The following is a 288,358-nucleotide window of genomic DNA, read 5'->3' as shown; positions in this document are numbered from 1 at the left end:
CTGCAAACTACATTCCCCAGATGATCTCATCAGCTCGAGCCAGAGATTCTGTTGATGGGAAGCCCTAGCAGGAGAGTAAATGTAGCAGAGGCAGCAACAGACAATTTGAGTCAACTGCTGACAAAGGTGGGCTCCAGCAGTGTCAGTGGGTGGCTTCTGGCTAGTGGCAGTGGCACTGCTCAACTCCAAGTGGTAGCATCTTCTAGATTAGCTGAGTATCACCCTTTTTTTTTTTTTTTTTGTCTTTTTGCTATTTCTTTGGGCCGCTCCTGCAGCATATGGAGGTTCCCAGGCTAGGGGTCGAATCGGAGCTGTAGCCACTGGCCTAACCACAGCTCACGGCAACGCCAGATCATTAACCCACTGAGCAAGGGCAGGGACCGAACCCGCAACCTCATGGTTCCTAGTCGGATTGTTAACCACTGCGCCACGACGGGAACTCCCCCTTTTTTTTTTTTAACCTTTTTCTCCTCTGCTGCCCCACCCCGGCACCTTTTTTATAAATTTCATGCCTTCAATGTCCTCTCTTCTTGAAATACCTAGAGCAGTTTTGGTTTATACCTCAGTTAACTAGAGATGGATGAAAAAGACCTCATGCTCCCCTGGACATGAGTGCCATCTTTGGCTGCATTTCTAGGAGTATAGTGCCTAGATCTAGGAGGGTGATATCTGGATTCCCTTTGTGCTGGTTAAAGTCCAACTTGGAGTTGGCACTGAGCTGGACAAGGTTCGGTGTTCTCATTAACCTGAAACAGGCAGGTGGACGGTGTTGTTGAAAAGATTCATCTTTTCTCATCTGAATGACAGTACCAGCCTCTTCATTGGTCTGCCTGCTTCCAGCCTTGACCCTTCCAGTTTATTTTTCACATGATGCACTAGAGGGTTTTTCAAAAACTGATCCAACCAAGCAACCCCCTACCCCTGAATTAAAACTGCTTAATGGCTCTTGGATGCTCACATTTTTTAACTTGGCATTCAAGACCTTTTCTAATCTGAATCCCCCACCCCCCCAGCCTTTGCCTGACTTCTCTTTACCTTCCATGAATCACCTGAAGTTCTCTGAATGCGTCCATGCTCTATTTACTTAACAGATCTTTATTAAGCACCTATTATGTGCCTAATGTTGTTCTAGGCATGGTGGGGGAGATGGGTAGCAAACAATTCAACTTCTCTTCCTTCCTCTCTCCTCCAGGCCTTTGCACATACTGTGCCTTTTGCTCTTTCTCCCCCATTTCCCCCCATCCTTCCTCATTTCACCTTATTAACTGCAGCTTTCAGTGCTCGATGAGGCAGCTCCGCCTTTGGAAAGTTTCCTAGGCCCTCGCCCCACCCACCAGACTGTGTAGATATTTCCTTTGTGCTCCTACAACCCTCTGGCTTCCTCCAGCCCCAAACATGACCTCTGAGTTGTCACTGCTGGTTGACGCTGAGCTCCTAGAGGGAGGACCATATCTGATGTGGGTCTGTGTCCCTAGATTTGACAGTTTCTGGCACATGAATTTGTTGAGTGAACAAATGAACGGATGAATGAGTGAATACCTATGGGCTAGAAAACTGGGAAGCACTTTTTGGAGGAAAGTGACCATGAAGGCCCTAAGGGGGCACCTAAGCTTATTTTAAACAAAGACGAGAGGGTTTGAGATAAACCCTTCCTTGGTTCCCATGATTTTCAGCCTTGACGTTGAAGGTACTTTATGATCTGGTGAACTGACCTCTCTCACCCCGATTGTGCTTTCTCAACCCAGATCCAGCCCTTTACACCAAATAGAGTTTGGGGTTTGGGCTCAGCCAGATCCTGGCTGCGTGAACTTGAAAAATGACTTCACCTCTCGGTGGCTCCGTTTCCTTATCTTCAAAATGGTGTGGATGGTCTCTGCCTCCCTGGGTCTTTGTGAAAACTCAGAGAGATAATCCATGTAAAGCCGGTCTTGGGCCATAGTCAGTGGATGCTCTTGTTATTATTACTTATGCTGAGGGCAGCTGGGAGTCCTGGGGAGCTTTCAGCAGCTACGGGAATCATGGGATTAAATCTGCTCCTTTGAGCTCTGGAGGTGGCTGAGGGGAGGGTGACCTGGATGGAACAAGACAGGAATAGGCTGGTGCAGGCTGGTAATTTACAAAGCCGTCAAATGCAGATCTTTCATGCTTTTGGCCAATGGCTATTATAAAAATTTTAGAGTGAAATATAAAAGACAATCTAATCTTTGGAGTAAATTATAAAACATGCAGCAGAAACAAATTAGATAAATGATACAATCTCATTGAACCACCCCAGATGTTTCCCAGGGACAGTGCTGGGTTGGGTCAAAACCACTTCTGCTGGGTCCTCAGACCATCAGGGTCAGGAGACAGGAAGAGTCATAAACAGACATGTGGCTTCCAGGGACTTGAGTTTCCAGATTCACTCTCTTTTGCTTGAAAGCTAGTTTAAAAATTATTGCAAAAGTAATATATGCACATAGTTAAAGATCCGATTATTACCAATGACACAGAATGAAAAAGTCTCCCTCCCACCCCAGGCTCCCAGGCTCCTGCTCACTGGTAATTTATTGTTCATCTTACCTGCAAATGTCCACCCCTTTGCAAGTTCGGATATGCACAAATAATTCCTTTCTCTCCAGCACCATCCATATTTTATATCCTGCTTTTTTCACTAATGATATGTCTGGGGAATCTCTTCATATTCGTTCTTTTAGCAGCTATATAACAATCCAGTGTGTAAATGGACCGTAATTTACTTAACTAGACCCTGCTAATGACTATTTTGGCTGATTCTTCAGTGTGTTTGTAGGAGAAATTCCTCAAAGTAAGATTGATAGTTAAAGGAAACAGACATTCTTTGTGTTGATGTATATTTCCAACCCATTCCCTTGTAGGGGACATTTTTGGCGTCCTACCAGGATCTCCTTGGATTTTTTTTTTTTTTTTTACTTTTTAGGGCCAAACCCATGGCATATGGAAGTTCCCAGACTAGGGGTCGACTCAGAGCTGTAGCTGCTGGCCTGCGCCAGAGCCAAAGCAACACTGGATCTGAGCTGCGTCTGCGACCTACACCACAGCTCACAGCAAAGCTGGATCCTTAACGCAATGAGCGAGGCCAGGGATCAAACCTGCATCCTCATGGATACTAGTTGGGTTCAAAACCTGCTGAGCCACAATGGGAACTCCCTCCTTGGATCTCTTTTACTGGTTCAGTGTAAATGCCCCAACTTTTGCGTTCTTTGCTTCTAATAGTTCGTGCCTGTGACCTTCCTCAGTGGCCTGTCCGTAGGCTGTGGGAGCTGTCTTGCCCGTAAAACGTCTGAAATGCCTGGACGTAAGTCCTACCTGGGGTGGGGGGGGGAGTCAATGACTGGCCCAGGAGTACGAAAACCCAGTTCTCGAGTCTCAAAGCTGTACAAACGCTGAGGTGTGATTTATACTCCAGAGCTCCCCATGGGATCAGCCTGAGGCTAGAACTTTGCCTAAAGTCCCACTGTGACAGGAAGCTGCTAAGATGGCACTGAGATGCTCATCTCCTCATATTCAGACCCCGATATGATCCTCACCCTTTGAGTGCAGACTGTGATGTGACATCCTTTCCAAGAGGAGATCATAAGAAGCCTGTGGCTTCTATCTGGGGGGCTCTCTCTTGCCCCCTCTCTCTTTCAGATCTCTCATCTGCCATGTGGTGAGCAGCCCTGCAGTGTGGTCCATGTGTCAGGGAACTAATGTCTCTGGTCAATGTCCAGTGGGGACCTAAGGCCTATCAACACTTATAAAAATGAGTTGAGAAGTGGATCCTCCCTCAGTTCAGCCTTGAGATGCCTGTGGCCCTGGGCAACACCTTGGCTGCATCCTCTTGAGACACCCTGAGCTAGACCATCCAGATAGGCCATTCCCAGATTCCTAACTCACCGAAGCCATGAGATAATAAATGCTGATGGTTTCAGATTGTAATTGGGGAAAATTTGTTATGCAGCTGTAGGTAACTGATACATGCATCTTTCTTGGCTTCTTCCCTTCCCTGCCTTGCTTCTCCCACACCCTTCCCAGTCTTTCTGGGGAGCAGTCCCTTAATGAATCCTTGTCTGCTTCTGGAAATCAACCCACCCACCCCTGTAGGGTTTGTGCAGTGTACACTGCTGGTGTTTGGAGGCGAGAGGGGCTGCTTCCCCACAGTCTCACCAATACCATGTGCTATCAAACTTTCTTTTCTTTTTTTCTTTTTACAGCCACACCTGTGGCATATGGAAGGAAGTTCCTGGGCTAGGGGTTGAATTGGAGCTGCAGTGGTGACCTACACCATAGCCACGGCAACCCCAGAACCCTAACCCACTGAGCAAGGCTAGGGATTGAACTCGCATCCTCACGGACACCATGTTGGGTTCTTACGCCACTGAGCCACAATGGGAACTCCTGTGTTATCAAACTTTAAACAAATATAGTCTTGGATTGGACATGACACGATAACTCTGATCCCGAAGAGGGTTACACCGTGGGGTCTGCATGTCAGAGCTGCAGTCACACGGACCACGTGCCCCTGCTCTAGCACGCCCCGTAAACACTCTGCCCTTACCTAGGCTGGGCCTTCCCCTCACTTTACTGGCTCTTATCTCTGTCCTTCCCATTAAGCCCACATCCTATTCATGACCCCCTCTCCCCACAGGAAGCCTCTCCTGACCCCTCCTCCCAGAAGGGACGCTTCCCTCCCCCACACTCCCTCCCCTCCTTCTGTCCCTTTCTGATGGCTGTTCTGATGGCTTTTACCCAACTTGTCATTACTTCTGCTCGAGTATTACCTCCCTGCCTGCAGTAAGAGCTCTTTGCAGGCCAGGACCCACTTTTAGGAGCTTGGTACGGAGAAGTCGTGGGACCATTCTCTGGCCAGGTCACGGTCATGTTCAGGGAGCCCCCCAAACCCCTTCCTCCCTGGCAGCCCCACCTCCTGCTCCTCCCCTCTTAGCTCTGGTTCAGACTTCACTGCCTGTGCTTCCAGTCCAGGCCCTTCCTGTTCTGCCCCTGCTTCCCCCTCCCCACTCATTTCTTTCTTTCTTTTTTCCTTGTATGGCTGCACCTATGTCATATGGAAGTTACCAGGCTAGGGGTCAAAACGGAGTTGCAGCTGCCAGCCTACACCACAGCCACAGCAACACTTGATCCAAGCCTTATCTGCAACCTACACTGTAGCTTTCAGCAATGCTGGATCCGTAACCTACTGAGGGAGGCCAGGGATCGAACCTGCATCCTCATGGACACTATGTTGGGTTCTTAACCCACTGAGCCACAACGGGAACTCTCCCACTCATTTCTTGCTGTCCCCACTGCTCCCACCTGCTATTTTGCATCCTCATGAATCCGGTGCAGCAGGTACACCCTGATGATGTAGCGTATGGTGCAGCAGGTACCCTTATTAGCTCCATTTTACAGATAAGACAACCAAGGCACAGAGAGGCCAAGTTCACACAGTTGGTAGGTGGCAGAGGCAGATGCTCTTGGTGCCCTGCCCTACCAGCAACATGCCCTAGGGGCACCTGTAGACAGATCCTGGACATGCCAGGGGGCTCTCTGGCATGTGGGGACATGCTGAGCCCGCAGGGGCAGGCAGGATGAGCAGAGAGTTAAAACCTTAGGGAGAGCCCTCCCTCATTGAGGACAGGATTCCAGCCTCCTTGCTCCGCCCCCTCCAGGGACAGTTCTGCAGCCTGTTGCCTGTTCCACACAGGCTCTCAAGGGTTCCCAGTGGGTCTGGGCTCCAGTTGCCCACGGCAGCTGCCCACTCCTGAACATACCCTGTACCGGCTTCTTTCCCTTCTCTTCCTGTTCTCACGACCCTGCTCCCTCACTGTGCTAAGATCACCCCCCAGATTCACTGAAATGCACATAAATTCTTGTCTCAGGATCTGCTTTGAAGAAAACTCACAAGAAACAGTGTCAGGCTGGGATGTGCACTCAGTCCATCCGCTTGGGGCTACTTTACTGCCCAAACACTGGCCTTTTCACAGCTCCCTGCCCTAGCCCAGCCCTGCCCCTAACACTGTGCCTGGAATCCACTCTCCATCCCCGCTCCCCTCACCTTCATTTAAAAGGTCCAACTTTGGGGAGTTTCCGTTGTGGCTCAGCAGGTTAAGAACCTGACTCATATCCATGAGGATGCAGGTTCAATTCCTGGGCTTGCTCAGTGGGTTAAATATTTGGCGTTGCCATGAGCTGTGGTATGGGTCACAGATGCATCTCGGATCTGATGTTGCTCTGGCTGTGGTTCAGGCCAGCAGCTGTGGTTCTGATTTGACCCCTAGCCTAGGAATTTCCATATGCTGCACATGCAGCCCTAAGAAGAAAAAAAAAAAAGATCTAACTTTGATAGATTTTCTCTTAGAATTGGCCACCCCTCTCGGTAACTCAGCAGATGGACGTCTCTCCCAGGCTCTATGCTCTGCCTGTGCTCTTGTTGGTGGGCTTCTGGCTCCCCTGCTGCCCTGGGGGGGGATCATGTCTTCCTCGTCTTGAAAGCGCCCAGGTCGACGGGGGACTAAGTAACAGGGGACACTCACCTCTGTTTGAATCAGCTGTGGCTGTGCACTCAGACCCCTCTTTTCCCTTTGCCTCACTCACTCCTTTCTGTTCCCCCAAACATTTGACGTCATTCCTCAGGGGCAGACCGTTGTTTCTATCTCTTAGTCTGCCTGCCTCGGCACCCCCATGTCTGCCATGTCACCCCCATGTCTGCCTCCCCTTCTCCCTCTCTGGCGTGCATTCTCTCTCTGCTACTTCCATCACACTTCATCGCACCAATTTATTTTCCTATCTGCCTTCCCAACTGGATTGTGAATCCTTTGAGGCCTCCTATGTATCTTGTTTACCACTACATCCACACTGTGCCCCTTGCACAGTACCCATTACATCGTGGGTACTAATAAATGTTTGTCAAATGGATGAATGAATGAATTACTTAATACACATATCCCCAGATCCCTGAAGGGAAGGGTACAAGGAGTGGTATAAATTACTTAGGACTCTTCGGGTTGTAAGTGAGAGAAGCACATCTCAAGCTGGCTTAAGTAAAAAAGTCTATTAACTTAATCACTAGGATGACTGTATGGATTTCAGGCATGGCTGGATCCAGAAACCAAATAAGCTGCAAATTCTAGCTCATTTTGTCTCTTTTCCTCTTTCTGTGTCTCTCTTTGTCTCTTTGTCTCCCTCTCCCCCTCCTCCTCTTTTCCTCTACCTCTCTCCTTCCCATCCTCTCTGTATCTTTCTCTTCGTGTCGAGTCGGCTTCTCTTTGAGTTTTGACCACATTCTTTACTCCCTTAGGCAAGTGCAATCACCAGACTTAGTCTCTTCTCTCTTTGGGCCTCAGTTTCCCTCATCTGTAACATGAAGACGCAACCCAATCTGACGATCTCTAAGCCTCCTGCATAGCTTTATAGTCTTAAAGGGGATCCAAGATAACTTTTCCATTTTCTCATTAGGAAAAACTGAGGCCCAGAAAGGCAAGTGATTTGGCCAAGGTCATCCACAAGTTAGACATGGGGTTGGCACCACAGCTCAAGTCTCTGACCTTCACTGAGCAGAGGCCAATGCCATTTTGGATGCAGAGAACACGAGCGGACAAGTCCTTGATATTGACTCCGAGTCACCCACGTCCTCCCCGACTTCACCCTGGCATGACTGATACTGAGACTCTTGGGCCTTTGAAAGGATCTATGTCAAGTACCTGTACTTCTGATACTCCCGGATCTGAATTTGAGTACTAGTTGTGACCCTAGAAAGTCATTTCCCCTCTGAGCCTCCGTTCTTTTCATCTGAAAACTGAAGCAATGATAGTGGCAATGAGCCCTACCTTCTGGGTTGTTTTGAGGACTCCAGGAGGAGGTGAGAGTAAAGCTCTCAGCACAAGGCCTGGCAGCAGGCAGAACCAGGTCCCTTGATTGGACCATCCTGGTTTTTTTTTTTTTTTGTCTTTTTAGGGTCACACGGGTGGCATACAGAGGTTCCCAGGCTAGGGGTCAAAGAGCTGTAGCCGTTGGCCTGCACCACAGCCACAGAAATGCCAGATCTGAGCCATGTCTGTGACCTACACCACAGCTTGTGGCAACGCCAGATCCTTAACCCACTGAGCGAGGCCAGGGATCGAACCTGTGTCCTCATGGATCCTTAGATTTGTTTCCATGACAGGAACTCCTGGATCATCCCATTTTTAAAACTCAGAATTTCCCAATCCAGGAAACTCTCTGTCCCAGGAAAACTGGATGGCTGGTCACCCTATCAAGCAGGCACCCACTTCCGGCCGCAGGGAGGGAGGGGTGTCCCCAGAAGAACCCAAAAATCTGGTTCACGCAAGTTAGAGCCCCCAGAGCAATGGAGGAGTCTTGGCCAAGGCAATGCTGGGAAACATCTTTCTGAGTCTCTGGGCCCTTTGCAGTTCAGAGCCATTGGCACAGTCAGAAGGCCTGAGAAGCTGCAGCAACCTCCTCCCTCCCCCGCCTCCTCTAGTTTCCTGAACATTCAGGGGCTCTCAGAAACTCTAACTCCAAGAACATGTAGCTGGAAAAGACACTAACCCAGGGTTCCCATTGTGGCTCAGCAGGTTGTGAATCCTACTAGGATCCATGAGGATGTGGGTTCAATCCCTGGCCTTGCTCAGTGGGTTAAGGATCCAGCTTTGCTTAGGTCTGGCATTGCTGTGACTGTGGTGTAGACCAGCAGCCGTAGTAGCTCCAATTTGACCCCTAGCCTGCGAACTTCCAAATGCCACAGGTGCAGCCCTAAAAAGACCAAAAAAAAAAAAAAAAGAGTCTGACCTTCACCCAGTCTCACTGGGCACCCTCCCATTGTACAGATGGCAGTACCAAGGTCCAGGTGGGGGAAATAACTGGCCCAGCGTGTCACGATAGGCTGTCTCCAGCATGTCTGACTTCGTGGATGTGCTCCTAGATGCTGTCAGTGGGAATTCACAGTTTACACCTGCGCCGGGGATGGGTGAGGGATGTCAGTGTGGTGGGGAATGGGCACAGCCTCAGAGCCCAGCTCTCCAAGCTGCAGACTTGCTCAGTAACCCCCCGGGCCTAAGTGACCCATCTGTGAAGTCAAGGTGATAATCTGCCCTGGCGTGTCCCAGGGCTGTGGCTTAGGTGTGACAGAGAGCACAGAGCAGTATTGTCCTTGTGTGGCCGGCAGAGTAGAAAGAGCCTTGCAAGACTACCTTAGTGTTTCTGCAATTTTGGACATTCCCAGATCGCCGTTTAGGTACCACTTGTATTATTAATATTTTTCTTTAAAAGAATTTCTTGTTAAACACTTCAATAAAAGTATTTAAGGGAATGTGTCACATCATTTTTCTGATGTACTAGTTGTGTACCTTACTAACACTCTTTAAAGTGAGTTCAAAACCATTCAAATAAAAAGGTATGATCCTGGAGATCTCTTATGGTGCGGTGGGTCAAGGATTTGATGTCACTGCGGCAGCGTGGGTCACTGCTGTGGCACAGTTTCTGTCCCTGGTCTAGAAATTTCCATGTGTCATGGGTGTAGCCCCCCCCCCCCAAAAAAGGTGTGATCTCAAAACATCCCCAAATCTAGCATATACTCCCAGGATGACGCACATGGTACTTTGCAAAACAGATTTCATTGAATCCCCACCAGCTGCATCCTGAGGGATGTAAATCAAGGTCCAGAGAGGAGCAGGGATGCAGCTGGAGTCACACAGAGCGAGGGCTGAGGCTGAGTGCTGACCCTCCCTCTGTTGTCACCACTCTGGGGCATGAGCCTGTGCCCAAAGGAGCCAGGGCTTTTCCTGCTTCTAGGTATTTGCAGAGCCTGTGCCCTCCCCTGGAAAGCCCTTTCCCTCAACTGTCCCAGGCCAAGTCCTGTTCGTTCTTCAAGACTCAAAGAATCCCTTCTCTGGACCATCCTTGGCAGGCAGAGTGAGTCTGACTAACCCCAGATGGTAGAGGCCTACATGGGAATCTCTCTATGCACAGAGACAAGGGAGGCCCTCAAAGGTAGGGCCAGGTCAGGTTCATTTCTGTGGGGGAATGTACACCCTGGGGCTAGAAACCCAGGAGTCCCTAAGCAGCGATGGTTAATTAGGGGAGGTGGAGGGCAGTGGGGCCTAGAGGCCTGGATCAGTCCTGTTCAGGCCCCAAAAGGGACAGGGCCACCAGGCTGGTAGCTTGTCCCAGATGATGAAATACTTCAGCCAGGGGCCCCATCACTCCATCAGATACATTTCAGCGGCTAAGAAAGAAGTTCAAGGGCTCACCTGGGTCCGTTGCTTAGCAACAGGAGGCTGTAAATGACATCGCTCCGACACTTTAACTAACCCCTCCATGGCAGGCAGAGGATAATGAAGGCAAAGGCAGACGCCGAGATGGAATTAAAAACCAGACCCAGGAAGGAGCAGTGGCAGGTGCTGGGGAAAGTGGGAGCCCCCAGCAGGTAGATGTGGGCCTGAGGATGTAGCAGGGTCTCTCAGACTCTTGATGACGGCTCTATTCTTGGGAGCCTAGTTCAGGAGTTCTGGGCATGTTTGCTAACCTAAAAAGGGGATTTGCTAGGCTTGGCCCCTAACAACAGGTTAGTATTTCTAGGGCGTGATGTCTGTAGTTCCAATAGTTGCTACTAGAAGGACAGCAGCAACTCCAAGGAGAGCCAATTCACAGTAGATGGAACGCTTTATAGACCTTGTATAGAATCTCAGTTGGCAGGGAACCTAGATGGGGTGGGGGCTGGGGGAAGCGTGAATTAAGCGCCATTTTCTGTTTGTTGGCTCATCTGATTGCCATACAAACTCCACGGCTTAGGGAGGATTTCCATTTTATAGACGAAGAAACTGAAATCTCTTCATTTAGCAAAGGTTTATTGCACTTCTCCTGTGACCCAGGCACTGTTCTAGGCTGTGCATATCTATATATATATTTTTATTTTTTGCTTTTTAGGGCTGTACCTATGGCATACGGAAGTTCCCAGGCTAGGGGTTGAATCAGAGCCGCAGCCGCCAGCCTATAGCACAGCTATAGCAACACCAGATCTGAGCCTCGTCTGCAACCTACACCACAGCTCATGGCAATGCCGGATCCTGGGAATTTCCATATGCTGCAGGTGTGGCCCTTGAAAGCAAAATAAATAAAATAAAATACCCCATATAGTGCATGGGACATACTTATATAAAAATTATTTACTGTTTACTTGGAATTCAGATTTCACTGGGCATCCCATATTTTATCTGGCAACCCAACGCAGGAGAGTTTCACGCAAAGGAGTGACATGGTCTGACTTGCGTTTCAAGTGGATCACTCTGGCTAGCGTGGAGAGCATGGACCAAAGGGAGTAATGGTGAAAGCCGAGAGCCTGATGAAGAGGTTGTTACTGATGATCCAGGTAAGAGATGACAGAGCTTGAGTGGGGTGGGGACTAGCGGGGGAGATTATGAGAAGGGGTTAGATTCTAGGCACATTTTACCAGTAAGCAGGATTTCCTGTTGCGTTAAATGTGGGATGTGAAAGAAACAGGAATTAAAGGTGACCCAGAGGGTTTTGGCCAGCATGATCGGAAGGATGAAGCATCTGCATATTGAGGTGGGGAAGGCTGAGGAAGAAGCAGGTTTGGGGGCAGAAAGGGAATATCGGCGTTCAGGTTGGACATCTGAAGTTTGAAATGTAAGAAGGTGGAGTTCCCATTGTGGCTCAGCAGGTTAAGAATCTGACATAGTCTGTGGAGGATGCGGGTTTGATCCCTGGCCTTGCTTAATGGGTTAAGGGTTTGGTGTTGCCACAAGCTGTGGCATAGATCGCTGATGTGACTTGGATCCGGCATTGCTGTGGCTGTGGCATAGGTCTCAACTGTAGCTCTGATTCGACCCCTTGCCTGGGAACTTCCATATGCCACAGGTGCAGCCATAAAAAGAAAAAAAGAAAGGAAGAAAGGAAGAAAGAAAGAAAGAGAGGTAAAAAGGCATCCCATAGCGAGATATTGAGGGGTGTGTTGCAGAGGGTTGAATTGTGTCCCCTATTCCCCAATTCATGTTTACCTGGAACCTGAATGTGACCTTATTTGGAAATAGGGTCTTTGCAGAAGTAACCAAGTTAAGATGATTGATTGGTTTGGACTGGATTGGAGCAGGCCCTTAATTCAATTACTGGTGTTTTATAAGAAGAGGGAAATTTGGATCTGGAGAAACACAAAGAGGGCAGACGATGTGAAGACACATAGGGAGAAAACCATGTGAAGATGGAGGCAGAGGTGGAAGTGATACATCAGCAAGCCAAGAAACATCAAGCTCCTGGCAACACCAGAAGCTAGGAGAGAGGTTGGAGGCAGATTCTCCCTCAGAGCCCCCAGAGGGAAGCAACCCTGCTTCCACTTTGATCTTGGACTTCTGGCCTCCAGAACTGTGAGAGTATAACCAGATGGTGGTAATTTGCTATATAGCCCCGGGAAAGAATACAGATATAGAGGTCTGGAGGAGAGGCTGTGGGTAGAGATATGACTTGGGAGACATTGTGGCACAAATGACATTTAAAGTCATGGGACTGGATAAGATCACCAAGGCAGTGAAGGGAGATGAAAAAGAGAAGAGGACCAAGGACTGAGCCCTGGAGCCCTCAAACCGAACAGGTGGGGATTTGAGGAGGGACCAGCAAAGGGTACAGAGAAGTAGCAGCCAGTGAGGTGGGAGGAAAACCAGGCCAAGCCAAGTGAAGAAAATGTTTCCAGAAGACCATAATCAGTTGTATCCATCGCGACTTATAGAGCCAATAAGACGAAAACTGAGAATTAACCATTGGATTTAGCAATTTAAGGGTCATTGGTGACTTTGACCAAAGCAATTTTGGATGAATGATGGGAAAGTTAGCTTGACTGGAGAGAGGGGAATGGAAGATTCTTCCTCTTTCTTCTCTCCTCTCTCTCCCTCTCCTCCCCTTCCTTTTCCTTCCCTTCTCTTGGCGGTGACAGCATTGCCAGGGACTAAGAAGACAGCAGGCCCAAGGAGGCAGCAGGGCCAAGGCCAGGTTCGGCATGGTTGGGGCATTATTTACGTACAAAAGGACTGAGCAAACAAACAAGTCTATTGAAGACAATGGGAACAGGTGTCCCACGTTATGAGGAAACTTGAGGTATTCATTGGGAATTGGAAGTGTTAGTGTGAACTTATGGTTACAGATAGAGATACATGTAGCTATAGGTCTATGTGTATGGATGTGTGTGGTGTGTGTACATATGTGGCTTATTTCCTAGCTCTGTTGAGAGGACCGATTAGCAACAACTCATGCATTTTGTTTTTTTTAAAATTCCATTCTCCACTGAAGAAACAGTATTTAGCTTGAAGGGTCTCCTATTGACTAAATCTGGACCTTGGAATGAATAACAATGCTTTTTCAATAACAACATTGAATAAAATAGGATCCATGTGTCCCAACTGATACAAACAAATAAGTAAATAGTAAAAAAAAAAAAAAAAAATAGGATAGAAGGGAAAACTCTCCCTTATGGTAGAAGGGTAAGTCTTCAGTGTAGAAGAAATGATGGAAATAGAGGTTCTCCACTTGTCAGTCTTCATGGTGGTGGCTGATTCAGGGGATGTCGTAATGGAAGCTAAGCCTGTTCCTCTTAAAGAGGCCATGAGAGTTAGAAAGGACTGAGGGGCTGCTCCAGATTAAAGGAGACTAAAGGGACATGACAACCGCATTAGTCAGGTGTCTCCAGAGAAATACAACCAATAGGAGATAGATAGGTAGGTAGGTAGGTAGGTAGATAGATAGAGACTTATTGCAAGTGATTGGATCCCATGAATATGGAGGCTGAAATAGAACCAATAGGAGATAGGTAGCATAGACAGAAGATAGATAGATAGGGAGAGAGAGAGAGAGAGAGAGAGAGAGAGAGATTGATAGAGATTTATCATAAGGGATTGATTGGCCCACATGATTATGGAGGCTGAAGAGTCCCACACTTTGCCATTCGAAAGCAAGCTGGAGGCCCAGGAAGGTCAGTGGTGTGGTTCCAATTCAAGCCCAAAGACCTGAGAACCAGGAGAGCCAGTGGTGTAAGTCCCAGTTTGAGTCTACACCCCCAGAAATAATGTTTTAGCAGTTATCTGGGTGTTGCTGAGCGCACTCAAGCTGACACTTAAAATTCACCATCACAACAACTAAATGCAATGTGTGATTCTATGTGAGATCTCAAATGAGAAAAGAAAGTGAGACATTGTTGGGACCACTGACAAAATGACAAAGTGGTCTGTAGATTACGATGCGATTGAATCAACACTGATGTCCACATTTGAATGGTTGTTACGAGGTTCCATAGAGAGTGCTCTTGTTTTTTGGAAGCATACACCCTAAGATATTTAGAGATGATGTCTTCAACTTGCTCTCAAATAATTCTGGAAAAAAAAAAAGTGTGTGTGTGTGTCTAGAAATGAAGCAATATGGTAAACTGTTGACAATTGAATTTTGATTAAGGGGGTATGCAATTCTTTGGACTATACTTGTAAGTTTGAAATTATTTCTAAATAAATTATTTTTTAGAAGAAGAGAGGGAATTTGGGGGCAGGTGAAACTGGAGACAGCAAGTATAGACCAGTGCTACTCAAATTGTGGTCTGTAGACCAGCGCTGATCTGAAAACTGTTTGTTCTTGATCTGATATGAGATGAACATAGTGATAGGTGCTTAGAAATATTTATAGCGATTTGATGTTGCTGCAGCATCCAAAAATGTGATCAGAGTATAGACCAAAAGAATGTCCATAGCAGATTGGAAAAAGAAAATCTGATCCATCACCAGAGATAGTTTGGGAAACACTGGCACTGATAGCTAAGGGTTTTGTTTTAAGGTCCAGAAAAACGAAGTTACTTTCTCAGATTGCCCAGAAAGGTTGGGATTCTTGAAAGTGTAAGATTTTCTATCAGGCCCATCATGCCCATGGCTTCCTCTGCCTTGCTCCTTCCCTCCTTCTTCCCCAACCACCCAATACCCCAGTCCTACCAGTTCTTCCTCCACAATCTCTGTGAGCTTCACCACGTGTGTCTCTGCACAAATAGTTACAAATAGTTAGTACAACCTCATCACTCATATTGTCAAGTATTTTTGAGCTGGATGCTGAACTGAACTCGAAGGACAAAGCTGTGAACAAGGCATAGTCCCTGCCCTCAGGGAGCGCACATTCTAGAGGGAAAGACAGTTGTTAATCCAAGAATCACACAAAGAAATGTTAAATTGTCAAGATGACAGGTGCCACGCAGGACAGGTCCATGGGGCTCTTAGTGCACCGTCATAGGAGTTTGACTTGCTTTGACCCAAGTAGGTAACTTCAAGAGGAAACCTGATGGGGGCAGGAGTTAACTGGACAGAGAACCAGAGAGGAGTGGTCCAGGCCAAGGACACTGCATGGCCAAGGTCTGCTGGGGGCGGGTACAGGTATATGAGGCAAGGCAAGGAGCCTTGTGTGGTTAAGGACAGGGAGGAAGAATGGGAGCAAGATGAGGTCAGAGAAATGAGCAGAGTCCAGAGCACGCAGGTGATGAGGAGCTTGGTTTCCTCCTAGGTGCAATGGGGAGCCATCGCAGGGATGTAACGGAGAAGCAACACCATCTGGTTTATATTTTTCGAAGATCTCTTTGGCTGATGTCTGTAAAATGGATTGTGGGGCCCTAAGAGTAAAAGTAGAGAGACCAAAAAGGAGGTGTTTGTAGTAACCCGAGAGAGAGGGCGGTGGCTGGACTAGGGTTTTGGACATGGCGGGCTGGAGGAAATAGGAGGCGGAGCTGCTAGAAGGCAGGGGTGACTTGCTGTGGGGCACCGGGAGGAGTGAGGATGGGCCTTGGGAATGGGCAGGTAGTGGGGCCAGGCCCTGAGATCTCAGAAGATGGGGAAGAGCAGCAGTTTGGGAGGGATGACGGGGTGTTTGGTTTTGAACTTGGAGCAGTCTAGGAAGCTTTGGGGTGTACAGGGTGGAGTTCATCTGCCTCCACTTACCAGGAACAAACATCCAGACAAGCCTAAGTGTTGCTCATCTCAGCTCACAGATGGTGATGAGCAATGCAGAGAGATGATTTAGGCTGGATGGTCAGGAAGGTTTTATGGAGGAGGCGAGACTGGAACTGGGACCTGAGTGATAGGATTTGAGGCAGGGAAGGAGGCATGCCAGGCGGCATGAGCAAGAAGACACAGAGGTGGGGGTAAGCATGGTGCAAGCCTAGGATCACAGAAAGTGTCTGTGTGTGCGCACGCGTGCGTCTGGGGAGAAGGTTGAATTGACCCAGAAAAAACTCAAGAAGGAATGTCTGGCCCTCCTCGGATTCTGCAGACTGAAATCAGAGGCTATACCAACCTCTTTCTCACCATCCTGCCTCCCCTTGCTTTCTCTCCTGCCTACTGCCTGGGGGAGGCCCCAGGAATGTTTGCAGACCCTCTAGCAGCAGAACCCATTCTGGGCTCTCAGGACAGCCCCTCCCTCAATTCAACTGAAGCAGTTCTGCTTTTACCTGTTTTTTATGTTGAGCTTCTACAAAATATTTCTTTCAAAGAAAGGTTTACACGTTTATAGCATAAACCTGGGAACAACCTAAATGCCCATCAATGTGAAAGATAGATAAATAAACCATGGATTATTCATACAGGAGACCGATATACAGCAGTGAAAATGAATGAAATAGAGCTGCCGGGGTGAAACTCACATACTATTGAGGGGAAAAAAAAGTGGGTTGTAGAAAGATATGCAGAGGATGATGCTGTTTATATAAAATCGGAAAGCATATAAAACAATACTGTTTAAGCATACACACCAGAGTGAAAAGTATTAAAAACATGCACAAAAATGCTAACCAGCCACTTTTGCATGGTGGTTACCTCTGGGGAGGGAGGGAGGGAGAGAGTTCAGGAGGAAAACTCAGGGGACCTCCACAGTCTCTGGGGTGTTCTACTGTGTAAGCCATGTGCTGGGCACAGGCGCATTTGTTACCTAATTGACTCTGTGTTTTCTAGGTCGAGATCATCTTTGGTCATCAGTGGTTTAGAGGGCAGAGTAGACTTGGGAGTATATTGGGACTGTGTTTATATCACAGCTTCCTAGCAGTGTGGCTGTGAGCCTCTGGGCAAGAGAGATAAGTACAGACTTATTCAGGCATCTTTAGATCTGTAAGATGGGCATAAAGAACTCTTACCTCCTGGTCTCTGTCTTTCCTGCCCGCTCCATTGCTCCCTCCTTCCTTCCTCCTTTCAAGGGATATTGATTGGAAGACTACTACGTAGATGGTCCTGGGCAAGGTATTGGTGGACCCTGTATAAGGTCCCTCAAGGTTCTTACAGACTTGAGAGAAACAGACATGCATCAGACCAGTCAATTATCACACAGTTGCAAACCATGATAAGTGCTCGGAAGAAAACCAAGCTTCAGTGATAGAGAACCACCCAGAGACTCAGACTGAGTGGCCAGGGGAGAAGGTGTCTCAGGGAAGATCTGCAGGCATGGAGGTGGGGAGAGAGGAATGTGTTTGGCAAAGGGAACAGGATGGGCAAAGGTCCTGAGGTGGGGAAGCACCTGGAGAGCTTGGGCTGTTGAAGTAACAGTGAAGCTGGAGAGAGTCAGGTGGGGTGAGAGGCTGGGGAGGATGGCGTACGTGATGAAACCTGGTCTTGCAGAACACGCGGCAGGTCACGCTGTGCTCAGGAAATGCTGTGGCCTTGCCCCCATCTCATCTCAGGGGCATGGCTGGGGTGACTAATGGACATCTGAGGTCAGGAAGGGAGCCTGGAGCTTTGGATAGCTTCCTACAGTAGCCTGGGTTATGGTCCCAGCTCTTTATATCCCCCCAGTACATCCTCAGTTGCAAGTTCATGCTCTTTGCTCTGTTACTTTGCAGGGACTTCCCACTGTGACTCTGACTTGACATTGCTCAGCTGTGTGACTGGCTTTGGCCAGTGGGATGTCAGCAGAGGTGCACTGCTGAGCGGAAGCTTGAAAAGCACTGGCATGACTGGGCTTGCCTGCCTGTGTCTCGGCCATTGCCAGGAGAGAGTGCACAGCCTGGCCTGCTGGTTCTGGGAGGAGGAGGGAGCAGAGCGGAGCCACCCTAGCTGACCCATAGATTTGCAAGCTAATTAAATGCTTCCTGTTGTTTACCACTGGGATTTTCCCTGCTGTTTGCTATGCAATACCCAGTTCCTTGCCCCAGTGATGTTCCTGGATGCTGGGCCTTTTCTGTTTTCGCCCAAGCCCAGGAGGGTGGGAAGAGAGATGATTGAGCTGAAGTCCAGGAATCTGGCCTTGAATCTGCCAAAGTCTCACTCTAGGCATTGGGCAAGCCCTTCCCCAGGTGGGGCCTTGATTTTCCCATCTGTAGAATGAGACATCTCACCTTGATTGTGAAGGCCGTCACAGATGATAGCTCCTATAGAGAGTAAGAGCATAATCTGTCTACATATAATCGTGTCTCTCCCCTGCTTAAAACCCTTGGTGGCTCCCTGTGGCCTCCAGAGTGGTCAAAGCTCCATAGGCTGGCACTTAAGGTCCCATATGGCTACCCCTGCCCCCATCTACAACTCATCTCCAACCACTCACTCTTTGCTCCAGGCATGCCTTATTGTTCCCAGTCTTCTCCTTATCACACTGTGCTCATTCATGCCTCTGGCCCTTTGCACCTCCAGTTCCATCTGTTTCAATGTCTGTCCGCCATTGCATTCCTCTGCTTTGTGAATGCCTGTCTATGGGTTGGTGTTTTGTTTTTAACTAACATTCACTGAGCTTTGACTATATGCCAGGTACCATGCTAAGCCCTTTATGTGTATGTTCCAATTTAGTCTTCCCCTGAGGAAGTGGGTATTATTATCAACTCCATCTTAATTTTGAATTAACAGAGGGTCAGAGGAGTAAACAGACTGGTTCAAGGTTATGCAGCTCTTAGGTGGTGAAGCTAGGACACAAATCTGGGCAGTTTGACCCCCAGTCAACAGAAAACTAGACAACAGGTTTGAATTCAGGTCTATTTGCTTCCAGAGCCAATGTATTTAGTCACTATTCCATGCCTCCTCTGCCTGCAGAATTCCCATGCAAGTGCATGAACTGGATTCATTCAACCCATGGCATTTATTGAGCATCTTCTGGGTACCAGGCATTAAGTCAAACTCTTCAAGAACAGTCACTTCCTTAATCCTCACACTAGCCCTAGGCAGCCATCATCCTTGGTCCCATTTTGCAGACAAGGACAGCTGAGGCCCAGAGAGGTAAAGTGAAGTTCATACAGCCAGTAAGTGGTGAAGTTGGGACACACACCCAGGCAGTCGGATATTCAGACCCAAACTTGACCTCTTGGCTGCACTGACTCTTGATTTGCCATAAGGTTCAAGATCCAGTTCAGACATCATCTTCGGGATGTTAAATAGCAGAATCCAAGGGAATTCATGGCTCTGGCCTGTTCTTCAGCCCTCTTGTCCAGAGGCTTCACAGCTGACAATGCAGGATACGGTATAGTTTGGACAGAAGTCAGTTACCTGGCAACACTGTCAGGTACTCTCCTCTAGTTTCCAGCCTGATGTACCGACCACCAGCCCCCATCCCACCTCATCCCCACCCCCTTGGGCCTCAGGCTCTGAATCTAAACAAACGCAAAGCCAAATGACTTTCACTCTGTCCCTTCCAACTCAGTGATTTTGGAGGAGAATAAATACCGAAGCCACTGGCATGAATAGAAATTAATATAGAACCATGCTAACTGTGCAGGGATGTTTTTTAAAAAGAAAAAATCCTCAATTTAAAATCTCAACACAAATAGACTCTTATAAGGTCAAATGAAAGATAAATGCCTCTGGAAAGCAAAGCAGTCATCATTGGGCTGAAATTTTCTCTCTTCCATTTCCTCTGCTTCTCCTTCATTCTGTCCCCCATTGACTTTTCCCTTTAGCCCCTGTCTTGCCTCCCCTCTTACCTGTCCCTTGCGTTTCCTGTTGGTATGTTTGCACGTGTCGGTTTCTCACTTTTAATTCAGCGGCAGAATTTCAACCTCAGGAGAGTAGTATGATCTTGGTAAAGTCATGTTTTCAGCTTTGTGCTTCATTTTTTCAATCCTCATAATAGGAAATATAATTACTCTTTGCAAAGGGACACGAAGCATGGCAAGACAGCCCTTCATAAAGGAAAATGATGCTTCCAACCAGTGATGGGCAGTCTCATCCACCCTCTGGGTTCAGTCCTGGAGGGTGGGCAAAGATTAGGAGCAAGCACCATCTGGTCACCCAGTGATGCCAATGAAATACTGTGGTGAATGGTCTTCTGACCTTGGCCTCTTTACTGTTAGTCTGATTCAGCCTAGAGTTATCCTAAGAAGATGATTCCGGTTTTTTAAAAAAGGAGAAGCTAAGAGATATGTAAGACCTAGTGAGAAAGAGCCTCCTCAGTGATGTGATTAAGAGCCACAGTGAATGGGAAAATAACCACGTGACAAGTTTAAATTAAAATCAGAAGGACTGTGATTAGCAGAAGAAAATGTCCTTGACAACTAAGGGGGAAACAAAACCCTGGGAAAACCCTATTGGAATGGGAGGTACTATGCTGTAATCTTTTTTTTTTTTTTTTTGTCTTTTTGCTATTTTCTTTGGGCCGCTTCTGCAGCATATGGAGGTTCCCAGGCTAGGGGTCTAATCGGAGCTGTAGCGACCGGCCTACACCAGAGCCACAGCAACGCGTGACCCGAGCCGCGTCTGCAACCTACACCACAGCTCATGGCAACGCCGGATCGTTAACCCACTGAGCAAGGGCAGGGACTGAACCCGCAACCTCATGGTTCCTAGTTGGATTCGTTAACCACTACGCCACAACGGGAACTCCTCTATGCTGTAATCTTTTGTCTTTTTTTTGGCCACACCTGAGGCACATGGAAGTTTCCGGGATAGGGGTCCAATCAGAGCTGTAGCTGCCGGCCTAAGCAAAAGCCACAGCAACGCAGGATCCGAGCTGTGTCTTCGACCTACACCACAGCTCATGGCAATGCTGGATCCTTAACCCACTGAGCAAGGCTAGGGATCGAACCCATGTCCTCATGGATCCTAGTTGGATTCATTGACCACTGAGCCATAATGGAAACTCCTACGCTGTGATCTTTTTAGGGCAAGGACCACATCTTTCTTTTTCACCATATCTCCCCAGGGCACAGCAGAGGGGTTGGCTTCATAAATATTTGTAGACCAATCAACTTAACGAATAAGTGTATCTGGAGCCCCCTAAGATAAGACTAGACTCATTTTCCCCAGAGCACAGAGCCTTATACATAGCATCTGCTCATCAACCACTGAATGAATGTTGAATATGTGAGTTTTTCGGTTGCAGATTTGCTGCCACTGACCAATTACCTCTTGAGGACCAGGTGGATAAGGGAGGGGAAGAGGGCATCTCCGGGGTGGAGCAGGGAGTGAGGGGGCACCTGAGTGATACTTTGTCAAGGTTCCCAGGCATCCCTGCCTGATCAGTGTGAGGCATTTCAATAATGGGAAGCAGAGGGTTGGATTGAAAGAATGACAGTAGCCCAAGTATCATCTCCTTGTAAGAGGCACCAAGCCAGTGGCCTGAGAGAAGAGGGCTGGGACAATGGAAACACTGGAACTAATAGCTTTTTAGCCCAGGAAAGCACTTAACTGGGAGTCAGGAACCATGGCTTCTAAGCTCAAATCATAAGAACGTCAGAAAAACACCCAAGGGCCCGTGCAATCTGATCTAGTCCTAGAGCACAGACTGGGTTTCTTGGGAGACAGAGTCAGAAATGGAAATCAGTAGGAAGGGTGCTTACTAGGGAGTGCCCTTAGGGTCAACACCTGTGAATGAGAAGGGACGGGATTGCGATTGAGCAGAGAGAAAGCAGAGTGGTGATACAGCCTCCCCAGAGGCCTCAGCCACCTCTATGGGTGGTTCTGAAGCTGGAATGAGATTTCAGTTGTCCAGAGTTGGGAAGGGCCTTTGCACTGCCATATAAACCAGTTATTGGACACAGGCTGCCCCAGGAAAAGGTGTTACCTTGAGTGAAGCAGCTTCCTTCAGCTGAGGCAATCCCTGTAGAGGACTGACGACCGCTGGCTTTCTGACGGTGGCACCCCCCACCCCTTGGTGGGAAAGAAACCTTCGGTTCTGAAAGGGGATCTGGATGGGCATTGCCTTACCCGTGCAGTGTGCTACCTCCTTCCATTAACACATACCTTTATTGCAATCCTACAAACTAGATATTATTATCCAGTTTCACGGATGAGAAAACTGAATTTTGGAGACTGTATCTACTGGGTTTTTTTTCCAAGCGCCACAACGAGCAACTACTAGTTGTGGAGCTGATTCAAACCCAGGTCTTTTTGGCTCCTAAGCCTTCCTTTTTGAAGAACATCTCACTGGCATAAGATTCTTTCACCCTACCCCCGATACTACCTGTTCACTCTGAAGACTTTAACAAATAGCCTCTTGTCCATGAGACTCAGCCTCCTTAGCTGTGAAATGAGGGGCTTGGACTATATCTGAGATTCTTAGCGAGGGGTCCACAAACCCCATGAAAAATAATAGGCTTATTTTGGTAAGTATGAGCAAAATTTTGGATTTGTAAATATTTCTGGGTAGAGGGTCTTAAAAGGCTTTCGAATCCCCAAAAGAGGTTGAGACATGCCAGACCTATGGTCTAAGGTCCTCACATGTGCTGTAATTCTGCACCCTTTAGAGCTGAAAGACCACAGCACCAAAGTCATTCAGCACCACGGGCATAGCCACAGCTGCCCTCTTTTGTGGCCAAGGTCCCAACAACTTTTATACTGACCCCTAAACAAAGAATGGATGATGGAAGACCCTTGACTGCCCAGAATCAGTGAGCTGGGAAGTCAAGAGCCTGCAGTAGACACAGATGGTTTTTCCACTCCCTCCCCCCCCCCACTTTTTTTTTTTTTTTGTGAAAGAGTCCCAAATGTTGCAGTTGTCCTCTCAGTGACATTTCCCCCATCCTGGGGGCCTCCCGTTCCTCTCCCCCCATCAGTGGTGAAGAGGGTATCGGTCTGGGCAGTGGAGTACCCTGGTGACAGATTAGTGCTGCCAACCACCGACACAAAACCATTTGGTGTGGGGAAATGATAGATGCTAACACTCATTTTAAACACAGGCAACTGAATTCCTGCAGACAGGCGCCACGGCTGGAATTTAGGGCACAGCTGCTAGGTTCAGATAAGGTGCAGAATCAGCCCAGCATACCTCGATGTTACTTAATAATGAAAATGTGGTGATTGATGCTGCTGTCTCGAGGATATAACCTCCCCATTTGGAGGTTTTCAGCTCCCAAATCATCCATTTCACCGTTTTTTTTTTTCTTTCTTTCTTTCTTTTTTTGGAAAGGTGATGTGGGGGAGGGGTGGATAAAGGATTGGTGGTGTACTGTGCCTGGCAGCAGGAATCTCATGATCCTAAGAATTTGAAAAAGTCCAAAGAGCTTAGTAAAAAGAATTCAATTCTGACCAGTTCACCTGGGACAGTAAAGACTGAGTTAGACCAGTTACTCTTAATATTTTGATGGTCAAGGGCTTCTTACCCTCCCCCCTCCCCATTTCTGTGATGTCACAAAGAGCCAATCAGAGTTTCTGATTTACCTTCCACCCCTCCCCTGACCTACAGGAGAGATGGACCATTTATCTGCTGCCTCTTAAACAGTGCCCCTGGAGGAAATTCAGGTTTGCCATGTCCAAAACTGAGCTCATCATCCTTCTCCTCCCACCTGCCCTTTTTTTCTCGTTTTGACAAAAGGTGCTACCCACGACAGATCCCTCGGCATTATTCCAGACTCCTCCTTCTTTCTCATCTCCCATGTCCAGCCCCCCAATCCTGCTATTTTTATCTCCCAAATCATTCTCTCTTGAATTCTGTATCCTCATAGCCTTAAAATACCCTCTTGCCCTCTTTTTCCTAAATAGCCTCCCGGGCTCCAGTCTTTCTCTCCAATCCGCCAATCCATTTTCCATCCTGAACATGAATAAGTTTCCTAAACAGAAACACACCATGTCCCTTCTCTACTTAAAACCCAACAATGGCATCCAACTTCCTATGGGACAGAGTCCAGTTTCCTTATCTTAGTGCCCAAGCCTTTTAAGACCGGGTCCCGGCCTATATCTACAGCACACCCTTCAATGTACCCCACACTCTGCTGGAAATAGATGAACCACATACGGATTTCTGCCTCCTTGCCTTTGCATGCGCTCGTTCCTCTGCTTTGGAGGCCCTCCCTCCTCTTCATCGTCTTCAAGACTCAAATGTTTTCTACTTAGAGAAAGCTTCTGATTTCTCTCTTTTTCTGTGCCGTTATGGCTATAGTCGCCTTGGATTACAGTGATAGGGAGCCATCATCCCTTCACTTGACCTCACCTGCTAGAACGGGGTTCAAGCCCCTGTTCCACCGTTTATCAACTCTCTGATCTTGAGGATGTCAGGTACTCTCTCTGACCCTCAGATGTTTCCTCTCTAACATGGGGATAGTAATAGGACTTAGTAGGTGGCTGTGAAGATTAGATGATAGAGGTAAAACATCTAGCATGGACTCTGGCACACAGTAGGTGCTTAATACATGCTAATTCCCCAGGAGGGAGCTGTTGTTAACCAGAGCCCAGGGAAGACTTGAGAAGTGCCTGTCTCAGCTCAGAGTCCTAGAAGCAGAGCGTGAGAGAGATTTGGTGGACAGGATTTATTGAGGAAGTGCTCTTAAGAAAAATGAGCAAAGGAGGGAAGGAGGCAGGAGAGGGCAGGGGACAAGCACAGATGTTATCTCAGATTATCCCCAGGGGGCTCTGGTTGTCAGCCGTCATTGGCTGTGAGCTGCCCCTAGATGGGAGGTGGGGGTGTGTGGCCTTCCTAGAAGAGGTGGCCCTGGTCAGTGGAGGCAGCTTTGCAGAGAAGGGAGCAGCTGTTGAGGGGGATTCCACCCTACAGCAGCTGGGGGATGGCTATGCCTGCCTGAGAAAGAGGGTCTGGAAGGGGGACCAAGACGACCCACCACAGTGTCACAGGAGAGAGTCATGGCTTTCAGGGGACTGAGAGGTTGTTCTTCATGGAATGAAAGCAGAGTCCAGACTTTATAGCTGCCTCAAGTCTCATTCACTCAATAATTCATGTATTCACTCTAAAGGTATTTATTGAGCATCTCCTGTGTTTCCAGAAATTGTATTAGGCTCTGGAGAATATGCTAGAGAGCAAAAAGTGCCTGTAGGGACCTCATACTCTAGGGCGAGTGACAGATGGTCATCAAATAGTCACACCAAAAGACAAAGGTCCCTGAAGAGAAGCAACTCAGTTCCATGAGGATGTATAACAGAGGGACCCAGGTCAGCCTGGAGGTGAAGGGAGGCTTCACGGAAGAGACTCTTGAGTACAGATCTGAAGGATAAGACTTTACCATTGAAAGATGGCATTGTAATTAGATGGGGAAGGGAAGGTGTGGGGTTCTCTTCCTACTTCTCTCTTATAGTTCTGCTGAAACTGGAGAGAGTGCCACTGCCTTAGGCCTGTTGTCAGTCATTTACACTTGAGTATGAATGAGATTTTACTTCTTTTCTGAGAAAAGAGTTTGCTGAAGGGAAATGAAGAGAAAGTCTAGGGGCAATACATACTTTGGAGAAAAGTTATTTTAAAAAAGCAGAAAAGGGGAGTTCCCATTGTGGCGCAGTGGTCAACGAATCTGACTAGGAACCATGAGGTTGTGGGTTCAGATTCCTGGGCTTACTCAGTGTGTTAAGGATCTGGCACTGCTGTGAACTGTGGTGTGGGTCGCAGATGCCGCTCGGATCCCGTGTTGCTGTGGCTCTGGTGTAGGCTGGCGGCTACAGCTCCAATTCGACCCCTAGCCTGGGAACCTCCATGTGCCACGGGAGCGGCCCCAGAAAAGGCAAAAAGACCAAAAAAAAAAAAAAAAAGCAGAAAAGGGGAGTTGAGCAGAAAAGGAAAGCAAGAACTTTGAGAAAAACTTTTCTTTTTTTTTTTTTTTAACAGCTGCACCTGTGGCATATGGAAGTTCCCAGGCTAGGAGCTGAATTGGAGCTGCAGCTGCAGGCATACGCCACAGTCACGGCAACAATGGATCTGAGCTGCATCTGTAAACTACACTGCAGCTTGTGGCAACACTGGATCTTTAACCCCACTGAGCAGGGCCAGGGATCGAACCCACATCCTCACGGACCATATGTTGGGTTTTTAACGTGCTGAGCTGCAATGGGGACTCCTTGAAAAAAACTTGATTTTGCATCTTGCAGTAGCTGCTTCTACCTTTTCTTATGGCTTCTCTCCCTCTCACACAAGCTTTGGAAGCTGTGGGGAGAAGGCTTGGAGACACCCATGCCCAGGGTCTGCCTTTCTTGAAGCCAGAGCTTGCAGCTGTCTACGCAACATGGTATCAAATCCTTCTCTCTGCCCAATCCTACTGCCAACGGGTCGCTGGTCATTACCTGAAGTTCCCGCTGTTAGCATCTCAAAGCCTAGGCTAGTCTCTGGAGCTCAGTTCTCATTCTAGCTCTCTTCTTCTGACCTTGGGCATGTCCTTGCCTTTCTTACACACAAGGAAAGGCCCGTACTCCATTTCTCTGAGGTCCCTGCAGCCTTAGCTATCTATCTGTTTCTCTCTTACTCACTACAGCTCCACTAAGGTTGCAAACTGAAGGTGGTGATCTGGGGATCCCCAAGAGGGGAAATCTGAGCACCTGGAACCCAGGCTGGGCCCCTTTCTTAGCCCTCTGGCTCTCAGAGGTTGTGGCCCAGGAGTTGAAAGGGAGAAGGGAGCTGGAAGAGGCCTACGGCCGCTTGTGGGCCCTTTAAATGCTGCCCAAATGATGCCTGCTCCCCAGATTGCTGCATGCAGCTGTCAGACACGCGTCAAGGTCAGGGGTGTGCATCTACCCCAGACACAGCAATAATGGCTTCTAATGGACTGTAAACAGGTGAAGTTTCCTCCAAAGATGCTGCCGCCGCAGCTAGAACAATAAAAGCTCTTTTCTCCTTAACCCTCTCCTGGAGTTTAATCGTGCCATGACTGCACTTTCTCCAAACAAAGCCTTCTCCAAAGACTATCTTGCCAGGCATCTCATCCATCCTTAACCACAGGTCAAGAGGAAGGGTATTATTTTGTCCACTTTATGGGTAGGGAAACAGAGGCCCAGGGACGGAAACAGACTTGCCTGAAGTCTCAGAGTTATGATGTGGCAATCGGGACTAGAAATTAAGGCTTCTATGGTCTCATAGTCTTTGCTGAGTAGACCCTACTCTCTAATGACTGGCATTGGACTTTGCCAGAAGTTGCAAGAGAAATAAAGAGTCATCTTGGGGACCAGAGTTCTAGAGGGAAAATGAAGGCTTTGAATCAGATCAGCCTCAGTAAAGTTCAGACTCCTTTCATGCCCTGCCTCGAATAAAACTGAGGTGTCTGAAACTTCCTAGAGGAATTGACTGACCTTAGCATTGGAGCTGCCACCTGCAAAGCAGTGACCCAGGTCCTGAAACCCACCCCTCCTCTGGTCCCCAAGGTCGTCTTGCAACAAGCAGGCAGAGAGCAGCGCCCCTCTCCCTCCCTCCAGCCCTGCACCAGAGGGCAGGAGAGAAGACAGCGAGGGCCATAAATAAGGCCAACGAGGAGGCAGTAATTCGGCTGGCCATTTCCCGTCACGCTGCTACTTTTAGTGCCACCACCGTCACAGCTGAGGCTGCTGGGGGAGGTTGGATGGCTCCTCCCGTGGGTCGTTTTTTCTGAGCCTGTTAGATGCCAGGCGGGGAGGTGAGGGGAGTGAGGACAAGGGCGAGGGGGGAGGGGTAGGGATTGGGACCTCACCCCCCCACCCCCATGCCCGCCAGCAGCTTTCCCACCCTCGAGCTCCTCGCTGCCCTTCACCCCCTGAATGCAGATCTGTCTCCTCTTGGATCAGTGTCTCCCAGTGAAACTCAGAAGAGGACCCCTTGTCCTCCACTGTAACTGCACATGCGCTCACGCTCTCATGCCCCTCCCGGCTTTATTTCTCTCCATCGCCCTGTTCACCATCTGACATACTGATCCTTTAGTGACTTTTTTTTTTTTTGTCTCCTGTTTCTCCCCAGCAGATGATCTCCTCTCACCACACTCCCTGAGGGCAGAGATTTTTGTGTTTTGCTTACGGCTCCATTCCTAGCCCCTGGAACTGTGCCCAGCACTTAGTAGGTGCTCAATAAAGTGCAGAATGAACCTTTGCATTTGGCCTCTCTTTGTTATCTCATACTTCATTCAAAGCCTATTGATGCTAATAAAAGAACCTGTGCATTCCAGGCCCTGGGTGAAGTATAGGTAGCATCCAAATGAACCACACAGCCCCCATCCCCACCCTCGAAGTGAGGGGCATGGCTGTGTGCAAAGAGGCACAACAGAGGAGTTGGGATTGCTGACTCTGGAGTCAAAATGCCTGGCCTTTCTTGGTGTGTGATCTCAGAAGAATTTCCTGAACTTCTGAGCCTCAGTTTCCTCATCTGTAAAATGGGGATGGTTGAATGCATTGTAAGGAGTCAGTGAGGACATGCATTCCCATGTGCTTTAGCATAGCCTCAGGTGCTAGGCGTGCCCTGTGAACATGGCCACTGAGCTATGACTACTACTGCGTGTAATCACAGGCTGAGGTCCGCTGTGAAGGAGCCAGCAATCTGAAGTGGAAGGTCAGGGGTGGTCTCCAAGGAAGCAACATGTGACCAGGGCATCCAGAAGCCCAGGGTTCCTGGTGGAAGAAACAGAAGGAGCAAGGTCACAGAGGTGTAGGAGGAGCTACAGGCTCCTGGGGGGTGAGAGAGTGTGTGTGTGTTTGTGTGTGTGTGTGTGTGTGTGTGTGTGTGTGTGCATGCATGCATGCGTGAGGGGGGTGTGGTGGGAGATGAGGAGGGAGAAGTAGAGGGGGTGAGATCAAGGGATCCTCAAATATTGAGGGGAGGCATTTGAATCTTGTCCTGGGGTGTGGGAGTCACTGAAGGAGTCTGAGTGGGGTAGGGTGTGGCCAATAATAGGAATTAAAACATCTGTCTGAGATGGCCTGGAGGGGGCTAAGGGGACAGGAGGCAGAGAGGGCTGCCAAAAGAAGGCTGATATTCCAAGCTTAGACGAGTGTCAAGGGAACAGCTGGGGGCTGGCAGTGGTACCCAGACCCAGGCTCCCTGCTGATGGGCAGAGGCCGCCTTGTGATGCCCACTCTGACACCCACCTCCATCCCCAAGAGGGTACCAGGGGAGGAAAGAGGAGAAAAACTTAGGGTTTATGTCCCTAGTTCCCTCCTGAAATACCTCTGACACTCAGATACCCCAGTCATCCTCCCAGCTTGGCGGGTGGAAATCCCAGCTCCTCCACCTACTTGCAGCATGACCTTGGGCAAGTGGCTTCACCCTCCTGGGTCTGCTTCTTTATCTGAAACATGAGGGTAGGCCAAGCAGGGAATGACCCCCGCGTCCTGGCTCTATCAGGCCCATCACCCTTAGGGGAAACGCCTCCTCCCCTGGGTAGTTGTAAGAATTCCACGTGGGAGTTCTCATTGTGGTGCAGTGGTTAACGAATCCGACTAGGAACCATGAGGTTGCGGGTTCAATCCCTGGCCTCACTCAGTGGGTTAAGGATCCGGCGTTGTTGTGAGCTGTGGTGTAGGTTGCAGGCATGGCTCGGATCCCGTATTGCTGTGGCTGTGGCATAGGCTGGTGGCTACAGCTCCGATTCGACCCCTAGCCTGGGAACCTCCATATGCTGCAGGTGCAGTCCTAGAAAGACAAAAAAAGACAAAAAAAAAAAAAGGAATTCCTCGTGAAGTCTCCAGAAGGAACTTGCTACTCAGTGGGGGCTCAGTCAGTAGCCTCTCTTCCTCCTCCACCCCCTTTTCTTATTTTCTTTCTACCCCAAGAAGATCTACTGGGTTCAATTCTCTGCTCTAGAATATCTGACCAATGGGAGCATTATCATCTGGACACCACTTTCTAGTTTACACAGCATCTTTAGCTCCATTAGCTCACTGGATGCTCCATATTAGAGGAATTATGAGCCCGTTTGTACGGATGAGAAAAAACAGGTGCAGAGAGATTAAGCAGCTCTGCTAAGGCCACACAGGATTCAAACTCAGGCCTGTTTGGTCCAAGCCCAAAGAGTTTCCCCTTCAGCCTCGCCTCTTCCCCAAGCATGTGTCTGTGAACAGGCTGAAGGTGTCAGAAGCAGACCCAGAAGTGAAGTGAAGCCACTTGCCCAAGGTCATGCTCCTGGACTTCTTGAGACCTGCTATGTGCCACATCCCTCACATTCCTTCTGTCTCATCTTTCTGATGGATGCCGTCAGCTGGAACTGTCCAATTACAGATGCAGAAACCAAGGCTCAGGGACGTGCCAGCTCTGGGAGCTGAGATTCAAGCCTCACAGTTGCCTGAATCCTTTAGCCAAGCTGTAGCTCCAAGGGTGGGAAGTTGGTGGTCCAGGTCAGAGGGATGCCACAGCCAGTGAGGGAGGAGCAGGGCAGGGGCAGCTGTGTGCACAGGCCTTGTGTGGTTTAGGCTTCTGGTTGGGGTCAGGGCCGGGCCTGGCCCAGTGTCCTTGGGTCACAGTCCAGCTGCCTTCTCCCCTCTGTCCCTGGAGCCCCCTCTCCAATAAGCTTCCTTACTGGCCTTCCTTTGGCTTCTTCAACCACAGGAAGTCCTCTGGGCAGCTGACAGCTGTGACCTCCCCAGGAACCTGGAGTGGGGCTTGGGGACAGTCTCGTCAGGATACAGGCCTTGTCCAGTGGCCCCAGATCCAGCCAGTGTGTCCCTCAGTCTAACTCAAACCTCGTTAGGGGAGTTCCTGTTTTGGCTCAGAAGCAAGGAATCTGACTAGTATCCATGAGGACACAGGTTTGATCCCTGGCTTCCATCAGTGGGTTAAGGATCTGGTGTTGCCATGAGCTGCGATGTAGGTTGCAGACATGGCTTAGATCTGGCATTGCTGTGGCTGTGGCGTTGGCTGGCAGCTGCAGCTCTGATTCCACCCCTAGCCTGGGAACTTCTGTATGCTGCTGGTGTAGCCCTAAAACAAAGCAAAACCCCCTTGTGTTACAGACTTGGCCCCACTGACTCCTCAAAGCGCCAAGGGGACAGAGAGGTGAGGTGGAAATTACTCAGCCCCTAGTTCAAATTGCTATCCCCTTCCTAAGGACTTTTGGAAAAGTCACTTTACCTCTTGGAGGCCTTGTTTTCTACTCAGGGGCTAGTCCTTGCTAAGGGGGTCTTATTCCCATTCTACATATAAGGACACTAAGGCTCAGGGAAGAGAACCGAAGTGCTGAAACCAGGCAGTCTGGTTCCAGGATCGGAAGTGCTCTTGACGCCTATCTTAAAACTAAGAGTAGTAGAAACCTCATAGCCTGGGTGTTGGAACAACTTGTGTTTTCATCTTGGCTTCACAGTGTTTTCATTCTGTGGTCCAGGACACATCACTTTCCCTCTCTGAACCTCAGTTCTTCACCCATAAATTGTGCATCACTGCAAAACAATGAGAATAAATGCTGAGTGTGAAAGCACCAGGTGCATAATAGGTGCACAGGAAAGTAGCTGCAGCTACTGTTTGTCCATCTGTAAAACAAGAAGTTGGCACCAGAAGATCTCTCTCTGGAGGTTCAAGTCCAACCCTCAGCTCCCAGGCGAGCTGTTGATGTGGGCGGGGCTGTTCAGGTGTTCATAAACCGTGCTGGGCAGGCTCCCAGCTCCATCCTTCCAGGGGCAGTGACCAGTGAAGGGAGGGCTCGGCTTCGAGGTGGTCTGCAGGAGGGGGCGACGAGAGGTGGACAGGTGAGCAAGGAGAGGATTTTAGGGACGTTGACTCTCAACCACCAAGCATAGCGCTGGGCTCCAAGTACAGTCAACTGTAGAGGGCGTGGGCCCCTGCAGGGAAGCTCAGCTGAGGCTCAGGCCCAGGGGAAAAGGGAAGAACATGGTTAACAGAATGTGGCTTGTTCCAGGGAAGAGTGTGAGAGCCTAGCTTGGCAGAAACGATGCTCAGGAACCTGATGTACTAGGAGGTGCCGTCTTACAAGGCAAAGAGCACTGGGACGTGTGATAAAATTGTGTAGAAACACAGACACACACACACAAGCAAAACTGGGGAAATCTGAATAAGATCAGTGGATGATACGTCCATATCTTAGTTGGAATATTGTACGATAATTTCACAAAATGTCATCTTTTGCAAAACTGGTAAAGGATGCATGTTATTTCTCTCTATTACGTCTTCCAACTGCATTTGAATGTACAATTATCTCAAAATAAAGGTTTAGTTGAAAACAGAGAGAGATGGACACACACACACACACACACACACAGACACAGACACACACACACACACACACACACACACACACACACACACACAGAGAAGAGGGTCTAAAGGGTCTTGGACTCAAATCCCAGCTCTTCCTCTTTCTCACTTTGTGGCCTCAGGCAAGTCCCTTCACTCTTTTGACTCTCTGTTTCCTTATTTGTAAAATGGAGATAAAATAGAAGCCATTTAGAACTGAAAGACAATGAAAGTATGTCACATCCCCTCCGGGGGCATGCAGACGAGATAATATTCAGAGGGAAATTTTTAGCTTCTAATGCATTTGTTAGAAAGCAAGGTTGAAAAGTTAAATTAATTGAATCTTCCATTCAGGAGAGTTAGAAATATAACAAAATAAATCCAAAGAAAAGGGAACAAAGGAATATAAAAAGATAAAAGCAGAAATGGACGAGTCATAAATGAGATGGAGATGATAACCCCTACAAAGCAGAGCTGTGGTGAGAATGAAACAAGATCATTCATTCATTCGCTCAAGAAAAATGTGTTGCATACACTGTATGTCCAGCACAGACTATATTCGAGGCACGGTGCTAAGTACTAGGGGACAAAGGGAAGCAAAACATACAGTCCTGCCCTCAGAGAGTTTTCAGTCTAAAGAAAGAGGCAAAAAGAGGCAAAAGCAGTACACTGTGCAGTTCCCGATGTGGCTCCCGTAAGGAACCTGACTCGTATCGATGAAGATGCAGGTTTGATCCCTGGCCTTGCTCAGTCGGTTAAGGATCCAGCATTGCCATGAACTGTGGTGTATGCAGGTCGCAGATGCGGCTCAGATCCCGCTTTGCTGTGGCTGTGGTGTAGGCTGGCAGCTGCAGTTCCAATGTGACCCCTAGCCTCGGAACTTCCATATGCAGAAGTAGATGCAGCCCTAAAAAGAAAAAAAAGCAGTCTGATGTTCAGTGAAATCTAGGAGGAAGCAAAGGGGGCTGGGGAGAGTCTAGAAGTGGGGGCTTGGCACGGGGGAGCAGGGAGTGTTCTCCCAGGACATGGTATCTCAAGTTGGCATGAAGGTCAAATGGAGTTGTCCAAGTGTTCTTGGCAGTGAAAATAGCATTTACCCGTGTCTGAGACAGGACAAGTGATGCCCCAAGAGAGAAAACCAGCATTCCTGATATTCACTGAGTACTTAAAACAACCTTGTGAGGTAGGGACTATTGTTACCTCCATTTAGAGTTGGGGGAATTAAGGCTCAGAGAGGTTTCTTTCCTTCTCTCTCTCTCTCTCTCTCTCTCTTTTTTTCTTTTTAGGGCCACATCCATGGCATATGGAAGTTCCCAGGCTAGGGGGCGAATTGGAGCAGCAGCTGCCGGCCTGGCCACAGCCTCAGCAACGCAGGATTCCAGCCCCATCTTCGACGTACACCTCAGCTCAAGGCAAGGCTGGATCCTTTAACCCACTGAGTGAGGCCAGGGATCAAACCCGCATCCTCATGGATACTTGTTGGGTTCTTAACCCGCTGAGCCACAATGGGAACTCCTCAGAGAGGTTTCTTAACTTTCCCCAGATATTTCAGTAGGAAGTGATGAAGTTGGTGTTGAACCCAAAGGCTGAGACAGAGCTTACCCACCTGAGGGGCGTGTGATTCTAGGGCAGTCGGAATGTGGGGGAAAGGGAAGCAGAGTAGAAAAGGAGGGCAATGCAGGTGCTGTGTCTCCAATCCGGCCACAGATCGGAACCAAAGCCTGGGGGCACTAGTCACATGGGGCGGCACATCACAAGCCCCGGAACCTCCCTTCTTTGGAAGAGCCCATTCCTCTGTGGCTCCGCCCTCTCTGACTGTCGGTATTCTCACTTTGCTCCATGGGGTGCTGTTACTTGGCGCCCCTGGGAAGCCACTCGGGGAAGCAGATCTCATGCCCTGTACCCCTGTACGTGGTGCTTTGTCCAAAGGTGAAAGAGCCAGAATCTTCCCCAGATTGGATTGAACCCAAGTGTCAGCTGCTGCAGCCTGGCAGGCTTGATGGAAGCTAGTCCTCACCTAGAGGAGACCGAAGCCGCCAGGTTAGGCGATGAGGCAAAGACAGAGGCCCGTCTCCCCACTGAGCGAGAGGGGACAGGTGGGACCGAATCATAGAAGATGCCCCCTCTGGGGCTGGGGCACCAGGTCTGTCTGATTCTGGAATGTATACACAAGTGGCCAGAGCTGAGGCTGGATAGGTGGGCAGGGGCCAAAGCCCAGATGCCTTATTGGCTGACTGGAGAAATGGGACTTGATCTGCAGGCCAGTGGGAGCCGTGGAGCATCCTTAATACCTGGCAGGGTGGCCGGCACCAAGAGCTATGCAGGACAAACCAGATAGATCCCTTTGGCGGGGAGTGGGGGGGGCTGCCCCATCACCCGCTCAGCTCCCCCCTCCCCCAGGTCCAGCCGTGGCAACAGCAGCGCACATCCTTCAGCGTGACATTGGAACATCGCTGGGGGAGTGGAGGGTGACGGAGCGCCATCCTGGGCGGTAATGGCTCCAGCGCCGGGAGGAAAATGACATAAATAATATCCCATTAGAGGCGCCGAGCTGCTCTGCTGAGTGCCTTGTTTTGCTGGCAACATTATGGGCTTCATAAACAGACTCATTTATTTTCCGGTCCTCGCTCTGGCTGAGGTGGGGGGAGAGGGGATGAGTGCTGGGGAAGGTGACTGGGGGCTGCAGAGGTGATGGGGAGCAGGAACAGAAGGATCCTGTCCTGGCTGTGGTTTCAGAGGCCCACACAGTCCACCCCTCCAACCTCAGCCAGCACACCCGTCTGTCTGTCCCAGCCCCAGCCTTTCCCGAACTCCCCTTCTCCCACCTGGAACGCTTGCCCCAGCTCAGTCTTTAGAAATCACACTGCTTCACGGAGTTCCTGTTGTGGCTCCATGGGTTAGGGACCCAAATGGTATCCATGGGGGTGTGGGTTTGATCCCTGGCCTCTCTTGGTGGGTTAAGGATCAGGCATTGCTGCAAGCTGTGGCATAGGTTGTGGATGTGGCTCATATCTGGCGTTGCTGTGGCTGTGGCATAGGCCCGCAGCTTCAATTTGACCTCTAGCCTAGGAATTTCCATATGCCATAGGCGTGACCCTAAGAAGAAAAAGGAAAGAAAAAGAAATCACGCTGCTTCCTTCAAGGCCCAACTCAGATACTCCTGTCTCCATGCAGCCTTCCTTGGTTCCCCATTCTTCTGGGACTTCACGGCTCCTTTAGCTCTTGTTGAGGCAGAATGACATCCTGGTGATGGATCTGGATTCAAATCCTGAGCCTGCCATTTGCAAGCTTGGTGACCTGGGGTAAGTCCTCTAACCTCTCTGAGCCTCAGTTTCCTCTTGTGAAAGTGGTGATCATAACACTGTACAGGCCTGTTGAGAGACGTGCCTTTTAGGCTTGTCTGACACACAGTAGATTTCCATAAATAATTGCTCTTCTTGTCCCCTTTGTTTTGTACATAGAAATTTGGGCTCTCCTCTCCTTAAAGAGACAATTCATTTTCCTGTCTCTGTCCCTCCTGGAGTCTAGACTTGGCCTTGTCGGTCAGTCTTCGGGCAGCAAAGGGAATGTAGCAAGACCAGGAATGTGTGCTCTGAGTCTTGTCCCAAATTGAACATCGATGAGCTGTGTCACCTTGAGAAAGTCCCTTCCCCTCTCTGGGCCTCTCTTTCTCCAAGTGGAAAACAAAGGGACATTTGTGGCCCTTCTCAGCTCCCACTTCCAGGATCCCAGGCCAGTACTTCATCCCCCTACCTGTCAGGAGATGGGCTTTGGCTTTGGGGCCTGAGAGACTCAGCCTAGGATCCTGCTCTGCTGTGTGGCCTCAGGCAGGGACAGGACATCTCTGAGTCTTGATTTCTTTGCCTGCAAAGTGGAGAGAATAAAGCCCACTTTTCAGAGCTGGTGTGATATTTTAGTGAAATCATCTATTCCATGGTATTTACTGAGCACCTATTATGTGTCAGGCGCTATTCAAGGTGCTGGGAACACAGCAGTGAACAAGACAGAGGTCCCTTCCCCTCTCACAGAGCTAGTGAAGAAAAGCAAAATGGAACAAGGGGGCTCTGACCTAGTGCTCTTGGGGAGGGCTCCCCCAAGGAGGTGACGCATGTGCTGAGATCTTGTCCTAGTTATCTATGCTGCGTAACAACTGACACTAGTGGCTAAACCAACAGCAATGACTTTGTTGTTGCTCATGGTTTCTGTGATTCAGGGATTTGGGAAGGGTTCTGCTGAGCAGTTCTGGCTCAAGGTCTCTCAAGAAGTTACAGTCAGAGAGTTTCCCCCAGTGGTGCAGTGGCTTAAGCATCTGGCATTGTCTCTGAAGTGGCTTGGGTCGCTGCTGAGGTGCAGGTTAGATTCCTGGCCCGGTGCAGTGGGTTAAGAATCTGATGTTGCCACAGTTATGGCGTAGGTTGCAGATGCGGCTCAAATTCCATTCTTGGCCCTGGAAATTCTGTATGCCAAAAGTGCAGCCAAAAAAAAGTTTTAGTCAGATGGTGGCTGGGGCTGGAGCAGCAGGGAGGAGGTGGGGTGGGGCTGCTGGGCATTTCTTTCTCTCTCCGCGTGTAGTCTCAGGGCTTCTCCATGAGGTCTCTCTGCATAGGCTAGCTTGGGCTTTCTCAAAGGATGGCATCCTCCAGCCAGTCATGCTGCTTACATGGTGGCTCAGGGCTCCAGGGTCAGTGTCCTCCACTTCCAACTCAGAAGTTCCAGTGTCATTTCTGTTGTATCCTGTTGGTTGTAATCAAGTCATAAGCCTATCTCTAATCAAGGGGAGGAATGTCAAGGTTATATTTTATGAAGAACATGCAGGATGCAACCTTCTTTGGAAAATACAATCTTCCATAGATCTACAGGATGAGTTGGAGCTAAATAGGGGAAGAAGGTTCTAAGCAGAGGGTTGATTGGTACAAAGACTGTGAGGTGGAGGAGAATATCTGGCTTGGTACTGAGAAAGCATGAGGGAGACAGTGGTGAATGAGACAAAAATCCATGACCTTTTGGAGTTTACCTTCTAGTGCGGAAGATAGACAATAAATAAATACACAAATAAACAATGTAATTTGGGACTGTGCTGAGAAGAGCATCCTTTGGTGTTGTAATAGAGTGCACTTAGAGGCTGGGGTATTATTTCAGGCTGGGAAGGCCTTTTCGAGAAGGTAACAGTTGAGCTGAGATCTGTGGCTGAGAAGGAACAGGTTGGTCATGCAAGGAAGTGGGGAAAGAGCTTTCCATTGGGGGGAACAGCATGTGCAAAGACTAAGAGGTGGGGAAGGACTCAGCAGTGTAGTTGGAACTTGGTGAGCAAGTGGGCAAGCAGGTATGATGTGATGACGGGTGGGGAGGGGAGGCCAGCTTTCACAGTGCCCCGGCAATGAATTTGGATTTATTTCTAAGTGTGATAGGGAGCCACTGGGGTGGTGGTGGGGGGAGTGATAGAATCTGATTCTGCAATAAAGATCCTTCTGGCTGCCACGTATAGAATGGAGTGGAGGGGGCAGGAAAGGAGGCAGGGAGCCCAGGCAGGAGATGATGGTGGCCTGAACCAGGGTGTCCCCGTGGAGATGATGATGAGAAATGGACAGGGTTTTGACAGACTCAGAGGAAGAACTGACAAACCTAGGACCTGGACATGAAGCATGAGGAGAAGGAGGGAGAAGAGGGCCCTCGGGTTTCTGGCAAATCTTAATCTCATATTATAGCCCAGAGAGGTTAAGTGACCAGCCTATAGTCACACAGCACATCCATGGTACCATCAGATACAGAATCATGCCCAGCAGTCAGTGCCATCCTCTGGGCCCATCCTGGGCCTAGGGCTGCTGCTGTCCTAGGGTCCTTGGTTCTCCTCTCTGTGTCTCTCCTGCCCCACGTCTCTCATACCCACCCCTCCTCCTGGGACGCTGGCAGCTCTGGCTGACGCAGCCCCAGAAGGTGTGCCTTGCCAAGCTGTCGGCATGATGAACAGCCTCCCTTGGCCGAGCAGATAACGGTACACACACAGGTCAGGGGGGCCCCGTGTAGCCCATCCATCAGGCCCAGGAACAGGCGGAGGGCCGGCACACCCTCGTGCCTGCTATCTGCCACAAATGTGTTTTTCCCCCAAGGTTAACAGGAAGAGTGACGGCCAGGCACCTGACATCAGCAGGGCTGGTCCTTGCAGGAAGCAGCCAGTGCCCTCCCTCCCTTTCTCCCTCAGTCTTTGAAGGCTCCTTCCTGCCTTCCCCAAGAGCAAGGCTGGCTCTTCTGGGTGTGGAGACACTCAAAGCCATAGACTCCAAACCTTGAGCACTGCATCTTCAATACTTAGATGCATAGAATCCTCAGTTCCTTGAGTCAAGACCGTGCAGCAGTTAAAAGCATGGACTCTGGGTGCTGCCTAGCCTTCTTGGGTTCAAATCCCAGTTCTGCCACTTACTAGCGGTGTGAGCCAAGGCAAATTACTTCATATCTCTGTGCCGCTTTATGAGGATGATAATAACGTCCACACTGTGGGCGGTTATAGGGATTAAAGAAGCTACTTGTAGAGTGCTTAGAACATTGCCTGGTATATAGTACATCTCTCGGGTTGGCAGAGATGAAGCACTCTTAAAGACACAGAGTCTTAAATTCTCAGTCTTAGAGACACAGAACCTTAAAACCGTGAAATTTCAGGATGTGGATTTTTAGAATCTCACTGTTCTAGACTATTAACAGTCACACCTGCAGTGGGACTACTAAGAGGTGGCTTAGGGAGGCTTTAACTTTGTAGTTTCCACCACTTCTTCCTCCTTTATTTCACGTGGATGGTTGATAGTTTCTCAATCTTATGTAGTGTGTTCCGCAAATACACAGCATCAAGCCCCTCTTCCAAGCAGTGTGTTGCACCTGCATAGAAGTTATTAAGCAGTCACTGCAGTTATTAAGCACGGTCCCTATATACTCTTGATCTGTCTCCCCATCCACTCATCCAGACCCTCATTCATTTACCCATCCATCCATCCATCCTTCTCTCTATCCATCTTCTTATCCACCCATTTATCCATACTTTCATCACACATCTATCCATCCAGCCATATGTCCATCCCTGCTCCCTCCAATCCATTCATCTTCTCCCTCCCTCTCTTTCTTCCTTCCTTCCCCTTCCTTCCTTCCTTTCTTTCTTTTTTCTTTCTTTCTTTCTTTCTTTCTTTCTTTCTTTCTTTCTTTCTTTCTTTCTCTCTTTCTCTCTGTCTTTCTTCTTTCATACTTCGTGCGGTCTTTGCGGGCCCGGCTGGCTTGCGTCCGGGCGGGCGGGCTGCTCCTTGCGTTTCTGTCGGGCTCTCCTCCTTCCTCTGCGCCCTTCTCCTCCCTTCTCTCTCTTTCTTTCTCTCTCTCCACTTTCTTCCTTCCTAAAAAAGGTACCAAGAACAGAAAGAATACCCTGGCTTCTCCCTCCTTCCTACCCTCCAGTCTCTATGTGCTGTGATATGTGGAGACAAAGCAAAGGCGATAGGACCTGCCCTGAAAGCCTGCAGAGCCTAGAGTACCATTTCATAGAGTATGTTCCTCAAGATGCTGTCCTTCCAGATGCTTCTTGAGAGAAAGAAAAAAAAAGAAAAAGAAAAGGGTTCAGATTCAAATCGAGACTGAAAATGCTAAGCGCAGGAACTCCATCCTGCAGATCTTCCAGGCCCATTAGGTACCACCTTGAAGACTCGTAGCAAGACCGTGGTTAAGAGCCCAGGCTCAGTAGTCAGACACTTCCTTCATCTATCAAATGGGCATAGTAATTAATTAATTAACGAACCCTGCCCTCAAGGAGCTTACAATCTAGTAGAATATAAGCTAATTGGTTGATTGGAATATAAATGAGGTAAATGATGTAAAGCACTTATTACAGTGACTGGCATATAGTAAATGTTCAATAAATGTTCCCCATATAGGCTCCGAAAAGCCCTGCCGTAGACCCACATTTTTTTCTTTTGTCTTTTTCAGGCCGCACCCACAGCAAATGGAAATTCCCAGGCTAGAGGCAGAATCAGAGCTACAGTTGCCAGCTTACACCACAGCCACAGCTGTCACCCCTGCGACCTACACCACAGCTCACAGCAATGCCAGATCCTTAACCCACTGAGCAAGGCCAGGGATCAAACCCACATCCTCATGGATCCTAGTCAGTTTCATTAACCACTGAGCCATGACAGGAACTCCCTGACCCATGACAGGAACTCCGTAGACCCCCAGGGTTTTCCAAACTTCTTTGGATTTTAAACCTCCCTCTCCCCCCTCCCCAACATGACCTATACACACACTCACACACAGACGCTCAGAGCTACAAGTAACTACTACTGCTGGATGGTAAACTGTTAATTGGGCTTTAAGGAATTGAGACTAGCTCATTTCTTGCTTTACTTTAAAATGACCAAATTTTGTGTAAATCTCATCCTGGGAGGATGAGCAGTGGCCTTCACTTTAGTGAGTTTCCTCTTAACAAGCATAGGGAGTTGTTCATTCATTCATTCAACAAACATTTATGGCAACTTCCTCCATTCTGTGCTGCATGCCTTGCACGGGGACACAGATTGCTCCAACCTGGAAAGAGGTGATTCTAAGAAATGCAACATGTAGGTTCAAGATATGCCCTACATATAGGGAGCTCAAAGAGAAGCTGCCTGTGACCATCTGAGATGGTTTCCAGGAGGAGGTGATGCCTGAGAAAGGTGACTAGAAGTTAGCAGAGAAGAGGGGGCCTAGAGACACAAGTATTCTAAGAACTAGCCTGGCCTTGGCCCTGACTCTTTGGGGTCAGAGTCAGCCTTAGGCCCAGGAGGAAGGCAGATGTGAACTAAAATGCTCTGGCCTCTATTTGTTACTCTTTGACTTGTGTTAGGGGTTTGGGATTCATGGGAGAAGCACCAGGTTCAGGATGTGACCGTCCTGGAAGCAAGCCCAATCCCCCCACCCACTGGTATGTGACCTTGAGCAACTCTCTCCCCCTCTCTGAACCTCAGCTCCTTCATTGGCAAATGGGAGATAACAAAGCTTACCTCCCTGGGCTGATGTGAAGAGCAAGGGAGATGATGGATAAGGAAGTGCTTTGTAAACTGTTAAGTGCCTTGCAGACTGCTGTGTAGACCAGAAAGCCTTATATATATACACAACGTGTTAGCTGCAAGTCTTAGCTCAGGGCCATCTTGTAACAGGGGCAGGAGGAATCGTAGAACCAAATTATTCTGCCGCCTTTTGAGCTCTGTGCCTCTGACTCTTGAAATCGTTTGGGTCTTCCCGCAGTTCCTTATTAATGTGCCAACACCTTGAGAGGTGTTAATGCTTATTATCTAATACCTTCGTTAGTGCTGGCACTTTCATTAGCAGTTAACACCTTTAGTTAGTAGCTAACTCCTTAAAGGGAATCATCTGGCATTCGGCTGCGAGAAGAATGGGACCAGGAATGGAGCCAGGAGGGGCTCCTGGTGGTCTTGGGGCACAAGGGGCAGAAGAAAGAGGCTCTAAGAGGAAAGAAGATTGTCTAGGAGAGGTATTCCTGACAGAGCCATTTTGCCAAAGGAACATTCAGTTGCTTCTTCCTTAACTGAGCTCTCAGACAGCAGCACCCAGAATCTTCTTGGCCACCTTCCCTACCTGAGAGGTCTTGGGCAAATGACTTAACCCTTGGGAGCCTCGGCTTCTCTATTCCATGGGCTAGTCACCCATATCATTTGGGGTCGCCATGGCCAACACCACAGTGTTTGAATTTGTTGTGCCTTTGTAGGTGGTGCAGAAACATTTTTCATTTTAATAGTGATCCATTTATATCAGTCAGCTTAGATAATGTTCGGTTGTGGTAATAAATGACCCTTCCCCAAATCTCAATGGCTTTCCACAGTAAGGTTTTATTTTTTGCCCACACTGCGTGTCAGTCTTGGGTCTGCTTTGATTCTACTTATCATCGTTCAGAGAACCAAGCTAAAGGGGCAGCCGCCGCCTGCCGTGCTGCTGGTTACATGACAGCAGGAAAGACGAACAATGACAGAACCACGTGATGGTTCTTAAAGCGTCCACCCAAAGGTGACACACAACAGTTCTGCCAACATGTCATTAAGGAAAGCAAGCCATGTGGCCAAACCTGATGGCAAGGACAATCCTTTGCAGGGAGGCACCTGGTAAGGAGGGCAACACTGTTTTTTTTTAAATGGTAATACAATCTAGTATAGTGGGTATGTTAAGGTGTCCTAGAAAAATGGGGGTGGGAGGAAGAGAGAGAGAGAATGGTAAGTCAAATGGGACAAAATGTCTACTCCTGGTGAATCTGGGTAAAAATATCTGTATGGATGTTCTTTGCAACTTTGCTATAAAGTTCGAAATCATAATAAAAGTAAAAGTTACATATAAATAACTGACATTTAAATCATATATATTTTATGTATAATATATATTATATATATGTATATATGTATATGTGTATCAGATCAAACCATGATTTCATGGCTGCTTAAGGCAAGGCAAACGCAGGATAAAAACAAACTGAGGGGAATGCCTGTTGTGGCTCAGTGGTAATGAACCCAGCTAGTATCCATGAGGATGCGGGTTTGATCCCTGGCCTTGCTCAGCAGGTTAAGGATCCGGCATTGCCGTGAGCTGTCGTGTAGGTTGCAGATGTAGCTCGGATCCTGCGTTGCTGTGGTTGTGGCTGTGGTGTAGGCTCGCAGCTGCAGCTCTGATTCGACCCTGAGCCTGGGAACTTCCATATGCCACAGGCGCGGCCCTAAAAAGATAAAAAACCTAAAGAATGTTACATCATCATGCCCTGTACTTGTAGGAGTAGACTTGAAGGATAGGTGTTGGGAAGCCCCGGCACAGGTATATGATAATCCTCACTCTTTGTCAGGGGGCTTCTCTGGCTGGCGGCCCCCCCTCCTTCATTCATTCTACACCTAGCTATTGAGCACCTACTGTGTACCAGGCCCCTCCAGGGTACTGAAGACACACTGGTGGGTGACACAGGGCAGCCACATGCCTTCCCCAGAGCAGCTCACAGGCTCCTGGAGGTGTCCGATAGATGGACACGTGACGTGTGGCCAGGGAGGCCAGCTGCCTGCTGGTTGTCTGTGTAGGGAGAGACAGGCTGTCTGATGGCTCGCCATGGCCAGTTGGCCTGGGAGGATCCACCTTGAATCCCGTGGTGCTGGGTTTTTGAAAAGGAACACGAGTGTCCCAGGGTCTCTGTGACAGTATGTGTATGAGGGTGGGGGTGGGAGCAGATAAGCAGAGTACCCGCCTAAACTGCACACTTTTTGGGGATGTTTATATTGATGCCAAGATTTATTGTCATGGGGCCCAGTGAACCTATTACTTTTATATTAAAAACAACAGAAGGACTGAGACGGGGCACAAAAGGACTTTTGGGGGTAATAACGATGCTCATTTTCCTGACTGTGGTGATGCTTACGTGAGTGTATCAGTTTGTCAAAAACTTGTGGAAATGTGCCCTTAGAATGGGTGCCCTTTTTCATTTGTAAGGTACACCTCAGTCAAGGTGATTTGCAAACAAGCAAACAAACAAACAGAACAGTATGAAAAGTACACAGTTGGGAGAAGTTGAGTAACTTGCCTAAGATCACACAGCTTTTGAGGGAGGAGCAGGAAATGAGCCCCGGTAGGACTCCGGAATTGGTGTCATTAACTGCGATGAACACAGGCCCTTTATTTACCCATATGAACAAAAGCACTTCCATTTGAAAAGGCAACATTAACGAACGAATGGCACAAAATCTATCCCAGGCCCACAGATTTCAGAATTAGGAAGGAGTTAAGTTGTCCCAGATCCTGCCCCCTCCCTCCTCTGCCCCCTGACCCACGCAGACGCCTTTGTCTTTGGCCCCAGTTAACCTCTGGCCCCTTGAGGGCCTCCTTGGAAACCTCTTTCTGTTCCTGTGTTGGTCTAAGCCTCCCTCGCCATCAGTCTGTCTCTCCTGCTTTCTGCTCTGACCCTGGGGTTTCTGAGGCTCTGCCCACCTTGGCGTATCCCAGCTAAACATCCCTGTGTTATCCTAGCTACTTATTCTTCCACCGTCTGGAAGACTAAGAAGGAACTTCTTGATCTGGGTGGAGGCAAGGAAGTAACTAGAGGCTTTACCATTGACCCACTTTATGGATGAGACAAGGAGACTCAGAGAGGTAGAAAACCTGCCTAAGGTCACACAGTTTGCGTGAGTTAGAGCCTGAATCCACCCAGTTTTATCTGATTACAGATTCTGGTCCCAGGAAATTTTATCTGATTATAGATTCTGGTCCCAGGAAGGCAGGAGGAGGCCAAGTTGTGAGCATGAATGTGGAGAGGGGGACACAGAGGGGCTGGGAGGTCCCCTTCACACTGCCCCCACTCCAAAACCAGTCCTGCCGTCACTTGCTGAGAAACCCCCCAGTCCCTGAAGAGACGGGCTGCTGGGGCCTTTTGCTGAGTGACTGCAGACCACATTTTTCTTAATCTAAATTGAAAACTGCTCAAGTAGAAAAATCATTTCACCGCTTCATCTCAGAAAGGAGAAGGGAGAAGGGAGGGGTGGGGTATGGGGGGAGGCGGGTGTAGCCAGAGGGGAAAGGCTGGTGGGCTGCAGAGGGCTGAGAGCCCACCTGCCTGAAGCCTGGCACTGGCTGGGTCCCAGCCCCACCATCGGGCTGCCCACAGCCACAGGGCCCCATGGGCTGTGTGAGCCAGGCTGCTGATGTGGTCTGTGAACAATTACTGAGACCCCCTCCTGTATGCCTGAGACACTGGGCGGGCTCCTAGGACAATAAAACACAGGCAGCGGCAGCTCTTGTCCTTAGGGGGCTACTAAACCTCCCCTTCCCACTTTCCTTTAGTCTTTCCTTCAACACATATTTCTTGAAGACCTACTGTGTGTCTGGCACTCTGTTCTAGATGCTCGGGATGTAAAAATCGCCCTTGCTCTCCGGAATATACTGTCTAGTGGAAAAGACACATGGGCAAATAAATAGAGAATAACAAACTGAATTCAGCTCTGAAAGATCGGGAAGCATGGGATGAAATGACTACTCCTTGGTCAGGGTCGGGCCGGGGGTGGGAAATGTGATTTAGGCCAGGCAGTCAGGGAGGGTCTCCTGGAGGAAATGACATTTCAGCAAAGGCAGGGAAGAGGTTATTCAGGCAAAGGCAGAGGAAGGATCGGTGGTGGGAGTGGGGGGAGCACCTTCAGGACAGAAGGAAATACCGTATACAGTTAACCCTTAGCCAGCTCGTTGGGTTCAAATACCAATTCTGCCACCAACTAGCTGTATGATCTTGGACAAGTTGACTAACCTTGCCATGGCTCAGCTTCCTCATTAAGTTAACGTATGTAACATACTTAGAATGATGCCTGGCACATGATTTAAAAAATTTTTTTTAAGTTTTATTGACGTATAGTGGATTTACGAGGTTGTGATAATTTCTGCTGTACAACAAAGTGATTCAGTTATAGATGCACACACATGCACTCTCTTTCAGATTCTTTTCCCACGTAGATTATCACAGAATATTAGGCAGAGTTCTCTGTGCTGCACAGCAGGTCCCCGCTGGCCAGTCATTCCATCTACCTCAGTGTGCATATGCCATCCCAAACCCGCAGTCCATCCCTCCCACCCCCTAAACCTGTCCCCTTTGGTAACCATACGTTTTTCAAAGTCCATGAGTCTGTTTCTGTTCTGCAGATAAGTTCATTTGCATCCTTTTTATTTATTTATTTTTTATCTTATTTTTATTTTATTTTGCTTTTTAGGGCCACTCCCATGGCATATGGAGGTTCCCAGGCTAGGGGTCCAATCAGAGCTACAGCTGCCAACCTACACCACAGCCACAGCAACATGGGATCTGAGCCACGTCTGTGACCTACATCACAGCTTGTGGCAACACTGGATCATTAACCCACCGAGTGAGGCCAGGGATTGAACCTCATGGTTACTAGTTGGATTTGTTTCCTCTGTGTCACAAAAGAAACTCTTTTTCTTCTTCTTCTTTTTAAGATTCCACATATAAGTGATATCATCTGTTTGTTTCTGTCTGACAAGCTTCACTTAGTATGATAATTTCTAGGGCCATCCATGTTGTTGCACATCCGATTATTTCATTCTTTTTTATGGCTGAGTAATAGTCTATTGTGTATATGTACCCCATTTTCTTTATCCATTCCTCTGTTGATGGACAATTAGGTTGCTTCCATGTGTTGGCTATTGTATATGGTGGCACATGATTTTTAGCTAAAGAGGCAGATGAAAAGTCCCAGTATATGCCAAGGCCCTGGGGCAGGGAACTACAAAGTGAGTCATGGGAGAAAGGTCTGTAAAGAAGCTTTATCTGAGGGCAAACACAAACCAAACACTTACGGTGGAGATCCACAGGGTGCAGCAGAAATGACATAGGCTAAAATCCTACACCTGCTGTGTGGTTATAGAAAACATGCTGGCACTTTACACTCCTGTCTCCATATCAACTTCACAACTTAGGGGAGTGGCCATAGTTATTCCCAGTTTCCAGATGAGTAAACCGAGACCCAGAGAGGTCAAGGAATTAATCCAAAGTCATACCACCAGTATGGGTTTGAGCCTTGGCTTGGCTAACTCCAGAGCTAAAGTTTTTTACCACTGTGCTCTCTGCCTGGTATCTGAGACATGATAGAATAGAGTCTGTGTCTAGGTTTGACTCTTTTTTTTTTTTTTTCATGGCCACACCTGCGCATGTGGAAGTTCCTGGGCTAGGGATTGAATCGGAGCTGCAGCTGCAGGCCTATATCATAGCCACAGCAACACTGGATCTGAGATGCATCTGTGACCTACACCACAGCTTGCAGATCCCTAACCCACTGAGTGAGGCCAGGGATCGAACCCACATCCTCACAGAGATGTTGGGTCCTTAATCCGCTGAGCCACAGTGGGAACTCCCTAGGTTCGACTCTGTGTTGGATCCTGGGCTAAGCATTTCACACAGGAAGCAATTTATAAGATGCAGCATAGGTAGGGTAGTTATACAATATTTTGCTTAAACTAGATCATTTTAGACAGTGAAAGGAGCATGTCAATACTTAAACTGGGACAGCACTTGTAAACGGGGCCCGGGGTCACCTTAAGCATGGGGAAGCTGACTAAGGAACGTGGGGTCAAGTAGACCTGGCTGGCTGAATGTCCATGGGAAAGTCTCTTAACTTCTCTGAACTTGTTTCCATGTATGGCTGTAAATACATACCTCCTGGAGTTGTGAGGATTAAATGAGATAATGGGATGATGGTACTTAACATAGCCTGCAGTGAATGTTCGATGGTATTACTGAATCTGCAGTCAGTGGAATTCTCTTTGTTTCTTTTGGTCTGTCTCCTTATCCATCTCCCTGTTTCTCAGTTTCCCCCCTCTCCATTCTCTCTACCTCTTTCAGGACCCAAGTCTAGTCTGATTTGCTGTGTGTCCTTGGGCAGTTCTCTTCCAGTCTCTGGGCCTGCTCCCTCCATCAGGCTAGATTGTGGTGACAAGGCTGCTGAGGTCCCACCTCTCCTCTCTCCCTTCCTCAGCTGGCCCTCCTGCCCTGCCGTCCATCCCTAGACTCATTTTACAGGTCAGTTCCCTTTAATTAGTCAGGGTTTGAGCCTTTTCCCTCGCAAAATGGAAACTGCAGGCTCATCAAAATCTCATTAACCTCCATTCCCCCTGTGGCCTTGCAGGGGTCAGACCTGTCTCGGGCTGGGGGAAGCCACCTCCCAGCAAGCCAGGGTCCAGGTCTGCCTGAGGCTGGGGGTAGGGTGAGGGGTCTTGTTTGCAGGTTCCAGACAATATTCTGGCCACAGCCCTGAGCCCTTCCAGCCTTCTGCACTGGGGGGATGGGGGCAGGGGTGGGGGGAGGTCAGGGGAGAGAGGGGTTTCTTCGGCACTTTAATTTGAAAACTTGCCAGGGGACCAAGGGACTTTGGGATCAGAGGGAAACGGCTGACTTCAAATGAATTAATACTCGGCTTGTAGCTGGCAATTTTCTCTGCTTTCATGTCGCCTGGCTCTTCTCTCTTCTTTCATTATTTTCTTACTCGAAGGGGTTACATGGTCCACCACTGTCTCCTCTGTCATAGTCCTAATTTTTAGTCTGGAATTTGTCTGAGCTTGGCTCTAGGCAAAACCAGCCCTCACCCATTCACTCTGGGGGAGCTAGAGAGCAGGGTGTACCTGTGAGGGCTCTGGGGACCAGCACTGTCACTTAGTGGGGGACCTTGGACAAGTCACTTAGCCTCTCTGAGCCTCACTTTCCTCACCTGTTCTGAGAATGAAATGGGATAATATATTTGGTACTTGGAAATCACTTCGCAAAACACCAGGGCACTTTCTTATAACATCAAATGTATGCTTATCATATATCCTAACAATCCCAATACTAACATATTTATTCAAGAGAAATGAAAACAGGAGTTCATGTCTTGGCTCAGTGGTTCACGAACTCGACTAGCATCCATGAGGATGCGGGTTTGATCCCTGGCCTTGCTCCGTGGGTTAAGGATCCGGTGTGGCCAGGAGCTGTGGTGTAGGTCGCAGATGTGGCTTGGATCCTGCGTTGCTGTGGCTGTGGTGTAGGCCAGAGGCTACAGCTCTGATGAGAGCTAGCCTGGGAACCTCCATAGGCTGCAGGTGCAGCCCTAAAAAGACCAAAAAAAAAAAAAAAGAGAAATGAAAACAGAAATCTACCCAAGACCTGACTGCAAATGTTGCTAACAGCTTTATTCATAATTGCCCCCAAACTGGAAACAGCCCAAAGGTTGATCAGCTGGTGAATGGATAAATAAATAAAGTTCGGTACATCCATGCCTAGCTTACCACTTGACAATAAAAAGGAACAAACAATTGCCGTCCACCACAACATGGATGCAACTCAGGCTCATGAAGCAGACTCAAAAGGTTAAATGCTAAGTGATTCCATTTAATGACAGTCTGGAAAAGGCCAAACTATAAGCACAGAAATGCAACCAGTCATTGGCCGGGAGCTACGTTTAGGAGAGAGAATCAGCTGCAAAGGGGCCCCAGACAACGTTGAACAGGGGATGGAAATGTTCTCTATCTGGATTGTGGTGGTGGTTGTACCAGTGTACATGTCCGTCAAAATGCCTCCAACTGCATACTTTAAAAGGGGGGCATTTTATTGCATGAAAATTATATCTCAACAAACCTTACTTTAAAAACGAATGTTAGCCGATAAAATTGTTAGCCAGTTTAAATTGTCTTTTGCTTTTTTTTTTTTTTGAGTCACAGCACACATACACACGGAGGTACACCAATATTATGGGTATATTGTGACAACTTTTTACATGTTTGTGCATCCCATCTACATCAAGATATGGGACACTTCTAAGCCTTTAGCGCCAAGACCACAGCTCTCAAAGTTGACCATTATTTTGATTATCATTATGACTGGTTTCTTTGGGGACATATCTGGATCTCACACAGATTGAATTTTATCAAGTATGTCATCTCTCGTGCTTGCTTCCTATCTAGTTATTGAAGTTGTCTCTTAAAGACACAAATCAGATCATGTCCTTTCTCAGTTAAAGGCCTTTTAACGTTTTTCCAATAAGCATCTAGCAAAACCCCAAACCCTTGCCTTGCCCACCAGGCTGTGCATGGTCTGGCCCCGCAGTGAACCCCACTCCCTGGCTGGCCCTCTCCAGTCACATAGGACTCCCTTCAGTTCTATGAGACACGTGGCTCTTTCCAGCTGCAGGGTCTCTGCCTTCATGGAATCCTCTGCCTGAAAGATCCTCCCACAGGCCTGGCTCCTTGCCATCCTTCAAGTCTCTGCTTCTAAGTCATCTCTTTGGAGAATCTAACCCCATCCCCCCACCCCAGTGGATTCCTCATCCCTGCTCTCCATCATTTACCGTCTCCATGTCCACTGGCCTCTCTATTCCTCTCATTGTGGGTTGTAATTTCTTGTTTGGGGGTGGTGGCCTTTATCCCTGCTTAGTCTGAGACTTCCTGCCAGGGCAGGGACTGGGTCTGATCTGTCTGCATGTCCTAGGTGCCCTGTCCAGTGCTTGGCACATGTCTGTATTTAATACATATTGGAGTCAGTACAGGCATCAATTTTTGATTTAGAAGTTGCTTTCATGGAGTTCCCGTTGTGGCGCAGTGGTTAACGAATCCGACTAGGAACCATGAGGTTGCGGGTTTGATCCCTGGCCTTGCTCAGTGGGTTAACAATCCGGCGTTGTTGTGAGCTGTGGTGAAGGTTGCAGACGCGGCTCGGATCCTGCGTTGCTGTGGCTCTGGCGTAGGCTGGTGGCTACAGCTCCGATTCGACCCCTAGCCTGGGAACCTCCATATGCCATGGAAGCGGCCCTAGAAAAGGCAAAAAGACCAAAAAAAAAAAAAAAAGGAAGCTGCTTTCAGGAGTTGTCATTATGGCTTGGCAGGTTAAGAACCTGACTAGTATCCATGAGGATATGGGTTCCATCCCTGGCCTTGCTCAGTGGGTTAAGGATCTGGCATTGCCACAAGCTACAGTGTAGGTCACAGATGCAGCTTGAAACTGGCATTGCTGTGGCTGTGGTATAGGCTGGCAGCTACGGCTCTGATTCAGTCCCTAGCCTGGGAACTTCCATGTGCTACAGAAGCAGCCCTAAAAATTAGAAAAGGAGAAGGAGAAGAAGAAATTGCTTTCTCACATATCTCCTCAATTTTCCTCACAACACTGTGGCAGGCACAACAGATGGCATCAGCCCCTCCCCAGCGGAAAATCCCGAAGCAGCTGATCTGGTGGCCCAGGTCATATAGCAAGTCCTGACCTGAGATTTGAACTGGGACCTGTCACCGCCTTCTTGCCCCCTTTCCCACCTCCCTGGGCCAGCAGAACTTGCCGCTGGCTCTCTCTCATCTTTTTGTTGATATTGTTGTTGAATTCTTTTTGTTTTTTATTTTCCTGGCCTTGCCCACAGCATGCAGAAGTTCCCAGGCCTGGGCTCGAACCTGAGCCACAGCAGGGATAACACCGAATCCTTAATTGCTAAGCCGCCAGGGAACACTGATGTTGTTGTTAACTTAAGGCATAACTTACAGGAGTTCCTGTCGTGGCGCAGTGGTTAACGAATCCAACTAGGAACCATGAGGTTGCGGGTTTGGTCCCTGCCCTTGCTCAGTGGGTTAATGATCCGGCGTTGCCGTGAGCTGTGGTGTAGGTTGCAGACGCAGCTCGGATCCCGCGTTGCTGTGGCTCTGGCGTAGGCCGGTGGCTACAGCTCCGATTGGACCCCTAGCCTGGGAACCTCCATATGCCTCGGGAGCGGCCCAAAGAAATAGCAAAAAAAAAAAAAAAAGCATAACTTACAGACCATAAATTTGCAAGCATACATGTGATGAAGTTTTACGTATGTATACGCTCACACAGCCCCCACCCAGACTGAGATGTAGACCAGCATCTTAGAAGTCCCCTCCCCATGGACCCCTTCCCAGTCAATGCCACCCCCACAAGGGGAACCCTTATTCTCATCTCTAGTACCATAGTTTGCCTGTTTTTGAACTTCATGTAAATAGACTCATTCAGTATCATCTTGTGTCTCACTCAACAATATCTATCTACATGTTGTTGTATGTAGCAGTAGCTTTTTTTTTTTTTTTTTTTAATTGCCATGTAGGATTCCCTTGTGTAAATATATCACGAGTTGTTTATCCATTCTGCTGACAGGTATTTGAGTTGTTTCCAGGTTTTGGTGATTATGAATAAAGCTTATTCGAAACATTCTTTAGTAGAGATAAGCATTTATTTTGTTCAGTACATACCTACGAGCCGAATAAATATGGTGGTTCATTTTCCTAGATACTGCCAAACAGTTTTCCAAATTAGGCATAACTTGTGCATTTTAGGAACCCAGCAGCTGGAAGGTTCAGCACCGTCTCCCTCGTGGCCCCCAAACTTGCTGAGATTGGGTCACAAAAACTCCTCCTCTGCTGGGCGCTGGGCCCCGAGCCACCCCGCTCCACTAGCACGAGCGTAGCAGAGAAAGGAGGGTCGAGCTGAGTGGCAGCGCAGACCTTTCTGTTGGGAGGCGGGCTCCCTGAGCCCAGCAAAGGTTAGATCGCCTCACATTTTCCCCTCCAATGATCTCAGCTCTTAGGGGGCAATTAGCCGTCAGTGGAGCAGGGAGCTCAGAATACTAACTAGACCTGGTCTATTCTGGGGAGCATTTTTTTTACCCTCCACCTGGACTGAGGCTTCGTCTTGCAGGTGGGGTTCCTGAGTGGAGATCCAGGGCAGGGGAGCATCCTTTTTTATTGCCCCCATGCATTCTGTTAGTCTTCTGGGTCACCAGATGCTGTTTGGTGGGGAAATGGAAGTGGCATCTGGTGCCACTCTGTTGTTGCGTGCCTCTGGGGACAGGATACTCATCACTGCTCCTGGCTGCTCGTTGCTCCTCCAGGCAGCCCTGCCCATATCATCCAGTACTTCTTTTTTGTTTGTAGTACTATTTGTAACAGCCCTATATGGAAAATAAGCCAGAAGTCCATTGGAAAGGGACTAATTAAGTAAACTGCATGTTACATGCAACTAAATATATAATGAATACTCTGCAGCCATGGTGCACGGTGATAAGACACGTCTACATCGTGTACCCCTGATGTGGTGCCTGGAGAATGGCACAGTATCCCTCCTGTGCTAGTCTTGCCAAAGATGCACTCCTTCCATCTAAACATGAGAAGGTATCAGACAAATCTGAAATGATGGACAGTCTACAAATTAACTGACCGACACTTTTTAAAAAGTGTCAAGATCAGGAAGGACACAGAAAGACTGAGAAATTACAACAGATTGAAAGAGACCAAGGAAACAGGATAGCTATATACAATGTAGGATCTTGGATTAGATCCTGGAACAGAAAAAAAAAAAAAAAAAAAAGGGCATTAGTGGGAAAACAGGCAAAATTCAAATTCAGTTTGAAGGTTACGTCATAACATTGTACCAGTGTTAATTACCTGCTTTAATAATTATTTTATGGAGTTCCCATCGTGGCTCAGCGGTTAACGAACCCAACTAGCACCCATGAGGGACTCGGGTTCGATCCCTGGCCTCGCTCAGTGGGTTAAGGATCTCTTGTTGCTGTGAGCTGAGCTGTGGTGTAAGTCACAGACGCGAGCTTGGATTCTGAGTTGCTGTGGCTCTGGGGTAGGCTGGTAGCTGCAGCTCCAATTTGACCCCTAGCCTGGGACCCTCCATATGCTGCAGGTGCAGCCCTAAAAAAGACCAAAAAAAATTATTTTATGATTGTGTAACATGTTGACACTAGGGGAAGCTGGGCGAGGAGTGCATGTACTATTTTTGCAATTTTCCTGTAAATTTAAAATTATTTCAGAATAAAAATTAAGGAAAAAGTTGACAGTGTGGATCAGATCTTCTTAGCCTTTGCTGCACCATAGATGTTTTAGGTGAAGCCCATGGATCCCGTCTCAGACTAATGGCCTTAAACATATAAGACATTTAAGCTTTCCTAGGAGACCAATTATATTAAAATACAGTTGTTTAAATATTTGAAAATTTCTGATACAGTAGTATTCCTGCTTCTTTATTATTTTCACTAACAAGATCGAGCAGCAGGGGTAACAACCAGTGTCACTGCAAAAGAGTGATGAGCATGAACAGTATTTCAAACAACAATGGTAATTTGCTATGAAAATGTCCGTGATCGCTGCTGATGGCAAGGATACTGCTAATACAACTATGGCTTGCAGCCTACGTTCGAGTTGAAGGAAATGAGAAATTTCAGTTAGAGGTTAGTGAAAATAAGGGATTTTTTTTCCTCAGTCAAATTCACAGACCCCCCTGAATTCTATTTGCAGTCTGGCAGTATGTATTACATCCTAATGTAAATGTGTATTTATTGAACTAGAAAGAAGCTCATAATATACTGGTAATGGGGGGAAAGAAGGTTTTAAAGCAATATGGGCAGCAGGATCCCATTTTTGTAAGTTAAAAATGAGTGTGTGCATTATGTAGTCATTCAACAAGCATTCCATGAACATCTACCTTGAACCACACTCTGGGAATATGACCATAAAAGGCAGACATGGTTGTACCTTCCCAGAGCAGGTCGGCTAGAATCATTGATAACTTGCAACAAAATGTTATGGGAATATTTGTTTTTGTTTCTTCTTTCTTAATTGTACTATCTAATTTTTTTATAAGTAAACATGAATTTGGATTAAATTTAAATAATTATTTTAAGTAAGAAGAAGAAGACCTTCATCTCAAGCTGAACCCTCTTGGTAGGTAACATACTCTATTGTCCCTGGATTTTTTTTTTTTTTTTTGTCTTTTTAGGGCTGGACCTGTAGCATATGGAGGATCCCAGACTAGGGTCAAATTAGAGCTACAGCCGCCAGCCTACACCACAGCCACAGCAGCACAGGATCCAAGCCACATCTGTGACCTATGCCACCGCTCATGGCAACCCCGGATCCTTGATCCACTGAACGAGGCCGGGGATTGAACCTGCATCCTCATGGATACTAGTCAGATTCGCCACCACTGAGCTACAGCGAGAACTCCTGGGACTGTCTTTTCATTCTCACTAAACATACCCCTGCTCAGTGGATGATTCCTTACCTAACATCGGTTGTGTTCCTCACACCATCGCAGGGACCCTTCCTCTAACCCACCCTGGTTTTCCCACATTCCTCTTCTAGGGTGGCAATGAGGCCTGACTTCTAGGTGGAGTTGGCCTCACCTAGATGGCAAGGGGTCCATCATTTTCCTCTCTTCTAGACATCATGCTTCTGTCTATGTAGCCTAAGACAATACTCATTCTAAAAACAGATTTATGGAGACATAACTCACGTGCCACATGTATTCATTTTCTACCACTGCTGCAACAAATTACCACAAATTTAGTGGCTTAAAAATTTTAAAAATGCGTGATCTTACACTTCTGTAGATCAGAGGTCTGACACAGATCTCACTGGGCTAACATGAAGGTATCAGCAGAGCTGTATTTCTGAAGACTCTAGGGGAGAACCCGTTTCTTTACCTTTCCCAGCTTCTGAACCTTGCTGCATTTCCTGGATCGTAGTTACCTTTTTTCCACCTTCAAAGCCAGCGATGTTGGGATGGGTCTTTCTCACAATGCCATCTCTCTGGTTCTCTCCTCTGATTCCCTCTTCCAATGTTTAAGGTCCCCTGAGATTACACTCAGGGGTTTATTTTTCTTTTATTCTATTCTGTTTTACCTTTTTTCTAGGGGGGGGGTGCTTACCCATGGCATGTGGAAGTTCCCAGGCCAGGGACTGAACCTGCACTATAGCAGTGACACCTGCCAGATCCTTAACCTCTGCCCCCAGGGAACTCCTCTATTCTATTTTAAAGTCCGCTGATCAACAATCTTTTTTTTTTTTTTTTTTTTAAATGGCCGCACCCTGTGACATATGGTAATTCCCAGGCTAGAGGTCGAATCTGAGCTGTAGTTGAGGCCTACACAACAGCCACCGCAACACTGGATCCGATCCCCATCTGCGACCTACACCACAGCTTGCACAATGCTGGATCCTTAACCTACTAAGTGAGGGCAGGGATTGAACCCACATCCTTATGGACACTATGTTGGATTCTTTTTTTTTTTTTTTCCTTTTTGCTATTTCTTGGGCCGCTCCTGCAGCATATGGAGATTCCCAGGCTGGGGGTCCAATCGGAGCTGTAGCCACCGGCCTACACCAGAGCCACAGCAACTCGGGATCCGAGCCGCGTCTGTGACCTACACCACAGCTCACGGCAACACCGGATCGTTAACCCACTGAGCAAGGGTAGGGATCGAACCCGCAACCTCATGGTTCCTAGTCGGATTCGTTAACCACTGCGCCACGACAGGAACTCCATGTTGGGTTCTTAACCCGTTGAGCCACAATGGAAACTCCTGATCAACAATCTTAATCCCACCTGCATTCTTAATTTTGTTTGCCATGAAACCTAACCCATTCACAGATTCCCAGGAATAGGACATCTTTGAGGGACCACCATACCATACAATTCATCATTTAAGCTGTACATACAACTCAATGATTTTTAGCATAGTCACAGAGTAATCAGAAAAAATCACCATTTCAACTTTAGAACATTTTCATTACCCTCAAAGAAACACTTGGAGTTCCTATTAGCAGTCACTCCTATTTGGTCCCAATTCCACACAAACCCTCCCTTAAGTCTGCCCTAGGCAACCCTTAATCTACTTTCTGGCTCTTATAGATTTTGCCAATTCTGAACATTTCATATAAACGGAATCATACAATAGGTAGTACTTTAAGACTAGCTTCTTCCACATGATACATCTACCAGAATTTTATTCCTTTTTATTGCCAAATGAGATTCCATTGTATACATATATCACATTTTATTTATCCATTCATCATGGAACCCATATGATGGACATATGGGTTGTTTCCACTTTTTGAGTATTATGAATAATGTTGCTATAAACATTTGTGGGCAGGTTTTTGTGTGGACATATGTTTACATCTCTCTTAAGCATATACATAGAGTTGGAATCGATGGGTCATATGGTAACTCTGTATTTCATGTTTTTGAGGAACCGCCAGACTCTTTTCCAAAGCAGCTGCACCATTTCACATTCCATTAGCACAGAATGAGGGTTCCGATTTCTCCACATCCTCACCAACATCCATTATCTGTCTTTTTAAGGAAAATAACTATCCTAGTAGGCATAAAGTTGTATTTCCTGGTTTTCATTTACATTTCTATAATGTGTAATGATTTTTGGCATCTTTTCATGTGCTTTTAGCTATTTGTATATCTTTTTTTCAGAATCTTTGCCCATTTACAGACTTGAGTTAATTGTCATTTTTTATTATTTAACTCTAAGAGTTTTTTTTTTTTTTTAATATATTCTGGAACCAAGTCCCTTAGATATAAGATTTGCAAATATTTTCTTCCATTCAATGGGCTGTCTTTCCACTTTCTTGATGTTGTAATTTATAGCACAAATGCTTTTTGATGAAATGTATCTGTTTTTCTTTTGTCACTTGTGCTTTCAGTGCTCTAAAAGATTAACCCAAAGTGATGAGGATTTGTTCTATGATTGAATTAGTCTAAAATTTTTAGTTTCAGCACTTACACTTAGGGCTGTAATCCATTTTGAATTAATTTTTGCATATGGTGTGAGGTAAGGTTTCAATTTCATTCTTTTGGATGTGAATATCCAGTTGTTCCAGCATCATTTTTGGAAAGATGTTTCCTTCCCATCAGTACCTTTGTTGAAAATCAATCTACCATAAATGTAAAGGTTTATTTATGGACTCTCATTTCTGTTCCATTGATCTATATGTCTACGCAGTACTATGCTGTCTTTATTGTAGCTTTAGAGTAAGTTCCTAAATCAGAAAGTATGACTCCTTTAATTTTATTATTCTTCAAAATTATTTTGGCTATATGAAGGCCCCTAAAATCCATATGATTTTTAGAATCACCTTGTCATATTCTGCAAAAAGAAAAAGAAAAAAAAAAGGAATCGAATCCAACCGGAATTCTGACAGAAATTGCACTGAATCTATATTTCAGTTTGGGGGCTGCCATCTTAACAACATTAAGTCTTCTGATCCATGAACGTGAGATGTCTTTCTGTTTATTTAGATTGTCTTTAATTTATTTTAACAATATTTTATAGTTTTCAGTCTACATGATTTGAACTTCCTTTGTTACAGTTATTCATAAGCGTTTTATTCTTTTTGCTGCTATCGTAAGGGGAATTGTTTTTCTAAATTCATTTTTGGATTGTTCATTGCCAAGGTAGAGAAATACAATTAACTTTTGAAAATTGATCTTGTATCCTGTGACCTTGCTGAAGTCATTTATTGGTTACAATAGTTTCTTTAAAATATGGATTCCATAGGATTTTCTATTTTTAAGATTATGGCATTTGGAAATAGAGATAGTTTTACTTTTTCCTTTCCAGTGTGGATGTCTTTTCTTTCATTTTCTTGCTTAATTACCATGGCTAGAACCTCCAGTATAATCTTGAATAGAAGTGGTGAGAGCAGGCATCCTTGCTTGTTCCTGATCTTAGGAAGAAAATGTATTTGGTCACATTGAATATATTAGATGTGGTTTTTGTTTGTTTGTTTTCATTTTTGTTTTCTTTTTTGGGGGGGAAGAATGGTCTTTGTCAGATTGAGGAAGTTCTTTTCTATTCCTAGATTGTTGAGTCTTTTTATCATGAAAGGGTGTTAGATTTTGTAAAATTCTTTTCCTGCATCTATTAAGATGACCACATGGTTTTGGTCCTTTATTCTATTGCTATGGTGTATTATATTAATTGATTTTCATGTATTAACCTAACCTTGCACTCCAGGGATAAATTCCACTTGCTCATAGTGAATAATATTTTGTATATGTTGCTAGATTTGGTTTGCTAGTATTTTATTGAGGATTCGAACATCTCTATTCATAAAAGATATTGTGCTATCGTTTTCTTTCCTTGTGTTGTCTTTAACAATCTTTTTTTTTAAAGTCACATCACTTCGTTGACAGCAATTTTGTTGTCAACAGTTTCTTCCTGCCCCAGCCAAGATGTTTGGAGACCTTGATTGGTCCCAAAGTTGACAAAATTGTACATTGCAATCTTGAACTTGCCTTCTATGAACCCCAGTCTCCTGTAATTATGAGATTTTAAACTCTTTAGAGTCATAGAGTCTTATGGCTGGAATAGATCCCAGTCTAGGGCTCTTTCCCTGGGACTAAGTCTGAAAATGTCTTCATTGCCCTCATTGATAAATAAGATAGATCAGTAGCTTTTAGAACTTTTTTTTTTTTTGTCTTTTTGCCATTTCTTGGGCCGCTCCCGCAGCATATGGAGGTTCCCAGGCTAGGAGTCGAATCCGAGCTGTAGCCACCAGCCTACAGCACAGCCACAGCAATGCGGGGTCCGAACCGCGTCTGCAACCTACACCACAGCTCACGGCTGGATCGTTAACCCACTGAGCAAGGGCAGGGATCGAACCTGCAACCTCATGGTTCCTAGTCGGATTCGTTAACCACTGCGCCACGACGGGAACTCCAGATCAGTAGCTTTTAAAACAAAGTATAGATAAACATATATAAATCACCAGGGAATCTTGTTAAAATGAAAATGCTGTTTTCCTCGGCCTAGGGAGGATCTTGAGATTCTGAATTTCTCACAAGCTCTTGGGTGATGCTGATGCTGCCGATCCATGGACCCCCCCCCCCCCACTTTGATTAATAAAAACTAGAACATTGTTTCCCAAACTTTGGTCATGTAAATGCTAACTTCATATTTTTTGCCATTCTCTTCTTCCATCTAACCTATTTTGTAAAATAATTTTTCTTTTAATCGGCTAGCATCGAAATGGCTTCTTCAGGTGAGGTTTTAGGCAATAATATACATCAAATTTTATGTACTCATTATAGGTTTTATGTGCTAGTTATATTTTTTTCCAAACACACATCAAACATACCTATTCAAATTAAAAAATTGTTCATCTGCGTACTGCCAGAAATTATCTCCTGTACAACCCTGGTCCACACATCCTCACGGTAAGTGTTGAATTTGAACTTCCAAGGGACTGCGAATTCAGTTCTTGCCCTTTAAACATCATCACACTTTAATTGGATGCTTTTGACTTGCTTCTCATGATTTTGCCGCATTTTTCTCTACTGCAATTTGGCCAGTGATTCCTGTCTTTTCCTCTATTATCCACTCTGATTAACTCAGCTGCACCTGTCAGCCTTTATTCCTGCGAGCACATGGAGCGAGGCATGCTGAGGAAGTCGTTAAAATGCATGAGTTTGATCATATTCACTCTTTCCTGTGCAGAACAGAGCGTAGGGGGCTGAGTGCTTGGGCTTCATTCCACAGGCCTGGGGTTTGTGGTCCTGGGTGAGGACACCTCTGAGAACCAGCACGACCAATCTTTGGGCTTCACCTAGTGGACATTGTTAGCAGCATGGCTCGGCTGGGTCTTTGAGAGCCTTTGAGTTTCCTCTTCAGTGCCTGACACCATTGACCAGGGGAAGTAGGGACCAGACTGGTCAGTGCATTTTCCCTGTATTTTGCCTGTATTCTCCAGGAGCGGTGGCTCATGAAGATGGAGTGAGTTGGCTTAGAGAGTTCCGATCCTTCTCCTTTCTGCTTGTTTGTTTCTTTTAAGACAAATCACTTAACTTCCTGATCCTCCTTGACTTCCGTAAGATGGGGATAATGATGACTGCCATGTCATGCAGGAGGTATAATACTTAAGAATTCAGATTTTCATTTTTAAATTATTTTATTTTTTTTTAGGGCTGCACCTATGGCATATGGAAGTTCCCAGGGTAGGGGTCAACACAGAGCTACAGCTGCCAGCCTGCACCACAGGCACAGCAATGTCAGATTCCAGCCATATCTGCGACCTACTCCACAGCTTAGCCCACTGAGCAGGGCCAGGTATCGAACTTGCATCCTCATGCGTACCAGTCAGGCTCGCTTCCGCTGAGCCATGATGAGAACTCCCAAAGAATTCAGATTTTTAAAAAAGAATTCAGATTTTGATGTGCAATAGTCTGCTTCTGTCATTTGCAATGGGTGCGATGTCTATTTCCTCCTCTGTAAAATGGAGACAATACCTACCTCACGGTGACAATGGGAGGAGTAGGTGGTATTAAGCCAGGGAGTGGCACAGAGGGAGCCCTCAACAGATGAGAGCAATCACTATAGTCATTATCAGCATTATCATCACCGTTATTATATAAACTATTTAGCAAATCCAGAGTGGTTTTTTTTTTTTTTGATAGTTTTTTAGGGCCGGACCCATGGAAGTTTCTAGGCTAGGGGTCAATTCGGAGCTGTAGCTGCTGGCCTACACCCCCGCCACAGCAAAGAAGGATGTGCATTTGTGATCCCCAACTCAAGGCAATGCTGGATCCTTTAACCCACTGAGTGAGGCCAGGGATCAAACCTGCATCCTCACGGAGACTAGGTTTGGTTTCTAACCTGCTGAGCCACAACAGGAACGCCCCAGAATATTTTGATACTTAATGCTAGTTTCCTCTTCCTTCCTCTTTCCCTCTCTTCCTTTCTCCCTTCTTCCTTATCTCCCATTTTCCTTTCTTCTCCTTCCTTTTCACCGTCTTACCTTCCTAGAGGCATTGGATTGCAGCTATCGGGGCAGGGGAAAAGTGGATTTATGGTCAGATCTTAGAGGGACTTAAATGTTGAGAGAAGGAGTTTAATCTTCAGTCTGAGGGCAGTTGTGAGCCATTGAAGGTTATGGAACAGAAATGAAATGTAGTGAAAGTGGGGAGATGAACCTGGCAGCACAGATGGAGAAGGAATGATGAGGGCAGAAACTGGAGCCTCAGAGATGAGGCAATGAGAGGGTCCTGGAAGTGAAGGCTGGGAGGAGAGGCTGCCTCTCTGCCTGAAGCCCTGTTCCCAACTTGCCCATAGAACCCAGCTGGAGTGCCCACCCATGCCATGTGACCTCAGACAAGTGCCTAACCTCTCTGAACAGCAGTAAAAAAGATCCTAGGCCCCAGTGACACCTCCTGGCTTTCCAGCAAAGACATTGCTGGATCCTCCATGCTTCCATCATCTTCCAGGCTGCTCCTCGTCCAGAGATTAATTTGTTTACTCCCTTGCCTGGAGATGAACTGAGAGAACTAATCGTCCATCAGCCACGGCTCCCCTAACCCTGCACTATCCCGCCCCGAATGTCCATTTTCTGGCAAAATATGTTCTTGCTGCTGCCAACGCTGCTTGGAAAATGCTAATTTTATCCTCGAATTAAAATTTGTTCCTTTACCCTCGTTTTAATAAAAATGAAGCATCCGGAAACATTGCCATGGTATGGAAGAGAAAGATCTGACATAATTTTTAAAATGCCTTCAATCATGCTGCCTTCTGAACGGTCTGTCCTCTCACCCTGACCCCCTCCCCATTTCCCACCCCCTGAGGCAGCATTTACATTTCTTAATAACCCCTCATTAATATTCATGAGAAGGGGCGGGTAATAATGGCTGAGCACACCACACTAATTCAATTTCCACCGCCTCGGCGTGTTTACTTAATCACCAAGGGACCTGGGTTACTCAGTACAATTATTTATTCGGAATTAGATCTGCAGGCATCTGGACTGGAAACAGGGAACCAGGAGCAACATGGAAATCGAATTCTCTTTGTCTTTCTCTCCCAGCCGCCTCCTCCTGACTGTCTGCCAAGCAGGGCCTGGAGGACAAGCCTCAGCGCAGTTCAGGCTGTTCCTGAAGGCACTGGCTGTGCTGGGCTTGAATGTATTCCAGGCGGTCTAGCCCTGGCAGGAATCACTCATCAGCCATGGCCTTGGAGGTATCGCCAGGCCCAGTGGTGGGCCAGGGGCCATCTTGGAGGGTGTCTGTGAGTGGCTGGCCAGCGATGGGACCTCTGGGGGATGCTGACCTGCAACATGGCCGAGCACTTGATCACAACAGGCCCTCACAGGGGAAAGAGTTTGTGACATGGGGTCTGAATAATGCCTGTTCATCCTTCACCCTCAGTCTAACTGTCACCTCCGCCGGGAAGCCTCCCCTGCCCCACAGACTAGGTTAGGTTCTCCTATTACACATATCCCTTGGGCTTGGTCACAGCACCTCGCCTACTATGGGTATTCGCACAAGCATTTCTAATGTGTTTTTTAGGGTCTGTTTCTCCTGGAAGACTGCCAGTTCCACGGGAGCAAATCCCATGCTTTCTTGGTCATTCTTGGAGCTCCAGTGTCCAGCAACGCCCAGCACAGAGGAGATGCTCAACAAATCTTTGTTGGCGCTACATCTACCTTCTGTCCCTCAGGTCTGGGGGCGGGTGGCAGCCACCGGCTATTACTCAGCTTTGGGTTCCTTCACTGTGTCCAGTTGGCTTCTCAGCTCTTGCATCACCTTCCATTCCTTAAAGTTCCTCTTTTGTAAATACTCAAGTTTTTCCCAGTTAAACCCAGGCACATACATTTCCCTACCAGGCTGCAAGCTCCTGGTGGGAAGGGCTCCATCCTGTATCCCCAGGGCCTGGACACAGAGAAGTTACCAAAAGGAGAATGAATGGATGAATGAATGAATGCATTATGATTACATTACTTTTTTTTTTTTTTTAGCCACGCTCTACTCTTGTTTAGCAAGATAAAGGGAATTTCTCCCTGAGATTAATAAACATTTGTATTAAAAAAACAACAACAACAAAGGAAAACATTGGGCGTTCCTGTGGCTCAATGGGTTATGAAACTGACTAGTATCAATGAGAATGTGGGTTTGATCCCTAGCCTTGCTCAGTGGGTTAAGGATCCAGCGTTGCCATGAGCTGTGGTATAGTTGGCAGATGTGGCTCAGATCCCGCGTTGCTGCAGCTGTAGCTCTGATTCAATCTCTAGCCTGGGAACTTCTATATGCTGTAGGGGTGGCCCTAAAACAATCGATTGGAGTTCCCTGGCGGCTCAGCAGGTTAAAGGTCCAGAATGCGTCACTGCTGCTGTGGTGCAGGTTCAATGCCTGGCCTGGGAATTTCCACACGCTGTAGGCTCGGCCAAGCAAACAAACATAGAGAATAAAACTAATGAATATAGAAAAGTCTTTATAAATAGCTCTAGGCCTGTAAAGTTCTTTGTCAACTATCCAGTTCTGGAGCCACATCGGGATGTCCCACTGTTAAGCCCAGCTCAGCCTTCCTGCTGAGGTGCCTGCGGGCTGAGGAGGCTGAGAGAAGAAAGGAAAGATAATGGATTAGATGTATCATCTCAGCCAGAGCACAAAAGACCGGGAGGAGCACAGGGACAGCAGATATAATTTAATCATTACAGACTCATGTAGAGAGGCTTTTCCTCCCCTCTTTCCTCCAAAGCACCTGGACCACCGCGAGCTGTGCCAAGGCCCTTCATTGAAATTTCTCAGAATAAAGGCCAGGTTGGAAGATGGTTAAGATCTGCAGCTTGTCTGCCTGACAAAGGCAAGTGGTTCTCAGGAGTCACCTGGGAACAGCAGGGCAGTTGGAACTTGGGGTTCAGAGGCAAATGAGTGAAAGGGAATTATTGAGATGCAAGTGAGTGACCCAGCCTGTTTTGGACTGGTTCCCCCCAAGCAGAGCCTGAGGCAAGGGCTTGGTACATGTCATGGACTTTGGAGGTGAGCACAGCAAGCCAGAGTGAGGGAGCTGGGAAGACAGGGAAGGAGGTGGTCTCTGCTGTGGACAACTGGAGCTCAGCTCTGGGACCCTCTGTGCACTTGGTAGAATCCAGCACTTGGTAGGCTGTTCTTTCCAGCCTCCCATTCATTCGCCCCAAGAATGGGAGGCTGGGACACTTATCCACTAGCTCCCTTTCCCCAGGGTTTAAGCGTCACCACAGGGGGCATGGACTCCCTTGTACCTCTGGGCTGTGCCTATGGGTGGGCTGAGCAAGGGACCAAGGTCTCCAAGAAAGCCTTGAAGAGGGAAAGCTAAGAGACTGAGTGGGCACTTGGGGTGGGGGTTGGGGGATGCTGCCGGTGAGCATGCGTGCATCGTGGCTGAAGCTGAAATGTAGGATGAGGAGCTTCCCGAGGTAGAAAGGACATAATCTTGGAATAAAGACAGATCTTTAAGTGAAATAAATTAAGTTTTATTGAAAATGTCCTCATTTTGGCCCTGATTCTTGGAAACTTCTCTTTGTCTCAAGGTCAAACTTGGGCTCAGTATACATTGTTATTCTCTTTGTCTTCCTGACTTAGGGATTTAAAAACAGGAAATAAGTGTGAAGATTGCTTGGATATGCCTATGTCCAACAGTTTTTTTTTTTTTTCCATTTGTAAAGTTGGAGTGGGTAGCTGCCTGAATTCCCCTCTAAAGTATGAATTAGAAAGCAGAGACCTTAGCAATTCATTTTGTAAGCACAGAAAGTACCTGAAATTCTCCTCCTCCCACCACCATGCTCTGCCTGGTGAACTCCTCTTTTACCCTCAAAACCCTGGTCAAATATCCCCCTCCTGATTTCTCTCTGTGACCAATCATCCACCCTCCCGCTCCCATAGCAGAGAGTTCTGGCCTGTACTGAGCACATATCTCCATACATTGTGATGGGTGGTTCATTCTGGGCAGGGGGAAAATCAGTCCAGTGTCTCCCTTCCAGATAACCTTGTAATTCCCCCCGCCTCTTCAGTGTGAATGTGGATAATACAGAAATATATGGAACAGAGAATTGTGAGCAGAAGGAAAATGGAAGTAAGGTAACATCTACGATGTGCCTGTCACGTGCTTTACATGTGTTGTTTTGTTTGAAATCCTCACTTTCATAAAGACAGTCCCTCCCCCCCCTCCACTGCTGCTCCCCATTCCAACCTTACACACTGTTCTTTCCAGCTGTGACACCCTCCCTCCAAAGTCCCCACCTCCTGCATGGTCTGTTTTTTTCCTCATGTGTGTCCTTTTTTTTCTTCTGTGCACCTAGAGGAAGGGAGTAATTGCCTCCAGGTTACACGATGAGGGTTTGTTCTCAGAGAGAGAAATCCTCAGATGAAGAGTCTGCATGGCCCTTTGCAGCCCGAAAATACTGGGGTCCTCTAAACCACAGATTCCCTTATTTCCAGACTCTGTGGAATTGTTTCCAGGACGATGGTCCTGGAATGTGCTCTTCCAAGTTTCTATTTTTGCTTTGTTTTGTTTGTTAGGGCCACACTCGCAGCATATGGAGGTTCTCAGGCTAGGGGTCGAATTGGAGCTGTAGCCTACACCACAGCCACAGCAACGAGGGATCCAAGCCGCATCTGCAACCTGCCACACAGCTCACAGCAACGCCGGATCCTTAACCCACTGAGCAAGGGCAGGGATCGAGCCTGCGTCCTCACGGATGTTAGTCAGATTCTTTAACTGCTGAGCCACGACGGGAACTCCTCTTCCACGTTTCTAGAACTCTTAAGAGTCTACAAAAAGAGGAGGGGGCCTCTGCTTTAGGACTTGAGTAGTCTCTGCCACCTCTCCAAGGGCCTCCAGTCCTCAGGACCCCAGACAGGCCACGTGGGGCAGGCACTGACCTGGAGGAAAGCCCTGACTTGCCCGCCAGGTTGTGAGCCACCTTGTTCATAATCGATGCAGTTGCTGGGTAAGCAGGGGGCTGCAGGTGCATGGGGGTGGGAGACCTCCTCTCTCCTCTGAGGAAGCCGCTGCCTCCGCCAGCCCGCAGGTCCCTTCCTCCACAGCAGCTGCCTGACACCTGGCGTCCCCACACCAGCCTCTGTCACCCCCTGCTCTTATTTCCCATTTCTCATTCTCCTGAGCCGGGAGCCAGTTTTCACTCTGCAGGCCTTTACCAGCAGGCTACAAAGTGCCAAGTGCTGGGTTAAGCATTTGAAGCATCTATCACGGATTGGGATTTCCGTAAGTAGAGTTTGGGGTGCAAGGTATCTATTAGGGATCAACACCTGTGAAAAGAAGGGGAGAAAGCAGGATTGGACAGGGAGAGAAGTCAACTGTTGCAGGTTCTATGGAGCCTCAGCCAGCCCAGCAGGGAACTCTGGGGTGAGCATTGCCTGGCAGGGTGGTTCTGCATCAGCCAAAATGACCAAGCTATTAAACTCTGGCTCACCCAGTGACTAAATACTGCCCTGGGGAGGGTGTGACCTCAGGCCAGGTGGCTGTCTGCAGCTGAGGGAGACTCGCAGGGTTGACAGCTGGAGGCTGTTTGCTGCCACACTCCCCGTGCTGGGCAGCACACCCTTTCCTGAAGGGGTGTCTGGGCAGCCCCTCTCTTTGTTGACCACAACAGCCATGATCTAATTGAAGCCTCACCACCACGCATCTGCACAGGAATGAACTACCCTCTTTTACAGATGAGTTCACAGAGGTTTGAGCTTGCCCAAAGCAGCTTCCAAAAAGGAAGTGAGAGTTCGAAGCCAAGGCTGTCCATGGCCAAAGTCTTATGGTCTCCTTGTCACCTCTTTGGGGGTCTTTTACACTGGCGATCCATTTTAATCCATTTCTTATAAACACATATGGTAACTGGATGGGGAGCACCAAGGATCAATCTTCCCCGAGTTTTACCCCCATAAAGCATCCTTAGAGCCATCCTCCTTTTCTCTCGTCTTCCTTTAGGAACCAGCCTCCTGCACTGTCAGTCCAGTGGTCCAACAGAGGCTCCATGTCGGGCTTCAGGATAAAGCTTGTGCCCCGGACTCAGCCAATCAGAGCATCACATTCCCCTGGCCAGGCGATTAGTTCCTAGCTGGCACATGATCCAAGGGAAACCAATCAGAGTGATCCTGGACTCATTCAGGAGCTGCCAGAAAAATCTTGGTCTTTCTAGTTGCCCTGGAACATGCAATAATGTAGAACCTCGAGCTGCTGGTATGTTTTGGTTATTCATTGCTGTGTAACAAAATACCCCCAAATGTAGTGGCTTAAAGCAACAACAATTTATCATTTCCCAGGATCCTGCAGGTTGACAGTGGTGCTTCTGCTTCCACGATGTTGCCTGCGGTGTCTCATGTGGCTGCCTTCAGCAAGACTAGAAGGACCGGGAAGCAATAGAGTTGGGATGGGGGCAGGTGAGCATGGCCCACTCCTGGTGCTGGCAATAGGAGCAGCATTTTTCTAGCAAGCTTAAAAATGATAATAACACTGACTAAAAGGTCAGTCTTCTTTTTATCACCTGATGCTGGCAATTCTAAACAACGTTAGTGTTATTTAAATACCTCACACTTCCAGGCAGAGGGTCTAGAGACCTTTGTGATGACTCTTAGTTGGGGAACCTCTGTTCTCCCATATGTTGCCATTTTTCCCATGTGGCAGGTCATCTTCCTGGATCTTTCCACGTGGTCTCTCCTATTCAGCAAGATACCCTAGTGATCCTTTTAGCATGAGGGAGCATTCCAAGACGTTCAGCACGAAGGCTCAAGTGCTTATATAAAGCCTCTCTGTGACTCACATATGCTAATGTTCCATTGGTCAAAGCCAGTCACATGGTCAAGTCCAGTGTTCAATGTAGGATGGACACACAAGGGCAGGAGCACTAAGAGACATGGTCCACCGAGGGCCACCCATGTTACAATCTACCATGTGAGGTTTCTTTTTTTGTTAATGTTGTTTTTGTTTTGCTTTTTTGAGCTGCCCCCGAGGTATATGGAAGTTCCCAGGCTCGGGGTCGAATCAGAGCTGCAGCTGCTGGCCTATGCCATAGCTACAGCAACGCTGGATCCTTAACCCACTGAGCGAGGCCAGGGATTGAACCTGCATCCTCATGGATCCTAGTCTGATTCGTTTCCACAGCGCCGTGATGGGAACTCCCACTTGAGGGTTTTTAAGCCGAGCCATGAGCTGCCAGGGTGCATCAGGCAGGGTCCTTAAAGGAAACAGAGGTACTCAAGCTGTAATTTCAGGGGAGTGAAAGAAAGGGGGTTTTACGAAGGTATTGAGGGAATTCCAAGAGTGTTGAGGGAATCCAGCAAAGGATGGTGCAGTTCCTCTGGGCTAGGCATTGGGGAGACTTTGGCACCCCTAGGTTTGAAGGGCAAGAACGGTGTGTGGTTACTGGAATCCAGGAAGAGTAGCTGTGGCTCCAAGAGGCAGGAGATGCTGGGGCCTTTGGCAGAAGGAGCTGACAAGGAAGAAAGAAACAGTCTACCGCCATTGTTTCCTTCCCTCTGATTGTCTGCCTTTGCTTCCCATCGGCAGAATCCTCCTGGAAGCCAGAGGGCAAGGCATCTTGCTGATGTAGTCAGCCTCCAGGCCACAGAGCAGAGTGGACCAGGGTAGAGAGCAGATCTGCAGGGCCCAAGGAGGAAACTCAGCACAGCGGCCTGGCCTCGGGAAACCTGAAAATGAAGCAGGACAGCACAAGACAGATGGGCAAGGTGGACTGAAACTGGACCCTGAATGCATCTTCTGGGCCCCTGAATCCGGCAAAGCGTGAAGCAGTTCTATTCCTGGGTTCTTTAGCTGTATAAATGAATAAGCCTTCTTTTACTTAGGGCGCAGTGGGTTGGCTTCTGTCTCTTGTGACCCAAAGTTCCCTTATTGATATTCTTCCACTGAAGAGCTGGCCCTTTAAACAATGACTACCTTCCACCCTCACCAGTGTCCTGAGAGCCCCAGAGGGCAATTCATATTGCAGGTGAGCTAATTAGGGCTCAGAGAGGTTAAGGGGCTTCGGTCTAGGCCATCTGGCTCATTAGCGGCAGAGATGGGATCTGAATTTGGCCTGGTCTCAAATGTTCCGGCCACATTTAGACACTCTCTGTCTTCTGAATATGCCATACTCTCTGGTCTGGGGTCTGTACTGGAGTAAATGCACCTCCTAAAAAAGATATGCCCAAGTCCTGACCCCAGGTACTGCCAATGTGAACTTATTTGGAAATAATGTCTTTGTAGGTATAATTAACGTAAGGATCATGAGATGAGAATGGGCTCTAAATCCAATGACAGGTGTTCTTCTAAAAGAAAAGAGGAGATTTGAGACAGAGACCCAGAGGCAGAGGCCATGTGAAGACATAGATTGGAATGATGCATCTGCAATGCAGGGAAGAGCAGACTTGCCTGCAACCACCAGCAGCTAGGAAAGAGGCATGAAGCCAATTCTCTCCCATCGCCTCCAGAAAGTGCCATCCCTGCCCTTCCCTTAATTTTAGATTTCTGGCCTCGAGAACGGTGAGAGAATTTGTTGTTTGGGGTCACCAAGTGTGGGGTAACTAGCCTTAGGAAACTATTACAGGACCTTTGCACATGCCATGCCGTTGGCCAGGAATACAATTCTCTTTCCCCAACCTCCACTCCCCTATGCCCTTTGAGGCTTATGAGTAGACAGAGCTGCAGAAGAGAAAGAGAACATTTTAAGGAATCCCTCACTCTGCCCCCTCCCGTCTTTCCTCCTTACCCTGCGGGTCTCCGCTCAAATGCCATCTCCTCCAGGAAGGCTTCCTTCTGTTCCCACTCTTCTCTGTGTCTCCATAATCTCCTGGACTGCCTCTGCCATCACTGTGCTGGCACTGTCTGTTGACATGGCTTCTTTTCCACTCCGCCACTGGACTGGGCACTGCTCAAGGGCAAGGCTTGTTCACGGTTCCTCCTCATGGTTGTGGCTATGCCTAACCCAGGTTCAGGATAGTAGGCATATTCACTAATGTTTGCTGTGAACGGACAGAAGAATGAATGCTCAGTTCCCTTCCAGTTCTTCTTCTCCACCTCTGGACCCCTGCCCCTCACGGGAGAAAGGCTTTCTGAGAGCACATGTGAAATAGCTCGAGAGCACCCGTGGCAGGTGGGGGTGGATCCAGCTGTACCTTAGCAAAGCCCTTGAGTCCAGCTGTACTTTAGCAAAGCCCCCCTGCCCGCGATGCCAAGGCCCTGTCAGAGGCGTGACAAACAGCTTGGCTGATGGCTTATAATGTCAGGGATGATGGAAACAGGGAGGCTACGGCTGAAAGAATGGGTTGGGGATGCTTGTCATAACTTTATTTGTGGGAGGTGAGCTTCTGTCAGTTGGGTGATGGATGGCAGCAGGGCAGGCACAATGCAGACCCTGCCACTGCATCTCCCCCTTCTCTCTAAACCAAATGACTTTGGGGATGAAAAATGACTTTCTTTGGAGAACCAGGGGGAGGGGAACTTTAGGGGAAGGAGGCCGTGTGGTCAGCACCTTGGAATGACTTTTGCTTTTCTGGCTGAGTGGAGTTTTGCCGAGTCCAACCTGAGAGTTTCTTTTCTTTCTCCCTTTCTTCCTTCCAAGGAGTTTGTTGAATAATCCCAGACCCATTACCTGGCTTAATCCTCAAGACTGTCTAAAATGGAAGGTATACTCTTATAGACAAGGAAGCTGAGGCTTGGTGTGTGGGAGTAATATACCCAAAGGGCCTTGCGAAGGAAGTGGCAGACCTGGGATTTGAACTTGGGTCTGATTTCTCCAAAGCCTGACCTCTCTCCATGAGGATGGAATAAAGGCCACATAAGTAATATGTTGCAAGCTCCTTGGAAGCATAGTAATGAGAACAATTAATTTGCTGGGGAAAAGTCAGGGAAGACTGCCTGGAAGAAATGATATTTGAGTTGATTCTTGAGAGGAGAGTGAAATGTTTACTGGTGGAGAAAGAGGGTATCGGGGGTTGGGAAGAGAAAAGAGAGTAGCATATGTTTTGTTTGTTTGTACCCCAAACTGGTCAGTGCCTTCTTCTTTCTCATAGAACCTTGATTTTGCGGGTAATCCATTCTCCTATAAGTGGCTGTGGGCACTTTCAAGCCATTTGTGAAATTTCCATTTCCCTGTGAGTGATTGACTTGGAAACAGGAATGAGGATATTAGAAATGCTTTCTCAAGGGCTTCTGGGAAAGGTGTTTTTGATCAGGAAGAGAAAGTCCTTCTTCTTTTGCAGTATATGGTCACATCTGTACATGATGCCTGGAGGTGTGGCAGCCATCGACCAGGTGGATGAACCGACACACTCATGGTGATGCTCTGGGAGGATGGAAGGGACTGAGCTGCTGAACTCAGGATGCCTGAAGCCATCCAACCTTGGAACTTACTCTTTGAGCTGATACATTTTTCTCATTGTTAATCAGCTAAAGTTGATGGTTTCTTTTCTTTTCTTTGTTTTTCTTTCTAGGGCTGCACTTGTGGCATGTGGGAGTTCCCAGGCTAGGGAGGAATCGGAGCTACAGTTGCTGGCCTACACCACAGCTCACAGCAACGCTGGATCCTTAACCCCCTGAGCAAGGCCAGAGATTGAACCTGTGTCCTCATGGATACTAGTCAGGTTTGTTACTGCTGAGCCAGGACTTGAACTCTGGTGGTTTCATGTTTGCAGCCCAAAGCATTCTGACTGATACAAGAGATAAAAAGGATGCCAAGCCAAGTGGAGGTTTTCACAGCTCAGGCTTGGGAGGGCTTGGGGTACAAGCTTTGCAGTTACAAAGCTGCTGCCTGGGTGTGTGACCTTGGACAAGTCAGTTAATTCTGTGAGATTGAGTTCCGGGGGAGGAGAATACTCATGTCATAGGACTTTGATGATAAAATAAAGTTTTGGAGGTTTTTGTTTGTTTGTTTGTCCTTTCCCCTTTATTTATTTATTTTTTCTTTGTGGAGTTCCCGTCGTGGCACAGTGGAAACGAATCCGACTAGGAACCATGAGGTTGCAGGTTTGATCCCTGGCCTTGCTCAGTGGGTCAAGGATCTGGTGTTGCCGTGAGCTGTGGTGTAGGTCACAGACACGGCTTGGATCTGGCATTGCTATGACTCTGGTGTAGGCCGGCAGCTATGACTCTGATTAGACCCCTAGTTTGGGAACCTCCATAGGCTGCGGGTGTGGCCCTAAAAGGACAAAAGACACACACACACACAAATTTTTTTTGGTTATTTCCCCAATACAATTTTTTTTCTACTGTAGAGCATGGTGACCCAGTTACACATACATGTATACATTCTTTTTTCTCCCATTATCATGCTCCATTATAAGTGACTAGACATAGTTTTCAGGGCTACACAGCAGGATCTCACTGTTAATCCATTCCAAAAGCAATAGTTTGCATCCATTAACCTCAAGCGCCCAAGCCATCCCACTCCCTCCCCCTCCCCCCAGGCAACCACAAGTCTATTCTCCAAGTCCGTGATTTTCTTCTGTGGAAAGGTTCATTTGTGCCATATATTAGATTCCAGATATAAGTGATATCATATGGTATTTGTCTTTCTCTTTCTGACTTATTTCACTCAGTATGAGATTCTCTAGTTCTATCCATGTTGCTGCAAATGGCATTATTTTGTTCTTTTTTACGGCTGAGTAGTATTCCATTGTGTATATATACATCTTCCTAATCCATTCGTCTGTTGATGGACATTTGGGTTGTTTCCATGTCTTGGCTATTGTGAATAGTGCTGCAATGAACATGAGGGTGCATGTGTCTTTTTTAAGGCAAGTTTTGTCCGGATAGATGCCCAAGAGTGGGGTTGCTGGGTCATATGGTAGTTCTATGCATAGTTTTCTAAGGTACCTCCATACTATTCTCCATAGTGGTTGTACCAGCTGACATTCCCACCAACAGTGCAGGAGGGTTCCCTGTTCTCCCCATCCCCTCCAATAATTGTTATTTGTGGATTTATCAATGATGGCCCTTCTGACTGGTGTGAAATGGTATCTCATGGTAGTTTTGATTTGCATTTCTCTAATAATTAGGGATGTTGAGCATTTTTTCATGTGCTTGTTAGCCATCTGTATATCTTCCTTTGAGAAATGTCTAGTCAGGTCTTTTGCCCATTTTTCCATTGGGTTGTTGGCTTTTTTTGCTGTTGAGTTGTATAGATTGCTTGTATATTTTAGAGATTAAGCCCTGGTCAGTTGCGTCATTTGAGACTATTTTCTCCCATTCTGTAAGTTGTCTTTTGTTTGTTTGTTTGTTTCCTGATGATAAAATAAAGTTATGCACACAAAGGGCGGCTTGGCACAAGTGCAGGGTGTATAATAAGTACTCACTATTTCATACTGATGGTGGCTGTTGCTATGGTCATAACTGAATTTTTTGGCCTCTGTGGAAGCCTCTATACTCATCCATACCTGTTAGACTCAATCTGATCCCTACTCACCCAAATCCAGTTCCCTTAGTACTGGTGGTTGTATAGGTTTCAAGGTCTTGGAATTGCATTGCTGAGTCAGAAGGAGAAGGGAGGTGCTGGGGTCAGGTCACTGTACTTGCTGTATCAAGACATGCTCTGGCAGGAATATCATGGCTGGGGTTGAGGCTCTGTGGCCATAGATCAGCCTTGGATGGACCTAGATAGGGGGCTTTCCCCTTGGCCAGGGATGCTGGGACATTTCGCACCTCAAACAATGAAGTTGTTCTGCATCCCAAGGGCCTTGGTACCAGTGAGAAGCAGGTGTCACTAAAGGAGAAGGATACACCAGGCAGAAGAGCAGCATCTCCATCCCAATCTGACCCTTACCCACCATGCAGCCAGCGGACAATGAAGCTAAGCCCTGGCCCCGCCCCACACTGTTTGCGGGCTCTTTGGCTTGGCTTGAGCCTTTGCTTTCCCTCCTTGATCTGCTTGATTCTCTGTTTGGCTCCCCATGATGGTGGTTTTCATTTCTGAGAGGTACCCCTTAGATATAATGCTGGAGCCGTGACTTCCTGGTGTCAAGGATGCCATTGCCATATTGAGCCTCCTTTCATCTTGCCATACCTGCTCCCCTTCCCCACACGGCCCTCCTTCCTCTATCCATGCCTCCTTCCTCTAACTTGGATCTGCCCCCTGGCCATTGTTAACTGGGCCAGAGGTAGGCACCAGACTATAGCCAAACCAACCAAAAACTTTCCATTGGATTTTTAAACCTAAAGGCAGAGCCAATCTTTTATCAAGGTACAAGTTGTGGCTGTACCTCGATCTAGAGGCTGCAGGTGGTTGTGCTTCCTGCTGTGTAGAAGGAGTCAGGATGCAGTGTCAGAGAACAAGGAAAGTAGAAACAAATGAGGGCAAGATGGTCCGAGCAGCCTCTGAGCCCACATGCCTGACTTTCTGAGGCCCAAGGGCACCACTGCCTGGCCTCAGCCTAGGGTAGCCAATTTTTCTTATATGTCAGCAGCCAATACATTCTCCTTTCGGCCTTGATGAGTTTGAGTTTCTGTCCCAGTGACGAAACTCCTGACCACCACTCTCCCGAGCCCCTGTGCTGCCCAGGGCCTGGCTTGCGCTCCCCATTTCAGGGTCTGTGCAACCACATCCATCTTTTCATTTCCAATCTTGTCCAGGAGTCTAAACCCATTCCCGAGGCCCTGGCAGGGCTTCAGCCCTCCTTACCCCACTCACTGTCCCTGGGCGGCCTCAGTCGCTTTCACGGCTCAGCCTCAACAACCCCAGTATACTTGTAATGCCCAAACCCCTTCCTCTGTGCTGGACCCTGCCTGAGCTTCAGGCTTTTGAAACATGGTGGAGACTCATGGTTCACTCTAACAGTGGGCATCAGAATCCTTCCTAAAAACACCTGCTTGGTTTGGGAAGGCATACTTTTTTTTTTTTTTTTTTTGGCCACCTTGCAGCATACAGGGTTCCTGGGCCAGGGATCAATCCTAACAACGAATCTATTCCCATTTTACAGATGAAGGATCCAAGGCTCAGAGGAGTTCGGTAATTTGCCCAGGGTCACACAGCCACGAGTAGCCAGATTTCAGATAAAGCCATGCAACCTTGCACGTGACTTGTTAACCACTTCGTGCTACTCTCCTTCAGATGAGCATTCTCCTATATTTAAGGTGTTGGGGGAGGTTCTCTCTCTTTCCTTAACACAGCATCTAGTCTTACTACACCTAGCGATGCTGTCTCTCTCCCTCCTCCTCTCCCCTCTCCTGACTCTTCGTTTCTTTCCTCCAGTCCTTCACTAGCCCAAATTACAAATTCCCCCCTTGGCCCTTGGCCAGAAGTTTCCCACAGCCCTATCATCAACTTTGAATGACCTCACTTGATCTCTTGGGGCGTGCTCATATCCACACCCTAAGGAGACTCTTCTGCCTCCAAGGAAGCTTCTCAAGGTATGGCCCCCAGGAGTTCCCGCTGTGGCATTGGGATCTGTGGTGTCTCTGGAGCACTGGAACACAGGTTCAAGCACTGGGACCCAGGTTCAAGCCCTGGCCCAGCAGAGTGGGTTAGGGATCTGGCATTGCCACATCTGAGGAGTAGGTCACAGTTGTAGCTCAGATCTGATCCCTGGTCCTAGGCCTTGAAACAACACCACCAACAAATTGCAGTTCAGAGTACCTAAGGCCTTACCCAAGGTCACAGAGTCAAGCAGCATGGGCGAGGCAGCCTGCAAACCCAAGACTGCCTGATCTCAGAGGATCTCAGAGTTCTGCCCTGAAGGTAGCTTCATGGAGACAGGACCAAGGCCAGAGCCTACAGCTCAGGGCCAAGCTTCTAACAGCTGACTCCTAGGTCCCAGGTGCTGGCTCAGCCAACAGTGGCTAAGAGTTGACTTTGCTTCTCTGCTTCCTCCATCTTCCCTCCTCCTCGCTCTCCTGGATAGTATTTCCCTGGGGGTCCCGTTACCAATTTGCAGAGCAAAGGCACGCACAGGCAGTTCAGGGGTGGCATGAGCTCAGCGGCTCTGATATTGTTTTTAATTCAATATTTTGTCCCTGTGCGCCAGCCTCCTTTATTGGATGAGAACACTGTTATTGGATCCTGCCCTGCAGGAGAAAATGCTGGCTTCCCCGTTGATGGCAGCCAGGTTGTTCTAGAGTCTGATGAGTCAAGGCAGGGCGAGAAGACAGCAGAGAGTTGCAGAAAATCTGGTGGTTACAAGCTGTTCGGTGACACGCACAAAAATATTAACATATGTATTCTTGACCTTTCCCCTGGCCCCCCCTTCCAGGGAGGACAAAGCCCAGAAGGCAGCCTTCACATTGCCCTCTTCATTGTCCTGCACAGCCAGCGTACAGCTTGGTCCTGCTGATTTTCCCTCCACTTTTCTTCATGCCCAAGGCCACTCAGTCCAAGTCCCAAGCATCTCCTGCCTTGACAACTGGTCTACCCACCCAAACCCTGCTGGGCTCCAACCCGTTGTCCTTATGATAGACCATCTTATTTGGGATCGTCCCAAAGGCCAAGACAAGGACTCAGATGTATGGGGTTTATTGGAGATATGACCCCAGGAAACACTGGCAGGACTTCTGGGAGTCAGTGAACACCAGGTAGCTCAGAGTTATCCTACCTGGGGAGTGAGTAGCTACGTTTATCTACTAAGTCCTATCAGGTTGAGGGATATTCTGGAGTCGGGGGTGGGGTGGGGTCTTAGTTCTCTGGCACCTCTGACCTGCTCCGCAGGCAGAAAAGCGTGTTCCAATGGGCAGAGCAAGGCCACTCAACTGAATTCTTATACATAGTACCAACTGGGCCTTCCCCAACTTTTTCACATGGTGGAGAAATACCTTTTAATCATTGTCCTTCTTGCAAAATACCACAAAATTGTGACAAATTCATTTTTAATTTTAATTTTTATTTTTTTTTGGTTTTTAGGGCTGTATCCACGGCATATGGAAGTTCCCAGGCTAGGGGTCTAATCAGAGCTACAGCTGCCAGCCCACACCACAGCCACAGCAACGCCAGCTCCGAGCCAGGTCTGCAACTTACACCACAGCTCACCACAACGCTGGATCCCTAACCCACTGAGCGAGGCCAGGGATCGAACCCGCAACCTCATGGTTCCTAGCTGGATTTGTTTCTGCTGCTCCATGATGGGAACTCCAAATTATTTTTTTAAATGAGTAAATATATAATTTTGTGCTCAAATCATATAAATAAACATAAATATTAAATGTAACAAGCTCTATAAAAAACCTATTCTTAAAATACCAACAGTAGTTTTTTATCATGGAGAGAAATAGGATGATTAGAGTTGTGTTAGGGAGGGGGGACAGAGGGCATCCGAAGGGAACAGATGTATGTAATTTTACAAAGCCCACGATGCGGCATTACAAATAACTAATGAATAGCATCTACATAAAAAAGGTTCTATTTGATTATCTTTATAGATATTTATATGTCTTATATATTTACTTTATTTACTTCTATAATACTTGCTCAGAATGGAAATGGAGAAAATACAAACAAAGAGAAAGAAGAAAATCAAAGCCACTCATGGCCCACTGCTCAGAGAGCATCATCCCCAACACGTAGTCACAGAACCTTTGTATTTTCTTCATGGAAGATTCAGAGAAGTGGGAAACCCAGCAGATCTAATAGGGCTTAGAGTCTGATGGACCAATGAACACCCCCAACCAAGTGGTCGAGGCGATGAAGAAGAGGAGGAAGAGGAGGATGAGAAGGGAGGAGGGGAGCAATGGGAAAGGAAAGAATCTTGGAAGTGTCACATGTGGGCATCTGAGGGTAGATGGGGAATTGGGAGAACAGGGTAGTGTCTACTGCTTGGTCTGACTCAGGGATGAAGTCTGACCCTCCTAGGAAGAGATGCCGCAGACAGAGAGGAAGTGAGATGTGGGGTACAAGCAGAACTGCTTTGGGGCCCACATGGCAAGGGCCACCCAGCACTGAGGAGAGATGCCTCCGCCCTATCTCTGCGGGACACCGTCTGGCTCTGCTGCCTCTGCTGTGAGGACCCAGTCAGGAGGCCATGGCACCTCCAGGGTCCTGCAACTTCTGGAGTGCCAGAGAGCAATGCCCTGGGCAGGGCACCAGTGGCAATGGCGAGGCTTCCCGTTACGTAACTTGGGGGCAGCAGGTACCAATGAAGAAGTCAGAGCAGAGGGTCCTTTGAGAGGACCAGCCAGGAGTATCCATGGGGCTATGCACGCTCAGGAAGAACTCAGTCATTTATGAGGACTGGGCTTTTCCTGGTGCAGGGAGAAGCTCTGAGTCAGAGAATGTTAGTCAAAGTCAATGGACCATCAATTACATGCTCACGATGTCAGGCTTGGTAAAATTTAGGTCTATTATTTGTATTTTTTAATTTATGTTTAATTTTTTTGGCCACACCTGTGGCATGTAAAAGTTCCTGGCCCAGGGAACCTGGGCTACAGCAGTGACAATACCAGATCCCTAACCACTAGGCTACCAGGGAAATCCCAAGTCTTTTAAATATATACGTCGGTGTGCCTAGATTGTTTTTCTAAGGAAAAATTTGAGATTTCACTCTGAGTAGAGGATTCTTCCGAAATTTCAGAGGAAGTTGACATAGATCAGGTTTTTTTTTTTTTTTAAGGTGTTTCTCATAACACTGCTTCTACAGATGTCACATGAAAAATGGCTTCTGTGGTCAAATAGGCTTGGAAAACATTGAGTGAAACAGTTAAACAGGTTTTCCCCTGCAAGATTGCTTGGAGCTTTTAAAATGCTAATGCGCATCGTGATCCTCTAAGAGAAGGTGCACTTTTAGCATCTTTCCCTCCAGCCCACCAGGGTATGGGGCCAATTCTCTGCCTTCATTGATATTTGCCAGGAATGGTCAGGGAGTCTAATGGGTATCAATCAGATACTCAGTTTATCAATAAGTCCCAGTGGCAGCCAGTGACGGGAATGTCACTCTTTGGCATCTAACCTGCATCGATTCTGTATATCTATTGCTGCATAACAAATTACCTAAAAACTCAGGAGGTTAAAATACCAAAGCCTTTATGATCTCACTATTTCTGTGGATGAGGAAGTTAGGACCAACTTCGATGGATGATTCGGGCTCCCCGCATCTCATGAGGTTGCAGTGAAGATGTCAGCCAGGGTTACAGTCCTCTAAAAGCTGGACTGACATCAGAGGCTGCACTTCCAAGATGGACCACAATGACGCTCAGCTCCTGGCCCTCCTGCCCTGTGTTGTCCCCCCCACACAATGAGTAGGTCTGACCAGGACAACACAGGATATTGTAGAAATGATGGACTGTGACTTCTGAGATGAGGTAGCAAAAAACATTGTGGCTGAGTTTCCATTGTGGCTCAGCAGGTCAAGAACCCGACTAGTATCCATGAGGATGTGGGTTCAATCCTTGGCCTCGCTCAGTGGGTTAAGGATCTGGCATTGCCGTGAGCTGTGCTGAAGTTTGTAAGTTTGTAGATGCAGCTCAGATCTGGCATGGCTGTGGCCGTGGCGTAGGCTGGCAGCTACACCTCCGATTTGATCCCTAGCCTGGGAACTTCCATATGCCATGGGTGCAGCCCTAAAAAATAAATAAATAAATAAAATAAAGCACTGTGGGAGCTCCCATTGTGACTTAGTGGTAACAAACCTTACTGGTATGCACGAGGACGAGGGTTCGAATCCTGGCCTTGCTCAGCAGTTTAACAATCCAAGGTTGCTGTGAGCTGCGGTGTTGACTGCAGTTGTGGCTCGGATCCCATGTTGTTGTGGCTGTGGTGTAGGCCGGCAGCTACAGCTGATTCGACCCCTAGCCTGGGAACTTCCATATGCTGTGCGTGCAGCCATAAAAAGAGAAAAAACTATAAAATAAAAACATTGTGCCTTCCACCCTGATCTCTCTAGAATCATTTGCTCTGGGGGAAGCCGGCCATCATGTTCTGAGAACACTTGGGTGGCCAGGTCCGCCTGGCAAGGAATTGAGGTCTCTGGCCATCAGGCAGCATCAGCCTGCTGTGTAGAACTGAGCCATCTGGGACATGACTGACATCTTGACTTCAATCTCAAAAGTGACCTTGATCCAGAACGGTGCTGCTAAGTTGCTTCCAAATTCCTGATCCACAGAAACTATGTGAGATAATAAATGTTCCTGGTTGGTTTAAGCCACTGCATTTTTAGGTAACTTGCTATACGGCAATAGATTATTAATCCACATCCTTAGGGCTAAGGCTGGGTAATAAAGAGTTTCTTCAACTTACTGGCTAAGGAGCCTGCTTACTTCCTTGGCTAGAAGTGGTCTTGACCAATGTCCTTTCATTGACCCCAAATAGTGACCGCACAAACGATTCTCAGGAGTTCCCTGGTGGTCTAGCGGTTAGAACTTAGCTTTCACTGCTGCAGCCCAAGTTCATTCCCTAATCTGGCAACTGAGGTCCCACATCAAGCCACTGCATGCCATGGCCAAAAACAAAAACAAAGCACATTTTGGAGTTCCTGTTGAGGCTTAGCGGGTTAAGACCCTGACATAGTGTCTGTGAGGATGTGGGTTTGATCCTTGGCCTCACTCAGTGGGTTAAGGATCTGGTGTCGGCATTGCTGCAACCTGTGGTGTAGGTAAGCAGCTGTAGCTCTGATTCCACCCCTAGCCCAGGAATGTCCATGTGTCACAGGCGCAGCTGTAAAAAGAAAAAAGAAATGATTCTCTCCATCTCTTATTATTAAAGCGTCTCTGGAAGGTCTGACTCATGAGGATCATTGGTGTGGGGCATTGATGAGGGGAGCCCCTCAGAATTAGGGTTTATGAGACTCAACACATTCTTATGAACCATTGTGAGTGATGGTAGTCATGACTTTTCCAGCCCTATGTTCTTTTTTTTTTTTTTAATTTAGGGCCACGCCTGCAGTATATGGAAGTTCCCAGGCTAGGGGTTGAATCGGAGCTGTACCTGCTGGCCTCCGCCACAGCCACAGCAACGTGGGATCTGAGCCACATCTGCGACCTACACCGCATCTCACGGCAATGCCGGATCCTTAACCCGCTGAGCGAGGCCAGGGATTGAACCCGCGTTCTCATGGATACTAGTTGGGTTTGTTACCGCTGAGCCATAGTCAGGAACTCCCGGCCCTACGATCTTGACCGGAGAACCCTTTTTTGTGCAATGGACAAAGCTGGTCTCTACCCACATCCTATCTTCCTTCTCCCTTCCTCCCAAGAAAAAGACTTGGGAAAATATGGTCCTTTTTATTTTTCTGGATGCTATCGTGCCTGGAACTGCTGCCGTCATTCTGTTGCCAGGAGAGTGATAAAATGAGTTCCAATGCATCCATCACCAGCTTCAACAATGATCAATTCACCAGTAACCCCTTCACCAATAACCTCTTCGTCAATAACCCTGTCACTCACACCCATACCTACCCCCACCTTGGTTATTTTGAAACAAATTTTAGTCATCATACTACATCATACAAAGATTGTTGTATGTATCTTTAAAAGATTAGGACTTTTTTTTTAAAGGAAAGTAGGATTTATTGGTTGGCACTGAGTAAGGAGGGGACAGCACCAAGGCTCTCATGAGTGCAGGGCCTTCTATTTGTCAAGGGAGCCACATTAGGAATGTATTTGTCCCTACAGCCACCTGGGATGAGCTGCTTCTCTGCCACCATACTTCTGTTTCTTTTTAAATTTTATTGGAGTACAGTTGATTTGCAATGTTGTATTAGTTTCAAGTACACAGCAAAGTGAATCAGTTTTACTGATTCCATTCTTTTTCAGATTCTTTTCCCATATAGGTTATTACAGAATATTGAGTAGATCTCCCTGTGCTATATACTAAGTCCTTGTTTTTTGTTTCTGTTTTTTGGGTTTTTTTTTTTTGTCTTTTCGTCTTTTCTTGGGCCGCACCGGTGGCATATGGAGGTTCCCAGGCTAGGAGTCTAATCGGACTGGTCTACGCCGGAGCCACAGCAACTCAGGATCTGAACCGCTTCTGCAACCTACACCACAGCTTATGGCAACGCCAGATCCTTAACCCACTGAGTGAGGCCAGGGATCGAACCCTCAACCTCATGGTTCCTAGTCGGATTCGTTAACCACTGTTTCACGACAGGAATTCCTGTGTTTTGTGTGTTTTTGTTTTTGTTTTTTGATTTTTTTTTATTATTTAGGGGTCAAATTAGGGCTGCCGCTGCTGGCCTATGCCACAGCCACAGCAACGCCTGATCTGAGCCGAGTCTGTGGCTTACACTGCGGCTTATGGTAATAATGCTGGATCCTTTAACCCACAGAGCAAGGCCAGGGATCGACCCTGCATCCTAATGGACACTAGTCAGGTTCTTAACCCACTGCACAATGGGAACTGCTGACTATTGAGTTCCTACTTGGCTCTCAGTGTGTCTAAGAACATCAATTCTCCTTGTGTCCAGGGTCTGCCAGGAGAGATAATTACTCTTCAGCATTCAATAATCATCTGTGCCTGCATCATAAGTGTCAGCACTGTTTGGAACGTTAACTGAGCCCAGATCCCTACTTTGCAGTGTATAGGCAGATAGGCTTTGATTGGAGCATTGCCAGTTACTGATACCATGCCTGTGGTCAAGTAATGACACTCTCTGCATTTCAGTTTTCACTGTTTTAAAATACTAGGGTAGAGGGGATCTGGTGACCTGGATTTGGGGAGTGAGAGGCAGAGGAACAGGGACTCGTCTTGAACCCCAGAAATTGCATTCTGCTCCCGGGAAAAAATTCCCCCCTTGCCACTGCCTACCCCGAAATTCTTCCCCACTCATTCAGTGCCCAGATGGAGGAGTCTGGAATTCTTCAGCACTGTCATTTGTTTCTAATCAGCCCATGATTGCAGGGTAGGAGCTCAATATTAGTGATAAATATATTTTATGAGTGGTTTTATTATTTTTTATTTTTTAATTTTTTTGGAGGAGATTTTCTTACAGGCTGTTCCAATAAATAATTTACTGGGGCAATGAAAGATGGAGGAAGTAAGTCTGATTACATCTTGGAGCACCTAGAGCTTGAAGTTTAAGGAAGCTAGGCAGCCCACAGCTATTTAAAACTTTCTAGAAGGAATAATTTTTCCACATTACATTTTTTAAAAAGGTTACAGCCCAGCAGTTGGTCTCTTGGGTGGTGGTGCCCTTTTCCCATTTCTCTCCTGGATGCCTCACTCAAATCATCATCATTATCACATGTTTTGGGGCTGTTTGGTGAATAACACAGAGCTCTTCTTTTTTTTTTTCTCGTTAGCTTTTTAAAAATTTGGTATTATTTATATAATATTAGTTAATGTTCAACATAATGATTCAATATCTGTATATATTGCAAAAGGATCACCCCAATTAGTCCAGGTAACATCATTATACATAATTACAAAAATTATTTATTCTTGTGATGAGAGTTTTCAAGATCCACTCAAGTAGCTACTTTCAAATAAGCAAAACCATGTTGTTAATTATGGCCTCTATGCTATACATTACAACCCCATGACTGGTTCACTGCATAAGTGGAAATGTGTACTTTTGATCCTCTCCATCCATTTTGCCAGCTCCTCCATCCCCACCTCAGACAACCATCAATCTGTTCTCTCTCAAGTCGGTTTTTTTGGTTGTTTTGTTTTTTTTAGGTACCACTCGTGGAATATGGAGCTTCCCAGGCTAGGGGTCAATCGGAGCTGCAGCTGCCGACCTACACCGCAGCCACAGCAACGCCAGATCCCAGCCGTGTCTACAACTTACATCACAGCTCATGGCAACATCGGATCCTTAACCCACTGAGCGGGCTGGGATCAAACCCGCGTCCTCATGGATACTACGGTTCGCTACCGCTGAGCCACAACAGGAACTCCATGAGCCCATTTTTATTTCGTTTTAGAGTACACATAGTGCCATCATATGGTATTTATCTTTTTATGTCTGACTTATTTCACTTTGCTACACAGCTTTTCTGAACTTCCATTTCCTCATCTTTAAAATTAGAATAGCATCTTGTTAGGATCTGGGGTAGGGACTTGAAGGTGGTTTTTTTGTTTGTTTGTTCATTTTTTTTGTTTTTTGTTTTGTCTTTTTACCATTTCTTAGGCTGCTCCCTTGGCATATGGAGGTTCCCAGGCCAGGGGCCAAATTGGAGCTGTAGCTGCCAGCCTACGCCAGAGCCACAGCAATGGGGGATCCGAGCCGCGTCTGCAACCTACACCACAGCTCACTTGGCAACGCCGGATCCTTAACCCACTGAGTAAGGTCAGGGATCAAACCCGCAACCTCATGGTTCCTAGTCAGATTCGTTAACCACTGAGCCACGACGGGAACTCCCCGAAGGTGTTTAACAGCATTATTGCCAAAAATGTATCAGTCAGTCAGTAGATTGATTGGTTCATCTATTAAATCAACAACTTTGGGGAGTGCCAGGTATTGTGTTAGGTTCTAAGGTTATCCCTGGTGAGCAATGCAGCTATCCCTGGCCTTCCAGAGTTTAGAATATGGAAAGGAAAACAGACCCCTATAGAGTGAAAAGAAAAAAAATATAAATGCAAATCATAATTGTTCTGAAGATAATGGTCAAGAATGCTGATAGAGAATCTTGAGGGGAGGGGTAGGTCTATCACAGATCTCACAGTCAAGGAAGACGCCTCTGATGTGGAGACATTAAGTTGAGACCTGGAGGATGAATGACCCAAGCTTCATTCCAGGGAGGTTCCCAAAGAATTATTAACGGACCTTCCCATCAAGGTAAAATTTAAATATCTTAATGCAGTATTCAAGATCTTCCACTGGAGTTCCTGCTGTGGCTCAGCGGATTAAGAACCCAGTATATCCTTGAGGATGTGGGTTCTATCTCTGGCCTCACTCAGTGGGTTAAGGATCTGGCTTTGCTGTAAGCTGCAGTGTAGGTCACAGTTGTAGCTTGGATCTGGTGGTGTTGTGGCTGTGGCCTAGGCTGGCAGCTGTAGCTCCAATTGGCCCCCTGGCCTGGGAAACTCCATGTGCTACAGGTGCGGCCCTAAAAAGGAAAAAACAAACAAAAAGATCCTCCATGATGAGTGTTGCCAGATAAAATATAGGATGCCCAGCTAAATTTGGATTTCAGAGAAAACGACCCAGAACTTTCAGTATGTTACTAAATATTGCATGGAATATATTTATATTAAAATTTTTTGTTGTTTAGCTGAAATTCAGACATAACTGGATGTCTTATATTTTTATGTGCTAAATCTGGCAATTTACTGATCTTCAGTAGCCACCCACTCCTGCATTACTTCCCACAAGTCCCTCTACACCCCCTATGCCCTGTCCAACATCTATGTCTTTGCTCATGCTGTAGGCAAGGTAAAGACACTCAGATAACTCAGTTCAAAGCAGACTGCATAGGTGATTCCTAAAAATCATAAACCCAGGATTTCCCATTGTGGTTCAGTGGTTAACAAACCCAACTCTCATCCATGAGGACACGAGTTCGATCCCCCACCTTGCTCAGTGGGTTAAATGTCTGGTGTTGCTATGAGCTGTAGTGTAGGTTGAAGACACGGCTCAGATCCTGTGTTGCTGTGGCTGTGGCATAGACCAGTGGCTAAAGCTCCGATTAGACCCCTAGCCTGGGAACTTCCATATGACATGGTTGCAGCCCCAAAAAGCCAAAAAAAAAAAAATTGGAAAAAACCCTCATAAACCCAATCACACCACCCTCCCGCTAAAAGCTTTCACATCTTCCCAATGCTCTTAGCATAAAATCTAATCTCCTTACCATGACCCACCAAGGCCCATTTGTGGGACTTCCCCCTGTACCAGGCACTGCATTATTTTTCTGTACTAAGATATAGTAGTGAACATGACACATAGTTCCTGCTCTCATGGAGTCCATGTCCAGTAAATGAGGCTGTCAGTAAACAAGTAATCAACCATTAAGTACAGACTGAAATACATGTGTGGTAGAGGAGATGTTGGAAAGAGGATACGAGGAGAGGTTTCTTACTTGGACTGAAGGTGAGTTGAAGAAGGTTAGGCTGAGAAAGTGACATTTCAGACCTGAAGGATGAGACAGAGTTGGTTGAGGTATGGGGCTAGCAGCTAGGCAGAAGAGGAGAGAATTCGGCAGTTTGAAGAATAAAAATAATTTCTGTACAATTGCCAACAGTGGAGATGAGATGAGAGGATGACTATACCTACTGCTATGGTCTGAATGTTTGTGGCTCCCCTTCCCCCACCCCAAATCCATGAATTGAAATCCTAACTCTTAAGGTGATGGTATTAGGAAGGGGGGCTTTGGGGAGGTGATTAGGTCATAGGGGTGGAACCCTCATGAATGGGGTTAGTGCTTTTATAAAAGAGGTGGGAGAAAGCTCCTTCACCCCCTTCTGCCATTCGAGGATACAAGGAGAAGGCACTGTCTATGCACCATAAAGCAAACCCTCACCAGACAACGAACCTGCCAGCACCTTGATCTAGGACTTCATAGCCTCCAGAGCTGTGAGAAATAAATTTCTGTTTTTTATAAGCCAGCCAGTGTGTATTTTTTTTCATAGCAGCCTGAATGGACTAAGACAAATATGAACATGAAGAGCAAGAGGCTAATGTCTAAGGGGGCTAAAGGAGAGGCTTAACACTCTTTGAAGATAGAGCCTTATTTAAATCTCAGGCTCAGATGCAATCTTTTAATGGTTCTCTTCCAATGAGGGAAAACCTTTTTTCTTATAGAAAGCCTTTTTGCATTACTTGGGCAGAAAGAAGATCATCCATTTTCCCACTGGGTATTGCACAGATGAATAAACAGAAGCCTGGAGAGGGAAATGTGATCGTGGATTCACAGCCAGTTATAGCGGTATGGTTTTGGAGAATAAACTTTCTGAGCCAGCACTGTCCAACAGAAATACGACAGAAGCCACAAAGAGAGCCACAGGTTCAATTTACATTTTCTACCAACCACATTTAAAAAGAAATGGGTGAAGTTAGTTTTATATTTTATTTGATCCAATATACCCAAAATATCATTTCAGTGTATAATCAATAGAAGTTTCAGAAATCTGATGAGAATTTTGTTTACACTTATGGCATGTTTCAATACAGACCAGCCATACTAAAGTCCTCAGTAGTTATCACATGTGGTTAGTAAGTATAGTATGGACACTGTAGTTCTAGGCCTCAGTTTTCTTATCTTTGAAATGAGGGTAAAAAGAGGATAAAATCACTTAGGTCATTGAATGGATTTGAGAGGGAAACACCCTCCATGCTGCCCTGAAGTAGGGGTGTGGTGTGTGTGTGGGGGGGCTAATAAATCTTGATTAAATGGATTAGCAACGAGATCCTGCTGTGTAGCACTGAGAACTATGCCTAGTCACTTATGATGGAGCAGGATAATGGGAGAAAAAAGAATGTATACATGTATGTGTAACTGGGTCACCATGCTGTACAGTAGAAAAAAAATCATATTGGGGAAATAACAATAAGAAAATTAAAAAAAAATATGATAAAACTCCCCCAAAAAAAATCTCTATTAGTTTCTCTTACGCACCACCCTCCTTCAAGTCTCCGCCCCCTTACCCGCCCCCTTTAGGATACGGGCGGAAGTAGTACTGTCAAAGGCAGCGCGCTTTACGGTAGCGCGGCCTTTTACTGCAGTGTGGTCGGCTCACACGTCGCGCGCACTTTTACCTCATTGGCTCTGCTGCTCCTGATCAAGGCGCTTTACGGCAGTGTGGCTGGACCCGCTGCTGAGCGGGCCGCAGTTTGGGAGTGAGTGGAGGGAATCAGAGTAGCCTGTGTTGGCAGAACTTGGAACCATGGACGTGGGCGAACTTCTGAGCTACCAGGTATGAGGGACAAGGAGGGCTGGGGGACAGTACTCTCACCCGGGCCTGAATCGCAGGACCAGAGCCCCTTCATTACACTTCCTCCCATCTCAGCCCCGGGCCCGGATTCTCCTCTCAGTTCTGTCACCCTGGGTCCTAGTTTCTCATTTCACGTCACTCCCTCGAGTTTCTCCTGGGCTGTTTCAATTCATTTCTTCTCAAGGCCTCAGCCTCTTCTCAACTTTAGCCTGGGTCCCTTCTCACACTGCCCTGGGGCCTGGTTCCCTTCAACTCTTAGGAAGGCCCCAGACTATCTTCACAACCATCCTCCTTGAGCTCTTTTCACCCCAGTCATTGAGTTGGTGATCGTGGTGGGGAGAGCACTGGTCTTGCATTTGAGCCCTAGCTTCTCCGCTGACTGGCTCTGTGGCTTTGGGACGAGTCATGTCACCCTCTTCCAGCCTCAGCTTTTGCATGAATAAAACGGAGACAGTAAATAACTACCCATTAGGGTTGTTTGAGGCCTTTGGACTCGTAGGACCAGAAAGCTGGACCATATTAACTGCAGTTGTTGGGAGATGTTTGAAATATTAGCATGGAATGGGTCCCTAGGAATCTTCTTGTTCTGCTTGCTCAAAGTACTTATTTGTGGGGAAACGGTGGCCCAGAGGGTAGGAAGGACTTGTTCAGAGTCACTCAACAGGTAAGAGTTGAGATTAGAGTTGAGATTAGATTTGAGGTCTTCTGGCTCCCTGCTCAAAGTTTTTTCCCCCCTCTTTTGACTTCCTGAATGTCTACTCTGTTAGCCATCAGCCACATATAGCTATTAAACACTTGAAATGGGACCGGTCTGAATTGAGAATTACTTTTGTCAAATCACATTGGACTTTGAAACCTCGGTATGAAAAAAAAGGTAAAATTTTTGTATTGATTACATGATCATATTGATCAGATCAGTTACTTTGATTATTGATTAAATAATCATATTTAGGTAAAGGTGAAGTAAAAAGTATTTGAAATAGATTTTACCTGTTTCTGTTGACTTTTTAATGTAGTTACTGGCGTTTTAGTGTGGCTACTAAAATTACACATATATCTGGCATTACATTTACATTGGACAACTTTGCAGTAGAGTATGGGTAATTAGGAGCCCTGAGTCTGGAGTCCCACGTTGCTCACAATCTCTGTTCTGCTGCTAACTGGCTAGTGTAACCTTGAACAAAAGACTTAACCTCTCTATACCTTGGTTTCCTCATCTTATAAACAGGGGCATTGATGGTATGTATCTACCGTATAAATCTGTTGTGAAGCTATTATGAAATGTAAAGTGTTTAGACCAATGCTTATCAAAAAGTAAACGTTCACTAAATGTTAGCAGTTATATTCATGCAGTTCCCTTCAGCCAGCATACATAGAACTGACTGCGGAGACTCCAGACATTGTGGGAAAGAACTTGTAAGCAATGGGAGATATACAGCCACGTGATTTCCTTTTTTTTTTTTGTCTTTTTGCCATTTCTTGGGCCACACCTGCAGCATATGGAGGTTCTCAGGCCAGGGGTCGAATGGCAGCTATAGCCGCTGGCCTACGCCAGAGCCACAGCAGTGCAGGATCCGAGCCACATCTGTGACCTACACCACAGCTCACGGTAACCCCGGATCGTTAACCCACTGAGCAAGGGCAGGGATCGAACCCACGACCTCACGGTTCCTAGTCGGATTCGTTAACCACTGCGCCACCACAGGAACTCTGTGATTTCCTTTTTAAGGCAGAAATTGCACGGGGAAGAAGAAAGGATATAGGAGCGTTGTTGAATGAGTGGTGTATGCCTGTTTGGCCTACAGATGAGCCCATTAACTCAGAATATTAAAAGTGGAAGAGGTTCATTCATTTGCTCAACAAATATTTATTGAATATATACTGGACAAGGCACTGTATCCACTGAGTATATAGCATTGAACAAAACAGACAAGGTATAGGCTTTCGCTTTTGTGGAGCTTATAGTCTAGTGGAGAAGTAACAAGATAAGAGAGTAAATAAGAAATTCAGATTGTGACAAGTGCTTTAAAGGATATACGGGAATGGAGTTATATATAAAGGATATATGGGGCATACTGCAAAACTGTACTGTTTGGTGTGGTAGCTAGCTACTGGACACGCGATTATTGAACACTTGAAATGCTAATGGTTCAAATTAAGACCTGTTGCATGCATAAAATGTACCCTGGATTTCCAAGATTTAGTATGAAAAAGATGACTGAAATATATTAATTTTTATATTGATTGCATGCTGAAGTGATAATATTTAGGATGTATTAGCTTAAAGAAAATTACTAAAATTAATATCATCTTCTTAAAAACTTTTAAAATGTGGCTGCTAGAAAATTTAAAGTTACATATGTGGGTTGTTTGTGGCTTTTAATATATTTTTATTGTACAGCGCTGCAAAGAAAATAACCCCTGAGAGTAGGAGACAGGACGTATTATCTTAGGTAATATGGTCTGGGAAGGACTTTGAGGAATGGACATTAAAGGACTGATAGTTGACAGAGTTCTCTCATGGCTCAGCAGGTTAAGGATCTGGCGTTGTCATTGCGAAAAGTGCAAAATGGGAGTTCCCCTTGTGGCGCAGCAGGTTAAGGACCCAATGTTGTCTCTATGAAGACATGGGTTCGATACCTGGCCTTGCTCGGTGGGGGTTGCTCGGTGGGGTTAAGATTCTGGTGTTGCCTCAAGCTGCAGCATAGATCACGGAGGCAGCTCTGGTGTTGCAGTAGCTGTGGCACAGGCCGCAGCTTTAGCTCCAATTCGACCCCCAGCCCAGGAACTTCCATGTGCTGCAGATGTGCCTGTAAAAAGAAAGAGTGCAGAATGATCAAGGCAGAGGGAATAGCCAAGAACATAGGCTATGAGGTAGAAGCTGATGCAGCCTGTTAGAGGATCAGAAGGAGGATTGGTGTAGCTCATCATGGTGAACGAGCAGGGGAATGATAACTGATGAAGTTGGAGATGTAGCAGATGACAGACTATGTAGGCCTTTCTCTGGGGCCATGGTAAAGAGTTTGAATTTTGAGAGATGTTATAGATTACCTCACTCAGCCCTTATGTTTACAAATGAAAAGTGAATCCCATTTTGGTAAAGGGACTTTCCTGAGGTTGTGGGGTCGTGGCAGCACTGAAACCAGAATCTTGATCTTATTTCTAGCTCTGTTCGTTCCCCACGTGCATCGTTCATGCAGTTTTCTTTCTGTAAGATCAGTGACCACTCCTCCTGTTCCTAAAAGACGTTACAGTCTGAAATCCAGTCCATAGTAAATCAGATGTACCTGTCCTCTGATGGAAAGTCATGAGGATGATCCTAAGTTAACAGATCCCAAAGCTCTTTGAGAACAGGAACTTTTTACAGATGCGAACGTTGCATTGCGCACCTGTATCATCCCTCTAAATCCTTCTAACAACCCTATGAAGAAGGTACTGTTTTAAAACCCTGTTGCACAGATGAGGGAACTGAGTACAAAAAAGTGCCTCTTTCAAAGCTGGAGTTCCTAGCCACGGTGCAGTACTGCCTGCCTGCTCTGTGCCAGAGGCTGAGCTAACGGGCTTTCAGATATGTTCTTACATGTAACTCTCACCATGCCCTTTGAGATAGGTGGCATGCCTATTTCATAGAAGAGGAAACTCAAGCCAGAGAGGTCGGTTAACCTGCCCACATTAAAACAGCCAGTAAGGAGCAGAGCCAGAACTGGAACCAACTGGATACCCAAATCTAGTTTTCAGATTTTACAAAACTTTAAAATCTGAAGTATAGTACATGTATAGAAGAATACATAAGTTCTCAGTGCTTTTGATTATAGTTGTCATTTACAAAGATCATCTCGTACAGCCACTAAAGTTCATTTCTCAGGGACAAAGTGGTTTCATTTGAACATCCCCACCCACAGAATTTGATTCAGTGAGTATTTCATGGATTTGGAATTTGCATTTCTGACAAGATTCTGAAGCTGCTGGCCCAGGGACCACACTTTAAGACCCCTTGGTCTAGAATGAGCTAAAATTTTTTTTAGAATTTTTTTCAACTGAGACATTCTTCCTCTCTCCGCATGGCTATTAGTCTGCAGTATTTTGAGCTTAAGTTATACTTTTCCCCTGCCACCTAAGATATTGAGTACAAATCATTTAATCTTTCTGGGCCTCAGTTTCCTCATATGCCTAATGAGAGGATTATTAGGTAAGTTTCTCTGAGGTCCCTTCTAGCTTTAAAATTCTGTGATACTAATTATTCAGCAAAGAACTCCAGAGATTTCAAGGGCTAAAAAAGCTTGATGTAGAAGAATGAATTGGGGCTGAAAATCTGGGAGATTTGAGTTTTAATCCTACCTTTATCATTATTTATCTGGATGACTCAGGACAAATCACTTCCTTTCTCTCTACATCATTTTTTATCACCTGTAAAATGAGGAGATTGAACTATAGGACTTCCAGTTCTTTCCTAAAATTTGGAGACTAAGGTAAACAAAGAAAATATATAATGTCAAAACATGTTAACAGTTTTAGGGTGTTTAGTGAATTTCACTTTGGGGGAAATCTGGTGGAAAGATTCCAGTTCTCTGCTGAGGTTGCTTCTTCCAGTAATAGAATTAAGCAGCAAGCACCTCAGTATATGCCTTATATCCTTGACATATGTTAACTATTCATTTGAGAAGACAGGAGAATTACAATGTGGACAGGAGGTGGTGGAAAAAGGCTTAAAGAGGAAACCAGTTATGGTCCCAGTATGGAAATGTACTTTTTTGATGCCTTCAGGCTTAGACATCTCATCAAGAAGCGTGCCCAGCAGTACCTTGGCTGAGAAGTTTCTGCTGCATAGGCGTGTATATGAACTCCAGGGCATTCTCATTAATGCTAATTCCAAAGATGTCTGGAAAAAGTTCTTACCTCTGAAGTTTTGCAGTAAAGAATTCACATTTAGTGCAGTTTGGCTCAGTGGGAATGACTTGCTTTATGACATGAGACGTGTTCTCTTTGAGACAGATTGGGGTCAGGGACCCTTGGTTTTGGTAATATTGCAGACACCCACTCTTCTTGTCACCTATCAGTCAGTAATATAGCATTTCCTTGGATTGCAGGAGCTTGTAGGAAGGATGTTTCTCCTTTCCCCTTTTTATTTCCTTCTTTTGAAATAAAGGATTTCCAGAACAATAATCTGACAGGAATAGTATTAAAAGACAATATTTGAGAAAAGGGAAGTACCACCCTAATCTAATAAAAATTTTCGCATTTCCACAGTCCTTATGTATTTTGCATGGCTGTAACCATTGTTCCTATACCATTTTGTGTTCTATGTTTTAATTTACCGTTGCCAGAAATATTTTGTGTTTCTACATAGTCTTCATGTTGTTTTTAATGTCTGCATCCTTTTTGCTCAAAGAATAGACCAGCCATTTTCCCCTAAATTGTTCCTCTAAAATTATTTAGGTGGTTTCCAGGCTTTGTTCTTGGCGATAATATTGCGGTGGACTTCTTTATTCCTGTGGTATTTTTTTCCCCCTTCACATCTGTCATTAGTAATTATCATGTGCCATCATCTTCTGTGCTAAGCATTGCATGGACTAAAATTATTAAGATAGGGTCTTGGATCTTAAAGAATACCTAATTTAAGGAGTGAGACAGACCTTCAACAACTAACTGTGTGAAAAAAGCATTATGGAAGCACAAGGGAAGGAATGATCGGGTATGACTGGAGAGGAGATGAATTGATGGCAGTGGATTTGGTCTGGTCATTGTAGAAAAGGAAATGACATTGGAATCTCAGCCCTGATGAATGGATAGAAATTCTCTGGGTAATGAAGGAGGATGAAGAGAGTCATTCTTGACTAGGATTAGTGAGAGCAAAAGCATGGGAATGAAGAGTTCAGAGCATTGAGTGAAGGGAGGGGAGTGGAGGAGATGATGGGGTTGCCTCAGCTGCGAGTATGTCAGGCAATACGTGGTGCTCACATGAAATTAACCCTTTATCAGTTTATGATATTAACAGTGTGTGTTCCAATTTTACTGCAGTTTTTTTTTGTTTTGTTTTGTTTTTTTTAGGGCTGCACCTGCAGCATATGGAAGTTCCCAGGCCAGGGGTCAAATGGGAGGTACAGCTGCCGGCCTACACTACAGCCATAGCAACTCGGGATCCGAGCTGTGTCTGCCACCTACACCACAGCTCATGGCAATGCTGGATCCCCAACCCATTGAGCAAGGCCAGGGATCAAACCCACATCCTCATGGATATTAGTCGGATTCGTTTCCACTGCGCCACAATGGGAACTCCATTGCTGCAGTCTTGATACTACTAGTTGTCATAATCTAATTTTTTTCTTATTAATTTAGTAGGTACATAAAGTGTTAGTTCCTTTGCTTTAACAAGCATTTTTTCCCTTGCATGGGTTTATCATTTATATTTCTTATTACCTGCTTTTTTTTTTTAAGGTATTGTTGTATTTTATATTGAGCTTTTCTGTTGTGTTTTTTATTGATAGTGTGTGTATAAGAAACATTATTGGGAGTTTCCATTGTGGCTTAGCAGTAGCAAACCCAGCTAGTATCCACGAGGATGCGGGTTTAATCCCTGGCCTGGCTCACTGGTTTAAGGATCCGGCATTTCTGTGAGCTTTGGTGTAGGTCACAGATGTGGCTCAGATCCTGTACCACGGGTGTGGCCCTAAGAAAAAAAAAAAAGAAAGAAAGAAGCATTGTTGGAAGCCTGAATACTTGTGCACAAATATATCTTTCATTCTGTGGTGGCCCCATTTTACCTGTATCTCTGAGAATATTATCCTAACCATGATGTCATTTTACAGCATCACGAAATAGGCTCTTTTTGGAGTTCCCATTGTGGCTCAGTGGAAATGAATCTGACTAGTATCCAGGAGGTCACAGTTTCAATCCCTGGCCTCCCTCAGGGGGTTAAGGATCTGGCGTTTCCGTGAGCTCTGATGTAGGTCACTGGTGCAGCTCAGATTGGCTTGCTGTGGCTGTGGCGTAGGCCAGTGGCTACAGTTCCTATTCGGCCCCTAGCCTGGGAACCTCTATATGCTGTGGCTCTCAAAAAAGAAAAAAAGAAATAGGCTCTTTTTGCATCATTGTTTAGGATTAGTGCTTTTCGAAATTACTTATTGTTAGTGGGACTGTAAATAAGAAATCTTCTCATTGATATTTCCATTTCAAAGTGTTTTCTGTTTCATCTCCTGAGTGACTTTTTTTCTTAGGTTCATTTCCTCCCTTTGCAACCTTCTTATCCTCTCTCTTTCCCCTGGTGAGTTCTTTTCATACTCACAAAATATGTTTATATACCTCCTTGCACACTGGGCAGTGAATTTGGAGGCAGGGAGCAGCGCCTAGTGGAGCATCTCACCTTCAGTTGATGCCTAATAAATGGTTGGTTAATGACTGAGTGAATGAACCAGTACTTGAGTTCCGATATGCTGTTTTGGAAAGCTGTTGTTCTACTATCTCCTTTGCTGGCTTGTATTTCTTTGCTTTCATGTTAGACTTCATGAAAGTTTGATTCAAATCTGCTACCTCAGTTACTGAATTGTCCTCTTTTTCCTTATCAGGTCTTGTTCCTTTTGCTACGAAATCTACGTTCTTTTTTTTAAAACTTTTTTTTTTTGTCTTTTGTCCTTTTAGGGCTACAGCACGGCATATGGAGATTCCCAGGCTAGGGGTTGAATCAGAGCTGTTGCCTGCTGGCCTACACCAGAGCCACAGCAACTCAGGATCCAAGCCACGTCTGCAAACTACACCATAGCTCGTGGCAACGCCAGATCCTTAACCCACTGAGCGAGGCCAGGGTTTGAACCCTCAACCTCACGGTTCCTAGTCGGATTCGTTTCTGCTGTGCCACAAGGGGAACTCCTTTTTAAAACTTTTAATTTTGATCTAATTTTAAACCTACAGAAAATCTGTGAAATAGTAAAGAGAGCCTCCATATGCGCCTCACCTAGCTTCCCCTAAGGCTATGTAACCATAGTACAGTGATCAAAACTAGGAAGTTAGCATTCATATATTAGTAACTAAACTATAGTCCTAATTCAGGTGTCACTGGCTTGCCCATTAATGTCCTTTTTCTGTTCAAGGATCCCACATTGCATTTAAATGTTATTTTCCTTGTGATCTTGATGTTTTCGAAGAGCACTGACTAGTTATTTTGTAGACTGTCTAAAACCTACATTCTTGAAGATTGCCATATCCCCTCTTTGCCAAAGATTTTCTTGGATCTCATTATTCTTGACTCTTCACTAGAATTTGATTCTGTAACCCTGTTTCTCATCTTTTTAGAGGAACTCATCCATTCTTTTGTCTTTCAGAGCCTTTATATAGACAACTCTTAGTGCACTAGCCATGATTTAGGTTTCTTGTGTTTACTGAACACTCTGGCCAGATATTCTGGTATCAGATAATTTTCTGCATCTCTCCTCCCACGCCCTCATCACCTACCCCTGATTTTGCATTTTAGTCAGGGGTGTAGATGTTCAGCAGACTTGGAAGAAGCCCTGGAGCTATTTCTCAAAGATGAAGGGCCTCAAAGTTTCTTTTTTTTTTTTTTAATTTTTAAAATATTTTTTTAATAATTTTTTTATTTCCCACTGTACAGCAAGGGGGTCAGGTTATCCTTACATGTATACATTACAATTACATTTTTTCCCCCAGCCTTTCTTCTGTTGCAACATGAGTATCTAGACAAAGTTCTCAATGCTATTCAGCAGTATCTCCTTGTAAATCTATTCTAAGTTGTGTCTGATAAGCCCAAACTCCTGATCCCTCCCACTCCCTCCCCCTCCCATCAGGCAGCCACAAGTCTTTTCTCCAAGTCCATGATTTTCTTTTCTAAGGAGATGTTCATTTGTGCTGGATATTAGATTCCAGTTATAAGTGATATCATATGGTATTTGTCTTTGTCTTTCTGGCTCATTTCACTCAGTATGAGATTCTCTAGTTCCATCCATGTTGCTGCAAATGGCATTATGTCATTCTTTTTTATGGCTGAGTAGTATTCCATTGTGTATATATACCACATCTTCCAAATCCAATCATCTGTCGATGGACATTTGGGTTGTTTCCATGTCCTGGCTATTGTGAATAGTGCTGCAATGAACATGCGAGTGCATGTGTCTCTTTTAAGTAGAGTTTTGTCCGGATAGATGCCCAAGAGTGGGATTGTGGAGTCATATGGAAGTTCTATGTATAGATTTCTAAGGTATCTCCAAACTGTTCTCCATAGTAGCTGTACCAGTTTACATTCCCACCAACAGTGCAGGAGGGTTCCCTTTTCTCCACACCCCCTCCAGCACTTGTTATTTGTGGATTTATTAATGATGGCCATTCTTTTTTTTTTTTGGGCCGCTCCCTTGGCATATGGAAGTTCCCAGGCTAGGGGTCGAATTGGAGCTGCAGCCGCCGGCCTACGCCAGAGCCACAGCAACGCGGGATCCGAGCCGCGCCTGCAACCTACACCACAGCTCACGGCAACGCCGGATCGTTAACCCACTGAGCAAGGGCAGGGATCGAACCCGCAACCTCATGGTTCCTAGTCGGATTCGTTAACCACTGCGCCACGACGGGAACTCCAATGATGGCCATTCTGACTGGTGTGAGGTGATACCTCATGGTAGTTTTGATTTGCATTTCTCTTATAATCAGCGATGTTGAGCATTTTTTCATGTGTTTGTTGGCCATCTGTATATCTTCTTTGGAGAAATGTCTATTCAGGTCTTTTGCCCATTTTTCCATGGATTGATTGGTTTTTTTGCTGTTGGGTTGTATAAGTTGTTTATATATTCTAGAGATTAAGCCCTTGTCAGTTGCATCATTTGAAACTATTTTCTCCCATTCTGTAAGTTGTCTTTTTGTTTTCTTTTGGGGACCTCATCAAACTGAAAAGCTTTTGCACAGCAAAGGAAACTCAAAGTTTCTTTTCCTCATGGATAATACAAGACTTTGAGCAGAGAGCTAGCTTTTCTCTCAGGTGGCAAGAAGGTGTTAGGATCTGACAGTGCTTACGTTATAGTTCTTGTGCTCATGGAGCCTGCAGTCCAGTGGGGCGCATCCCACAGATTGGGAAACTGACAATCCAGTATACCGTGCCACTGCTGTCAGGGAGGCATGAGCAGGGTGTGGTGGCGCAGAGTTAGGAGCAGCTCTGCCGTCAGGAAGTTGGAAAGTCCTTTCTTTTCTGTTCCAACCACCACCATCTTAGTTTAGACTCTTGGGACTTTGTCAAATAAGTAGCTTTCTAGATTGTCTTACTTTTTATCTTTGTGGATTTCATATTGGCACAAGGAACATGGGTTTATTTCCTACATGTGCCAACAGAACACCCTTCTCTGGTCAGAGACTCCAGTCCTACCTATTTCAGCTTCCTTAGAGACTGGTCTTATTGAGATGCCTAATTTTGGAGGTGAACTTGAGGAAGATAGCCATACCTTTCTGCAGTCTCTCACTAGGTGTCACTGTTTAAATTGGGGGGTTGAATGTATAAGACCCCAACAGAGAAGTTTTCACATGGAAAAATGACTACATTGGAGAATGGGGATGGTTCAAAATAGCTTGTCAGCACTATTGGAGAAAATAATTCAAAGGAGTACCCTTCTGAGTGTGCCCATCTTGGATGTCTTTTGATGCGGCGTAGTGGATGAACACTACCTCTGGGTCAGACGAACTGCCTGTGTTTGAATCCCACCTCTGCTAGTTGGTAACTTGTGACCTTGAGTCAGTTTATTAACCTCTTTAAGCCTCAGGTCTTCATCTTTAAAATGGAGATGATATAATAATAGTATCTATTTTTGCCATCTTTTTTTTTTTTTTTTTTAAGGTATAGGATTAAATGAGACAATGTGGGTAGTGCTAAGTAGTATAGTGTCTGACACATAGTTCGTGCCTGGTAAATGTTAGCTGCTAATTTTTATTATTGGTATAATTATAAACAACGCATATGGTGCAGAGAAAGAAGAAAATGTTTTCCTCAAATTCTACAAAGCTGCTTGAGTATTCCCAAGGTCACTGGTCCCTTGGAGTTTAAGGTTCAGAATGCTATAAAAGGAAATGAGAACAGTTTGTCACCCACACATGCCGCAATATAGAACTGTTCTCAATAGATTAAAGTATAACCCTCTTCTACCACAGTTAGTCATTGACATCAAGAATTATGTCATCAACGTGCTAATTCTTTTCCCCAGGCCTCTTTAATATTACTAGGATATTTCCTCTTTTCTAGTGCCAGGAATCTCATTTACAAATTACTCCTTTCTTTTTTTCCTTAAGGTTCCTGAAGGAAGTGGTTGGCTTTGGTTTGAGTCTTGTATAGCTGTAGAGAAAATGGCATTAGGAAAAGGTATAGTAGGAATTCTCTTACCTCCTCCAAGGTCAACCATTTGATTCTAGTATTTCAGCTGAATAGTTCAAAAACATTTTCTTTTCCACAGAGTTCCAGGACTGACTCATCTAAAAGTGTGATGGCCTAAACTTTAGAACCCACTCCATTGTGAGTTGGTAAACAGAAACTAGGTTGTCTTCATCCTTAGTTCAGTGAAAGATCTAGTGAGGAATCTGCATTGTGTTTTCATCTCTTAACTCATTTTAGATCATCAGCTGCCCGTAGTCAGATTGTCTACTGTGGCTCCTTACGACTTCCCTTCTACTACCCAGCAGTGTCCAATGTCATGCACCAAACTGAGCAGGATTTGAAATCAAGCACAGAGTATTATGATGGTTCTCTCTGGCTGTGTCTGGCTATATTCCAAAGGCAGGTTTGATTGATTTTTGAACACTTTGGCCTTATTCATGTGCTCATTCTATTAGTACCTAAAGTTGAGAATTAATTGCATTTTAATTTGATCTTCCATCCAGTTTAGAGCAACTAAGTTTAAAATTATTTGGGGGATCTTTAATAGACTTAAACATTAACAGTTAACATCAGTCCTCTGCTGGTGTATCATGTTGGAATACCATTTCCTTTACAGCTTTGGATAAAAAGAAAAGAATTGTAGCTACAGTGTGCCTGCCATGTTATCTCTTTTACCTCTTTCAACTTTACTGCTTCCATGGGAACAGCTAACAGTGCCTCATATTAATAATAAGGGAAACTTGAGCATTTCAGTTACATGATTATTGTCAGAGAAGCTGAAACATGGAAAGGAGGCTCTGGCAGGGTAACTCTGTTGGGTAGGGGAAGATAGAGATTCCCAAGAATCAACAGAAGGCTGAAACTCAGCAATAAAGGAGGGCAAGAAAAGGATAGTACCGTTAAGGCATTGGGAATTGTAGCTGCAAGAAACCCATAATGAGTTTACTTTTTTTAAAACGATGATATAGGTTGCATTGAATTGCCCTAACTCCTCTTTTATCTGGTGTCTTTGGAAAATGTGGTGCCCCTTACAAGCAGATTAGAAGCTCAGAAGTGGAGTGAGAGTGCTAGAACAAGAGGGACCTAGACATGATTTATTCCAGCCTCCTCTTTTTACTGATGGGAAAGACAGAGCACAGAGAGGGAAAGTGACTTGCCTCAGAATCCCAACTACTTGGTGATAAAATGGGGTTCAGAGCCGTGCTTTTTTCATGATCAGGTCTCTCTCCTCCTTGACATATTTAAAACTTGAATTTTTCCTCACTGTGTATGGAGTTCTTTCTAAGACATGTACATTGTCTTTCTCAGTAGGTCCCACTGTTGTCTCAGGATCATTATAATGAACACATGTTAACATGCTCAGATTCTCTCATGACCTCCTGAGGTATGGAAAGCTTTTACTCCTGTGTTGCAACACTTTGGAGTGTTAGAGAGATTTTGAGTTCTTATGCCAACTTACAGATTTTCCTGCTTCACTTTGGTGTCAGTTGTCACTCCTTAGTGTTATTGTTTGATAGGATTTTATCTAACCTCTGAGGCCTTTTTTTTTTGCTTTCTTTTAACGATGTCATGAAAGTTGAGGTTTTTGGATGAATGAGGCAGTATCCTTGGTCATCTTTGGATAAACTCTAAAACTTTAGGGCTCTTCTGTTAGATATCAAAGTCTGTATGATACCAGTGATCGCATTAGTGTAACTTGTCTTCATTTTCCATCTTGCATTTCTTCTCTTTGTTCACCTCTACCCTCTGGGGAACTGAAGAATATCTGAGAATTACCATCACTAATTAGGTAATCAGGAGTCTTTCAGGAGAAACTAGTACTCACAAATAGAGGTTTATTCGGCCTTCTATGGAGTGTTTCTTTCTTTCATGGCTGCGTATCTTTCCGTAGGGGAGCCATTTACCTGTCTTATTGATTGCCCTGACCCTATATCTTTAAGCTAGTCTTATATCCAAATTCACACTTCCACCAGCCCATGAAATCTAGATTGTAGCAATCTCCTGAGATTCTGTGTGCTTGTTCCTGACCTGTTCAAGCCTCTGCCCAGTCCCTGTCCTGTGCTTGGCTCTTAGCTCTATCTTTCATTTCCTGTGTCTCCTTTCCCCACCCTCTCCTCTTCCAACATGCGCGTGTGTGTGTGCGTGCGTGCGCGCAAACACATGCACACACACGCGCGCACACACACACACACACGCAGTTTCTTTCTGCTTAGTGTATACTTTTGCTCTCTGGCTTCCAACTGCTACCTCATCCAGAAGGACTCTGGCTGCCTGGGCCTGGAACTGCCTCTTACAGTGTGCCTCATATGATGTACCCTGCCTTAGCTGAACCTTCAAGACCCAACTGATGGCCACAGCCCATTGGTAATACCATTGCCAGCTCATCTGATCCTCCTGTGAAAGGACAGTTTGGGCAAGGCCTTCCCCAAAAGGCTTGCAGATTTTCTAGTTCTGTGAGCCTACAGTTCTTCATCTTGGTCTCCCCTCCCTTTGCCATTGTTTCCTTGTCACTCACCAGGGCTTGGTGAAGAGCCATCTAATGTTTCTAGGGTATTATGACACACGCTCACAGTCAGGCTGTGAGCCAATCCAGATTTTTGAGGACTAATATATTTCATTCGAATTAGTAATCCGTACTGAGGCTTTCATTCTTTAATTATTCAGCAAATTTATTAAATGCCTACTGAATGCAGGATGTTTTACTGGACATTGGGAATAGAGTGATACACCAGAAAGTGGCTGTCCCTTGTCTTTGTGGAACTTATATCGAGGGAGGCAAGACAGACAGTAAATAAGAAAAAATAAGTAAAACAAAATGAGAGTAGCTAAATGTGCAAACAAATAATACTAGATAAACAAAACCAAGTTAATTTTAAATAGGGATGTGAAGGAAAAACAGTAGGCTGATGTAATCGAGTGATGGAGGCTCACCAGAAGGTTCCAAAAGGCCTCTCTGAGGAGGTAATATTTGAGCTGAGAAGGAATGATGAAAAGGATCTAGCCATCTGAGGAGCCGTGGGAATAGCAAAGTAAGCCAAAGGGAAAAACCACTACAAAAGCCCTAAGGTGGGGACAAGCTTGTCATGTTTGAGGCAATGTGGCTAGAGCATGGTTGGTGAGGGGGAGGAGGGGACAGAGATAAGGGCAGAGAGGTCAGCTGTGGGGAAGGACGGGAAACCCTAAAATGTTTCACTTTTATCGTCAGTAAGTACATTGGGAAGCCATGAGGGGTTTTAAGCTGGGGGAGTGGCACAGTTTGGTTGTTTTAAAATGTCACTGTGTCTGTGGAATGGCCGGAGATTGTAGGGGAGCACCCTGACGGGGTAGCTCTTCAAGGAGGGTAGAAGTCGCCTTTGTGCTGCAGAGGGCCGCAGCTGAAGCTGTGCTCGCTCTCGGATAATTGCTTTCCCGCCTAGATTGTTTTCAGAATCTCCCAGTTCTAAACATTCAATCTGTGTTCTGGCTTAATCAAGAAGCAGCACTCTCCTAGTGCCAGGCTTGGCACAGAAAATGTGGGCATGGTGCCTTTCGTTGAGCACCCTGGCCTGGAGAGAATGGAGAAAGCAGCCTGCAGTGGACCTGAGGACAATGCAGCTGACCCTCAGCACCTGGTCACTTGTAGGAAGCTTTGGAATCTGTAAACTTTATGTGCTTCTGCAAAACAGTTGCAGATGGTCTGGACTGATGATTAAATATCAGCACTGTTTTGCCCAGATCTGCTGTGGCCATCCTCTCCTTGTCTGGTTTTACATTACAGTGGGTAATTAAAGGGGCACAGCCATTTCTGGTTCCTTCCAGGACATCTTTCTCAGTTGGCTGAGGGGGACATTTCAGTTTCTGCCAGTTGTATAAGTGATTGCAGTGAGCAGTGGCTCTGCATGGCTACTTTTTTGTTTTCAAAATTAAAATAAAACAAAACCAACCAAACTGAAAATGAACTCTCTCTAATGAAAGGGAATAATTGCCTGCCTTTGCTGTCTCCGCTGATTCTCCAGTGGGAGTTCTGCCATCAGACTTGTCAGAGTTAGTTGGCAGGGCCATTTTTTTTTCCTGAGTTAGCACATAGAGATCTGAACGGGCAGAGATAACACAAATTAGCAATGGTACAAGCATATCTGTAGAGGACCAGATTTCCTTCTGACCAGAGGTGCCATTGGTGGGCACCACCTAATTTTCTATGCATCTCTTACCTCTGATGACAGGACTTTTCAGCAAATAAAAAGAATTGCTTAAGCACCACCTGAGTTGGGCAGTTTTTACAAGACTTTAGAATTTCAAAGACCCTCAGGCTGCTAAGCCTGCCAGTGCAGTCACTGAATATTATCTCCCTGGCTTCTCACCGGGGAACTTTACACCTCATGCAGCATAATGAACTTGGGGAGCCAAATTCTGATTCTTGTGCCTCACTTTTTCTTTTTCCAAAGATTTCTTTTTTCCATTCCCACAGAATTTATGAGGACCCAGCAGGCTCAGTGGGGGGGGGGGGGGGGCGGGGGAAGAGATAGTGTCTACCTTCTGGCTGACGTGACTTGTGCCAGTGGTTGGTGGTGATTCTGCAGTGAAGACCGCAAATCACTTTCTATCTTCGTGGAGCCTGTCCCATAATCAGATGATTAAACATTTTGTTTAAATTAATAATTTCCCTTCTACCTTTCCTGGTTGCTTAAAACCACCATTTGAGCAAGATGGAGGTTGGTTAACTGATATTGGGCTCCACGTTCTAGTTGGGACTGTCAGCAAGAGGTTGAGGCAGTCTATTTTAACTAAAAAAGAGCAATTTTTAGCCTTGGTTCACTTTCTGTGAGGCAGAGGCACTTCTGACCACGTGAACTTTCAATTGCTGAGTGCAGCGAGTATAGCTTTTTGTCAGGAGCATAACGCCAAGCCTAAAAGGATAATATCAGGAGGTAGGTGTGCAGCTAGGCCTGAAGTATTGCCTCTGCATTAATGGCAGACGTGCCTTCACTTGACAGATTGTGTTGGCGGGAGAAGGGGGTCACTCATAGGGTTAGTATGTGCCTGATTTGAAGCTAATGAAAAACAGCTCAGAGAGGAGCTTGTAGAAATTGTCATACTTTTAATGAAATAAAAGAATATGTGTTTTCTCTTCCCCGTGTCACCCAGCCGAAAGAACAAAACAGAAGCCTAGGAACTATGGAGTATTGAAGCCCACTGAGAGGGAGGCATTGTGCTGTTTGATTTGATACATTATTCCATCAATAATGCCTTTGCCTAAAGGCAACCCCGGGAAGCTGGTATTCTTATTCCTATTTTATAAACGAGGAAAGAAAGTTCACAGAGGTTTAGTGACTTGCTCAAAGCTACCCAGGAAGTAGGTGGTAGAATCTTTTTCCTAATAGAGGGCTCCAGTGGATGAAGGTAGCCTAAAAAAGAAATGGCCTAGAGAGTAAAATGCAGCAGAATGCTACTGTCACCCTACCTTGTACTTGCCTCTAGCCTACCATGTATATCATTCTTCTTCACTAGAACACCATACATTGGTTATCAATTCCAGGGGAGCAAGACTGTGCATCAGTTACCAAGCCCAGGGGAGAACTTCAAACACTGCCCATTGCATCTTAGTCTTGGAGTTGCCCAGGAAAACACAACACAGTCAAGCACTGCATGGAACAGTATTTTACTCAGAGAAGAGACAGAGCAAGGTCAGCTCCAGTAGTGTACCTCAGTCCCTTGTGGCCAGCGGGCCCTCCCCCTTCCAAAGCTAGCCAGTTGGCCTGCATGCTCCCCTCTCTCTTGCAGCAGTAGAAGAACCCATACCTGAAAGCTAGTGGCATCATAAGGGCAATTGACACACATGCATAAGCAGAACAAAGGAACCCTTGTTTGAGCATGAAACAGGGAAAGATATTCCTATACAAGGTGATAAACCAGGCATAGGCTGTCTGAGCTCCTTATTTCTTGTAAGGAAGTATTCCAGGCTCAAGGCCCATTTCTATGTGGCTGAGTAGGGTTTGAAGTACTGTGTGCATGAGACGGCCTTTCCCAACAGTTCTTTATTGGAATTACTTGGTTCTATATCTTTCTTCCCATGGGACTTTAAGTTTTTCTAGGGCAGTGACCAGATCAGTACCTGCCGTATGGTAAATACTTAAGTGTCTCTTGACTGAAGAAAGGAAGGCATGAAGAATGAACAAATGAAGCAGTGAATCAGTGATTGGGTGGCTGCACTTGCAGTTCTTCCAGGTATCTTTTTATGTTAGTACTTAGCACCTCCACATTTGCCTTCTCTTTCTTGGCTCTTATTTCTTGATGGAGAGGAGATTAAGCTGTGTTTGTCAATGAGAGTGATCCTACTCATAAGAGACCCTGAGTTCGGTAAAACTTGTCTTAAAAAACAGTTGATGATCTTGATAATGCCCAGTTCCAATCCTGAAATAACCTGAGAGTTGGTTGGAATTTTTTTTTTTTTTAAAGACCAGAGCTCTCTCTGACTCCAGAATGAGAGATTGACTGATCCATTTATTTGCCAAAGATTTACGCCAAGTCTACTGTGGGCTATAATTGCCCTTTTCTCTTTACCCAGCCTTATAGGCAAAAAATAAGAGGTAATACAACAGAATTAGTTTTAGTTTCATGTTGCTTATATCTGGCATATCCATTTCCATTTGATTTTTTTTTTCTTAAACATTTATTAAGTACTATTTTGGGGTTAGGCAGTTTCTCATTGTGAGAGCTTTTTCCAAGGACAAGACAATGGTGATTTGCTCAAGGTCACACACTGGTAACAACAAATTTTGGTGCTTGACCATTAAAATCCATCCTCTTCTCCCTGCATCATGCTCCCCTGTGAATGGGACTACTTTAGCATCATTTCTTAGGTAGTTTCTGTTTTATATGGGCCTGGAGCCCCCGTGGGTTTCTAAAGCAGAAGGTGGTAGGGCTGCTAAAAGTTTGTGTAAGCAGCCTCGGGAAACAGATCTTTAGTAAGCCCAGAAACCTGTTAAGGTGGGGTGATTTCCCAGTCACGTGGTAGTAGTGTGGTGTCCTGGCAAGAGCAGGAGCTCTGGGCTTAGGCTGACTGAATCCCATCTCCACTATTTTCTAGCTCTTTGACCTCAGGCACTTCACTAAGCCAGCCACCACCACACCTGAGCCTTGGTTTCCTCGCTTGAAGAAAGAGGGAATGGTGTTACCTACCTGGCAGGGTTGTGTGAGGATTAAAAGGGTAATGAAATGTCAAGTTCCAGGTATGTAATAGGCACACCGTTAATGTCACTGTTATATAGCTTGGGTAATCACTTGGTGAGGAAGCTGTAGGAGGAATTCTTTAGGGTTTCTTTAAATCCTGCAATTCTCTGACCTCAGTGCCTCCTAAGAAGCTCTCTGTGAGATTTATATCTGACTTTACCTATTGAGGCCCATCCTGGCTTGCTTATGCAATCTTGTTTGAAAGAGGTGGCTGAATTCCCTTGTGGACAGGGTGTTTCATTCAGTGTCTCTCTGTTTCTTGGTGTTTACTGGGATTCTCAGGTTTCTAAGTAATTTCAGCCTGAGACAAGTGAGTAGGATTGATGTCTGGCTGCTTTAACACAGGTGTTATAAACAAGATTAAGAGGTTGTTGAAAAGATATCAGTGGAGCTCTGGGGCAAGCTTTCTGGAGTTATTCTAAATTGACAGCTAATGGGTAGTTTGTCTTGATGGCTCTCTCTGAGTTGGTTGTAACTGACTAGAGATGCACCCACAGAGGAAATCTGCTTATGAAAATTCACTTTGCCTTCATTTATAAGAAAGTAAAGCTATTATAACATGTAACAGTGTCTTTGCATGTGCAAAAAACTATTGTCTTTGCACTCTTTTAAGGTACTTTTTTTTTTTAAAGGCAGTCAATTAGGTTTTTTTGATGCCATAAGCCTGCTAAGCCTCAAGCCTCCTTAAAAAGGAGAGAGATAGTTCAAAACAATGATTTTATTCTATTTATCTAATTTTTTCTGTATAAGACAATTATTTTAATTATCTTAACCCTTTGTAGATTTTCTTATTGCCCAGCAAATTATGCATTTTGCATTATTTGGTCTACTACATGCTATTGCTAGGAAACTGAGTATCCTAAAGTGATCTTGAAGTGAGCAGTTATTAGTTTGAAGTCATTTTGCAGTCAATTTTTTTTTCCTTTTTTGTCTTTTGAGGGCCACACCTGTGGCATATGGGGTTTCCCAGGTTAGGGGTTAGCTGTAGCCTCCGGCCTATGCCACAGTCACAGCAGTGCCAGATCCAAGCCGTGTCTGTAACCTACACCACAGCTCATAGCAACACCAGATCCTTAACCCACTGAGTGAGGCCAGGGATTGAACTCGCGTCCTCATGGATACTAGTCAGGTTCATTAACCACTGAGCCATGACAGGAGCTCCTATAGTCAATTTTATAACCTTCCTGAGAGAGTTGTAGTTGTGGGGAGAGAGCTTGTAGGAGAATTTATAGGTGGGCAAGAGGCATTCACCTAGGCTACCAGAGAATTCCTTTTGATCATATTCCACCTGGCCAGATGTTCGGGGTTCTCTGTTTTCCGGGTGGAGGAAATATTTCTGACTCTAAGAGTAACTCATTTACCATCCTTGTCCTTATTGGGAAGAGAAGTATTTTGCTAACTGTAGGGGTTTGTAAAGCTTCTAGAAATAGTCAGACCTCTGAGTTGAGGAAAATAAAGTGCATCTTAGGCAAAAGCAGACATAAAGCCATCTCTTTTCATTGTTTTGATGGACTCATCAAACAGGCATGTATTGAGGCCCTAACACCAGATACTTCATTCAAGCTCAGAAAGGTAGGTCAGTCGGCACTCTGGTGCTGGAAAGTATGTTATAAAAATCATGCTGCATTTTCAGACTTTAAAGTATTACCCCTACTGTTGAAAAAATATTCTTTTTAACAAGATACTCAGGGTAAAGTTTTATGTGAGTTCTGTCCTCCTTGATGTGGCAGCTATTGTGTAACAGACTTGTGCCGGTAAGTTTTAAGCTTTAAAAGAAATAATGTAGCAGCTGATGTCCTAGGCTCCAGAGATCAAAACCATGCTGGAACCTTTAAAGAATTAAGGAGCGGCTGTGGAAGACATAGATTTTGTAAATAAATACAATGACTCACTCTCACTTTCCGTCTGGTTCTCACTCATTCAGTCCTAAACCATTCAGTATGCTCTGAATAGTCCCCCCTTGCTTTTTTTTTTTTTTTAAATCTTCACTCTCTTCTTTCCCTTCTATCCTCCTGCTAGTGTTTTTCCCTCAACCACTCCTATTTGAAAGGGGAATGCAGTTTTGAGTCTTGGCTATGACCTCAGAGGCAACTTATAGAAAAAATAATTAAGATTTCCTTGCCCCCACTTTAGTCTTAATAAAATTGCCCATTGCTAGAGGCAATATTCCACTGGCTGGGACATCCTCTGTCAGCATAATTACATGTACCAGGTATGCCATGTCCATGTAACTGGCAGAGCTGCTAGTGGCTGTATGCATAGTCCACCTTTACCTAGTTTCTGTGACATACACTTATAAAATATCTTACCTTTGTATTACTCTAAATAGTAAAGTGAATTTATTGTGTCTGAGCCTTGATCTAAAAATAGAAATAATTTAAAATAGCTTTGCCATATTAATTTGTTGTTTAATATTTAAAGATTCAAAGTGGACTAGTATTCATGGTAGGTACCCCTGGGTTCAGTGTGGGTTCCCCAGATGATCCGAGTGAGGGAGATCTTACTGAAATCTCCATATAGACAGATGGCAGTAGGCTCTTCTGGCTCATGAACTTCTAAATGGGCACAGAATAACTGTAGGAAAGAGCTTTCCTGGCTAACGGCATGGGCAGAAAAATGGCAGGAGGGATTTTGAAAGATGATGGCCAGGGGAAATAATACAAATTATGCCTTTGAGATGATAGTTTCTGAAGTTGTGACTAAGGAAAGCAGATTGGGAGGTTGTATATGCTGACTGCTCCTGCAAAAGCGAGAGTTAGATTCTGGACCCAGCTGTATGGCCTCAGGCTCAAGTCTTGTTACTTCCTTGAGTCTTAGTTTATTCATCTGTAATTATGAGGTCTTTGTCTGAACCTGAGTTTTACTATTCTTTTTTTTTTTTTTTGTCTTTTTGCTATTTCTTGGGCTGCTCCCGCGGCATATGGAGGTTCCCAGGCTAGGGGTCGAATTGGAGCTGTAGCCACCGGCCTACGCCAGAGCCACAGCAACGCGGGATCCGAGCCGCGTCTGCTATTCTTATCCTCTGAATATCACTTGGTGTCACCATTAGAAAATTTGCTAAGCCATATAGCCCAGGGTGGCATAATATGATTAAATATGTAGATGCAGAACAGATGAATTCTGCGTGTTTGCAGTTATCTAATGATCCAGGGAATTCTGAGGATATGTATGCATTGTTTACATTTGCTAGTAGTGAATTATGATTCTTGGGTAGTTCATTGGTTTGGCTGTCCTCTTTCCTTGTCTCTCATTGATTTAGAACCTGGGTTAAGTAACTGCTATGAGCTGGGCACTGTTGGGTGTTAGCAGCAAAGGTCAGATCTCAGGGCGTCTACCCTTGAAGACATAGCTTGTGATTTAGTAGAGGAAATGGAGCCTTATTAATGCATGTGTAGTATGCATTTTTAAAAGGCTGTGTAGGACTCCTCTAGCTGGAGTGAAAGGGGAAAGGAAGGTGATCTGTTCATGGTAGCGCTAAATGTGTTTTCTCCATTCCAAGGCATCATTTGAATAACTGAAGGTGACTCTTAGGTCCCTCTCCAAATCTTCTCTATTCCCTTACTGGTTTTTTTCTATAGCAAGATTCCAGACCCTATACTATGCTGCTCATGCAGTATTGAGATTGTAATATTTCTTTTATTTTTAAAATTTATTTATTTTAATTGAAGTATAGTTGATTTATAATGTCATGTTAGTTTCAGGAGTATGGCACAGTGATTGAGTTGTGTGTGTGAAAAAAAAAACTATATATATATATATATATATATATCCTTTTTCAGAATCTTTTTTCTTATAGGTTATTACAAAATGTTGAATATATTCCCCTTGCCGTATACCAGGTCTTTGTTGATTATCTGTTTTATATATAATAGTATGTATATGTTAATCCCAACCTCTGAATTTATTCCTACTCTTCCTAACTCTTTGGTAACCATAAGTTTGTGTGGGTCAATTTCTGTTTTGTAAGTTCATTTGTATCTTTTTTTTTTTTTTTAGATTCCACATATAGGCAATATTGTATGATTTTGTCTTTGGCTTACTTCACTTAATATGATAATCTCTAGATCCATCCATGTTGCTGCACATGGGAGTATTTCATCCCTTTTCATGGCTGAGTAATATTCCGTGTGTGTGTGTGTGTGTGTGTGTGTGTGTGTGTGTGTGTGTGTGTGTGTGTGTGTGTGTGTGTGGTGTGTGTGGAAGTAACCTCACATCTTTTTTTCATCTGTCAGTGGACATTTAGGTTGCTTCCATGTCTCGGCTACTGTAAATAGAGCTGCAGTGAACACTGGGCTGCATATATCTTTTCTTTTTTTCTTTTCTTTTTGTCTTTGCTATGGCCACACCCATGGCATATGGAGGTTTCCAGGCTAGGGGTATGATCAGAGCTGTGGCCACCGGCCTAGCCAGAGCCACAGCAACATCAGATCCGAGCCTCGTCTGCAACCTACAACCACAGCTCACAGCAATACCAGATCCTTAACCCACTGAGCGAGGCCAGGGATTGAACCCACAGCCTCATGGTTCCTAGTTGTATTCGTTTCCACTGCACCACAACGGGAACTCCATATATCTTTTCAGATTGTAGTTTTCTCCAGATGTATGCCTAGGAGCGGGATCGTAAGATCACATGGTAACTCCATTTTTAGGTTTTTGAGGAACCTGCATACTGTTCTCCACAGTGGCTGTACCAATTTACTTTCCCACCAATAGGTTCCTTGGTAGGAAGAGGGTTCCTTTTTCTCCATACCCTTTCCAGCATTTATTATTTGTAGACTTTTCGACGATGGCCATTATGACCAGAGAGGAGTGATACCTCATTATAGCTTCGATTTGCATTTCTCTAATAATTAGTGATGTTGAGCATCTTTTCATGTGCCTGTGGGCCATTTGTATGTCTTCTTTGGAGAAATGTCTCTTTAGATCTTCTGCCCATTTTTTTTTAAATTGGGTTGTTTATTTTTCTGATATTGAGCTGTGTGAGCTGTTTATATATTTCAAGTTAATCCCTTCTCAGTTGCATTGTTTGCAAGTATTTTCTCCCATTCTGTAGGTTGTCATCTCATTTTATTTCTGGTTTCTTTTGCTGTGCAAAGCCTTTTTTAAGTTTAATTAGGTCCGATTTGTTTATTTTTGTTTTTATTCCATTACTTTAGGAGACACATCCAAAAGTATATTGCTGAGATTTGTTTCAAAGAGTGTTCTGCCTATGTTTTCCTCTAGGAGTTTTATAGTATCCAGTCTTAAATTTAGGTCTTATAATTTGAGTTTATTTGTATATGGTGTTAGAGAATGTTCTAATTTCGTTCTTTTACATGTAGTTGTCCAGTTTTCCCAGCACCACTTATTTTTTATTTTATTTTTTTTTTAATTTTCCCACTGTACAGCAAAGGGGTCAGGTTATCCTTACATGTATACATTACAATTACATTTTTCCCCCAGCCTTTCTTCTGTTGCAACAGGAGTATCTAGACAAAGTTCTCAATGCTATTCAGCAGGATCTCCTTGTAAATCTATTCTAAGTTGTGTCTGATAAGCCCAAGCTCCCGATCCCTCCCACTCCCTCCCCCTCCCATCAGGCAGCCACAAGTCTCTTCTCCAAGTCCATGATTTTCTTTTCTGAGGAGATGTTCATTTGTGCTGGATATTAGATTCCAGTTATAAGTGATATCATATGGTATTTGTCTTTGTCTTTCTGGCTCATTTCACTCAGTGTGAGAGTCTCTAGCTCCATCCATGTTGCTGCAAATGGCATTATGTCATTCTTTTTTATGGCTGAGTAGTATTCCATCGTGTATATATACCACATCTTCCGAATCCAGTCATCTGTCGATGGACATTTGGGTTGTTTCCATGTCCTGGCTATTGTGAATAGTGCTGCAATGAACATGCGGGTGCATGTGTCTCTTTTAAGTAGAGTTTTGTCCGGATAGATGCCCACGATTGGGATTGCGGGGTCATATGGAAGTTCTATGGATAGATTTCTAAGGTATCTCCAAAGTGTTCTCCATAGTGGCTGTACCAGTTTACATTCCCACCAACAGTGCAGGAGGGTTCCCTTTTCTCCACACCCCCTCCAGCACTTGTTATTTGTGGATTTATTAATGATGGCCATTCTGACTGGTGTGAGGTGATACCTCATGGTAGTTTTGATTTGCATTTCTCTTATAACCAGCGATGTTGAGCATTTTTTCATGTGTTTGTTGGCCATCTGTATATCTTCTTTGGAGAAATGTCTATTCAGGTCTTTTGCCCATTTTTCCATGGATTGATTGGCTTTTTTGCTGTTGGGTTGTATAAGTTGTTTATATATTCTAGAGATTAAGCCCTTGTCGGTTGCATCATTTGAAACTATTTTCTCCCATTCTGTAAGTTGTCTTTTTGTTTTCTTTTGGGTTTCCTTTGCTGTGCAAAAGCTTTTCAGTTTGATGAGGTCCCATGGGTTTATTTTTGCTCTAATTTCTATTGCTTTGGGAGACTGACCTGAGAAAATATTCATGATGTTGATGTCAGAGAGTGTTTTGCCTATGTTTTCTTCTAGGAGTTTGATGGTGTCCTGTCGTATATTTAAGTCTTTCAGCCATTTTGAGTGTATTTTTGTGCATGGTGTGAGGGTGTGTTCTAGTCTCATTGCTTTGCATGCAGCTGTCCAGGTTTCCCAGCAATGCTTGCTGAATAGACTTTCTTTTTCCCATTTTATGTTCTTGCCTCCCTTGTCAAAGATTAATTGACCATAGGTGTCAGGGTTTATTTCCGGATTCTCTATTCTGTTCCATTGGTCTGTCTGTCTGTTTTGATACCAGTACCACACTGTTTTGATGACTGTGGCTTTGTAGTATTTCTTGAAGTCTGGGAGAGTTATGCCTCCTGCTTGGTTTTTGTTTCTCAGGATTGCTTTGGCGATTCTGGGTCTTTTGTTGTTCCATATAAATGGTTGGATTGTTTGTTCTAGTTCTGTGAAAAATGTCCTGGGTAATTTGATAGGGATTGCATTGAATCTGTAGATTGCTTTGGGTAGTATGGCCATTTTTACAATATTGATTTTCCCAATCCAGGAACATGGAATATCTTTCCATTTCTTTACATCTTCTTTGATTTCTTTGATTAAAGTTTTATAGTTCTCGACATATAGGTCCTTTACCTCCTTGGTCAGGTGTATTCTGATGTATTTGATTTTGTGAGGTGCAATTTTAAAAGGTATTATATCTTTATATTCCTTTTCTAATATTTCATTGCTGGTATACAGAAATGCAACTGACTTCTGAATGTTAATCTTCTATCCTGCTACTTTGCTGAATTTATGAATCAGTTCAAGTAGTTTTGGGGTTGAGTCCTTAGGGTTTTCTATGTATAGTATCATGTCATCTGCATACAGTGACAGTTTGATCTCTTCTCTTCCTATATGGATGCCTTTTATTTCTTTTGTTTGCCTAATTGCTGTGGCTAGGACTTCCAAAACGATGTTGAAGAGCAGTGGTGAGAGTGGGCATCCCTGTCTTGTTCCAGATTTGAGTGAGAAGGCTTTCAGTTTTTCCCCATTGAGGATTATATTTGCTGTGGGTTTATCATAAATGGCTTTGATTATATTCAGGAATGTTCCCTCTATACCCACTTTGGCGAGGGTCTTGATCATGAATGGATGTTGGACTTTGTCAAATGCTTTTTCTGCGTCTATTGAGATGATCATATGATTTTTGACTTTTTTTTTTGTTAATGTGGTGTATGATGCTGATTGATTTGCGTATGTTGAACCATCCTTGTGAACCTGGGATGAACCCAACCTGGTCATGGTGTATAATTTTTTTTGGTATGTTGTTGGATTCGGTTGGCTAAGATTTTGTGAGAATTTTTGCATCTATATTCATCAATGATATTGGGCGATAGTTTTCTTTTTTGGTGGTATCTCTGTCTGGTTTTGGAATGAGGGTGATGGTGGGATCATAGAATATCTTTGGGAGTATTCCTTCTTCTTCAACCTTTTGAAAGAGTTTAAGGAGGATGGGCACCAATTCCTCTTTATATGTTTGATAAAATTCACCTGTGAAGCCATCTGGTCCTGGACTTTTCTTTGTAGGGAGTGATTTTATGACCTCTTCAATTCATTTCTAGTGATTGGTCTGTTCAGTTGGTCTGTTTCTACTTGATTCAGTTTTGGCAGGCTGTAAGATTCTAGAAAATTGTCCATTTCTTCCAGATTGTCAAACTTGTTGCCTATAGTTGTTCATAGTATTCTCTATGGTTTTTTGTATTTCTGCTGTATCCGTTGTGATTTCTCCTTTTTCATTTATAATTTTGGTTATTTGGGTTCTTTCTTTCCTCTTTTTAGTGAGTCTGGCCGGGGTTTGTCAATTTTGTTTACCTTTTCAAAGAACCAGCTCTTGGTTTTATAATTTTCTCTATTGTTTTTGAGTCTCTATTTATTGATTTCTTCTTTGATCTTATATTTCCTTCCTTCTGCTGACTTTAGGACTTTTTTGTTCTTCTTTTTCTATTCATTTAGGTGGAGGTTAAGTTGTCATTTGGGATCTTTCTTCTTTTTGAGAAAGGCCTGTTTGCTATAAATTTCCCTCTGAGCACTGCTTTCCAGCATCCCATAGATTTTGAGCGGTTGTGTCTTCATTATCATTTGTTTCAAGGTAGTTTTTAATTTCCTTCTTGATTTCCTCATTGACCCATTGGTTTTTTAGTAGCATTGTTTTAGTCCCATGCGTAGGTTTTTTCTTTCCTTTTCCATGGTTGATTTCTAATTTCATGGCATTGTGGTCAGAAAGATACTTGAGATAATTTCTATGCTCCTAAATTTATTGAGATTAGCTTTGTGTCCCAATATGTGGTCGATTCTTGAGAATGTTCCATGAGCATTTGAGAAGAATGTGTATTCTGCTTTTTTTGGATGTATTGTCCTGAAGATATCAATTAAGTCTAACTTTCTATATTTCCTTTAGGATCTCTGTTGCTTTATTGGTTTTCTGTCTAGAGGATCTGTCCTTGATGTGAGGGGGGTATTAAGGTCTCCTACTATGATTGTATTCTCATCAATATCTCCCTTTATGTCTGTTAATATTTGTTGTATGTATCTGGGTGCTCCTGTATTTGGGCATATATGTTGACGATAGTAACATCCTCTCCTTGGATGGATCCCTTAATCATTAAGTAGTGTCCTTCTTTGCTTTCTTTATGTCTTTTGTTTTAAAGTCTATTTTGTCTGATACGAGCGTTTCGACTCCTGCTTTTCTGTCATGTCTATTGGCTAATATTTTTTCCACCCTTCCACTTTCATCTATATGTATCTTTTGTCCTAAGGTGAGTTTCTTGTAGGCAGCATATTGAAGGTTTTTGCCTTTTTATCCACTCAGCCACTCTGTGTCTTTTGATTGGGGCGTTCAGTCCATTGACATTTAAGGTGATAATTGATAGATGATATTTATTGCCATTTAACCTCGTGTTCCAGTTGATTCTATGGTTCTCCATTCTTTTTTTTTTTTTTTTTTTCTCGTTGGATGGTCTCCTGTTATATCTGCTTGAGTGTATTTTTTTTTTTCATTTTTTGCAAATGCAATATTTGGTTTTGGCTTGTGGTTGCCTTGTTTTTAAGTATGCTAACCCCTTCCATAATTGTGTGTTTTAGCCTATGGTCCTATAAGTTCAAACACTTCATTACTATATTAAAATTAAGAAGAGAAACATACAAACAACAAAAAGGGTTATTACTTCCTAACATCCCTTGCCCACATTTTATGGTTTTGATGACTCTTTTTTATTTTTTAAATTTTATTTTGTTTGAGGCCTGTTCATGATTAAATCTGTATGCTGGCTTATTTGAGTGACTGCTCTCTGATTGCGGTTTCCTCAGTCTAGTTCTTCCTCTTCTTCTTCTTCTTTTTTTCTTTTCTTTTTTCTTCCCTTTCCTTCCTTTCTTTTTGGTTTAGAGAAGCCCTTTCAATATTTCCTTTAACCTGGGTTTTGTGTTGCTGTATTCTTTAAGTTTTTGTTGTTGGAAAAATTTTTATTTCCCCTTCTATTTTAAATGATATTCTTGCTGGATGAGTATTCTAGGTGCATATTTTTTCCTTTTAGCACTTTAAATATCTCTTGCCATTCCCTCCTGGCCTGTATGTTTTCTGTAGAGAAGTCAGCTGATATTCTTATGGGGGTTCCCTTGTAGGTAACATCTGTTTTTCTCTTGCTGCCTTTAGGGTCCTCTCTTTATCACTAACTTTTGCCATTTTTATTATGATGTGTCTTGCTGTGGGTCTATTTGGGTTCAGTTTGTTTTGGGGCCCTCTGTGCTTCTTGTATCTTGAACCCAGTATCCTTTAGATTTGGGAAGTTTCCAGCGATAATTTCTTCAAATATATTTTCCATCCCCTTATCTTTTTCTACTCCTTCTGGAATTCCTATTATGCATAGATTGGCCTGCTTTATATTATCCCATAGGTCTCTTATATTGCTTTCCAGTTTTTTGATTCGGTTTTCTGTCTGTTGACCGGATTGAGTGATTTCCATTATTCTATCTTCCATATCACTGATTCGTTCTTCTGCATTATTCATTCTGGTTTTTTACTGCCCTTAGTTCAGTTTGCATCTCTGCAAATGAATGTTCTAGTTTTTCTTGGCTCCCTCCTTATATTTTCTAGTTCCTTTCTGAAGGGTATCTGCATTACTGTTCATATCTTCTCTTAATTCCTTCAGTATTTTCACTATTTCTCTTTTGAACTCCAGGTCTGTCAGACTGCAGAGATCTGTTTCATTGTTGACTGTTTTAGGTGAGTTCTCCTGTTGGTTTGACTGGGGGTGGTTTCTCTGCTTCTTCTTCATCTTGCTTGTTGTTTTCTTTCTCCTGAGGGAGTTGTACTCTCCGTTATCAGGCAGTGTTTGCCTTGTCACTGCCGTGGAATATTTCCTGAGGGCTGGCGTTGTTGGTCAATCTTTTTTGAGGCAGTGTGGCTTTTCTGGAGTGTTCATGGGGCTAACAGGGTCTCTTTGAAGCAAAGAAGGACTTCCTGAGGGCAGACAGGACTGGGAGGTCCATACCACGATGGTAGCAGATTTCACTTGGTCATGCAGAGCTTGCTCTGGTGTTTTTAGGCTGTGGGGTTCTTGCAGGGGGTTGGCGGTGTTGGGCAGCTGTTCCTCAGGAGTGAAGCACCCCCTGGGGGCTGGAGCAGCTATCTGGGTCACTGAGAACCTGAGAGGCTCTTCCCTAGGGCAGCCCAACTCAGAAGGATGGCCTGAGAATGTAGGCAGATCTTTTCACAGTCTGGCCAAGCTTGTTGCAGCTTTTCTGGGCTGCAGGGGCTCTTCTAGGGGGCTGGTGGTGCTGAGCAGCTATTCTGCGGGAGTGGGGCACCCCCTGGGGGCTAGGGCGGGTAGCAGGGCCGTTGGAAACTGAAGAGGCTCCTCTCCGGGGCAGCCCGACTCAGAAAGACCGTCTGAGATCTTTTCCCGACTCAGCCAGGCTTGTTGCAGCTTTTCTGGGCTGTAGGGGGTCCTGCCTGGAGCCGGCAGTCCTATGCAGCTGATCCACTAGGGCACCCCCTGGGGGCTAGGGCGGGTAGCAGGGCCGTTGGAAACCGAAGAGGCTCCTCCCCAGGGCAGCCCGACTCAGAAAAACCGTCCGGGAATTAGGCAGATCTATTCACTGCCTGGCTAGGCCTGTTCTAGCTTTTCTGGGCTGCAGGCCTTTTCTCGGGGGCTGGTGGTGTTTGGTGCTACTCTGCGGAAGTGTAGCCCCTCCAAAGGGCAAGCAGGCCTGTGCAGGGACAGCCCCTGTGGTGGTAGGCTTCAGGCAATTGTTGAGGCCAGCCCTCCTGGATGGCAGGCAGCCCCAGGTTCGGCGAGAGCGTAGAGGGTGGTGGGGGTGGGGGGAGGGAATGTACTGGGAAGCACAGCTTTCAGGTAGCTAGCGGGCCTGTAAGCTTGCTGTGGTGTGGGGGGTATTCTTTGGGGACCCACCCCTTCTTCTCTCCCCTCCCCAGCACGGGTGCAGACCAGGCTCTTTTCCCAGATTCCCTCTGATGCGGCTTTCCACTTCCCCGCCCCTAGAGTATTGCTCCCTTCCTCTGCGACAGCTTTGTTTTCTAGTCTCCCAGGCAGTCTCTGCCCCGTCAAATGGTTTCTAGACCTCCCAAGCAGTTTCCGCTCCGCCCCGCCCCCCCCAGCCCAGGGACTAACCTCTGGAGCCTAGGTCTCGGTGCCCAGCCCCCACCCAGGCGTCCCCTGGCCCTTTCTCGACTAACCTCTGGAGCCGAGGTTTCGGTGCCCAGCCCCCACCCAGGCATCCCCCAGGCCCTTTCTCGGGGACTAACCTTCGGAGGCGAGGTCTCGGCCAGCACCACTTATTAAAGAGACTGTCTTGGAGTTCCCTTCATGTTTCAGTGGTTGATAAATCCGACTAGGAACCATGAAGTTGCAGGTTTGATCCCTGGCCTTGCCCAGTGAGCTGTGGTGTAGGTCACAGACACAGCTTGGATCTGGCATTGCTGTGGCTGTGGCGTAGGCTGGCAGCAACAGATCCAATTAGACTCTCCTAGCCTGGCAACTTCCATATGCTGCAGGTGTGGCCCTGGAAAAGATGGAAAAAAAAAAAAGAAAAAAAAATACAGAGGCTGTCTTTTCTCCATTGTATATTTTTGCCTCCTTTGTCATACATTAATTGACCATAGATGTGTGTGTTTATTTTTGAGCTTTCTATCCTGTTCCATTGATCTATATGTCTGTTTTTGTGCCAGTACCATACTGGTGGTGGTTGTTGTTGTTGTTTTTTCATCTTCATGGTTTTATTTACTGTGTGATTTTTAAAAATCTTTTTAAATTTTTAAAAAAATTTTTGTTAAACTATAGTTGATCTACAAGGCTGTGATAATTTCTACTGTACAACAAAGTGATTCAGTCATACATATACACATATCCATTCTCTTTCAGATTCTTTCCCACATAGATTATTGTAGCCATACTGTTTTGATTGCTGTAGCTTTGTAGTGTAGTCTGAAGTCAAGGAGCCAAATTTCTCTAGCTCCGTTTTTCTTTCTCAAGATTGTTTTGGGAGTTCCCGTCGTGGGGCAGTGGTTAACGAATCCGACTAGGAACCATGAGGTTGCGGGTTCGGTCCCTGCCCTTGCTCAGTGGGTTAACGATCTGGCGTTGCCGTGAGCTGTGGTGTAGGTTGCAGACGCGGCTCGGATCCCGCGTTGCTGTGGCTCTGGCGTAGGCCAGGTGGCTACAGCTCCGATTCGACCCCTAGCCTGGGAACCTCCATATGCCACGGGAGCGGCCCAAAGAAATAGCAAAAAGACAAAAAAAAAAAAAAAGGATTGTTTTGGCTATTCAGGGTCTTTTGTATTTCTATGCAAATTAAAATTTTTTTTTTTTTGTTCTAGTTCTGTGAAAAATACCATTGGTAGTTTGATAGGAATTGCATTGAATCTGTAGGTTGCCTTGAGTAGTATAGTCATTTTAACAATATTAATTCTTCCAGTTCAAGAACACAGTACATTGTTCAATCTGTGTAATCTAAAGTTTCTTTCATGAGCATCTTAGAGTTTTTGGAGGATAGGTTTTTTGCCTCGTTAGGTAGGTTATTCCTAGATATTTTATTCTTTTTGATGTGATGGTACATGGGGTTGTTTCCTTAATTTCTCCCTCTTTTGTTATTAGTGTATAGAAATACACTGGTTTCTATGTATTAATTTTGGATCCTGCAACTTTACTGAATTCATTGATGAGCTCTAGTAGTTTTCTGGTAGCTTTAGGATTTTCTTTTTCTTTCTTTCTTTTTCTTTTTCTTTTTTTTTGTTTTTGTTTGTTTGTTTGTTTGTTTTGTTGTTGTTGTTGTCTTTTAACAGCTGCACCTGTGGCATATGGAGGTTCCCAGCCTAGGGTTCTAATCAGAGCTGTAGCTGCTGGCTTATGCCACAGCCACGGTAATGCTGGATCCTTAACCCACTGAGTGAGGCCAGGGATTGAACCTGCAACCTTATGGTTCCTAGTTGGATTCCTTTCTGCTGCACCGCAATGGTACTCCAGTACCATGTCATCTGTTTAAAAAAATGACAGTTTTACTTCTTCTTTACCAGTTTGGATTCCCTTTATTTCTTTTTCTTCTCTGATTGCTGTGGCTAGGACTTCCAAAACTATATTGAAGTATTGAGAATGGGCATCCTTGTCTTGTTCCTGATCTTAGAGGAAATGCTTTCAGCTTTTCGCTATAGAGTATGATGTTAGCTGTGGTTTTGTCATATATGACCTCTATTATGTTGAGATATGTTTCCTCTATGCCTACTTTTTGGAGAGTTTTTATCATAAATGGATGTTGAATTTTATCAAAAGCTTTCTGCATCTATTGAGAAGATCATATGGTTTTTATTCTTTGATTTGTTAGTGTGGTGTATCACACTAATTGATTTGAAGGTATTAAAAAATCCTTGCATCTCTGAGATAAAATCCCACTTGATCATAATATGTGATCATTTTAATGTATTATTGGATTCAGTTTGCTGGTATTTTATTGAGGATTTTTGTGTCTGCGTTCCTCAGTGATGTTGACTTGTATTTTTCTTTTTTTGTGATAACTTTGTGTGGTTTTGGTATTAGGGTGATAGTGGCTTCAAAAAATGAGTTTGGAAGTGTTGCTTCCTCTGCAGTTTTTTGGAATAGTTTCAGAAGTATAGGTGTTAACTCTTCTCTAAATGTTTGGTGGAATTCTTGTGTGAAGCCTTCTGGTTCTGGACTTTTGTTTGTTGGGAGTTTTTAAATCACAGATACAATTTCAGTACTTGTAATTGGTCTATTCATATTTTCTGTTTCCTTCTGGTTTAATCTTGGGAGATTGTACTTTTAAAAGAATTTTTTCATTTCTTCTAGGTTTTCCATTTTATTGATATATAGTTGCTTGTAGTAGTCTCTTATGGTCTTTTGTATTTCTGTAGTGTCAGTTATAACTTCTCTTTTAAAGCATGGTGGCTAACTTAGTGCTATGGGATTATAGCTGAATTGGATATTATGTTTCTGATATTGCACCCTTTATGTCCAGTAGGTTTTAAAAAAAATAAGTTGGCCATCCTGTTGAATTTGATGTTTACTAAAACCATCAGCTCCTTCCTGAATGAATTATTTTAAAGTCATATCTCCTGGGACTTTGTACATTTTCTATTTTTTTTATTAGTTGTTTTATTTATATTTATTTACTCTATGAATTTTATTACATTTATAGTTGTACAGCAATCATTACACCCCAATTTTGTTTGCTATTTTGAATTTAAACAAAGGACCTTGTACTGCTCACACTCTTTTATTCCAGCCAATTGTGGATCTACCTATCTGTACTACCATTCACCCACATTTCTCCATCTGCCCGCTTCCATGACTTTGTGAAAGATCTTGTTGAGAAGAAGTTGACCTGTAGGTATTACAAACCCTTAACCTTACCAGTCAGCAGTAACAATATCAAGGGACTACAACCACTTGGGCCTGACATGTTCCACGTAATTCCTTGCTAGCCTCTAGTGGTCTCCTTTTATTTCCCCCAATGGTCTCCCTTTATTCCCCCCTAAGTGTGTGCATAACCATACTATTTGGCCGAATTTACTTCAGATCTTTTTTTAAAGGAAGAAAAATATTATAAATACCATTGAAGTGTCCTATGTATCCTTCCCTAGTCCCATTTCATTGTATACCCCTCCTTAATCCAATATATTACCTTTTTTAGAAGCAACCACTGCCCTGAATTTGGTGATTATTACTACCATGGATTTTTTTAAATGATTACTGCTTATGTGTACATCCAGTGATCACTGAAATTTTTAATATGCTCCAGTGAACATTCTTTATTTATTTATTTATTTATTTTGTCTTTTGTTGTTGTTGTTGTTATTGTTGTTGTTGTTGCTATTTCTTGGGCCGCTCCCGCGGCATATGGAGGTTCCCAGGCTAGGGGTCGAATCGGAGCTGTAGCCACCGGCCTACACCAGAGCCACAGCAACGCGGGATCCCAGCCGCGTCTGCAACCTACACCACAGCTCACGGCAACGCCGGATCGTTAACCCACTGAGCAAGGGCAGGGACCGAACCCGCAACCTCATGGTTCCTAGTCGGATTCGTTAACCACTGCCCCACGACGGGAACTCCCAGTGAACATTCTTTAAACACCTCCTTGTACATATGTCTGAGAGTTTCTCTAATGTGTATATACCTAGGAGTAGAATTGCTGTGATGGTCATGGAATATTAGTATTATTAGGTAACACCAATTAGCTCCGTACTCATTTACACTCCTATTAGCGTGTTTTAAGTTTGTTTTTCCATATCCTAACCAACACATGGTATTGCTGGACTTCACTTTTTTATTTTTTGCCAATCTGATGATATTCATGGTTTGTGTGTGCATTTTCTTAATTTGTAATGAGATTGGTCCCTTTTTACCTGTTTATGGGCTACTCCATATTTTTTCTTTTGTAATCATAAATATGATTATATTCCTTGTCAGAAGCTGATTTTAAGTAATTCTAAAAGTCTGTTGTATATATAGGACTTTGCAGTTAGCAGTCATTAAAAAGAGATTGAACCCAAGACTCTGTTTTGTTTTCAAAGGGCTGTATTATTTTATTTAATCTTACTCTCTTTTATCTTACTAAAGACAGTCCTGTGAGGTAGCAGAGCAGGGGCAGAACATTTGTATAAATGCAGTCCTGGTAAGTCAAATGACTTATCTAAGATCATGTGACTTTTAAGTGATTCACTTGAACCCAGATTTTTCTGATTCCTGTTCAGCTGCTCTTTGCATTGTACTATGTTGCTTCTTTTAGATCACTGCAATTCTGCTGTTGTTCTTGGATTGATGTCTAATGTTCCCTCCAGCACCTAACAGAGTGATGTTCTGCTTCTATTAGCCTAGTAAACACTTCCTAAGTGAATGAATGAATGATCATGATTCTGGTGTAGCTGACAAAACATTCATAATGTCTTAAAATGGAGGTATTTTACCTTACAATGATTTTACGAGTACCTGCCTCTGTTGGGCTTAATAAAGAAACCGAATCAACATTCAGCTTTCTGATGCAGCTGCAGAATTAATCAGAGAAGATGTCAGAGTAAATCATGGACGCTAAAGAATAGTTTGTACTTCCAAAAAGGAAAGCTCCACACCCTTTGGAAGTGAGACGAATATATATTCAGGCTTGAACAAGGAGTAAGAATTTTTTTGTTATGAAAATTGATTAAGTAGAGTCTTCATGACTAGTGATTTAAATCATAAATCACAGCCATGTTACTTGGCAGCCAATCAGATTATAGGTCATAAGTGAAACCTTTGGTGATGTTAGTTTTTGATACCTTTATTCCCTCCCCCCCAGTTGGGGACACTGATAAAACCATATTCTCCAGTAATTACTGTGGTCTTAGTACTTGTAATTTTTTAAATTGGGAATTAAGTAAATGAGGGTTCAGTTTTATATTTGCAATGATTTTGTGTCGAGATTTTGAGGTGTTTTTAGTACCTGGTTTTACTTCCAGAAAAAAAGGTCGTAACTTGCCATGATTAATTTTTTAAAGCTTTAAATCTTGCCGAGGCATAATATATAATTGTATATGAATATCTGGAGTTGTCACTCAGACATTTTATAAAAATATGATGATGATCCCTTTTATTGATACATCACTTTATAATTCATGTAAGGCCCCTTTGTAAGATGGTTTAATCATCACAACAACCATTTAAGGCAGGTAGAATTTTCTGTCTCTGATGACTCTGATCCCTAATTATGAACTTTGGCTGATGGTAGTTGCAGCATTAGAGATTGTGAGCTTTTTCAGTTTTGGTGCCTTAAGCAAATTTGTAAGGCAGCCCTGATGTTAACTTTGGCAGGTTTCATGCCTGCAAATATTGATTGAGCCAGAAGCCCTAGTTGTAAAATGTCACCAGTGAATGTGCAGCCCGCAAAGGCAAGGGAAACTCATTACTGCAGCTCATCTGTAACTTCTGGGTCAGGCCACTCACTACCATCTGGTAAAAATGAATGTTTGAAAACTTCTTTTTATTCTGACAAAATGTAATCAGGCGAGGTTAACAGCAGATGATTTCTGAGCACTTCGAATTGGTTAGACCAACCCGTCCACAAGCTTGGGTTTGTGACATTCCGTATGTCTGATTATCTGAATAGGTATGAGTAAGCTTTAAAATGATGATATCCCAAAATAAAAGTAGGAAGGAATTTAATTATATATGTATAATACCTCCCTTTCTTTCCTGTGTTGCATGCACTTTTTCCCCCTGATCTTTGAAAGTGTTTATTTTGAAAAAGAAAAGGCAGTGAGAGAAGAAGAATGAAATAGAATTACTGTCTTAAAACAATCCAAAAAATTTTTTTAATGTGAGAGTGAGACTAAACCTATTTTATATCACTTTAATGAGGAAGATTAGGGATTAGGGAAGAAAATTGTAAATTTAAAGTTTTCTCATGAATTCTCTGAATGATCCGGAAATGGAGGGGCACAATTTAGGGAGGAGGTTACTGGAGTCCTGGTCACCGAAAGTGTTAGGAAAGCCGCAGCGTCTGCCTAGGAGAAATGCTTAAAGGTGTTTCAAACCTCAGAAAGATGATTGAATTCCCTCAAGGGTTCCTAAAGTCTGGATGTCTCTAGTGCCTCAGAGTTTTTATAAGAGGTTGTGAATCCAGATATCGACAGGCATTTTCTGTAGAATGAATCTCAATCTCTCAAAATTTCTCTCAAAATCAATTAATCAAATCTCTTAGTTTCTCTTTGTCTTGTCTTCTTTCTCTCATAAATGTGGGAGTTAAAAACCCCAATTCAAAGAGAAGTATTACCAATTACATAGAAATGTGCTTATTTGTTGTCATTATGTCTTTTCTAAATCGTTGGCTACTAAAAGGTGCAGCTGGGGGTGGGCCTGTCAAATATTTTGACATTAAAAAAGGGAGCCTCATTTTGAAACTTATTAATGGTCAGTACCCTTCCAACCTTGCAGTTCTTTGATTTTGAGTCAGGTGTGTCGAGATACACGTATTGTCTTCTATGTGCTAAACGTGATTAGCACTTTAGAAATATTGGCCTTTGTGCAAAATACATATATGTCTGCACGAAAGTGATTGTTGTTCCTAGTTTATAGGTGGAGAAAGCTCAAGCCTGGCATGCATAAGTTACTCTCCAGGGCTGCTAGGTAGAGGGACCAGGATTTGAATTTAGGAGAATCTGACTCCAAAACTCATTTCTCCAAACAGGATATTACCATTGCAAACAGGTTGGGAATGACTAGTTACTATGGCGAAGAAGGAAGAGCAGTATATTGGGAATTAGAATTATTGCCCACCACAGTCAAGTTGCTTAAACCCACTGAGCTCAGATTTCTCTGTTTCTATAAAGAGAGGGATAAACTAGATTATCTCTCTCAGCTCAGATTTCTGAGTCTTTCCCATTTTTTGATTTTTAGGAAACAGCACCTCATGCTCCTACTTGGAAGGCCCTTTTCTGAAGATATGTGAGCTTCTTGGTGCTAGGAGAAGAATTCCTCATTTATTATAAAGTTTATAGAGGATTTCCTTGACTTTGTGCATTTCTTTAATAAAATTGAACATATTTTTTTTCCTTCCACTAACGTGAAAGTACATTTTATGAAAATCACTCCATGTCTTAGCCATGTATCTTGGAATATTGAGCTAAATTTAGATATTCCCCCCACAATACACATTTACCTTGTTATAGCCTGGTACAAATATGCTCTTCTCATTAATAATTGCACTGTGTGTTTTCATAATTTATCATAATGATACCATTATTGTTTATTATAGAAGTCCCCTTTCTCCCCCCCACCCCCAAGTCTAATTGAGGTCGAGACAGACCATAAATGTGATAATATAGATTGCATGCTCAGAGGAAATGGAGTTGGTTTCGTAGTGGAGTTTTAATTTAGGATTCGTTCTGGTGATGTAGCCTCTTCCTATGGTACATTGCTTTGAGCCCAATATAACTGCACTTCCCCACAGCCCCTCATTATAGCTACAGCTTCTCACTGCTTTTTAATTAAGAGAGAGAAAGAGAGAGAGAGAGGGAAATGAAACCTAAAGCTTAGGTTGGATATTGTCTGGGTACGCAGGGAGTGTCCTAGGCAGATTGCTTATTTAATTTTTTAACTCTTTCAGAGCTTTCACGGAGATGGCTTGATTTCTGTTTCTAGGGGGATAGTTATATATACACCATCCATCACACCTACACTAGGCTTCAAGATTTTTGGAAAGTAAAGGTAAATCGATACATCTGTATCTATAGATTCTTGGAGCTTCCTATAGGCTTTTGAGCAAGTGAGACTCCTTTGCGTATCCTAGAAGGGGTACTAGCTTTGTGGATGGATGGTGGCAAATGCGTAGTGAGCGTTTTTTTTTTCCGCTCGCCATCTGTTGGGAGTAAGGCAGGGGATGTAGAAAATTGTGAAAATCCTTAAAGGCTGATGTTCTAGTACATCAGAAGTTAAGAGTTATTTATTTCTGCTGTGGGCAGCAGAAGCAGAGAAATGACTTTATTAGGAACAGTTTCTTTTGTCATTTCTTCATCTTGAGGGATTCCAAGCACCTTTCAGATACCAAAACAAGTTAATCTCCAAAGGTGACTGGTGAGAATGGCTTAATCCTCTTGGGACTAGTTGTGCAAGACACAGGGAGAGCATAGGCCTGAGCTGTTGACCTCTCTGACAGTCTGTGAGTGTTACGTTCCCTTTCCGGATCCAGAGCTCTTCTGTAGTGAAACCAATTTGACAGCTCCTAGTTTCTTTCCCACTTAATGTATTCGTGCCTTGTTTTATATAACTGATCATTTTCTCAGTGGTGCATATTGGTAAATATAATTTAGAAGTTTATTTCTGGGTCAGAGTGTTAGCGTCACAGTTTTTCATGGGGATCTTTCATAAATAGAACTTCAGCTTTGTCCATGTTTCATTGTGTTGCAGAAAGCCAGTTTCATTTTAAGTTATCAGGAAAAAGTTCCTTCAGATGACAAGTCCCTAGGTCTGGGGTGTCTGTTATGGTAGCCACTGGCCCATGTGGCTGTTGGGCACATGCAATGGGGCTGGGTCCGTACTGAGATACACCATGAGGGTGAAATACTCCACCAAATTCCAAAGACTTAGTATTAAAAAAAAAAAAAGGTAAAATACCCCATTAATAATTTTTGTATTGATTACATGTTGAAATGATAATACTTTAGATATATTATTAACATTAATTCTGCCTGTTTCTTTTTAGTTTTTGCATTTTGGCTGCTAAAAATTTTAAGTTACATCTATGGCTTGCATGATATTTTGATTGGAATGCCGTGTCCCAGACTATTCAGCCCCTTGAGAGCAAAACAATGTTTGTCTTATTTACACATATTTTCCCCAGTCCCCAGCTCAATGCCTTTATATAGTTGGCACTTAATTTATATTCATTAGAGAAATGAATTTTAACCTTTATTATTCAAAATGGTCAGATTTCAGAAATGAATGGGAACTTCTCTGGAGGGTTAGTATCAGAAAAAGAATAGAAGTGAGAAGTAAAGAACAGAAGTTCTACTTCGGGGGAGGAAAACGGTGAAGTAAAATGTATCACAGCCTTTTGGCAGCTGATGTATATCTGTTGGGGAGAAGGCCGGAGCTGAAGTGCTTGTGAAGGAGCCGTGTCAGAACATCCCAGTGGATTTTGCTGTGCTCTGCCACGGAGTCGTCCTCCATAGAGGAGCGAACCTGAATGTGCTGTGTGAGGGGGAAGGAAATTGGAGACCCAATGGCTGACCCTGAAGGTTGCCCTCTTAGGGATGTGCGAAGTGTCTTTCTAAAGGTTAGCAAAGCTATTCTTGTCTCAGGAATCCATTTTGGCCCTCTCTATCCCTGTGTCCCCATTTATTTATTTATTTTTTGGCCACTCCTAAGGCCTCTGGAAGTTTCAGGCCAGGGGTTGAACCCACACCGCTGCAGTGACCTGACATTGACAATGCTGGATCCTTAACCTCTAGGCCACCAAAGAACTCCTGTTGGTATCCATGTTTAGCCATTACTCTAATGGAAGCCTGGGACTGGTACTGGGCCCGGCTGATTACCTGAGGAAGCTTCTAATCTTGGCATTCATTAATAAATTATTTGTTGAATGAAACGAATGGTTTAACAAATATTATTTTGACTTCGCCCAGGTCTTGTATGACTAGTGTGTATGGGTATGTGTTCTTGCCTGAAAAGCCCACAGATCTGTCTCAGGGTCCTGGCATCGTGAAAATTGGCCAACTTTCCAGAGATCAGTTTCAACTTTTAGAAGGCACCAGATTGTCTTTGCAAGAGTTTATTAAAGGATCTCAGACATCCCATCTCACTGCTTACAGAATAGAACTGTTAACTACTTCTCATCTCCAGAGATGGAGCGAAGATTAAAAGAGCTGCTCCACATTCTGCAGAAGGAAAGTGCTATTTCATTGGAAATTATTTGTGGTAGAGATGAAACTCCTCCCCACCTTTGAAATGTTTTACAGAAGTAGATGAAAAGATGTGTTCAAAAGAGACATTGGCATTGTTCAATCTGTTTTGTATTTCTTAAAATGTGGCAATACTTAGCTTTCTCCTTTTAATTGTGGTCCATTGTCTTTTCCCTCTGCCCTGAGATAAACAATCCAGAAATCTCCTCTCCGTGCTCATGCTTTGACTTGGCTGCTGCAGCAGGCTCACGCTAATCAGAACCACAGCAGGGCTTGTTTTATGAGCCCGAAAGAATTAGTGTTCCCAGGGGGCTGAAGTTCCTCACCTGCTGGGGAGCTACAGATTTCTAGTTTGAAGCTTGCCCTCCTTTAGGAGCAAGCTACCTCCTTCCCCTTCTCCCATAAAAACCGCTGCCTCCTTTCTGCTTGTACTCCATGGTTACTGGCATGTTGATTTCTTTTTGTTTCTTCTTCTTGTTTTTAGAGTATATACCAGTAATGGTGATGATAGATTTTTGTAATTTTCATATTTGTGAAAATAGAGTGTGATCTTATGAAATTATAGTCTACCCCAGGGAGATGCAGGGTGAAAAATAGCAGGTGGTACCCCATAAGCCAAATTGTCTAATATGAGTTTTCTAAGCAATGTCATATGCTTAGACTTACGGAAGCACCTGGTATGTGGAACCAGCAGGGTGCGTGAACATAGAGGGGAATGACTTTGCACCCCTGGGACAGTGGCGTTCAGTAACTTTGTGGGTTGTAAGTCACAAGGTGAGATGCGTAATGTGTCTAATAGAAATGTGTGTGTTATCACCAAACCACTTAGCAGGCTGGCCGTGAATGCAGCATTTTCTTTGCTTTGGTAGTAACGTACCACATTGCACCTAGTAAGTACGCTGTTGGTGTGTGCAGTGATTTTAACAGAGAACAAAAAGCTCATCAAAGAGCCTAACATGAATATTTTGTGTTGGGGAAGACAGAATCACGCAGATTAACTAACTCATGGTAATGATTTTATATATTCTTTAGTGAAAGAACTCTATAACGTTTGCCATAAACTTCCAGTTATACGAAAAATAAGTTCTGGAAATCTAATGGGTAGCAGAGTGACTGTGGTTAATAATACTGTATTGTTTACTTGCAAGTTGCTAAGATCTTAAATTGTCTCACCATCAGGGGTGGGGGGAGGTAATGATGGGACGTGGTAGAAGTGTAAACGAACCTTATTGTGGTAATCATTTCGCAATACATACGTGAGTCAAATCATCATGCTGTACCCCTTAAACTTACACAGCGATATAGGTCAGTTATATCTCAAGACAGTTGAAAAGTGATTAAAAATACATACAAAAGCATCTTTTTTGAAGTTCACAGGGAGAGCAGGGTTATAATCTCCACTTGCAGATGAGGCAAGTAAAGCTTAGAGAGGTTGAATGACATGCCCAAAGTCACACAGTAGTATCGGTGGGAAGAGTGGGGATGCTGGGCTGTTTGATGTCTGGTGCAGTGCTCGCTCTTCTCAGCTCCGAAGCCCATTTCAGTAGTGCCTGGTTTTATGCCGATATAATAGCAAGCGACTGTAAAAACTCCCCCGTGGATTACACTGTCAGAGGCAAAGCCAAGTCCTAACAGGATGGTGGAAAAAGCCCTGGACAAGGAGTCAGGAAGTAGCAGTTCTATTTTCAGTGCTGCTGCTGGTTTTGTGACCTTGGGTAATACTTGGCCTCTGGGCCTTACTCTACTCTTCTGTAAAGTAGGAATTCAGAACATTATAGACCCTCGGAAGTTATATATTGCAAAATTCTCTGTGTGTACTACTTGTAAGTGACGATAATCTTTGACCTGAATTAAAACCCTGTACTGAGGGATTGGTGTTGGGGATTGAATCCTAACTAGTAAATTGAACCTAACCCAGTGGCCCCGTCTCAAAGTGGCTTTGTTTCCTGTGATTTCTGTATATAAGAGACCTTTTGTAAAGTGCTAAACTTTGCGTATTGGAAAAATTCTGTAACCAATAAAAGTCAGCTACCTTGTAGATGACTGAAATCACATATGCGTAGACTCATTGAGGGTCTGAAAAATAACCAGTTAGAGCTTTACGTCGTCTGGGGGGAGAAATTGTATGCTCTGATGTTTTCTGTCAGGAAATTCTTGAAACCTTTTGGAATATTTCGTGTGTATGTTCTTTTTTACATCCTTTTCAGCTCTAAAATCCTATTTTTTTTTTTCTTCTTTTTCTTTCTCAGCCCAACAGGGGCACAAAACGTCCCCGGGATGATGAAGAGGAAGAACTAAAAATGCGTCGGAGACAAGCTGGTCCTCGAGAGCGGGGCCGCTATCGGGAGGAAGAACTGACTGTGGTGGAAGAAGTGGATGACGACAAGAAAAGGCTGCTTCAGATTATTGACCGAGACGGCGAGGAGGAAGAGGAGGAGGTAAGGTGGCAGGGATGGGCTGGGAGCGGAGATGCTTGGCTCTGACACAGTATCTGTAGGGTGGAATTTGGGGCTAAATACTTAATTTCTCTGAGCTTACCAACTTAATCTGTAAATGGGGTTAAGAATACTTATTTCAGTGTTGACATGAAGGTTAAGTGGGATAATGAAGTTGGGAAAGCGTTTTGCAAAGTATAAAGACCATTCCAGATAGAGTTTTTAAATAATTCCGGATTATGTGTTATAACCGAGGCCCAAGCGCTGAACTCTGGGGCTGTTGGTGTCAGCTGAGGAGGGTCAGGGAGGCTTCCTAACCTGTACTGAGGACACGTAGAGGGCACTCATTTTTAAGTACAGTTAATAGTCTTTGAAAGAGGATTAGACTTTTATCAAACAAGTGGAAGAAAGGCCTTTCAGGCAGTCGGAATGGCCATGGCCGTAGCCATGGAACAAAATTGAAGTTCAAGGAGGAGCTAAGGGATTAGGTATTTAGATGTGATTGAAAAAATACGGTTTAGGGAAAGAGATCCCCAAGGCCCTCTCTGTTTGCTGTCCCTCAAGGTGCCTTTGGGCCTTTGCACTCACTTTTGCCCCTGGACCTTTTTTTTTTCTTTTTTTTGGTCTTTTTAGGGTCACACCCGCAACATACAGAGGTTCCCAGGCTAGGGGTCAAATTGGCGCTGTAGCTGCTGGCCTACACCACAGCCACAGCAACTCCAGATCCGAGCCGCATTTGCGACCTACACCACAGCTCACGGCAATGCCAGATACTTAACCCACTGAACGAGGCCAGGGATCGAACCTGCATCCCCATGGATCCTAGTCAGATTTGTTTCCGCTGAACTCCCCCTGGACCCTTTTTTTACTGCCGTGCCCTCTGCTGGCGTGCTCTGCTTCCCCTAAAGCTTTACATGGCTGGTTTCTTCTCATTCTGGTCTCAGTTGAGACGTTTCCTCCTCAGAGAAGTCTTTGCTGTCTCTGAGGTAGCTCTGCAAGTCATTCTCTCATTCTCTTATCCCTTTTTTCTGTAAATTGTCTTCACAGCCCTTATCATGATCTGAAATTCCTATTTGTTTATTTCACTCCTTTGTTGTCCTCTCTCCAACCTCCTTTGAAAACGGGGACTGGCTCTGTTTTGTTCACAGTTATATCTCTAGCACTCAGAGCAATGCCTAGCTCTTGGTGTAGGCCTTTAACAAATATTTATTGAATGAATAAATGAATGAAGCTGAAAAGAATGGAGATAAACTATCCGTGATTAACATGACCTTACCTTTGTGCCTTGTTAAATCCTTAAGAATGTTATTTCCGTAACTTGTATGTTATTTCACTCTGGCATTTTGTTCAGTATGAATTATGGAAATAGATTCTTAAGAGCCAGCTGTTTTTTGGTTCCCTCAAAGACATGATGCTAAGTGCTAAGTTTGGATCAAGAAAATGAAGCTGGAATGTGAATTTGAGAAGGAAAGAAAAAATTGTTCATTTTCCAAAAAGGTCTTTATTGTGTCGTGACAGTAACTCTCTCTTCATTAGGATTTGCACCAGTGCTCATTTGGGGGTCTGCCCCTAAAAGATGGTGGCACTTTGGAAATCTGTGCTGGGAGACAGTCCTGAATCACCTCTCTGAGGGCAGCAGCCCTGCCAGCCGTAGACAAACAGTGTGTGTAGCCCATCTTCGCTTCCTCCCTCCCTCCTCCCCAGCTTCTGCTCAATCTGTTAGCCCTGCAGCAGCAGTTAATTGGCAGGTATAATTCCCGTGTCGGGCAAGGCTGGTACTGGAGGATTAGGATAGTAGCTGTCATGGGTAAATGCTTTCTAGCCTGGGAGACAGAAATGCAGTGTGGGACCAGCCCTTCTGTTAAGGGACAGGGAAAAAGAGATCGCTTTGTAAAAATGACACATGGAAGGCTACAAGTCCAGGAGTTATTTTCTCACTGCCACCAAAGTCCCATTTGATGAAAAACAAGTGATGTTTGCTCCGGTAAAGTCACGTGAGCTTGTAAAATATTATTGTCCTTTTTGTGCTACATCACCAGCATTCATCTTTCTGAAATCTCCCTCTGGTTTCTGACGTTGAGCTATTGGAGATACTGCTGTGGCCGATGACTAAGACTGATAATTCAGTTTTTCCTCAGTGCTGGAGAGAAATTAAAGGAGGGGAGGCCAAACCCTGGAGAGGCTGAGACTTTGGGAATCCTATGAGAGCTGTATTATTAACACAAATAAGGTGTTTTTTTTTTTTTCCCCTGTTCTACAGGGTGGATAGGATATTAGCTAGGGGAAAGAAGAGCGGTGGATATTGAGAGGTTGCTGGAAAGTGATTTAACCCTTTCCTAGAAATTTGAATTATTTTAGTTAAATCCCAGTGGTTAAGTTTGGTACATTAACAGTAGTGCTAGTAGTTATAGTAAGAGTTTGCATTAATTGTGTCATATAGATTATAAAAGTTTTATGTACCTCATCTCTTAAAGTCATCATTATGGCCTTGAAAGATAGAAATATTTTCTCCCGTCTCTCCCTTCCTTCCTTCCACCAGGCAGTGTCATTGGAGAGTCAACAGTGATTAAGTCGACATGGGCCACCAGCAGGGGCCTGGGGTGGGAGAGGTTATCTGGGCCAAATCCCGCCAGATCTTCGTTATGTAGGTCATTTGAAGGGCTTGGGATTTGATTCTGAATGCCAAGTGGATGAATTCAGGAGGACTGATGAGGTAGAATTAATTAGCCTTGGTGAGGATTTAAAGATGATATTCAGCAAGGTAATGTTGCTTTGTGGCTAGTAAGTAGTGCAGCTAAGCCTGGGGTCCTGAGCCAGGGAGGGCGCTGACATCAGTTTTTATCAGGTCAGGGATCCTCTCTCTAAAGCTGTAGATACTGGGGAGTGAGTGAGAGTCCAGCAGAGTGCCTTAGGTCCAGGAGTCATTGATAAAATCTAAGAAATGTGTCACATGGCCAGAATGAATTTATAGGATCTCCCATTAACTCAACATATGAAAATTGAAATTTAGTAAAATAATAGCTAGCATTTTGGGGTGCTTAAAAAATTATGGGATGATTCATTGCTTTCGAAAAGATTCTATTTCCGATTCTTTTAATAGCAGTTTCTTGATTGCTTTTAGGTGTGAGTTATGGTCAGTGACTACGAAGCTATGAAGCTAGGAGTTGGGAGAGTGTTGAAGAGTCAGAGTGCATTAGAGCATATTACTTTTTTTTTTTTTTTTTGCTACAATGCTTTATTTTCCATTTAAATTAAAATTTATCTTGGCTTTATTTTGCTTGCACTCAGAGGCATTTTGCAAAGTAGTGTTTTGAATATTTTTAAAATGTATATGTAATTGAAGTACAGTTGATTTACAGTGTTGTGTTTCTAGTATATAGTGTAGTACAGCATAGTACTTTAAACTGGAAAATAAACTGAGGAGAAATCATTTCTAAAATTTTAGTGTAGATTTCTGGGGGGGGAATGATTCTGTTTTCCAAAAAAAAAAAAATCACTTTTTTTTTTTTAAACTTCATAGGTTTTATTCCAGTGTGTGAAGCAAGAAAACTCTGTTTGGTCTACTAGCTTTTTTATGCTTCCTCTGGATGAGGTTACTCAACTCTTATTGTTATGTTGGGATTCCAGGTAGCTGTCTGATTTCCTTCTCAGCAGCTAGCAAGGACTCGATACAGGAATGTATAAGAAACACAAAGCAGTGACTCTTGCTAATTAACAACCATTCTTACCTTATGAGTGTGCAAAAATGGGCTGTAAGTTGAATTTGACCTGTGGACCATAGTTTGCTAGCCCTTGGTGTGGGGAAAAGACTGTGGCCCACTGTCCACTGACTCAGGAGGGTTTGACCTTGAACAAGTTCTTCTAAACCTCTGGTTATCTTACAGGTACAACAAAAGAGGAGGACGAGATCACTATTAAATACACATGTAATATTATTGATCACTCCATACCGTACAGCCTGCTCAAGAAATATTTGTTGAATGAGTGAATCTTTAATACCTTAAACTAAACTTCCTCTGCTAGACGTGAGATACAGGTTTTTTGTTTGTTTTTTTTTTTTTTTGCTATTTCTTTGGGCTGCTCCCGCGGCATATGGAGGTTCCCAGGCTAGGGGTCGAATTGGAGCTGTAGCCACGGGCCTACGCCAGAGCCACAGCAACGCGGGATCCGAGCCGCGTCTGCAACCTACACCACAGCTCACGGCAACGCCGGATTGTTAACCCACTGAGCAAGGGCAGGGACCGAACCCCCAGCCTCATGGTTCCTAGTCGGATTCGTTAACCACTGCGCCACGACGGGAACTCCAGATAAAGTTTTGACGCAAAGTCGTTGTGATGTAGAGCCTCTTCGTAATGGGGGAGATAAAGCACGTACTGTGCACTCCACCCAGAAAGGTGAGCATGGCTCGTAAGAGCCACGGGAAAGGAGTAGTGATAGTGAAGAAGAAATCACTTTGGACTGAGATTGTTGCATTTGTCCCTTTGCACCAGGAGGAACCACTGGATGAAAGCTCAGTGAAGAAAATGATCCTTACATTTGAAAAACGATCGTATAAAAACCAAGAGTTACGGATCAAGTTTCCAGACAATCCAGAGAAGTAAGGCTCGGTTTTGCTGTTTTTGCCCCTTCCCCTCTGAGGTGTTTTGTTTGCTATTTTCGTTTGGCTCTTTGTGTGTCTTGTCTGCTTTGGTTTCTGTGATTTGGCTCAGGAGTCCCAGGATGACCCACATGTTAGGGAAGTCACTGGAAGTACTCACAGGACTTGGGGGTACACAGTAGGACCAGCAGGGGGAAAGGACACATCAGGCTGTCTGGAGACGTTCAGTACAAGCTTCCTGGGTTTCTCCTTCCCTCTGGGAGGAGTCAGGCAGACATGCCACTTTTTCCACCAGTGACATACATCATCACAAGTGCAGTGTTTCTGTTTAGGGAAGCCCATTTGAGACTCTGAGACAAGGGTATCTCTTGAAGACAGATCATGGCATCATCTGCCAGGAGTAACTACCAAAATTCCAAACTCACAGAAGGAAGGCAGATGTTCAGTGCCCCAGGTGGGTCCCGGGTCCCAGCCTAGGACCAGGCCCTTCTAAACATCAGGCCTATTATGTTAACTCCTTTTTTTTTTTTTGCATTCTTCTCAAGGCCCAAAGAAAACCATGGCTGCCATTAGTGATAGCTTGACTGTTGAAAAAATGTCAAAGGTTTTGGGGTTAGACAGATAGGGGTGTGACTCCCACATGACCTTGAGTAAATCACTTTCTTAGCCTTGGGTGTCTCATCCGTGTCAAGAAATAGTACCTCCCCAACAGAGTTTTTGTGAAGAATAAGCAAGATTAATGGAAAGTGTTTAGCTCAGTACCTCGCACATAGTAAATGTTCAGGAAATGATAGTTGATATGGTTGTAACCACTGTCAGGTGCTCTAATGAGGAATCTGATAACTTGCAATCGGTTTTGAATTCTAAGTAACTGGATTTTCTTATTTATACAAATTGTAATGTCCTAAATCTCTCTTTCCCTTCCTATCTGAAATATAAGTACAGTTCTATGGGAGCAAGAAGGAAGAAGCCATGAATACCAAGGTAGGGGAGAGGGCTTCACAGAAGAGGTGGTATTTGAGCTGGGCCTTGAAGAGTGGTCCTTAGGCTGAGAAAAACATGCAAAGGCATGCCAGGCAATGTGACTAGCGTGAACAAAGGCACAGAGGTTTCAGAGGGCATACAGTTCTCGTGGCAACCTGGTAAGGCTAGTATGGTCCACTGTGTTCTCTCTATACCTTAGATGAGGAGGTGGGGAGAGGAGAACCTGGTTCCTGGACCCAGGGCCACAGCCCCCTTAGACAGTAGGAGTAGCTGGATCAGAGCTCAGCTTTCCTAACACCAGAGTCCTATCAGGTTTTGTGCTGACCTCTACCATACAGTAATTGAATTTGTCATACTGCTCTGTGTGTGTGTGATTATATAAATAATAAATGAATAGATTATAATCATAAAAAATACCAATAGTGTATTCTATTAGTAGAATGAAAAAGGAAAGCCCTCCTTCGGTGCACTGACCCCCTTTCTGTTCCTCTAGAGATAGCACCTTGAACAACACTGCTGAGAATATTCTTTTTTTTTTTTTTTTTTTTTGCTATTTCTTGGGCCACTCCCGCCGCATATGGAGGTTCCCAGGCTAGGGGTCGAATCGGAGCTGTAGCCACAGGCCTACGCCAGAGCCACAGCAACGCGGGATCCGAGCCGTGTCTGCAACCTACACCACAGCTCACGGCAACGCCGGATCGTTAACCCACTGAGCAAGGGCAGGGACCGAACCTGCAACCTCATGGTTCCCAGTCAGATTCGTTAACCACTGCGCCACGATGGGAACTCCAGAATATCCTTTTTAATTGTTTTCTGTACATTTATTTACATATATATGTAAATATACAATTTTTCTCCTACCTCAATCATGCTATACATATTCTGCACCTTAATTTTTTTGGTTACATAACAGAAGATCTTTCAATGTTGTAATTGAAATGGCAGCTGTGGCCAATTTTCTTTGGGCCTTAAGAAGAATGCAAAAAAAAGGAGTCAATAATGTAATAGGTAACATGCATATTTACCTATGTTTTGTGTCCAGTGCATAGTGTTTGATGGTATAGAGATGTTATGATTTATTTATTCTTTTTCTATAGAAGGACATTTGGCTATTTTAAATATTGGCTTTTATCAACAATGCTGTAGCAAATCTCCATGTACGTGTGTCTTAATGTGCATGTATTTCTATAGGAGACATACTAAATGGTGACTTCCCAGGTTGAAGGGCATGCGCATTTTAAACTTTGATAGCTACTGCCACACTCCCCACACTCCCCACTGTGTCCTTTAATTCTCCCATGAGCAGGTCTCTTTCCCTCCGTTGTTGCCCACAATGAATTCAATCTGTCTTTAACATCTTTGCCATTTGTTTGATTGATATTTCTTTACTCAGCGGTCTTTTGGCACTAGACACTGTGTTCCTTTTAGGAGGTGGACTGTTTATTGTCTCTATGGTGCCTAGTACAGTACTTGTCATTCTGTAGATTCTCAGTAACCATGAGAGATCTTACAGAGTTGAGGTGATATTTACTACATTCCTGCTGCTTGGAACCCAAGGATACATTATGAGGCAGCTCTGCCGTAGGTTGATGGCACTGGAACTTTAAGAAATCCAGTTTACTTCTTGGAATGCCAGTATTGCCTTTGCCCACCTGGTGGGTACACTTCTGTCACTTTAGATTATATAAGTAATAAATGAATAGATTATAATCATAAAAATATTTCTGCATTCACCGATGTTCGAGTGTTCTAATTCATGAACGGATTTTAAGAAAATGTTATTTTACTTAAAAATATCCACAGTGTTTTCCATTCAGACAAAATTTATGTACTATTTTAGTTTTTAAATCTAAACATTTGAAAATTGAAATTATGCATAAGGAACATTTTTCTTTTCAATGTGCAAAAGCAGTTAGGAAACTACATTGTGTTTTAACCTTGAGTTCTTGAATTCTTACTGATGCAGTGTCTTTTTATAATTCTCTAGACCAGCGAGGTGCAATTAAGATGAAAATTGCTAGAGCATATTTGAATGAAACTTTCCGGTTGAGATCAGAAACATTCAAATTTATTTTCCCATATATGCAATTGTCATTTTGATTGCATACCAAAAAATGCCTCTCTTCATTTGGCTGCGTTTCAGATTCAATTGACAATTCTCCTTATGCAGCCTCTCCTTTGCACCGTGTGATCTTTCTCCCACACATCACATTGAGTAGAGTTGCTATTTCCCTAGTAAGTCCTTTAGTAGTTTTTCTCTTCATTTTTGCAGGGGCAGGATTGGTTTAGTGGTTCTCAGATTTTTTAGTCTCAGGACCCCTTAGCACCCCTAAATTATTGAGTACCCCAAAGTGCTTATTTTAGAAAATTCTAGAGTATACATGCAAGCATTTCATTAGCCATTAGAGCAGTGATATCATCACATGTTGTATAGTCCTTTGAAAAACTGCTATACACTCCTGGGAGAATAAGAATGAAAAAGGCAAACAATGTTTTGGAGTTAGTATAAAAATAATTTTTGTTTTATCAATCCCTGACAGGATTTCTAGCCACCTCTACCCTGCCCCTGTAGTTCCAGGACCACACTTCCACACTTTTTTTTTTTTTTTGGTCTTTTCTAGGGCCATACCTGCGGCATATGGAGGTTCCCAGGCTAGAGGTCGAATTGGAGCTGTAGCCGCCTGCCTATACCACAGCCATAGCAACACAGGATTCGAGCTGCATCTGCGGCCTACACCACGGCTCATGGCAATGCCAGATACTTAACCCACTGAACGAGGCTAGGGATCGAACCTGCATCCTTGTCGATCCCAGTCAGATTTGTTTCTGCTGAGCCACTACCAGAACTCCGTTTTTGTTTTTGTTTTGTCTTTCCAGGACCACACTTTGAGAACTGATTTAGCTGGGTGGAGGAAGCATCCTGTTCTCTGGGCACTTATAGCTGGTCTTGTGACTGCAGGAGCATTCATTAGTTTCTGTTGCTTTTATGCTGTTTTTGAGTATTGCTGGTCATTTGCCAACATTCACTTTTGCAGTTGAAGGAGAACATCCTGCTGGTCTGAAGCAAATTGTACACGGACAGGCCAGCAGAATATTCGCCTTCATACCAGATGGAATCACTGACCCCATCTCAGCCTGGGTTACTGTTTTAATATGTTGCTCTATTGCTTTCCCATTGACCTCTAACTTGATCCTTCCCTCCAGCTGAGAGTCATCTTGTTGCTGAATGTATGCCTAATCCCTGGCTAGCCCTCTGCAAATACTGTAGTGCGTGCTTTAAATGAGTAGGTTTATACTTTTGTCAGCAAAAGGAGAATTGTCTTCGTTTTACCATAGCAAACTTAGGGTCTCTAGATTCATTGATTACCTACTATGTGCCAACAATTGTTAGGCACTTTATTTATTATCTCTCTCTCTCTTTTTTTTTTCCCCACAGCCGCACCTGTAGCATATGGAAGTTCCCGGGCTAGGGGTTGAATTGGAGATGCAGCTGCAGGCCTGTACCACAGCTAGGCATCTGCAGCCTATGCCTCAGCTTGTGGCAACACTGGACCCTTAACCCACTGAGTGAGGCCAGGGATCGAACCCAAATCCTCACAGAGACAACATCAGGTCCTTAACCTCCTGAGCCACAATGAAAACTCCTATTTATTGTCTCTTTTAATGCTCATATAATTCAGCTAGGAAGATTAAGGAAATTGAGTTTTAGAGATGTTAGTTAATTTTCTTTGTCTCCTTTGACAAGATTAGAGGCCAGTACTCTGTGTTCCAGTGACAATTTTCTTGGGCAACACTGGATATCTTTGCAATTAATTATAGGTAATAGATTGTTTATATTTGTGCCAGACGCTAGGAGCTTGGTGAGGAGCAGCTGGGATTACTTCGTTACCTGTTATATCCTCAGTACCTAGCACAGTGACCGGCTCCTAGTGTGTGCCCATAAGTACTTGCTGACACACTGTTACCGGTAAGACAGCCAGTAAATCATGTGACTGGGGTGCAGCTCAGGTCAACCTCATTCCCAAATCCAGGCGTTTCCCACTATATCCCATTGCTCATGTAACACAGGACCTCAGTGGTATTTTTATATTTCCCTGCTCACAGCTGACGTTCTGCTTGTTTTGTTTTAGTGATTTTCTGACTTCCTAAACTTAAAGATATTTGGTTAAGATTGCATATTTAATGGGAGAAGAATTTCCAAGTTGGAAGGGACTGAAAGGGATGGTCCGTTTCTCCTATCTAATTCTTGGCTTTTTATATCACCCTTTATTAATTACCTCCAGTGACAAGGAGCTAACTTTCCAAAGAAACCCATTTCATCTGATTCTTAAGATTTCAACCTAGAATGAAATAAGAATTTCAGCAAATCCTCACACGAGAGGATATCTAGACTCCACATAATCTCAATTGCTTTCTTGAATTAGTTTCCATGTCCCTCCTAAAGTATGGTTCCTATAGCAAATGTCACAAACTTTTAGGGTCATCTAATCATCATAACTCTTATCTTGTCTTCTTTAAGCAGCCTAAAAGCACAGCAGCATTTGTGGCAGCTCCTTTCCCCTGCTCCTTCATTTGATAGTCAACTGCTAAATTTCTGCAGTGGACCAGGGACTATGCCCAGCGCTCGGTGTCCAGAGACACTGAGAGCTAGTCTCTGTCCTGGCTGAACCGTCTTATAGTCTGATTTGTATTGTGGTTCCAGTTGATTAAAACCATCAAGTCCTTTCTACACATGTCCTCTTTCTTACATTCCATCTTTCCTGCTCCATCCATTTGTACTTGACTTTTTGGTTCAGTGCATTCTCCACATGGATCCTAGATAATTTTCCTCCTATTAGATTTGGTCCATCACCATTGCCTGTCAGGGACTGTTTGAATCAAGTCTGTCAGCTGCTGTGTTCTCTGTAAGCTTTGTTATATGACATTTGTTAAGTTCGCTTTTATTTGTCTTCACCCAAGTGGTTAATCAAAAAATAACAATGAGATAATATAGTTGATCTAAACAGGCCTAAGGATGGAGCCCTATAGAATACTCACCAGGAGCTTCTCTCCAGGCTGATATTCATTCACTGATTATCACTCAGGTCTCCAGATCTCTTCCTTGGATTCAGCATGATTTTGTTTATTACTGTTTGGTTCCCAGTCTCCCTCGCTAATTTTTCCTGGTGAACTGTAAACACCTTTTGTCAAGTTACTCTCAAGAAATCAGATATTTTTTCAAACTGCCTATGTAAGGTAAATGAGCCTTAGCAGTTTGCTGAGCCAATTAGATTCAAAGATTATATAGATCTACTGCCCCATGGAATATCTGAATTTTGCACCAGCCCTTCCAAGGCATGATTCTGATTTGGCTTCCACACTTTAGGTAATGGGAAACTAGCGACTTAAAAGGTAATCTATTTGTAAGCATAGTTGTAGACTTAAAAAAAAAAAAGGAGGCGGTCTTGACAAAAATTATTTTGAAATTTACTTGGAATAATAAGCAGGTGAGAATAGACAAGGAGACAGTCAAAAAAAGGTTAACAGGGGGTACTTTGCAGTAACAGACATAAATATACTGCAACAACAGTATGGAAGTGTGGGCCCGGCTCAGGAATTTGCCAACAAATCAATGAAATGGGATGAAAAGCCCATAAACAGATTAGAGTACACATTAAAATCTAGTATATGATTGAGGTGGCTTTTCTTCAGATGTGTGGAAAAAAGATAGATTATGGTACTGGGGCATTTGGCCAGGCATTTGCAGAAAATAAAGTTAGATCTTTACCCTATAGTATATGCTGAAATAAATTTCAGTTTTATCACTCCTAAACATTTAAATATGTATAAACCTAAACGTACACCGTAAAATATATCTGATCTTAGCATTAAAAAACCTTATCCAGAATACATGTAAAATAGAGTTCATAAGACACAGATTTGATTAATTTAAAACGTTTATGCCAGAAAGCACAATGCACAAATTAAAGGGCAGATACTTTTCTCTCACTCTCTCTTTTTTTTTTTTTGCAACATATGACAGAGATTAATTTCCTTAATATATAAGGGTGCATGTAAATCAGTAAGTAAGATGAGCACCCTGCTATAAAGATGGGCAAGGGAGAAATGCAAGTAGCTGGTAAAACTTAACAAAATTTTAACCATCATGGTATCAGAAATGTGAAATTTTTAAAAGTTACATTTCCCATCTCTAATTGGAGCTTTTATGTAGATAATAACTGTGTTTTGAAGAGGACAAGAAGGGAAACAGGGACTTCATACACTGTTGGTACCTTTCTGGCGGGATATTTCAAAATCTGTTAAGTTATGCACACTCTTTGACTTGGTCTTTTCCTTCCCCGGACTTAGCCTACCACCGTAATTACGAACACAGGCATCATTTGTTGTAAGAGGGGAAATGGAAACCATCTGAATGGCTGACCAAGGGGGACTGGTACAGTAAATTGTAGTACATCTACACAAGAGCGTACGTACCACGTAGCTTTTTAAAATGTATTGTTTAGAATAGGAATTTCCGATGGGCTTCGTCTCCTGTCCTCTCTTGGTGATTGATGGGTTGTCTTTCCTTGGAACATTAGGTTGAGAAGGACTCTGGAGCCATGTCTGGGCTCAACAGGGGAAATACTGGGAGAGGAAGGCCTGACAGCTGTGTCAGATCCTAGCTTCCCCAGTTGTAGGAGAATGTTTAATGATAAGAGGAATTGTTCGGCCTATGTTAACAACAGCAAACATTGTGTTTAGACTGGATACCACGAGGCGAGTTTTGATTGGGGGGAAGGCTCTGAGTTGAGAAACATGACTTAAACATACCAGAGTATTCTCTGTGGTTACTTCTGGTTAATAAGATTATGGGTGATTTCTCTTTACTTTTTGAGGGCTTATCTTTCTTTTCCCAGTTTTCTATAAAAAGTAGTATTTTATAATCAGAAAAAAATATATAAATGGTAAAATTAAAGATAGTAATGGAGAAAAACAATGGTAAGGGCTATTGTCTAAAATATGGCCATGTTTTAAAGAAGCATTATTGTGTCCAGATTTTGTTCTGGTAGAATCTGTAGAGTTCTGGAGAGGGGGTATTTTCCCAGCTCCTCAGCCTCTGAATGTTGACAAGCCCTTCATGACTTCAAGAGTCCCTGCTTATGCTCCTTTTCTTTGTGGCCTCAATTCATTTAAGCAGGACAAAATGAATTGAGGCCACAAACATAGACAAAAGATGTAATTCCTGTCTTTAGGAAGCGTAACAGTAGTAGTAGAAATGAAAGCAAACATAGTGCTTTTTGTATAACGGACATTTTTTCAAGTCCTTTATGCTTTATACTTATTTACTTTTTATGCAACTTTATTGTCCCCTTTGTTATGGAGTTGAAGAAACTGAGGCATAGAGAGGCTAAGTAAGTGGCCAAGTGAGGCTCAAAGGCAGGTAGTCTGGCTGGAGAGCCTGCTTAACTACTGATTATTCTCAGTCAGGTATTGTTCATTTGCTTTACGTGGATTAGCTCATTTCCTTCTCAGGACAAACCTGTCTTGTTCATCAAAGGCTTAGTGGGCATTTCTTCTATGTCAAATTCTGGGGGAGGACATGCAGAGGTGAATGCGAAGTAGTTCTGTTCTTAGTGCCTCGTATACGTTTGAGGAAAGGTTCAGGTGTGGAAATGTGAGTAAAATGTCACACTATTTAAGGTATGGCGGTGACTGAAGGATGCCAGACTAGATCTACTTTACTTTGGTATCTTTTTCTTAATCAGCTCCCTGGAAGGGGTGTCGGGGTGGGGGGAGGTATTCGCGATGGCAGCAGAATCTGTGTTTTTTCCTTTGGGTAAAGGGAACAGTTGGCCCTTGATCTGAAGTGGCAAGTAAGAGAAGCCCTTTCTGGAATAGTAGAGTAACTATGTTCAGGGCAGCAGAGGGAATTGCCATACCAACGGGTAATGGTAGCTAATCCATAGGACCGGGTAATGGTAGCTAATCCACAGGACCGGTGGGCAGATCATTAAATGCCGCAAAATGCTTTGGGAGCCTCTAAAAGGCAACTTGTGACTACAAGAGTAAGGGGAACCCTGTAATGAGTTCTGAATCCAAGATTGATTTTTGTAATGAGGAAATCGATTTCCCAAGGAAATTGTGTGACAGCATGATGTTTGGATGAGCATACTTCTTGGTTGGTCTGTTGTGGACACTTTGACAGATTGTCCGTCTGTGTGGATTATATTGCTGTTTGCTGTTCACTGCTAATAGTACCCCTTCCCTTTAAAAGATGCTGTCTTGTTTTCTCTCCTAGGTTTATGGAATCTGAGCTGGACCTAAATGACATCATTCAGGAGATGCACGTGGTGGCCACCATGCCAGACCTGTACCACCTTCTGGTAGAGCTGAATGCTGTTCAGTCTCTTCTTGGATTGCTTGGCCATGATAATACAGATATCCTTTCAGATCTGTCTTCAGTAAGAAGGCAAACATGTTGGGGGAATACTGTTTACTTCCTTTTCCTGTCTGTCTCTGCTGATCTCTGCTGTCACATCTGGTATTCTGTTTTCATTCTGATTATCTCCCATCTTGAAACACACACTGCTCTTTACTCCTTTGAAAGTCTGTTTTTTTATCTATTAATAAGTCTTGGGTAATCCTTAATTGTCATATTTGTTCTTTATTAATATTAGAATTCATCGTGATGTTATCTGTTCGTATATTAACAACATGATTTTTTTTAGGATCTTGATTTGGGAGCCCATTATCTAGGCAGAGCCAGACAGGATTTGGATCTGTTGATTTAGACATCAGTCTGCACACAGATGGTCCAGTGGAGTTGAGACGAGAGGAGGCAGTGAACCCTGGTGGAAAGCACATTGGAATGTCCAGGAAGACAGGGATTTTAAACTGTTTTGTCTACTGCTAGATTCCCAATTCCTTAAAAAAAAAAAAAAAGGTGGGCGCACAATAACATTTAGTATCTGTTGAATGAGTATTAGACCTAAACAACAATGTAGGTTCGACTCCAGGCTTCATTTCTTATATGAAATTTGGTGCCCCTCCAGCCCTTATTTTTCTCGTGTGCAAAGTAGATAGTTACATTTTCTCATGTGCAGAGTAGATAGTTATATTGCTGGGTGTAACCAGACATGGATACCTTAAGGTTTATCAGCCACAGGGCATAGAATATTAAATTATTGAAGGATCTGAAAATTGTGAATTCTATTTCTTTTTTTTTTGGCTGCGCCTGCAATAGATGCAAAAGATGCCAGGCCAGGATTGCACCCACCCCACAGCAGCAACCCAAGCCGCTGCGGTGACCATGCTGGATCCATAGCCTGCTCTGCCACAAGAGAACTCCTGTGAATTCTTTTTTTTAAATTTTAAAACAAGGTGACTTGTTTTCAAGACCTAAATGCTCTAGACTCTTCTGTGGGAATGATAAGGTGTATATTCGTGGATGGCATTTAGTAAGAAAAAGAAAACTGTACATATAAACTTCTGTTTTTCAGTGTTATTAAGAGGATTAAAGGAGTTCGTGTAAGTGCTGAGCAGTTTCTGATACATAGTAGGTACTTCGTATGGTACTTTTAACTGAATGTGATCATGACTTCCAAAACCTTTTTATACTTTGTCTTAGCTGTCAAAGGGACAACTGTTTTAGTGGAAAAGGTTTTTGATGTGCCTGTGGTCGGGGTTATGGTCATTAAAGCAAATTCTCTTCCAATAGTTGTTCTGTTTGAATCCAGATTTCTGAAGATAAGAGACAAATGTAGTTAGTCTGCTTGAGTGATATTCATGGGGAATCTGCTGCTGCTTCATGTTATTTTCATCTTTCTGGTAATCTCTCTCCTGAGAGCAAGTCTAACTGGATTCTTTCCTACCTGATAATTCTCCTAGAAATAAATCAGTGAATCATTTTAATGCAGGCTTCTTGACGGGTGATCTTAAGCTATTTCTGATACTTCATGTAATGTTAGGCAATATTAAAAATCACTCTGTCAGCCCCCAGATTGATAAATATGTTCTCCAGGCTTCACCATGAGGTTCTGGGTTGTATGAGAACCCTAGTCAAGTAGCTTGCTTCTGGGTGAGCTCGGTAGGGGTCTCATAAATTCGTTTGGTAGAGATGCTTTGAGTGCTTATATGTATCGAGCACTGTGCGAGACCCCGAGGAACCATAGGCTGCACTGATGCTCAAGCAGCATCCATCAGTAAACAGTGGGTATCTAGCATATGGTTGGCCATATTCAGGGTACTAATTGGTCCTCACAGAGTCAGTAACCAAGAGTTCTAATTGTGACTTCACCTTTCAGTTCACCTACAGAATGATAGGTTTTCAGAACACAAGCAGACCTTTGGATTAGACTTAGTCCAGTACCTTGTTTTTTCACCTAGTGACAAGTCAGTCCGACGTCTCAGTGTTGGACAGCCAGCTGTCAGGGTTGAGGCTGGCACTCCAGGCCCCTGATTTCCAGTCCAGTGTCCTTTCTAATGCACCTCGAGTCGTCCCTCTAGGATGTACTACATCCTTGACAGAGGTGCACAGTCGCCCTTAACCTTCTGTATTAATCCAGAAATCACCTCTTTTGTTTCTGGAAACACATCTCTCATTCTTTTTTCTATTTCTGCTAACTCAAAATAATAGTGGCAGCTTTCTGAAGATACTGACATTTTGCTGATTCACCAGCCTGGTTCCTGCTGGGGAGAAGACTGACACAAGAAGTGTGCTCAACATCGGCATACTTGGGAAAGGCAAGGGCACAGATGTTCCAAGTTGTTAAGTCTGGTCTTTAAAAAGGAAAAGAGAGAGGGGAAAAAAAAAAAAAAAAACCTCCCCCTATAATAACTTTGACAGACTGCCATTTCCCTCCTGTTTTCTGCTAGCTAAACTGTTTTTTCCCCTCTTGTCTGCTCACCTTCACCCGGCTGCCCTAATGATATTTTTTTAAAATCTGATTTGTAATTATGCCCTATGTCGGATTTAAAGTGCATTTGAAATTTTTTCAATTACCTAATTTTAATTAGACGTAGCAATTAGGGTAAATGTCATCCTCCTCAAAGTACCATTTTTCCTGAAAGTGGTTTCAGGAAAGGGTAGGTCTTCTCAACTTGGCACCTAACATCTCCTCCATCAGTTGGAACGTGGATCTCCTGGTAGCACTGCACTCTGCTTCTTGTCTTATCTGTGATCTATAATGGAAATTTTTCTTCAGGAAACGGTTGTTAACAATTTACTGTTGTACAGCTGTAACTGCCCGAAACACCTTACCATGAATAAACAATTTCATGGCCGTCACGACTTAAAATTTTAATCTTTTTTAACTCTTCATTTATCACCCAAGACCATACATGGCTGGTCCTATTCCCAGCGAACACAGGTCATCTTTGCTTTGTCCTTCTCTGAGAAAACATAAACTATAGGGATTTTAATTGGATCAGAGTCTGGTCTGTTGTAACCTTAAGAGGCAGAGGATGTGAGAAAACAGCTTGTGCCTCGTCCTTTCAACCGTGAGAAGCAGCTTCAGAGTTTATTCTGGCGCTCTGCATCACTGCTGCTGGTGAGGGCTTGTCAGCGCTTCTGTGCCTGTCTCTCCCCTTGAGAGGCTGGAGCCCAGCCATCGGCTGGCTGTGGAGTGGAATTCTGGTCTGTGAAGAGCACCTCTGGGGGTGAGGGGCAGAGAGGGAGGGGCACACCCCTCACGCAGTGGCGAAGAGTCGCTCTGAATGCACGAGGAGGGAACACAAAACAAGGTGGGCTCCAACAGCTGCCGCATTTTAGAAATACTGCTTTGTAACACAATTTTCCCTTTAAAGTAAATCATTCAAACATGTTTAGAGCCCTTTTCTTGTGAACCTTTTGGAGTGTTTCTACAGAAAAATCAAATCAAAGGTACATTTAAAGATATTTTCTTAAGGTATTGCTGTCAGTTCTGTGGCCCAGTTTAAGCCAGATTTACTCAGTTTGCCTAAAGGAACAAGGGGGAATAAAACAAGGGGAAGCTAGAACCCCAGATGGTGGTTGATCACCCCTTCTGCTGTCACCAAAAAAAGAAAAAAAAAAATCACCACAGCAGGAAATTCATAAATAGCTCATTTTGTGTGTCATTTGCTGTGTTCTTGATTTGAGTGATGAGTCAGTAGGATCCTTTCTTACGTCCTTGTGGCAGATCATGGCATTTATTGGGTTACTCCTTTGTGTGATAAGCCCTGTTGGGTACTGTTAGGAAACAAGAAAGAATAACTCCAGTTAATAGCAAAAACACTCACACTACTGTGGTTAGTGCCCTTGGAGTGTTATGCTCAGGAGGTGCCATTGGAGTTCTGAGAAAACGTAGGTCATCTCTGGCTTGGCAGTGATTAGGGAATTGGGCATTGGAGATGGGTGAGCTTTTGATAGATGTGGAGATTAGTGTGCATTTCAAGTTTATTTTCACAGTCTCTGCCTTGGCAGTGGAAACGGCCGTTCCTCACATGCTGGAAGCTGATGTGCTCGTGTAGCTACTATAAGCTTAAAAGTATATCGGGTCCTTGACTTTATTTATTTATTTTTAAAATTATGACTACTGCTTCCCAGCTAAGTGCCCTATTCTTTAATAAAAAATATTGAGTAATCTAAACCGAAGCTTTTCAAAGTCTGCTTTCTCTCCACCCATATGTGATTCAGAAAAATGAGGTCTCGTACTATTAACTTAAGGCATCAGTACAGTGGGCTGCATACTAAGATGCAGGAAGGGAGAGGTTTGTTAGTCATCGGGTGCCGATGGGACAGCTCTGTTTTGTCTGGAATAGTTTTAGGGAGTGGTTGTTAGCACTACTCTTTTCTAAATTACAGCTTAGGTTTCTCAGACTCTATAAAGACAGAAAGACTTGCAGAATTATCCTGTTTGATTGTGTGAAGAATTACCATGGAAGTGGAAAATAAAGAGCAGACAGTTTCGGTGTTTTTTGGGTCAAGCAGAGATCAATTGGACTGGAACAGTTTGGGGTCTGAGAATGCTAATGTGGAGCAAACTGACTGTGACTCACCGTTTTATCCCAGAGGGTGTGTACAGTAGTCAGGGGTGCCTTGCATTTGAGACCCAGTGTTGATGAGCAAGAATAGGAATAGGATTTGAGCCTCCTAAGGGCTTTCTTCTAACTGGACTGGGAGAGACTTGGCTATTGCTCCAGTGCTTTCCTGCAAGCACTAACGAGACTTGTCTATCTCAAGTTGTTGTTTTGCTAAGAGCGATTCTCATCTTGATATTTCTAAACTCAAAATTACACTGAAAAGAATTTACTTCTTTTCCTCTAGTAGTCTAACTTCTCTGATAATCTGTATTGATCAGCCACCTTTTTTTTTTTTTTTTTTGAGCTGTTTAAGTGTGCTCTGAACTAAGTCAGATTAGGTAAAAAGTGCCAAAATAGCAATCTAGGAAAAGGACCTCTTAATGTAACTTTTGATCTTACTACTGAGTTTTAGCTGAATTCCATATCTTTAGACGTTTAGGGTGGTTGTGGCCTGCTTTGGACATTTACCTTGTGGCACAATATTGCCCACTCACATTTAGTAGATACTTAATACAGGTTGAATGAGTACATTTTTTCCCTCATAGTCTTTTGATTTGGGATTGGGATAAAATTAAGAGTCTAAGTTCATTCTAGATAGTTCTGTGCCAACTGTTTCAAAAGGAAAAAATCATTTTGCCTGTGTTTAGAAGTTCATCTGCTTTAATTGAACTATATCTAATGACCGTCTAGTGTAGGAATAAAAGGAAAAAAAAAACTTTGTAAAAACCCCAAATTTGTTTCATTAAATCAGTTATATACTCTGAATCTAGACCCATCATTTTTCTTAAAGAAGCCTCATTGAAGTGACTTTTTAAAAAAGCCATCTACTTAATACATTTTGTTCCTCTTTATCTTTTAAAAAAAAATAATAACTGGAGTTGCCGTTTTGGCTCAGTGGTAACTAAACTGACCAGTATCCATGAGGATGCCGGTTAGATCCCTGGCCCCGCTCAGTGGGTTAAGGATCTGGCATTGCCATGAGCTGTGGTGTAGATTGCAGACACAGCTTGGATCTGTTGTTTCCGTGGCTGGGGGGCAGGCCAGCAGCCTCAGCTACGAGTCAACCCCTAGCCTGGGAACTTCAATATGCCATGGGTGCAGCCCTTAAAAAAAAAAAAAAAAATTGTTCCTTATGGACACATCTCATTGGAGTTAATAAATTAATGCTCTATTTCTGTCCCAGGACTCTATGTGAGATCAGGCCAAAAACCAAATATCTAGAACCAAAAAATAAAAGTAAACATCTCTCTCTCTCTTTTTTTTTTTTCCCCAAAGCCATTGTATTATGGACCATTTTGTGCCCAACTGGTCTTTTCTACTTCAACTCTTATTGTACTAGCTTATTGCCCCAGAAGTGGACAGGTACAGAGAGAGTGAGTGGGCTGGCCTTTCTACCCTACATGACAAAATAGGCTATCAAAAACTGTGTTTTAGTAATTCTCAGAGAGACAGGCTCTCTGTTTTCCTATTACACTTGGATGGGAGAGCCTTTTACCTTGTGAAATGAAATCGTAACTACAGTGGAAAAACCTATCACCCATGCCCAGAGTCTTCTTGGGAAGAAATGCTGGATGGGTGGCAGACCATGCTGAATTTTCTCATCAAGATTGAGAGTTCATCTGTCTATCTTTAGTTTCGCTTCCTATTCCTCTTCCTGGCCTTCAGATGACCTCTATCTTCTGAGTCAGATTACATTACCTGGGAGTTGATGATTACAATTATGGACTCATTACTGCCTTGCTGAGATGCTATTTGGTGAAAGTTGGGAATTTATATAAAATCAGTTAGCGATGGGATTGATGAGTTGTTTTGTTTACCAGACCTGGTAGCTGGTAACTGATTTCTTGTTTGATTTCTCAACTGAGGCAGGAATGTAGGCAAAGAGATAGCAAAGAGATCATTACATGAAATGACTTTTCTTGGTAATAGACGTTTATTCTATTCCTATATAAAACCACCACCATTATAAAATTTTCTTTTCCTTTTTTTTTTTTAAAGTTCCCAGATTTAATGTGACCCATATGTGAGCATAGTATAAGAGTAATCAAAGAAAAATATCCCTGTCCCATAAGACCTCGGAGGCTGAAAAAGGACTTGATCAATCTGAATGTCTGTGGCATAGCTGAAATGTAAAATCGGATCTTCCAACCCGTTGTGACCCAGAAAGAGCAGATCTTGTTATTGTTAGCTTAAATTTTAGATTTTAGAGGCTTTAGAAAAAATGAAGGCAACAGTGAGGGTCTTGGCCAGTCTGTGGAAGACTTGACTAACAACAATCTTAATAAAGATTGTTTTCTTTATTATTAGTGCTTTCTTCTTTTCTCAGAACTTTGACTGACTTACTCTTCGACGTACATGACCTCATTTATTCCTTATATAAATGAGATCTGTCTCACTCTGTGAGACAGGTTGGGCAGAGACATTGCTACCTTTTTACGGATGAGGAAACTTAGCTGTAAGGAAATAAAGGGGCTTGAGCAAGATTACGTAACTGGTAATAATTTGCAGATTGCTTAGTTCCCTAAGATAGGAAGGAAAGGTAAATACATGACTTCTGTCCTCAAGTTTGCTTTAACTCTTCATCTATTATTCTTTTACATGTATTCCACCTGTCTCTTGAGGCTATTGTTTAATTAATGGTCATTGCATACTAGTTAATAGTTAGTGGTGCATGCTGTTATTCAAGGGATGTAATGATAGTCCTTACCGCATGCCCAAGTCACATCCTTGTCCTGTAGACATCTAACTGTACCGTGGATGGATGATGGATGAGTAGATGGATGAAATGTGGTCATATTTATGCATATTAAATAAGCACGTGGATAAAGAAGATTTTTACATCTTCTTTAGGTAAGAACTTTTCAAGAGAATAACTATGGGAGCTTCTTAGGTAAGGAGTATGAGGGAGAGTTGTCATTTTGTTCTTTTTCCTGGGCCTTTAATAATTTATGATGGAAATAAAAGGCAGTCCTCTTCTCTGTGATTACAGTAGGGTCAATAGCTAGAATTTAAACCATATTTAAACCTGTTCTATAGTCCCCGTGCATTAATATGAAGAGTGGTGACAAAAGTATCATTTTTGGAATCAAATGGGCCTAACATTCTCCCTTACTATTGCAGTGACCTTTAGGAAAGTCTCTTAACCACTCTGAGCTTTAGCTTTCTTATCCAGGAAATGGAGATCACACTTATAATGCTCTTGTGAGAATTCAGTAGCACAGCACTTGGTGTAATGATGACTTTTTAAAAATGGTGGTCATTATGATGGCGAGTAGAGAGTGTTTGAGTCCTACTGGTCAGATTTTCTAGGGGTTAGTTTGGTAGCTTTTTTTTTTTTTTTTTTAACTCAATTTATGTATCTTGTTTACTAAATGTCAAATATGATACATGGCCTTTTGTGTTAACAGCTTTCTGGTTACTTCGTTAATAAAGACTCTATAAGCATGAAGGAGTTTTGTCCAAAGAACTTTTAAGCTCTATACACATTGAGTTTCATGGCACTCCCATGTTTTGGATAAATATTACTTTGAAGTGGGAAAGACTGTGACACAAAAAGCTTAATTACTTATTCGTGATGGTCAGCTGGTCAGTTATAGATAAATAAGATGAACCTTGAAATAATTTTCCTTTTAGCAAAAGACGTTCATAAAATACCCAGAACATCCGTTGGCAATCAGCAAGTCCTATTGTTCTTGTTAATATATCCCGTATCTTTCTTATTTTTTCTTCCCAGTTTGTAGTGAAACTTCCCTGATTCTGACCCTTGTCATACCACTTCGGGTTTCTTTTGTGTGTGGTAGCTTTGAAACAGGTCTTCCTCCATTAGGGCTAGATTTTCCCCACACCCCCATCTGCCCACCCCCAACCCCAACACTCAGCAATACTTCAGTGCCTCCTGCACACAGCTGTTAGATTTTTGTCACAATATTGTTTTCTTCATATAGCTCTAGTTATAATTTTCTTCCCTCCCTTCTCTCCTCCCCTCTCCTCCCTAATCTTCTTTCTCCTCTTCTTATGCCTTTGTACATGCTAATGTCTCTGCCCATTTTCCTGATGTTTTGCTTTCTAGCCTACCTGCCCTCAACTTTCTAGTTGTCTATTTTCTGACCAGTCATATTCTGGCAAATGATCCCTAATTTCCCAGTTCAGTTTGACTGCTCCTTTTTCAGGACATCTGCAGTTCAGGTTTTCTGTATTCCTCATTTGTTATATGTTGGTAAGTGCCTGGGGTATATAATTTTTTAAATGTCTTTGATTATCTTAACTTCCTCATTTTACTGATGAGGAAACTTGACCCAGAATGGATGGATTTGCCTTTATCACCATCACAGTGCATTATTTAGCATAGGCATTCAGTAAATGCTGGTTGACAGAGCAAGATGTGTGTGTGTGTGTGTGTCTCCAAGGGAAGTGAAGGGAAACTTAGTTTAGTTTAGTTCTGGCTTCCAGATTCTAAACATCACTCCTTTTTTTCTCTCCTTTATGTTTTCTTTTTATTATTTGTACCTCTCTCTCTATTTTTTGCCTGGTGTTTCATCATCATTTTTTGCATTCTTTTTATGTCCAAAGCTACATGGTATTTAAGGGGAAGGGAGGTTGGTGGAGTCCAGCACAGTCCAGTATAAATCCTTTTTCTCTGTGTTTGAAACCTGTTTTGTGATGCCCTATTTCTGAAGACTCTGTGGTGCACACCAGCCATCTCATCTCAGAAATCATCACCATCTTTGAAGGTGAACTGTGCAAGGTAGTTAAGACTATACTGAGTTCCAATAATTTAAATTATGAGGTAAGATTGAGGGTGTTGGTCTATTTTTCAGTGGAAAAGCAACCTCTCAGGGGATCTATTTGAAGTTTTGAAATTTATAAAAAACATATGGGAACATATGGAATAAGTTGCCAGGAAGACAGCATAAGGAATGAGACGCAGTGAAGCAATGACCACCATTTATTGAACGCCCACTGTGAGTAGAACCTCGTTGAAGAGATGTGAATAAAACTAGAGTGTGTTAAAGGTAAACTATGAAGTGATTGACCAGGAAGTGGAAGGGAACCAAATATTTTAATAAAACGTCAGTAGGGTTTTCGTACGTACGTGTTAATCCTTAACATCGTTCACATGTGTCCATAGCTGTGGTGGATCTGCTTCAGGAACTGACAGATATAGACACCCTCCATGAGAGCGAAGAGGGAGCGGAAGTACTCATTGATGCTCTGGTAAGTTTCACATCCCCCTCGGGTCTTGCCGGTGTGTGTGAGGTGTTGGCATCATCCGCATCATCTCTGTGAGTGACACGGGGTGAGCTCAGGGAGCGCCCTGTGGCAAGGCTGGACTGAATGAGGAGAGTAAGAAAGTAAAAGGCGACGTGGGGTACCTTCTTCTCTGGAACTGTATTAGGGAAGGGGTTGTAGAGTCCTAGCATTTACTTATTTGTTTATTTAGCTTTTAGAGCCGCACCCACGGCACATGCAAGTTCCCTGGCTAGGGGTCAAATCAGAGCTACAGCCGCCAGCACCACAGCTCACGGCAACGCCACATCCCTGACCCACTGAGTGAGGGCAGGGATCAAACCTGCGTCCTCATGGTTACTAGTCGGATTCCTTTCCACTGTGCCACGGTGGGAACTCCGAGTCCTAGCATTTATTAAATATCTGCTGTAGGCAGGCCTTTTCTCCTTCCTTATACGTTACTGAATCCTCACCATATCCTCTCAGAAGGGTATTATTGCTGTTCTGTTCTGTTATGGCTGTGAAGTGAGGTGGAGAGAGGCAGAACAACCTGCCCACGGTCACACAGCTGGGATTTGAACCCGTGTTCTCTTTGACTCCATGTTCCTGCTCCCCTGCCCCCAGTGTGTTGCTTCTGACCTTTTTACAAAGAGTTTTTCAGGAAAGGGTTTCTTTTTTCCTCGGGGCTTTATAATCCCAAGCGCTGGTGAGGACAGGTGTCATTATTACTGCTTTTAGCGCTAGGGAATTGGGAAATGTCAAAGACGAGAACAAACCTAGCTGATCCAGGCTGGGTAGCAGCCCCTGCTGTAGAAGACAGGGACAGTCCATTTCTCTGTTCCTTTTCGTGGCGCCTAGGCAAAGCCTCGGAATCTTCCTAGCTGTCATTCCAGGCAGCAGCCAGTCAAAAGGAATTTACACGTGAGGTGAGCTGATGCAGTCTCATCAACTCACTTTACACATGAGGGGACCCAGTTGCGGAAGTGAAGCCTTCCCCTGCATCGCTGAGCTGGTCCCTGTCACAGCTGAGCAGAGCTCCTGCAGTCCTGACTTCCCCCAGCAGTTTCCGTCAAAGGAGAGGGCTCCAAGGCCCCACACCTGGCCAGTGGCCGAAGTGAGTCTGGTCCCGCCTCTAATTCTGATACCGCCTGTGGAGCTCTGTCCACTCACCATGCTATCTCCCTCAAGTTTCTGTCGATATTCCTTCCTTTCTTGTATCCTCTGCTGTCTGGTCTTTTCTCTCTGGTTAAGAATGCTAGCAAGTACTGGTTTTGATGCAGTTTGCAGAGTTCATCAAAGATGGAAGCAGCCACTTGTATTAGAAGCACCTGGGGTTGCTCTTTCGGCTACTTTCTGTCCCCATTCAAGATCTGCTAACTCAGAATGACTGGCGCTAGGGCCCTACATGATTCTGAGACCCCAGTGCTACCCTGCCCACCCTCTTCTCACCCCCTCTCTCAAGGTTCCCATGTGCCATGCTCGCAGCTGGCATTTGGTGTGAATGAATGGGTTGAGAGCCCACGGATGTGAGAAGAGCGAGGCTGGAGTCTGGCAGGGCCATTTGTGACTGAGTATGATGAAAATTTCTATGGCCATTTTTCTTTTTTTTTTAGTGCTTTCCTTTTTTTTTTTTTTTTTTGTCTTTTTGCTATTTCTTGGGCTGCTCCCGCGGCATATGGAGGTTCCCAGGCTAGGGGTCCAATCGGAGCTGTAGCCACCGGCCTATACCAGAGCCACAGCAACGCGGGGTCCGAGCCGAGTCTGCGACCTACACCACAGCTCACGGCAATGCCGGATCCTTAACCCACTGAGCAAGGGCAGGGACCGAACCCGCAACCTCATGGTTCCTAGTCGGATTCGTTAACCACTGCGCCACGATGGGAACTCCCTCTATGGCCAGTTTTCTTTCAAGTTCCTTCCTAGAGCAGACCACTACTTTTGTAGACTTCGGGACCTTTATTTTCCCTTTGAGCCACTGTGCAGAAAGAAAGAGATGATGCTGGGTGTCCTTTTGCTTGGAGGAGCATCTGAAGGAAGGCTCTGGCACTTGTTCCTTCCCTGTGTCCCCACAGTGTCATTTGTGTAGTCTTACCTTCCAGAGGTTAATTACAGTGGCCCTGAATGAGCCTTCCTGCCTGGTCCCTGGGCTGATTTTAATTATCATGCTTTGCCTGTGTGAATAGAGGAGACGAGAGAGGAACAGCTAGCCTGTCTGTTGCCTGTAAAACGAACCCAGAGACAGCAATTCACACAAAAACCCCCTTTGTGTTTTCTGTGTTGCCAAGCCCACCAGCAAAAGCTGGGTCTTGCAGATTTTATTGTTTGTTTGGAAAGAAACAGTTCCTCTTCAGCCTGGGGAGCCATTAGGTAGCTGCTATACAGGGGTTTCTGTTTGTTTAGTTTAGTTTCTTTTTTTATTATTTTAAGATTTTGACTCTTACAGCTTTCTACTGCTGGAGCTGGTATGAATCACAAACAATTGAACATTTCTAGACTCCCCTATATTATTTGCTTGTCTGCAGCCAGTCCGAAGCCATCAGTAAATATCAGAGAGCAGAGCTGATCGGTGGTCTTCTATCTGTTTTTTTCCTACCCTTGCGCTGCATTCAGGAAGAAGTTTGATAAGTATTCTGATATTACAAGGGTTGAGTTGTCTTCGTAGTTTTAATTTGGGGCCAATATTGGAGGCTTGGAATTGCGTGAGCAGAGGCTAGAGGGCATGTAGCAGAATTTATTGCGATGTGCAGTTTGCAGTTATTGCCTTGGTCTTTTTCCCAGTTGGAAGTCCTAAGCAATAGAATAGCACATTTGTGTGGAGAGAGTGCTGTGCTGGTATTCTCAGGGATCTTTGGGGTTTAGAACTGGGTTCACATCCACTGCTATTGCTTATGCAAAAGGTGAATATTTGTGCTTTGTAACAAGTTGTTTTGGTAGCCTGGAGAATGAGTTCTTTTCTGAAGAGTGGAAACACAAGGACATGTGCTGTGATGACAGTTCTCCACATGTCTCTCTGAGGAAGACTTGGGACTCCTGAGAAGCGTTATTAGATTACAGTCACTTGCCTGCTTACTAGTCCCCAAACTTGCTGTGTGCTTGGCAGTTGCATATCTTTGCTCACGTCTGCTTTCAGCTCGGCAAGCTTTGCTTCCCCTGGGCTCTCTGGAGTACTCCTACTCATCCTTTAAAGCCTCACTTAAACCTTAGCTCTCTTGAATTTTTTCAGACACATCACCTCAGCAGAATTTGTGTTCCCTTATCACTTTCTATGTCTTGGCGCCTGCCACGTGGGCTTAAAGATAGCTGTTTATAAGTTTGTCTTTCCTGAGATGTGAGCTCCATCAGGGGAGTGGCCAAAGTCGTGGCTTTGTCGCTTACCAGCTGTGTGTCCTTGGGAAAGTTACCTAACCTCTCTGGACTCATTTCCTTCTTCTGTAAAATGGGGATAAAGTAGAGCGTGTTGCACAGAGCTGAAGTGAGGAATAGATGAGCTGCTTGGTCTTTAGAATAGTGTCTCGCACAGAGTAAACCCCCAATAAATGTTGGCCATTATCTTCATAAAGGTGTTAATGTCTGGGACATATTAAATACTTAATAAATGTCAAGTTAAAATGATGTGTATCACATGCCACTCAGTGAAATATTTCTGAATGTTTGAGTTCAACATTTTTTTTCCCATTTCAACAAATATTAAAAAAAAAAAAGGGTTTTGAACAAATACTCAAGCATTTGAAGGGTGTGGGCCTACATGAGACATGGGAGGATAGATGTTTAGTATAAAAAAAAAGAATGAAATAAGTAATGACGATAATACAAATGCAAGGCAGAGTAGTAAGAACAACTGTGATAGATGCGAGCGTCTGTGGAAATGAGGAGGGAGCCATTCCTTCTGATGAGGAAGAACCAGGCAGGGCTGCAGATCCCCAGGTCTTGGACATGACCTCCGGAGGGAGGCTTCCATGTGGGGGACGTGGAGGCGTCTCAGCCAGAAGAGGTGGCAATGCGGCTGGGAGCCACCATTTGCTATAAAAAAGTTTCGCAGACGTGGCTTTGATGTGGAGAGCCAGGAGACTGCCCTAAACCCATTCTTGCCCTCAATTAGCCCTACCTAGATGTGAAACTTTGAAGCCCCATGTTGGTTTGGCTTGGGCTGGTGGGCAGTGCATCTGTGCTACTCAGGCGAGGCTCGGGCAGGCAGGTTTTCAGTTGCTCTAAGGGTACTTATGTACGTTTCTGGATCCTGTCCCTTTTATCCCTTCTCGTTTCTATTAACATCCTCACCTTCTTCTGTGTTTGTTCCCAAGTAAAATTCATTTGGTCATTCATTCACTAAATGTTTATTGTATGCTTCCTATGTTCTGGATTCTGGAACTGGGCCTCTAGCAGTGAGCAAGACTGGCACAGTCTGTTTTTGTGGAGCTCGTGTTCTAGTGTAGGGAGAAACAGGAAGTAAGCAAACAAGAAAACTACGCCTCTGTTTATGGAGAGCATAGCGTGATGTCCTGTAGAGCAACTGCAGAATCTCATTGGACTCGTAGTCAGGAAAGGCCTGAGTTCTGGATGACAAGAAGAAACCAGCCATTCAGTAATGACCGAGGGCAAGGAGTGATGTTGACATACCCGAGGAACAGAAAAAAGGCTGGTACCATCAGAGCGCAGCAGGGCTGAGGGGAGAGAGCACGTGCTGGTCGAGGCCAGACCACACTGGGCTTTGTAGGCCTTGTAGTAAGTGCAGGTGGAATTGTGAACGGCACGATTGGAGGATCATAAGCAAGGGAGTAGTAGCATAGTCTGACCTAACATTTTAAAAAGACCACTCTTGGGAGCTGTGTAAATGGTGGACTAGAGGGACAGGAGTGGAAGCTAAAATATATTAGGTAAGTTGCACCCTATCACCATGTGTGTTTTCAGAACTTGGTTGGTCAGGATTCAGTGTGTAAAGAGGGAGGTTATTGTTTTTTAAATGTGAAATCTCCAGAACTATAGCAGGTAGAAAAACTCGACTCTTGAGAAAGCTTATTGACAGATTGTACAAGACAAAAAAAGGATCCTTCAAACCCTCTCATCTCCCCTCATCTGTCCCTTTCTTATCTCCTCTTCTTTTCTTGTATCTACCCTCTCTGGTCAAGTGGAAAAGTGTGACTGATCATGCCCTTGAACTTAATTTCAGTAGGACCTGGTGGAATATTGTTTGGGAGACCTGCTAACAAGCGGAAATAACCAGTGACTTATCAGAAAACGTCAGGCTTTAGACAGTCATGATTTCCAAGGCTAGGGTTGCTCTAGCTGGTGCTTTAATCCCTAAGCAGGATTTTGTTTTTAGTTTCAGACTTGGTCACAGGTCCAAAAAAATAGGCGTGAAGGTGGTAGACCCAGGGGTGTAGAGGGACAGAATGCTAATTTGTGCTTCTCACTAGATGATATCCAGAGCTATGCATAACATAAATATTTTTCCAGGGGTCCACTCAGCTAAATCTATTTTGACTGCTTTGACCCTCCTGCAGTCAGATGAAATTGCATTTAACCCAGCTAAACATAAAGTTTCACACTTTGCAAGCTTAAAAAGGCTGTCTGTTAGAAGTTAGATTTTTGTAGCAAGAAAAAAGATTTCCTCCAGCCAGATACCCTTTACCCGTAATCATTCAGTTCTGGGAGTTGAATGCTTTGCTTACTGCCACTGTCTCCACTGCTTTTCCCAGACAGCAGACACGGGTAACATAACTAAGAATCAAGGAAGGAGGGGGTGGAAATAATGCAGATAATGCAGCAGTAAGCAGTTGAAACTGGTGAAGCAGTTTGCAGAACTGACAAAGCAGTGTGATACCCAGCGGAGTTGCAGTGTCTGCTGCTTTAGGATTCTGGGAGATTATAAGTCAATCAGGGTGATTTAGGGAAAAACAAACTGTGCCATGGCTCATGTTTCTCCCCCAGATGTTTTTCTGTTTTCTCTCACATACCCAAATTGTCCAATTAATTAGGGAAAACATTGCAGTGGATTTCTTTGGTGAAGCTTTTTTTTTTTTTTTTTTTTTTTTTTTTTGCTGGCTGTGAGATTTGAGAGCAAGATTGTCTATCTCCTTGATATAAGAGAGGGAAATAGCTCTTTCTTGTATTTACAGGAGCTCTCAATTCTGGTATCAGTAGCCCCTCAAATATGCAGCTAATGTCTTTCACTGCCCCTCACACCAGACATAAAGGAGAGCCTAGAAGAATCAAATTCATTTGTGATTCAGGTTTTATGAATTAATAATTTCAGCTTTTTCCCCTTCCAGATGCTTCCCTTAGGTCCCCCCAGAAAGAGTAAAGAGGCTTTATTTCACAGTCTCTCTCTCAATCTCTCAATCTCTCTCTCTCTCTCTCTCTCTCTCTCTTGCCATTGTTCCATCCTCAGGCTCAGTTTGAATTGTGTCTGTAGAGTGCCTTGTACACAAGTGTTCCAGAATCATGAGTCGAATGAGATCATTTCCTTCTCTCTCCTTTTTTCCCCCCTCCTTTCTTTTCCCCCCATTGAAGTGACAGGGTATGATAAAAAATAGTCTTGGAGTTGTCACTTCTATCACAAGCTCTGTGACTTTGACCAGGCTAATTAACCTCTCTGGACCTTTGTTTTCTCACTTGTAAAAGCTGTAAGGATTACATGAGAGTAAATGGAGATGCACACACACATATGTGTATGTGTCTATATATATACATATGTGTATAGACATTATGTGTATATATATATATATATAGACACATATAAACACACATATATATATAGGATTACTGTACACAAAAGTATTTTATCAGTTTATTTAAATTTAGCAAATTTACTGAATGTCTGCTATATGTAGTATTACACTTGACTTTGAAAATATGCCAAGATGAATAAGGGTGCAGTGCCTGCCTTCAAAGCATTTGAGTTTTTCTTAGCCTGTGGGAGATAAGAACAGTGAATAATCAGGTATCAGAAGAAGTAAAGGATTAGATTCAACCTCTGTACATAATTTTTGAGCCAGACTCAGGGTAGGGCATGTCACATAATTTCATTTAATCTTTACAGCTTATTCCCATTTCCTAAGCGAAGAAACTGAGGCAGTGAGAGAAAGGATATACCACGAGCATACAGCAGATCTTACCTTCCAGTGAGGGTTTACTTATTGGCTATGACTTAAACGTTTATTACCAGGTAGATAATCGCTTCTGGATTTTTAGATGTTTCCTTAGTTATCTTCCTTTTTTTTTTGTCTTTTTGCTATTTCTTGGGCCGCTTCCACGGCATATGTAGGTTCCCAGGCTAGGGGTCGAATCGGAGCTGTAGCTGCCAGCCTACACCAGAGCCAGAGCAACGCAGGATCCGAGCCGAGTCTGCGACCTACACCACAGCTCACGGCAACACCAGATCGTTAACCCACTGAGCAAGGGCAGGGATCGAACCCGCAACCTCATGGTTCCTAGTTGGATTCGTTAACCACTGCGCCATGATGAGAACTCCCTTAGTTGTCTTCTTTGATGTGCCTCAGAGTTCCCTAAAGGCCATCTCTGTAAGGTGGCATGAGGTGGCATAAGCATTATTTCACTTTGGTTTTTGCTTCTGATGCCACTGCTTAGTAGCTGTGTGGTCTTGGCTAAGTCATTAATTTCTCTAGTGTCATCTGTATGACTTAAGTTTCTTATAAGTGTTATGTGAATCAGATTAAATAAGAGAAAAATATGATTGCTTTTTAAATGCAGTCTATGTGATATAAACATAAGGCATTTTATTATGTTAATATTGTTTTCAAGAAGGAATCAGAAGTTCATCAAAAGTAATAGTTTCAGGAGTTCCCATCGTGGCTCAGTGGTTAACGAATCCAACTAGGAACCATGAGGTTGCGGGTTTGATCCCTGGCCTTGCTCATGGGCTGGAGACCCAGCGCTGCCGTGAGCTGTGGTGTAGGTCGCAGACGCGGCTTGGATCCCACATTGCTGTGGCTGTGGCTGTGGCCGGCGGCTACAGCTCTGATTAGACCCCTAGCCTGGGAACCTCTATATGCCAAGGAAGCGGCCCTAAAAAAGGCAAAAAGACCAAAAAAAAAAAAAAGTAATAGTTTCGTAGAAGTTTAGCATGGAAACTTAGGAATGTTTTGAGTTTAGCCCTACATTTTGAGGTCAGTGTAAAAATTGTGGCAAGGAAACTTCCCAACTGACCATCTCTTGGTGCTGTGGTCTAGAAGTGTGCTTTTGACTTGAGTGAACTTAAGACTGACTTAAGATGGCATTTTGGTCGGGTGTTTTAAATATCACTTAGAATTAGAAAGAGCACAGGACTTGATTTCAGAAGGCCTAGGTTCAAGTGCTAGCACCTGACTCACTAACTTTGTAACCCTGAATTTTACCTTGTCTAAAATTAAGCTTTTGTCTAAAATTCGGGGTGATGATGCCTGCCTGTTCCTTGCCTTGGTGTCCCTTCACGACCCAGAAGAGCTATTGGGATGGGAAGGCATATCGTAAACTACAGTGGCAGGTTGTTTACTATGTTCACTCAGTGAAGAATTGAGTATGGGACTAGGAATTTGGGGGACAGTTTTGTGATATGTAACCCCTTCTCCTTTTGCTTCTCTGTTGCTGAAGGTGGATGGGCAAGTGGTTGCGCTGCTCGTGCAGAATCTCGAGCGCCTGGATGAGTCTGTGAAAGAAGAGGCGGATGGCGTCCACAACACTCTGGGTAAGGAGAAGGGTGGGCAGCATTCTCGGAGTTTCTTTGTGTTTGTTTTGGGGTTTGGTGCTCATTTCCTTCCTCCTTCATAATAGAGTCAACAGCAGGAAGGTTTTCGCTTTTTCTGCTCCCAAACTGCCTTTTCAGAAATGAAGACCCTGTGTAAATTTCATATAGCTGCTGCTTTGGTTTGGCTTACAGGTAATAAAAGCAGAAATCCTCTAAGTAGGTAACCTTCCTGGACAAAAAACTGCTGACTTCTTTGAGCAGGGCTTTGCCTTTGCCTCCGAAAGTTAGGATGAACTCTATGCAGGATGAAATCTTTTTTTTTTTTTTTTTTCCCCTTGGAAAATGTGTATTTTACAACTTCTGAACTCCCTTCTTTTGGTTTTTCTTCCCATTTCCCTTCAGTGGAACTCCACACTTTTGAACAACTGAGTACAGGCATACCTCATCTTATCGTACTTTATTGTGCTTTGCAGGTATTACATTTTTACACACTGAGGGTTGAACCCTGCCTTGTCAGATGATGGTTAGCATTATTTAGTCATACGGTGTTTTCAAATTATGTACATTGTTTTTTAGACATAATGCTATTGTGCACTTAATAGACTACAGTATAACATAGATATAACTTTTATATGTACTAGGAAACCAAAACATTCATATGACTCTATTGTGCTGTTTATTGCAGTGCTCTGAAATCGAACCCATAATATCTCTGAGGTGTGCCTGTACCTTTTTAGGACATTTTATTTGAAAAAGAGTTAGTGATTCTTTCCCTTCTTATGCGTACTTTGCCATGAAAACTGTGAGTTGACATATTGCTGTTAACTTGGCTGCCACTGTATCATATGTTCGTTTAAGTGGGTTCCTCTGCAATATTTCCCTTCCTCCTCTTATTTCTTGTATCGCCCCAGTCTTTCCTGGTGCAAAGTTGCTGAACCAATAGCCTATTTAAAATTGTGCTTTGGGGTAGTCCTCTTGATCACCGTTCGCTATTTATAAGACCAAAGGTGACATATCTACAAGCAGAGCTTGAGAAATGAACAAGGCCCAGCAAAAGCAGAGATTTTGATGAGATTAAATTTTCTCTCAGCTCCTTTGTGTCTACCACCGATTTCTCTTGTGGTTTTATACTCTCTATTGTGAAGATTTTCATAAAGAAGGAGGAAGACATAGCACCTAGGGAGTCAGAGAAGAGAGAACACAACGATATGTAATCTGGGGGTTAGCTCTCGTCTACAGCTGGAATTTGGCATTGCCATCCGTTAGCCGATGCTGAATTTGCTGAATAGCAAGCTTATCAAAAGTCTTAACTGACTGTTAATCAAAAGAGCCTGATGTAATGGAAAAAGCACAGGCCTGGCAGGCTATGGAGAGCCGCCTACTTTCTGCTTGATCCCTTACCAGCAGCTCAGGAGAGTCATCCCTCTTTCCCTTATTAAGCACCTGATGTTTGTCAGGCACTGTGCGAGGCAGTGGGTGGTTTAAAGATGAACTAGGCACAGTTCTATTCCTTAAGAGGCAGATGGATGGGAAAGTCTTGAACAGAAAGGAAAGATGATACAGGGTGACAAATGGTATAATAGGAGACAGTGGGGAACACTGTGGAAGTGAAGAGGAGGGGTTTCCGAATTGCTGGATAGAAGCGGGTAGCTGGTGGGGCCTGAGTATGAAGACAGGTACTTTGGACGGAGAAATGTGAAACAGATCCTCCTGCAGGGCAGTATCATTTGTAAAGCTGTGAATGGGCAAGGGCTTTGCCGAAAGACTGAAGAGGTACTGTGACAGCAAGAGGTAGGTGCGGTGGGAGATGGGACCCCAGGAGTATGTTTGTCCAGGTTGTGAAAGACCTTCTAAACCACGGCAAGATGTTTGGATTTCATTCTAGTAGATGATAGAAGGCCATCCAAAGTTTAAGCAGAAGAGTAAGATAAAGGCATGGGAGATTAAAATGAATGAGCTGAGTTTTTAGAAAATACAAGAAAGTAATTGAAGGTATTGTAATGACCGTCATCTCTTGGGGACGTCCTTGCTACTCTGCTCCCATAGCTCTGCATCCACTCCTTGAGGGGCTGCCTGGTCATTCTCTAACTTGCCGTTGGCGAGGCTGATGCGGGCCAAAGAGTAAGGAAGAAGATAGGAAGTGGAGTGCTTTCTTCAGCCCTTTGTCCTCAGAGCTCAGACCCACTCTGTTCTGGTCATTGTGTTTGGAGAGCACAGGACGCCTCTGCTTTTTGATATAACATGTCCTGGGGTGTGGAGCGGAAGGGACCCTGAAGGAAATGAAAGCATCGGATGTATTAGAATGGGACTAGAGGTTTGGGCTTTTATTTTTCTCTCCTTTTATGGCCACACCTGCAGCACATGGAAGTTCCTGGGTCAGGGGTCAAACCGAAGCTGCAGCTGCCGGCCTATGCCACAGCAATGCCAGATTGTTAACCCACTGGTTGAGGCCAGGGATCGAACCCATAACCTCACAGAGGCAACGTCAGGTCCTTAACCCACTGAGCCACAATGGGAACTCCAGTTGTTGTTGTTTTCTCATGTCCCCTTTTTTAGTATTATAATCATGTAATCACTTTTTTTTGCCTCATTTAAAATGTTTCTATGAAACAGCAGTTTGGTTGTTGTGAAGAGATAGCCGGACCGGTTATATTTATTTCTGAGTACCTGACAGTACAGGCCTTTCCCCCTGATACACATTGTTTTGTTCAGTGAAGATTGTGCTTGTTTCCTTTGTAGTGTCCAGAGAAAGAGAACTGAAAACGGATGAGTCGTGAAAGAAAGAGGGTGTGCATTCATCGTCTGATGTCTTTCCTTAAGGCTTCTGCCTGGCCCCCTGTCTCTTTAGTCACAGGTCTCGGGGACTCCAGCACAGTGAGACTAAGAGGGCCTTTGGAGTAGACGGATAGTCATACTTTTGTGTGTTCTGCTGTGGTGTTGTTCTATTAACAGAAATTTTTTCACTTGTTCCTTTAGTGAATTTCATCACTTTCAGTTATGAGTTTTACTTGTAACATAACTTGAAGGGAAAAAAAAAAAAGTTAACATCTCCCTGGTTACTCTACAAATGACAACACAGCATCTGGCTGGGAGGAATAGAGGGAAATGGGAAGAGAAAGAAAATGCCTCCCAGGGGAGCAAGCTAGTTGCAGATGGAAACCAGGTTGCCCTCTGAAATGACTGGTGTCTGTCTCCCTTCAGCTATTGTGGAGAACATGGCAGAGTTCCGGCCAGAGATGTGTACAGAGGCCGCCCAGCAGGGTCTTCTGCAGTGGCTGCTGAAGCGGCTGAAGGTAAGTGTGGCTTTGTGGGATGGCAGCTCAAACCTCCCTTTGCCCTGGGCATGTCCCACGCTGGGTCATTGGCACAGATGGTTATTCCTGGGCAGTGTGATCTAGTTTTGGAATCTTTTGGCAAGCTGTTGTCTTTCTTTGCTTCTCTTCTCTCATGTGCTTTAAAAATAGCCTTTCATACCCCTGAAAATAATATGAACATGTCTTCAGTACAGACAAACTCATGTGGTACAGAAAGCTTGTACTGAAAATTTCCTCTCTGCTGATTCCTTCTGGTTCCACTTCTCAGAGACAGCCACTCTTAACAACATTTTATCTATCCTTTCAGAAATCTTCTGTGTAAATAGGAGTGTGTGTATGTTTAACAAATAGAATTGTATGTGATTTTCTTTTGCAAGTTGATTTTCTTCACTGGACCAATGGGCACCTAGTATTCCATTTTACGGTGGTTCCAAAATTAATTTAACCATTCTCGTGTTTAAGAGAGTTTTTCACTGTTAAAACAGTGCTGCAGTGGAGTTCTCTTGTGGTGCAGCAGGTGAAGGATCTGGCGTTGTCACTGTCGTGGTGGGTTGTTGCTAGGGCATGGGTTTGATCCTTGGCCCAGGAACTTCCACATGCCATGGGTGTAGCCAGATAACAAAACAAAACAAATAAACAGTGCTACAGTGAATAGCCCCATATGCACAACACATTTTTTTTTCTTGCATACTTTTGGCAGTTTATCTATAGGATAAATTCCTAGAAGTACAGAATGCACGTTAGCCTTTCTGGTGGATACTGCAGTATTTCCCTTTATGGTTGCCCCTCTGAGGTGAGAGGGTCTATTTTCGCTAGCAACACTGGTTATTTTCAAACTTAAACTTTTGTTAAAGTAATAAGTGAAAACTGGTGTTTTATTTTAATTTAGAATTTTAAGATCAAGTCTTTCAGTTTATTAGCCATTTGTATTCATCTCTTAGCTTCCTATTTCTATCCTGTGTTCCTATTTCTATTGGATCATTCATTCTCTTTCCTTGCTCACATAGTCCTTTTGGCCATCCATCTTTTTCCCATGTAGTGCTGTCCCATAGAGTGACTGAGGAAGGGGAGAGGCAGGAGCGTCTCTCAGAGTAGTGTTCACCAAAGATGTGATGAGGGGCAGTTTGGACCACTTCTGTGTTGCTGAAATAATCTTGGTGAAGAAGGATTCCAGACTTTGCAGTGAGCAGGAGGCACGTGTTTGTAGCTTGCATGATTCTTTAGGTATTCTTGGCCTTGGCCGTGCTTCAGAGTGTAGTAGAGACCCAGAGAGTCTGAGGTGCATCCGGTCAGATTTATCCCCCACTATTTTGGCAGGACTAAGGAAGAAGACCCTGCCTAAGATATCAAAGGCCCCACGGTTCCCTACCTCTCTGACAGTCTAGGTCTTCCCCACGCCTACTTGTTTAACCCTTTGTTCCCATTAAATCTATAACGTGGACATATGTTAATATGCCTTGAGGCTATTCAGCTAGCCTGTATACTACCATCTGTGGGCATGGGCACATTTGCCTGGCCACGGCTGCAGCAACACTGGAACCTGAGCCGCTGCAGTCAGATTCTTAACCCACTGCACCACAGCGGACTCCAGAAATGCAGGCTCTTTGACCCATCTCAGACTCACTGAATCTGCCCAGCTTGGGTTGGAGGCAGCAATCTGTGTTTAACCTGTAGGTGATTCTGATGCAGGTTGACGTCTGAGATCCCCATCCTAGAGTACCTATATTTCCATTGTGTGATAAAACCTTGCCATTTAACTGATCTGTCCATGTTTAATCAATAGTCCTCAAGTAATTCCTCAGTGAGTGGCACACTGGTAAGTCTCCTTTTTTGTACCGGTAGCCTAGCAGATGTAGAGATACTGATGGATTTCTTCATCCACTAAATGAAACCTCACTAATTTGTGCTGCTAATAAGGATAAAACCTATTGCAGAGGGTTTCACTCAGTGGTTTAACAGGTAAGCAGATAACAGTTGTGTGAGAGACACAGCGTCGTCGTTCATTTCTTAATGGGAAAGACAAACATAACGATGTTGTGTACTGCTAAAAATACCACCAAAACTTTTTTGTTTTCTAAAGAAACAAAATTAAGATTCCTTTTTTGTATTCCAGTTAAAACACTGCTTCAAAAACAGTTGCAATATTCAGTGTATGAGCTAATGAATTGAGAATTGGCTACGTTTTATACTACACACACAACTGGTTGATGCTAAAGCCTTAGCTTCTTATGACCAGAAGTTAGGATTTTGTAGGACACAGTCTGCTTTGACAGTTGTACAGGGCTATAGATGTGTTTGAACCTGCCCCATGTGTTCCAGGTACCAGAGGTGAGCTGCAGAAATAACCTGCAGCTTCTAGCTGCGGGTGGTGGCATAATTGTCTTGTACTTTCCAAAAAAGCAGCAGCTTCCAAAAAGGTGAAGTTTAATTTTATTCAAGGCTAGTACATGCTGAGTACAAACCTATGCCTGACTCTGTAATTACTCTGATAGCTGAAAGATTTAGTATCACCAGGCTCCTGGATAGAAGAGAGCCCCAGAAGTTCCAACTCGCGTTGGCTGACTTTGCAAAATCCAAGCGATTATATCTGCTCAATGAATTCTCCTTTTTCCTGATTTTGACTAAATGTTCTTATAATTTGGCCATTTGGTATTCCAGGCTTGGAGGCTGTCACCTTCAGCTGAGATTTAAACAAATAAAACTTTCTTGGTGACTTTTGTCTTTGGCTAGACATGAAACAGTCTCCTTTTCCATCTAGTCCACAGTCTCACTTAACAAAAGAGATATGTTAGGAGGTTAGGTTAGGTTAGGGAGGCAGAGTATTTTGGCCAAAATCACATAGCTTGTACCTGTTAGAATGGAGATTCTGACCGGGATATTTTGGATACCAGTCATCAGAAAAACTTGCAGCACTTACTATGTGTTAGGTACTTCTGTATTGTTTAATTCTCATAGTAACTCTCCAAATAAGATATTGTTTTATTATTTCCATTTTACAGATAAAGACACTTGAGGAAATGTTACTTTGGTGACAGATGACCATTCTTTCTTTTTTTTTTGCTTTTTAGAGCCATAGATGAGGCATATGGAAGTTTCCAGGCTAGGGGTCGAATCAGAGCTACAGCTGCCAGCCTACACCACAGCCACAGCAATGCCAGATCCAAGCCGTGTCTGCAACCTACACCACAGTTCACAGCAACACTGGATCCTTAACCTCCCAAGTGAGGTCAGGGCTTAAACCTGTATCCAAGTTGGTTCAACTAGTCAGGTTGGCCATAACAGGAACTCCCTAGATGACCATTCTTAATTTATGGTGCTATTGGTGTCTCAGTAATTCTGTTTTTATAGGTTCCTATGCTAAAAAGAACCTAATAGTCCCATTTAAAGTAAAGTCCAAACAATACATATTTATGTCCTAAGAATTTAATAGCCGTTTGAAAAAAATAATATGTATGAATTGAAAGAAAATATATTTTTTAAATTTCCTTTTGAAACACCACAATTACTTCCCGATAGATGTGTGTGCCTTTTGAGTTCTGCAAACCTTGTTAAACCTCGGAATCAGTTTGAACATCAGCATCTTCATTCCTATTCCACAGTGATTTTCACACAGTTCTTTTACCACCACAACCACCAAAACCCAGCTTCGCACCAAAAAAGGATGTCATCAAAAGTACCTGTAATGGTTAATGCACTTACTGTGAACAGTGTCAGATGTCACTGTGCTTTCCTTGGAAATCCTGAATCCTTGGAATCTCCTGTGAATTCAGTATGATGTCCCAGGTACTTTCGCACACAGTTTGGGAACTCCAGACTTTGTGTCACATAAGTAGTACAAGCTCATGAATTAAATCCGGATATGTCTGAGCCTAGATTCATGTCCTTTTTTTTTTTTTTTTTGTGACTGTATTACTTGATAGAATTAATTTTGATTCAGTATAATTTTTTATATGACCTCAGTGGACCAGGTTCATGTCAAATTCTCCTCCATTTGCTGTCATGTTTAGTTATTTGTCTTGCATATAGCAAATGCCCAAGAAATGCTTGTTGGATGAAAGAGGAAACCTCCCCAAACCTTAGAGACAGGAATTTATAAAATCACATAAAAGACAAGAGGCATTGGAACCACCAGAAAGGCTATTGCTTTAGTGGCCTGATGCCTTTTGGCTTCCTTTACTTAAGTGTATTTTGTTTCACATAAGAACCTTGACCCTTGAAAAGCTGCATATAAGTTGGTGTGGCTTAAATAATTTAAGCTAGCAATACATGTAACTTAAATAATTTGAGTTAAGTGATTTTATTAGGAAATCCTTCATTCTGATATAGATACCCCTTGGCTTTTCACTTTTGTGTTTTGACTGGTATAAAACTGTTTTTCTTGAAATGAAAATTTCACAGATTGCATTTAAACCCTGGCTGTTGTACTGAATTTCCTGAAACAAGGCCTTAAGCTTGTCCAGGGAGCATACCTTGCAGTCAGCACACATAAGACCTTGTATTTACAGATCTTTTAACCTAAGATGGGTCATACCTGGTCAGCCTCCTGAAACCCTGTGGGGTGCACTTAGGCTTGATAAGGAAGATGTGCAGAGAGAACGGAAAAGATGCTGGGTGTTGCTTCATTAGGGGCCACTCTTCCTTCTTAAGTGAAAAATCAATGTCCAAACAGAGCTGTGAATGGCTCTAAGGTGATGGAGGTGTTAGCTGAAAGATAAACACTTCCCCTGTCCTTTCCAGGTACAGTAATTATTCATCAGTTCAAAAACCTGGATAGGCAGCAAGGCTCCTGCTGATTAACAGTCATCTCTATGCCTACATATTAAGGATCAAGGGTACGATAAATAAAAACACATCAGTGAAGCTGGCTCCTCTTTGTGTCCCTTGATCCAAGGGGTCTTCTCCATGGTGAGGTACTTGAGTCTCACCGCTATGGAAGCAGCAGTGTGGCTGACCATGAAGGATGGGCTCTGCAGTAGATGCGTCCCCTCTGCAGCTCCAAGTAGCAGAGCCTGCAGCTGGGAAAGAACTGTGGGTAATAATTTGGGTGTTAAAATATTAACGCAATTCTGCATATTTAATGTGGTTTCCTTTTTAAATAGTAGGCAGATTATGGCCCACCAGCAGATAGGTTTATTATTTCAAATTAAATTTTAAGCATTAAAAAAAAATCCAAAAGGAGCTACTTTGTTATAAAGACATTCAACTAATCTAAACAAGAACTTGCTTTCTTTTCACCTTCTCTGATCATCTATAAGCTAATTGACAGCCTGATTTTATGATTGTTAGCTTGTGAATGAAGCCTCATGATGGATTTTAGTCGGAAAAGTTCAAAACTTTCCATCATTCATCTGGTTCACATTTGAATTTGTACTATGTGCTAAACAATAATCCCTGGACTCAAAATGGGGAATCTGGGAAGGCTTCCCAGAGGAGGTGACATTCTTGTCTGGGTGTGAGGTGTGTGAGAGCCATTGTGTACATCTGCCATTTGCTGTTTTGCTACGTAGTACTTGAGTCTGGTCTCGTTTTTTAACCCTTAACCTGCCTTTTCCCTTTCTAACTTGTACTTCTCTCTACCTCGGATTCTAGTACTTGTGAAAAATGTGTCCTAGGGAAGGAAGCAAGGCCCCTCATGTTCTTCTCATTTCTCCTATTTCCCCACAGGCAAAGATGCCTTTCGATGCCAACAAACTGTATTGCAGTGAAGTGCTGGCCATATTGCTCCAGGACAATGATGGTGAGGCTCCCTCTCAGTATTGATATTCTGTTAGGATAGGAGCCAGGCTTGTTTCAGATCATGACAGCAAGCTCTCTTGCCTTTGGCATCCCCTTGCTCTCCCTCTCGCTCTCTGTGCAGCTTTTGTACTCCGTCAAGCTGTATTGATTTTGTTTGCTGATGTATCAGTGTTAGACGGCTGTAAAATCTGACAGTTAGCTTCATTTTTTTTCTTCCTCTATTTTTTTTCCCCTTTTAGAAAACAGGGAATTGCTTGGGGAGCTGGATGGAATCGATGTGCTTCTTCAGCAGTTATCCGTGAGTAATTCTTAGGCTTCCTGTCTGCCACGAAGATATATGGCTTTCTTTAAATGGGAGGTGGAGCCGGAAATTGTGGGAAGGAGTAAGCCATGTGATGCAAGCCATATGGAGTATGTTGGCAGGTATGAGGTCATGTTGGCAGTGTAAGGTTTGCCTCCTTTTCTTAGTCATTTGCTCTTTATGACCAGATGTCACAGTGTGTCTGGTGTGGACTTTCTGAGTCTTCTGATATTTGTCAGTCCAAAAGAGGTGTGCTTCCTGCTTCAGTGTGTATTCTTGGGCCAGGAATAACATATCATTTTCGTTTGACCCACTCCCAAGATTATTCACTCTTTCCTGTCCATCTGCCACGAAAATGGAGCCTATTCATTTAGGATCCACAGCTGCAGGAGTGCAAGTTCAAAGACAAGTGGAATAAGGGTCATAGAGGAGGATAGGGAAGGATATGGCACTGGAGGCTGGAAAAAGAAATTAGAAATTGCCATTTGCTCATTGTAAGAAACGTAAATCTCGTTGAAATGTTGTTCTGCTGGCATTCTGAAAATACTGTTAAGATTTCTTCTATCAAATCTCATCTGTGCTGTTCCAAAACCAGGGCTGAAAATAGATATTTGGATAAAATGTTGAGAGTGTTGGGAGTGTCTGAGATGTCAGTTTGCATACAGCTTCCCTCTTGGTGCCAGCAGCCTGAGTGGCTTGGCCTCCACCCCAAAAAATAGGGCTTTGAAATGTGAATCTGCTTCCAATTCTGGGAAAGTTCTTAATCCTGTTCCTGTAAGATTATTGATCATTTTGTAGCAGACTGCATGGGTATGTATACACTGTTAAAAGTCTTTCTTCTTAACATGCCATAGATTTCTGGCAAAGACAAAAGACTTCTGCTTTCAGCTGTTTCCCTAACTTAGAGCTGTAGCTGGTATAGGAGGCAATTCAGTAGCCCTCATGGTTAGGAAACTCGTATATTGAGCCAAGATTTGCCCTTCTGGATTGTGGTTTCTCTGAGGGGGGGAAGAAGTGGGTTGTGGTTGGGTGGGGCAAGTGGAAGTCTTTGGAGGTAGCTGGCAAAGTTGTTTCTTGAGCTGGATGGTGGTTTCAGAGGTGTTCACCTTATTCATTTAGCTTTGCATGTCTTTTAGAGAGTTTTCTACATGGGAGTATATTTCACAATAAAAAAGTTTTGTTAAATCTGCTCTTTGGAGCTATCAATCGCTCATGGATCCAATGGTCAGTTGAATGTTTTGGTTTTTTTGCATGAACTAGTAGCCATTAGTTTAATACCTGTGAGTCAGAAAGTCCAACTTCTCTGAAATAGAAACAGATGAGTATTTTGTTTGGTAAAATAGAAACAGATGAGTATTTTGTTTGGTAAGCTTGTATTTCTTCACTTATAGGGTTGTTGGGGTAGACAGGCTTTGGAACTTGTTGAGTGCTGGTTGATGAAAAGATATTCTCTCATGGTTCTATGCTTTCTGACATCTCTGTTTGACAGGTGTTTAAAAGACACAATCCTAGCACAGCTGAGGAGCAGGAGATGATGGAGAATCTGTTTGATTCACTCTGTTCCTGCCTAATGCTCAGTTCCAATCGTGAGCGCTTCCTGAAGGGCGAGGGTCTTCAGCTGATGAATCTCATGCTCAGGTATGCTTCTTGTGGCCCATTATCTCCTAGCTCTCCTTTTTTTTTTGCCCAACTCCTCACTGTTAGCCTAAATTCCAGAACATGTAGCTATGGTCTTTTATTGAATTTCCGAGATATATAAAACGGGAAAGTCTTAGGTATGTGTGTAGTCTTAAAAGGTATATTTTGGGGAGTTCCCATTGTGGCTTAGTATGTTAAGGACCCAGTGTTGTCTCTGTGAGAATGCGTGTTCAGTCCCTAGCCTCACTGTGTTAAGGATCTGGTGGTGCCACAAGCTGTGGCCTAGATCACAGATGTGGCTCAGAATCAGTGTTATCATGACTATGGTGTACACTGGCAGCTGCAGCTCCCATGTGACCCCTAGCCTGGGAACTTGCGAATGCCACAGGTTCAGCAATTTTTTTTTTTTTTTTTGTCTATTTGTGCCCTATTGTTGTATCATTTGGTAGCAGGACCACTCCATCAAAGGGAATGTTCTTTGCTCCTTAGTGTGTTGGTTTTAGGAAATATAGTCATTAACTTCTAAACATAATCCTATGTTAATTTCTAAACTTAGCCCCATTTTCTTTATATGCCACACAGACAGACCTATATCTGCAATATGTTTGTCCATATTTTTATTATTAACAGCAGAATATAATTCATAGTTTTCATTATACATGGTTTTCAGTAATGAATTCTGCATGTGCTATGTGGTAGCATAGTAGATATAAAAGTGTGTTGACAGTTCTAGAACTTTTCTTTATAGTACTTTCTTTGTATATGTTATTATGTATGCTTTAATTCCTTAAAGTTTTGAAATAGATTATTATGTTAATATATTTCACAGAATCCTAAGTGAAAAGTAAATAGGAGATAGCTTGTCATTGATAGCTCTTTTGAGAAACCTGGCTTGGAAGAGGACTAGAGAAATGGGGTGAAGGGTTAACCAGAGGAGGGAATTGTGTCAGTGGACAGATTTTTTTTTTAAATTGAGAGATGTGGAGTTCTCGTCGTGATGCAGTGGTTAATGAATCCGACTAGGAACCATGAGGTTGCGGGTTCGGTCCCTGCCCTTGCTCAGTGGGTTAAGGATCCGGCATTGCCATGAGCTGTGGTGTAGGTCGTAGACTCGGCTCGGATCCCGCATTGCTGTTGCTCTGGTGTAGACCGGTGGCTACAGCTCCGATTGGACCCCTAGCTTGGGAACCTCCATATGCCGCGTGAGCGGCCCAAAGAAATGGCAAAAAGACAAAATAAATAAATAAATAAATAGAGAGATGTGAGAGCGTGTTTGCATGTCTGGAAGACTAACCATTATGGGATTAATTCTTTATGAAATTGAGCCAGAGTCCACAGTCTTAAAATATATTCACGTATACTGAAAATTCTGTTAAACTATTTCTTTGAAAAATTTTAAAATTGATACATATCTATTAAATATAACTTAGAACAAAAGAGATGCAAAACTACCGGTAAAACACTGATAAGATACTGTGTTTTTGTCTTTAATTTTGGTCAGTTTGTTTAATATGTGTCTTGGTGTATTCTTCCTTGGGTTTATTTTATATGTTACTCGTTGTGTTTCCTGGATTTGAGTGAGTGATTCCTCTCTTATGTTAGGGAAATTTTCAGCTATTATCTCTTCAAATATCTTCTCTGGCCCTTTCTCTTCTTGTTCTGGCACCCCTATAATACAGATTTTGGTGCGTTTAACATTATCCTAGAGTTCTCTTAGACCGTTTTCATTTCTTTTCAATCTTTTTTCCCTTTTTGTTCTGTGTTAGTGATTTCCACCTTGCTTATTTGTGTTTTTTTGTTTTTGTTTTTTGGGGTCTGCACCCAAAGCATATGGAGGTTCCCAGGCTAGGAGTTGAATTGGAGCTGTAGCTGCCAACCTACTCCACAGCCACAGCAGTGTGGGATCTGAGCTACACTTGCAACCTATACCACAGCTCATGGCAACACTGGATCCTTAACCCACTGATTGAGGCCAGGGATCAAACCCCCATCCTCATGGATACTAGTTGGGTTTGTTAACTGCTGAGCCACAACAGGAACTCCCACTCTTCATTCTTCTGCCTCCTATATCCTGCTGTTGGTTCCTTCCAGTGAATTTCTTATTTCAGTTATCATATTTTGCATCTCTGTTTGCTTAATCTTTAAATCCTCTATTTCTTTACTCAGTGTTTCTTGTAATTTATCAATCTTTGCCTCTGGTTTATTTCCAAGATCTTGAATCATGCTTACTACCATTAGTCTAAAGTCTTTTTCATGGAGGTTGGTAATCTCCAGATCACTTAACTACTGGTAAAACACTGATAAGATATTGTGTTAACTGCTTGGCTTATGCAGAAATGAATGACAGAATTCCTGTCTCCAAGAAGCTAAAAAACAGCTCTGTCACCCAAACACAACCCATCTTTGGATGCATATTCCTTGTAGTCTTTTTTCTGTATTGTTTTCTTGTTTTTAACAGCTTTTTAGGCCTACCACACATGTAATTTTCTGTACTTTTTTTTTTTTTTTTTGAACTTAACATGCTGTTTCCCATGCTGTGATGTAATCTTCATTGGAGTTTTCAGTAACCAAGTAATGGACTCTAAAGGAATATAGCTTACTTAGTCTTCCTCTGTTATTGATATTGAGGTCATTTCCAGTGTTTTGCTGTTATAAATAATTCTTCAGTGATAATTTCTAGAATTTTTGTGCTTAAAACTATTTTCGTATTTAAGATTATCAAGGTATATGTTTCCAAATTGTCTGCTCTTTAAAGGATTGTGTAGGCCCGGGGGTGTAGTAGACCTCTTCGTTTGTCCTGCGTATAACTTGGATTGATCGAAAAATCTTCCTTTGTGGAATTGTTTTAAAAAATTTATTTTCGAGTGCAAAGAGGGGCATTGGAATTATTCAGAGGCCTTTAGTGTTCAGCTGACTTTTGCCAGCTTTACTCCCTTGAGTCTTTTGTTTGTTTATCTTCTTTACCCTTCTAATTGCCTGTCCTTTTGTTGAAATGACCCACCTTCTCTCAAGCAAACAGCATATAAAGAAGATGCATGTGGCTTCCTGGGCCTACTAACCTTAAAACTATACTCTGCAGGGACTTTTCTCTACACTTCTTAAAGGCCTGAACTGCCAGTGTCTTTGGATGGTTGAGTGCAAATATGAGGTGATGTATTCCTGTAGCATATGGCTTGGAAATGTGCAGCAGTGGGGAGCTGAATAAATAACCAGAAATATGGATTATTCAAACAGGAATGCTGAGATTCTGGGAGCCTAATTAAAAGGGAGCTCCGAAAGACTTAGAAACTGTGCCTCTCTAGGATCTCCTAACTTTTCATTTTTGAGTGCTAAAGTTACTGTTAGATTAATTTTCACATTAATTAGCTATATTAACAGATTCAGCATTTCTTTTATTCTCTTTCCCATGCTCTTTGTTCTGTGTTATGTTTCTTCTTCAGACTCCCAAATGGAAAGTGTAATTGGGAAGGAATTTTTTTTTTTTCCAGCTAGATTCATCCTCCCCGATGTTCTAGCAAGAGCAACAAGGTTGTGCTCTGTCTCGGGGGAACCCTTTCAAAGACTGGGAAGCTGAAACAGGAGAAGTTTACCAAATTTCTGTGGTTCTCTTGCCCCCAATATAATCTTTATTTTGATTTCGGCATTCGTCAAATAGTTATGAGATACCCACCTGGAGAGGTGGTGGTATGTATATATAGTGTGGAAGAATGGGCTGTGGAGTTGAAGGAAATGTGGATTTGGAGCATAGCTCTTTCATTTACTAGTTCTGGATATTTGGTGCGTTACTCTAACCTTTCTTTCCTCTGACTCTCACTTTTTCTATCTGAAAAATGGGAGTAACAGTGCCAAATTTACCAAGATTTTGTGGGAATTAGACAATATAAATTGGGACAATTCTGCAGTTACTAAAACATTGATATAGGTGCTATGTTAACTTACTATGTTAAGTACTAGGCTTATAAGGACAAGAGCAAGGCAAGATTCTTGCCGTCACAAAACTCAGCAGCTAGTGTGGGAGGCCGACATTAAAGAACTGTAATATTTAATGTGTTAACTATTAAGAGGAATGGTTAATTTTGAATGCCTACACCCTGTGAAATATTATTTTTGCATTTCTTATTATTGCTAAGGAAAGGTCACCAATAAGATAATCATACATTTATATACACAAATTATCACACACATATACTACTAAATTTAATATTTTTTCACCTTTATAGAAGCATAATTTATATACAATAAAACACTCATTTTAAATATATAGTTTTGGAGTTCCCATCATGGTGCAGTGGAAACGAATCCAACTAGGAGCCATGAGGTTGCGGATTCAATCCCTGGCCTCGCTCAGTGGGTTAAGGATCCGGTGTTGCCATGAACTGTGGTGTAGGTCGCAGACACGGCTCAGATCTGGTGTTGCTGTGGCTCTGGCATAGGCCAGCAGCAGCAGCTCCGATTGGATCCCTAGCCTGGAAACCTCCATGTTCCATGGGTGTGGTCCTAAAAAAAAAAGTTAAATAAATAAATGTACAGTTTTAATCTTGGCAAATTTATACCTTTGTTTTCCACCACAATAAAGATAATGGAATGCAAGCAAGATACTGTTGATTTTTTAAACATGCACAACATGAGAGTTGTGAGTTAAGTTTTATTTGGGGCAAAATGAAGACTATATCTTCAGTTGCTCCGAAGGGGATGGGGAGGTCAGTATTTTGGTGAAGAGAGCTATGTGCAATCAAGCACACATTTTGGCTGAGGGTTGCTGCCTGTCACAAGAAGGTTGCTGTTAGTCATGAGGAACAGATGTCTCTGTTAATGATTTCACTGTTTTTCTAGGTATGAGAAGATGCAGGAAATTATGCTCATAAAATCTTCTCCCGCCCTCACACCATACACGAAAATAAACTCAATATGGCTTAAAGACAAGTATAAGACATGACACCGTAAAACTCCCAGAAGAGAGCATAGGCAAAAACATTCTCTGACAAATCGTAGCAATATTTTCTTAGGTCAATCTCCCAAGCAAAAGAAATAAAAGCAAAAATAAAGGAATAGGACCTAATCAAACTTAAAAGCTTTTGCACAGCCAAGGAAACCATAAACAAGACAAAAAGACAACCTACGGAAAGGGAGAAAATATCTGCAAATGATGTTACTGACGAAGGATTAATTTCCAAAATATACAAACAGCTCATATTGCTCAATATAAAAAAACAAACAAACCACCCAATCAAAAAATGGGCAGAAGACCTAAATAGATGTTTCTCTGAAAATGGCCAATAGGCATGTGAAAAGATGCTCAACATTGCTAAGTATTAGAGAGATGCAAATCAAATTAAAATGAGGTATCACCTTATATCAGTTAGAATGACCATCATCAAAAAGTCTGTGAGTAAATGCTAGAGAGGGTGTGGAGAAAAGGGACTCCTCCTATACTGTGGGAATGTAAACTGGTACAGTCACTATGGAGAACAATATGGAGGTTAAACTAAAAATAGACTTACCATAGGATCCAGCAGTCCCATTCCTAGGCGTATATCTGGAAAAATGAAAACTCTAAGTTCAAAAAGATACATGCACCCCAGAGTTCACTGCCGCACTGTTTAAAATAGACAAGACATGGAAGCAACTTAAGTGTCCATTGATAGATGAATGGATAAAGATGATGTCATGTATACACACACACACACACACACACACACACACACACACACCTGGAATACTACTCAACTGTAAAAGAGAATGAAATATTGCCATTTGCAGCAACATGGATGGACCTAGAGATTATCATACTAGGTGAAGTAAATCAGACAGAGGAAGGAAAATATCATAAGATATCACTTCTTTGTGGAGACTCCAAAAAAATGATACAAATGAATTTATTTACAAAACGGAAACCAACTCTTAGACATAGAAAACATATTTATGGGTACCAAAAGAGAAAGGGCTGGGTGAGGGATAAATTAGGAGTTTGGGATTAATATACTACTATATACAAAATAAACCACAGGGGCCTATTGTATAGCACAGGGAGCTATATTCAATATCTTGTGATAACTTGTAGAAAAGAATCAGAAAAATAATATATGTATATGTAACTGAGTCCCTTGACTGTATGCCTGAAACTAACACAACACTGTAGATCAACTAATCAGCTCTACTTCAATACCAACAAAAAATCTCCTGTTCTGCCAGTTCTTTCCAGCACACAGAGGGCCTCATTTCCTACCTCTGCCCTGAACTCCTTTCAGGGTGTGTTGAAGGTTAGCAACTCCAGTGGTTAGTGACCACTTGCAGAGGCAGAGGGCAAGTGATGACTTTTAATTGGCAGTACATAGTTTTATATTTTGTAGTAGCGATGGTAAAAAGTTTAAAAGAAACAAAATAATGTGTTTTATATAACACAAGATATTATAAATCATTATTTCAACATGTAATCAATGAAAAATATTATTAGGCCATTTTACACTCTTTTTTTCACACTAGGTCTTTGAAATCCAGTGTGTACATTACATTTATGTCTCAGTTCAGTGCTGTTTCATTAAAGTATTTGATGTGTATTTAGATTTCATACAGTTTTCAGTTGAAAAAGTAGATTCCCATACTTAGTTTTCTCCAAACATACTTAAATGTTTCCCAATAACTGAATCAAGTATCAATTTTTAAATTTAAACTTAAATTTTTTTTAATTAAGTTTAAATTTTAGTTTCTCAATTTAAATCTGAAATTCTGCATTTCAGATGCTCAATGGCTGCCTGTGGCTAGTGGCTACCATATTGGACAATGCACATATGGATCATTTTTATCACCCTCCACAATTTCCTTGATCCCTTTTTCAGTCAGTTCCCACCAATCCACCTTTGGCCCCAGGCAACCACTGTCATTCTAGAATCTCATATAAGTAGAATCCTACTGTATGTGTTTTGCTCAGCTTATTTCACTCAACAGATTATGAGGTTCATTCATTTTGCACATAAGAGTGGTGTTTCTTTTTTTGGCTGTCCCCACAGCACGTGGAAATTCTCTGGCCTGGGATTAAACCCACACCACAGCAGTGACCATGCCAGATCCTTAACCCACTGAGCCAGGAGGAGACTCTGTAGTGTTTCTTTTTTAAGCTTAGTAGTATTCCATTACATTTCTGCATTCCAGCCTATTGGTTTGTTTATTCATCTCTTGATGGATATTCGGATTGTTTCCATTGTTTTGCTATTATGAATAAAGCTGCTTAAAAGTCTTTGGATAGGAGTTCCCGTCGTGGCGCAGTGGTTAATGAATCTGACTGGGAACCATGAGGTTGCGGGTTCGATCCCTGCCCTTGCTCAGTGGGTTAACGATCCGGCGTTGCCGTGAGCTGTGGTGTAGGTTGCAGACGTGGCTCAGATCCCACATTGCTGTGGTTCTGGCGTAGGCCGGTGGCTACAGCTCCGATTCGACCCCTAGCCTGGGAACCTCCATATGCTGCAGGAGCAGCTCAAGAAAAAGGCAAAAAGACCAAAAAAAAAAAAAAGTCTTTGGATAAACATATATTTTCATTTCTCTCAAATTACACAGGAGTAGAATGACTGGGTCATATAGTAAATATAGTTTACTATTGGAAACTATCAAGCTGTTTTCCAAAATAATAGTATTATTTTATATTCTTAACAGCAAGGCATGAGAATTCCAATTGCTCTATTTCCGCCTTAGTACTTGGTATTGTCAGATTTTAGTTTTAGCCGTTAGAGTATGTATTGTGGCTTTAACTTGGCATGTAACTGATGACTAAGATTGTTGAGAGTCTTTTCATGTTCATATTGACCTTTCTTACATCTTTTGTTAAAGTCAAGCCTTTGTTCAAACCTTTTGTCTAAATGTTATTTGGTTTGTCTTATTGAGTTTTAAGTGTTCTGTATACAAGTCTTTGTCAGATACATGTTTTGGAAATATTTTTCCTAGTTTGTGGCTCGCCTTTTCATTTTTTAGCAGTGTCTTTTTAAAGAGCAAATTACTTTGATAAAGTCTAAAAAAATTTTTTTAGTTGTGTTTTTGATGTGATATATAAAACTATGTTTGCCTAAACCAAGACCTCAAAGCGTTTGTGTCATAATTTTTTCTAGAAGTTTTCAGTTGTAGATTTTATAGTTAAAGATCTATGATCTACTTTAAGTTAATTTTTGTATATGGTGTGTGAGGTCTGAATTGAGGTTCTTGGTTTTATTATTTCTGCATATAGATGTCCAGTTCTGACACCATTTATTGCAGATTATCCACATTCCATTTAATAGATTTTACACTTTTGTCAGAAATCAATTATCTTATATGTATGGGTTTATTTCTATGCTTTCTATTCTGCTCCATTGATCTATGTGGCTTATCTTTTTGCCAGCACAACCCTATTTTGACTTTATAGTTAAGTCTTGAAATTGCGTGGTCTGAATTCTTTTACTTAATAACTTTTTAAAGATAGTTTTAACTGTTCTAATTCAGTGTCCCTTTGTCTTTCTGTATGAATTTTAGAGTCATACTGTCAATTTGTAGGAAAACCCTACTGGGGTTTTGCTTGGTATTGTACTGAATCTGTAGATTCTTTCGGGAAGGATGGACATCTTTGCAGTAATGAGTCTTCTAGTCCATGAACATGGTATATTTCTTCACTTATTTGGGTCTGATTTCGTTCATCAGTGTTCTGATTTTTTTAAGACAATTTGATATTTTATATTTTCTTAGAAATTTTCAATTTCATAGACTTTCAAGTTTATTAATACAACTTGTCCTTGTATTTGTGTAATTCTTTTCTGTATTTTCCATTTCATTTCCTCTTTTTCATTTTCTGTACTTTATATATGTTTTATAATTCTTAATGCTTTCTATTTGAATTTCCCTGCTTTCTTCCTTAGTCAGATTTGTTAGGTAGAAGTGATTGAGATTGTTTTTGCTTTTGGTTTGGCATTTCGTTTATTTGTACATTTTTTGCCTTCTCAGTAATTTTTTTTGTCTTTAATTCTTTTTTCTTTCCATTTATTGTGTTGCCTTTTTTCCAAAATTCTGAATTGAATGATTAATGCTTTTAAAAATAAAAACACTTAAGGTTAAAAATTTCCTCTTAAAATTGCTTAGCTTTATCAGATATTTTAAAGTGGTTAAGTCTTATTTTCTTATTATATTTATAGAGTATATAGACTGGAAAATATCTGCTTTTCTGAATTTTAGGCTTAATATATTTTGGGCCTTATGGCTAGTTTTGGAGTGTATTCCATGGCCATTTAGAGTTTGTCTTCCTGGGGCATAAAGTATTGTATCTCCTAAATCAATTTTTAAAATACATTTTAGCTTTTCTGTATCTTTAAAAAAAAAAAAAACTAATCTGTCAAATTCTGAAAGTAGTATTAGTCTCTCACTATAATTGTGGGAATTTTTTTCATACTTCTTGAATATTTTTTTTTCTTTTTACAGATACACCTAATGGCACATGGAAGCTCCCAGACTAGGGGTCAAATGGGAGCAGCAGCCTATGCCACAACCATAGCAACACCAGATCTGAGCCACATCTGTGACCTCTGCTGTAGCTTGTGGCAGTGCTAGATCCTTAACCCACTGAATGAGGCCAAAGATTGAACCTGCATCTTCACAGAGACAACATTCAGCACTTAACCTGCCACGCCACACGGGAACTCCATATTTTTTTAAAATTTTTTGCTTGTTACACTCTAACTCATTTATTCAGCAAGTAAATGCTAGTTTTATTTTATTCTTGAATTGTATATTTTGTCAATATTAAATATAGCCCTCTTTGTTACAGGTAATAAATTTGCCTTGAATTCATTTATAATTCTGTATTTATCTATTGTATCCCTTCCTATCTTTTTTTTTTTGTCTTTTGTCCTTTTTTAAGACCGCACCAGTGGCATATGGAAGTTCCCAGGCTAGGAGTCTAATCAGAACTACAGGTACTCGCCTAAACCACAGCCATAGCAACGCCAGATCCAAGCCACGTCTGTGACCTACTCCACAGTTCATGGCAATGCTGGATCCTGAACCCACTGAGCGAGGCTAGGAATCGAACCTGCAACTTCATGGTTCCTAGTCAGATTCATTTCCACTGTGCCACGACGGGAACTCTGCTATCATTTTTATCTTTAACTTTTTATCTCATTTTCTATTATATGTGACTCTTGTTAAGAGCATGTAGCTGGGTTTTTTGGATTTTAGTCTTATGTGAGAGTTTGTCTTTAAGTAGATGAGTTTAATGCACTTGTTTCGGTTGCAATAACGGTTATGATTGGCCTGTTTATTTTGTTCAAATGATTTCCTTGATAGTTCTATTTTGTCTTTTCATTCTTTTATCATTTTCCTTTTTCTGTGGAAATATGGAAATTATTCTATTTCTTTTCTGTTAGTGAAATTTACTTTTTTTAAAATGAGGCTTTATTTATTTGTCTATCAACGTTCAAAACAATACCAAATCCTTTTAGGATTTGTTCTCTGCCTAATTCTCCTATGGCCATCACTTCTCATTCTCCTTTTTCCACCCATTTACATTCTACTCTCTAAACCAAACTATTTAAGATTCCTTAACAGATTTTATTATTTTCTCTGGGTGACTTCACCCTTGATGTTTAGGCTAAACTTCTTTAAGAAGCCTCTGTCCCTATATCAGTTCTCCTAGCCCTGTCCTTACACCCATCCCACCAAGATTTTGAGATTAGGTTCTGGCATCCCATGCATCTCTGTGAGAGCACTTGCTACCCTGTGTGGTAAGCATCTGTTTGTCCCTGACTGTACTGTAAGACACTTGAGAGCAGAGACCAGGTTTTCCTCTTTATATCCCCAGAATGTAGTAACAATACATACTAGGCTCCCAGTAAATGTTTTCTCTCTCTGTTTTTTTGTTTGTTTGTTTTTGGTCTATTTAGTTCCCAGGCTAGGGGTTGAACCGGAGCTGTAGCTACCGGCCTACACCACAGCCACAGCAACACCAGATCCGAGCCTTGTCTGGGACCTATACCACAGTTCATGGCAATGCCGGATCCTTAACCCACTGAGTGAGAGGCCAGGGCTCGAACCTTCATCCTCATGGAAACTAGTCAGATTTGTTTCCACTGAGACATGATGGGAACTCCCCAGTAAGTATTTTCTAAATGAATAGGAAAAAAAATCTGGGGTATTTTTGCTATTTACAATTATTAGATCATAGAATTCCTGACAGATCCCGTGAATAGATCCAAAGAATTAGGCGTGACTTTTAAAAACCATGGAGATGAGAATGCAATCTCCTGCCTGGAGATATTTAGTCCTGTTTTCCTATGTGAAATTTTTTAGTGTGTGAAGAACATAACATAAGCCACAGGGTGGTTGGGAACCTGATCTTCAAGGCTCCAGGGAAGCCAGGCATCAGCTGTGGCACTGGGCTCACTGCCCTGTTTGGCCTGTGCCCATGCTGGGCTTTAGGGCGGAAGCCAGCACAAGTGTCCACACTTCAGCTTATCCCCCTTTAGAACGCTTGACCCTCTCCACAGTCTCCTTCCATCCTCCTCCTAGGTATTTCATGGCTATGGCTTGGATATTCATGTATTTCTTTTCTTTAATTGAAGTATAGTTCAGGTACAGTTTCGGGTTAGTTTCAGGTATACGGCAAAGTGATTTAGTTATACATACACATAGATCTTTTTTCAAATTTTTTCCCTTATAGGTTATTAGAAAATACTGAGTATAGTTCCCTAGGTACTCATTTTTTACAACCTTTCTACTCAAGGTTCAAAGAAGTCCTTTGTGCATGTTTGTAGTGTTTCTGTCTTTGTTTCGGAGGACTGTTTGTCTATACGGCTTTGCCCTTGCCTCACAGGCCTTTCCCTCTGGTTTTCTCTTGCACCCCAGGGTTAGTTCAGTTGTCAGGTGACTTTTTTTCCATTCCCGTGTTAAGAGCATCTGGATTTCACAGTGCTTGACAGAATCAATAAGAAAAAAAAAAAGGCAATTTTTTTGGTTTGTTTTCTCTCTCTGCCAAAGGACAGATGAAGACATTTTGAGAAAGAAGAAGAGATTGCTGAAGTGATATTTAAAAATGGAACTCATGCTGAGAAAAAAGCAGCAGGTAGCCATCCTAGACTATAAGAACTCAAAAAAAAGTCGGGGGGGGGGGCACTTCTCATTTGGCCAGAGTGTTTGATAAGGAAAGAAAAGAGGTGAGGGTGGGAGCCCCAGAGCCTCCTGGACGTGGAGAACTGTGCACTGAAAGGAAGAAAGAGCCAGGGTCCCTGAATGTCAGGCAGCCTGACCTCATTCTTTTGGTTTTGATAATCAAGAGTCAGGGTACAGAGAGGATCCTTGGATCCTTGGATAGCAGCAGGAGAGGTAAGATGTGAGCGTGAACCGAATGGTATTTAGGTAGTCAAGAATAGTAGAGAGAAATTTAGGAGAGTTACAATTTATTGTGCAGTTTAACAAGTGATGGGATTTATTAGAGTATCCAGTTCACAGAAATAAAGCTATATTAAACTTATGTGGGAATGGCCCATTTTAAAATTTAGCAGAAAATGAGGGTGGAGCTATAAAAATGCCCTCCTTGCCCCCAGATGGAGAATGATTTGCCATTTCCATGTTCTTAGTTATAGATGTTTCTCTTTGGTAAGATGTTGCTACAAATGTAAGATTTCAGTATATCAGGTTTAATTATAGATTCCGCTCCAGATCATTTGCTTCTTACCTCCACAAAGCCCTTTTTAACAGCATGTTCTTATATCAGATGGTTCAGTGTTCTTTAAGAAACAACAAAGCCAGTGGGAGACAGAGAATTACATTGTCAGTTTTCTTGAAATTGTTGACATGAAGCTTATTACTTCTGTTGTAAAACCCTGTTCCAGTTAGAAAAAGAAGAGACCACCAGTGATCCCAAGGGATGTGTACAATTGCAGCTTGGGGTTGTGTAGCAGAAATACAGTGAACACCCGTCTTGATTATTAACTGTATAGTACCCCCAACACGCCAAAAAAAAAAAAAAAAAGGAAAGGGAAAAGTTCATAGATACATCCATTGCAAGAACCACCAATTTTTCTTCCCTTGAGGTTTTCTTCAGTAAGATTTTCCTTAATCTAAAAAAAAGGAGAAAAAAAAATTTAAAAATCTCTAACAAAGGAAACGAATAAAATGGTGATGTATGCCATCCGTAAAGTAAGTCTTTGCAGGCCCAATTCTGGCATGTAAATTTGTACCAAAGCATATAGGTAGGTAGGCCAGCCTGGGGAATTGTTTTTGACCTTGAAATTTTATGTCTTTGACTTTGTTCTTTACTGGTTTTGTCCCTAATGAACATGTGATGATCTAAACTCTGTTGCATTTTTATTCTTGTGGTCCTTTACCAAAGTTTTGTTTTGGTGATGATGGTATTATTGTTGTTGTTGCTTTAAGAGCTAGAACCTTTTCTTCTGATCTTCAGTCTCCAGATTCAACTACAAAAGCAAAATAATAAGGCAAATCTTTAAGAAGTTAGCGGTGCCTCCTGATGGAGCTGTATCCAATTTGTGCTCCAAGTTGAACATACAGATCTTGCATTCGTTTCCCCACTCACTGAATATTCTGACTTATATGAATAATAGTAGTCTGCACCTGTTCTCTTGGAACCAGAAGGAGGCTTCAAAAGCATAAAGTAAACCTTCCAACACCCCTCCAGGCTGATGTTGCCTCTTCATAAATGGGAAAGGGCTGTGCCAGAGAAGGCAGATTACCGGGCAGGAAATGGTGTAGGACCTCTCTGTGAGCTCTTCCTTTAGCTTCATAGCCGTTCATCATTCCAGTTAAGTTGCACATATTTAAAGTGCACAATGAGATGAGTTTTGCAATATGTGTAGACCATCACACCATCATCACAAGCTTGATAACAAATATATTTATCATACCTGTTTCCTTGTGCTCCTTTGTAATCCATAACTCCTTTTCCCTACTGCAGTGTCACCAGGCAACTATTGATTTGCTTTCTATCTATTATAGTTTAGTTTGCATTTTCTAGAATTTTATGTAAATGGAATCATATGGTATGTACTCTTTTTATGGTGTGATCCATTTAACTCACTACAATTATTTTTTGAGATTCTGCCGCGTGTAGTTTGTCCCTTTTGAATGGATATATGTCTATGTAAAGCTAGTTTTCCTTGCTGTACACCCGAACCTAACACAACATTGTGAGTCAACTACAATGAAATTTAAAAAAACAACAACAACAATTTTTGCCTTTTTCTTTGCCGGGTAGTGTGCTATTTTATGAATATATCACAGCTTGTTTATTCACTTATTGATGGACATTTAGATTTTTGGTTTTTTGCTCTTAAGAAGAAAGCTACTATTGATATTCATGTGCAAATCTTTGGTTAGACATGTTTTTCATTTTCCTTGGATAGATACCTGTCAGTTGAATGTCTGGATCCCATGATAGGAACATATATGGTTAACTTTTTAAGACACTGCCAATCTATTTTACAAAATGGTTCTACCTTTTTTTACATTCTCACCAGCTGTGTATGGGACTTCCTTCGTTCCACATTCTCGATAATACTTCGGAAAGTCAGTGTTATCTGTTTTAGTCATTCTAGCGGGTGTGTGTATGTGTATCTTTTTGTGGTTTTTATTTAAATTTCTCTTGTGGCTAATGATACTGGCTATCTTTTCATGTGCATATTACCACTAATATATCTTCTTTGGTGTCATATGTTCAAATCTTTTACCCATTTGAGGCGGTGGGTAGTGTTGAATTATAACAGTTCTTTATATGTTATAGATACAATCTTTTGTTAGATATGCTTTACAAATATTTTCTCCCGGTCCATAGCTTACCTTTTCATTTTCATAACATAGTCTTTTTAAAAGTTCTAAATTTTTATAAAGTATAATTTTTTCATTTGTTCCAGTGATTTTTTTTTCTGTTCAAGTAAACTTGGGTAGTTTATGTCTTTCAAGGAATTCATTTATCTAAGTAGTAGGACTTATTGGCATAAAGTTGTTTGTGAATATTCCCTTATCATCCTTTTGATACTTCAGGGATGTGCCCTCAGTTATTCCTAATGTTGGTCATTTGTGTCTTTTTGTGTGTGTGTGATCAGTCTGGCTGGAGGTTTATTAATTTTGTTGATCTTTTCAAAGAATCAGTTTTTGTTTTCATTGATATCTACTTTTTTTGTTTTCTATTGCAATGGTTTCTGCTCTGATCTTCATTATTTCTTTTGTTCTGATTACTTAGGGTTTAGTTTGCTATCTTCTGATTTCTCAAGATGGGAATTTGAGATCTCAGACTTGAAATCTGTATTATCTAATATATGTTTAATGTTGTAAATTTCCCTCTAATTGTAGCTTTAAGCCTTGTCACACACGTTTTGATATGTTATATGTTCAGTTCAAAATAACTTTCATTCAGTTCAAAATACCTTCTGATTTCTCTTTTAATCTCATCTTTGACCCAGGAGCTATTTAGAAGTGTGTTGTTTAGTTTTCAGATACTTGAGGATTTCCAGAATCTTTCTGCTTTTGATTTCTACTTTAATACCATTGTCATCAAGGAACATGTTTTGGGAGTTCCCATCATGGTGCAGCGGAAACAAATCCAACTAGGAACCATGAGGTTGCAGGTTTGATCCCTGGCCTCGCTCAGTGGGTTAAGGATCCAGTGTTGCCATGAGCTGTGGTGTAGGTCACAGACATGGCTCGGATCCCACATTGATGTGGCTCTGGCTTAGGCTGGCAGCTGTAGCTCTGATTAGACCACTAGCCTGGGAACTTCCATATGCCGCAGATGCAGCCCTAAAAAGACAAAAAAAAAAAACCACAAGAACATACTTTGTATGATTTCTTTTTTTTTTTTGCCACTGCGTACAGCAGCTTAATGTGGGATATCAATTCCCAGACCAAGGATTGAGCCTCAGGAGTGAAAGAAATGAATCCTAACCGCTAGAGGACCAGGGAACTCCCAAATCTTTTTAAGTTTATTGAGACTTGTTTTTGGCCCAGATAGTCTGTGTTGCTAAATATTCCTTTTGCACTTGAAAAGAATGCATATTCTGCTGTTTTGGGGTGGTATGTTCTATAAATATCAGTTAGGTCAAGTTGACTGTGATGTTCAAGGCTTCTGTATCCTTATAGATTTCTGTCTACTTATTCTATCGGTTACTGAGAGAGGTGTTGAAACCTCTGACTGTAATTGTGGTTATATATGTTTCTCTTGAGTTCTATCAGTTTTTGCTTCATGCATATGGAGGTTCTTTAAGGTGCTTAAATGTTTTAGGAATATATGTTCTCTTGCTTAATTGACTCTTTTTATCATTTTGAAATGATTCTATTTTCTTGATAATGTTATTTGATCTGAAATTTACTTTGTTTGATATTAATATAGGCATCACAGCTTTCTCTTGATTAGTGTTAGCATAGTATATCTCCTACAGTGGATAATAGACTAAATTTTGTACTACTTGCTCCCAACAGTCATATACTGAAGCCCTCTTTCAACATGACAGTATTTGCCTATAAGGCCTTTAAGAAGTAATTAAGGTTAGGAGCTTCCGTCGTGGCTTAGTGGTTAACGAATCCGACTAGGAACCATGAGGTTGCGGGTTCAATCCCTGGCCTTGCTCAGTGGGTTAAGGATCCGGCGTTGCCGTGAGCTGTGGTGTAGGTCACAGATGTGGCTCGGATCCCTCGTTGCTGTGGCTCTGGCGGAGGCTGGCAGCTACAGCTCCGATTGGACCTCTATCCTGGGAACCTCCATATGCCACAGGAGCGGCCCAAGAAATGGCAAAAAAGACCAAAAAAAAAAAAAAAAAGAAGAAGAAGAAGAAGTAGTAATGAAGGTTAAATGAGGTCATAAGGGTAGGGCTCTAATCTAATAGAACTGGTGATCTTACATGAAGAGGAAAAGACATGTGAGTGCATGCACACAGAGAAAAGGCCATGAGGACATAGTGAGGGACAGCCACCTGCAAGCCAAGGAGGGAGGTCTCATCAGAAATCAACCTTGCTAGGACCTTGATCTTGGACTTTCAGCCTCCAGAACTGTGAGGAAATATATTTCTGTTGTTTAAGCCACCTCGTCATGGGTATTCTGTTATGGTAGCCCTAGCAGACTAACACACCATCCTTTATTTTTACCTATGTATCTTCATATTTAAAGTACGTTTCTTTGTGGACAGTTTACATTTGGGTCTTCTTGAATTGTTTAGGCCATTTATATTTAACGTGATTGTGGATATGGTGGTTTATGGTTGGGTTTAAATCTACCCTCATGGGGTTCCCCCCCCCCTTTTTTTTTCTGGCTCCTTTTTTTTGCTCTGTCTACCTTCTTTTATTTTTTTATTTTTTAGGGCTACAGCCTTCCTTCCTCCCTCCCTTCCTTCCTTTCTGTTTTTTTTATCCATGCCTGCAGCGTGTGGAAGTTCCTGGGCCATGGATCAAACCTATGCCATAGGAGTAACCTGGGCTGCTCCAGTGTCAACACCAGATACTTACCCACAGCAGCACAAGGGAGCTCCTTGTCTGCATTCTTTTAGATTAACTATATTTTTGGTTTTTCCATTTTATTTTCTGAGGTGGCTTGTTAGCTCTCCCACTTTGCCTTTTTAGTGGTAGTTTTAAGGTTTATAGTATACATCTTTAACTTATCACAATCTGTCTTCAAGTAGCACCGTTTCAGCTATAGTGTAAGAACCTTCCAACAGTAAACTTCCATTTCTCCCTCCTGATTTTTGTGCTACTGTCAAATGTTTTACTTCTGCATATGTTATAAATCCCATTATACACTGTTGTTCTTTTTGTTTAAGTGGTCAATTATCTTTTAAAGAGATTTCTTTTAAGTAAGAAAAAGATCTTTTGGGGGCATGCCGCAACTTGATGTGGGGGTATCAGTTCCCAGACCAGGGACTGAACCTGGGCCGTAGCAGTGAAAGCACTAAATCCTAGCCTTCAGGGAATGCCCCCAAATAGACCTTTATATTTACGCACATATTTGCCATTGCCAATGCTCTACATTCCTTTGTGTAGATCAAGATTTCTACCTGGGTGTCAATTCTTTTCCTCCCAAATGATTTTCTTTATCATCTTTTTTTGCCTCACCATGGCATGTGGAAGTTCCCAGGCCAGGGATCAGACCCAGGGCACTGCAGTGACAACACTAGATTCTTAACCTATTGACCACAAGGGAATTCCCTTCCTTCAGCATCTCTGGTAGTGCTGGTTTATTGGTAATGACTTCTGTCAACTTGTGTATGTCTGAAAAAGTATTTGCCTTCACCTTTTATTTATTTTCACCAGGCATAGTGTTCTAGATTAATAAGTTGTTTTTTTCTTTGAATACTCTGAATATTGCTCCGCTGACTTCTGGATTGCTTAGTTTGGAATGAGAGGTCTGCTGTCATTCTTACATGTTCTTCTGTATGTAATGTGTCTCTTTTTTCTGGATGTTTTAAGAATTTTTCTCTGTATCATTGATTTTGAATTTATGATGTCCATTGGTGTCATTTCCTTTACATCTCTTGTATTTGGGATTCATTGAGCTTCTTGGATCTGTGCATTTATAGTTTTCATCAACTATGGAAAATTTTTAATTATCTTATTTTCAAATATTTTTTCTGCCCCATCCTCCTTTCAGGAACTCCAATTATGTGTAAAGTCAGCCCTTGAACAACATGGGTCTGAACTGCATGGGTCCACTTACACACAGATTTTTTTTTAATCCTAAATACTATAGTACTGCCTGATCTGGATGTCGAGGAACTGTATATATGGAAGAACCATGAATATGGAGGGCCAACTATAAAATGCATATTTTTGACTGTGCACAGGGTTGGTGCCCCAACCTCCGCATTGTTCAAGGGTCACCTGTATTTTCGGCTGTTTGGAATTGTCCAAGCACAGCTCACTGGTGATCTCTTCATTTTTTCAGTCTTTTTTTCTTTCTGTGTTTTATTGTATATAGTTTCTATTGTTATGTATTTGAGCTCACTCTTCTTCTACAGTGTGTAATCTGCAGTTAATCTCATCCAGTGTATTTTTCATCAAACATTGTATTTTTCTTCTCTAGGTATTCAATTTAGGTCTTTTTTGTATCTTTCTTGTTTCTAGTTAACATACATAATCTTTTCTCTACCTTCTTGAACATATCATATATAGTTATGACTGTTTTAATGTCTTTGTCTTCTAATTCTCTCATTTCTGTTATTACTAATGATTTTTCTTCTCTTTATGGTTAATGTTTTCCTGCCTCTTTGAATGTCTGAATGCTTGTTAAGTATTTACTGAAATTCATATTTTGTTAATTTAACTTAGATTTTTTTTTTGTATACTTATAAATATTCCTGAACTTTGTTCTAGGTTGTAGTTAAATTGAAAATGGCTTGTTCCTTTTGAGGCTTACTTTTAAGCTCTGTTAGGTGAGACTATTATTTAGTCTATGGCAAATATAACTCCTTACTAAAGCAATACTCTTCTGAGTACTCTCTCTGCCTCATTGGGAATTCACAAGGTTTTTCCACTGCAACTGGTGGAATCACAAACTATTCCTGGCCCTGGTGAGCTCTAGGGATTGTTTCTCCTCTTCTTTTATGTAGTTCCCTTCTACAGCTTTGGTTGGTTTCCTCACATGCGTGTTCTAATCAGTTTTCAATTGAAGACTCGGAGGAGACTCTCTTCAGCTCTTGTTTCTGGTACTGTGCCCTGTGACTCCAGCTACAGTGGCCTCCCCAGACTTCCCACTGTGTCTTCTCCCTAATCCAAAGCCTAGAAACTCTCCTACTAGCCATTTGGGCTCATTGCATCTGTTTCCTTCTCTCAGGGATCACTGTCCTGTGCTACCTGATGTCAAGGGGCTGAAAACCATTGCTTTGTACATTTTGTTCTTTGTTTGTTTGGGGCACGGGATGGGTTGTAAATTCAGTCCCTGTTATTCCTTCTTGGCCCAAAGTGGAAGTCCAACTGTATATTATATATTTTTAAAAGTACATTCTAAACTGTATTTCCTTACCATTTATTACTGGTGTGGATAGTAATGCACTTAACTTTTGTGTATTGATCTTTTATTAACAACTTTGCTGTGTTGTATATTGGTCAGGTTTTGTTGCAGTAACAACCCCCAAGTCTCAAGGACTTTCAAATGATGAATGTTTCTTTTTTACTCCTGGTTCATCTGTCCCTGGCTGTCTGAACTCTGCCTTACAGCTTTATTTTGGGATTTAGGCTGTAGGAGCAGTGTTTAATGGAATGTGACTCTCTTACGGCAGAGCAAAAAGATAGGATAATGCAATAAATCTTAAAACTTCTCTAAAGACACTTATGTTACTTACATTCCCATTTAATTGGCCAGAAAAAGTCACATGGGCTAACCTGATGTCTATAGTGGGAGGAGGATGTATAGGCAGTGATATATTAGAGCTGGTTCATATAGGCTCATGAGAGCTGATTGTACACATCTCTTTCCAACGCTGTTTAGTGACATCATGTTGGTAACTTGAAATCAACTATGGCAGGAGTATTTACAGAATGTAATTTGGCAAACACAACAAATCAGTACTTTCTTCCTGGAGAACTAAACTTTTAGTTTCAAACCACTGGATATCTGCCTTTTTTAGAGAATAGCAGTTAATAGTTGAGAAAAAGATGATTTTCTATCAAATTTCATTTTAATAATTTGTTAATTTGTGTGTGTGTTTAAGTTTTACTAGCTATACTTCTTACCTCTAGTAAGAGTAGTGATGAAAGGCAAAATTGTCTTATTTCTGGTGTTAAAATGAATGCATGGAGTTCCCTTTGTGGCTCAGTGGTTAACAAACCCAACTAGTATCCGTGAGCATGCGGGTTCGATCCCTGGCCTCGATAAGTGGGTTAAGGATCTGGCATTGCTGTGAGCTGTGGTATAGGTCACAGACGAGGCTCAGATCCAGTGTTGCTGTGGCGGTGGCTTAGGCTAACAGCTACAGATCCGATTCGACCCCTAGACTGGGAACCTCCATATGCCTCAGGTGCGGCCCTAAAAAGACAAAAAAAAAAAGAAGGAATGGATTTTACCATTGAGTATAATGTTTGCTTTAAGTATTTTGGAGATAGCATTTATCATATTAAGGAAATTTCTCTTTATAATGTCACAGATTTCACATAATTGATCAATCGGTTTTATCAAATGCTTTTTCTGTATTTATTGAGATGGTATTTTGTAATTTAGTGAAAATTGCACTAAGGAATTTTCTGATGTTGAACTAACCTTGCATTCCTGGGATGAGCCCATCTTTTTTTATATTTTCTAGAATTCTGTATTTTATTTAGGAATATTATGCTTATATGTACGAATGAAATTGGCCTGTAATTTCACTCTGAGAAAGGTTCTGGTATCAAAGGTTGTTTATTGTTTGTTTGTTTTAGCTTTTTTAAATGAGTTGAATAATGTTTCTTATTTTTCTGTTTTCCATATGAGTTTAAGTAAACTTGGAATTATTTCCCTCTTGAATGCTTGGTAGAACTTGATATGATGCCTTCTGAACCTTAAATTTTCTTTGAGAGAAGATTTTAACTAGTTCTCCATTAAGATTGTTTTGTTTTTCTTGAGTCAGTTGGTAAATATATATTTTCCTAGGGATTTGTCCATCTCACCTGTCTTCCAAGTTTATGGCATAAAATTATTCCTGCTCTATCTGCAGTTTTTCATCTTTCTATTCATTCCCATTATTATTTATTTGTGCTTTTTTTCCCTTCTTTTTTTTTTGTTTTTTGTTTTTTGATCACTCTCGCTAGAGGTTGGTCAATTTTACTAGTCTTTTTGAAGAACCAGATTGGTCTTTGTTGATTGTCTTTATTAAGGATTGGCAACTAAAGGCCTGTGGACAAAATCTGTTTGAGACCTGTTTTTCTATGGCCAGCAAGCTGAGAAACTAAGAATGGCTTTTATCCCTTAAAAGCATTATAAATGTTTTAAAACACACACACAAAGAAAAAGATTCCACAGGACCATATGCGGCCCTTTAAACCTGATGTATTTCTTTCTGGCCCTTTAAATAAAGTTTGCCAGCCTGCTACCCTGTACTCCCTAGAGTCTTAGGTTATTGGTCACTGATTAATTTATCTTACTTCACTGTCTGCTCAGCCATGCTCTTGATTGGTTTCTCTGCATATCTATCCCACCATAGTGTTAGAAACAAAAAAAACCTTACCTCTGTTTTCTACATATTTGTTTTGTTTTCTGGAATAGGCAGTCAAGTAGTGCTTGATACCAGTGGTTTATTAAAAAAAAAAAAAAAGGATGGGAATAGAAATGGAAAAATGTATCTGGCAGTGTAGAAAGGACATCATTATTCTATTTTAGTGGTGGGATCTCTCTTAGCATCTGCCGTAGCAACAGTGCTCTTTGGCACGTAGCTTGAGAGCAGCTATGAACTTAGTCATATTGATCTTACAGTCTAATTCATAGAAATCTGGGATCCTGAAAAGTGATAGTATATTTTGGGATCTAAAAGGAAATGAATTTAATCATGTACATTGTAAAGCAAACAAAAATGATCTCATATGGATTTATCCTAGTTTTTTGCCAGGAGAAAAGTTTATGGTTCAGAGTATCTTTTAAAGAATGCCTGTCACTTTTTTTTTTTTTTTTAATTCCTCAGTCTCTTTTGGCCAAGGGGGGGAGTGCACTTTACCTCTTTTTTTACTTGTCCTTCAAATAAGTTTCCTCCAGGGTTCAATCCCTCTTTTCTGTATATTTTCTGTTCCCTTTCAGGATAGTTAGTCTTCATGTCATTGATTACTAACCATAGAGTTCATTCTTACACATTTCTCCCTATTTTTAATCTCATTCCTTGACTTCAAATCCTTAAATCTAAGCTGGATATCATTGCCACATCCCACGTGCACCTCAGATTCAATCTGAAACAACCCTTTTTATTCTTAGTCTGCTGTTACTTTGCCTTTTCTTTTTTTTAACCTTTGTCTCTGCCTCTAATGTAGTTTCCCTTTCTTCTGCTTCTTCTCCCTGCCACACCCAATACTGCCCAGTCTACTTGGCAAGTATAATCGTTCTAATACACAAAGTCAGCAGGCTTCATTTTTTGCTGCTGCCCTTCTTGCTCTTTATAGTCTAGCATCACTTCCCTGCGGTGCCCCATGCTTACTCCTGCCTTTGCATGTGCTATTGTTTCCTTCTGTGTGAAATACCCTCTCCCTTTTGACCTCTCTGGGAAGGACATCCAGTGAAGCTTGGTTCAGCCATCATCACCTTTGTGAGGCCTCCCTGCCTCATCGTCAGCCCTCCTTCCTGCATTCATGTTGTGCTTGGTATATGTCTCCACTGCGGTGCTTGACTCTTCTCAGAATACCATTGTCTGCACAGCTGTCTCCCCTGTGAACTGAGCTCCTCCTCGGGAGTATGAGCTGTGCCTCTCTCTCTGCATCCTCAACTTTGTATCTGGCAGCTGTTAGGTTCCTCAAAAATATCTGATGAAAGAACCAAAAAAAAATTATACTCCGAAAGCATGTTCGTTACAGCAGTTTTTGTATAATAAAGAATAAGCTGGAGTTCCCGTCGTGGTGCAGTGGTTAACGAATCCGACTAGGAACCATGAGGTTGCGGGTTCGGTCCCTGCCCTTGCTCAGTGGGTTGACGATCCGGCATTGCCGTGAGCTGTGGTGTAGGTTGCAGATGCGGCTCGGATCCTGTGTTGCTGTGGCTCTGGTGTAGGCCGGTGGCTACAGCTCCGATTCGACCCCTAGCCTGGGAACCTCCACATGCCGCAGAAGCGGCCCAGGGAAATAGCAAAAAAAAAAAAAAAAAAAAAGAATAAGCTAATGAAAACCTCAATGGAAACTTCCCTCTCCTCACCCTTCCTCCTCATCAGAAGGTTCAGGAGTTCCCTTGTGGCACAGTGGATTAAGGATCTGGCATTGTCACTGCTGTGGCTCAGGTCAGAACTGTGGTGTGGATTCGCTTCCTGGCCCAGGAGCTTCTCCATGCCATGGACACGGCCGGAGGTAAAAGAAATAAAAAGTTCACTTTGGCAGAGGAGGGAGCATTTCGTGACTCTCAGTCATTTCCCACAACCACCCATTTTGTGGAGGCTGGCGTTCAATTTGGCCCTGGCATGATCGACAACCTGATGTACCCAGCCAAGACTAAGATAAACTACTTGTCCTCAAGTAGAATAAATATTTCAAATAAAGTCAACCCAAGAAAGTCAGGCCAAACAGCTATTGATTGCTAAAAGCCTGAACTTGAGCCCAATGAATATTCCAAAGTTCACCTCCATGCAGCTTGCCTAAATGGTGATCAATATGCAATTACTGCCCCCTTTAAACGTGTCTCACACTGCCTACCCGAAGAAGGGTTTTACTTTTAAAATCTTTTGTTTGTTGAATTTGCTTAGGCAGAGGAAAAAAGAGAGTGACTTGGCTAAACCAGGGTCCTTTACCTTCAGTATTTCAAACAGTTCTGTGTTGTACCTGAAATGGTTTGAGTGTATGCTGAACAGTAACTGAAGGTGCCCTGTTACATGACCGTCATTCATTTCAAGAGGACTTTTTCTGAGTGGCTACACACCAAGGATATCATATCTCCATTTCCTAATTTCTTCTCACATGATTATCCGCCCTAGTCATAACCTTTGTAAATTTAAGCTTGTAGAACAGGATGCTAAAGATCAGCTGCAGTGAAAACAAATATATTATTTGTCTAGTTTCCTTTTTAGAATTTCATCTTGGTGCAAAAAACCCCATTCTGTTGAATTTAGACATTTGTTTACCCTGCTCCTGATACTTAAGATTTCATATCTCACAAACAAGGCCTTTTTACCACTCCAGGAGTCAGAACTCTATGCTTTTGTCTTATTCTCTTAAATACACTCCCTGACCCTAAGCTCTGTTGCTCCCTTTCTCACACTCCTGCCAGATTAAGCTTTCTAAAATCTGTCTATGTAGTGCCTTTCTCTTCTTAAACACTTCATGGCTTCTCAACATCTACAGCATGGAGCCAGGTTCCCCGGCAGCACATCCAGGGCCTGTCATGACCTGTCCCTGCTCACCTCCCTTCTGTCACCTTCCACCCCCTTCACTCATATTCCCCCCAGGTGGCAGGTTCTTACGGACCTCCTAAACCTTTGCGCGTGCCGCTGGCCCACCACTGCCGCCTTCTCTGCCCGGCAAATACTCATTCTTCAGACTCAGTTCAGATGTCATCTCACTTGACACCTTCACTCATTTCTCCTGGGTAGAGTTAATTATCTCTACCTCTCACCTCCTTGGACTTAATTTCCGTTGCTCTGGGCTTTTGAAATTACTTTTATTTACCTGTTCTTAAATTGGTTGAAGACGGGGAGCTCACAATTCCTAGTAACTAGTGCAGTGCCTGCTGCATGGAGGCACATGCTTAGTAGTCACTCTTTTTTCCCCCTTTCTTTTATTTAAACTCAGTCGTTGGGTTGAATATCATTTGTGAGTATCTGTGGATTGTTTCGATTAGTCCCACAGCAAGGGGACTAAAGGTAGGAATATTCACAATACATCCTTGATCTTTTGAGGTTGGCACGTAGTAGGATGACCAGCTATCTCGGTTTGCCCAGGACTGAGGGGTTTCCCAGGATGCAGTACTTGCAGTGCTAAAAATGGAACCATCTCAGGTAAACCAGGGTCGTCAGGCCCCCAAGGGCGCTGTCAGCAAGCTTTTTATCTACTCCCCTTTCCTTCTCTAGTTGGAACCCAATCCTGGCTGGCTATTCTGACCCAGGATAGCATCTTTTGTCGTCATTGACATTTTAAAAGCATTTTAATAGCATTTCCTCTATAAAAAACTATCCAAAGGGATATTATTTCTAATTCCTCTTCTTTGGCTTTCAGGAAAGAAATTGGATGAAAGGCTTTGGGTTATGTTATTACCACTTTTTTGATCAGACTTGTTTCTCCTTTTGCCTGATCATTTGCCTTGCTCCATCTATTAATTCTCCCCTCTATCTTCCATTTCCTCATTCCCATTGGCTTCTTGACACCCTAAAATACGATTAAATTGTCTGAATTCTTAACAATAATAATTTAAGGTGTTCCCGTCATGGCTCAGTGGTTAACAAACCCAACTAGCATCCATGATGACAAGGGTTCGTTCCCTGGCCTTGCTCAGTGGGTTAAGGATCCGGTGTTGCGGTGAGCTGTGGTGTAGGTTGCAGACATGGCTCGGTTCCTGCATTGCTGTGGCTCCGGCATAGGCTGGTGGCTACAGCTCTGATTTGACCCCTAGCCTGGGAATCTCCATGTGCCAAGGGTGTGGCCCTAAAAAGACAAAATAATAGTAACAATAATAATAATTTTTAAAAATCTTTAAAGATCTTTCCTCTTAAGCTGATGGACTCTCTTGGCTTTACTAATGGGTAGCCCACACTCAGCCATCTTAATCCTTTCAAATATTACATATGTGTCTGTCTTTCCTCATATCCCCAAAATACATGTAATCTCCTTGTCTCTCTTTAAAGCAACCAACACATAGAGATCTCAGAACCAACATGTTGGATTGTATCTTCGCCACTCTTAGAATCAGTTTTTTAATCGGAAGCCTTATTGTATCTTACAATAAGACTAGGTGGCATGGCCTCTGATATATCCCATGTTTCTCTCTCTGATCTAAGCTAGAAACACTGCTCTTTGGTGTGCTTCGAACATGCCAGCCTACTGTTTTTTGGCCATGCCAGCTCATTTCTACCTTGGGGCCTTCGTACTCTCACTTCCTTCTGCCCCTACAATGTGTATGACCAATTCATTTTCATTACTCAGATCTCAATACAAATGTTACCCCTAAAGACACTGTTCTTAATAACCTAACCTAAAATATCCTCTCCAGTCCTTATTTCACACTGCTTTGTTTCCATGACATTTACTACTAGGTTTCAATGTTCTTGAAAGCAGAAGCCATGTCTTAATTTTTGTTTTTCTCTTGTATCTACCACAATTCTGAGTAAGTGCTCAGTAAACATTGAATATTGGCTTGGTTAATTTACCAGCTATGCTAAGATATGAAATGACTGATTTGTTCCTCTCTACCCCATGTAGTGTTAAAGAAAACAATGTAACTTTGTAGAAAATTATATTCCTTAGAGAAGTATTTATAAGAGCAGTAGCTAGTGGCAGGATTATTTTACGACTTGAAGGGGAAATCGCCTTTATTTTTTTCTTGAAAATAGTTAATTTTTTCGAATTCTAAGAAGTACTACATGTTCATTATGAAAAAAAGAAAAACAGGGAGTTCCCATCGTGGCACAGTGGTTAACGAATCCGACTAGGAACCATGAGGTTGCAGGTTCGATCCCTGCCCTTGCTCAGTGGATTAAGGATCCAGCGTTGCCGTGAGCTGTGGTGTAGGTTGCAGATGCGGCTCAGATCCCGCGTTGCTGTGGCTCTGGCGTAGGCTGGCAGCTACAGCTCCGATTAGACCCCTAGCCTGGGAACCTCCCATATGCCGAGGGAGCGGCCCAAGAAATGGCAAAAGGACAAAAAAAAAAAAACAAAAAAAAAACAAAAAAAAACACTGAAAAGTAGAAAAAGGAATAATAAGATGCAGAAAAGGCATTGACAAAATCCAACCCCTTTTTGTGATAAAAATACTTAAACTAGGAATAGAAGGGAACTTCTTTAACCTTTAATATAGAGTATCTTCAAAAGATTCACAGCTAACATTATATTTAATTGTGAAAGACTGGGTGTTTTCCCCCTAAGATGAGCAATAAGACAAGAAGGTTCACCTTCACCACTTCTATTCAGCATTGTATGAGAGGTATAACCAGGGCAATTAGGCAGTGAAATGAAATAAAAGGCAACCAGATTGGAGAGGAAGAAGTAAAACTATCTCTATTTGCAAATGATATGATCTTGTTTTTAGAAAATCCTAGGGAGTCCACCAAAAACTATGAGAACTAATGAGCTCAGCAAGGTTGCAAGATCTAAGATTCATATGCAAAAATCTGTCGTATTTCTTTACACTTGCAATGAACAATCCAAAAATGAATCCAAGAAAACAATTTCATTCACACCCAACATAAAGAAAAATACCTAGGAATAAATTTCACAAAAGAAATGTTAAACTTATACTCTGAAACTACAAAACATTGTTGAAAGAAATTAAAGAAGATCTAATGAATGGGAAAAAACCATCCCATATTCATAGATGAGAAAACAGTTTGTTAAGATAGCATTACTCCTCAAAGTGATCAACAGATTTAACACAATTCCTATGAGAATTACAGCTAGCTTCATTGCAGAAATTGACAAGCTGATCCAAAAATTCATGTGGAATTGCAAGGGACTTAGAATAGCCAAATAGTCTTGACAAAGAACAATGTAGAATTCCCGATTTTAAAAACTTACTACAATGCAGAGTTCCCATAGTGGTGCAGTGGAAACGAATCTGACTAGGAACCATGAGGTTGCAGGTTTGATCCCTGGCCTCGCTCAGTGGGTTAAGGATCTGATGTTGCCGTGAGCTGTGGTGTGGGTCGCAGACGAAGCTTGGATCCAGTGTAGCTGTGGCTCTGGCATAGGCCAGCAGCTATAGCTCCGATTGGACCCCTAGCCTGGGACTTCCATATGCTGCGAGTGCAGCCCTAAAAAGCAAAAAAAAAAAAAAAAGCCCATAAAACAAAAAGCTTACTACAATGCAATGGTAATGAAAACAATGTGGTAGTAACATAAATTAATGGGATATAATTGAGAATCCATAACCATGTATATCTATGGTCGGCTGATTTTCAGCAAGAACACCAAGACCATTAAATGGGAAAAGAATAGTCTCTTCAACAGATGGTACTAGGACAGTTGGATGGACACATGCAAATGGATGAAGTTAGACCCTTACCTCATACCACATACAAAAATTAACTCACAATGAATTAAAGGTCTAAATGTAAGAACTAAAACCATTAAACTCTTAGAAAAAAAAGGAAGGTGTAAATCTTCATGACATTGAGTTTGGCAATGGTTTCTCAGGCAAAAGCACAAACAGAAGAGACTAATAGAAAGTTTTGTGTTTCAGAGGGCACTGTCAAGCAAGTGAAAAGATACAGCCTAGAGTGGAAGAAAACATGTGCAAATCATTTATCTAAGAGACGTGTATCTAGAATAAAGAATTCTTACAACTCAATAATAAAGATAGTTAAGCTAATTTAAAAATGGACAAAGGAGAGTTCCCCTTGTGGCTCACTGGGTTATGAACCCAACTAGTATCCTTGAAGATGCAGGTTTGATCCCTGGCCTCCCACAGAGGGTCTGGGATCCGATTTTGCTGTGAGCTGTGGTGTATGTAGGTTGCAGATGTGGCTCAGATCCCACATTGCTGTGGCTGTGGTGTAGACCAGCAGTTGTAGCTCGTATTCTGTCCCTAGCCTGGGGACTTCCATATGCTGCAGGCGCAGCCCTAAAAAAAAAGGCAAAAAAAAAAGGGGGCAAAGGATCTGAATAGACATTTCTCCAAAGAGGATATACAAATGGCCGGTAAATACATGAAAAGATGCTTGACATTGTTAGTTGTCAGGAGAATGCAAATCAAAACCAGGAGATACCATTTCACACCCAGTATGATAGCTAGAACCAAAAATTCAGACGATAAGTTATTGGTAAGGATATGGAAAAATCAACACTTACATGCTACTGGTGGGAATTTAAAATGGAACAGTCACACTGGAAAAGTCTGATGGTTCCTCAAAAGGTTTAAACATAGAGTAACGGAGTTCCCATCATGGTGCAGTGGTTAACGAATCCGACTAGGAACCATGAGATTGCGGGTTCGATCCCTGACCTTGCTCAGTGGGTTAAGGACCTGGTGTTGCCATAAGCCGTGGTGTAGGTCGCAGACGCGGCTCGGATCCCGCATTGCTGTGGCTCTGGTGTAGGCTGGCAGCTGCAGCTCCGATTCAACCCCTAGCCTGGGAACCTCCATGTGCAGGAGCGGCCCAAGAAATGGCAAAAAGACAAAAAAAAAAAAAAAGCAAAAACCATAGAGTACCAAATATCCTAGCAGTTTCACTCCTAGGTATGCATATACCCAAGAGAAATGAAAACATACATCCACACGAAAATGTGTACATGAATATGTATAGCAGCATTATTCATAATAGCCAAAAGGTAAAAACACCCCAAATGTCTATCAATGGGTGAATGGGTAGAAAAGTGGGACATATCCACACAGTGGACTATTATTCAAGCTTAGAGAAGAATGAACGACTGATTCATGCTACAACATGAATGAAACTTGAAAACATTACACTAGGTGAAAGAAGCCAGTCACAAAAGACTGTATATGGTATGATGCTATTTACTTGAAGTGTCCAGAGTAGGCAGAGACAGAAAGCAGATCAGTGGTTGTTTAGGGCTGGGACGGGACGAGGAAGGTAGACAGGTGATGGCTTGTGGGTAGAGGATTTCTTGACAGGGTTATGAAAATATCCTGTCATTGGCTAGGGCACATACCTGTGAATATGCTTACATTTTAAGTGGGTGAATTTTATGGGATGTGAATTGTACAGCTTGACAGAGCTGTTAAAAAGAAAGAAAAAGGAATACTAGGTGATCGAAAATCCTACCACCTTGAAGTAACCTGTTACGTCTTCTCAGTCTCTTTTAATGCATATTTTTACATAATTGAGGTAATGCTTTATATGGAATTTTGGGTATTATCTTTTGAGGTTACCATTCTGACTATAAGAATTTGTTCGTCCTGTTACACTCGCTGCTAGTTGTTGATAGGTGTGTACTATTCCTTGTAGATATACTATCGTAATTTTCTCACTGGTGGACATTTAAATTGTTTTGTTTTTATTTTTCTTTTTTCCATTATAGTAAGTACTGCAGTAAATACACTTTTTTTTTTTTTTTTTTAAACAACACTAACATACCAGTGAGATGCTTTATGTAAAACCTTTTATTCTTCCCAGAGAAAAGAAGATTTCCCGGAGCAGTGCCCTGAAGGTGCTGGACCATGCCATGATTGGACCTGAGGGCACGGACAACTGCCATAAGTTTGTTGACATTCTTGGCTTAAGAACCATCTTTCCCCTTTTTATGAAGTCTCCCAGGAAGATCAAGAAAGTGGGAACCACGGAGAAGGAGCATGAAGGTAAGTTCACGGGAGAAGGCAGCCTGATTTAGGTGCATTAGGAGAAGTGGGGAAAGCGAGGGCTACTTTGAAAAGCTCTGTTGTGCAGCTGAGGCGTCGACTCTGACGCAGAAGAGTGCTGCTTTTTTCTTTTTCATCTTCTTATTTTCTATGTAACCCAGAGACTCCCGATCACTGACGGCCTTTGTTGCCCTGGTTCTCTGCTTGTTTGAATCCTAGCGGTTCCATCCCCTTCTGGCCTGTTAATAAGTCTGTGTGTGAAGGTTTTGTTTTCTTCACTATAATTTGTAGCGAGGTGTCTCTCTGATGGAAGACCCTTTTGAAAAGAGTAATGAGGTGGCAACACATGTCACCTCCAGAATAGTGCTTTCATGTATTTCTGTATTAAAGTATGATTCAGCCAACATCAGGAATTGCCGAAATAAACTATTTACAGCCCAGGTTCCCCTTTTTATGTTCCTCCCCCCTGATGGTGCACCCTCCCAGCAAAATGCCATGAACTGCAGGGCAGTGAGCAGAGTGGATACTGCGAGGCCCCACTCTTCCTGCTATTGTCTAGTGGCCTGGTGCAGCCCTCCCCCCCAGTAAATAGCCGCAGCTCAGTCGGGAAAGCCCAAGATTTATGAGCATTGGCAGTTCTGCTGGAGGCTAACAGACTCTTGCACTGGGGAATTTACATGGTTGGGTGGTTAAAGTGTGGGGAGGGGGCAGAGAGAGGGCTGAGGAAGTCTTGTGTGAAAGAGGAGAACCTGGGCTGATTGGCTGGCTACTTTGGTTGTCTTGTCAGAAGTTAACACCTATCCCTTGGTTTGGCTGGTTTTTCCCACCAGTAATTGGTGGAACAGCATAGATCTGCAGAATCTTTTGCATTCCTTACCCTCCTAGACAAAAGTTTGAGAGTTCCTCTCTCACCTCAGATTGACTTGGCTTCTCTTCCGACTTGCAGTGGCTAAAGGGAAGGTGATGTGACATATCTTCAGCAGTCACCTCCAGTGATATCTCCTCTGATCAAATCACCTCTCCAGAGAAGCAGAAAGTCTGTCAGGGGGAGAATTATGGACTGGAGATCTGAGCACACATAGAATTCAATTCACCTCAAATTGGATACTGACCAAACACCAACTGTGGACATGTTAACTCCACTGCTGGTCTTTGTTCTTTCCTCAATGGAAACTCAGCAGAATGAGACTATGGGAGAGGGAATAGGTGATCTTAGCAATCTATCTGGTAGATAAAATTTTGGAGATGGTCACCATTCATTGAAAACCTGGCCTACTCCTAGCACTGCTACAATTATGTGCTGTCTGACTTGGGCCTCACAAGCCATGAAGTAAATAGTGGTGTCCTTGTTTTTTATTTTATTTTATTTATTTTTTATTATGGTTGATTTACACTATTCTGTCAATTTCTGACATACAGCAAGGTGACCCAGTCATACGTGTACATATACTTTTTCTCATATTATCTTCCATCATGTTCTATCACAAGTGTTTGGTATAGCACAGGTATCCTTGTTTTTTTGGACAAAGAAAATCAGGTGAGAAGAGAACCAAGCTGTGGTTCTATAGCCACCTAGCTGTGTGACTTTAGACCCTTTGCTTAACTTCTCTAGACTACGTTTTCCTTCCCGGTCTGTAAAATGCAGAAACTAGACCAGTGATCTAGAAGCTCTGATATCCGTACCTTAAGATCCTGAGGCACAGGCCTCAGTTGTCATGGTTTTGTCCTATAATCCAGGAAACTCCTCCAGAACTGTGTGGCTGAGCTTCTGGGTTCTGTCGAGAGGCTTGCTGCTACATCTTGGGCATGCTTGAAGAAAGTGAAAGAAAACAGCCCTGATTTAGCAGGCTCTTGCTCTGTGTGCATGGTGCTGAGAAAAGAAATGACAGATTCGGTGAGCAGCTGTTTTCCTTCTGAAAAAATGTGCCCGGTGGCATGCTGGTAACAGTACATTTGCTTTAGAGTGCCCGCGTTAGGAATTCGATAACATTGTATTAGTGAGGGCAATGGCTTGGTAAGACAGCTCCTGGAAGGCGTGTTTGGACCCTAATGGCTGGTGAGGATGGGAGCTGCTCTGCATCCTGAATACACCAGCACCCCGAGAGAAGTGAACCCCAAGAGGAAAACACAGCCCTGGCCGGATTCCCACCCCTTCTAGCTCCTGCTGCTCCTGGCTGTGAGTAGTAGGTGAGAGTGGAACAGGGCAGGGCAGGGGCACATTGTGCAGGATTTCTTTGTCTTATCTCCTGGGTGACTCTCTATAAGCTGACCTTCCTGAAGCAAGCGGACCAGGTCTGTGGGGTTAGCCAGAGCCACATAGCCCCAGACCATCAGGAGTATTTGCAAAGACATCTAGCCTCAGGTTTCCACCAGGCTCTTGCCTGCATCTGTAACAATTTTCTCTGACCTGTCTGCCTGGCTACCTTTAAGTCATCATTCAAGTCCTTAGTTTTGATGTCACTTTCTCAGGGAGGCATAACATAAGTTCCTAGGCTAGAATAGAGCCTCCTATTAAATGGATTCTTGGACCCAGGCCTAGCCCTTAAGATTATAGAACCAATGACATGGCCCTATCACCTGCAGGTCCCAGGGGCTAGCCCCATGCTTGGCATGGGGTAGATGCACAGTATATGTTTACTGACTGCATGACTGAACAACCACTTCCCTAAAAGACAAACAGAGATTTGGGGCTCACCCCAGAGCCCCGCATGGTTGAGTCAGTACAGTTGGTGGTTGATGGTCATAAGCCTGGGGTCAGTGGTCTTTCACCCAGCTTGTCTGGAAGCCAAAACAAGTGGATCTCTAGCCTTCAATTTTTCTTTGCCTCATGAGCTTCAAAATTATGGCAAAACCCCTCCCTGTCTCCTTAAGAATCATGTTATAGACAGAACTTCCTTATAGGTGAGGCCATCCTAGGACAAGCTCCTTTTGGTAATCCAGCAACTCCTAGTAAAGCACACTGGGCTGGGAATCAGCTTGTCAGTCCAGAGGGCTCTGAAGGGCTGACCTGCACTCTTCCCTGTCTTGTCAAACTCAGGAGCTTGTCCCCTATCAGTGTGAAGTTCATCCTGGTCCAGTCTCAGCCCCTGTCGCCTCTCAGGACCTCCCCCAAACTGCTGTGGTAGCAGTACAGCCTCATGCAGTACAGATGGATCCACTGCTTGTCAACCGTGTGATCCTGGATTGATTCCTAAACTCTCTGAGCCTTACTTGCCCCTTCTGTAAAAGGCTAGATCTGCCACATCGGGTGGTTGTGAGGTCAGGTGAGCTGACACATAAATGTAGCACAGAGCCCAGAATGGAGTAGGCACAGAGCCCAGAATGGAGTAGGTGGTTTAAGTTTTCTCCTCTATGAAATCTGACTCCAGTTTTGCCCACCCTGGCCTTGGTCAGACTGGCCTGCAGTCTAATTGCTGTATGATAGCCGCATGAGAATGGGCAAACTCATCTTGACCGGAATGTCAGGGGTCATGATATGCTAAATAGTGGGGTGGCATTCAAACAACTGTGTTCCCAAAGCCAGCAAATGGGGAGAGAGAAGAGATGCTCTAGATTTAACTGATTCTAGAGGGGAGGGAAGAAGCAAAAACCACCCTGCTAACCTAGAATTGCTGGTAATTTAGTTCTTCTTTTGTGAGTTGGAATGGAGGAGAAAAAGAATTATTGTAATTGAAATCCATTCTGGTTTGCATAATAAAACCTTCAGAAATAGATCCTGGAGGCACTTAGCTTGGGGGATGGGTTAGAAAGAAAAAAAAAATTGCCCTTGGGTGCAATAGCATGATTGGCCGCCTCCTTGGTTTTATAAAGAATAGCACAGTATATTTTGTCTCCTTGGAATTAACTACTTCAGAATAGAAGGGAAGAGAAAAAGAGCTGGGATCCAGAAATGGCATTTGACCTTTACTTCTTGTCTCTTTTAAAAATTCTTATTAAAATAGGTCCAATTTTCCTTGTATTGCTTCATTAGGTAGGTGAGTTATTGAATTTATAGCAGTTCTAGTTAATTGTGCTGTTTTAACATGGTTCCCCTGGAGGCTATTATGAGCTTTAAGGGGGTGAGCTACTGAGCAGTGTGTGGGTGTGTGGTGTGCATGCTAGGCATATGCTCGTATTTTACCTCATCAACAGTGACAGCAGTTGATAACAGGTCACTGCTTTAAAGAATACTTTTACATTGTTGGCAAGGAATTGGAGGTGAGTCTGGTGAACTCAAGTCAGGAGGCGTGCAGTTGCCTGGTGCTTCTTGGACTCTTAATAGTGAGGAACTGCAGACCAGAGCTCCTACCACCTGCCAGGGTTGGAAGAGGGAAATCCGAAAACCTTCCCTGCAGAAAAGAAGGGAATTTAACCAAAAGAAGCATGAAAATAAACTTTTTTTTTTTTTTTTTTGCCATTTTCTTGGGCCGCACCCATGGCATATGGAAGTTCCCAGGCTAAGGGTCCAATCAGAGCCATAGCCACCAACCTACACCACAGCCACAGCAACGTGGAATCCAAGCCACGTCTGCAACCTACACCATAGCTCACGGCAACACCGGATCCTTAACCCACTGAGCAAGGCCAGGGATCGAATCCTTAACCCACTGAGCAAGGCCAGGGATCGAACCCACAACCTCATGGTTCCTAGTCGGATTCATTAACCATTGAGCCACGATGGGAACTCCTTTTTTTGTCTTTTTTGCCATTTCTTGGGCCACTCCCACAGCATATGGAGGTTCCCAGGCTAGGGGTCTAATCGGAGCCATAACCACGGCCTGCACCAGAGCCACAGCAATGCGGGATCCAAGCCACATCTGCAACCTACACCACAGCTCACGGCAACGCCGGATCCTTAACCCACTGAGCAAGGCCAGGGATGGAACCCGCAACCTCCTGGTTCCTAGTCGGATTCATTAATCACTGAGCCACGACGGGAACTCCTGAAAATAAACATTTTTAATGTGTCCCTGGTGGGCTATGGTTATGACATGGCATCATTTGGGGCTTTTATTGGGGCTCCTACTGTGTTCAGTAAAATTGAACAGACCTATGTGTGACAGGAACAAAATCAAATGCCTGTCCTTGGGGGGAGCTGTTCTTTCCTGGCATTTCATCTCCGGATCCCTTGCCTCACCCTGTCCCTCAGGCATTTATTTTTGTGTGGATTGGTGGTGCCTTCACCCAGTTTTGTTTTGTTTGTTTGTCTTATTCCATATACTCTCTTTGATCTCATCTGCTACCTGCAGCCTTAACCGCTGTCTCTTTGTCACTGATTCCCAAATCTTCAGCCCTGTCTCTCTCCCAAGCTCTAACCAGTGTAGCTAATTAACCAGAAGGCAACTGCAGTAGCTACTCAAACTCAGCTCATTCAAAACCATATCCATTGCCTTCATCACCCAGGTCTCTTCTACGCTTCCTGTCCTGGTAAATGGCACCAGCCTCTACTCCGCCACCCAAGGCAGAAATTAACACCATGCTTAACTCTAATTAACCCACACGCACAGGACAAGACTTGGGTTGCTGTCTTGGTCCTGCCGTTTACTAATTGTACAACTTTGGGAAAGTCACCTAACTTCTCTGAGCCTGTGTTTGCCCAACTGTAAAATCAGGAGCATACTGGAATCTACCTTATAAGGTTGCTATGTGAGGATTAGATGAAGTAATATAGATCAAGTGCTTAGCACAGCGTGTGCTTCACTAATATTAGAGGTAGGATGAAGATAGGTTTCCCTTTTTTTTTCCTGTTTTTTTAATAATGATTTTAATTTTTCCATTATAGTTGGTTTACAGTATTCTGTCAGTTTTCTACTGTACAGCAAAGTGACCCAGTCACACACACACACACACACACACACACACACACGCATTCTTTTTCTCACGTTATCCTCCACCATGCTCCATCACAAGTGACTAGATATGGTTCCCAGTGCTGTACACTGGGAAGCAGGATCTCATTGCTTATCCATTCCAATGCAATAGTTTGCATCTATTAACCCCAGATTCCCAGTCCATCCCACACCCTCCCCCTCCTTGTTGGCAACCACAAGTCTGTTCTCCAAGTCCCTGAGTTTCTTTCTGTGGATAGGTTCATTTGTGCCATATATTAGATTCCAGATATAAGTGATATCATATGGTGTTTGTCTTTCTCTTTCTGACTTCTCTTAGTATGAGAGTCTCTAGTTCCATCCATGTTGCTGCAAATCGAATTATTTTGTTCTTTTTATGGCTGAGTAGTATTCCATTGTGTATTTATACTTCATCTCATTCATCTGTCAATGGACAGTTAGGTTGTTTCCATGTCTTGGCTATTGCGAATAGAATAGTGCTACAGTAAACACACAGGTGCATGTGTCTTTTTCAAGGAAAGTTTTGTCTGAATATATGCTCAAGAGTAGGATTGGTGGTCATATGGTGGTTCTGTATTTAGTTTTCTGAGGTGCCTTCATACAGTTTTCCATAGTGGTTGTACCAGTTTACATTCCCACCAACAGTGTAGGAGGATTCCCTTTTCTCCACATCCTCTCCACTCCAGCATTTGTTCTTTGTGGACTTATTAATGATGGCCATTCTGACCAGTGTGAGGTGGTACCTCATAGTAGTTTTGATTTGCATTTCTCTAATAATTGGTGATGTTGAGCATTTTTTCATGTGCTTGTTAGTCATCTGTATATCTTCTTTGGAGAAATGTCTATTCAGGTCTTTTGCCCATTTTTTCCATTGGGTTGTTGGCTTTTTTGCTGTTGAGTTGTATAAGTTGTTTGTATATTTTAGAGATTAAGCCCTTGTCAGGTGCATTGTTTGAAATGATTTTCTCCCACTCATTAGGTTGTCTTTTGGGGTTTTCTTTTTGGTTTCCTTTGCTATGCAAAAGCTTGTTAGTTTGATTAGGTCCCATTGAGGTTTCCCATTTGTGTTCCTCTTCCTTATACTTTGTTGGCAGTTTTAAAAGTACCACCAGAAGAAATCCTGTTCCTCCACGAAGCCGCCATTTGTAGGGGTGGACCATAAACATGCTAGTCCTACGTGGAATGTGAGACAAAAACCTCCCCCACAGAGGACATACTAGGGGGTCCCAGGTCTTCACTTCTCCCTATCACGTAAACCGATATCTCATAAGCCCAAGCTTGAAAATCCCAAAGAGTTGGTTATAGTGCTCAGAACAATGAGCAAGTCAAGAGTAAGTGGTATTTAATTTTGAGTAATATTAAGCCATGTACTAACAGGCACTTTATGTTAAACAGAGATGGAAACGTCTGGCTGTTGTTTTTTGTTGCTATCTGAAAACCTTATAACTGAAGCACTTCTGGATCAGTTTCTCTTCTCTCCCTTTAGCTGATTGTCTCATCCCTGACCACAGATGACAAAATGTAAGGATGCTGAAATAAGCAATGTGTTTGTTCAGAGGGTTCCTTCCTTTCATTGAGCTTGAGGGGATGATTTTGAGTGTTGCACATCTGGTTTGCTAACTGGTTCCAGTCATGTTAAGGATTAACCCCCAGGCCTTTCCCAAGTAGAGCACAGCATAGTCATTGGCCACTGAGGGTGTATTTGCTATCACTGCTCTTCTCTTGTGGGAAGAGGTGGAACACAGTTTAATAATGCCTGGCTCACATTTTATTGGGCATCTACTAATATACTCAGGGCTTTACAGGTGTGCATACTTAATAAATTAGGCACTTCTATCATATTTTTGCAGATGAGTCTCAGAGAGTTTGTTAGTTACCAAATACCTTTTAGTAAGTGAGTGACAAAAGGAAAATTTGAGCCTAGGTCTGTGTCTAATGCTTCTTCTAAGAAGCGTTCTTCACCAGCCAGCGGTCTTCTCACTGGTGTCAGACAGAGTAGGGGAAGGAGGCTTGTCTTCGTGAGAGACAAACCTGATTTCAGATCCCAGCTCTGCTCCCAAACTAGCTGGTGGCCTTAGGCAAGTTACTCTTTCTGGACCTTGAATTCCTCTTCAATCAACAAGCCTCATAAAACTGTTCTCAAGTTGTTGTAAAGAATAATGATCATGAGCATTCTAACATAGTCTCCTATTTTTAAAAATGGTAAAATAGGGAGTTGGTAGTCTCATGGTTAGGACTTGGCGCTGTTACTGCTGCAGTTCCTGGTCTGGGAACTGAGGTCCCACATCAAGACACTGCACGCCATGGCCAAGAAAAAAATTGAAATAGTTACTGTAGGGTTTCCCATTGTGGCTCAGCCCACAAACCCAACTAGTATCCATGAGGATGTGGGTTTGATCCCTGGCCTCACTTAGTGGGTTAAGGATCTGGTGTTGCCGTGAGGTATAGTGTAGGTTGCAGACGTGTCTCAAATCTTGAGTTGCTGTGGCTGTGGTGCAGGGCAGTAGCTGCAGCTCCAATTTGACCTCTAGCCTGGAAACTTCCATATGCCCGAGGCCCTGAAAAAACAAACAAAAACAAGTTACTGTATATCAGCCTCCTTTCAAAAATAGTCATCCTTTACTGCTCTCAGTTTTTAGGGTGCAAACTCCTTGGCTTTTGTGGGTGGGAAGCCCAGTTGTAGATCAGGAGTCCATATGTGGTCATAAGAAGAGCTGGGTCAGCCACTGTTTATCATGGGTCATCCTCCTAATCTGGACCCTCAGTTGTAATCCCGGATGTGCTGGTCATGTCAAAAATTCATCACATCTTGAATAAGGTGCCAGTTTGATGCTCTTGCAGATGGTCTATTGCTGTGAATAAGAGCCCTAAAGGTAGATCAAGCAGGCTTCATTCATTCTTTTATTAGAATGAATACGCTAGCCCCTTCTTTGCGCCAGGCTTGGTGTCGTAGCTGGAAGGCAAATCCTGCTAGGGAGACAGAGAAACCTGTCTTTATAGTACAAGGTAAATGGTAGAGGAGAGTGTGAGAGGCGATGTGGGCGTGGAGCAGGGGCTTCTAGTCTAACCTGGGCGGTGGGAGAAATAGCTCCACCTTAGAAATGCGGCTCTTGAGCCAGACCTCAGGTGAAAGAATGTCAAGTGAAAAAAAAGCATGTGTAAAGTAAAAGGTGTGGGGGGGCAGACCGCAGTGAGCTGCTCAGAGTCATCTGGAATCTTGTTTAAAATGTAGTCTTCTGGACCATGTTCTCAGAGTTTGTGAATCCACCAATCTGCATAATGCTGGTGGATCTGTGTTTTTGTTAAGCTTGCCACGAGTACCCTCTGAGACCAATCTGGCACTGCCCTTGGTGAGAAGAGCATGGCACAGATGATTAGATCAGTTCAACAGAAGCCAGACCTTGAAGGACCCTGCGGAGCTGTTGTGAGGATTGACAGAGTTAATGTATGTACAATGCTTAGGGCAGTACCTGGCACATAGTAAGCATTCATTAATAGTTATTGCTGTTGTTATAGTTATTTTACTATATTGTAGTAGAAAAGAGAATTCCCCCCAAATTTTTAAGGGTCATAGGTATAGTATTAATTTTAGTTATTTTGACTATTTTAGCTAATCTTCATAGCGAAGGCCTGGGTGGAAAGGATGGAGAAACATTTATCACTCTGGTTTTTCCTTTGAGCTTCTCATTTTGCCAGGTGGAAACTTAGTTCTTTGGTGGCAGCATTAGCTGAATTCTTATTTTGGATGTAGAATTTTCCACTGGTACATTTATTATTTTGTCAATATGTCTCTGTTAGTTTTCATTTATAATCTTGATTAAATTTTATAGAAATAGTTTAGTATGCAGTGTATCTCCTTTATAGAAGTAAAACGAGTACCAGGAATGCAGAAGCATCAGTCAAGAAATAGCCAAACCTTTTTAGGTTATTTCTTTAGAATTAGGTGCTGCCAAAATGAGGAAGTGTCTTAGGGGCTAGGCAAAATTAACTGGTTTGCTAAACCTGGTTTATAATAACCTGGTTTATTGTGATTCAACATGTAATCTTTACTGTGACATGCTTCCTAATGTTACCATTTGGGGGCTTTGTTGGGTACTGATAGGCAAAAACCTGTCAGGTAAAAACATTCATTATGTCATTTCACCTAATCCTCAGCAACCCTGTGCCCTGTGAGTTATTGCCTACATTTTACAGGTAAGAATACTGAGGCATAAAAAAGTTGCCGTGTTCTGAAGACATAGCTCGAACATGGTCTTACTAGGATTTTAAGCTAAGATTTTTCCATGGCTTCTGAAAATTGACTCATCATATGCAGTGCTCTTCTAATTCCTCTTCTTTTAATTATAAAGTTGCTCAGTACGAGTGGGCCTAATTTAAAATGCTTTAAGTTTCTTGTAGGTAATCAGTAGTCCTGCCCCCAGTACTGCATGAGGTCATTTCCAAACATTTTGCCCTGCCACACTTTGTTCCCCCCTTTTTGGTTTCCAGTTTTAGGGTGTAGCTGCCCCCTGAGAGTCTCCTCCTCATTGGCCTCTCGTACCTGAAGCTCAGCACCGCCTCAGTCTTCAGTTTCTGTTCCTGAACCTTCCCAGCTGCTAACTTTGCAATTGCCTACCTTTGAACACCTTTACTCAGCATTCTGGCCTATTTTCTCCCTCTGTTGGCCCCTTGAGAATGTGTAGTTTTCACCCCTCATTGATCAGTGTCACTTGAAGAGCTTTGACAGAATACACCTGCCTGGACCCCTCCTCCAGGAATGCTGAGGACCGGAACTCCAAACATCTGTATCTTTTAGAAGCTCCATAGCCTGTTGCTCAGCTAGTGCTGGGACCCACTGGCCAGAATGCTCAGAGTATAAGCCTTGGTAAGCGCACTTTTGCTTTCTCTCTGGTCCAAGAGAGATTCTTGACACGATGGGTCTTAGGGGAAAGCTTGTTAAGAATATCTTTATAAGAAAACACAAAGGGAGTTCCCGTCGTGGCACAGTGGTTAACGAATCCGACTAGGAACCATGAGGTTGCGGGTTCGATTCCTGCCGTTGCTCAGTGGGTTAACGATCGGCGTTGCCGTGAGCTGTGGTGTAGGTTCCAGACGCGGCTCGGATCCCATGTTGCTGTGGCTCTGGTGTAGGCTGGCGGCTACAGCTCTGGTTGGGCCCCTAGCCTGGGAACCTCCATATACTGCGGAAGTGGCCCTAGAAAAGGCAAAAAGACAAAAAAAGAAAACACAAAAACACACACACACACAAAAAGAATATCTTTATTGCTTTTTCTGAACATAAATAAAAATAACCTAATGTGGAAAATTCAAGCATTGTGGAAAAAAAGGGAGGCAAAATAAAAGTCACTCCCAGTCTCACCACCCAATTACTGAAAGCGTGGTGGACGCCATCCATTAAAACATCTGTGTAAGCGGAAGGGGTTATATGTATGTGCATATGAAACTGGCAACACTTGTGATTCGAACCTAAATCCAGATTGGGACTTGAACCCACGGTTTTTAAATTAGAATCACTCACCTGGTAAGTGACTTACTGAGGTTCAGGTTCGTTGTGCCTCAGCACAAAAGGAATTCAGTGAGAGACAGTGATAGGCAAGAAATAGATTTATTAAGATAAGATGCTTTTGAGAGATACAAGCGGGCAGGCCAGAAGGCTCTGCCCCGATTTTAGGTGGGCTACAGTTTTAAAATCCGAAGGAAGTGGGGAGTAGGGAAAAAAAACACCTCTTCCTCTTTCTTCTTCAAGTAGACATCAGGCTTACATCATTAGCTCCTCCTTTGTATCCAGTAAGAGAGTATTTGACACCATGAGGTCAAACCAGGACCGTCATGGTGCTTTATTTATTCAAATCAGCAGAAGGGCATAACATATGCCTCCAGCCTACACCACAGCCACAGCAATGCCAGATCCAAGCCGCGTCTGCAACCTGCACCACAGCTCACAGCAACGCTGGATCCTTGACCTGCTGAGCGAGGCCAAGGATCCAACTTGCAATCTCACGGTTTCTAGTTGGATTCATTTCCTCTGCGCCAGGACAGGAACTCTCTGGTATGTCATCTTTTCCTTAATCTCCTGCCCTTGGTCCTAAGAGTCATCATCTTGCTGATCTTGAATGCAGGCCTCATTTTACCTTTCACATAATGACCTTTTATTTATTTGCAAATGCTTTTATTTGTGGTTTTATAGTTAAGCAAGCCTGCTTCGTTCTGATGGCTTTCTTGAGCAGTTATTGACTTACTCCAAAATTCTCCCAAAGAACTTCCTCCAGAGTTCTCCCAAAGTTCCCTGGGTTTCTCTCTCTATCTGTGGTCTCCTATTGGGACTTCTACAGCTACCTGTGTATCTATCCTCCTCCATCCCTATCACATGTAATTTTGTATAAATAGAACCATAGTGTATGTTATTTCGTAACCTGCTGTTTTGTAACTCACTATGTCTTGGGCGTGTTTGACAGGGTTGAGTCTTTTCATACAATTAGGAAAGTGGACTGTTTTTAGAAGGCAGGATAGATTTCCCGGTTAAATGATTAGGTTATAGAAGTGACAGCAGTTTGTAAAAGGAAGCTGGGCTTGGATGGTGATGTTGGCTCTTCCCAATATTGTGAATGTGCTAGGACTTCAGGATGGTAAGGAAAGGAGGTGCGGACTGAAGGCTAACGCATCTGAGTTCATTTGGTTATAGCATAAGAGGAAGTGGAGATGCTTTTCAAATGTTTTTTAATGCGTGAATATTTTGCGTTAGACATGTTGGCATCTAACAGTGGATATAATGTGGGAGATAAACTGAAAATAAACCTGTGTACATTTCACTGATCATGAAGAATACAATTACACGTGGGAGATGTTTGTTAGTGTCCGCCTTCCTGGACTGTTGTGATATTGGATGTGATTTTTATATGCAGCAGCTTGCAGGTTGCTGGGAAATGTTCTGTGTATTTAATCACGCTGCAGTCTTTCTTGTTTGGTTTTTTTGTGGTAAGAAAATGTCTTTGGCTTGCTTTTATCATCAGATTGATTTTGCTTGTGGGTGTCCAGATGCTGATGAACTGTAATTAGCATAAGAAGGAGGTTGGAAAGATGTTGTACATTCTTTTCAGGTGGCCAAACAAAGGATCCCCAAACAGAAATGATTCTTAGGTATGGGGGGGGTGGTTAAAGAAAAGCAGCTCTTTTTTCTCTAAGATGCAGGTTCATTAAAAGATCTTTGTGCTGGGGAGGTCACCACTGGGGATGGGGTTGGAGAACCTTGCCGTGAACCATCATGGGCTGATTTTTCTGCAGCTGAGCACCTCTGCGAGTAGTAACTTTAAATCTCTTGAGTAGCCTATTAGAAAGGAGCCCTCAGCAGGTATCAGAAGGTTTGGTTTTGTGTTTCTACCCCAGGCTCCATGACACAGGCAAATCCTTTGCTCTCTGAACCTCAGTTTCCCCACTTTAAAGAGGGAGATTGCACAGCGTGTGAGACCTGGATAAAGTAATGTGTGGGGAGATGTTTCGTCTACTATAAAAGTGGACACTTGGACAATACGGTCATGGTGTGTTTTACATTCAGTGTTTTTCTCTGATCTATTCTGCATCCCTCACATTTTTTTTTTTTTCCTTGAAACACTTTCTGTCCTTGTCGCTGGCTCCAAAGTAGAACGAAAATGATGGTTAATTTGCTCCATATTTGCTGCGGGGTGACCATAAAATAAATTAAGCGTATCATTTTGATAATCACTAAAAAATATGCCTACAACTTTCTTAAATGTATTGATTACTAATAAATCATGTCTCTGTTAAGTATGCCTGCTGGCTGGCAAACTTGTGGAATTGCAGTGTTTGCTTGCCTCCTTAACAGGCTGATTTTCCTGATGTTGTGCCAGCCAGTCTGAGGTTGCTCTTGACTGTGATGACAGCAATGGTGTCCCACATTTTTTGAGTACTGGCCTTGTTCCAGTATATCCATGATGTCATTATCCCTAACATCAGCTCTCTGCAGGGCATCATTAGCCTGTTTGATTACTGGGAAAACAGCCCCCATGAAGTTAAATACTTTCTCAAATCGTGCAAAATTCACGTCTGCTAGGACCTAAAGCCTGTATTCTTTGTGCTCCGGTCTTCCAGGAAGTCATCTGTAAACCAAAGCTAAATAACTTTTAATCACCAAAGCAACCTCTAGTTACTTCTAGAAACAAAGTAGAAAATTTTACAATACTGGCAGGGCAGAAAAAAGCTCTCTTACAAACTTTTTTGGTATTATGTGGAATGTGGGGGGTGTTTTTTTTGGTTTTTTGGTAATGTGGGGTGTGAACATTTTTTATAACATCAACCTAAATTTTTTAAATAATGAATCTGGTTATAATAAACATTTTCTACATGTTTTACATTAAGTTAGATGTATTTTTCTAAGCTGTAAGCTTGGCATGGTTCTTAATAGCAGTATAGGGGGAAAACACTTATAGAACATGCAGACTTGAGGTCAGATCCCAGCTTGTACCGGTTGTGTAACTAAATTAGGTCTTCTGAGACTCAAGTTTCCAACCTTGAGGTGAGTGGTTTCCACATACCTGCAAGTAGTTCTCGGATACAAGCAAAGTGTCTTCTGAAACTACTACCTGGAGATTGCAGCAGATTTTACAGCTTGAGAGCTCAGCCCCACCCCTACTCCCTTCAAACACCATTAGCAAGCCCAGGTTTTGACCAATACTTTTGACCAACTGGTTATAAATCAGAGGTTTCCAAGACCGCCCCCTGCCTTCTTGGGTCCAATTAATTTGCTAGAGTGGCTCACAGAACTCAGAGACACATTTTATTTACTGATATATTACGAAAGGATATAACTCAGGAACCGCAGATGGAAGACATGAATAAGGAGAGACATGGGGTATGGGCACAGGGCTTCCATGCCCTCTCCAGGCACATCCCTCCCAGCACCTTGAAAGCTCTCCAAACCCCATCCTTTTGGGTTTTTGTGGAGCCCTCATTACAAATGCATGACTTAATAGTCATTGGCCAGTAGCCAATGGATTCAGCCTCCAACTCCTCTCCCCTCCCAGGTCTGGGGTTGGGACTGTAAGTTGCAACCTTCTCATCACTCTAATCATTTGGGTGGTTCTCCTAGCAACCAATCCCCATCCTTGAAAATTTACCTCATTAACATAACAAAAAGACACCTTTATGGCCCTCATCACTTAGGAAATTTTAAGGGTTTTAGGAGCTTTCTGCCAGAAATGGGGACAAAGACAAAATATATATTCTTAATATAAATCATAGTATCACAGTAACCTTAGTCACATTAATTAACTTCACTAACCTCAAATATACCTCATCTACAGCAGTGCTCCCCAGTGTTTATACTGCAGGCAAACTACCTGGGTATCTTTTATTTATTTATTTATGTTGGCCACACCTGCAGGATGCAGAAGTTCCCAGGCCAGGGATGATCAAACCCCCTCTGCAGCAGAGACCTAAGCTGCTTAATCCTTTAAGTGCTTCTTAATTCAGGTCTGGGATGGGGTCTAGACTCCCAGGTGTGTCGTAGAAGGCCTTCTCTTGCTTCCTGCCTGAGCTATTGTATTTCCTCCTCGTCTTGACACTTCCGTGCTTTCCTCAGCTGAGACACTTCTTCCCTCCCTTTGCTGTGAGACTGATTACTTGTTCTTTGGAATTTTCCCCTATCCTGCTTCCTCCTTGAAGCCTTTCTTCATTTTCCACTTGTGTTTTTAGACCAGTCCCTTTTTTATGCTCCCAAATAGCGTCCCTTGTGTGTGGTGGTGGTTGACTGGCTGGTTTCCACTCAGCTGTGAGCTCTGCCAGGTCAGGGACTGTGTCTTAATGCTTTGTGTGTGTGTTTGAGGGAGGCGGGGAATCCCTTTTATTTATTTATTTTTATATCCCTTTAAGTAGATTCAACCAGAAGAAAAAAGTACTTTTTATTATGGAAATTTTCAAAAATGTAAAAAAGCAGAGAAAACTAGACATTGAGCACTTAGGTACTCATCACCCAACTTCAGTGATTAACATTTGCCAAGCTTGTTTCATTCCCCTTTTCCTTTCCTCCCCCTGGAATATTTTTAGGCAACTCTAGACAGACGTCATATAATTTTACCTCATATATGGAATTTTGAATTTACGAAATTAATAACATATGAATGACAACTTTGGATTTAGGCATTTTAAATGTAGGTGTTACTCTCTGGTCATGGTTCCGCCTCATACCATTAGAAGGCAGAAATAGTGTAGATCGGGGTTTCTTAACCTTGGCACGCTTGCCGCTTTGGACCATGTAACTGTGTGGGCCTGTCCTATGCATTGTGGGGTCTTCAGCAGCATCCCTGGCCTCCTCCCACTAGATGCCCTCCAGACTTTGCAAACACACACGTAAAAATTGCAAAATATCTCTGGTAGTGGAATCTTTCTCCCAACGCATTCCTCCGCTGAGAACCACTGACAAAGAGAAAGGGAGGAATTTTAGAGAGGTTGAGAGCTGAGAAGGACTATTCGGTAGACAGTTGAGGAAGAAAACCAAGTCCCAGAAAGGAAGATTGCCTTTCTCATTGTTAACCGTGCTTATTAGTATTGTGCTGGAGAATAAAAATCTCTGTTTTCCAATTCCTGTGCCAGTATGTGTCCTCCTCTCTTCCACATAGTTTCTGGGGGCTGCCAGAGCGATGTCAGAGGCTTCCCAGGAGCAGGAAGATTTCCTGTGGTCCTGGCAGGGGTGTCTCACTGAGCAGGGCAAAGCACAAAGCCAGGCTAAGGGGAGTTCTGGAATACTGCTGCCAGTGAGGACACACTGATGCTAATTTGCAGCCATGCCCAGCATCTGCCGAGGCTGCTCATCATTCCCCTTTACCAAATATTTATGATGAAGCAGCTGGGGGGATTCTTTCCTTGGGAATGCGTCTTGGGTTCTCCATAGTGGTAAACAAATAGGATTTGTTTCACAGAAACTACTTCAAAGTCAGTATTTTGTTTTTGTTTTTGTTTTCCAGAAACCATCTCTTTTCTATAAAGCAAAGGGACATGGGCATTCGATTTATAGCTTTGTTCAAAATGGGCTCCCTGCTTATGTCTCACAACTCAGTTTGCCAGGAAGGATCCTGGAAATTTAGGTGCTAGTAAATTTAGTTCACCACTTAAAAGGCAGATTTGGGGCTGTGGAAAGAAAGCTGATCAGGTCAGCCTCTGCCTCTTACTAGCTCTGAGAATTGGGACAAGGCACATAACATAACCCCTCTGGGCCTCCTTTTTCCTCATCTGTAAAATGGGCAGAAGTCACTCCAAGGGTAGTCATGAGCATAAGGTGAGAAAGAGCAGGTGGAGCAGCTAGCACAGTAACTGGCGTGATACTGTCAGTGTTTTTTCCCTCTGGAGAAAGGCACATAAATCTCTCAGGCCCTCAGTTCTTTATTTGAAAACTGTAAACTGGTTGCCCTGGGTGTGTGGAAGGATTAGCTTGCAAGAGGTGAGGATAGCAAAGCACTCCATGTATTTATTTGCCAATTGGTGATTATAGCCTGTTAGTCAAACAGAATATAGCATCCGTCTTCACGAACTCGGTATGTTTTTGGGGATTAACCAGGTTCCTTCATCTCCTACCTATTAGGAGCCCAGTGCCTGTTAGAATGCAATCCTGATCATTTTCCTAGAGATGACTGCCTGTTTTCCCAGTAGTTTTTCGTGTGTGCCAGATTATAGACTGGTTGAGTTTCTTAGTCTCACACTGGAAATCAAAGAACTGTGTTAGTACAGCACCAAAATTCCCTCCATCCTTTCAGTCTGCTGCTGTATTACTAGCTGATGGGAGAAGGGTCAAGAAGTCAGACTTCAAGAAAATGAACATAAGGCCGCCTTGTGTCTGCGAGCAGGTTTTTCTGGTTTCTGTGGAAATCAGCTGAAGCCCTGGAGTCGGGAGGATGAGTGTGTGGAGCCCAACACTTGGAGAGGCTGCGGCAGCTTCAAGGAGGACTTTGCTCTAAATGTGGGAAGAATAGGAGGAGGAGCCCGTGGCTGTTTGAAGAGTGCAAAGGCAGGACTGGTGAATAAGATGAAAGTAGGGAAGAGGCAGGTTTAGATCATTCCCCAAAGGCCCTGGAAACACGTTTTCCTTTCTTTCTTTCTTTTTTTTTTTTTTTTCTAAGCTGAATTTCTAATCTAAAGCAGGCATCCAAGCACCTCCCTTGCTTTGGGGCCCATGATGATCAGCTCTCCTGCACCAAGGCAGGTTGGTAATTGAAAAGTGGGAAACGGATGAGCGAAGAAATCACTGATGAAGGGGAGAATTCTGGCGTTTGTGCTTAACCTGGGTGTGTCCGAATCCGAGCCCTGACGGGGTTCTGCTGTGCGTTCCTAACCTTTTGGCTCTCGTGGGAATATGATAGATAGGCTAACTATTGAAAAGGACCCCTTTTTAAAAATCATGGTTGCTAACATTCATGGTGATTGTCTCATTTTAGGATCCAGAAGATTTTTATGTTTGGGGGAGGTTGTGGGTAAGGAGAGGAGTGGTGACTATTTAATTTACCTTTTAACCCTGCTTCTAGGCCACAGAATCAGTTTAAATGCATTTAGAGGAAATATTCCTAAGAGCTGTGCTGCTCGAGGAAGGTAAACTGTAACCAGGCACACCTGACATTCAGGTGACTTCATCAAGGGGGTTCACTAAGGGACTCAGCCTGGTGAGTCAGAAAGCCCACATCTGTGCCATCTCATACCAGTTCTTCAAAATGCTGCCAAATATGGGTGTTGCTTATGTGAGTGTTGGTGGGAATGCAGAGAGAAAACAGAGGTGCTGAAATGCCAAGACTTTATTTCTGCCATTACAAGGATGTGGGTTAATTAAAAACAAAACAAAACAAAACAAAACAAGAGGTTTCCATCTTGGCTCAGTGGAACCGAATCTGACTAGTATCCATGAGGATGCAGGCTCGATCCCTGACCTTGCTCAAGTGAGTTAAGGACTCAGGGATGCTGTGGTGCAGGTCACAGACGCGGCTCAGATCTGGCGGGGCTGTGGCTGTGGCGTAGGCCAGCAGCTACAGCTCCGAGTTGACCCCTAATCTGGAGACCTCCATATGCTGTGGATGTGGCCCTAAAAAGACAAAAAACAAAAACAAAACCTATATTGGTCCTTCCAGCCAAGTTCTCCAGAATGTAATGGAAAAGCGTTCTAAGGAGATCCTTCAAGACAGTGCAGTGAAAAGCAGGGACTGTCCCTTTTCACCAGCAGGTATTCTGGTTCTAGGACTCTCCCCACGGGGATGGGTGCTGGTTCCAAAAACGAGTGAGACTGACTGTATGTACATTCAGCTTTCTTGGGGGTAAATACCTAAGCTCTCAGGATGCAGTCTCCCTTTGGACCTCCTGGAAGATAACTTACTGGATTAGTGCATTGGTTAGGGATTGTAGTTGGTTGCTAGTAACAGAGACTGGGAATCACAGTGGTTTAAACAAAATAGAGCACATAGAGATTTATTTTGTTCTCTCGTAAAATCAGTCCAAAGATTGGCAGGACTGGACTGTCCCTTTCACAGTGTTATCAGGGGCCCAGGTTCCTTCTGTCATTCTGTTCCTTATCACAGGGCCAGGCATGTTTGTTTGCTTGTTAATATGCACCAGGCACCTGTGAAAGTGCCTGGCTTCTATTTTCAGGATTGCCTCATGGTCTCAGATAGCTACTAGAGTTTTAGTTATTATTGTCTGTATGCCAGACCATAGGAGAGCACAGGGGGAGGGTGCAGGGCGGAGGGGGCATGTCCCTTCCTGGATGTCCCAAATACCATCTTTTTTTTTTTTTGCTTTCACTGACAAAAGCACATTGTAGGAGCCACAGCGGAGTCATTTTCCACAGGAGACAGGTGCATGCACACGTGGCAGGCACTTAGAGCTTCCTGGACACTCCTTCAGCCCATCTGGGGATGGGCCTTCCCCACTGTGTGAACACTAGACCTAGGGAACGTCATGCTTTCAGCTCAAGCCCTGAGAGGAGCGTTAGATGCCACATCCTTCTGGGTTTTTCACCAAATCCTTAGAGAGTGATTGTAGAGCAGAGAGAAGCCTTTCTTTCTACAAGGCCCATTTTCCCTCAGCTACAAGGCTATAAATTCGTTAAGTTAGCCCTTAAACACTTTCTTAAATCCACAGTGATGCTAGAGCTCTGAAAGGAAGAAAAGAAATCCATCCCAGGGGAAAGCGACAATAAATCAACAAAAAACAACACCTATCATGCTGCTTTGCACCCAGTAGGTACTTTGTAGAATCACACCACAACCGAAAAATGAGAACCCTGAATTAATTGTGGCTATATTTCAGTCTAAATGGGTTTCAGGGGGCCTGTTTCAGTGGAAAATGCATTCAAAATTTCAAACAAACATATTAAAAACTACTTTCTGGGAAAAATAGCCTTTAGGAATCTCATCATTTATATTCCCAGTTCACGACTTTCACTGATTTCCTTACCTTCTTTCTCCCAACATTTTCTTTCTTTCTTTTTTCTGGGGGGAGGCCGGGGGGTGGAGGGAGGGGGCCACACCTGCAGCATATGGAAGTTCCCAGGCTAGGGATCGAATCTGAATGGCAGCTGCCAGCCTACTCCACAGTCATAGCAATGCGGGATTCGAGCTACGTCTGCGACCTACACTACAGCTCATGGCAAGGCCAGATTCTTAACTCACTGAGCGAGGCCAGTGATCAAACCCACATCCTCATGGGTACTAGTCAGGTTCGTAACCTGCTGAACCACAACAAGAACTCCCTCCCAACATTTGTTAAAGAAAATTTTCAAACGTGTAGGAAAGTTGAAAGAACTGTCCAGCAAATGTTCATGTCCCTACCACCTAGATTCCACCGTTAACGTTTTACTGTATTTGCTTTGTCACGTATCTATCCCTCTCTCTTACCCTCCAGTTTATTTTTTGAAGCATGAAGTAAGTTGCAGACATCTGTACACTTCACCCTTAAGCACCTCAGCATGAATATCATTAACCTAGAGTTCAGGTTTTTTTAAATAAAATTGCAGAAAGTGAAATGCACAGATTTTGAATGCAACATTTAATGGATTTGAGCAAATACATACTCTGGCAAGGTACAGAACGTTGCCACTGCTCCCAAAAGGGTTCCTCAAGCCCTTTCTCTGTCAGATACCTCCCTCCATCTCAAAAGGTATCCACTGTTCCAAGTTTTTCACCATAGATTCGCCTCACCTGGAACTTCATACTAGTTAGTAGTCTTAAGCAGTGTAGACTCTTTCAGGGTAAAGCTATCACTCAGCAGACTGTTTTGGAGATTCATCCATGTCGTAGTATTCCATTGTGTGGATGTATTTTTCTGTTCTTCCTTTTGATCAGCAGTTTCAAGTTTGGAGTCATTAGGAATAGAGCTGCTATGAACGTTCTTGTGTAAGTCTTTTTCTAGTCTTACGTCTTTTGAGTAAATATTGAGGAGAAGAATTGCTGGGTCATTTGTTAATTGTTTGCATCTGTTTTTGATAACTAGAATCTTGTCATTGAATTGAATATATTGTCCAAGCCACTTCTTTCCTTCTGCAATCTAGGAGGTTGAGGCCCAGAGAGTCGGTGGAGAAGAGACCTGTTTAGAGTCACATAGAAGATTTTTCTCAGAGTTTGGACTGGAAACCCATGTCTCTTTATGCTGGTGTTCTTTATGTCACACTCCCCTTCTTCTCCCAGAAAGGGGGCACGAAAATTGAGCTTCTTTCTGAAAGATCATTAACTTTCAGGTTTTGCTTAGGGAGAGTTAACTGTTCGATATACCCGAAGGCACTGTATCGTGTTCGTTTGTGGCATATATTTCTATAAAAATCTGGATCTGGTCCTGCTTCTCCTCTGGTGTACACTCCGAGAAATCTTCCAGGATGATCTTTCTGGAGCAGAAATCTGATCATGCTGCCTGTTCTCTGTCAACTCTTCTGTAGGTCCTGTGGGATCAAGTCCAGAGTCTACTTGAGTGTGCAAGGTTCTTGCTCACTTTTCTCTTTCCTCATCTGCCATCCCATCACCCACGCCCTGCAGCCTGACCTACCTTGTGTTCCTTTATATCCCTGTGCTTCCAAACCCTTATTTGCCATCCACTGGGGAGATTCACATGGCAAGAGTGGCTCCAGTACTGTGTCACCAGTGTACGAGAGCTCACCTCCCCGTCCCTTCCAGGCATCAGAAATTTTGAAAACTTTAACAAGTGAAGCTGTCTCATGAGTCTCTAGTACTATTGAGGTTGAATGCTTTTTCAAATATGCTTGTTGGGTATTATTTTAACTCTTGAGGAAAATAATCCAGTTTTATTATAGCGGAACTAATTAGATCTCTTCCTAGCTATGAAACCCTGGGATGCAAATCTCTTTTCCTGGCTGAGTCTTTAGTTTCTTAACTGTAAAATGGGGAGAATAATAAACATGTTTCAGAGGATTGTTGTCAAAATTGAATGAAATAATACATGCAAAACACACATAGGCACATAGTAGGTTTACAATGCATGTTGCCTCTTTAGGTCCCCAGTGCCTGCCTGGATTCAGTAAATGTTTGTGAAGAATCGGAATAAATGTATTTTGCGTATGTGTGAAAGGGGGCTATATATAGAGGCTAACACAGATCCATCTGTCTTGAGAAGAGTGTTCGATTTGACTTGCATCAATATTCAACTGGAGTGGCTGAGCACGCACGCGTGTCTCTTCTTGGGTTACCACATCCCCTGCTAGGCAGATGTCCGTTATAATGAAATGTAAAAAGGGAAGAAATAATAATAAAGGCAGAGGAGTGTGATGTTATGGCTTGATTTGACAGGGCCTCCTGCTACTTCAGCTGCCAATGCCAGGCGTGGAGCAGATTAATCTGTATTCCAACACACCACTGCTGAAGTCAAGATCGATCTAATTAGGGTATTTTAAACATCCTGTTTGCATCTAGAGTCTTACCAGAAAGCAGGATGTCTCTCCATCTGGGGGAGCTCAGGGGGAGGTGGGCAGCAAGGTTCAGTCATATAATGGAGATGGTTTTAATTTTAGGAATGAGGGAAGATCACTTCCGTATGATTTCCTTAAAACAAAAGAGCTAATGGCCTTAAATGTTCCATGGAAACAAAGGCAGCTCTGCATCATGGCCTTGAATTTTAAAGTGGCCCTGCAGGATCTTGCAGCAACACGGACCTGATGGTTGAAGCACAGAGACCATTTCCATCCTAAGAATAGAACTCTGGCTGACCCATATCTTTCTTAACCATTTGAGCTGCTGGAAGGCAGGTGCAGGCTCTGACGCTCAGTGGGCAGAGCAGAGCTGAAATCATTCCCCAGCAAGCCAGGCTGGGCCAGTATTTAAATGCCAGGCTATCAGGACGTCGGTTAGGGTCCGCTTTCCCTAGTCCAGCGTGCATACTTATCCATCATCTGCACTCTTCGCCCACTTTCCCAGCCTAGTCACCTTTCATCCCCCTTTCCTTCCCGCCGCAATGATCTCTTCCCAGTCCTTTGCCCACACCCTGTGCAGTCCAGCTGATGCCCTTGCTTCGTGCTCACCCATCTTCTTGGGATGCCATTGTTCCCATTGTCCTTTCTCCTGCCACGGCTCTTCTCTTGCCTGCTTCTCTTTATCAAGGCTCAGTTCAAGTGCCATCTTGCCTGCTAGTGTCCCCAGGTATCCTCTCTGGGAGAGTATTTGCTTCATTAGTAGCTTCTGCCCCTTTCCCCTTTCGCTTCCACTTTCTGTCAAGCAAGTCTAGACCTAATAGACCCCAAGCACCTGGAAGGCAGGATCAGTGTCTGATAGTCTCCGTGTCAGTCTCCAAACTGTATCTTTAATGTTGTAGGATTCTATCTTAAGAATAAATGAATTAATCGGTGTCAGTTCCTATGCCAGAGATCCCTGGAGGCCTCCCGTTGTGGCCCAGCCCAACTTGTTAGGGCCTCCTCTTCCTTTCCAGCAGATGTAATCTTCCCCGACCTCCTGGGGCCCAAACTCCAACAGAGACGCAGGCAGGACACCTCTGAAATCTGGGGGCACTTCTCTTGGCACAGAAGGATGAGGAGGTCACACTTGGGAGTTGTTACTGTGCATATTGTCACCTTCCCTCTGTTTCCCACCTCCCACCCCTTTCCTCACCTTGGGAGACCTGTTAATATAAATAGCAGTCCATTTGTCCCAGGACTGGAGAATATGGTCCACATCTGTGCTTCAAGAATTAAATGTCCGAGTTCCCTGGTGGCCTGGTGGGTTACGAATGTGGCTGAGGACACTGCCGTGGCACAGGTTCATCTCTACCGTCTCAGTTCTCAGTACATTGCCTGGCACATAGTAGGTACTCCGAAGTCTGAGTAAAGATGGCTGGTGTATGTACCACCTGGTGTCCTGTAATTAGTTGTCCTGTGGTTATAAAACTCATAAAAGAGAAGGTCTTTTTCATTTCCTCTGCAGATCACGTATTGTGTTTTTGGTTTTCGCAGCAAGATCAAAAGGCAAATAAATGATTACCATGGCAGAGTACATTTATTTTTATTAAAAAGAAGGACCATCTCTGCTTAGATGTGCTGTGTCCTTCACCTTACTAGTAAATAGGCACCATCCACCTCAGGGCTGTCTGCAGGTCTCCCAGAATCTTGTATTATTTGGCTTTATAGGCAACCACACATAAGCTCTTTATTTCAATTTATTATGGGATTAAAGAGTCTGAGTGCAGTTGGCCTTGGTCCATTTTAGGGTTAGAACAAATGTGGAGTTGTAGAAAATAACCCCACCGGCTGAGAAAGTCAAGCAATCTGCATTCCTGTCTTTCTCAGCAGGGGCTAATGAGAATAACCAAGGCCAACTACAGCGTGTTCAGTGGAGGCCATGTGATCAGGATGCACTATGGAAGGAGCGAGGTGGCGGTCTCTGGCAGGTGCACCGGGGAGAAATCTCTTGTGATGCTCCTTTTCAACATGGCAGATCTCAGACTAATATCTGAGTGTCTGCCGTGTACATATCTCACTTGATATAATGGATTTAATAAGTGGAAGGGACAAGCCCCATTTTATAGATAAGAGAACTGAGCCTCAGAGATTAAACAGTATGCCCAAGGTTTAGTTTAACCAGCTCATGAGTGTCAGAGGCAAGATTGGAATCCAAGTCTGTCTGATCCTAAAGCCTCGCATAATTAGTTTGCAAGTGTATGAATGCACTTGTTGGCATTCTTGGAGCAGGTCCCGGGAGTCAGGCCTCTCAGTGTACCCCTCAGCAGTAGGACGTTTACAGGCCTGTCTGTGGATGAATAGCTCTCCTCACAGAAAAGTGGTGGTAACCTATTGGGATTTGGATCATGCTTGTTTAGAAATTAGGATGGGAAATGCTGTTCCACCTCATTCTTCACAAAAACGTCACATGCTGTAAGAGGCTGGTTAGAGTGACTGCCACAGCCTGGTTGTGCCATTCTGGAAAGACCTCTTATCTGGCTGAACTAGACTATGGGTTCTTAACTCAAGGAGCCATCCCTAAGAGATGGAAACACTCTGAAATTCCACGGAAATGTGCATTTGTGGAGTTTCTGCTGTGGCACAGTGGGGTGAGAATCAGATTGCAATGGCTCTGATTGTGGCAGAGGTATGGGTTCAATCCCTGGCCCTGCCCAGTGAGTTACAGTGGATCCAATGTTCCGTATGCTGAGTATGCGGCTGTTTAAAACAAGAAAAAGGAAAAAAAAAAGAAATGTGACATTTGTGTACATGTTTTGGAGGGGATAGCATTATAAGGGTTCATCACATTCTCTAAAGTGTTTATCATGATTTAAAAAAAAAAAAAGACAAATTGCAAATCTAGGTTTCTGTAGCCTAGAAAGTTATTTATTTATTTATTTATTTATTGTCTTTTTGCCATTTCTTGGGCCGCTCCTGAGGCATATGGAGGTTCCCAGGCTAGGGGTTGAATCGGAGCTGTAGCCACCGGCCTACGCCAGAGCCACAGCAACGCGCGATCCGAGCTGCATCTGCGACCTACACCACAGCTCACGGCAACGCCGGATCGCTAACCCACTGAGCAAGGCCAGGGATCGAACCCGCAACCTCATGGTTCTTAGTCAGATTCATTAACCACTGCGCCACGACGGGAACTCCTAGAAAGTTACTTTTGACGAGAAGCAAATCACATTCCTTATCAGCGCTATTGTGTCTATACTCGAAATCCAAGAGATGTTCTGATTCTTACTCTAACTCTACAGAGGTCTAACTGGCCCTAGAGAATCAAATTTTTACCCCCTTGCATATACCCATTGCTAATCACTCTTGAGAGGCCCTGAAGAAATTTGAACTAGGGGAAGAATAAGCCAGAACCAGCCCTCTAGGCAGTTTCACTAATTAGTGTCTGAAGCAGCCAGTGATCTGACTGTTGAGCAAGATGCCCAGCAGACAGGGCATACAGTCTCATTACTGGCTCTCTAATACTCCACCAAGACCCCTTAGGTAGCGACTTCAAAGTATAAGCTTGTTTGGCCTTCCCCTCTCTGGAACCCTGGGGATTCCTTTAATGTGTGTGTGTGTACATGTTTGCTCTGCTCTTCCTGGGCCCTGCCTTAGAGCTTGTTCTCTGCGGTGGAAGCCACCACATCCACCCTGTCTGCATTGACAGCTCCATAGCCATCGCTCACCTTCATTTTATCCTGTCGAAATGACAGAGCAGCTGAGTGGTGTTGGCCAGCAGATAAACCTGTTATCTCCCCTGCTCTCTGTGCCAGCAGCTCTCCCCATCTCCTTGGTGCATGAAAAATTGACACCACCTTGGGCTGAAATCTGTTCCTAGGGAAGCTACATTTATTAGTGGTTAATGAAACCGTGTGTTAGTGTGCGTGCGCTGATGCACACAAAACTTGGGGTGGATGAAATGTTTTCCTCTCTCGCAGGCACCAGTGACCTACGGCCAGCCACAGTACCGAGAGAGAGAGAGAGAGAGAGGGAGGGAGAGAGGGAGAGAGAGGGAGAGAGATGGAAAGAACATAGACAGAGCTAGGTCTCCTGAAATGGACAATCTGTCCTTTACTTAAAATCCCAAACAAATAGAGAAATATCACTTTTTCTTAGTATGCCACCTCAATTGACCAAGGTGTCTCCTGCTCCAGACTGGAACGAACTGTAGAAATACATGCTAATATGATATAGTTCCAGGGAAAAAAAAAAAAAAAAAAAAGATTCTTCTGTATATTACTCTGTATATTACATTTTCCTCTTTGAAAGTTATAGCCCCTGCCACCCTCTCTCTGCCACAGCACCCCACAGCCCATCTTGTTGAGGTATATAAAGAACATTCTCTTATAACTCTTTCTCATCTGTCTTACTCAGCAAGATTGATAGGAAGATTTCTTGAGAAATTCTGGTTCAGTATTTGTGGAACCACCCAAAACTCAAAGTCTCTTCTTTATTTGGACTCTGCTAGAAAGTGCTTTAGGAAAGAGTAAACCAGTAAAAGAGAAAAGAGAGGTTGTTCATGTCTTACCTCCAGGTGGCCTTTTCCTTCTTTTTCCTCTCATTAGAACTGTGAATTTTTTGTTGATCTGCATTTACATAAGGTCTCTTTTTCAGACACAGTGAGCCCCCACATGCAGCATATTTTCAGGCTTTCTGATCTCTTTTATCTTCCTTCATCAAATACTTGGAAACGATTACCTTTTATATGTGGGAAGTATGTAACCTAGTGGGAAAGCTTGCATTTGGGAGTCAGAAAACATGGATTCAGATCTAAGCTACCACCACCACTTGCTCTGACATCAAACAGAAACGAGAAGAGTACCTTTTTCATAGCTTAGTAGTGAAGGTTTAATGAAAAAAATTGTGTGCAGACTCAAATAAGCCTACTGTCATCGATACACAATAAATCGATGACAGTTATTATTGTACCCTGCTTACTTTCAAATAGGAATTTGAAACAACTTACAGCAAAACAATGTGGTAATACTAAATCTTGGCTTTGAGTAAGAATTTGTCAAAAGACAAATGTCAAACTGGGGGAAATATTTGCAACGTGTAAGGCAAAAGGGTAATATTCCTAATTTTACAAAGAGCACATAGAAATCAAAATTGGCAAAGGATAAGGCCAGTCAGTTCACACAGAAAGCATTCTAAATGGTCAGTAAACATCAAAAATGGTATTTAATCTTATTCATAACAAAACAAAAACATGCTAATCCAAAGAACATCCCATTTTTCACCTACCAAAGTTTCATGATTTCTTAGTTGGATAATATCCAGTCTGAGTGAGGATATAAGAAAACAGATACTCTTTTAGGAGTTCTCGTCGTGGCACAGTGGTCAACGAATCCGACTAGGAACCATGAGGCTGCGGGTTCGGTCCCTGCCCTTGCTCAGTGGGTTAACGATCTGGCGTTGCCGTGAGCTGTGGTGTAGGTTGCAGGCACGGCTCGGATCCTGCATCGCTGTGGCTCTGGCGTAGGCCGGTGGCTGTGGCTCCAATTTGACCCCTAGCCTGGGAACCTCTATATGCCGCGGGAGCGGCCCAAAGAAATAGCAAAAAGACAAAAAAAAAAAAAAAAAGAAAACAGGGTTACTCTTTTAAAATACGGATACGAGGGAGTTCCCATCGTGGCGCAGTGGTTAACGAATCCGACTAGGAACCATGAGGTTGCGGGTTCGATCCCTGCCCTTGCTCAGTGGGTTAACGATCTGGCATTGCCGTGAGCTGTGGTGTAGGTCGCAGACGTGGCTTGGATCCCACGTTGCTGTGGCTCTGACGTAGGCTGGCAGCTGCAGCTCCGATTCAACCCCTAGCCTGGGAACCTCCATATGCCTCAGGAGCAGCCCAAGAAATGGCAAAAAGACAAAAATAAAATAAAATACAGATACAAAATTATTCTTCTGTTCTCAGTACATGTATATGTATGTGGGGGGGGTATGTATGTATATATGTATGATATAGGTGTATGTGGTATATGTACGCACACTACACGTACATAAACACACATACTGGTTAATTAACATACTGTCCTTGAGCAGGTGGTGAGAGGTTAGATTTGAACACATGTTGTCTGAGTCCAAAACATAAGCCGTTCTTACTAAGTTCAAAGGTAATCATTAAAGCTTTTTGTATGGACACACCACATATATACACACATACCGAGAATGGAAGTTAATTAGTACAGTTTTCTTGGAAGACAGTTTTTGTCTTACAACATTTTATGTCTTACAGCATTTTATGTCAGTATGTATTTTGACTCGCTAATTCCACTGGTAGGAATTTGCCATAAGACTGTGCATGCAAAAGCGTTCCTGTGCCAGAAATAAATGTATACACGCCAGAATATGTGTACATGGATGTTCATTGCAGCATTGTTTCTAATAGCAAAAACAAAACAAACAACCCAAAACTGGAAACCACCTAAAATATCCATGATTGGGCATTAGTTAGATTATAAATAAGTTCAGTGGAATTCTAGATAGTCATTTAAAAAACGAGAAATATGGAAGTTCCCGTTGTGGCTCAATGGTTAGCGAATCCAACTAGAAACCATGAGGTTGCAGGTTCGATCCCTGGCCTTGCTCAGTGGGTTAAGGATCCGGCGTTGCCATGAGCTGTGGTGTAGGTTGCAGACATGACTCGGATCCCACATTGCTATGGCTCTAGTGTAGGCTGGTGGCTACAGCTCCGATTCAACCCCTAGCCTGGGAACCTCCATATGCCTCAGGAGCGGCCCTAGAAAAGGCAAAAAGACAAAAAAAAAAAAAAAAGAAGAAAAAGAAAAGAAAAGAAAAGAAATATGTGCTGATATGGAAAGAGACAGTAGAGTATATAGGGTAGTGAGAAGTGTATGGGAAAAGAAAAATACTAGTATGTGCTCAGTAAATGTTTGTTGAGAACACTTTTTTGTATAGTTTAATTCTTACCGTATGCATCTGTTGCTTTTATTTTAAAATCCACTGGTGGAGGATGGAAGAAATCAATAATGAAGCAATAAAAGAAATTGATTCCTATGGTTGAGCATAAATAGCCAAGGCTTGAGCTTCCTCAATAGCCAAGGCAAAGAGGGAACCCAGGTAAATAGCACAGAAAATCAAGAAGGAGAAACATTTTCCTGATCTTGATCTCTAAAGGGAATCTAGCTGCCAAAGACTGATCTCAGCTCATAACTAATCTTGTCTCTCTCCAGCTTAAAATGTGCTGGTGGATCCTTGTCACTTTTTCTCTCCAACCTTTCCCCACCTGACTGGCCTCTCCTCCCCGTCGCGTATGTGACTCTTCATCCAAACTGGCCTTTGCATACGTTGTTCCTTCTGCCTGGAATGCTCTACCTTCTCTACCTCGTTGTCAGCCATGGCTTTTTTGTTTTAAGATTTTGGGTTGCTTATTACCTCCAGTGGGAATCCTTCTAGGTCTGCTATGTCTCCTCTGTGCTCTCTAGCTCCCTTCTGCCTACCTCAGTGATGGAACTTGTCACACTGCACTGTAATTATTGTTTTGTTTTTCTCGTTACATAAGGAGCTCCTTATGGTTAGGGATCCTGTGTGACTTGGGGACCCTGATCATCAAGTCCTTGGCCAGGCACAGAGATAAGTGGTCAGTGGTCAGTAAGTGATTAAGTAATCTGAAGTTTGAGTTCTGCCTCTTTCACCAGTTAGTTGTGTGGACACGTCACTTCTCTCTGGGCCTCAATTTTTCCATGGATGCGGTAAGAGATTTGGCCCAAATAATCTATGAGAACTCTCTGGCAGACTTTTTTTTTCCTTTATGGTTGTCAGATTGTTGTATATTTATATATATATACACACATATTCATGAAGGTTGTTACCATTTGTCATGCTGAGTAATTTCAAAGTTTCAGAACTAAGCTTGTTAAAATTCACTGCATTTATTGCCTGTCCCACATCTGTTCATCAGCTGAAGAGATCAGAGCCACATCCAATTGCTTGGCTCAAGATTGCAGAACTGATTAATTCCCCCACTTTTCCTTCCTCTAACCTTCACTCCTTGATATGCACAGAAGTCAAAGAACTTTGCCTGACGTGAGCCTCCAGAGCCTCCCTTTTGTTGTTGTTGTTGTTGTTGTGCCCTCAGCATACAACATCTGGGGGTGGGGGTGGGGGGTTCAGGGATCACACCCATGCCACAGCAGCAACCAGAGCCACAGAGGTGACAGTGCCGGATACCCAACCCACTGAGCCACCAGGGAACTCTAAGACCTCCCTTTTTATTCTTTGTCACCCTGAGCTGAGCTGCCTTAGTTCATGGTCCTTCATGTGGGTTTCGATGTTTTTTCCCTTCCTGTGAAGACAGATCCTGTTCTGTCCACTCTCCACTTTATACCCTCATCTCATCCTACTCCTGTTCCCTACCCCTTCCTTTTGTTCAAGATGGAGATTATGTCACCTCAATCCTAGCTTCACAACAAAAATTAAGAGAAAGATATTAGGGTGACCCTGGGGTCTTGAGAATGTATATAATACCTCTTTCTACAGCATTTTTTTTTGTCTTTTTGCTATTTCTAGGGCCGCTTTTGCGGCATATGGAGGTTCCCAGGCTAGGGGTCTAATCAGAGCTGTAGCTGCCGGCCTGCACCAGAGCCATAGCAATGCAGGATCCGAGCCACATCTGCAACCCACACCACAGCTCATGGCAACGCTGGGTCCTTAACCCACTGAGCAAGGGCAGGGATCAAACCCGCAACCTCATAGTTCCTAGTCGGATTCGTTAACCACTGCGCCACGATGGGAACTCCTCTATAGCATGTTTTAAGAAAAACTTTCTACTTCTACTTAAAAAAATGAGTCTACCAATGAGATACATTTCATTGAAACTGATGGCTCCCTAAGAAAGAGCCATCCACTTACTCCCAAATGCAAAATACCTTTAAAGACCATCTTGTAATTGATAGTTTGAGAGGATATTACCAATGCAAAAATGCTGTTACTCTGAACTTGGGAAAGGCACTACATACAAAAGGTGAAAACTATTCAAAGACATTTGAAAAATGCCCAGTATTTAAGAGTAGTTTGTCCAGTCCCCTACCACCACCACCAAAAACTTGTGTTGAGAGCCTGCTTTCTTCTCATTTATTATTTCCAAAACACCTACTATGTGCCAGGCATTGTTGTAGGACCAGGGATATACCAATGAACAAAGCAGACTAAAATCTCTGCCTTCAAGAAGCTTATATTGTAATTGAAGGACAGCAGTGAATAAAACAAATAAATAAATTATACCGCATTTTAGAAGATAGTGAATGTTGAAGAAAAAAGTTAAGTAGATAAGACTTGGGAAAAGGCGATGTTGGGGCATTGCTTTGCAGGGGGCAGGGAGCATTGCATTTTCAAATAGGGGCATTGCTTTGCGGGGAGGCAGGGGGCACTGCATTTTTAAATAGGATGGTCAAGGAAGAACCTCACTGAGAAGATGATGGCTGAGTAAAACTAAATTTGAAGCTTGAACCATGCAGATATTTTGGTGAGGAGCATCTCAGCAGGGGAAAAAGCAAGTACAAACCCCAAGGCAGGAGCATGCCTGACATTAGAAACAGTATTAAGTCTGAATGAGCCCGGGGAGCCATTGGAGGGTTTTACACAGAGGAGTGATAGAGCCTGAACTAGGTTTTATTCTAAAGGGTCATCTGCTCTATGGGGATCAGGCCAAAGGGGGCAAGGGCGGAAGCAGAGAGACCCACAGCCAGGCTGCTGAGCAGACCAAGCAAGAGGTGATGCTGGTGTGGACCAGAGTAACGGCAGCGGGGCAGTAGTAAGAAGAGACGGAATTCTGGGCGCAGTTTGAAGATAGAGCCGTCAAGGCTTCTGTGGGACAGTGAGAAAGAAGAGAATCAAGGATATTGCCACTGTTTTTGGTTTGAGAACCTGGAGAACCTGGTTGCCGTTAACTGGGTGGGAAAGACTGTGAGGACAGGTCTGAGGAGGAGGGTCAGGAGCTTGGTTTGGGGCGTGTTCAGTTTAAAGGACCTGTCAGGCAACCAGCCGGCGAGAGCGGGTAGACAGGGGCACGCACGAGTCTGTATTCGGAGAGCAGGACTGGCCTATAGACACAAGTTTGGGAGTTGTCAGCTTGTAAATGGTTTTTAAAGCCATGGGACTAGATGAGATCCCCAAGGAGGTGAATGGTCGACGTCTAAGGACTGAAGGACTGTAGCATTAAGAGACTGGGGAAATGAAATGGTAGGGAATGCTTCTGATAAAAGTCAGGGGGGAGAAAAGACAAAATTATGTCTGTGCTACCATAGGAATGCTTACTTGTGGGTTTAATAGTCAAGCGACTTTTTGAGAACTCAAGGGGACTTGGCCGTGAAAATGTTCTTCAGTCAGTTTTCAAATAGAATTATTTTTGTTGCCCAAACGAAGGACATTTTATTTCGAAATAAACTTTACTCTGCCCATCTTCCATGGGTAGACTTCTGCCATCTCCTTTTCAAGGTTATTATTCTTGATTTTTAAAAATTCTTTTTAAAGAAAAGAACCTCTTTACAGCTGAAGCCCATAATAAACTCTTCAATGACCCTCTTCTTCTCTGGGTAGAAGAATAGTATCTCCTAATAGAAGCCCATGGATTATGTGAACTCAAAAAAACAGTATTATCATTTTGAAGTACTTACTGTCCAGATGTCTTTAAACCTGAGATGGGGATTTTAGCCGCACTGGAATGTAAGTGATAACACCGGGACCCTATCATATTTCTCATTTAATTCTGGGATATTTACTTGGGAAAGTTATAAGGTAATCTGAGAATATTATAGAACATGTCTTATTTGTTCATTATGTGCTTGCCTCATGGTTAGTATTCATACTCTTGTCACAGATTTTTTTTTTTTCCTGTAAGTGGGAGGATTAGTTTGAAGTTCTGTTGTGGGCAATAAAACTCAATTAATTCCAGGCAGACTAGAAATTCTTAGTTTTGATTCACTTGCTCAAGTTGTCCTTGAGGATCTCATCCCTTTTGAATATGTTTCTGGCACCGTGTGTGAAAATCAGTTGAGTTTTCCATTGACACAATTTAGGTTCGTGTCTTATTAATCAATAGCAGCAGTCAGGGAAGGCCTACTTCTTCCTCCTTCAATAGAACCAGACCAGGCTTGAAGAGAGGTAATAATTACTGCTCTGATCACAGCATGTTCTCTTTTCTCCTTCCCAACCCAGAGCATGTCTGTTCGATCCTGGCTTCCCTCCTGCGGAACCTGAGAGGGCAGCAGCGAACCCGGCTTCTGAATAAATTCACAGAAAATGACAGCGAGAAGGTGGGTGCTTGTTGGACTGTAAAGATAGGACGAGGACCGGCGGGGAGAGAAGGGCTCTCTACCTGATGTGATCTGCAGGTGCTGGCTTGAGCATTTCCGCCCCTAAATTTCTTCTCCAGTATCTGGCCCCATTGCTTTGGATCTCAAAGTTTTCTCTGATTATTCTTTTCTCATCTCTAAAGGCATCCCTCCCCCCTCAACCCCAACTATTTTTAAACCATTTCTTTAGGCAACAACGTACCATTATGGTTTGTTAAGATGAGGAGGAAAAGATCAAGTCAGTGCTTTAAAAATTCTCAACATACAATGAAACCATGTAGTTAATATGAATAAGTGCATGTTTTATTTACCAAAAAAAAGAAAAAAGGCCATCGACCATCAGGTTAGGATGCAGAACATCTTAGCAGTCACGTCACTGTGGTGACATCATCTAATGCCTGTGCTTCAGTTTCCTCATCTTTAAAATCAGAGCTGCTCTGTCTCTTCCCTGCCCACCTTATCAGGTTTTTCTCAAGTTTAAGGAAATAATAGATATGAGAATACTTCATAAACTGAAACATGTAAGATCTTAGGGTCATGATTGCTAACCAGCGAAGGTTTGGGCACAGTCGTCCTGCACTGTGATGCCATGTTGAAGCACCATCTGCTGTTAATCAGTACCAGCCCCTGGGTAAATACCAGGGCTGCCAAGAACCGTGGCAGTGCCAACCTGTAAAAAGGTAGGTTAAGAGGTCCAGGTTGGCTTCACAGTGTGCCTTCCATCTTTTGGAAGTCTTAAGGGCAGAAAATGAAACTTTCAAACCCACACAGTGTTCCTCAGGCCGTGTTTGAAGCATGACTTTGCCAAGTTTAAAACTGATTTAAAAAACAAAGCAAAACCTTATTTTTAGGATATTGCTAAGCAAAAGTCAAGGCCTTTTTTAAAGTTGCTGAAGGAGTTTCTCTTGCAGTCTCTTCTGACTCAAAAGCAACTAAAGAGATTTTACTCAGACCTTTTTAAAAAAAGATCAGCTCCGGGGCACAACCTGAACATGAAAGGTTTCAGTTTGAAAAAAGAAATTTCTGTAAAGTTCTAAGTGAATATCAAGTATGTAACTCCAAACTCCTTCTCTTTGCAAGAAGGGACTTGGATTTTTATTATTTGTTTGTTTTTTTAACAACTTGAATTCGTGGAAGTCCTAAATGCCAGGAATGCACAGTGTCCTTTGGGAATGGGCCTGTGTTCAGACTGCATCCATGCTAAGTATTTGCTTTGCTCTGGCCCAGCCCTTTGAGCCCTTCCAGGTGGTTTCCTAAGCGAAGCTCAGATCCAGTGTAAGAAGTGGTGGCACGGCTCCCTCTTTGTGAGCCGTGATGGTGAGATGAATGGGAGCTCCACTCTTCTCCTGCCCTCGGGATTCTCTTCCCTTCTCACTCGTGCCTGTGAAATATCTCTCTTTCAGGTTGACAGGCTGATGGAACTGCATTTTAAATATCTGGATGCAATGCAGGTGGCCGACAAGAAGATTGAAGGGGAAAAACACGTACGTATCCTTGCCTGTCTTTTGCCGGCCATTGACTTGCGCTCCGTTTGGGTCCCTTGTGCCCCTCGTACCTCCCCACAGGACAGGTGAGGGCAAAGGTGCCATCCACCTTCGTGTGCCACCTGACAAGTCATAAGAGCTGAGCAGCTGACAGACGGCTGGTAGTTCTAACTGCTCTTCTAACAGGAGTGAAGTCCCTCAAGAGGCTGGGTGTGGAAGGTTAAGCCAGGTCTGCCCCAGGGTCTGGGTGATAACACAAAAAGAACCTCTCTTTGAAAATCCGACCACAGTGCAGTGCTGTGACTTGGTCCCACACTGGCAGAGCGTGCTCGGTACACGCGCTTGCTGGCTCCTGTAGTCGTGGTGAAGCCGGGGAAGGGAGGGTGACCACAGGTATAGGAGCTAAAAGGAAACTCTGAGGTCATCGAATCCAGTTCCCCCATTTACAGACGAAACCTAGGCACCTCAGGGAGGGAAGCGCAGCGTTGCGGTGGAGCCTGCCTGCCAGGTTCAGCGTGACTGACCTGCTTATGGTCGATGAGGGAGATGAAACCTGCTAGTTGGGCGTTTTGTTGTTTTTTTTCCTTGAGGGGCTGTGCTTATTCTACTGCCTCTGTTTTTCACCTGCTTCTGTTTTGTTCTCTGCCTTTTCTGGCCTCTGTAGCTCTCTCATCTCTCTCCTTAATCAGGGCACATTTTCATATTGGTTAATGTCCGATTTCTATTCTCTTCCCTACAAGACATGCCTCAGTTTTGGTCACGTTGCAAGCGCTCCTTTTCTTGCCTTTTGCAGTCTATAGCAGACCTCATTTTCCTTGTGGTCTTCATTTACTGGATCACTATTTTCTTTTCACTCCTCTTGCCTTAAAGATACACTTGAGGCTTTTGAACCTCACTGGTGGGAGAGCCGGTTTCCGCACCTGTCCCATCCATATTGGGGCCATCCAGCCCCACAGCAGAGCTGTGTACCCTGGGGACTCCACTCGAGTTTCCCTCAAGCTGTGCCTCAGGCCCGGGTGAGAGGCTAGAGCTTGGCTGTGCCCTTCTTATCCGCTCACCCCTCTCGCAAAACAGACCTTCATTTATGAATGCCGGGAGATGGGTAACCATGCCGGTCACTCCCGTGGTTTCCCTGTGCTCCTACACCTGGTTAGTCCTCAGATGTTTGCTGCGTGGTTGGTGGATTGATGGAGACTTTCTTCTCGTATGTGGTGAGTCTACTACAAGGTAAATGGCAGAGCCTCTCAATTCCGAGGCTCGACCTCGGATGCCAGCACGTTTGACACACAGTCCTGTCATTCCACACACCTCTCCCTCTTCATTTTGTTCTTTGATGAAATTTTCCTTTTCCATCTTTCCTTCCCTTGACAGTAACTTGTGCATGGTGGACACTTAGTACTTGTGAAAATGCCAGAGTAGTATAGTATATTCCTTCTCTTTGTCAGAGTGATAATTAGAAAGAAATTGAGCTTTCCCTAGACTTTTGTAGGGAAACAGCCATGAAACAATTAGAACTCCAGCTCTGAAGGAATCCCCCATGTTGTCTGCTAAAGGAAATTTTTCAGGGTGGTAGAAGGAACACCTGGGAGTCAGATGACTAGAATTTTTAGTGCAGGCAACACCTCGCCATCACTGCCTCGCCACTCCTTGTCACCGTGCCTGGCGTGGCCCCCGGTTGTTAGCTATAACGCGGTGTCAGCAAAGGCAATCTCTCAGATCCATCCCCTCCACCCCAGATTCAGATGAACACACTTTAGTAACTGTTTTGAACATGGAATGGATTCGAAGTACAATGAGAGGTTGATCAGCGACTGTCTTCTGTGTGGAGGGGCAGCAGCCTGGCAGAAAAGATGCGCGTGAGGCAGGGGGTCAGATAAGCCTGGATTTTTTTTTTTTTTGTCTTTTTGTCTTTTTGCCTTTTCTAGGGCCACTCCCGCAGCCTATGGAGGTTCCCAGGCTAGGGGTCTAATCGGAGCTGTAGCCTCTGGCCTACGCCAGAGCCACAGCAACTTGGGATCCGAGCCGCATCTGCAACCTACACCACAGCTCATGGCAACACCGGATCGTTAACCCACTGAGCAAGGGCAGGGATGGAACCCACAACCTCCTGGTTCCTAGTCGGATTCGTTAACCACTGTGCCACGACGGGAACTCCCAAGCCTGGATTTGAATTTGAGCTCTACCACTTCCTAGCTCTGAGACCCTGGACAGATGAGTCGACCTCTCTGAGCTTTGGTTTTCTCATCTGTAAAATGGACATAACACCTCCTTTGAGAGCTGTGATGAAGACTACATGACGTATGTGAAGTAGCTTGCTCCGTAAGTAAGAGCTGCTGCTCTTGCTGGATTTCCCTAGCTTCCTTTGGAGCCTTGTGTAACTTTTAAGTGAGCCGGGCAGTCCTAAGAGCATCCTGCTTGCCGGATATCCCAGAAGGAGCTGTCCTAGCAGACCAGAGCATTGGTACCATCAGATGCCTCATGTAAGGTGAAGGTGGAATCAACTTTAGTTTTTGTTTTTCGGTTGTGGTTTGTTGTTTTTTTTTTTTTTTTTCCTTTCTTTCTTTTCTTTTCTTTTTTTCTTTTTTTTTGAGGATGACCAGAGTAAGCTGTTGGGTGTCAGGGAGCAGGTTGCATGCAGCAAGTTAGGAAACTTGGCCTGCTTCCCACAAGATTATCTATTACCAGCACTGAAGAGGGTGTGAAATTGATTAGCACTGACGGAGAATAATAACTGCAGCCCTCCCCCCAGCATCGGCGGCGTTTCTGTGTGCCACAGGCGTGGGGCCCCTGCCATTCCCTGACAAACATCTGTCTCCTCGATGCCAAGGCCGTTTTGCTGGGCCCTGGCAAACATTCCCAGGCTATTAGTACTCAGCAGCCTCAGTGCTGCTCAGAGAGTCAGGGCAGGTGGGGGGTGAGTGATGCATTTGTGAGCAGTGCTCTGGGCCAGCACTCAGGCTCCATCCTGCCAGATGAAGCCACCTTGCAGGTATAAAGTGACTCAGAACAAAACAACCTCTCTCCCGTCTCTCCTTCACGCAGTCTTCTCTCTTCAGTCGTAAATAATTTGTTGCCTCACCCCACCTCCCACTGGATGTCCTGTACCCACTGGATGTCCTGTACCCACTGGGGAGTCAGCAAATATTCATTGACTTTGAATACTTATTTCTCCAGCATTTGATGACATTGACTGTCAGATCAGCAATGAATAAATATCTCGGATACTTTGTGCCAAGTCTACGACAACAAAAAAAAACCCTTGAAATAACAAGGTCAGGTGTTGACCACAATAAGAGCGATCGGGTATTGGCATTTTTAGCGTCTCAGAGCCACTTTCTTCCCTGCAAACTTCACACCCCCATGGGCACAGTGCAAGTGTGGTTTGCACTTGACCAAGATTCACTGGAAAGAATCCAGTCGTTTGGCAAACGTTTCTCAGGCACCTGCTCTGTGCAAGGCCCTAGGCGAGGCGCAGGCTGGGGGTGGGCACAGGTGGACGTGCCAAAAGAGGAATGGGCCCAGGAGCGCTGCCGCTGCTGAGAGCTAGGGGAATCCAGGGAGCAGGGGGAGGCCGTCTTAACAGTTTTGTGGATGAGGAATAATTTGAGCTGAACCTTAAAAAGAAGAGACACATAGGGTGTTTCCAGACTAGAAAGGAAGAGGAGCAAGGTGGGGGAGGGGGGCAATGGGAAACCACGTTAAGTTTGGGGCGTGTGGTGTTACATCCCAGGAGCAGAAGGCATGAGGGGGCAACACGGATTTTAGAGCCAGGCTTCTTCGGTTCTGCAGCTGCAGGCAGATAGCCTAAATACCCCAGCTTTCTTGCCTTATTTCCTTCTTTCTAAGGTATATGTCCCAAGCTGCAGAAGTGTGAGAAATGACTTATTTAGGAATTTGCTGACATTGATATAACACACGTCAAAGCTGCCTTCACAGGTCCTGGCCTGTAGAAGTGGCCAGAGAAACTTTAGTTTTCTTTTCTCTGTAAAGACTGTTTAGACCACCACCCCATTACATAAACACATATTTGCTTACTTCCCTGGTACCTCAAGATTTTGTGTAATCTTGGAGTTCCTGTTTTGGCACAGTGGAAACGAATCCGACTAGGAACCATGAGGTTGCAGGTTCTGTCCCTGGCCTTGCTCAGTGAGTTAAGGATCTGGCATTGCTGTGAGCTGTGGTGTAGGTCACAGATGCAGCTTGGATCTGGCGTTGCTGTGGCTGTGGTGTAGGCTGGCAGCAACAGCTCCAATTAGATCCCTAACCTGGGAACTTCCATATGCCATGGGTGCGGCCCTAAAAAGACCAAAAAACAAACAAACAAACAAAAAAAGAGTTTGTGTAATCTGGAATTCCCGTCATGGCTCAGTGGTAGCAAACCCAACTAATATCCATGAGGATGCAGGTTCCATCCCTGGCCTTACTCAGTGGGTTAAGGATCAGGTGTTGCCGTGAGCTGTGGTGTAGGACATAGATGCAATTTGGATCTGGCATTGCTGTGGCTGTGGCTTAGGGTGGCAGCTGCAGCTCTGACTAGACCTCTAGCCTGGTAACCTCCATGTGCCCCGGGTATGGCCCTAAAAGACCAAAAAAAAGATTTGGTGTCATCACCAACTTCCTCTCCTGCTGCCAAGCGCTAACTTCCTCCTCTGCATTCGCTTCTCCCTCTGTCCTGCCTCTTTTCATGCCGGTGTTCCTTCCTCCTGCAGATCTCAGCCTAAATGTCACCCCCTCAGAGAGCTCTTCAGTGAGCGCCTCCATCACCCGTGCTTCTGCATAACCTGTAATTATCTTATTTGTTTTCTCCGTCCCTGGGACTGTAATCTCTCTTGTTCATCATACTCGTAGGACTTACATGGTGATTAACATGCAGTAAATGAAGGACTACTACTCATGAGATAAAACTAATATATGTCCATGAGTATGAAAGAAAATAGAGGGTCCTGGGTGTTTTACATCTTATCTAAACTCTCATTTTTAACCTTAATTTTTACTGTGATTAGCACAATCATCAAAAATACTCAAAGACAGCTATGTAGATTCTATGGTATAACAGAAAAACACTCCTTTTTAGAAGAGTCTACAGGATTTACTCATAATTTTATACCCACTCTGTTCAAATCGCGTTGCTGCCGTAATCTGTCACCAGCAAAGACTTGCACGTCTTGGGCAGTTGCCCACTGCTTTCATGTTATATTCAGTGTCCATGTGACTGCAAGGCCACAGCATATCTGAACATACCCTTGGGGTTCCCAGTTAACAAGATTTGACCTGAACTTTTAAAGGGCATGTAATTCTTACGACTCTTCTAGTGAGCAGCAGTTCTTTGTGATCTGTAAATACCCAGGGTGCTTGTCTCAGCAGATTTCACCTGACTCCCCAAGCAACATGAAGTCCAGAAAATACCAACGTCCCCCTTGCGGGAAGATGCTTCACAGGGGTTCCTTCTGGCTTCTGTTGGTTAAGTGTATGGAGATGCCAGGCTTCTGAGTGTCAGAAGTAAGCCGTAATTATATAGGTACTGGCAGGGATTTTACAAGAGGAAGGGACAGCCTTGGAGAGAGGTTTTCCTTTTTTTAGTTCCTGGGAAAATGACTCTCAGCAGGTTTGTTCCATCAAGTGTTCTCGCCACATACTTTGCACCGTAATGACTTACAAATTGCATGCTAATTTTGCCACAGTCAAATCATCCCAGGCTTTATCCTGGAAAGAGAAAGATGGGCTCCTTGTAATGAAACAGTATCCACAGGACTTGCTGTCTGAAACAGACTGTGACTATTTCCTTAGTATTTGAAACTCATTTAAAGATTTGCACAAAGAGGGTAAAGCTCCGGAATGAACGTGTGGGATACGTGCTCATGAAGCACTGGGAGGTGTGCCATCTATTCTTCTGCTAACTGCGTTGGAAGCTCCGGGGCAAGCTTAAAAAAGGGGGAATCCTGCTGAGAGTTCCTCTCAGCTGTTCTTTAAACAGTGGTTCTCAAACTTCTCAGCCTGCGAATTTGGCAGAACACAGCTTACAGCCCGTCGAAGCCAGAGATGGGGGCGGGGCGGGGCTGGAGTGTTTCCCTCTCTCCTGCCTCTCTGCCCGCCCCTTTCCCTCTCACGTCATCCTTTCTACCATTGGAGGAGAAGCTGGGAGACCTGAATCTGGTCTGTCACTTCTGCCACCTACCTTGCAGCGTGGCCTGGGGCCCTCGGTTGAGCTTCTCTCATTCTCTCTCGGTGGAATCCACACTTCCTACCCCTAATTCTGACTTTGCGGAAGCCCTGTTCGCTCCTGGCTGGCGTATGTGTTGTCAGAATTCAAGTGAGTAGTCTGGTTGTTTTGTTTGTTTGTTTAAAGTAAATTTAGAAATTGAAGGTACATCTGGAGTTCCCGTCATGGCGCAGTGGTTAACGAATCCGACTAGGAACCATGAGGTTGCGGGTTCCATCCCTGGCCTTCTCAGTGAGTTCAGGATCCGGGATCCGGCGTTGCCATGAGCTGTAGTGTAGGTTGCAGACTTGGCTTGGATCCCGTGTTGCTGTGGCTCTGGTGTAGGCCGGTGGCTACAGCTCCAATTCAACCCCTAGCCTGGGAATCTCCATATGCCACAGGAGCGGCCCTAGAGAGAGGCCAAAAAAAAAAAAAAGAAGTTGAAGGCACATCTGTGATGGAGGCATCATGGCACCATAGAAGGAACATGAACCCATGAACATGAAATCCCACCTCTGCCCCCATACAAATTCTGGTTTTTTTGGTGGGGGGAAATGCTGTGCCCTGTGTGTGTTAGTTTTCATGGTCGCTTTATTAGAGGGTCATTTTGAAGATTAATGAGATTGTTTGTAAAAGCCTGGCACACGCTCGTGCGTTAAGGCTGGCATAACACCTAGTCATTTTCTTCTCTGTGGGCAGACTCTGGCCTGTATCTTTGGATTCTTATCAGAGACGCTCTCAGTTAGCTGTGTGGTCTCAAAAAGAAAAAAAAAAAAAAAGGAAAAAAGAAAGAAGGAAAAATCTCTTTGGCTATTTCTCCAGCCACTGTTTCCCCACAGGAAATGGCCTGCAGTCCCCAGGCGCCCTCTCCAACAGTCTGCCATGTCTTAGAAGCTCTTGGCAGAAGATTTGGTTTTGCTGGTGTGTGTGTCTCCCCCATCTCCACTTAACCTATCTCTGCCATGGTTTAAATTCTCCCCATGCTTTGAAAGAAAAAAGAAAATTGGTCTTTGCTAAATGGTGGGGCAATTCCTGCCCATGACTACAGACAGTGACTGTGACCCCTGCTGGTGTTCGGAGTCTGCCCTCCCCTGTTAAGAAAAGAGGGATTCCTGTTAGCGTCATAGCAGCTTCTTTTATGACTGTCTCCTTCCATCAGCCGGGAGCAGCTCGCTGCTTGTCAGGGGCAGATTAGAGACGGCATCCACACACTCATTTGGAGGCTTGCAACTTGCCTGCGGAGAGAGATAGAGGCGCCTGGAAAGGCAGTGATTTGCTAGTGCTCCCGAAGACTGATAACATGTAAAGTGAGGACGTGGCTGGGGGAGGGGAGAAACACACACACAGCCCTGCAGAAATGGCACCTTGAGCCACACATACCACCTCCTTGTGTATCTTCAGAGATGAATCTGTTTATTTTAGCAGCCCCCAAACAGGCTTCTGCTGCTGTGAATTGCAATCTGTTCTGCTTAATGCGCTATTCACTGAATTACCATCTAAGTTTTTATTCTAGCCCTCTCTTATGGAATGAACAAAATAAAACGTTTCAGAGCATCTTTCATTTTTTTTAACTCTTCCAAATTGCATGTGGAATTTTCTGATCTAGTTATAGATTCCCACCCCCCTCTTTTTTAAAAGTTTCTTAGAGTTCCCACTGTGGCATAGTAGGTTAAGAATCCAACCCAGCAGCTTAGGTCACTACAGTGGGGCGGGGCTGGGGGTGGGGGGGTTCCAATCCCTGGCCTAGCACAGTGACTTAAAAGGATCTGATGTTGCCACAGCTATGGAACAGCGGCTGAGACTCGATTCCATCCCTGGCCTAGGAACTTCCATATGCTGCAGGTGCAACCATGAAATTAAAAAAAAAAAAAAAGTTTCTTCAGTGTGTAGAAAAAGACAGGACAAGAAGCTAGATGACCTTACGTTTAATGCTACTGGTTGGCATAAAGAAAAAGATCGCCTCTATTTGCTCACATGCTGATATCCGAAAAGGTCTGTAAAACAAAGGTTTTTTCCTTCTTTGAACTATGGAGGTTGTCATAGACTTGGAGCCTATGTGTGGGTTTTTATCCTGTCACCAACACTTACTCAGCTGTGAGCTTTGTGACCTTAGGAGAGTCTTCCCCTCTTTAAGCCTCAGTTTCTCATTTGAAAGTGGACATAGTAATGGTTCTTACCTCCTTAGATTTAAGGAAAAAGGAGAAATCCATGAAAGGGCTTAGCACAGTGCCTGGCACAGAGTAAGCACCCAGGAAATTTCGCTATTGTTATTCTTCCATTTTCGCCACCCATCCCTTGTCAGAGTGAAAGGGCTAACAGATAAAGGTCTTGGACTAGGAAAGCATGTTCCAGTCAAGTCTCCAACTGAAACTCAGTGACAGTCATTTGACATCTATCTCAACTTTTCTGAAAATGATATTTGCTGTACGTACCTAACACAGGGCTTACCTGGCAAGTGAGGTTAATGCAGATACTCTGCTTTGAAGAGTGGAAAATGCTGTATGTGGATGTTGAGTTGTCATTGCTTCACAAAGAGGACATCACCTTCAATCTTCTCAAAGCTTAGAGTTGAATGAATTAATTTGTCGAAGACATCCTTTAAATCTTAACTCTCCTGTCTTATTTCAAATGCAATTCAATGTATATATAGATTTTCACTTAGAAATTTTATAAAGTACAATCAATATCTTTGCAATACTTAAGGAGGTTACTGATTTTTTAGAATTTCTCTCTCTCTCTCTCTCTCTCTCTTTTTTTTTTTTTTTCTGGCTGTACTCACAGCATGTGGAAGTTCCCAGCCAGGGATCAAACCCATGCCACAGATGAACTTGCGCCACAGCTATGGCAATGCTGGATCCTTAACCCGCTGTGCCTTACAGGAGTTTCCAGGAATTTCTCTTTAATCTCTATTAATCTTATTCCCATTTTAAGAGCACTCGATGTACATGGCCCAAATTGTTTTTAAAATAGCCTGTCTACTGTAACAGCAGATCCAAAGGTTGTCTCTTAGAAGGAAGTTTAATTTATTGATGAGAGGGTGAGCTAATTGTCAGTGCTAGCTGTCACATCCTGCTGAGGTGACAGTTTGTGACTCCTCCTTGTGGCATTTCTCACAGTGGCCCTTCTGACTGTCTAGGAGCACTGTCCGTCAACAGCTTCATTGACTCACATGCAAACGAAAGCCCACTCCATCTGGTTATGAAGGTGCCGCAGGCCTAGATGTGCCACAGGTTATCAAAGCTAAAAGGAGCCTTCCAGAAGACTAGATTAGGGAAAACAAAGATCAGCCCCCTAGACTCCCCAACCTGCAGTTAGCATCAACAGTACGGAGTGATTTCAGTGTTCTTCGCCCACTGAGCTTCAGTTGGCTTCACAACCCTTTTCCGGCGTGGTCCTCCACAGCCGTGCCATGGGTTAGAGCTGGCCCTCATAAACCCTTTCTCCCTCCCCTGATCCGGTTCAGCTTCTTATATCCAAGCAAAGAAGCTGAGGCCAAGAAGAGTTAAATGACTGGTCTAAAGACGCATAGGTGGTATTGGAGCTGGGGTCTGATCCCATCTGCTTGGTTCTGTCAGCTGTAGTTCTTCTTCCTCACACTCCGAAATCCAAAGAACCACATCACACCCTTATCTCAAGATCAGATTTTTACCTCTTGTCTTAGAAACCCAGAACAGGAACCAAAAACTCATTCATTTGCTTATAAGAAACTGACTCTGGTCACTCATAGTAAGACAGGGGTGGATAATAAAGGGGACATACCCCCCCCCACACTTCTATTTAAGACAGACCAAAACTTGAGAAGATGTGCCTAAAAAACTGTACCCAAGCATGCTTATTTTCCCTCAGAATAATGCATACCCTGCTTCTTGTATTTCCCTTTAAACATGGAGAACACATTTGTGCTCAACTTCCCTGAACCCACTCAGCAGTACATATTCCATGCCACCGAGTTGTAACAGGCTGGATGAGGTGCTATCCTGACAGCAGTCACCTTCTCTGCATGCTGCTTTCTGTGATGCTCCTAAAACTGTCAGGGCAGAAACTTCGTCTCAGAAGCCAATCTCTGTTTCATCTCTGTGCATGCTTAGTGCACTGATGGTGATGCCTCTCTTGGAGATGAGCTATAGTCACATCTCAGATCTGCACTTGAAAATTTCACTTTCAAATCATGTGGCCGTGTGTCTAAAAGTGGAATGTCGAGTTGAATGTTGTCAGAGTCTTGAAGTTCTGAGGAGAGTGGAAAAAATAGAGTTTGGCAGTGCTCTCTTGGGTCCATCTTTTCTACACTGACAGTATTTAGAGAAACTGGAAGGTACAGCACGTCTGGTTAAAAGAAGAGGAGATTGTGGGGAAGAGTGCACTAAAGGTACGATCACCGGGGCACTTCTGACCTAACTGGAGAAACTTCATTTCGCTAAACTCCATCCCTAAGCTTTCTTACCGCTCTTATTTAGTATCTTCCTGTGTTCTCCAAACAGCTCTGAGATCTTCCTACGCAAGCATGGTGTTAGGAAAAGAGCAGACCTGGATTTGAATCCCTGTTCTGCTACCCGTTAGCCTTGGGGAGGTTGTTCCACCTGAGTCAGTTGTCTCACCTGAAATGGGGGCTAATAACCCCTACCTCCCGCTATCTGTGAGCAGGAAAGGAGTCGGGGTAGATGCCTGACACTTAATTAACAAGCCCTCAGTAAAAATTAGCTGTTCCTCCAGAGTGGGTAGCCCCTCGGCAGTGAAGTCCAGGGTATCCCCGTACCTCCATTTTCATTTCTTTTCTGCCTTAACGCAATCCCTAGAAGGGTGTCCCTGTCCCCAAGCACTTGACACCAAGCCGTGTCCGGAGCTGAACACTCCGCTTCGTGGTATTCGTTTCCGTCTCTGAGATGAATGAGACAGGATTCTGTCCCCCGGGAGTCCATATTCTAGTAACTGGTAATTATGTAGTTATGAGCAACTTACTTAACCTCTGTGTGCCTTGGATTCTAATTTGTACAATGGGATTAATAACCCCTTCCCTGCTCTCTTTAAATTTGGTAGTAAGGACCATATATATAATAACTCTTTAGACTCTACAGCATCATAGAAATGTGAAGTCTTAGCAGCAAATGCTTTTCTGCATGAGTGGAAGTCAAGAGTAATTCTCCTTCCTGTGCCCCCAGCTGCTGAGCACTTAGGAGTTCTGGAGCAGGAAGTTATGATTACGAGTAAATGAGAAACTAAAGAGGCCCTTCTATTTTTAAACTCCTCGGACATCAGGCCAGTGCTCCATGACTACCTCGTGAACATTAACGCTATTGCCAGATTACCAAGGAATTTGCTACTAAATGAAGCTGTGAATTAGTGGTGGTGACTCGCCAGGCCGTGGAGAGGGCCTGGTAAGTCTAGAGCCCTCTTTCGCCTCACAGACAGAGGCCTTTAGGAGTGAGATGAAAAGTAGCCTGTGTTGCTACAGGCTGGCCCCCTGGGCAAATAAAGAAGCCCATTATCTGCATCTAAACAGTCTCAGGGGTTCCGGTTGGAGATTGATGACCACAGTGGCAAGTCCTTGCAGTCTGGGAGAGTGGAGAGCAGGGTCCCAGGGGCTCCTATCGCTGACGGGCGCCTGAGCTGTCAGGAAACCATGGCCATAAGCCCCCTGACAGGATGAAGAAATGGATCGTTGTCATCAAAAGCGTGTGTTCAAGCACCTGTCTTCCTAGACAGTCTGCTAGTCGTGCAGAGTAAGTCCCTCACCCAGTTCTGACTCCTGAGAGCTGACAGCCTAAAACAGAGATGTCTTTTTCTTTTCATTCACTGCATGGATGTTTACTGAGCTGGGGATGTGAAGACAAAACCAGTCCTTTTACAGAGCTCATAGTCTACTCTCATGAAACAAAGGGGTGATAGATACAAGGAGAGCTGATGAGGCCTGAAAGCAGCGTGAATACGCAAGAAGAGGTTGTGTCATGGAGCGGCCCAGCAGGGTGCTCTCAGGAATTTTGGAAAGGAGGAGGTCTTTTCCTTAAATAATCAGAGAAGGCTTTGCGGTAGCACTACCTTAAAAATAGCCTTGCAGAGTTCCCATCGTGGCTCAGCAATAACAAACTCGACTAGTATCCATGAGGATGTGGGTTTAATCCCTGGGCTTGCTCAGTGGACTAGGGATCTGGTGTTTCTGAGAGCTGTGGTGTAGGTCAAAGACGTGACTTGGATCCCATCTAGCTATGGTGGAGGCTGGTAGCTACAGCTCTGATTCGACTCCTAGCCTAGGAACTTCCATATGCCACCCATGTGGCCCTAAAAAGACAATAATAATAATAATAATAATAGTGTTGACTGTGGAGTTCCCGGGTGGCTCAGCAGGTTAAGCATCTGGCATTGTCACTGCTGAGGCTCAGTTCACTGCTGTGGCACGGGTTCAATCCCTGCCCTGGGAGCTTCCACATGCCATGGATGCAGCAAAAAAAAAATTAATTAAAAAATTAAATAAAATAGTGTTGGCTCGAGTGGTACCCCAGAATCTCTAGGAAAGAAGGCAGTAAAGGCCTTGAGCTGGGGGGAAGAACTCTTTTGTTAGAGGTGGGGGGCTGTGGGAGTGGCAGGGAAGGAAAATGTACCACAGTGGCTGTGATGATGGTGGCACAACACCGACTGTACTAAAAGCTGCTACATTGTACACTTTAAATGGGTGAATTGTATGGTGGGTGATCTGTTATCGAAATAAAGCTTTTTTTTTTTTTTTAAGAATCCACGAGAGAGGAATAGACATGGGGACAGCAAACCTCATAGTTCTGGGGTAACAAACGTTTAGGAGAGAGGCCCTTGTCACTCATTAGGGACTTTGGCCTTGAAGGAGTGTTGAACTTATCGAAGGAGATGGAAAGGTTGGCAGCATTTTGCATCTGCCAAAATGTAAGACAAAAGGGACACATAGATTGGGTACCTGTGCCCTCACCAGGCTACCAAGACAGAATTGTGGAGGAAGGGGGACCTCTTCCCTGCACTAGCTTGATTTGGAAGGGAAAGAGTGTTAAGCATGTCTTGTGGAGAGGTTATTTCTGGAGGCCAGCACCAAAGAGTCAAGAAGGAGTACGAGCAGATTTGTGTTCCCATCTGCTTATTTATTCAGGTTGAGTATGTGGATGAGACCATTTTGGCCTTGATTCATCGTATAGGAAAAAAAAAGGTGGGGGGGGGGGCTTTAATCTTGACTCCCTGGGCCTTTAGTCCATTAACAGCAAGAAAGATACTTTATAGGGAGTTCCCGTCGTGACGCAGTAGTTAACGAATCCGACTAGGAACCATGAGGTTGCAGGTTCAATCCCTGGCCTTGCTCAGTGGGTTGGGGATCCAGCATTGCCGTGAGCTGTGGTGTGGGTAGTAGACGCGGCTCAGATCCCGTGTTGCTGTTGCTGTGGCTGTGTCATAGGACGGCAGCTGCAGCTCCGATTGGACCCCTAGCCTGGGAACCCCCATATGCCATGGGAGCAGCCCTAGAAAAGACAAAAAAAGACCAAAAAAAAAGGTACTTTGTAGAGTAATGGGAGGAGCAGGAGGCAAATCAAGGCAGACTGGTTTTCTTTTGTTGTCCTTGTAGTTGCTCTTCTTTTGTGTCTTCTGGGCAGACTGGAAACCTATTCTTTCTTCCTCTGCTCACTGTTCAGCTTTTATGCCCACGTGTTCATTACCTTGTAGGACATGGTCCGGCGTGGAGAAATCATAGACAACGACATCGAGGATGAGTTCTACCTCCGGCGCTTGGATGCAGGGCTCTTTGTTCTCCAGCACATCTGCTACATCATGGCGGAGATCTGCAATGCCAACGTGCCCCAGGTAGGCGGGCACTGCCCCTGGATGGGCCCAGCATCCCCGCCCCTTCCTTGCCACCTGCTTAAGTAGAGACTCCCATAGAAAGAGGTGGATTACACTCTCCTTGAATTCCTTCACTCTACACGCTCCCTCTTTTTGGGGGATGAAGGTGAGGTGAATACTATTGATACGATATATTTTTGTAGCTACCAGGACAAATGATGCTTTTTCTTTCTCTCTCTACTCTTTCCCTTTCCCATTAGATTCGCCAGAGGGTTCACCAAATCCTAAATATGCGAGGAAGCTCCATCAAAATTGTCAGGCACATCATTAAGGGTGAGTTGGACGTTTTGCTTGTGTCTGGGGCTCCAGAGAATTAGGCGATGGTTACTTTTCTGTCTCTGTCAGTATCCCTGGAATTTGGTGCGCCTCATTCTCTGCCCTGCAGGCTTAAGTGTGTTGTCTGGCTCATCTTGGTTAGAATACTGGTGACTAGCCCAGTTATTCTCTGCTTCTGACCCTCCAGTTCTAGCGTTTTTAAAACACATAACAAATAAGAAGCACCTAGGGCTTGGAAATGTTTGTTAAAATGTAAAAAGAAGAAGAAGAAAAAAAAAACGCACCAAACAAGAAACAAACAAAAAAATCCAGTTTCAAACTTTTAGTAGAGGGAAATTGCTTTCTTAGGGAAACAAAACAAGGAAGTAACAAGAACTCCCTGGAATTGTGCAAGCAGAAGGAAGTGAGTTCGAGGCAGGCGGTGTGGTGCGGTGGAAGAGCACCCTTGCCTTCCAGTGCTAGCTGGTCTGCTTTCCCCCGGCCGTGTGAGCTTGGTCTAGAAGGAATTTTGCAAAGGTTCCTGATATACTGCATGATGGCATCCACTCCAGTGCCTGGGCACAGAAAGCGCTTAGGTGAGCTTGCTTCACCTACCCTAGGAGTCCCTCAAACACTCTTGCATCTTTGATCCAGGCCTGACTCCGCTGGAATGGTTCCCAGTTGGCCTCCAGTCAGCCAGCAAGCTCTCAATCAGCCCTGTGGTGCAGGCCCTCCCTCAGGCCCTTTAGCACAGACAGACTCCCGTGGCTGTCTACATAGAGGCCTGTGTTGGACTTTACAGTACTGATAACGTCAGAGTTCAGAGAGGGTTGTGATGGACAGAGCGGCAGGCACATCCTTTCTCTCTCTGACTGTTGTTCTGCCCCCTTTCTAAGGTGAGGGATTAGGGTAGATTTACTCAGAGGGTTCTCCTGTCCGTGGCTTCTAACTCCCACAACAGGTGGGAGAGGAAATGGGGAAATAAATGATACATATGATACAGTGAAGAGGGGCTGTGGGCTTCAGCTCCTGCAACTGAATCGTGGCTCTGCTATTTACTGTGATACCACAGGCAAGAGACCCAGTGGCCCTGGAACCTCATAGAAGGGGTGAAAGGACTAAATGAGATGCTACGTGGAAAATGTCTGACCTTAAATTAGTTCTCAGTAAACGTTAGCGCTTGTGAGTATAAACTGTGACACCACCATTGTCATCATCAGGATGAGAAGTGAGACGTGGCTGAATCCCATGGGAAGCCTTGTGGAGGTAGGAGCATTGAGCTGGTCCTAGAGGCTGGCGCAAGGGCATTCCAAAACCCAGGAACAGTGGGAGCGAAGCCCCAGGACTGGAAAATGGGGCGATGATGGTAGATCCATTGTGCCCACTTTGCAGACGGAGCATCTGAGGCGTTGGAAGCTGTGGTCCTCTCCCTCAGAGAGAGGACAGGGGGACCCGGTTCGTGAGCTGGCCCAGCATCCCCCATAGTGGCATCCTGGCTGCTCCCGTCTCGTTCTCAGTGTCACATTCGCATGAATTACTCCTCAGAGTGTCATGCCGTCTCCTCCCTAAGGTGCAGCTGTGGTGATTTGCAACCCCAGCCTTTAAATGGCATTTATTTTTAACGCCCGCATGTTCAATTAGAACTTTTTATTACTCTCAGCTCTATTCTCTTGCATTTAGGCTTCTCCCTGCACCTCCATCCCTCTGATCAAAACAGTGATCTTTGAAGAAAGGAAGGGTGTTTTAACAGGTGCTGACACGTAGTAGGTGGATGTTTTTCTTTCAGAAATCCTAGCACATATACCTTCCAGTTACTGTGAACCAGACTCCCTCTCACTCAGATCCTGGGTTATTCCCTGAGTGCCTGTTAACGTGCCAGGCACATTCTGGGTGCTGAGTAGACGTTTGTTGGTTGACTGTCTGGGCAGGCGAGCAACCTACACAGATGCCGCGTTCATCCCCTGCCCCGCTCTTGTTCCCCTCCCCTGCTTTCTTCCCCGTCTCTGTCCAGATTCTCGGGCTCCTCCCTCCAGACCAGGTCCAGCCCTTCAGCTCGCTCTCCCTCGCCCTTCACAGCCAGTCCATTAGTAAATCTGCCATTCGTGCCTTGAATCCATCCACTTCTCTCCATCTGTTATCTCCCATCACAGCACCCAGTTTATTTCCTTCCTAGCCCTTATCACAGTCTGTAATTATTTATGTCTTTGTTTACTTGTTTTGTGTGTCTCATACATTAAAATGTAAGCTCTGTGACATAGGGACATTGTGTGGCTTGTCTCCTCTGCACCTAGAGCAATGCCAGGCACATAATGGACGCCTGGTGAATATTTTCAGCATTGTTGAATTAAACCCCACCCTCGTGTGGAGTTAAACTGGCAAATGTTTGCTGAGACTCTCCCCAGGGCTCAGCATGGCCCTACATACTGTACCACTAAGGTCCCACGGCGCCTGCCCTCATGGAGCTCATGCTTTTCTGGGGGATAGAGATGCAGAAATGGCCAACGCTCATTCAAGCCAAGCCAGACACACATTCCAGCAACTTCTCAGCTAGCCTTGCTGGCTGCCAGGCTCTGAATCCAGTCCTAGAGATACAAGGAAGAATAACTAAGATCCTCATCCTTGAGGGTTCACGGTCTAGTGGGGAGAAATCCTCGAAACTAATTACAATGTGATAAGTGCTGCTTTAAAGTAGTGAGCAGGGTGTTAAGGGAGTGATAAGGACACAGTAATGGAGGCACCGGCCAGACCCAGGAATCCAGGGAAGGAAAGGCACAGCCCCGCAGAGGGAGCAGAGGCCCAGGGCAAGTGGGGTGTGGGAGGCGGGGCTGGAGAGTTGGGCAGGGTTGGCCGTATTGCTGAGCAAGGCGCTCGAGTTCTGGTGGGTACATGGCGAGTGGGTGCGGGTAGGCCCACATCCCTTTGCTGGCCAGCAGAGAGTGGACATTCTCATTGTGACTAATGACAGTTTGAAGTCATTAGCACAGAGGGGATATTTAAAGCTAGGGAATTGGATGCCATTGCCCGGTTCAAAGAAGCCCTCACAGGACACTGACCGCTTAAAAAGAGAGAGAGACAGGACAGAGAGAGTTCTCTGCAGGAGGCAGGAGGCAGGGTAAGGTTATAATAAGGGGCTCACGCTGACTGACCCTGGGAAGCCCGCCTGCCTGGGGTGTTGAGTGGTGGAGCTGGACCACAGGCCGGCCTCTCAGCAGCCCCTGAACTGGTGCGATGAGCACCCTCAGGACGGTGGTGAGGCTGCAAAGGGCTGAGGCTACAGCAGGGCCGGGGGGTGGGGGCTGGGCTCTGCTCCAGGCCCACCTCTTAAGGCCTTCACTCCCTCCCCCTCCTCCCTCTACCCTTCATTCCATCAAAATGCATGAAAAAACAAAACCTCATAAAGAAAACCAGCTCATCAGTCTGTCCTCTTTGATTTTAATTTTGTTTTTCAGTTGGGGTTGCTTCCTTTTTTTTTTTTTTTTAACGTACTAATTAGATGCAAGCTTTTTTCTTTGATTTTATGGCCTCCATATTTCCTAAGTTTTGCTGGCAGGATGACAGCTGATGTATCCCTCGAGGTCTCAGGAAAACGCTGATGAGGCAAGCCCAGCAGGGGACTCTTCCCGTTAGATTTCGGTCCCCTTCTCACAATTTTCCTCCCTCCTTTTCTGTTGGGGGTGCCGAGAGAGCTGGGAATAATTGACGGCTCATTAGAGTGCCTCTTTCTGCAAAGTGCTTACTCGGTGCTCCCAAAGTCCAGCCTTGCCTGGAACTGGCAGCAGCTCTGGCCTGAGGCCTGTGCTGCCCACCTCGGGGATGGTAGTCTCTGCCAGAGAAGGACCGTGTGCTCCTCACGGGCAGTGACAGTCATCCTGCCTGGCCCACAACTGGCCCAGAGAAGAGGTTCAGCTCCTGCTTATTGGGGATGCTGCTGGGGTGGTGCTTTAGGCTTCTTTGTGCTATTCCAGAAATCGGGACCACAGTGGGTAGAGCAGTCACTCCCAAACACATCCTCTGTGCCAAGCTTTCGGTGTATGTTCTCTGGTTCTCACAATAGCCCGGAAAGCAGAATCACAGTCTCCAGCTTGCAGAGAAGGTAGCCAAGACCCGTGGAGGTTAAGGGATGTTGCCCAAGTCACCCGTAGTGCTGGAAACTGGATCCAAACTCAGGACTGTGTGCAGTCAGTCTATCATCTGGCATAAAGGAAAGCTCTGACTGTGCCAGTGGGCTGATACACTCCTACAGCCTTTTAAGAAAGAAAATTCAGGGTGTGCACCTTTACCAGAGCACCCAGTGGCATCATGGGGCACTAGGTGGGCTCCTTAGATGAATGAGACACTTAGGAAGCCCTGTCCCCAGGGGAATATGGTCCCACCACAGGTGAAATAAAGAACCACAACACAAAGGAGATTGAAGGAGTTCCCGTCATGGCGCAGCAGAAACAAATCCAACTAGGAACCATGAGGTTGTGGGTTAGATCCCTGGCCTCGCTCAGTGGGTTAAGGATCTGGCGCTGCCTTGAGCTGTGGTGTAGGTCACAGACAGGCTCACATCCCGAGTTGCTGTGGCTGTGGTGTAGGCCAGCAGCTATAGCTCCAATTAGACCCCTAGCCTGGTAACATCCATATGCTTCAGGCGCGGCCCCAAAAAGACAAAAGAAAAAAAAAAGGAGATGGAAGTCGGTGCTAAGATATGACAGGAAGCACAGTTCATTCTGCTGGAGATTAAAAAAGGCTCTTGAAGATCCAGAGAAGCTGCATAGAAGGAGGTGCTTGGTTTTTTTGTTTTTTAATGATTTTTAAAATATGCCTAGGACTTACATTGTACCCATTGCAGCCCTCACCTCCACCTGTCCATAGAACTTATTTTCATCTTGCAGAACCGCAACCCTACCCATTAAACACTTACCCCCCATTCCCACCCCCCTCAGCCCCCGGCAGCCACCGTTATACATTCTGTCCCTACGACGGGAGGACTCTTGAGTAAGGACATACCTTCTCGAAGCATGTGAAGGACCTCTGCAGACAGAGGCGGGTGTGCATTGAGTGGTCCTCTCCTTGGGTGAGGAGTGGGAGCTGTGACCTGGGAATACTTTTAGTACAAATTCTGGTGCCAGGGGGTTGCCATGGAAGCCTCTGGTGCGTCTCCTGCATGTTTCAGTCGCTGGTGGAAGTTGTTGGAAGATCATGTGGTGCCGGGCTGTTTGGCAGAGGAACACTTAGAGGATTACCGACTCAAAACTCTTTGACTGGTGGCGAAAAGACTGAGCCAGAGACTCCGGAATGTTTTCAGAGGTTGGCTCCCTCCCAGCCCTTTGATGTCCGTGTGCGCTTTATGGCTCGACGTCTTCTCTGAGAAGTTCATAAACATGTACCTCCATATTGATTTGGGGCTGTTGGCAACCTGAGATTTTACGGCTGCAGAAGCTGATGGAATTTGCCTTTGGATGGCACGTGGGTGTGTGTGTGCCTTGGACCAGGTCACAGCTGCTACGGCCTCTGGGGTTTTGGAGGCAGGAAAAGGATCCTGGAGAGAGGCCTGTGTGTTAACCTTGGGCCTGCCCCTCTCTAAGCCACGGTCCCTGCAGCTGTAAGGCGAGGATGACCTGCCTCGGAAGGTTGCTGTGAGAATTAGATGAGGCACATAATAGGCGCCCGATAATGTCAGCTGCCTTCACTGTTGGGATTCGTGTCCCGGTTCCCGAGGGAAGAAGTAGGCTGAGAGGCACAGATCAGCATGCATTCTGGCCCTCTAACTTGGGGTGAGTGAGTACATAACATGTTTGAGCCTCGGTTTCCTCCTTTGTGGAAAACAAACCCAGAGTGAATGCTGCCCTCAGGCAGGTGAGCTTGAGATACAGTTGGGGCCCGGAACAGAATACTTACTGGCAGGTTCCTTCCTTCCCTTCCCTGGCCTCATCCTTCCGCCAGTGCTGGCAGCAGCCTAGACTCAGATGCAGGCAGGAAGGCCCGTGGCCCAGCACCCAGACCACACTCCTTGGGGCCTGGCGGGGGGTGGGCGGGGTGGGTGGTGCTTTTCCAACCAGCTCAAGCGTCTTTGGGAAAATGGACTGTGGGAGTGTGGCCCTGTTAGCATCATCAGCAAAGGGTAAGTTTCCCTCTCTTTTTTTTTTTTTTGTCTTTGTTGTTGTTGTTGTTGTTGTTGTTGTTATTGTTATTGTTGTTGTTGCTGCTGCTATTTCTTGGGCCGCTCCCGCGGCATATGGAGATTCCCGGGCTAGGGGTTGAATCGGAGCTGCAGCCACCGGCCTACGCCAGAGCCACAGCAACGCGGGATCCGAGCCGCGTCTGCAACCTACACCACAGCTCACGGCAATGCCGGATTGTTAACCCACTGAGCAAGGGCAGGGACCGAACCCGCAACCTCATGGTTCCTAGTCGGATTTGTTAACCACTGCGCCACGACGGGAACTCCCTCCCTCTCTTTTTTAAGTGGGTTTCATTTGAATGACCCCCCTGGTGAAACCTATATCCCCACTTGCAGCCGCAACACAGCTTCTCCTAGAGAAGTGACCTTAGCGCTTCCATGTTCATCATTGCCGTTAAGGAAGCTCTGTTAGACCTCAAGGATTTTACTTTCCCGTTAGTATTTTGTGATTATTTCCATGTCTTCCACGGTTTTCAGTGTAAAAATATGGGCATTCCTCTTCTCCCTGCTTCCTCTTCCCCCTGCACTTTTTAATGTAATGGGTGCGTGTTTAAGGCTTACGGTCCAGGGCCCTAAACGGGCTTGTGTGAGCCCTGGTCCTACTCCCTGTCCCGGAAGAGAGTCCTTGCCCTCCCGCCAGCCCGGGCACCCCTCTCCCTCTTAACATAAACAGAACAGCTTGTCCTCCATGTCTGAAGAGTAAACCTGCTGTCTGAAGTTTGCTTTAATATGTATGCGTTCAGCACTGCTGCCTGTTTTTGAGCTCCATCAAAGCCTTTGTTGTAAGAGCATTTGAAAATGCTGGGGAAGTGGAGACGGGAGTTGATGTGAACGCGGTCTTTCTCACTCTCCGGCCGGACTCACCTGCCTCCCTCCCCAACCCCAAAGTTCTCCCTTCATCTAGCATCTCTTTCTCCTGCCTTCTCTCTCCCTGTCTCTCTCTCTCTCTCTCTCACACACACACACACACCCCCACACACGCACATGTGTGTGCGCACACACACGCACACCCAGCAAAGAGAACTCTTTCCCAACCCCTCTGGGAGGAATCTGTTCAATATTTATAAAGTGCTGCAGCAGCTATAATAACCAGCCATGGCTGGCTCCACCAAGATTTGCTCCAAACAGGATTCTACTCTGGAAACAAAGAAGGAGTTGGGGTAAGGGGTGGAGGATGAGGGGTAAGGGGTGGAAAAGGGAGGGCCAGTGGGAGAGCACCAGGGGCTCGTCAGACCTGGTTCTGGGCCTGGCTCTGTGGCTGGCTCACTGTGGGACATTTCTGAGGGCCCCACCAGCCCTGACATTTGGTGACCCGGCCTGAGGGTCCATGGCCTCGGCAACCCCCTCCACATCTGTTCTGACCACTGAGGCCCCTTTACCTCTGGCCATTCCCTCCAGGGCCTTACCTTTTATGAGGTGTTGTAGCCAGACGCCCTGCCAGGGCTGGGCTGCTTTGGAGGTTTCTCCCCTCCCAGGATGGGGAACAGGCAGGGTAGGAGACTGCTTAGGTGAGAGGCTGCCTCCGCAGGGACCAGCTCCCCCGCCCTCCCGTGGTTTTGAGGTGCCCTTTTCACTCCGCACACAAGGCTTGGTTTGACTCTCAGCTCCTCTGCATCCTAGACTTGGGCGGTGGCTTCAGTTCTGAGAAGCCCTCTGTTTCCCCACCTGTAAACAGAGATGGTGCCTGGGCTTTGGAGGAAGGCTGCAAAGATTGAACAAGACAATATAAAAACGTATAAATGCCTGGCCCCTAATCAGTGTTCACTACGTGTGAGTTCCTCTCCACCGAATACAAGGCAGCCCCTCTCCCAGATCTGACTAACCTCCTTCATGGCCCACTTCCAGACAGCGGGTGACCTGACTGTCTCGTTCCCCGAACTCGGAACAACACAGGAGACCCGTTCATCGTGCGGATGCTCTGGTTTCAGTGGTGGCACGTGTTTTTCTAAGGCCTCGGGAGGGGTGATTCAGCAAGGGGATGGATACAGGCTTTGGTTCTGTACTTTGCGCATCCCTCGAAAGAGATTAGGTTCCTCCAGGGAAGCTGGCTTTACTTGGAAAATCACTCTGCCCCAAAGGATCAGACTCTTTCTCCTCTTCCCTCTCTCCTGGGTCTGAGAATACATTAGGAGAACAAAGTGTTAGTTCAATCCATTAAGACTCTTGCTTTCAGACCATCCCTCTGAGGGTATTAAATGCTGTAATGGTCATTTCTCTCTCCCGGGGCAGCGACTAGATCGTTCTCAGGCAGTAAGAGATAGCACTTACAGACAGCCCCTAACCTTGTCCTGCGGCCCAGTTCCCACTCTCCTGTCCCCCCAGACCGCCCTTTGAGGAGCCTTGATAGAAGGGACCGCAGCCCTGTGCTGCTGGAGGTGATGGATGGGCCTCCCAGAAGGGGATGATTTCTGGGGGGAGACACACAGCTGGCACATGTCTGAATCCCAAATCCCATTTTCTGGCACATGTCCAAAGTAATAAAGAGGATGGAGGAGACATGACGAAGTGGCAGGAGCAAGATAATTTCCCTGGCGGGCGGGGTGTGGTCGGGAGGTGGGGGAGGGTCTGCACACTTTCTTCTCTTCCCCCCCAGTCTGGGTCTGATATGGATCTGCAGGTGTTTTATTATGCAGAAAGCTCTTCTCTTGTTCCTTCTTGGGCCACCCCCGTCAGGGAGCTGGGGGCGATGCACAGGCTCTGAGAGCATATTCACAGCACCCAACCTGGAGTTGGCTCTCAGCCAGGCTCTGCTGGCACTGAGCTGGCCGGTGAAAGCCCCTCCCTTCATGAGGCTGCCAGTCCAGCGGGAGAGGGGAGACTAGAGAATGATCTAGAAGTCAGCCTTGCAATGGGGACAGAGGCCTGAGGACAGGGGAGCAAGAGTCAGAGGTGACCAGGCGGGGCTTCGAGGAGAAGGTGTCCTTTAAGACGGTCCTTGAGGGATGTGTGGCATTTTCGTGAGAGTCGTTGCTGGCCCGAGCAAAGCAAGCTCAGGAGGGATCAAGTGTTTCCTGAGCGCGTGCTGTTTCTAGGCTCTTGACGTGCATTTTCAGAGGAGACCAGGCAAGGCCACCTAGGACTGTGAGTCGGTCAGTGTTCAAGCAGGGCCCACGGTGTTGCCCCCCGTCTCGGAGGGCGAGGGCAGGGCAGGGTCAGCGCGCAGAGGAGCCGGGTCGCTGTCCTCCCTCCCTGTCCACCAGGCTCTGTGTTCCTGCACGTGGGGTCAAAGCAGGAAGCTGGGGCCCCCTCACCACTCAGGCCCTGCCCTCTCATCCCCAAGCTCTACGCATCCTCTCTGTGCCATAGCCCACCCCTCTCCGCCTCCGAAAACCGGGTGACCGTGGAATCTGGGGGCGGGGGCTGGGACACTTAGGAGAGTAAAACGGAGGGGTGTCCAGCATCACGCTGGGACAGCCGGGTAAGCGCGACCGTACAGTTACCCCCTTGACCCTCTTTGACCGTGTCCTCTAGAAACCTGTCCGCAGCAGCAGCAGCAGCGCCTGTCTTCCCACCGTCTCTGGGCCTATGTCCTTTATCTTCCTCTCTCCCTGAAACCGCCTCTCCCTGGGACGGGCCCTGGTACCTCTTTCCTCCCGCCTGATCTCTACCAGTGGAGACAGGGGAGGGCTCCTCCCTGCTCCCCTCCAGCCTCTCCAGACCCGTTCTTTCTCCCTCCCCCCCCCAAAAATCCATCTGTTTGAATCCCATGTCAGTGGTCTGTACCCCAGCACCCTCCTTGGTGTGGTGCAGGCACTGATCCCCCCACTCCTTGGAGGACTTTGGGGCTCACTACCACCCTCTCCACCACTTATTTCTTGGTGACTTCAGAATCCACATCTCCTTCTCTCACACCCCTTTTCCAGTCTGTCAGCATACATCTCAAATCTGAAGGCTCCCCTCTGCCGTGACCTCCCGGGTCCAAGCCACAGCTGAATCCCATCTCCTTCCTCTGTCCTTGGCCCCTTCAGGGCATCTTCCACGCAGTAGCCAGAGTGAGCTGGTTAAAAGCCAAATCATGCCATTCCTATGCTGTAACTGCCCATCTCGGGGGAAAGGCCAAAGTCCAGGCAGCAGCCCGCCCCCTCCCTGGCTCCACACTCCGCACTCCAGTCCCACAGCCCCTTGCTCACCCTCCGAGGGAACGGGCCTGCTCCCCTCTCAACCCCTGCACCGCTGGCCACTCTGCCGCTCTCTCCCAGATGCTCCCACACGCGCCTGCTGCGGGTGTGGGATTCCCCAGCTCTGTGAGGCCTTCTGACAGCCACCCCGTGTATTTTATTTACGTTTCCGTTTGTCTCCCCAACTAGAAAGTAGACTCCACAAGCTCAGAGCTTTTCACCGGCTTTGATCAGGCTTTATCCGCATTGCCTCAGTGGTTCTCAGACTGAGCAGCGTCAGCACTGCCTGGAGGACTTGCTCAGCCGGCCTGCTGGGCCCCCTCCTCCTCACTTCCTCATAAGTAGTCCAGATTGGGTGCCCACGTCTGCGTCTCTAACAAGTCCCTGGGTGACCTTGCTGCTGCGGGTTGGGGGTCGAATGCCCTGAGAACCACTGATCTGGGCAGCACCTGCCCGCAGCAGCATCCACTGTGTGTGCTGAGTGAATAAAGGCTGTGCTCGGGGAGGAATGTGGGCAGGAGAGGGGAGCTGGGCCGCCTCCACCAAGGGCCTCAAGTTTGGCCACAGCTGCCCCTGTGGGTGCCGTCGGAGACGTTAGAACAGCATGCACCCATGGGAGCTGGGGTTCAGGGAGAGGTCTGAAGTGACCTGGGCACGATGGACCCCACCCCTAACCCTGCCCTTGTCTCCCCAGAGTATGCAGAGAACATCGGGGACGGCCGGAGCCCGGAGTTCCGGGAGAACGAGCAGAAGCGCATCCTGGGCCTGCTGGAGAACTTCTAGGGGCACCTGGCCTGGGTGGCAGGGACTCTCTCTGGGCCTCCCCCGGAAACAGTTTTTATGCAGCTCAACATGACTTTTGGAGAAATTAAAGCTAGTTTTGGTATTCCTGGACTGGCATTCTTCGTACCCTCTAACCTTAACCCAGTACTTTTCCTAGCCACGCTCACGGGACTCGTCTGAGAAAGCTAGTCGTTGACCCCACCCTTCCAATGGGGAAACTGAGGCCCGGTGGCAGGTGGGTGGTCGAGTGTCCACTGTGGATGCCCCGGGGGTTGCAGTGAGGCCGTCCGTCGCAGCTGGGAAGGAGAAGGCACGGACTGGGGGCCTCCAGGCGTCCAGCCCTGACACAGAGCCTGGGCACGTAACGGGGGGCACGGGGCTCACGCAGAGGAACCCGGGGAGGGCTTCCGTGGCTGCGAGGCCGGCCACAAAGTGCTCGGTGCCCAGAGCAGCGGTCCGAACCCCAGCCACTCGTCAGAATCACTCTGCCTGGAGGGGGGACTTCAACGTCCACATCGGGGAGTTCCCATGGGGGCTCAGTGGGTCAGGACGGGGGCATTGTCACTGCAGTGGCTCAGGTCTCTGCTGTGGTGCAGGTGTGATCCCTGGCCTGGCAACTTCTGCAGATGCGGCCAAAAAAAAGTCTAGATCAATGTTGGGCCCCAGCCTAGAAGGGAGAGAACAGAATCCCTGGGCCACCCAGGCGCTGGCATGGCTCTAAGCCCCCAGGTGATCCCGAGTCTCAGGATGAGAGCCGCCACTTTAGAGGAGACAGGCCTTGGGTCCAAACCCCGGCTGCGGTGTTCACCACCTGTAGCAGTTTGGATAAGTGACTTTGGACCATCCTGCATCTCACTTCTTTGTCCTTCAGAATCGCAGCCTCTCCCGTTTGACAGGGCCTGTGAGAAAGTTGGTCTCATCCTTTACAGAAGGCAGCAGTCCTTTAGCATGTTTTTAATGTGTCGCAAAGAATAGAGCCCTCAGAAGCGGAGAGTGGAAGACCAGCCCGTTCAGAATGGAGTGTTTAGCCCAGGGGCAGCAGGTGGGCTCCAAGGCTCCTTGCGCCCTGCCCTGTGCCAAGGGCCGCCATCCAGTCAGAGCAGCTCTCCCTACTCACTGGCCTGAGGTGACATGCCAAGCAAAATCTGTTCGCCATCCCAGGCAGGGCCCTCCCCCCCTGCCCACCAAGAACGCAGAATGAGATGGATTGGGCTGGTGATGGGGCAGTAAGACCTGCCCTCCTGGTGCCCAGGTCCAGCCTGGTGGGAAGATGGACAGCGCTCCTGTTAGCACCACGAGGTAAGCGTTCCCCACAGAGGGGGCGAGAGCATGTCACAGGGCCTATTACAAAGTCAAAGTTACTGTACAGTCACATTTTGAATTTAGTTATTTCTTTATTTCACTTTTCTATCATTGTAACAACTACCATGCATCAAACAGCTGCTCTCTTAACTTTGGAGTTCCTGTCGTGGCTCAGTGGAGACAAACCCAACTAGTATTCATGAGGATGCAGGTTCGATCCCTGGCCTCACACAGTGGGTTAAGGATCCAGCATTGCTGTGAGCTGTGGTGTAGATGGCTGACTCGGCTCTGATCTCACGTTGCTGTGGCTGTGGTGTAGGCTGGCAGCTGCAGCTTCAGTTCAACCGCTAGCCTGGGAACTTCCACATGCTGCAGGTATAGTCCTAAAAAGAAAAAAAATCAATAAATACTGTCACCCCACTTTGCCCTGCATCCTGTGTTGAGCTGCCTCCTGAGATTCGTTTTTCCAATAAGTGCCTGTACTAAAAGCAGGTTTGGATGTACACCTTCACTTTCAAAGAAGGAAGTGGTCTTTGGAGTCCTTGTCATGGCTCAGTGGTAATGAACCTGACTAGTATCCATGAGGATACGGGTTTGATCCCTGGCCTTGCTCAGTGGGTTAAGGATCTGGCATTGCCATGAGCTGGTGTAGGTTGCAGACATGGCTCGGATCCCGTGTTGCTGTGGCTGTGGTACAGGCCAGCAATGGCTATGGATCCAAATCAACCCCTGGCCTGGGAACTTCCATATGCTGTGCCTTGGCCCTAAAAAGAAAAAAAAAAAAGAAAAGAGAGGAAGTGATCTTTCCCATCAGTTCTGTGATTGGAGAGCTTGGAGGGAACGTGAGCTATAATCCCTTAGGATCCAAAAGGGGTAGACAGTTCCAGGGCCTGGAGATCCAAGACAACGGGATGAGGAGAAATCTCTAAACCCCTGCTGATTTAACCACCCGCCTCTCAAGGCTAAGAAAAGCTGGAAGAACAAGGGAAAGACCTTCGTTACTCAGCTGCTCACCCTCAGCCTCCTGGGGTGTGGTCCTCCCTCTGGGTCTGCCCACCTCTCCAGGAGGACTTCCTGGGCTTCAGTAAAGGCCCCTTTTGCCCTGTGGCTTTGAACTTGGCTTCTGCGTCAGCCACCCTGGAGCTTCCCAAGCTCTCCCCTCCCAACCAAGCCCCTGGTGTCCATCCCTGGGTCCACAGCTGAGTCCAGGACCTTGTGCCCCAGCGGGACAGTATCCGTTTTCCTACCCACACATGGCAGTGAAATAGCCTGTAAGCATTTTAGCCAGAATTTCTTCACGAGGGCTGAGGCTTTCATCTTCCTCTTCCTTCACAGTTTGCTGCTCTGTTTGTGGTGGTCGGCCTGAATTCCGCTGCGGCAAGATGGGCCAGGTCTAATTTAGAGGGATTTGCATGCAGGCTGCATTCCTTCTTTATCTGCTGGAAATGCATTGTCAGGGAAGCTGGAAGGCCTCCTTCAGTCACCCCCACAGCAGCACCAGTGCCCAGGTGGCATCTTGTGCCATTACCAAGAGCGTCAATTTCGTGTCAACAGGGAGACGAGACTCGCTTTCCTAAAGGCAGAAACTTCTTGATTAGATTTTCTAACTCCACAGTAGAGGTAAAAGCAGAGCCACATTTTTCAATCTGTCTTGCTCCTTGGTACACATGGAAAGTGGCTGGCATCACAGCAGTGGGCCTTCGTTATCTGTGCCAAGGAAATGGCAAGCGCTCCTCCCGTCACCTTTCCCTTGATTAGGCACCACATGCCCTTGGCATAAACCTCACAAGGTGCAGAAGGGGATTCAGGGCATCAATCTCCCTGCCAGCTGCGTCTCTGGGCGCCCCAGGCCCCTCCCCACAAGCAGCCCCTGCTAATGAGCTGGTGCACCTTCCAGAGGCAGTCCTACGTGTTTTCAGGTGAATAAAAATATAGTTAACACAAATGGTGGCATATTCTGGCCTCTGTTCTGCACCTTGCTTTTCACTGTCCATCTCCATCTCCCCAATGCACAGAGTCCCCCTGCTCCTTTAATAGCAGGGCTCCATTGCAAAGCTGTACCACAATTTCGTTAATCGCCTGAATGGACATTGAGGTTGTCTTCGATCTTTGGCTGTCACAGGGCTGCAGTGAACATCCTCGCATAGGACGTCATCGCACACGTGTGTGAGTTTAAATTCCCAAGCTGCACTAAGTCAGAGAGGATGTACGTCTCTCACTGTGGTATGTATTGTCACGTCGCCCTCCTTCCTCCAGCGACGTGACGGCCGCCCCACACCCTCCGTGGCCGTGGTCGCCGCCTTCCTCGCTGCTGCGCTGATCCCAGAACAGAGTTGCTTTTCATCATCTGCATTGCTCTCCTGAGTGAAGGCGCTCAGGGTTTCAGAAGAACGGACTTAGTGAGAGCGTGTCGTTAGCGGACACGCATTGCTCTGCGCTATGGGCTTTACTCAGATTAGCAGGGGCAGGTACTTTTATCAACCACCCGTTCCACAGATAGGAAAGCAGATTGAGGCTCAGTGGCTTACAAATTGGCGGAGCGGGGACGGGAACACAGGCAAAGGGGTTCCAAAGCCCAGGCTTGACCCCAGAGCCACACTGTCCCCCAGTGACATGGCAGAAAAGAGACTCTGCCCTATCGCACCGGAAGCCAAAGCCTTCAGCGGCGTGTGCAGGAAGCCCCAGAGAAACAGCCCACTCGGCCTCACGACTGAAGCCCCCAGCAGCCCTGCAGGGTCCCTGCTTTCTCCTTGTATCTCTCACGCTGCATCTGAGCAGTGGCTGCAGTTGTCACCTGCGTGGGGGGCCCCGGGCCAGGTTCCCTGTCTGGGGAGCGACAGGCAGGTGGGTGTGGCCTGGGCTGCTCTTCCCTGGGAAGCGGGGGAGTCTGAGGAATATCTGGACGCCTTCCCCCCGCCGCAGTGAGGGGGATCCTCGGCCGCCTTCTCGGTCATCCCCGCCTCCGAGGATCACGTGCTCACACGCCTCACCCCGCACCTCCCGCTCCACACTCCTCATCCTGTGTTACTGTCACTGCTTCCTTCCGTCACCTCCTAGGAACATTTGCCAAGCACTACTCTGTGCCAGGCCCCGTGCTGGGCTCTAGAACCACATACCCCAGATTGAAAGGCAGTTTGAACCCCCCCCTCCACCTTGGTAACCAAACAGCCTAACAGGGTGTCTGTCACCAGAGAGCAATAATGGGCTTCAGTAGAAGTGAGGGGCAGAGGGGGCGGGACAGGTGGGACCTGGCACCATAACTGCCTGGAGTGACTTTCTCAGGGGACCTTAGGATGGCGGTGAGTCTCAACACCCAGGAGCTAAAAAGTCATTTGAGGCAGAAGGAGCTGCACCGGAAAAGGATCGGGACCACGGCAAGGCATGGGGTCTTTGGGGACTTGGGCTTCTCACAGTTACCTTATTGGATGCCCTGGCCATCGGAGGCCAGCAAGGCCAGGTTGAATGAGCTTTTGGCTGTGGCAGAATCTGACAAAGCCATATGTATGGTGATTTCCTGGGAGTTCAGGGGTCACGGCTGTCCAGAGTCATAGCTTCCTCCAGTTCAAGTCTCCACTTCCCCCAGGCTCTCAGCCCCCAAGTGATGGGGAAACAGATACCACTGGATGGTGACGAAGCCTCCAGTCTGACCCCTCGGGCAAGACCCGCCCTCGAAGATCGTCCAGAAAGTGTCAGGACCCCGATACAGCAATATTAGCTTGTTGAAAAGCCAGGCCACCACGCCCAAGGCAGTGGGAAGGCAGCAGGAGACCTCCCACAGCCCCTCAGAAGAGTCTTTGCTCTAAAGCCCTAGGGAGCAGCTGGGGAAAACCATCAGAGGCAGGTCTACAGAAGCCAGGGCCATGATCTAGCCACTGCCGAGGAAGGTTCCAGCCTGATTCCAGCTTCTGGGGCCCTAGCAAGCCTGCCCCTCCAGGAAACACCCAGAAGCAGGAAGGCAGGGGACCCCAGCCAAGCCTCCATGAGACACGAGCATGTCCCTTGCCCTCTTGGGATCTCGGCTCTCCTTCATCTGGAGCCTGAGAGGGGCCTCTGAGGGGCCAACCTAGGGAGCCCTAAACCTGCGACCGGCTCACGGTACCAGGGTGTTCATCAGCCACCTGCCCCCATCATTTCCTAGACACCTGTGTACACTGTGGGAGAACAAAACAGGCACTGTCTCTGCCTCCAGGAGCTCACGTCCTCCTGGGACAGGCTGAAGGAAAATAAACAAGTAAACAAAATGCAGAGTCATTACTGAGCATCCTTAAGGAGCACACAGTACAAAGTGATGAAGACTAGGTAACAGGGGAACTGACCTAAGGATGATGGGTGGTCTGGGAATCCACTTCTTTTTTTTTTTTTTTTTTTTTTTGCTTTTCAGGACCTCACTTGCAACAGATGCAAGTTCCCAGGCTAGAGGTCAAATCGGAGCTGCAGCTGCCAGCTGACACCACAGCTACAGCAATGCGGGATCCAAGCCATGTCTGCAACCTACAGCACAGCTCATGGCAAAGCTGGATCCTTAAGCCACTGAGCTGGGCCAGGGATCCAACCCACATCCTCATGGATACTAGTTGGGTTCATTTTCACTGAGCCGCAATGGGAAGTTCTCTTTGGAGAGCTGCCTTTGAGCTAAGCTCTGCATGATGTCAAGGAGCTGGCACCCCAAGAGCTGAGGGAAGAGGAGATCTAAGCCAAAGCACGGGTGCAAATTTCCTGAGGCAGAGAGGGAGCACCATCATTCTCCAGAAAATAGCCAAAAGCAGCCACTGTGGACCCACGCGTGAGGCTGGGGCTGGTGGAGGATAAGGGCCAGCAAAGTGGGCAGGGACCAGGTCTTGCAGGGTCTGTGGGGACCACGGAGGGGTTTTGAGCATGGAAGTGATGTGATCTGGTTTTGAGACGATTCCCCCCCCCCACCTTTTTTTTCTTTTTAGGTCCTCACCTGTGGCATATAGAGGTTCCCAGGAGTCAGATTGGAGCTGCAGCTGCCAGCCTTTGCCACAACCACAGCAACACGGGATCCGAGCCGCATCCAAGACCTATACCATACACAGCTCATGGCAACCCCAGATCCTTAAACCACTGAGGGAGGCCAGGGATCAAACCCTCATCCTCATGGATACTCGTCGGATTTGGAACCTGCTGAGCCACAGCGGAAACTCCTGGAAAGATCCCTTTGGCTCAGTGGAGGACACACTGCAGAGCCCAGGAGGGAAGCAGGAGACCCTAGGAGAGGAGATACTGGTACTTTGGACCAGAAGGAGGTAGTGGGTTGGAGACAAGGGGGTTGGCGATGGATTGAGGCAGGGGAGGGGCCCCTGCCCCGGGAGCCTTCCCCCAGCACTAAGGGCTGGGAGCAACTTCCTGGGCCCAGCAGGAGTCAGGTGGGGCTGGCAAAGAGCTGCTCAGTATATAAATATCTTTAATGAATAAATAGAAGTGCTTTTAGGGCTGGCGGAGTCGTATCATTTCCACCTGCCGTAAAATTTCATTAGAAGCAGGCGCTGCAGGGGGAGAGGAATGGCTGCAATAAATCTGCCCGCCCACCCTCAGGCCCTGCCTCCGCACTGAGCTGACGCAGCGTCACTCCCGGGAGAGTCCAGACCCCCCTTCTCCCTGGGCCTTCCTGGGGCTCAGGGGCATCTGGTCCTTCCCTGCTCCGGCCCTACGGCCTGAACGGGCAAGAGGCAGCAGTGGGCAAGGACACGTGTCCTGCCGCTGAAATCCAGGGGCCTCCATGTCCTTAGCTAGAAAATGGGCACAATTCCTGTCCCCCACGTTCACCCCTTCCCCTGGCTGCAAGGACTTTACTCTCTCCTCATCAAACACAGGTTAGATGGGTCTCAGAGGAAGCAGCAGCAGCACCGCTGAACTCCTGGAGCCACAGAGCTGGGGGAAAGCTGACCTTGGGGTCAATTTCACAAATGAGAGAACAGGCCCCAAGAGAGTCGGTGACTGTCCTAAGATCTTACAGGATCTGCGGACCCAGCCCTCCAAAACTACCCTCGTGTTGGCTATGTTACTTAGCACCAACCAAATGTCTGGCTCCTTGAGTGCTCCCTACGCGTCTGTGATGTAGTGACTGTCATTGTTCCATTTTACAGATGAGAACACTGAGGCCTAAAGAGAGCTAGGACCCGGGTCCCCCCATCAGTTAGTGACAGCCAGATGGGAGTCCTTGTCTCCAGCCTAAACAGTAGCCTTTTCCTGCTTTATTCAAGCAGGGTAGGGCTGGGATTGTCTTCCTGAGCCCTTCAAAGGGCTGGGCTGAAAATTTTGCCGAGTACCTGCTATATGCCAGCGGGTCTCTGAACTGGAGGCCACTGTCCCCAGGACCTTGCTGCATCCCTGTAGCATCTTCCAAGGTGCCATGCTCACCTCCAGTTTACAAATAAGAAAAGGAAGTATAGCCAGATCAAGGAATTTGCTCAAGGTCACACAGCTGTCGCTGATGCTGGCCCTGGCTGCCACCGCCCAAGACCGGAGATCCTCAGACCCCTCCCTTGGCCCCACTGCCCCCTTCCCCAGCCAGTGGGTGTAAGGCCAAGAAGCCTGGCCAAACAGACAGACCCAGTTGGCACCTTGCCCATGTCCATGGTTATCAATTAAGCCCATTACATGGCCCTGGAAGGACACCGCCTGAGCCAGCTGCCTTCTCTCTCACCCGACTCCCACCCTCTTGGGAGCAAGGCCTGAGGGCAGATTCTTGCTTCTAGCAGCTGCAAGCAGAAGTCTCTGTAACTGGGGAAGATCAAAAGATGTACAAACAAGTTTCACCGCCTGGCCCCATGGACCCACCTGGGCAGTGAGCACAGGGTGTGGATGCGAGAGACAGGCTACCTGGATGCCAATCTAGCCCTGCTGCTCCTGAGCTGTGTGGCCCTGAGTGGGTCACTGCACCTCCCTGAGCCTCAGTTTGCTCATCTACAAAATGGGGCGGGAGAGCTAGACAATAGCACTCTGTCTCCCTGGCAATAAGCTGATCCACAGAAAGTGCTTGGGCGACCATAGTGTGCTGATCAGCATGTCATCCTCCCCGAGTCCCTTACCTTCTTGGGTCTTCTTGATCACCTTCCCCACTGGACTGTGAGCTGACTCATCTTTGTGCATACTTTCCAGAATGAAGGCGTAAACCCATGGGGGCGTCCATCCATCCATCGCAGATACCCAAGCCAAGGTCCTTTAGGAACAGACAGTGAGCCCTGAGCCTACACGACAAGTTTCCCATTAAAGGGTTGGGGGCTTGAACCAAAGTGCTGTGGGTGGGCCTGAGCACGTGTCCAGCCACTGCTTATAGGCCGGCACTGATGCTCCGGCCCCCACACTTCTTTCTCTGTGACCTGCCCCCCTCCCACTTCCCCAAAGCCCTGCTGATTCTACTCACTCCCGGAGACCAGCTCCCTCCCTGGGAAGCAGGAGCTCAAGCTCAGGAGGCTCCCAGACCCTGAGACACAGAGACAAAAAAAAACAAGATGAGAGAGAGGGCGAGGCAGATACAACCTGAGCCCCATCAGCCAAAGTGTGACCAGCAATGGTGCCGAGAACCCCACACACTCTTCCTCCAGCCCTAGAGCCCCCAGCTCCTCTTCCATCCCCTCCCTGCCTTCCCTAGTCCCCCAGGGAGCCTCCCCAGAGCCCCCTCCTCTCCAGAGCTGCGATTCATCCATTTCTGCTCTGCTCTGCCCAGTGTGGGGCCTGCCACCCCGGAAGCGCTCTCATAATATTTCCTCGGCAGATATTTTCCGAGCAGTTACTATATGCCAGACCCCATGGAGAGAGAGAACCAACAAGGCAGGCTTTTGCCCTGCTGCCTTCCAAGAAGTAAGCAAGCAAGGCATAAACCAGCAAGGCAGCTTGAGATGGTGCGAGGAGCTGTAAAAATAAAAAGTAGAAGAGTGCCTAGAAGGAAGGGCTTCTATTCTGGTCTGGATGTTCAGCCTTCTGAGGAGGTAATGTTGGAGTTGGGAGAGGATTGAGCAGAGCAGCTGCCAGGGGAAGTTGGGAATAAGATTCTAGACAGAGGAAATAGCAAGTGCAAAGGCCCTGGGGCAGGCATGTGGTTTACCTATTGAGGAACAGCCAGATGCACCATATGAATGAGGAGAAGAGTGGGAGGAGATGAGCCTGCAGAGTGAGACAGGGACCAGACCATACAGGGCCTGGTCAGCCACAGTAAGGGGTTTGAATGGTCTCCCACATGAAATGGGAAGCTATTAGAGGGTTTTTGGGTTTTTTTTTTTTTCTTTTTCTTTTTTCCTTTTTAGGGCCATGTCTGTGGCATATGGAGGTTCCCAGCCTAGGGGTTGAATCGGAGCTGCAGCAGCCAGCCTGTGCCACAATCACAGCAAAGTCAGATCCGAGCCGAGTCTGCGACCTACACCATAACTCATGGCAATGCTGGCTCGTTAACCCACTGAGCGAGGCCAGGGATCGAACGCCCAACCTCATGGTTACTAGTCAGATTTGTGTCCGCTGCGCCACATTGGAGGGTTTTAAGCAGAGGAGGGGATTTTGGTTGACTGAGTCATGGAAGCAGGGAGGGGATGGGTGGGAGGATGAGAGGAGGAATGACGGGGGTAAGGGCAGAGACTGGGGTTCTGGCACCCTGTATGGAGGAAGCACCACGTGTGGGGCAGGATCTGGGCCCTCCTGGTCCTCTGCGTCCCTCTGGCCCACTGTCTGGAGTGGCGGCACCCAGCCCGGGCTCACAACCATCAGAACAATCAAGCAGCAGACACAAAGGCCGTTTGAGTCAGGGTGGGCAGCCGTGGGAATATCTGATCGGAGTTGTGTCTGGGAAGGTCCCTGCCACTTCCTGGAGGAGAGAGCAGAGGCCTAGGAATAAAAGGGAGTGGAATTTCCCCAGGTAAGAAGACAGGAGGGGCCTCCAGGAGCAGAGATGAGCGGGCAGTGGCGGGGAGGCCAGAAAGAGTCGGCTCTGAGCTGGGAGCCTGACAGACCCAAATCCAATTAGTTGTCACCACAGCCCTGTGAAGGGCCAGCTGCTGTCCCTGTTCTTGGTTTTTTTGTTTGGTTGTTTTTTGTTGTTTTTTTTTTTTTTTTTGGTTTTTTATTGGCCGTACCTGTGGCATGAGGAAGTTCCCGGGCTAGGGATCAAACCGGTGCCACAGCAGCAACCCAAGCCACAGCAGTGACATCGCCCAATCATTATCCCACTGTGCCACCAGGGAACTCCTGTCCCCATGTTATAGATGGGAAAACCCAAGCTCAGAAAACGCTGGACAGTCACAGGCTATTCCAGGTGAGAGCTGAGACTTGCCCTCAGAGAATGGTCAGTAAAATACACCCCAACATTCTTATGGGAAACAAGGAGCCTACTTGGAAGGTGAGGGGGGAGTGGGAGGAGGGTACCATCTAAGATACACAAAAACACCCGTAAGTGGGCAGAGTAGCTCATTCTCCTTGAGGCATCATGCGGGGCATCGTGGAGGAGGTGGTATTTGAACTCAACTGTGAAGGGTGGGGAGTTGGGTGGAGAAGAGGAAGGGGCAGGAGAGGAGAGGTGGCAGAGGGATGAGCAGGGCAAAGGCCCAGAGGGTGAAAAGCGTTGGAGGAAGTGCAACTGCTCCAGGGTGGCCAGGCTGGGAGGCAGGCAGGAGCCAGATTAGGACCGCGCCAATGCCAAGGCCAAGTGTTTTTACTCTTGGACGGCCTGGAAGGGCCCTGGGAGGGTTTGGAACCAGAGAGAGGCAGGTCACGCACTGCAGGAGTCTGAAAGCCTCTCCTGTTTTGTGCACAGGTCAGGAGGCTGGGGGCGCAGGGGAGAGGCTGGGCTGGTTCTGTAGTCCAGGCAGACGTGCTGGTGACTTCAGGCAGGGCGGTGACCTTGAGGGTAGAGAGGAGGAGACGGCCTGAGAGCTATTTCGGAATTAGAGTGGGCGGGGCTTGAGTCTGGACTTGGCGGGGGAGGGCGCCAGAGCAGAGCTGGGTCCCCTAGGTGGTGGGATCGTTCAGTCACCCCCCTGGCCTGAGACTAAAGCCATTCATTTGTGCATCTACTCATCTCCAACCATCCAGCCACCCACCTGCCCACTTAGCCTTCCCTCCTTCCAACACGCAGCAGTCCCATCTCTGGGCTGGTCCGGCTATGTTTTGCCGGGGATGGGGGGGCTGGGATAAATGGCTTGTCTAACGGGGAGCCCATCATAACAGGAGGTGGTCACAGCCCAGTGTGCGGAGCACCTGTGAAGAGGGAGACAAAGACAGAAGGAGGGGCGGGGGGGCCGGGGGAGAGGAGCAGGGGGCTCAGCACAGCCCAGCTCCACTTCAGGACCGTGGGTCTGCAATGTCATTGTCCCAGACAAAGGACAGTACATTATTAGTGTTATTAATTATCATTAATCTAATTAAACGGCAATTACAATTAAGAACACAGTGATAAAAATGCCACCTTGGATTTCAATGCCTCTTTTCCTCCGCATCTGGGTGAGTGATGCTTCAGGAGCCTAGCCCCCCTCTCCCCTGCCCCCGTGGCACCATCTCCATCTCTTGGGCCACAAAATCCCAACTGAGGGGTCACAGAGTCACACTCCCCTCCTTCTACAGGAGGCAGACAAACTGAGGACCAGGGAGGGGAAGCCAGGGCCGCCTGCAAATCTGTGGTGAAGGTGAATTTAAGCCAAAAAAAAACAAAACAAAAAAACATTCCCGCTGCTGCCCAACTCAGCCTATCCCCATCAGCCTTCTTCCTTTTTTTTTTTTTTTTTCTGGGAAAAACAGCTGTCAGAGGCAGCCATCGTGTTACTGATTAAACAAGGCAAATTCTATCGGAACAGAATCAGAGACACCCCTGGACACCTAATTACACAGGCTGGAAGGAGGAGCGCGGTGGGGAAATAGAAGTCTAAGCAAACGGGGCAGCAAGCCAGCGGAGGCGCCCTCCCCATCGTCAGGGCGTCATCTCCCCCTCGGCCTCCTTGAATAAGCCAGGAAGGGGCTCCCCAGGAAGGGGCTCCCCAGCTGGGGTTCACACACCACCCCCAGAGAGCTAGAGACCACCTGGAGCTTGTGCGCTCTGGGCTGGAGCAGCGGCGCCTCTCAGAGCCTCCTCCAGAACCCCACGGAAAATTGGTGTCCTTTCAGGTCTCCGGCTGGGGCCATCGGGGGTGGGCTGGAGCCCACACAGGCCTGGCCCCAGACTTCTGGCCCAGACAGGACCCAGGGCTCTGTCTAGATGCCACCCCAGGGGTACCACCCCTCCTCCAGCCACCCCCCCAAGAGGGCCCTCCGGGAGATGTTGTGCCATCAGGGTTAGATGCAGAGGGCGGGCTTTTCTGATATCCTGCAGTTAGAGATGGAGCAGGATTGTGAACACGTGAGGACAGAGCCCTCGTCTAATTCCATATCCGGGTCCCCTGCATTGACAGGCACCAGGGCAGACCCTAAGGGGTGGGTGAATTCCAAGTTCATTCTGCCATCCTTAGCCAGCCTCACCTGTGTCCCTGCTGGGCTCTGGGGAGACGGAAAGGGACCAAAGAAACATCTCTGATCCAGAGGAACCCGTGAGTGGGAGAGACAGGCGGGAAGCTAAACAACCCAAGGAAGAGGGTGGAGTGAGGTTATTTCAGATAGAAAGAGGTGCGATCAGAGATCACATGTGGCTCAGTGGGTTAAGGATCCAGTGTTGTCACTGCAATGGCTTGTGTTTGATCCCCGGCCTGGCCACTTCCACATGCCACCAGAGCAACCAAAAAAAGAAAAGGAAAAGAAATAGGTGAGATGGAGAAGATAAGGTAGTAAGATAAAGAGTAAGTTAGAGGAGTTCCTGCTGTGGCATAACGGGATCGGCAGCATCTTGGGAGCGCTGGGGCAAGGGTTCAATCCCCGGCCCGACCCATTGGGTTGGGGGTCCAGCTTTGCTAAAGCTGTGGCTTAGGTGGCGACTACAGCTTGGATCTGATCCCTGGTCCAGGAGCGCCCCATGCCGTGGGACAGCCGAAAATGAAGGAGGAAAAAAAAAAAGAGCAAGCTAGAGTGTGTGTATCTGGGGTGGGGGAGTTCTACTTGAGATGAGACAGTGGGGGGCCTCTCGGAGGAGGCAATATTCAAGCCGAGATCTGAAAGGTGAGCAGAGGCGGCCAAGGGCAGAACCAGAGGAAAGCTTTGGGCTGAAGGAGCAGCGAGTGCGAACAGAATGAAGCAGGGGGTGGATGTACAAGTGAGTGGGAGAACCGAGAACGGGGCTGCCAGCTGGAGGGGGTCTCCTGAGAGAAGACAGGCCAGGAGCCCTGGCCCGGGTCCAAGCAGGTGTCCCCTCGCCCCCTGCATCCTTGATGGCCCACGGGCCCCAGCGTCGGCCTTCCCTCCACCTCCCCTCTCCCACTGCCCCCTCGAGAGGCTGCCTCCAAGGTGACTTGCTCATCAGATCCTGCAGGTGTTATCGGTGCACCATTAATAATCATTACCCCCCAGCTGCCTCCCCAGCTTTCACTTTCCACCTTAATGTAGGTCAAGGGGCCTAAGAAAAAAGTCACTGGCCTTTTTCCGAGTCTCAGGTTCCCCTCCCGAGGGTTCTGCCTCTTCCAGGGCCCGGACTTCAGTCGCGTCACCCCTCGTGACCTGGAACAAGCTACTCCTCCCCTTACTGACCTTGGCCTCCCCTTCTCGAGCACAGAAATAGGGGCGCTATCCCCACCCCCGGGCACCACATCACTTCCCACCCATCACCCATAGCCACCCACAGCCACAGCAGGATGGAGAGGCCTGTTACCCCACCCCCACCTGTGCAGATGTAGAAACAGGGCCTAGGATGGGCCCTGCGGCTTGGCCTCGGCCGGAGTCACACAGCCAGTAAGTGATGCGGTGGGATTAAGACTCAGGCCCAGGCTGCGATTAGACAGTAGCGATGTTTCCACTGGAATTTCCCCATCCTTGTGGCTGCCCTGCGGTTATGTAAGAATATATCTTTGTTTTAGAAAATGCACACAATATTCGAAGGCAATGGTGTATTCCATACCATGCTTGCAACTCTTCTGTAAGTTGGAGATTAGTTTAAAAATTAAAAATAGCTCGAGTTCCCATTGTGGGTCACTGGATTAAGAACCTGACTAGTATCCATGAGGATGGGGCTTCAATCCCTGCCCTTGCTCAGTGGGTTAAGGATCTGGCATTGCCATGAGCTGTGGTGTAGGTCACAGATGCGGCTTGGATCCTGCGTGGCTGTGGTGTAGGCTGGCAGCTCTAGCTCCAATTTGACCCCCTAGCCTGGGTAGCTCCATATGCAGCAGGTGCAGCCCTAAAAAGAAAACAAATTTTTTTTTTGTCTTTTGTCTTTTTTGTTGTTGTTGTTGCTATTTCTTGGGCCGCTCCCGCGGCACATGGTTGTTCCCAGGCTAGGGGTCGAATCGGAGCTGTAGCCACCGGCCTACACCAGAGCCACAGCAACGCGGGATCCGAGCCACGTCTGCAACCTACACCACAGCTCACGGCAACGCCAGATCCTTTAACCCACTGAGCAAGGGCAGGGACCGAACCCGCAACCTCATGGTTCCTAGTCGGATTCGTTAACCACTGTGCCACGACGGGAACTCCCAAAAACAAATTTTTTTAATTTAAAACATTTAAAATGCGTAAACAAAAATCAAACAAACAAAGCCTGTGTTCCTCCCACCCTGGGCTCAGTGTCCAGGCACAGCTGGCCAGGCTGCCGCTGGCAAGGAGTGTGATGTGATATTGCCCCTCACTTTGGAAACAGCAGCTCAGAGTTGTCCAGTCATTTTCTGAGGCCACACAGCCAGCAAGGGAAATGATGCCTTCTGGGGGATGGGGGTGGGGGGCGCTCCCCCTCTAGTGAAGGGGAAGAACCAGAGAGAGGGGAGCACAAAGGTGGGGGGCGCTGGGGATTTGCAGCTTAAGGGACCCAGCAGGCAAAGCCTCTGGGGGATGCGGGGTGGGTGCTGGATGCCAGGCTGCTGGGGACCAGGGTACGTGGTACCCCCACCCCTGCCCTTTAGAGCCCTCGGCCCTCACCAGGCTCCCACCATGGTCAAGGGCCGATTGATCCTCCACAGTCCCTGGAGCTGATCCCACGTCCGCACCTTGAGCTGCTGCGTGTTTTCTTGTCTCTGATTGTAAACAGATTTGACTAAAGAGGTAAATTAGAAGTTAATTAGAGAGAACATGATTGATGAGGCAGTTTGCTGTGATTGGGAGGCGTGGAAAGGCTGGGGCTCCCTGCTCGGAGGCCAGGGAGGAGGGGGGCCAGGGGACAATTCACAGGCCCATGGATCCAGAGGGGGCACCTGGCATGGTGAGGCGCCCACCCAAGGCTGCCCTTTCTCCTAGGCTCCAGGGTCAAGGCCAAGGCTCCTCTGTGGCACAAGGGCCCAGATAAGCACTCCGTGGACCCTTGCTGGACCTGGAAGCAGCTCACTTGTCCCAAGTGTGGCCTGAACTTGCATCTTCCAAGCATGGGCTGGGCTGGGGAAGATGCTGATGCTTCCCAAACACTTATAGGGCTCCAGGCTCTGTGCAGCTTCTCAGAGCCTTACAAGGTCTAGGCTATATCTCTGTGTTCTACGCAAGGTTCTCTGGGAGATTCAGAGAGTTAAACCAACTTGCCGGAGCTCACACAGCTCATATGGATGGAGCTGAGACAAATTGACCTCTAGAGTCTGTGTCTTTCCTAGGTCCCAGCTATGTGTCTGGTCATTGTTCAACTTTCCAGGCCGTGCAGGGGTCCTCTCTACAGCACCCCCTGCTTACATACCTCTGGCAATGGTGAGCTCACTTCCTCCCAAGGCAGGCCATCCAGCAGCAGGACAGCTCTGACTGTGGGAACGTTTGTCCTTGTGTGGAGATTATCTAACTCCCTCCAGCTGCACCTCCAGGCCACAGCTCAGCCACTTGCCTGCTTCCTTCACAGAACAAACTCCCAGAATGAGAACTAACTTTAAAAAGTAGGAGTTCCCCAATGAGATCTGGCTAAAGCACAGGGAACTATGTCTAATCACTTGTGATGGAGCAGGATGGAGGATAATGTTAGAAAAAGAATGTATGTATATGTATGTATGTATGACTGGGGCACTTTGCTGTACAGCAGAAACTGCCAGAACATTGTGAATTAACTATAATAAAAAATAAACACAAACATATATACATACATAAAGGAGGAGTTCCCATTGTGGCTCAGTAGGTTAAGAACCCGGCATAGTGTCCCTGAGTATGCGGGACTGATACCTGGCCTCACTCAGTGGGTTAAGGAACCAGTGTTGCTGCAAGCTGCAGTGCAGGTCACAGAAGTGGCTCGGATCTGGCATTGCTGTGGCTGTGGTGTAAGCTGCTCCAATTCGAACCCCAGCCTGAGAACCTCCCTGTGCCATGGGTGTGGCCCTAAAAAGAAAAAAGTCACTTCACCCAATTTTCTCATTCTTCTGGGGAAACTGAGGCCTAGCCAGGGACCAAACCCCCAGAGTGATATAGTGAATGGGTATCAATGCAGGACCTGGGTTCCCCTAAATACTGCCATCAGTCCCTCCCCCCATGCCCACCCCTTCTGCTCCCCAAGCCAAAGAGTCAACTCTTCATTCCTTTATCCATTGCTGCCCTGTCATTCATTCAATCTGCACGGTTCACTCTAGGCTCAGAGATTGTGAGGGAGGAGAACCAGACTGAGCCCTTGGGGTGCTCAAGCCCAGTTAGGGGTGGCAGGGCTGGCTGCAGAGGAGCGGGGTGAGGGGCTAGGAGAGGCTGAGGGGGACAGTGGGTCCCCGCAGGAAGTGGCACTAGAGCCCAGCTCTGGAGAAGGTGTGAGATCGGTTCCAGCAGTGGGGAACTCTGGTGGGAGGGAGCAGCGTGCATTCTAGAAACTGCCAGGTTGGACAGAAACTGCCAAGGGGCCTGTGGGCGAGTGGAAGTGAGGGAGAGCTGGTGGGAGGTGGGGTCACAGAAGGACGCAGTTAGGATTTAGTGTATGTGGAGGGGAGGTGGGAAGTGTTGAGAGTTTTAAGTAGGGGAGATTGACCGGATTTGCATTTGTAAAAGCAAAAACCTCTGGCTTTTGTGGGGAAAAAAAAAAACCCCCTCTGGCTTGGTGAAGGGAGGAGGTGGTGGGCCTGGGAGAGTCTGGGGCTCCTGCAGCTGTGGGTGGGGCGAGTGAGCACAGAGAGAAGTGGGGGGTTGGGGGCAGGGCTTGGGGATGGAGCCCGGACTTGAGGGGAAGATGGGGCTTGGGACAGGGGTGGGGTTTGTCCTGGGTTTGAGGAACTTTTCCAGAGGAGGTGGGCTCTGGACAGGGGACGCCTGGGTCAGAGATGACCAGAGCCAGAGCCAGACTTGAGCGTCCCCTGAAGCTAATGAACCCACTCAGGTGAAAATACGTGGTCGGCAGGCCTGCCTCGTCCTGAAACCCTTTTCTGTTTTCAGTCAGTGTCCCTCCAAAAAGGGCCGGAAGAGGAGTTCCCATGGTGGCTCAGCAGGTTAAGAACCTGACAAGTATCCATGAGGACGTGGGTTTGATCCCTGGCCTCCCTCAGTGGGTTAAAGGATCCTGCATTGCTGTGGCTGTAGTGTAGGCTGGCAGCGGCAGCTCTGATTCGACACTTTGCCTGGGAACTTCATGCGCCTCAGGTGCGGCCCTCAAAGGAAAAAACAAAATAAATAAAAAATAGAAAGAGACAGAAGAGTCCAGGACAAGGCTAGGGGAGACCAGGGTTGGATGGAGCAGAGCAAACCAACCCCTACCCCAGTCTAGGCTTTCAGTGCCAGCTGGCTAGTGGCCACATGGCCTGGTCACTGGCCTCACCCTCCTGGTGTCAGTAGAGCTGGAAGCCTCCTGAGGACCTTGAGGTCTGTCAGCCTTCCTCACTCCTCAGATATCTCAGGACCTGAGCTGGAGCCCACCTGGGGAATGTCCACTGAATCAGACTGGCGACGTGGGAGAGTGGGCCTCACTGCTGCTGTTACTGAGTTGTGATCCACCAGACGCTGTAGTAAGTGATGGGTGTTTGGTTCACTAACAGCCCTTTGTGATAAGCTCTGTTTGTGTACCCATTCTACAGATGAGGAAACAGAGGCTCAGAGAGGGAAAGGGCTCGAGGTCACACAGCCCAAAAGAGACAGAGTTGGGATCTAAACCCAGATCCAACTGCCTCTTGAGAGGTGGGCGGAGCCTTCCTAGCCTCGCTGGGGTTGGGTTGGGGAGTGAGATGGAACCCCTGCTTGGGGGCGGTGGGGCCTCACACACCTCACCGGGTTGAGGGGATGGGATCATGGGAGGAAGGACTGGGGATCCTTAGAAACCAACTTTCCAGGAACTGGAGAAGCAGGAACAGAGACTAACTCTTGGATGCAGGCGATGCCGAGGCCAAGGTGGAACCAAGGCCCCTAAGACACGTTGTGGTCTGTGAACACAGGCTGGAAGAAGAATTTCCGGACTCATATCAGGATGAAAAGAAGAGTTTATTGAGAACAGAGGTGCTGCTGGCATAGCAGGACAACTTCCTGATGATCGCAGAGAGCTGATGCTGAGCGCCTGGTCATGTCGGTTTTTATAACCCAGGGAGGGAAGTCTCACGATACACCTGCTGACCTGCTGATTGGTTGGGGAAAGAGGGGTCTTCTGATACACTTGCTGGTTGGTTGGGGGGGTATAAGGCCCTATAGAGGTGGGGTGAGGAGTGGGCCACATACCTTTCCTAGTAGGGGCCAGGAAGGAGTAGGCCTGGTCCCTCAAGGTCGAGGAGGGGGCATTACAACGAGACAGGTGGGGTGATGATAGGATGTAGTAATTCTTGTCTTGGCCAGAGGCTTTGAGTTCAATCTCCTTGAAGGGGCCTTGAGGCCCAACAATACACACCTGACCTGTGGCTAGAGGTGGCCTCCTTGAGGACACAGGCCTTCCAGCCTGGTCAGTGCTGGGGCTTCTGCTTCCTTTGGCCGTGAATGGCCAGTGAGATGCAGGGTGAAGGTTGTGATGGAGGGGGCAGGGCCCTAGGAGTTCCTGCCTTCCCCTGGGGCTCAGTTTCCCCAGTGTACCATGGGACAGGGCAATGAGATGACGTCCAGAGTACCTGACAGCCATGGTCATCCGAGAGAGAGCCAGGAAAAGCAAATCGAGAACTAGCAGTTACTGAGCCTCTCTGTGCCAAGGGCTGAAGAAGGGTGTTTCATGCACATCTCACTTAATTTTCATGACACGCAGTCAAACAGGGATCATCATTTCCACTTTATTTTTTTTTATCTTTTTCCAGGGCTGCACCCACAGCATATGGAGGTTCCCAGGCTAGGGGTCCAATCTGAGCTACAGCTGCCGGCCTATACCACAGCCACAGCAACTCAGGATCCGAGCCGCGTCTGCAACCTACACCACAGCTCACAGCAACACCGGATCCTTAACCCACTGAGCAAGGCCAGGGATCGAACCTGAAACCTTATGGTTCCTAGTCGGATTCGTTAACCACTGAGCCACGACGGGAACTCCCATCTCCACTTTAGACAGGAGGAAATAGGCTCAGAAATGTTGGGGAGCTTTCTCAGGATCACACAGCTGGGATGGGGTGAGACTGACTTCAAAGCTGCCTCTGTCTGGCTTCAAATGAGGCCATTGTCTATTCTGCTACAAACGGCCCTGCCCGTGGATGTGAGCGTGGGTGTCCCACGGGAACTGCAGCTTCGAGGGTGTTGGAGCGGGTGAGGCTCAGGGGAGAGGGCTAGATCGAGAGACGGAAGTAAAGCGTAGTGAATGTGTGTGGAATTCAGCAAGAATCAGCCAATGTCTGTCTCTGGCCAAGTTTCTTCATTATAAAATGGGGATCAGAGTCCCTGTTGTGGCTAAGAACCCAACTAGTTTCCGTGAGGGTGCAGGTTCGATCCCTGGTCTCGTTCCGTGGCTTAAGGATCCGGCGTTGCTGCAAGCTGCGGCGCAGGTCTTGGATGCAGCTTGGATCAGGTATTGCTGTGGCTGTGGCATAGGGCCAGCGGTTGCAGCTCTGTTTCAACCTCTAGCCTGGGAACTTCCATATGACGCAAGTATGGCCATAGAAAAAGAAAAAAATAAATATAATGGGGATTATCATAGCACTCTCTCTCTGGGTGGTTTAAATGAGATGATAAAGCCATAAGCACAATGCCTGTTTGTTAAACAGATGCCAAGATATATCTCACCTGCTCTTGCAACAGCCCTAGGGAACCTTGGAAGGCTCTATAGCAAAGATCGAGTTATAGGCTCCCATCCTAGAGATGGCAAAAGCTGTGGTGCTGGGAGGAAGGCTGCCAGAGGTGACTGAAAATTCAGGGGACGAGGGCGTGATTAGCTGCCGGCATGCCTGACTCCCAGGTCCAACTGATGGGGGCTTCAAATCCCAGCTGGGAAGGAGTGGGCCAGGCTGACACTGTCCCCTGCAACCAACTGAGATTTTGGACCCAAATAATGACCTTGGAATTGAAGAGACCTTCTTGTGGTTGACAGCTCAGGCCCTAGAGACAGGTCACCCAGTGGCCACCAGCTGTGTCACCTTTAGCACACCTCTGATCCCTCTAAGTTTCAGGTTCCTCATCACTAAACAGGGGTGTCAGTGGTGTGACTTCATGAAGTCACTGTGGCTTCGAGGAGGACAGTGAACTCTGCACTCAGCTCAGTGCCCAGCAGGGCCAACGCAGGGCATGTTCCTTCCTATCGGGAGTCAGGGAGAGCCAAGCTGGATCCCAGATCTGCACTTCCCAGCTAGAAGACTTCCGTGCCTCTCGGGCCTCAGTTTCCTCATCTGTAAAATGGGCATGCAGTACCTACTTCTCACTGTGGTGAGGATTTAATGAAAAAACAGGGTGAGCACGTGACATGCGACCTGGCACCTACTCTAGGCTCTCAGCCAACCACAGCTGTGGGTCATGATAACACAGAAGGAATAACCCCGCCCAGGTTGTGTGTACCCAGTTCCACTTTGCCCCTGAGAGCTGGGCCCTGCAGAGCAAAGTCATGAACAAAACCAGCTTGGCCCCTCCCTTGAGGACGCCCCGGCCTGTGGGAAGACTGGCGCAAACAGGTTTGAGAAATCACATTTGTGTGTTTGTTCC

The 288,358-nt window shown here is 44.9% G+C and overlaps 1 protein-coding gene across 1 annotated transcript; it reads left to right on the top strand.

The window, feature by feature from the left end:
* Nucleotides 1-87,951: 87,951 nt before the first annotated feature.
* On the top strand, nt 87,952-267,125 carry CTNNBL1 (catenin beta like 1). Its single transcript, XM_047771120.1, has 16 exons — nt 87,952-88,089; nt 131,361-131,549; nt 136,037-136,143; nt 145,406-145,545; nt 155,264-155,361; nt 163,963-164,056; nt 167,258-167,349; nt 173,035-173,107; nt 173,346-173,404; nt 174,897-175,045; nt 205,930-206,111; nt 240,033-240,130; nt 241,573-241,653; nt 255,524-255,661; nt 255,901-255,973; nt 266,934-267,125. The coding sequence occupies exons 1-16, from the start codon at nt 88,060-88,062 to the stop codon at nt 267,020-267,022; spliced, it is 1,692 nt and encodes a 563-aa protein (XP_047627076.1). The 5' UTR covers nt 87,952-88,059; the 3' UTR covers nt 267,023-267,125.
* The last annotated feature ends 21,233 nt before the right edge of the window (nt 267,126-288,358 follow it).

The sequence above is a fragment of the Phacochoerus africanus genome, chromosome 3 (genome assembly GCF_016906955.1).
Source record: "Phacochoerus africanus isolate WHEZ1 chromosome 3, ROS_Pafr_v1, whole genome shotgun sequence".
Lineage (NCBI taxonomy): Eukaryota > Metazoa > Chordata > Mammalia > Artiodactyla > Suidae > Phacochoerus > Phacochoerus africanus.
This window is presented reverse-complemented; position numbering and strand designations above follow the sequence as displayed.

Bases quoted from the DNA above. Each gene is read 5' to 3' on its own strand.
- CTNNBL1 (XM_047771120.1), top strand. From the start codon at position 88,060: ATGGACGTGGGCGAACTTCTGAGCTACCAG. The intron at 136,144-145,405 runs GTAAGGCTCGGT...TTTCTCTCCTAG, and splicing joins TTTCCAGACAATCCAGAGAA to GTTTATGGAATCTGAGCTGG. The intron at 241,654-255,523 runs GTACGTATCCTT...ATTACCTTGTAG, and splicing joins AGATTGAAGGGGAAAAACAC to GACATGGTCCGGCGTGGAGA.